Source organism: Hypanus sabinus (assembly GCF_030144855.1).
Source record: "Hypanus sabinus isolate sHypSab1 chromosome X2 unlocalized genomic scaffold, sHypSab1.hap1 SUPER_X2_unloc_30, whole genome shotgun sequence".
Classification (NCBI taxonomy): domain Eukaryota; kingdom Metazoa; phylum Chordata; class Chondrichthyes; order Myliobatiformes; family Dasyatidae; genus Hypanus; species Hypanus sabinus.
The window spans coordinates 115,971-361,048 of record NW_026779002.1 but is presented as its reverse complement, the minus strand read 5'-3'; the positions used below and the strand labels follow the sequence as shown (position 1 = coordinate 361,048).

The 245,078-nt window shown below is 45.7% G+C and overlaps 4 protein-coding genes and 1 long non-coding RNA gene across 6 annotated transcripts; 1 reads left to right on the top strand and 4 right to left on the bottom strand.

Annotated features, from left to right (window-relative positions):
- Positions 1–5,420: 5,420 nt before the first annotated feature.
- LOC132385873 (uncharacterized) lies at positions 5,421–126,400 on the bottom strand. 2 transcript variants are annotated; one of them, XR_009509325.1, is made up of 5 exons: positions 126,006–126,400; positions 124,322–124,588; positions 116,705–116,806; positions 20,412–20,678; positions 5,421–9,803 (listed from the first exon to the last, which is right to left on the bottom strand). It is a non-coding gene; the product is annotated as an uncharacterized LOC132385873 (long non-coding RNA). The 2 variants fall into 2 exon arrangements; XR_009509324.1 differs by lacking the exon at positions 5,421–9,803 and having other exon boundaries at positions 18,169–20,678.
- Positions 29,779–42,792, bottom strand: LOC132385874 (zinc-binding protein A33-like). The gene is made up of 6 exons (XM_059958114.1): positions 42,342–42,792; positions 41,793–41,888; positions 41,152–41,385; positions 39,320–39,342; positions 39,121–39,233; positions 29,779–30,476 (listed from the first exon to the last, which is right to left on the bottom strand). The coding sequence occupies exons 1-6, from the start codon at positions 42,750–42,752 to the stop codon at positions 29,926–29,928; spliced, it is 1,428 nt and encodes a 475-aa protein (XP_059814097.1). The 5' UTR covers positions 42,753–42,792; the 3' UTR covers positions 29,779–29,925.
- Positions 126,401–170,569: 44,169 nt separating the features above from the next.
- LOC132385872 (uncharacterized) lies at positions 170,570–175,595 on the bottom strand. Its single transcript, XM_059958113.1, has 2 exons — positions 173,942–175,595; positions 170,570–171,000 (listed from the first exon to the last, which is right to left on the bottom strand). Exons 1-2 carry the CDS (start codon positions 174,288–174,290, stop codon positions 170,570–170,572), a joined length of 780 nt encoding a protein of 259 aa, XP_059814096.1. The 5' UTR covers positions 174,291–175,595.
- Positions 175,596–202,645: 27,050 nt separating this feature from the next.
- LOC132385868 (nuclear factor 7, brain-like) lies at positions 202,646–234,634 on the top strand. The gene is made up of 7 exons (XM_059958102.1): positions 202,646–203,122; positions 203,758–203,853; positions 204,264–204,497; positions 206,168–206,190; positions 206,278–206,396; positions 217,907–219,171; positions 234,503–234,634. The coding sequence occupies exons 1-6, from the start codon at positions 202,712–202,714 to the stop codon at positions 218,464–218,466; spliced, it is 1,443 nt and encodes a 480-aa protein (XP_059814085.1). The 5' UTR covers positions 202,646–202,711; the 3' UTR covers positions 218,467–219,171; positions 234,503–234,634.
- LOC132385870 (uncharacterized) lies at positions 222,435–234,946 on the bottom strand. Its single transcript, XM_059958112.1, has 2 exons — positions 234,837–234,946; positions 222,435–223,566 (listed from the first exon to the last, which is right to left on the bottom strand). Exon 2 carries the CDS (start codon positions 223,473–223,475, stop codon positions 222,468–222,470), a length of 1,008 nt encoding a protein of 335 aa, XP_059814095.1. The 5' UTR covers positions 223,476–223,566; positions 234,837–234,946; the 3' UTR covers positions 222,435–222,467.
- Between the last annotated feature and the right edge of the window lie 10,132 nt (positions 234,947–245,078).

Below are 245,078 nucleotides of genomic sequence, written 5' to 3'. Positions count from 1 at the left end.
AACAGGTGATCATAGAGTACACGCTGACTGTAAAGAGTTTGTACTTTCTCCCCGACACCGTGTGGGTTTCCACCCACAGTCCAGAGACCTACTGGTTGTTGGATGGAGTTCCGTGACGGTCCCCAAGATCCCACATCCCTGGCCATTTAGAGACTCCAGACCTACAGGTATTTTTTTTACGATCTGCGGTTGACCCGACCAGTAGGAGTCCCAGTCTCTGAGTTAGACCATCACCTGATTACCAGGGCTCCTAACGGGAGACCACTTGTGTCAGGGCACGTTTGTCACGTCTCTGAGGTCCTGACAGATTTCACTTTATCTATTCCCCTGGGGTCCGCTTCTGCTGAGGGTTTCTGTGGTTTTCAGAGCATGGTCCCGTTATGGTCCCGGGAAACTTCCTAGGATCATCATCGATCAGAAACATGGGAATGTCTCTATCCTGGGCCGTTTCCCAGAAGCTCACGGAGTTCCCGAGACTGTCCGTTCCTGCCTCTGACATTCCCAAGTTTCCGACCTATGACGATCCCAAGAGGTTTCCCAGGAGTATTCCGACCTCCTCGGGGTTTCCAGTAAACAGATTGCAAACGCACACACCGCCCCATCGGCGCTATGTTTGTGTCATGAAGTTATTTTAGGGACCTGCCCAGCGTATGGAAGACTCCTTCTTTCCCCAGGACCCGAAATGCCGGTCAAGGACAAGTATATTCAAGAGGCTCTTTCCGCGGGGTTTTTCAGATACTGCACTTCCCTAGCGGGAGCAGGGTTCTTTGTGTGATCAGAAAGATGGGCTTCTGACACCTTGCATCGATTATAGTGGCTTTAACAAAAATAACAGTGTGAATCACTCCCACTTGTCAATAATTACCACAGTGTTTGAATCGCTGCAAGGGGCAACTATTCTCGTAAAACTGAACCCGAGGAATGCCTCTAACTGATGGCGGTGGACAAGATAATGAGAATCATTGATCGTGGGGTTAGTCAGAGGCTTTTTCCCCAGGTCTGAAATGGCTAGCACGAGAGGGTACAGTTTTAAGCTGCTTGGAAGTAGGTGCAGAGGAGATTTGTTTGTTTTCGCAGATTGAGGTGAGTGCTTAGAATGGGCTGCCGGCGGCAGTGCTTGAGGGTATTTTAAGAGACTCCTGGATGGGTATACGTAGCTTAGAAAAATAGAGCGCTATGGGTAAGCCTAGTTTCTTCTAAGGCAGGGACTTACTCGGCACAGCTTTCTGGGCCGAAGTGCTTGTATCGAGCTGTAGGCTTTCTGTGTTTCTATATTACATACCTCGAGCAGCCTAAACCAACACACAGGCCAGTATCCTAGCAACAGTCGGGACTTGCAGCCGAAGCAGACAAACAGGTTTGGTAAAACAAAGCCGAGGACTGCTGGGGGTTGGGCAGAACACCCCGGGAGGGGGAGGCTCAGCATCTCAACTTTAAACGGAGCCCGGCTGAGGGGCGAACAGCAGATTCCCCTGAAAAAGCCTCAAGACGGGGCAAGTCTGTGTTGTCTCTCCCAGCCCATCAGTAATAACCCCACCAGCTGAACATACAGGTAACTTAAAACTTTAAAATGGGGTTAACGAGGAGAAAGATCCCAATAAAGACACTTGGGGGACCTGGATAATGAAGATGTGGGCCATCTCAAAGTTGGGATAGTGAAGGGATACGGTGTATCCACGAGCAGGTTGACAAACCTAGAGGGATATTTTTCCCGCTGCCCACATCATCACATCCTTACAATGAAGCTGGTCGGGTGTTTAAGAATGCGTATGGAGTGTTGGACTTCATTAGTCGGGACATTAATCTCAAGGGCCATGTTGAGCTCTCTGAAAGTCTAGTTAGACGACACTGAGAGTTTTGTGTCATTTCTGGTCTCCTCCTGATAGGAAAGTCGTGGAGGTTTTAGAGAGGGAGAGTAGGAAATTTACCCAGGGCATTGTTTTGTTTCAGCCAGTATGCGGGTGTACGGCTGAATCACGGCAAACTGGAACTGGAACTTGAAACGGTCGGGGAAAGGCTGCTGGAATGTAAACACCCCTCACCGTAGACGAGCCAGTTCTACATTAACCCTCCATCTCCCTCGGCAGATTCCAACACTCCTGAATGTGAGGACGTTGGAGGATTCCCTCAAAGCAGCTGCACCAGTTGATAGACCGAGAGGCCATGGTAGAAAGGATCACAATGGGAACATTAGGCACATCGAGTCTGCCTGCCGTCCCACCATGACTGATTTCTTCTTCTGTGCAAATTCTGTTTGATTTCTGATCCTCAGGGTTCTTCCGGGGCCGTGTCCGTATAGTGACGCAGTGGACAGAAGCTTCCGGAATGATGAGCTGGATTGTTGTTACCTGTGAGACTGGCCACACTCAGGGTGGAGGACTGATCATCAGCAGACACCCCCCATCCTGATGTAGGAACCACGAGCCATATTTAAATGACAAAAAAGCAAATTTTAAACAAGCAATTAAAAATAGCCGAATCACATCCAATTGTTGTCACGGATTCTTGTCTGCTTTACCCTGGGCAAAGCAGCGTGAGGGGAGAGAAATGTGGGACACACCGTTAAAGAGTCGCTTCTGACCGTGAACATAGAATTATAGAACCAAAAACAGGCCATTCAGACACCAAACTACCGTGCAGCCTCGACCCATCGACCGGATGCATCTCTCCCCAAATTCTAGCCCTCATTACCTGTGCAGATCACTCTTAAATGTGGAAACTGAAGCCGCATCCACCACTTGCGCTGGCAGCCCGTTCCACACTCTCACCCCCTGAGTGAATGCTCCCACCTCACCTTCCCCTTCAATGAAAAAATGTCTGAAATAGTCTCTCACATTTTTGCAAGAGCGACCAGCCCCATTTATTGGGAACCAGAACACATCATCTTTAATTGGCCACAAAGTTTATTGAAGACTGCACCCAAATTAGACCATGATGCACCCCACAATGTAGTTACAAAATAAACATAATTATCTATCTGTCTCCGGTATACAAACAACATATACACATTTACATATACCCATCACCAGAGACATTGATACTGTGTATGTTCGGAACGGCACCACAAAGCCAACCTGAGCATATCAACCCAGTTTAAAACATTTTATTAAAAATAACGTTGAAGACATTAAAGTGCGTACAGTCAGCTGAATGACAACAGAATGAAAAGACAATGTTTGTGTGTGTCAGGAGTGTGTTTATTGAGCACTGCCCGTCACAAGCCGAATGGCTAAATCCTGCTCCTGTATCTTATGGTCTCCCATCGTCATGGAGCCTCAAATGCAGCTGCACGAGTTCATAGACCGAAGGGCGATGAGATAAAGGAGCAAAATTAGAACATTCGGCCCTTCCCGTCTGTCTGCCATCCCATCATGACTGATTTCTTCTCCTGTGGAAACTCTGTTTAATTTCTGAGGCTTAGAGTTTTTCCAGGAGTGAAGAATAACTAGTGAGCTTAATTTCAAAATTCATGGTTATCTTAGAGTACAAACAAACATACAAATCCTCAGCAAACTAAACAAAGAGCTGAGAACGATGGCAAGAAGCACAAGGCAAAAAAAAACAGCTCTTCTGAAAAACCGATCACTTCTATAATAAGATAAAGGAACTTTGATGATGATGAATTTTTTAACAGGATAATAAATTCTCCTGCTTCCAGCCGGGTAAAGGTGTCAACTTTAACCGATGTTTCCATTACAAACTCTGCCATCTTCACTGGGGATGATGCCTTGGCATGTCTATTCCAGTAGTATATATATTTCCGTCAGCCGCCCCGATCAGACATGCCCAGGCGTCGTCCCTGACGAAGATGCAGAGATTGGTATTGGACTGTTGATTAAAATAGACAACTGTACCCGGTTGGAAGCCTGAGAAGAGTTTAAACATCATCAACGCCGGGAAATCACTGGGTCCTTTATTTTAAATTAATACGCTGCACAATTTCAGTAAATGCAGCACATGGTGATATATCGGTATGGAGAGGCCACTGCACAGGATCGGAAAATGCTGCAGAAAGTTGTAAACTCAGCCAGCTCCTTCATGGGCACTGAACTCCACAGCATCCAGGACACATTCAAAAGATGATGCCACAAAAAGGTGGCATCTATCATTAAGGACCCTCATCACCCAGGACATGCCTTCCTCTAATTGCTACCATCAAGGAGGAGATACAGGATCCTAAAGAGCCACTCACTGTTTCAGGTACAGCTTTTTCTCCCTCTGCTATAAGATTTCTGAATGGACAATGAGCCCATGAACAGTTGCTCAGTATTTTTCCTCTCTTTTGCACTACTTTTTAAATATAATGTTGTACATACTTGTTGTAATTTATACTTTTTATTACTATGTATTGCAATGTACTGCTGTCACAAAACAACAAATTTCACACATATGTTCGTGATATTAAGCCTGATTCTGATACACAAACACACACAGCTGGGCTCAGACATACAACACTCCCACATTCCTTCCTTTGTGACACCCTGCTTGCTCCGTGGCCCCCGGTATGAAGCTCAAACTGTTGCAACACCTGCCCTTTAAATTCATGGCTGAGGCTGTGTTGTGTCTGTTCACTGTTTGAGTTCGATACTAAATGAAGAGCATTGAATGGGAAGGAAGGTTTGAATAGAAGAATAAAGATCTCCACTGAAGGTATATGGGGTCCTGGTGAGAGCGTACATGGAACACTGTGCACAGGTCTGGTCTCCCTCCCGGAGTCAGTCTGTGGAATGAAGGGAATGAAGAGAAGGTTTCCCAGATTGATTTGGGGGGAGGGAAGGATGAGGAGGTGTCCTTAGAGAGATTATATGGACAGGGTAGCGGTAGGTATGATGTTTCCCGGCTGTGGTTTGGAACCAGGGATCCAGACTCAAAATCAGAGGTCAGCTCAGCAGGACAGACATGAGGAGAAAGTTTCTCACCCAGAGTGCGGCAAATATTTTTGAATTTTCCCCACAAGGTTTCTGAATTGAAAAGGCAAATTTGGTGTCTCAGCGATGTTGGGAACTTTGCATGAAAGTGGCGCTGAGGTGAAAGGTCAGGCATGATCCGAATGGCGATGCATCCTCCTGTTTCTTATTTTCTAAAGCACAAGTTTGCCTTTGCGGTGAGAGCACCTCAGATCCACCAGCAGCCGCTGCAGTTATTTCATGTTCTCGTTATTTATTTCCCGAGAAAATTTAAAAAACAAACAAACCGCTGGAGGAACTCAGCGGGTCAGGCAGCAATTGCAGCGATCTGTGGGGGGAAGTGGACAATCGACATTCCAGATGAAAGATCTCGACCAGGAAGGGCGACTGTACATTTCTCACCACAATTCTTTCAGGATCATGTTTCTTACTGCAGATTCCAGCATGTGCAGTGTCTTGGGCCTCTCTTTTCAGAACTTCTCCCTTTCAGTCCTGCCTCAGATTGAACCAGGCTCTTCTCTCTGGCTTCATTTCTGTTCTGCTTCTTCTTCAGCCCACCACGCCTACGGGTCGCCAACAGCAGCTCGCCAGAGACCCCAATCCAGGGCCTGGGTTGATCGGCCCTGTGGCTTCTTTTTTCACCACACGACCTCAATCGTCTTCCAGGGGATGGTCCGTCTGATCCCAGGGATGGTCCTTCTGATCCCAGGGATGGTCCGTCTGATCCCGGGGATGGTCGTTCTGATCCCAGGGGATGGTCCGTCTGATCCCGGGGATGGTCCGTCTGATCCTGGGGATGGTCTGTCTGATCTCGGGGATGGTCGTTCTGATCCCAGGGGATGGTCCTTCTGATCCCAGGGATGGTCCGTCTGGTCCGAGGGACGGTCCTTCTGATCCCAGGGACGGTCCGTCTGGTCCGAGGGACGGTCCTTCTGATTTCAGGGATGGTCCTTCTGATTCCAGGGATGAGTCCTTTGGAGATTCAGTCGACGTTTCTGTTGCATTTTTTTTTTCTCACAAGCCCAACCCGCCTGCTTTCACAGCCGGGCTTAGGCAGTCCAGGGCCACGTTTTCTTTGCAGTTCCCACCTATTTAACATTTTTCTGATCCCACCCTGATATGGAAATAGCCAAACTTTTCCCCAATGAACACATCCAGCAAAACCACGGTCAGTGTCCGACACTGCAGCGTGCAGGGGATCAGCAGCTCCCCGAAAGTGAAAGCATTCTGAATCAGGAAGTGCCGGGAGTTAACATGGCTTCGAAAGGAGAGACCGAGAGTTGGACCGAGGAGGTAATTTGTCCCATCTGCCTGGATTTCTTCACCGATCCGGTTATACTGGAGTGTGGACACAACTTCTGTCGCTCTTGTATCACAAGTATTGGGAAAGGGAGGAGAGAAACTCCTGCCCGGACTGTAGAGAGGTGTTTGCTGACCGCACCCTCAGGGTGAATCGGGCCTTAGCAAATCTGGCTGAAAAAGCTCGAAATCTAAACCTGAATCCGAAAGGGAAGGAAAGTAAACGTCACTGTGAGGAACATGAGGAAGAACTGAAGCTGTTTTGTGAAACGGACAAGACATTGATCTGTCTGATCTGTAGAGACGCGCAGGAACACAGAGAGCACCACTTCATGCCGATTAAAGAAGCTGTTAAAATGTGCACGGTAAAATCAGCCTGAATTCGATACTGACCCCACCGTCAAGTGAATCTCCAAAGTCCGAACAACCGCAACACGAGCCTCTATATCCAACTTATCCTGACATCTTTCACCATCTCCAGCCAGATTCTACCACCAAACACATCTCTCCCTACACCCAGCCCACTCAGAATCCACTGTGCCCAGACGGTGTACTTCAGTGGTCCCCAACCACCGGGCCGCGAGGAAACAATGCGAGTCAGTTGCACCTTTCCTCGTTCCCTGTCACAGCTACTGTTGGACTTGAACCTACGCAAGGTCATCAGTCGCCTAAACGCGCGGCCGGCGGGAAGTGCCGATGCTACTAGCCCGAAAGGTGGCTGGCGGGAATACCCAATGCTACTGGCCCCGATCTCGGACAGATGGGTGCCGCCGCTGTAATTGTTTAGCACACCGAATTTTCTTGGGGAATCCGGTGCTAAAATATTCACAGACAACCTAATTCGGGCTGAAGGTTTCGCAAGTATCAGAGCAGCTACCGCGCTATGATCTGCTGAAACAAACTTTTGTCTGTCGATAGATCCTACAAAGGGCGCAGGCGCGGGCCTCTCGGTCGGTCGCTCTGTCCAGACTGCGACCGCCGCGGCCCCGGCACGGGGACCTCCGGCCCTGACCTTGTCCTCACACCCCACCCATGACCAGCCACACCTGGCCAAGGCATCTGGCAGCGGGCCGGCCGAGGATGGAGTTCGGGCCTGGAGGCTGTCTAATGCGGCAGTGAAGCCCTCTAAACTGCTTCGGCACCCTGCACACATGAGAAAATCTGCGGATGCTGGTAATCCGAGCTACACAGGTCCTGGTGAAGGTCTTGCCTGGTCTCCTGTCTGGAGAGAGTTGATGTCTGGGGGATGTGGGTGGGTCGAGGACCAGATGGCACAGTCTCAGACTGGAGGATGAAAATCTGCGGATGCTGGTAATCCAAGCTACACAGGTCCTGATGAAGGTCTTGCCTGGTCTCCTGTCTGGAGAGAGTTGATGTCTGGGGGATGTGGGTGGGTCGAGGACCAGATGGCACAGCCTCCGACTGGAGGATGCTCATTTAGAACAGAGTCGAGGAGGAATTCCTTTCGCCAGAGAATAGAGGACAAATAATTGAGTATATTTAATGTAGATTAACACGCACAAAATGCTGGAGGAACTCAGCAGGACAGGAAGCATCTATGGAAAAGAGTAGACAGTCGACGGCTTGGGCTGAAACCCTTCATCTGGACCTGTATTGCTTAAGGATCTGTGCATTTCCATCCCGTGTCCTAATGAGGGGTTGTGGGTGATTGGGTTGTGGGAAAGGGGACAAAGGAAAACTTATCCCCCATCTTTGTTCCCCTCGAACTTCTTGTTACGTCTACACACACAGTTCACTCACAGGCTTTCCACCCCTCGCCCACCTGGTTCTGGTTCAATCCCCCGTTCATCTCTCCCCTACTGGTTCCCATTATCACCTTCTTTACTATCTTGAACCTTCAACTTCCCACTTCACACTCAATGAATGTGAACATTGAATGAAGGGCCTGTTCTTGTGCTGTACTGTTCTGTGTTCTCTGTTCCCTGTTTAGAAGAATGGGAGCAGATCTCAGGGAAATACAAAATTCTCTCAGGGATCAACAGGCAGGATACAGGGAGGATGTTTCCCCTGTCTGAGGAGTTAAAGGTCAGGGGTCACTGTCCATTTGGAATTATCAGCATGGCGTTGCGTACAGCATAGAAATGTTCCCTTTGACCCATCACCTCCGTGCTGACCTATTTACCCATCTACATTCATCCCATTGGCCAACATTAGGTCAGTCTCTCTCATGCCTTGCCTGTTGAAGTGTCTGTCCAAGTGTCTTAAACACAGAGGACTGGAGGCCTGTGACCTGCAGAGGTCGGTGCTGGGGACGGGTTGTTTGTCATTCATGTTAATGATTTGTATCAGAACGTTGCTGACACAGTTAGTAGGTTTGTGGGTGACACTAAAATTCATGGTATAGTACACCGGGCTCTTGATCAGCTGTAGAATTGGGTACAGTGACAATGTTTTAAAATACATCTTGCCAGGGACGTGGATAACAAAGGTGGAAAGGAATAATGGGCAAATGGGACCAGCTCATTAAAGCAAGCTGGTCGGCACAAACAAGTTGGGCCGAAGAGCCTCTGCGACCTGTTTAAATCCATTCACTCACCCCCTTCCCATCTTAATCCACCCCTTTCCCACACTCATTTCTGCTGTCTCTCTCCCCTATTCATTTCTGCTCTTGAGGGAAGATGTCGACCTGAAACGTGGACTGTCCATCTCTCTCCACACATGCTGCCTGACGCGCTCGGTTCCTCCAGGATTTTGTGTCTGTTTGATCAGGAAATCTCTGCTCTCCATCCAGCAGAAAGATATTGGAGAGATATTAGTTGCCCACATGCTTCCCTGGGAAAGGTTGCCGATCGGCAACCCGACTGCGCCGAAGGCCCACGGGCTTTCCACTGGTCCTGGGGACACTTTGCCCGAGTATTCCCCCAATCTCTGGGGCAGTGCTGCCTGAGTCTCTCCCCGATCCCCGGGGACGCGCTGCCTGAGTCTCTCCCCGATCCCCGGAAACGCGCTGCCCGAGTCTCCCCCCGATCCCCGGGGACTCTCTAATTCTCTGCTTCTCCCCCCAGTCTCTGTCACCCTGGATGTGGAAATGGCGAATCCGGATCTCGAGGTGTCTGAGGATCGGAAGAGTGTGAGATGTACCCGGACCCGGAGAGAGCTCCCTGACACCGGGAAGAGATTCACAAATCAGGGTTGTGTGCTGGGAGACATGACTGGGAGGTGGAGGTGACGGGGAATCGGGACTGTTATTTAGGAGTCACCGCAGGGTCGTTGGAGGGGAAGAGAGGAGTCGGACTGAGTCCGGAGACAGGATTCAGGGTCATTGGGCGGTATTATGACGTGTTACTTCGGAATAATAACATGATGAAGGTTTGTACCTCCCCCGAGACCCGTCTCGCTGCCGGTCCCATCCCCGGGAGGGTGGGAGTTTATCTCAGTTACGAGTCCGGGACAGTTTCATTTTACAACGCGGAAACCAAGTCCCATCTCCACACCTTCACTGGGAATAAATTCACACGGAAACTTTATCCTTACTTTGCGACTGGGGATGAAAACCAGTGGCTGAGGATCTGCTCCCGTTATGCTCCGGGTCTGTAAATGGGTTGGGTCCTGGGACTGGCGTCAGGAGTAAGATCACTGTAAGTGTAAATGAGCGGAGAGTGAAATAATCATGAGATGAGAATTATCGATCCATTAATTTTAACTCGTTCACCGTGTCCAACAACAGAATAGAATAGGGTCCTGAGCTCCCCCGGGTGCTACAGTCCACACGAACTGAAACAGGTTAAATGGGACAAGTCGGGGTGGAGCTGACTGGAAAAGACAGTGAAGATTGTTCATTGTTCATCTGCCATTTCTTTGTCCCCCATTACTACTTCACCAGCATCATTTTCCAGTGGTCTAGTATCAACTCTCATCTCCCTTTCACGCTTCATGTAACTGAAAACTAAACTTTTAGTATCCTGATTTATATTGTTGGCTAGTTTGCCCTCATATTTCGTCTTGACCATTCTTATGGCTTTTTTCATTGCCTTTTGTTGGATTTTAAGAGCATCCCAATAATCCAACATCCCACTCACCTTTGCTACCTTATATGTCATTTCCTTAGGCTTAACACAGTCCTTAACTTCCCTTGTCAGCGACGGATTCCTACCCCCGCCATTGGAGAACTTCTTCGGTGGGACATGTCTCTCCTGCTGTTCCCACATCTGTCAGCCACCTCTGTTAAGCCGTCATCCCCAGAGTAACGTCCCGATACAATTGGAACGTTTCCATTATTATATGCCTTTGCCTGTTCAATACTGTGAATTAATTTAAAGTCAGTACTATAACTCAATAAAGTTTTAATCTGAAAACTATCAACCCCTCAAAGATTGTACTGGAGACTGCATTTGATTTTTTTCACCTGTATCTGCTTCACACTGAAATAGTATGTGTTTAAAAGTTTCATAATGACAAAATGTACATGACAATGATACGAAGCAAGGTTAGCAGAGCTGGGACTTTTCTCTTTGTAGCGTAGAAGAATGAGAGGGGACTTGATAGAGGTCTAGAAGATTATGAGAGGCATAGATAGGGTGGATAGTCAGTACCTGTTCCCCAGGGCACCAATAGCAAACACCAGAGGGCATAGGTACAAAATTAAGGGATGGAAGTTTAGGGGAGACATTAGGGGTAAGTTTTTTTTTTACACAGAGGGTTGTGAGTGCCTGGAATGACAGTGTGATAAGAACCCAGCCACCCAGAACTAAAAGCATTCTTCTTGTGATGTTCCCCACCACCCTTTAGCACAGGATGTTCAATCCAATTTGTTAACGTCAACTTCCACCTCTGTCCCTGGAAGGGCAATTGTCCCAGTTCAACCAGTAAAGCCGAAACAGGGGACGACCTGACTTAACCACAACACAATCTTAAAGCACAAAATGAATCACACCCAAACATCATAAAGTTGAAGAGGAAGGTGATCTATAGACCACAAACATAATCAAGAACAGATCCAATTAAACAAACGAGATTGGTCATCAAATATTTTCATGTCACACCCAAGAATACTCACAGGGATAACGAAGAGTATTTAATGTTTCTTTACAATTATCAATTATTTTCTGATCAGGTGCTTCAATGTCAGCTTATTATCCGTCCACATGCCTGGAAATCTTACCACTGACACCTTTTAAGGAGTTTGACCATATCATTTCCATTAATCCTGTTTGGAAAGCACATAACTTGTGTTTTTGCTACTGAAAGCTTAAATCCCATCTAGTCGCCGACTGTTCGACCTTACTAATTGCTAAAGCATCCGATATACAGTAAAAGTGAAATTTCTACCTCTAATCCATAAACCTTCATCATCTGCACATAGTGATTTACACAATGAAAAACCTATCTCAGAGAAAAATATTATTAATTATAATATTGTTATGATCCCAGCCCCCTCCTTTGTGAGAATCGCAAGAGCACCCGTTGAGGGGGGGGGGGGGGGTCAGTAGACCCAGGAAGTGAGAGAGAGAGGAACGTGAAAAATTGCACGTCCCACCAGGGATACAGAATAAGATGCCAGCAACTATTGTCTCATGGAGACCACGTGAAAAGCCCTCGGGCAAGGTGGGCTGGTTGAGAGAGAGATTGCATCATCCCAACCTGATTGACACCTGCGACCCCGTGAGGAAGTATAAAGGAGAGTCTCGGGGGACAGCCCCTTAGACGCACCCAGAAGACACGAGAGAGCGATCCCGCAGTAGCGGGATGCCATTCTGAAGGAAGCCACGTGCGTTAGATTCCGGGATTGGAATTTGTGGCTGGAATCACAGGAAACCGCTTTGAACTAACATCGGGGAGAGGGAACCAACGCTTCCCCGATTTCACGGAAGATTCATCAAGACTCGGCAAGTTCTTTCTCTTCTCCCCCACCCAATCTCTCTCTCTCGGTCGCCCCACGCAAAACCCAGTGATTTTCAAAGGGCTGCGGCCTGCAGACTTTCAGAGTGACTTTTATATTTCCAACGGACAATCTATTAACCCCTAGACACCAGCAGAGCTCACTTCTTAATGATGATGATTACTATACCCGCGCTTTAGATTGAATGTTGACAATGTGCACTATCTAAATGTATGTATTAACCCTACTTTTGTGTCCCTTTACGAGTAAAACGTTTGAAAATAGTGACATCAGACTTCAACGGACCTCTCTATCTCTGCTGGTAAGTTCTCCAGTTACGGGATTCATAACAGTTGGGGTTCTCGCCTCGGGATTTGACACCAAATTGGGAGGCCAGTGAATCGGGCTTGTAAATCAAAAACTTGAATCTGGTTACGCGGGTAGCCAGACGGGAAACCAGCATAGATGGACGTGGGGGAATTTATGGAAAACCCGACGGTGGGGGGCGCTAGAGGCGGCCACCAAATCAGACTTGTTAAATTTGGCGAAGGGGTTGAACCTCACAGAAGTGAGGTCGTCCATGAAAAAGCGGGAGGTACGAAGGGCCATAACCCAGTATTACATTGGGAAGAAGGTGTTTGAAGCTGAGGTATTGGGAGATATCCCTGAAGAGATACCATCAAGTGGGACGGTTCAGTTAGAGGTGGAGAAATTGAAGTTGGAACATGAAATTAAGTTAAAAGAGCTGGAAGCGGCTGAGAGAGAGAGAGAGAGAGAGAGGGAAAGGCAAGAGAGAGAGAGAGGGAAAGGCAAAGGCAGCATGAAATTAACCTAAAGAAGCTAGAAGCAGAAGAGAAAGAGAAACAGAGGCAACATGACCGGGAAATTGAGAAGATGAAGAACGAAAGAAGAGATCAAGGGTTAGACCAAGCAGAGCGGTTTAATGTTAGTAGGGAGTTGAGATTGCTGCCCCCGTTCGAGGAGACAGATGTCGATAGCTATTTCTTGCTTTTTGAATAGGTGGCAGTAAATCAGAAGTGGCCAAAAGAGCAGTGGGTGGCGTTGTTACAAAGTGTGTTAAAGGGGAAGGCCCAACGAGCAGATGCGGCCTTGTCCCTAGAGGAGGGAGTAGCGGAGAATTATGATGAGGTAAAAAAGGTAATTCTCCGGACTTAGGAATTGGTACCTGAGGCCTATAGACAAAGGTTTAGAAATTTAAGGAAAGGGTGGAATCAAATGTATACCGAGCTAGCCCATGAGAAGGGGGTGCTCTTGGACCGTTGGTGCACCGCGGAAAGAGTGGGCGAGGATTATGGGCGTCTCAGGAAGTTATTTTTGATTGAGGAATTCAAAAGTTGTGTTCCGGAGGAGATCCGGGTGTATTTGAATGAGAAGCCGGATAAGTCCATTTCAGAATTTGCCAGGTTGGCGGACGAATATGCCCTAACCCACAAGACAAAGACTCCCTCGAAGAAAGGTCCCCAGAGAGACCGTGGGAACGATCGAGAAAGTCCGACGAGTGAGGCAGAGGTTCCACCGGGAGCTAGCAGTAAGGTTGAGGGGGAAAGGCAAGACGACCAGAGGGCTCCGGGTTTGACCTGTTTTAATTGTGGAAAGGAGGGGCACATTGCATCTCGATGCTTTGCTCCGTGGTAGGAGATAGGAAGAGGGAAAACCACAGTCCCTATCGGGTGTGCCGTGGTAATCAGCAAATCGACCAGAGAGCTGAGGGTCGATAAAGTACGAGAGGGCTCTGGGAGTTGTCTGTCACACGGAACCGTGTCTGTGACGTAGGGAGACACACCAGTTTCCGTACGAATCTGGAGGGATACGGGCTCTGAATTATCCCTGGTTAGCCGTAAGGTACTAGAATTTGGTCGGGAAACGGGCATGGTAAAGGTGGAAGGAATAAATAAACGGATAGAAATGGTGCCCTTATATAAGGTGTTGTTGGATTGTGAGCTGGTGTATGGACCAGTTGAAATAGGGGTGCCCTCAGAATTCCCGAGAGATGACGTGGACATCCTGCTGAGAAATGACTTAGCAGGTGGTAAGGTTTGGTCAGCCATGCTGCCGACCTGCCGACCGGCCGACCGGAGAGTGTGGTGGCCCCGTCCCTAGCGCCCGAGGACCATCTCGCCGGCGCGGTCACTCACAGCCTGTCGAGAGAGAGAGCTGTGAACGAGAGCAGTTTAAATCTGGCCAGTTTTGATTTGGCCGAGACGTCTTTGCCGACCCTGTGCCACGAGGGTTTCGAGGGTGGTAAGACGAAGAGTAGTAAAGTGAAAGGGGGTAAGGGAGAGGAGATAGATCTGTCTTTAGCGAAGAGAAAGGTCCTAAAGGTAGGAAATAAAGATGAGAAACAGATAAAGCTGTTAAAAGGTCCAGAGTTGGACATGGATGATCTATCTGGTTTGGCAGAGTTGTTTGAAGAACTTGAGAGTTCTAAAGGTGTTCCCGATAACGAGAGGAGGGCAGTCCTAGATGGAAAGGATACCCTTGCCTCGAAGGGGTCTGCTGAAAAGGAGATTGTTTCAACTCGCAGGGTTGCGCCTTCCCCGGGTGGGAGCTGCCCAGAGAGTAACTGGGAGGATCGGGGGAAGTTAGAATGTGGAAAAGGTACGGGTGTTGAAAGCCTGGAAGAGGCCAATGTCCCGTTTGAGTGTGTCCGAGATGGGGATGCATGAGGTGCTGAACCTGGTAACGGAGCTCAGAAGAAGTCTGAGGTTTCTGATTCAGTGGAACAGGACAGTGGCCGTCCTTGTGGGTCAGATGGACTCGGTTCAGTGGGAAAAGGGTTAACCTTGGTAACCGGGGAAAGTGTGAGTTCCCCGGCGCCTGTACTTGAAGGAGTGTTCAAAGTTAATGCAGAATTTAAGAATGGGGGGGTGAGGATTGTTGGCGAAGGAAACGAAAAGTCTGTAGTTTCCAAATCGAAGGACGAAATCTTAAACCTGGCAGATCGCTCACAGAGTGAGCCGGGGAATAGCGGGGTCCCCCACTCTATTGTTACGCCAGGATGGGGTGTGAAAAGGCTGCCTTCGAGTTCGAATCAAACACCAATAGCCTGAAGGGAACTGATAAAAGGGCCAGCCACCTGGGTAAAATCAAAGAGTTGGGTGGAAATGGTCTAAGTCTGGGGCATGGTGTTGCTAAAATAACCCCGATGAGCGGGGCGGGCGGGAGTTCACCACGCAAAACTACTCAAGTTCCCCACGGGGGGGCTCGCCAGAAAAGAGGCAACGGTTAATGGGGATGTCATTGTTAGACAGCCAGGCAGATTGAACGGGTTTGCGCCAAAGCCTGTGAATAATAAAGACAGCCCTTTGGAGAGCTGCCGGTTAAGTTAAACGACTGAAACGATTAGTATTCGCGTAAACTTTTGTAAACGCACCTAAGCTAAGGTCACACCTCCTTAGTTTTGTTGCTTAGAAAAAAAAAATTAAATAGGTGGTTATTGAATTGAAGTCTGATGTACGGTTCGCAATGTTAAGATACGAAAGAAAGGGACACTGTAATCGTTAACTATTTAGATACTGACTTGAATGTATAACGGTAGTATTTTGTGAAAAGAAAAACTTCAGTATTGTGTTAGATTCAAAACTCCTGTAAGACGGTGGACCACTCCGTTTTAACCACTGGTAAAACGTCTTTTTAAGAGGGGATCCCAGCCCCCTCCTTTGTGAAAATCGCAAGAGCACCCGTTGGGGGCGGGGGGGGTCAGTAGACCCAGGAAGTGAGAGAGAGAGGAACGTGAAAAATTGCACGTCCCACCAGGGATACAGAATAAGATGCCAGCAACTATTGTCTCATGGAGACCACGTGAAAAGCCCTCGGGCAAGGTGGGCTGGTTGAGAGAGAGATTGCATCATCCCAACCTGATTGACACCTGCGACCCCGTGAGGAAGTATAAAGGAGAGTCTCAGGGGGACAGCCCCTTAGACGCACCCAGAAGACACGAGAGAGCGATCCCGCAGTAGCGGGATGCCATTCTGAAGGAAGCCACATGCGTTAGATTCCGGGATTGGAATTTGTGGCTGGAATCACAGGAAACCGCTTTGAACTAACATCGGGGAGAGGGAACCAACGCTTCCCCGATTTCACGGAAGATTCATCAAGACTCGGCAAGTTCTTTCTCTTCTCCCCCACCCAATCTCTCTCTCTCGGTCGTCCCACGCAAAACCCAGCGATTTTCAAAGGGCTGCGGCCTGCAGACTTTCAGAGTGACTTTTATATTTCCAACGGACAATCTATTAACCCCTAGACACCAGCAGAGCTCACTTCTTAATGATGATGATTACTATACCCGCGCTTTAGATTGAATGTTGACAATGTGCACTATCTAAATGTATGTATTAACCCTACTTTTGTGTCCCTTTACGAGTAAAACGTTTGAAAATAGTGACATCAGACTTCAACGGACCTCTCTATCTCTGCTGGTAAGTTCTCCAGTTACGGGATTCATAACAATATAAAATAATAAATACTGCCTGTGGGATCCCAGTCTCTATCTCATAACAACCTGAATATAACTTTCCCACCCATACCTGACACAAAACGTTCAATTAAAACAACTCAAAGTTAGATAATAGCCCCTCCATCCTCATTTCCACAATTTCATAAAAATTCTTTCCTTCCATAAATACCATCAGCCTTTTGAATAGTAAAAATACTGCTGTTACAACATCTATATTTAACTGGCTTTACTAATACCATCTTCCAAATATAAAAATGAATTCAATGTCATACTTGCCCATCCAGACCTTTACAAGACATACAAATAGAAACAATCAGAAAAAAATTGTACAATAGCCCTCTCAATTGCATTTCGAAAAATTAATCAAAAGTCCATGCAATAAATATCATTTGCCTTTTCAATATCAAAAATATTGCTATTACAACATCTTTATTTAACTGTACTTTCCTATTATGATCTTCCAAACCCAAACTGATTCCAATGTTATTTAAGGCAGAGATTGCTAGGTATCTGAGTAGCCAGGGTATCAAAGGTCATGGTGAGAAGGCTAAATGGGAGAATGGATCAGCTCATGATAAAATGGCAGAGCAGACTCGATGGGCCGAATGACTGACTTCTGCTCCTTTTTCTTATGGTCTTATTCTATCGTTCCAAATTCCCCTCTGATAAAACATGAAGTTACCTCTTTTATCGAAAATATAATTCAAACATTCGATTACCATACATTCTACAAGTTTACATAAATGAGACTTTAATGATATTGGCCTACAAGGAGGATCAGACGGGGAGATCCAGGTTTTAGAATGGGAACTACTACAACCATTTTCCATGAGAAAAGTGGATGGCCAAACTTCCAAATACAATTCAGAAAGCTAATATTTTTCAAAAGAAAATTACACATATCTGTTGAATCAAGATTTTCGACAAGTTCATGATGCATTTTATTCCCATTCACAACACTATACTCTGCCCCTTTCCTTATAAAACTGACAACACCACCCCTCTACCAACTGACCTGTCAAGGCAAACAACAATATAATCCTGCACAGGAATAAAACTTAAAATTTGCAGGTTTTCTGAACGGATATAACATCGGAAGAATCTGACCAATCAGAAATAAACTGCTGAAAGTGTTGGCCATGTAAAATCAGGCTTCTTGCATTTCACTTCAATATTTCAATCCCATTACATATCTTCACAAGTAGACTGGGATGCAGAAACCCCCACAAATCAGAGCTTCATTTAAAGCTTCCCACAAAACACCAGTTACACCAAGATACCTTTCTGCAGCTTTCACAATAATTTTAATTTCCTCAGTAGGATGGGATGCCTGATCAGTACAATTCACCCGATTGTTTATAAACTTCACAAACTTAATTTTATCCAGCAGTGAAGTATCTTTGGTGAGAGAACTGTAATGCCGGCATATATCCACTGACATCACAGTCTGTTCTCTGAGTGGGATCACTTTATCCAGTTCACCTGCTCTGCTTGCTGTACTTGTCCTTGAACAGGCCCTTCTGCTCACTGTGTTGTTCTGAACCAACTTTATCCAACTTCATGCCTTACTAAACCAATCCCTTCTGCCAACACAAGGAACACATCCCTCCGTTCTCCTCACATCCACGTGGGATCCAATAGCCTCTATCACATCTGCCTCCACCACCACCCGATATTCACTCCAGACACCCACCACTCTGGGAATGAAAAACAAAACTTGAACCGCAAATCTTCTTTAAACATTCTGAGTCAAGTTTTTAACATCATTGTCTTTTCTAATTGTTTTTTTTTCCAACAGCAGCTATGCAGAGAAAAGACAAAATTACACTAAATCACAAAATACTTCAATAGTGCAAAAAGGACCAATGAGGATGTGTTCCCTCTTTCTCCTGAAGTGCATGCCCACTGGCATTGGACATTTCCTCCTTAGAGAAAAAATCCCAGCTGTCCAATCTGTCTGTGTCTCTCACATTCCTGTAAACGTCTGTCAGACCTCTCTCAGCCTCTGCCACTCCGGAGAAAATTCCCCGAGATTGTCCGGTCTCACTTTATCCAGGCAGCATCCTGTTAAGCCTCTTCCACTCACCATCCAAAACCTCCGCATTATTCCTGTCTTCAAATGCAATTCTCCAGATGTGGATAAACTAGAGATTTATACAACTGCAACATAACTGCCTGACAATGGAACCACTATCTGGGAGTTATGATCTCGGATTCCAAGATCCCCCTGTAGATCAACACAGTCCAATCTCGCCCCATGAATATAACAGCAACGAGATAATGCTGAGGCTTTATAAGACTCTAGTCAGGCCACACTTGGAGTATTGTCAACAGTGTTGGGCCCCACATCTCAGACAGGATGTGTTGTCATTGGAGAGAGTCCAGAGGAAGTTCAGAAAGATGATTTCGGGAATGAAGGGGTTAAAATATGAGGAGCACTTGGCAGCTTTGACCCTGTGCTCACTGGAACTCAGAAAAATGCGGGGCATCTCATTGAAACCTACCGAATGTTGAAAGGCCTGGATAAGGTGGATGTGGAGAAGGTATTTCCTGTGGTGGGGCACAGCCACAAAGTTGAAGGGCCACCTTTTCAAACAGAGGTAAGCAGCTTATTTTTTTTATTAGCCAAGGTGTAATGGATCCGTGGAATGCTCTGCCACAGACTGCGGTGGAGGCCGAGTGTGTGGGTATATTCAAGGTGGAAGTTGATCGTTTCCTGATTGGTCAGGGCATCAAAGTATATGGCGGGAGGTCAGATATCTGGAAATGAGTGCGATCTGGGATCAGCCATGATGGAAAGGTGGCTGACTCAATGGGCTGAATGGCCTAATTCTGTTCCGATGCCTTATGGACTTATGAACAGAAGCCCCCTCAATCATGATGAATCTCCTCTGCACTCTTCCAGCACAAAACAACCTTTGTACGGAATGCTAAGCGGAACTGAATGCAACTTTTCAAGAACGTTATCATGTCAGGCAGCATCTGTTGAGGGGAATAGAGTCGATGGCTGGGACAGAACCCGTCACTTACGGTGCTAACACAGGCCTTTCGGCCCAACCTTCTCGTGCTGTCTTCCTGTCCATTTAAACTAATCCCTCTGCCTGTCTTTGACACAGAACACAGAAATCTGCAGCACATTACAGGCTCTTCAGCCCACAATGTTGTACCGACCATGTAACCTACTCTAGAGACTGTCTAGGATTTCCCGATCATATAGCCCTCTGTGTTTCTATCCTCCATGACGCTATCTAAGAGTCTATTAAAATATCCTGTTGTATCCACCTCCACCATCGCTGCCGGCAGTGCATTCCACGCACCCACCACTCTGTGTGTAAGAAACTTACCCCTGACATTCCCTCAGTACCGACTTCTAAGCAGCTAAAACTACGTCCCCACGTGTTAGGCACTTCAAGTCTTGGAAAATGCCTCTGGCTATCCACATGGTCAAAGCCTCTCATCATCTTATACACCTCTATCAGGTCACCTCTCATCCTCCGTCGCTCCAAGAAGGAAAGGCTAAGTTCACTCAATCTATTCTCATAACGCTGCTCTCCAATCCAAGAGCTACATCCTTGTAAATCTACTCTGCACCCTATAGTATCCACATCCTTCCTGTAGTGAGGCCACCAGAACTGAACACAGGACTCCCAAGTGGGGTCCAACTAAGTCCACAGCCCTGCCGTGTCGGGGTACAATTACTTATGTACAGGTTAGGAGAAATATCGCTTCAACATCACCTCACAGCTCTTGAACTCAATCCCACGGTTGATAAAGGCCATCACACCAGACCCCTTCCTAACAACACTGCCAACCTCCACAGCAGCTTTGAGTGTCGTATGGACATGGACCCCAAGATCTATCTGACCGTCCACAATGCCAAGAGTCTTACCATTAATATTATATTCTGTGTTCAAATTTGATCTGCAGAAATGAACCTCTTCATCTGTGGTGAACTCCATCTGCGCTTCCCAGTTCTGCATCCGAGGCAAGGAAATAGATTGCTGAGCCTCTGGCGAAGATCATTATGTCCTCATTGTCCACGGGAATTGTACCGGAGTATTGGAGGGAGGCGAATGTTGTCCCCTTGTTCAAAAAGGGTAGTAGGGATAGTCCCGATAATTATAGACCATTGAGCCTTACATCTGTGGTGGGAAAGCTGTTGGAAAAGATTCAGAAAGATAGGATTTATTGGCATTTAAAGAATCATGGTCTGATCAGTGACAGTCAGCATGGCTTTCTGAAGGACAGATCGTGTCTCAAAAGCCTGATGGAGTTCTTTTAAGAGGTGACCAGGCATATAGATGAGGGTAGTGCAGTGGATGTGATCTACATGGATTTTAGTAATGCATTTGATTAAGTTACACACGGTAGGCTTATTCATAAAGTCAGAAGGCATGGGAACCAGGGATGTTTGACCAGGTGGATTCAGAATTGGCTTGCCTGCAGAAAGCAGAGAGTTCTGGTGGAGGGAGTACATTTGGATTGGAGGGTTGTGACTAGTGGTATCCCACAAGGGTCAGTTCTGGGACCCCTACTTTTTGTGATTTTTATTAACGACCTGGATGTGGGGGTAGAAGAATGGGTTGGCAAGTTTGCAGAAGACACAAAGATTGGTGGTGTTGTGGATAATGAAGAGGATTGTCAAAGATTGCAGAGAGACATTGATAGGATGCAGGAGTGGGCTGAGAATTGGCAGATGGAGTTCAACCCAGAGAAGTGTGAGGTGGTACACTTTGGAAGGACAAACTCCATGGCAGAGTACAAAGTAACTGGCAGGATACTTCGCAGTGCAGCGGAGCAGAGGGATCTGGGGCTACATGTACACAGATCCCTGAAAGTTGCGTCACAGGTAGACAAAGTAGTTAAGAAAGCTTATGCGGTGTTAACTTTCATAACTCGAGGGATAGAGTTTAAGAGTCGCGATGTAATGATGCAGCTATATAAAACTCTGGTTGGGCCACAGGGAGTACTCTGTCCAGTTCTGGTCATCTCACTATAAGAAGAATGTGGAAGCACTGGAAAGGGTACAGAGGAGATTTACCAGAATGCTGCTTGGTTTAGAGAGTATGGATTATGATCAGAGATTAAGGGAGCTAAGGCTTTACTCTCTGGAGAGAAGGAGGATGAGAGGAGAAATGATAGAGGTATAGTTGATATTAAGGGGAATAGATAGAGTGGACAGCCAGCGCCTCTTCCCCAGGGCACCACTGCTCAATACAAGAGGACATGGCTTTAAGGGAAGGGGAGGGAAGTTCAAGGGGGATATTAGAGGAAGATTTTATACTCAGAGAGTGGTGTGGTGAACTATGTGCCTGTCGGGACACGCCCCTGTGGCTCCTCCCACAGGCCCCTGTATAAAGGAGACCTGCAGCCTGAAGCTCGGCCTCAGTCTCCAAGACCTTGTATGATAGACACTCACTCCTGGTTACTTCTTCCAGTCAATAAAAGCCGATATCTCGCCTACGTCTCAGTGTGAGTTATTGATGGTGCATCAATTTTATTGACTGGAAGTTTTCAAACATGGAACCCGTTTTGCGTCCGGACCGGTTGGATTTGGACCCTCAAGACCCTGACGCAGCTCTCGTTTTTGAACACTGGCTTGCATGTTTCCAATCGTACTTGGCGGAGCTTCGTGCGACTGAACCCGCCGTTATGCACAGCATCCTACTCTCGAGGGTCTCCTCCAAAGTTTACTCCTTTATCCGGGACCTGCCGACCTACGAAGGGGCACTGGACGCCCTCAAACGACAGTACCTGCGGCCGGTGAACACCGTCTACGCAAGACATCGCTTAGCTACCCGGCAACAGCGGCCTGGCGAATCGTGCGCTGAGTTTCTCCGAGCACTACAGACACTCGTCCGAGCTTGCGACTGCAAGACGCTCACGGCAGAACAGCATGCGGAGCTGCTGGTGCGAGACGCCTTTGTGACGGGACTGAGGTCAGTGTACGTGCGCCAGCGACTGCTGGAGAACTCGGATCTTACCTTAAGCTCGGCGATAGAGAAGGCCAACGCTCTAGAAGCTGCGCGGCATAACGCCGACGCTGTCCAGTCGCGCGATTCCCCGCCGGTTTCGTGGACGCCTCAGACCCCGCCACCGCCGGCTCCCGGGAGCGAATTCGCCAACGCCGCCGCCAGTCGCGATTCCACGAGCTCCCCGACCCAGACCACGGCTGTGGCCCGTCAGAAGCCCGTGTGTTATTTCTGTGGCCAAAAGAAACATCCTCGACAACGCTGTCCAGCGCGAGAAGCGACCTGCTCCAGCTGCGGAAAGCGGGGCCACTTCGCCAAGGTCTGTAAGTCTCAACCTCGAGCGGAGTGCAGCGCTGCGGGTGAAACGTGGGGGCCGCCATCTTGCATGCCGGGATGTGGGCGGCCATCTTTGTCGACGTCAGCACGCCCCGCCCCCGATCCTCGGATGCTGACCAGGTACCCCGGATGTGAGCGGCCATCTTTGTCGACGTCAGCATGCCCCGCCCCCGACCCTCCGATGCTGACCGGGTACCCCGACGATCCAACTGTGGCCACTGTGACTCTCGACCAAAGCGCCCCACACCAGCTTGCAAGGTCCATGATGGACATCCAGGTGGAGGGGCATTGGACTGGATGCCTGTTTGACACGGGCAGCACTGGGAGTTTTATTCACCCGGACACAGTGCAACGCTGCGGACTTGCAACGCGGCCGGTCAGTCGGAGGTTCCATTTGGCCTCTGGGTCGCAGTCCGCAGACATCCGGGCGGGTTGTGTAGCGACTTTGGTGGTGCAAGGCACAGTATATCGGGACTTTGAACTGCTGGTCATGCCTAATCTGTGTGCACCTGTGCTATTGGGGCTGGACTTCCAGAGCCATCTCGAAAGTGTGACTATGGTATACGACGGGCCCCTCCCACCACTCACTGTCAAGAATCCTCAGTTTTGTGGGACTTCTTCACATACCCCGCTACTGACCACACACACACACGGACACACACATCCCATCCAGAACCAGGCCAACAGCTGCGCTACCGACACTTGCAGCCTCTCCACTCTCAAGATCCCTCCCCCACCGCTGTTCGCCAACCTGACCCCCGACTGTAAACCTGTGGCAACCAAAAGCAGGAGGTACAGCGCGGGGGACCGGGCCTTCATTCGGTCGGAGGTGCAGCGGCTGCTCAGGGAGGGGATCATTGAGCCGAGCACAAGCCCTTGGAGGGCCCAGGTGGTTGTTGTTCGGACTGGGCAGAAAAATAGGATGGTGGTGGACTATAGTCAAACCATCAATATGTTTACGCAGCTTGACGCATACCCCCTACCCCGCATCGCGGATATGGTCAACCAGATTGCTCAGTATAAGGTGTACTCGACAATAGATCTGAAATCCGCTTATCACCAGCTCCCCATCTGCCCAGAGGACCGCCCCTACACCGCCTTCGAGGCGGGCGGCCGGCTCTATCACTTCCTGCGCGTCCCTTTCGGTGTCACGAATGGTGTCTCTGTCTTCCAGAGGGAAATGGACCGGATGGTGGACCAGTACCAACTGCAGGCCACATTTCCCTATCTGGATAACATCACCATCTGTGGTCATGACAGGCCAGATCACGACGCCAACCTCCAACGGTTTCTCCAAGTGGCCGCAGCTCTGAACCTTACTTATAACAGGGACAAGTGTGTTTTTGGTACCACCCGCCTTGCTATACTTGGGTATGTCGTGGAAAACGGGGTTATTGGGCCTGATCCCGAACGTATGCGCCCCCTGTTAGAGCTCCCTCTTCCCACCACTCTCAAGGCCCTCAGACGGTGCCTGGGGTTTTTTTCCTATTACGCCCAATGGGTCCCCCATTACGCAGACAAGGCTCGCCCCCTGGTCAAGTCTACCTCGTTTCCCCTCTCTGCTGAGGCCTGTGCGGCCTTCAACTGCATTAAAGCGGACATTGCCAAAGCTACGATGCATGCAGTGGACGAGACCGCTCCCTTCCAAGTGGAGTGTGATGCCTCCGATTTCGCTCTGGCTGCTACCCTTAATCAGGAAGGCAGACCAGTAGCATTCTTTTCTCGCACCCTCCAAGGCTCTGAAATTCGGCACTCCGCGGTGGAGAAAGAAGCCCAGGCCATAGTGGAGGCTGTTAGGCACTGGAGGCACTATCTTGCTGGCAAAAGATTCACTGTGCTGACCGACCAGCGCTCGGTTGCGTTCCTGTTCAGCAACCAACAGCGGGGCAAGATCAAAAATGATAAGATTTTGCGGTGGAGGATAGAACTCTCCACCTACACCTATGATATCCTGTACCGGCCTGGCAGACTCAATGAGCCCCCTGATGCCCTATCCCGGGGAACATGTGCTAGCACACAGCTCGACCAGCTGTACGCCCTTCATGCACAACTTTGCCATCCGGGGGTCACCCGATTTTACCATTTTGTGAAAGCTCGGAACCTGCCGTACTCCCTGGAGGACATCAGGACGATGACCAGGGACTGCCAAATTTGTGCCGAGTGCAAACCGCACTTCTACTGTCCTGACACGGCACAACTTGTCAAGGCCACCCGCCCTTTTGAACGCCTGAGTGTTGACTTTAAGGGCCCCCTTCCCTCCACTGACCGCAATGTCTATTTTCTCAGTGTTATTGACGAGTTCTCACGGTTCCCCTTTGCCATCCCCTGCCCCGACACCACTGCCACGTCCGTCATAAAAGCCCTGCGCCAGCTCTTCACTCTGTTCGGGTATCCCTGCTATATCCACAGTGATAGAGGGTCCTCCTTTATGAGTGAAGAGCTGCGCCAGTACTTGCTAGCTAGGGGCATTGCTACCAGTCGGACCACGAGTTATAATCCCCGGGGTAATGGCCAGGTAGAGCGGGAGAATGCCACAGTGTGGAAGGCCACACTTTTAGCCCTCAAGTCCAAAGGGTTGCCGGTCTCTCGATGGCAGGAGGTCCTCCCTGAGGCACTGCACTCTATCCGCTCTCTGTTATGTACGTCCACCAATGCCACCCCTCACGAACGCCTATTCTCTTTTCCCAGGAAGTCTGTCACTGGGACCACCCTACCAGTTTGGCTGACGTCCCCGGGGCCAGTGCTGCTCCGGAAACATGTGAGGAGCAATAAATACTCCCCGCTGGTGGAGAGGGTTCACCTTCTCCATGCGAACCCCCAGTATGCTTACGTGGTCTTACCTGATGGGCGGGAGGACACGGTCTCCATCCGCGACCTGGCACCCGCAGGTGCAGCAGACCACTACCCTGAAGGCTCTCCGGTAACTGTGAACCCTGCACCAGAGGTGACACCGTACTCACCAGGCCCTACACAGACTCCTCACGACACTTGTATACCGGGCGTTTCGTACGCATTTATACCAGGCGCCTCGCACATGCATGAGGGATCACCGGCGCCTAGTGGGCAAGAACACGCGCAACCCCCGTCCCCTGTGCAATCGCCAATGTTGCCGGCACCTATGCGGTCACAGCCGGTGCTACGTAGATCGCAGCGACAGATTCGACCGCCTGATCGGCTTGACTTGTAAGAACCTTCGCTACATGAGGACTTTTTCAAACGAAGGGGGGGTGAATGTGGTGAACTATGTGCCTGTCGGGACACGCCCCTGCTGACTGCTCCTGTGGCTCCTCCCACAGGCCCCTGTATAAAGGAGACCTGCGGCCTGAAGATCGGCCTCAGTCTCCAGGACCTTGTATGATAGACACTCACTCCTGGTTCCTTCTTCCAGTCAATAAAAGCCGATATCTCAGTGTGAGTTATTGATGGTGCATCACATCGAAAGCATTGGTCAGACATATTTGAATTTAATCTATTTATTTTCTGTGGTGTTATATATAATTGATGTAAAAATTATATTGTATTAATCTAATTTGAACATTTATTGTATTTATCATACTATCAGAACATAATTTTGACCAACTTTTTCCAACAATTTTAACATTCAAATCAGTTTCCCATTTTTGTCTTGATTTATGAATTCCAGATTCAGTCTGTTTTTGAATCAAATTGTACATACAAGATGTAATTTTTTAAATTTTTCCTTTTTGAATTAATATTTCTATTTCACTAAGTTTTGGCATCAACATTGTTTGACCCAGCTTTTCTCGTAATTGTCCTTTAATTGAAAATAAGAGAAAAGAGTGTTGTTTGATATTTTATATTTATTTTTTCATTGCTCAAACGACATCAATACAATTACATATATATTTAATCCCCTTTTGGAACCAATTATGTAAAAGTTTATTATCCATTGTAAAAGGAATAAGCCTATTTTGAATTAAAGTTTATTTTTGCTAATAAAGATTTCTTTATCTTATCGTCCATATTTACCTTATTCCATAAATCATTCAAGTGTCTTAATATAGGAGATTCTTTTTTTTTCCCGTATCAATTTGGATTCCCATTTATATGTAAAATCTTCTGGTATGTTTTCTCCTATCTTATCTAATTTTATTCTAATCCATGCCGGGTTTTTTTTTCATCAAAAAAAGATGCAATAAATCTAAGTTGAATTGCTTTATCATAATTGTTAAAATTTGGAAGTTGTAACCCTCCTAAATCAAATTTACATCTCAATTTTTCCAATGATATTCTTGACATCTTTCCTTTCCAAAGAAATTTCCTTACATATTTATTTAGTTCTTGAAAAAACTTCTGCGGTAATTGTATTGGTAAAGTTTGGAATATATATTGCAATCTATGGAATATATTCATTTTTACAGCATTAACTCTACCTATTAATGTTATTGGTAACATCATCCATTTATCAAGATCCTCTTTTATTTTTTTTTAATCATGGCAAATAATTTTGTTTATATAAATTTTTTACATCATTGTCAACTCTGATACCTAAATATTTTATCCCATTTATTGACCATCGAAATTGAGTTACTAATCGACATTGATTATAATTTCCTTTTGTAAGGGGTAAAATTTCACTTTTATTCCAATTTAATTTATACCCTGATACTTTCCCGTATTCTTCCAATTTAAAAGATAATCTTTGCAAAGATTGTAATAGGTTTGTAAAATAAATCAAAACATCATCAGCAAATAAATTAATTTTATATTCTTCTTGATTAACTCTAAAACCGCCAATATCTGAATCTGTTCTAATTAATTCAGCTAATGGTTCTTTTGCCAATACAAATAAAGCAGGTGATAACGGGCAGCCTTGTCCAGTTGACCTCGTTAAGCAAAATGGTGTTGAAATCTGAGCATTTGTAACTACTTCAGCTTGAGGATTAGTATTTAAGGTTTTAATCCATTGTATAAAAGATTTTCCTCGCTCATATTTTTCCAATACCTTAAACAAAAAAATCCCATTCCAATCTATCAAATGCTTTTTCTGCATCCAAAGCAAATGCCACACTCATTTCCTCTCTTTTTTGTGCCAGATGAATTATACTAAGTAACCAGGTTAGATTATCCATTGATTGTAATAAAATCTGTTTGATCCATATGCATTAATTTTGGTAAATATTTAGATATTCTATTAGATAAAATTTTTGCTATTATCTTATAATCTGTATTCAACAAAGAAATAGGCCTATATGATGTTGGTTTTAGAGGATCTCTTTTTTTGGCAATACAGTTATGATCGCTGTTAAAAAAGATTGTGGGAGTTTATGCATTCTTTCCACTTGGTATATTAATTCCATAGAGGGAGGAATTAATATATCTTTAATTTTTTTTATAAAATTCAGGAGGAAAACCATCTTCTTCTGGGGATTTGTTACTCTCAAGTGATCCTACAGCTTCTTCAACCTCTTTTAATGTAAAGGGCATATCTAATCCTTTCTGTTCTTCCAAATTAAATTTCGGAAGGGTTATTTGTGATAAAAATTTATCCATCTCAGTAATCTTATTTTGTGATTCTGATTGATATAGTTCAGTATATAAAAAAAAAATAAAGTTTCATGAATTTCCAAAGGTTTATCAGCAACCTTATTTACACTTGTTCTAATTGCATTTATTGTTTTAAAAGCCTGTTCTGTTTTCAACTGCCAAGCAAGAATTTTATGTGATCTTTCACCTAATTCGTAATATTTCTGTTTAGTTCTCATAATTACTTTTTCTGTACGATATGTACGATATTATATTGTAGTTTTTTATTAACAAGTTGTCTTTGTTTTTGTTCTGTCATATATCTTTGAGATTCTTTTTCTAACTTTATATCTTTTCCCAATTTTCCTTCTTAATTTTAGATGTATAACTTATAATCTGACCCCTTAAATATGCTTTCATCGCTTCCTATAATACAATTTTACCCTCAACTGAATGTAAATTTGTATCCAAAAAAAATTGAATCTGTTTTTTCATAAAATCACAAAAATCTTGACGTTTTAATAAAATTGTATTAAATCTCCATCTAAGCTTTATGTCTATTTGAATAAAATGAATAATCTCTTTCTCTTGGATTAATTTTCCTCCATATATCAATCAGGTTTAAATCTTTCATTAATGATAAAGTTAGTTTTATTTCTTTTAATTTTGTAACAACTGTAGTTGACCTTTCCAAAACTGGATCTAAACAAAAATTAAAATCTCTGCCTATTAATATTTTATCATTTGCGTCAGCCAAGTTCAAAAAATCTTCTTGTATGAATTTTGCATCATTTTCATTTGGTGCATAAATGTTCATAAAATTCCATAATTCTGAAAAAATTTGACAATGTATAATCTCGTATCTCCCCACAGAATCAATTATTACATTTTGTATTTTAATTGGTAAAGATTTATTAACCGAAATTGCAACTCCTCTCGATTTTGAATTAAATGAAGTTGCTATAACATTTCCAACCCAATCTCTATTTAATTTCTTATGCCTGTGAACTTACTGAACACATCCTTGCCAGAAAAAAAAAACTTATCCCAATCCACTCTTCCTAGATCCTTTTTCATTTCCACAAAATTGGCCGTTCTCCAATTTTACCAGAACATTAAGCTGCCAGTTCTGCCCCTCACTAATAGCAGTAATGACGTTATCCCACGTGTCAACCCAAGCCCTGCACTCATCTGTTTTACCGACAATACTCCGTGCATTGAAATAGATGTACCTGAGAATATGTATATCATCTGCTTTTTTTTCATTTCCGTTTATACATGCAGTCCTCTCATGTTCCTTATCCTCCTGCACCTCACTATCTGCTCTGACACTCTGGTTCCCCTCCCTCTGCAAATCTAGATTAAATTCCCCGGAGCAGCACTGGCAAATCTACCCGCAAGAATGTTATTCCCCCCCCCCCGCCCAGTTTAGGGGCAAACCGTCCCGTCGGAACAGGCCCCACCTTCCAGGGAACAAAGCCCAATTGACCAGAAACATGAAGCCCTCCCTCCTGCACCATCCCCTTAGCCACGTATTTAGCTGCACTCTCCGCACATTTATATTTACAGGGACTTTACTCCTGACGCCGGTCCCGGGACCCGACCCGTTTACAGACCCGGAGCGGAACCGGAGCAGATTCTCAGCCACTGGTTCACATCCCAGGGCGCGAAGAGAGGATAAAGTTTCCCCGTGAATTTATTCACAGTGAAGGTGTGGAGATGGGACTTGGTCTCCGCGTTGTAAAATGAAACTGTCCCGGACTCGTAACTGAGATAAACTCCCACCCTCCCGGGGATGGGACCGGCAGCGAGACGGGACTCGGGGGAGGGGCGACCGGACACGTCATAATCCCGATGTAACACGTCATCAACCCGCCCGATGAACCAGAATCCGGTCTCCGGACTCAGACTGACCCGTCCCTTCCTCTCCACAGACTCTGCGGCGACTCCCAGACACCAGTCCCGATTCCCCGTCACCTCCACCTCCCAGTAATGTCTCCCCGATGGGAATCCCTCCGATCCCAGCACACAAGCCCGGTCTGTGAATCTCTTCCCGGTGTCAGGGAGATTCCTCCGGGTCCGGGTCCGTCTCACACTCTTCCGATCCTCAGACACCTCGAGATACGGACTCGCCGTTTCCACATCCAGGGTGACAGAGACTGGGGGGAGAAGCAGAGAATTTCATCTGTGAGTGTAAAGGGGGCAGTGTGATGGTTTGAGACAGTAAAGGAGGTGATAATGGGAACCAGTATGGGTGAGATGAATGGCAGATTGGACCAGGAGGGGGAGGGTTTTTAAGCCTGTGGGTGAACTGTGTGTGTAGACGTAATGAGAAGCTGGAGGGGGCAAAGATGGCAGATGAGGATGACTTTGTCCCCTTTCCCACAACCCTATCCCCCGCAGACCCTCATTAGAACAGGGGATGAATTTGCAGGAACCCTTAAGCAACACAGGTCCTGATGAAGTGTTTCAGTCTGAACCGTCGACTGTTTACTCTTTTCCATAGAAACTTCCCGGCCTGCTGTTCCCCCAACAATTTGTGTGTGTTACTCTGCTTTAAATTTACTCAATTATTTGGCCTCCACAGTTGCCTGTGGCAGATTCACTATCCTGTGGATAAAGGAATTCCTCCTCATCTCTGTCCTAAATGGACATCCCTATAGTCGGAGGCTGTGCTCACCGTTCTCGACCCACCCACATCCTCCCAACATCAACTCTCTCCAGACAGGTGTCAGAGAGATCTGGCGAGACCCTTCATCAGGACCTGTGTAGCTTTGATTACCAGCATCTGCAGATTTTCTCCTGTTTGATTTTTAAAGCAGAAGTTAATAACTAAACAGATTGATTAGTCAGAGTCTCAAAAGTTATGGGGAGGAGGCCGGAGAATAGGATTGAGAGGGATAATAATTCACCCATTCTTCTAAACTCCGGTGAGTACAGGCCCAGAACCATCAAACACTCCTCATATGTTAACTCTTTCATTCCCGGAATCATTCTTGTGTATCTTCTGTACCCCCTCCAATGCCAGTACATGTTTTCCAATAGAAGGGACCCAAAACTGCTCACAGTACTCCAAGTGTGGTCTGACCAATGCCTTATAAAACCTCAGAATTACATCCTTGCTCTTGTACTCTAATCCTCTCGAAATGAAAGCAAACATTGAGTTTGCCAATCTTACCACTGACACAAACTGCAAGTTAACCTTCAGGGAATCCTGCACAAGGACACCCATGTCCCTTTGCACCTCTGATTTTTGAACTTCCGCCCTGTTTACTGAATCGTCTATGTGTTTATCCCTTCGACCAATTCGTACGTGTCTAAGTTTGTACCTGTCAAACTCTACCTGTCCTACAAGATCCTTATTACGTATACTGGTTTATTCAAATAAGACCATAAGACAAAGCAGCAGAAGCCGGCCATTCGGCCCTTCGAATCCGCTCCGCCATTTTATCATGAGTTGATCCATTCTTCCATTTAGTGCCACTCCCCCACCTTCTCACCGTGACCTTTGATGCCCTGGCTACTCACATACCTATCAATCTCTGCCTTAAATACATCCAATGACCTGGCCTCCACTGCCGCAAGAAATACAGAGATTCACCACCCTCTGGCTAAAAAATATTCTTCGCATCTCCGTTCTGAATGGTCACCCTTCAATCCTTAAGTCATGCTCTCTCGTACTATTCATGGAGTTCAGTCCAAGAGCGGTTAAACGTTCCTCATATGTTAACCCTCTCATTCCTGGAATCATTCTAACGAATCTTCTCTGAACCCTCTCCACTGTCAGAACATCCTTTCTTAAATAAGGAGCCCAAAAATGCACACAGTATTCCAAGTGAGGTCTTATCATTGCCTTATAGAGCCTCAACATCACACCCCTGCTCCTATACTCTATTCTTCTAGAAATGAATGCCAACATTGCATTCGCATTCTTCACCATCGACTCAACCTGGAGGTTAACCTTAAGGTTATCCTGCACGAGCACTCCCAAGTCCCATTGCATCTCAGAACTTTGAATTCTCTCTTCATTTAAATAATAGTCTGCCCATTTATTTCTTCTACAAAAGTGCATGACCATACAATTTTCAACATTGTATTTCATTTGCCACTTCTTTGACCATTCTCCCAATCTATCCAAGTCTCTCTGCAGACTCTCTGTCTCCTCAGCACTACCAGCCCCTCCACCTATCTTTGTATCATCAGCAAACTTAGCCACAAAGCCATCTATTCCATAATCCAAATCGTTGATATGCAACGTAATGCAACACGGACCCCTGTGGAACACCACTGGTAACTGGCAGACTACCAGAATGGGATCCTTTATTCCCACTCTCTGTTTCCTGCCAATCATCCAATGCTCTATCGACTGACGTAATTTTCCCATAATTCCATGGGCCCTTATCTTGTTTAGCAGCCTCGTGTGGCACCTTATCAAAGGCCTTCTGAAAATCCAAATACACAACATCCACTGCATCTCCCTTGCCTCGCCTACTTGTAATCTCCTCAAAAGATTTCAATGGGTTTGTCAGGCAGAATTTTCCTTTAAGGAAACCATGCTGAGTTTGGCCTATCTTGTCATATGCCTCCAGGTACTCCGTAACCTCATCCTTGTCAATTCACTCCAGAAACTTCCCAACCATTTCTCAAGCTAACAGGTATATAATTCACTTTTTGCATCCTTGCCCCTTTCCTAAATACCAGAGTGGCATTTGCAATCTCCCACTGCTCCGGAACCTCCACTCCTCATGCTCCGATCATTGCTATTGCCTCCGCGATCTCCACAGCTACTTCCTTCAAAACACGAGGGTGCATTCCATCTGGTCCTGGAGATTTATCTACCCTTAGACTATTCAACTTCCTGAGTACTTTCGCTGTCGTAATTGTGACTGCGCACACTTCTCTTCCCTGACACCCTTGAGTGTCCGGTATACTGCTGATATCTTCCTCAGTGAGGACTGATGCAAATACTCGTTCAGTTCCTCAGCCATCTCCTTATCTCCCGTCACAATTTCCCCAGCATCATTTTCTATCGGTCCTATATCCACTCTCATCTGTTTTTTTTTTACTCTTTATGTACTTGAAAAAGCTTTTAGTATCTTCGTTGATATTATTTGCGAGCTTCCTTTTATAGTTCATCTTTTCCCTCTTAATCGCCTTCTTAGTTTCCTTTTGTTAGCTTTTTAAAACTTTCCAATCCTCTGTCTTCCCACTAATTTTTGCTTCCTTGAATGCCCTCTCCTCTGCTTTTACTTTGGCTTTAACTTCTCTTGTCAGCCACGGTCGCAACCTTTATCCTTTCGAAAATCTCTTCTTTTTTGGAATATATCTGTCTTGCATATTCATCACTTCTCGCATAAACTCCAGCCACTGCTGCTCTGCCGTCCTCCCCCTAGTGTTCCTTTCCGGTCAAATTTAGCCACTTCCTCTCTCGTGCCACTGTAATTTCCTTTACTCTACTGCAATACCGACACTTCGGATTTCGGCTTCTCTTTCTCAAATTTCACAGTGAACTCAATCATGTTACGATCACTGCCGCCTAACGGTTCCTTCACCTCAATCTCTCTAATCTCCTCTGGGTCATTACACAATATCCAATCCAGTATCTCTGATCCCCTAGTGGGCTCAACAACAAGCTGTTCTGAAAAACCATCTCGTGGACATTCTACAAACTCTCTGTCTTGAGATCCAGTGTCGACCTGATTTTCCCAATCCACTCGCATGTTAAAATCCCCACAATTATCACAACACTGCCCTTCTGGCAAGCCTTTTCTATTTCCTGTTGTAATTTGTAGTCCACATCACTGCAGCTGTTAGGAGGCCTGTAGATAACTGCCATCAGGGTCCTTTTACCCCTGCGATTTCTTGGCTCAACCCATAAAGATTCTTCTGATCCTATCTCACCTCTTTCTGATGATTTAACATCATTTCTTACCAATAAAGCCACGCCACTCCCTCTGCCTCCCTGCCTATCCTTCCGATACACCGTGTATCCTTGGACGTTCAGCTCTCAGAGACATGCATCCTTTAGCCACGTCTCAGTCATGGCCACAAAATTATACCTGCCAATCTGTAGCTGTACGACAAGAACATCCACCTTATTCATTATGCTATGTGTATGTCCATTAAACCTTGTCCAGTATTTGGTCAGTTTTGGTTTGATTGTACTGCAACTCATCCCAGTGGCTGCAAATTTGCCCCATCACCTGCCTGTCCTTCCTGACATCTTTACTGCTCACTATCTTAGATTTATAGATTCCCTCTCCTCCACTCTAACATTCCGGTTTACCACCCCCCTGCCAAATTAGTTTAAACCCTCCCTAATAGCTCTATTAAACATTCCCGCTATGGTTCAGGTGTAACCCGTCCTTTTTGAACAGTTAATACTTCCCCCAGAAGAGATCCCAATGATCCAAGAATCTGAAGCCCTGCCCCCTGCACCAGTCTCTCAGCCACGCATTCATCAGCCTGATCCTACTATTCTTGCCCTCGCTAGCACGTGGCACAGGTAGCAATCCTGAGATTACTGACCTGGAGGTCCTGCATCTCAGCTTCATTCCTAACTCCCGGAAATCTCCCTTCAGGACCTCCTCCCTTTTCCTCTCAGGACCTCCTTCCCTTTCCTCTCTATGTCATTGGTACCAACACGTACCAAGACAGCTGGCTGCTCGCCCTCTCCCTTCAATATCTTCTGGTCCCGGTTCGAGACATCGTGTACCCTGGCACCTGGGAGGCAGCACACCATGCGGGTATCTCTATCAGGCTCACAGAATCTCCTGTCTGTTTCCCTGACTATGGAATCCCCTATGACTACCGCATTCCTCTTCTCCCTCCTTCCCTCCTGCACAACAGCGCCAGGCTCAGTGCCAGAGACCCGGTCACCGTGTCAGGTCACCCTGTCAGGTCATCCCCCTCAACTGCATCCAAAACGATATACTTGTTGCTTGGGGGGGCAGCCACAGGGGTGCTCTCCACTACCCGGGCATTTCTACTACCACTCCTGACAGTCACCCAGTTTTCTGACCCTTGTAGCCTTGGGATGACTACCTCCTTGTAGCTCCTGTCTATCCCCTCTTCGTTTTCTCTAATAAGCAGTAGGTCATCAAGCTGCAGCTCCAGATCCCTAACACGGTCTCCGAGGAGCTGAATCAGCTGGTGCAGATGTGGCTATCAGGGAGGCTGCAGGTCACCCAGGATTCCCACATCTGACACCCTGAACAAAGCACTAACCCTGCAGACATGCTAGCTAATTCTACAGGAATGAAACAAAGAAAGATAGGTCTACTCACCCACTTACTTCGCTAAGCACATGAACTTTTTAAACCGTTCGCTAATGTGCCCTGCTGTTCCCCCATCCGACGGACCGATTTGCCAAGGGGAGAAAAAGAGTCGGTGCTTCGCTCTCGCCTCTTCCCGATACCGCCTAAGCCCGTTGAGCCAAAGCCCTACACTCTGCTGCCACCCACTCCGCTGTCCGCTGTATAGGGTGGTCATCTTTTTAAACTCTCCGCGCTGTCCTGCGCAGTCTTGCCGTTCTTGTACGCAAAGTTTTTTTTTACACTGTCTTCCTTCAGAATTTAGCTCCCACGCCGCCCTTCTTGTCCCAATCTAAAAAAACACCTTCAGTCCTGTATTCATCAGCCTATTCCACACTGTCCACATGAAATTCAGCAAGGCCTTTGATGTCGATGATGGACCACACTTGGAGCATTGTCTGCATTTCCGGTTCCCGAATATGGGGAGGATGTCATTACACTGGACAGGAGGTTTCAGGAGGATGTCACCAGGACTGGGGGCTTGAGTTAAAAGCAAAGAGTGAGCAAGCTTGGGCTATTCAGCTGTAGTGTAGGATGTTCAGGTATGACCCCTTATCAAGGTAAATAATTCTAAGGAGCTTAAATAACGTTCTTTTTCCAAGAAATGGGAGCACAGAACCAGAGGCCTCAGATTGAAAGTGAGATGGGAAATCGGGTAACATTCTCAGAGAGAGGGAGGTTGGTGAACGGAATTTGCCCTCAGACGCTGTAGAAACAGGTAAAAAATAACATATTTTAAAATAAATACACAGATGGGAAATGGTTAGAGGGATGGGGGGGGGGGCGTTCAAATACACACAAATGGGCGATGCTCAAGAAGACATCTTAGTCTTGCAGATTGATGAAGTGGGCCGTGAGTTCAACATCCGTCAAACCCTCCCAGATCATCCTCCTGAGGAATCTCACCCCTGAGTCTGTCGTGAAGTGTTGATGTGACGTCACGTCAGAGGGCAGCTCAGTGACACAGAACAGACAGACTGGGTAAGGACGGCAGATTTCAATCCTAAATGGGAATTTGTGCCTATTTCTGTGGTTGTGTGTCACACTCTGATAGTATATCGTGTGTGTGTGTGTGTGTGTGTGTGTGTGTGTGTGTGTGTGTGTGTGTTGATTGTGGTATATATCCGTGTGGAGTGTATTGAAGGAGAGTGTGCACATTGAAGAATTTTTATGTTACAGTGTGTCATCACATGTCTGGTGTGTGTTGACAATGTGTCACACGTGATTGAGTTGTTTAAATGAATAAATGACTGTCTCTGAAGAGACTGGTTTCCAGGTTACTGAGGGAAATAACAACGTACATTGCTGAGGCTCCGACTACAATCTGCCAGTCCTTCCTGTGTATGTGTGTGAGGGAGCTTTGCCAGGCCGGTTATGCTGTGTGTGCTTCTCCCGAGATGAAATCGTGACTCATGTCAATGCTTGTTGCTGTGTCCGAGCTCATTCTCACAATGCTTCAATGTAGTGGTCTGATCACCATGAGACATAGGAGCAGAATTAGGCCATTTTCCTATCGAGTCTGCTCCGCCATTCAATAATTGCTGATCCTTTTTTCCCTCCTCAGCCACACTACCTGGTCTTCTCCCCGTAACCTTTGATGCTGTGTCCAATCTAGAACCTATCATGCTCTGCCTTAAATACACCCAACAGGTTCCACAAATTCAACAGCTGCTGGCACAAATTTCTCCACATGTTTTAAATAGATTCCCCCTCTGTCTTGAGGCTGTGCCCTCTTGTCCTAAACTCCACCACCATGGGAAACATCCTTTCCACATCTACTCTGTCTAGGACTTTCAACATTCGAAAGGTTTCTAGGACTTTCAACATTTGAAAGGTTTCAATGAGATTCCCCCTCATCTTTCTAAATTCCAGCGAGTACAGACACAGAGCTATCAAACGTTCCTTGTATGATAACCCTTTCATTCCTGGAATCATCCTTATGAAATGAACCTTCTGCAATGCCAGCACATCTTTTCTTAGACGAGGAGCCCAAAATTGTTCACAATACACAAGGTGAGTCACCAGTGCCTTATAAATCCTCAGCATCACATCCCTGCTCTTGAAATGAATGCTATTTAAACCGATTGAATTCAATGCTAACATTGGATTTGCCTTCCTCACCACTGACTCTACCTGCAAGTTACCATTTAGGAAGTTCTGCAAAATGACTGCTAAGTCCAATTTCGTCTCAGATTTTTTTGATTTTCTCCCCATTTGAAAATCTGCACATTATTTCTATGACCAAAGTGCAGGACCATGTATTTTCCAACATTGTATATAATTTGCCAATTTCTTTCCCTTTCTCCTCATCCAAGTCCTTGTCAGGACTAACTGTTTCCTCAACACTACCGGCCCCACCGCCAATCTTCGTATCATCTGCAAAACCTGGAAACAAAGCCATCTACTCTAGGACAAGAGGGTATGACTTCAGGATTGAAGGACGTCCTTTTAGAACTCAGATGCAGAGAAATTACTTTAGTCAGTGTGTGTGGAGAATCTGTGGAATTTGTTGCGACATGTGGCTGTGGAGGCCAAGGCATATTTAAGGCAGAGATGTACCGGTTCTCATTTAGCCAGGGCATCAAATGGTATGGGGTGAAAGCAGGGGAGTGGGGATAACCGGAAGAATTGGGTCTTCCCATGACTGAATATTGGAGCAAACTCAATGGGCCGAATGGCCTATTTCTGCTCCTATATCTTATTGTCTATTCCATCAGCTAATTCTTGATATACAGCATAAAATGAAGGTGTCCTAACACCTGTGTCCCTGTGGAACACGATTCACTGGCAGCCAACCAGGAAAGGTTCCGTTTACTCCCATTCGCTGTTTCCTACCAATCAGCCAATGTTCTAACCAAGCCTGTAACTTTTCCGTAATAACCTGGTTACCACCTTCATGCGTGGCACTTTGTCAAAGGCCTTCCGAGATTCCAAATATACAACATCCACTGCATCCCCTTTATCGATCCTGCTTGTAATCTCCTCAAAGAATCCCAGCAGGTTTGTCAGGCAGGATATTCCCTAACGAAGCCATGCTGACTTGTCCTATCTTGTCCAGTGTCACCAAGTATTCCATAACCTCATACTTAACAACTGACTCCAATTTCTTCCCAACCACAGAGGTGAGGCAAACTGGTCAATAATTTCCTTTCTGCTGCCTTCCTCCTTACTTAAAGAGTCAAGTGACATTTGCCATTTTCCAGTCCTCTGGCACCATGCCAGGGTCCAATGATTTTGAAAGATCATTTGGAATGCCTCCATAATTTCTGCTGCGACCTCTTTCAGAACACTGGGGTGCAGTTCATCTGGTCTGGGTGACTTATGTATCTTTAGGGCTTTCAGCTTTTTGAGCAGCTTCTCCCTTGTAACAGTAACTGCACTCACTACTCTTCAGTTCCCCTGCAGCCCAGTATTACAGACAATCTTTGCCTCGTATTGGAACTACATCGATCTTCATAAACAAGGAGAAATGAATCTTTGTAAGTTTTACCTCGATTAATAGCATCAAGCGTTTCTCTCAGCACTGATAAATAGAGGTGATCGAATTTTTCAACCGGTAGGGTCTCATCTGTCACTGACAATTCCTGGACATCGTCATTAATCCTGTAAATATTAAACTGCTGGTTATAAATTGCTATTCTGAACTATTTTCAAATCCATTCAGGGTTTCAGTAAAGAGCCTGTCCTACCTTCTGTTCCGACGAGCTTCCTCCTGAAATAAATAAAACACAAATCTGATTAGACTTGGACTTACTGTCCACATCCTGAATTTCATCCAAATCATTACAAGGTGTTGAAAATTCCCACTCCCACAGTCACTCAGACACACGGACAATACAGAACCATGGGGTAAATGACAGGGAAAGTTTCTGAATGTCAGACCATTACTGAGAGGAAGAAACTTACAGGGAAGACAGGACAGGCTGTGCATTATCATCTGGATATGAAGTCAGTCTGATAGGATGGAGGATTTTAAGATCAGTGATGTATGTGATTGTGTGCAGGTGGAGGAAGTTCCTCTATTTATGGGGAGACTCGTGGGGAGATGTAATTCCAGATGGATTTTAACAAATTCCACAAGAAATTTAGTGAGGAGGATGTGAAACTCGCTGCCACAGGAGTGGATGAAATGGAACAGCAGAGTGACTGTAATGGGGAGGCTGGATAAACACGTGAGGGACCAGGGAGTTCAGGGCACTGTTGCTGGGTGTGGTGAGTAGGTGGCAGGGGGCTTGTGAAGCAGGGATACTGATAGAAGATGGACCTAATGGCCTGTTTATGATAGAGAATGGGATATAATCCCATGCGAAATATATCCAAAAAATAAAGAGACAGTGAAAGTTTCCATAATCTGATGGAAACCGGATATGGATGATAAGTCTAATGTGTGGGTCAAATTCTTTGTTCTCACTGATTGACAGAGAGACCCTCACATCAACTGCATCAGACACACTCACAGCCTGTGACTGGAACCGGGTGTTAATGGGAGTTTCAGAGGATATTTAATGCGGTAATTAAGGAAACAGTCAGCAGCTCTGTGTTATGATCGGAGTAAATAATTTCAGAGAGATTTGCATTCTGTCCTGGGATGTACAGAAGTTGTGGAAGCTGAGTTTTGGGACAATAGACAATAAGTGCAGGAGTAGGCCTTTCGGCCCTTCTAGCCAGCACAGCCATTCACTGTGATCATGGCTGATCATACACAATCAGTACCCTGTTCCTGCCCTCTCCCCAAATCCCTTGACCCCACGATCTATATGAGCTCTATCTAACTCTCTCTTGAATGCATCCAGAGACTTGGCCTCCACTGCCTTCTGGGGCAGAGCATTCCACATATCCACCACTCCCTGGGTGAAAAAGTTTTTCCGCATCACTGTTCTAAATGGCCTACCCCTTATTCTTAATCTGTGGCCTCTAGTTCTGGACTCACCCATCAGCGGGAACATGCTTCCTGCCTCCAGCGTGTCCAATCCCTTAATAATCTTATTATTATGGGACAACAACAACTCTGAATCGTTGCATCAGTTGTCTGGTGAGAAACAGTTTGCTGCCATTTGTAAATGCTGTGTGTAGGAGCAACGCATCTGTTTTCTGTCTGCATTGTATTCTGTGTTACGTGTTTATTATGGTAACTCGTCACGTGAGTGGGGACGTGGTAAAGGCGAAGGGAAAAGGTTACGTATCTGTACTTTGTTCTGGGCAGTTTTGAGCTGGGGACGGGCGGATGTCATTCTGTACTTGACCGCTGTGTTGCAGCTTACTTTACAATGAATTACCCTGAAGTTTCATCGCTTCAAGATTGTATTTTACTAATGAAGGACTGAAAGCGTATCTTGGACATTTTGAAATGTCATTATTGGAGTGATGGGAGGGCGCATCATGCAAATATAACAACTTGTGTGAGGTCGCCAGCAGCGGCAATTGATTTGTTAGAATTGGCCGCTGTGCTGTGTTTATTTCAAATATACCACTGTTCATTTAGTGCCCTTTGACAGAAACAAAGTGAAATATAATCCCTCACCTTGAGAAACATCACACTGTCTTTTTGATCCATCTGTTCCTTTAACTTAGTGATTTCCTCCTGAATAATCCTTATATTCTCTTGAAGAGCCAGAAGATTTTTCTCCATTGGGTTGAGAATCCTCTTCTCTTCTTCCCTGAGATCCCTGAGTAAGCTCTGCTCTTTCTCAGTGATAATCTGGTGCAGTTCAGCAAACTGGGATGTGATGTGGGACTGAAGGCTGTGTGACTGTTCCTGTTGAATGAAAGGTGAAGATTAATATACTGTATTGCTGTGCTCTGTTTCCTTTTACGTTAAGTTCAGGCTATTAGAGTCCATGCTTCTTCTGAGTGCATTCCCGTCAACACCATTCCCTCATGTTTTCCTGAAACCTATTCTCACTTATTGACCCATAAACTCCCATCTGATTCACACACACCCTCCCCACCTTCGGGGTTAACGGTAATTAGCCATTCATCCAGCATGTCCTTGGGATGTGTCGGAATCTTTCCTGGTCTCAGGGGGAGCATGCAAACTCCACACAGACAGCAGCAGAGGTCAGGATCGAACCCAGGTCACTGGAGCAGCGATACTCGGCTATTCTGCATTAAAGGGAGCAAAACCCGACAGTAAAATCAGAAATTCCGCTCAGGAAGCCTCACCCGAACTCCGGAAATCTTCTCTTTCTGTTGCTGCTCCTTTTCCTGGAAGTCTGATTCCTTTTTTGTGAGAGAGTCTAAGGAAGATTTTAGCTGATCCTGGAAGTCAGAGAGTGAAGGAAATAGAAACAAAGATGCTTCAAAAGTAACAGGAGATCAAACCCGATTATCACACAAAATGCCGGAGGAACTCAGTGAGTCAGGCATCATCTATTCAGGGGAAATAAACAGTCGGTGTTCCGGGATGAGACCCTTCATTAGGACGGGGAAGGAATGGGACAGAAGCCAGAATAAAAAGGTTGGAATGAGAACCATCTGACAGGTGACGGGTGAGACAACGTGAGGGGGAACGTGGGGGAGGGTGATGAAGTGAGAAGCTGAGAGGGGACAGGTGGAAGAGGTAAAGGGCTGGAGAAGTAGGAATCTAATACGAGAGGACAATCGACCATGGAACTGGGCTGTTTGCGGCCCTGAATGGTGACGAGGGAGGAGGTTAGGAGTCAGGTGTAGTAAAGGACAAAGGAAATATGTTAAGTTAACGTTAGTTTTTACCTTGTAGATTTTAACAGCTTCTTTAATCGGCATGAAGCGGTGCTCTCTGTGCTCCTGCGCGTCTCTACAGATCACACAGATCAGTGTCTTGTCCGTTTCACAAAACAGCTTCAATTCTTCCTCATGTTCCTCGCAGTGACGTTTACTTTCCTTCCCTTTCGGATTCAGGCTTAGATTCCGAACTTTTTGTGTCACATTTGCTAAGGCCCGATTCACCCTGAGGGTGCGGTCAGCAAACTCCTCTCTACATTCCGGGCAGGAGTTTCTCTCCTCCCTTTCCCAACACCGTGTGATACAAGACCGACAGAAGTTGTGTCCACACTCCAGTGTAACCGGATCGGTGAAGAAATCCAGGCAGACGGGACAAATCACCTCCTCGCTCAAACTCTCGGTCTCTCCTTTCGAAGCCATGTTAACTCCGGCACTTCCTGATTCAGAATGCTTCCGCGTTCCGGGAGCTGCTGATCCCCTGCAGTACCGGGATTGTCCACTACGCGCGCTGCAGACTCGGGGAATCACACAACACACACACAATGCTGGTGGCCAGGCAGCATCTGCAGGGAGAAGCACTGTCGACGTTTCGGGCCGAGACCCTTCATCAGGACAGCAGTAATCGTGCTGCCCGTTGGAGAGATCTGGTGATGAGGCATTCTGCCAGATGGTCTGGACTGTCTGCTCAGGGGACCACTCCACTGTGTCCATCCAGTCCTTCTCCTGCAGTAACTGCAGGACATTCCGTGCTGACCACTGTCTGGTGTTCTTGTGGTCAAAGCTGCTGGTCTGAAAGAACTGTCACCAATTTCATTAACACAAGGTTCACATGGAGAAACTTCCTGACTGAGACAGACACAGTCTCATGGGGTATTTACAGGGTAGGGGCAGGAATGATGTTTTTCCTGGCTGGGCAGTGGAACCAGGGATCGCAGACTCAAAATCCGAGGCCACCTCAGCAGGACTGAGATGAGGAGAAATTTCCCCAACACAGTGCAGTGAATATTTGGAGTTTTCTCCACAAGTTTCCTAAAGTAAACGGACATATTTAGGAGCTCGGCGATGTTGGGAACGTTTCAGGAAAGTGGCGCTGAGGTCAAAGTTCAACATGTTCTGAGTGAGGGGCAGAACAGTGCAACGGGCCGAGTGGCAACGCCTGCTCCTGTTTCTTATTTTCTAAATCACGAATTTACCTTTGCGCCTGTTCTCCCTTGGCCTTCCACCTGTCGGATTGCACAGGGGAGCGGTGAGAGCTCCGGAGATCCATCAGCAGCCGCTGCGGTTATTTCATGCTGTTGTTATTTTATCGCTGTTTCTGTATTTGCAGTTTGTTACCTTCAGCACTCTGGTTGATCTTTCACTGCCTGCTTCTGTTATGGTTACTATTCTATACTTTTTCTAAGTATGTCCGCAGGAAAATGCTTCTCGGGGTTGAATGTGGTGACTTATCTGGACTCTGATAATAATATTTACTTTGAAATTTGAGTTTCGGGGATTTTCCTTTAATTCTGTGAACAAACTGTGACTGACATCTCCAGCTCCCAGTAGCAGCCCGTTCTCACACACACAGCCAATCAGCGATCAGTGCTGGGAGAGGGATGCTGCCATTGGCTGAGGGGTGGCAGTGGGCGGGACGCTGTTTGGACCGGGACCGAGTGGGCTCCGCAAATAATTAAGGATATTAAAAGTAAAGTTTTGGAAAAGTAAATTTAGCTCATATGAAAATGTTGAATAAATGGTCTCCAAATTTCTTGAAAATTAACTGAAGGGTCAAAGACAACACTTCGAATTTTTTCCTAAACTCAAACAAGAAATAGTTTGAGAAAACCACTGAAATATAGTTGGAGGATTAATTTCTTTCCAGTTAAATAGGATAGATCATCTAGCCATTAATGTAAAAAAATGCAATCATCCGCCGGGCTGAGGGGGGAATAAATGACTATTATCCACCATTGGTAAACTGAAAGTTGCAGAAATAGGATGCGGTTGCAATTTGATATTCAGAACTGTTGAAATAATACCAAAAACATCTTTCCAATAATTTTCCAAACAGGGGCAAGACCAGAACATGTGGGTCAATGAAGCAACTTCAGAATGACATCTGTGACAGGCTGGATTAACATAAGAATAAAATCAAGCGAGTTTATCCTTGGACATGTGAGCCCTATGAACATCCTTAAATGGTATTAGGCATGTTTAGCACAAATAGAAGAAGAATTGATTAATTGTAAAATGTTCTCCCACTGCCCTGTGAGTATAAGAAAATGAAGTTCTTTTTCCCATTCCTTCTTAATTTTTTCTCATAGTCCTGGCTGTATTTTCATGATCGTATTATAAATGATGGCTACTAAACCCTTCTGGCAAGGATTCAGAGCCAGATTTTTTTCTGTAATGTCCATTGGACATAATTTCAGAAAAGACTAACATTCAAGAAATTTCTAACTTGCAAGTATCTAAAAAAAAAGAGTTTTAGGCTGGATAGCTGTTCAAAGGACATAAAACTGTTATCTAAAAATAGATCACGAAAACATGTTATACCTTTTGTTTTCCATAACACAAAGGCTGGGTCCATAAAAGAGGGCTGGAAAAAAAAGTTAGATATCAGAGAGCTTGATAAGATAAACTTATTCAAGCCGAAGAATTTACAAAATTGAAACCATATTCTTAATGTATGTTTAACTATAGGATTAGTTATTTGTTTATTTTGTTTAGATAAAGCAAAAGGAGGCAAAGATCCTAAAATAGAAAACAATGAGAAGCCTTGTACAGATTTACACTCCAAATTTACCCATTGTGGGTAAGGTACTACGACCAATTCTCGTGTCCAAAATATTAACTATCAGATGGTAACTGGCCAGTAGTAAAATCTTAGGTTTGGCAAAGCAAAACCACCTTCCTACTTAGGCTTCTGTAAATATTTCTTACTTAATGTAGGATTTTTATTCTGCCACATGTACTAAGATATTTTGCAATCAATAATATCAAAAAAAGCTTTAGGAATAAAAATTGGTAATGCTTCGATTAAATATAAAAAATTGGGTAATACTATCATCTTGTTAGTATTAATTCGACCAACCAATGACAGAGATAATGGGGACCACCTGGTAACAAGTTGCTTGATTTGTTCAATTAAAGGTAAAAAATTAACTTTAAATAAACCCTTATGTTTCTTGGTAATTTTAATACCCAAATAAGTAAAATGATCTGTCACAACTTTAAATGGTAAGTGTTTATAAATTGGAACTAGCATATTTAATGGAAATAATTCACTCTTATTAAAATTCATTTTGTAGCCAGAAAAGCTACTAAACTGAGCAAGCAAGGATGAAACAGCAGGAATAGATCTCTCGGGGTCAGATATGTATAGTAGCAAATCATCAGCATATAATGATAACTTATAAGTCCCTTACCCACGGGTAATACCAAAAATATTAGGTGATTCATAAATGGCAACGGCTAAAGTTTCCAAAGCAATGTCAAATAATAGAGGACTTAAAGGGCAGCCTTGCCTCTTACCAGGGGACAACTGATAAAAAGATCTTTGATTACTGGTAAGAACCGAAGCCAAAGGTTTATAATACATTAATATAATCAATGATATAAATTTCAAGCTGAAATTAAAATTCTGCAACGTATTAAATAAATATAATCATTCAACTCTATCGAACGCTTTTTCAGCATCTACGGAAATGACATTCTGGTATTTTAGATGAAGTATAAATTATATTAATTTATTTTCTAATGTTAAAAGATGAATAACAGGTTTTAATAAATCCGGTCTGATCTTCAGAGATAATTTGAGGTAATACATTTTCTCATGCAGTGGCCAAAATTTTGGAAAAAATCGTAGAATCCGTATTCAGCAAGGATATTGGCCGATAGGATGCACATTCAGTGGGGTCTTCAACTTTTTTTAAGAATTGGAGAAATGGAGGCATCATAAAAAGATTGTGGTTATTTACTTACAGTTAACGCATCTTTAACAATTTTACAAAGCCAAGGAGTGAGTGTAGAAGAAAAGGATTTAAAAAATTCAGCAGTATAACAGTCCGGACCAGTGGCTTTAACTGAATTCATTGAAAAAGGGAGTGGGTTCCCTTTTCCAGACCCTGCCCGGGGACTTGTGCCACTCCTCAGGGTTATTTCTGGAACCTCTCGGGCAGGGACAGGGAGTGGGTTCCCCTTTCTAGACCCTACCCAGGGACTCGTGCCACTCCTCAGGATTATATATGGAAGCTCTTGGGCAGAGACAGGGAGTGGGTTCCCCTTTCCCAGGCAGATGCCTGAAGGTGACCGGGAGCCACCAGAGCGGCTGATGTAATACAAGCCATGTCATGGTGGGTCGCTGAGGTAAGGGAACCCATTTGAATGACAGCCCGACTGCATGCGGATTTTGAGAATTTATCCGATAGCTACAGAAAAAAGGAGAATCCCTTGCGTACTTTATAGCTCGTTTTAAGGATATGTGAGAGTCCAATGCCGGCAAACCCCTGGACAGATCAATGTGTCCAGCTGGCAGTGCAGACTTTTCTACACTGTCTCAGGCCCAAGCCTGCGCACTCCTTTAAATTAACTAATCTCAATTCCCTGTGTCAGACCTGGCACCGGGTGACATAAATTCTGATGAATTGACTCTTTAAAGGGACTGTGGAAAAGCGAGAGCGTGCACAGAGAACCGGTAGTGAGGAGATGGAGTTCGGGTACCAGCGAAGAACCCAGAACGGCTGTCAGGATCGTGCGGACGGTGCAGATGAAGAGGACACTTGGCTAAGGACAGAAAAGGGGTTTGTAGAAAGAGGGGACATTGGGCCAGAGATTGTCGCACTGCATTCACAGACAAGAATAATAAGCGGCAGGAAGAGAGCCTGGATGACAGTGATACTCGACAGAGTACCACATTTACTCTTCACAATCCCATTGGTCCCGGATAGGGCAGGCCAGAGGGGACGGATCACAGTGATTCTCGACAGAGTACCACATTTACTCTCCACAATCCCTTTGGTCCCGGATGGGACAGGCCAGAGGGGACCGATCACAGTGATACTCGACAGAGTACCACATTTACTCTCCACAATCCCTTTGGTCCCGGACAGGACAGGCCAGAGGGGACGGTGATACAGTCGGTTGTGATCAGGCTCACCACATAGGCAGGCTCTTTTCCCACTGCTGCAATCAGGTAAAAGGTACAAGAGCCTCAGGACTTGCCCCACCAGGGTCAGGGACAGTTACTACCCCTCAACCATCGGGCTGTGGAACAACACAGGACAACTGCACTCACTGGTCCATAGAAAGGCTCCCACAACAAATCATCGTACTGGGACTGTATCAAAATGAGTGAAATTGGAGGTGGTTTGACTGAGACAGATCACATTCCTGTCTCAGAATTAGAGAAATAGAATCTCACAGGATATTTACAGTGGAAGAGCTGGAATGAAGTTTCCCATAAGGTGTGGAACCAGCGCTCGGATTCTGTGACCCCGGTTCCTCAACACAGCCAAAGGAAACATCATTCCTGCATTTGTGACACCCTGTTTGGTGAGAGAGTCAATACACTGTGAGACTGTGTCTGTCTCAGTCAGACGGCCTTTTATTTCTCCAATATTGAGAGAGACCCGGTCAGTATAATCTCTCCAAGGACACTACCTCATTCCTAAATCAATCTGGGATATATCTTCATTCCCTTCATTCCACAAGCTGACTCCGGGAGGGGGACCAGACCTGTGCACAGTGTTCCATGTACGCTCTCACCAGGACCCCATATACCTTCAGAGGAGATCTTTATTCTTGTATTCAAACCTTCCTTCCCATTCAATGCTCTTCATTTAATATCGAACTCAAACAGTGAACAGACACAACACAGCCTCAGCCATGAATTTAAAGAGCAGGTGTTGCAACAGTTTGAGCTTCATACCGGGGGCCACGGAGCAAACAGGGTGTCACAAATGGTGGAATGTGGGAGTGTTGTATGTCTGAGCCCAGCCGTGTGTGTTTGTGTATCAGAATCAGGTTTAATATCAGCGGCGTATGTGGTGAAATTTGTCAGCAGCAGATTGCATTATTTAATAATAAAACCTACAGATTACAATGTATGTATAAAATTATATTTAAAGTGTAGTGCAAAAAGCGAGGGAAAATCCTGAGGAAGTGTTTATCAGCTCATTGTCCATTCAGAAATCTGACAGTGGGGAAGAAGCTGTTCCTCAACCGGGGAATGTGTCTCCAGGGTCCTGTACATACTCCTTGATAGTAGAAATGAAAAGAGGTCATGTCCTCGGTGATTGGGGTCCTTAATAATGGATGACACCTTTTTGTGGCATCATCTTTTGAATGTGTCCTGGATGCTGCAGAGTCCAGTGCCCATGAAGGAGCTGGCTGAGTTTACAACTTTCTGCAGCATTTTCCGATCCTGTGCAGTGGCCTCTCCACACCAGGCAGTGATGCAACCAGTTAGAATGCTCTCCACAGTACATCTGTAGAAATTTGCAAGTGGCTTTAGTGACAGACCGATTCCCCTCAGTCTCCGAATGAAATATAGCCGATGTTGTGCCTTCATTGTAACTGCATCAATATGTTGGGCCCAGGATAGTTCCTCAGAGATGTTGACAGGAAGAAAATGGAAACTGCTCACCCTTTTCACTTCTGATCCCTCAATGAGGACTGGTGTGTGTTCCCTCGACTTCCCCTTCCTGGATCCACAATCAATTCCTTTGTCTTCATGATGCTGAGTGCAAGGTTGTTGCTGTGACACCACTCAACTTGCTGATCTATCTCACTCCTGTACTCCTCCTCGTCACCATCTGAAATTCCAGCAACAATAGTTGTGTCATCAGCAAGTTTATAGATGAGCCTAGACACACAGACGTGGTGTAGAGAGAGTAGAGCAGTGGGCTGAGCACGCATCGTTGAGGTGTGCCAGTGTTGATTGTCAGCAAGGAGGAGATGTTATTTCTGATTCACACAGTCTGGGGTCTCAATAGACAATAGACAATAGGTGCAGAAGTAGACCATTCGGCCCCTCGAGTCTGCACCGCCATTCTGAGATCATGGCTGTTCATTCACTATCAATACCCAGTCCCTGCCTTGTCCCCATATCCCTTGATTCCCCTATCCATCAGATATCTATCTAGCTCCTTCTTGAAAGCTTCCAGAGAATTGGCCTCCACTGTCTTCCGAGGCAGTGCATTGCACACCTCCACAACTCTCTGGGAGAAGAAGCTCTTCCTCAACTCTGTTTTAAATAACTGACCTCTTATTCTCAATCCATGCCCTCTGGTACTGGATTCTCCCAACATCTGGAACATATTTCCTGCCTCAATCCTATCAAATCCTTTAATTATCTTAAATGTTTCAATCAGATCCCCTCTCAATCTCCTCAATTCCAGCGTGTACAAGCCCGATCTCTCCAATCTCTCTGCGTAAGACAGCCCTACCATCCCAGGAATCAACCCAGTGAATCAACGATGCACTTCCTCAATTGCCAGAATGTCCTTCCTTAAACCTGGAGACCAAAACTGTACACAATATTCCAGGTGTGGTCTCACCAGGGCCCTGTACAAATGCAAAAGGACATCCTTGCTCTTGTACTAAATTCCCCTTGTAATAAAGGCCAACATTCCATTTGCCCTCTTCACTGCCTGTTGCACTTGCTCATTCACCTTCATTGACTGATGAACTAGGACTCCTAGGTCTCTTTGCATTTCTCCCTTACCTAACTCTACACAATACTCTGCCCTCTTGTTCCTGTTTCCAAAGTGGATAACTTCACATTTATTCACATTGAATGACATCTGCCAAGTATCTGCCCACTCACCGAGCCTATCCAAGTCTCCCTGTATTCTCCTAACGTCCTCTTCTCATGTCACACTGCCACGCAGTTTAGTATCGTCAGCAAACTTGCTGATATAGTTTTCAATGCCCTCATCAAAATCGTTGACATAAATCGTAAAGGGCTGTGGTCCCAATACAGAGCCCTGTGGTACCCCACTAGACACCTCCAGCCAGTCCGAGAAACACCCATTCACTGCTACCCTTTGCTTTCTATCTGCCAACCAGTTTTCTATCCATGTTGAAACCCTGCCCCCAATGCCATGAGCTCTGATTTTACTCACCAATCTCCTATGTGGCACCTTATCGAATGCCTTCTGAAAATCTAGGTACACAACATCCACTGGCTTACCCTCTTCTAACATCCCTGTTACACCCTCAAAAAGCTCCAACAGATTAGTCAAGCATGATTTGCCCTTGGTAAATCCATGCTGGCTCGGCCTAATCCTATTACTGCCATCAAGATGTGCCACTATTTTGTCCTTAATAATGGACTCAAGCATCTTCCCCACGACTGACGTTAGGCTAACAGGGCGATAGTTCTCCGTTTTCTCCTTCCCTCCCTTCTTGAAAAGTGGGATAACATTAACACTCTCCAATCTTCAGGAACTGATCCTGAATCTAAGGAACATTGGAAAATGATTACCAATGCATCCACAATTTCCTGAGCCACCTCTTTTAGAGCCCTCGGATGCAGACCATCTGGACCAGGGGATTTATTAGCCTTCAGTCCTACCAGTCTACTCATCACAGTTCCTTTCCTAATGTCAATCTATCTCAATTCCTCTGATAACTTATGACCCTGGCCCATCCATACAACTGGGAGATTGCTTGTGTCCTCCCTGGTGAAGACAGATCTAAAGTACGCATTAAATTATGTTGCCATTTCCCTGTTTCCCATAACAATTTCTCCCAATTCATTCTTCAAGGGGCCAACATTGTTCTTAACTATCTTCTTTCTCTTCACATAGCTAAAAAAGCTTTTGCTATCCCCTTTTATATTCCTGGCTAGACTGAGCTCATACCTTATTTTTTTCTCTCCATATTGCTTTTTTAGTTAAGATCTGCTGTTCCTTAAAACTTTCCCAATCATCTGTATTCCCACTCATTTAGCCCTGTCATACTTCTTTCTCTTTAATGCTATACAATCTCTGACTTCCACCTCTTTGAATCCTTCCTTCTCATTGGAATGAACTGCTTTTGCATCTTTTGTATTATCCCCAAGAATATCTGCCACTGCTGATCCACTGTCTTTCCTGCCAGGGCATCCGCCCATTTAACTTTGGCCAGCTCTTCCCTCATGGCTCCGTAGTCTCCTTTATTTATTTGCAACACTGACACCTCTGATCTGCCCTTATCCCTCTCAAATTGTAGATAAAAACTTATCATGTTTTGATCACTACTTCCTAATGGCTCCTTTACTTCAAGATCACTTATCAATTCCTGTTCATTACACATCACCAAGTCCAAAATAGCCTCGTTCCTGGTTGGCTCAAGCACAAGCTGTTCCAAAAATACATCCCTTAGACACTCCACAAACTCCACAAAGTCCTCCTGGTGAGGATCCAGTGGCAGAAGGAGGAACAGAGGCCCAAGTTTTGGAGCTTGTTGATTACAATTGAGGGTCTGACTGTGTTGAATGCTGAGCTGTAATCATCAGCCTATCTTGTGTATTGCTATTGTCCGGGTGATCTGATGCTGATTGTGAGCCAGTGAGAATTGTTGACCGATTGTAGCGATTGGCAAATTGCAGTGGATCCCTGCACCCAGACAGGAGTTGATTGACCATGACCAACCCCTCAAAGCACTTCATTACAGTAGTGAGCGTCACTGGGCGATGGTTGTTGAGGCAGGTCACCCTGGTATTTTTGGGCACTGGTATTATTGTTGACGTTCTGAAACGCGCGTGTGTGTGTGTATGTCTACGTGTGTTTGCATGCTTGAGCAGAGAGACAGAGTACTTGAGGCTTTCCAGTTCGATGCAGGAATATTTCCAGTAATTGGTGTGCCTCGAAAGACGGGTCACAGTGTTGGGCCGACTATTCAGATCAGAACAAAATCATTTACCCAGCAGACTGAGCTCACAACCCGCTCTTGTGTTTCAGAGTTATTTACAAATTGAAATGTACAATTTAAAATGTGCAAAGTAAATTTATTATCAAAGTATAGGCACATCACCATGTATAATCCTGGGATTTGATTATGTTGTAAATTCAGTAAACTCAAGAACCATTATAAAATGAATGAAAGATCGCCCCCAACAGGACAAACAAAATAACCATGTGCAGAAGACAACAAAATTCAAATACAAAAGAAATAAAACCAAAAAATAACCCAGAAATAAACATCAAGAACATGAGAAGAAGAGCTGTTGATTGTGTCCATTCGTTGTGGGAATAGCAAAGTTTAGGGATCTGGTCTCAATTTAGAAATTTTTTTGGTTTAGCGAATTTTTCATTATCATCTCCCAATCTCCTTAATTATTTTTTTTATCCCTTCCGTGACTGACAAAGTCTTTAAGGATTGGGATGAACTAGGTATTAAGTGTCTTTGGTACTTGTTTATCTCAGGATCTCTTGCATCATTTGACCAATTGTCAAATCAATTTACACTCCCAAAATCACATTTTTCCAGATACCTTCAAATTAGAGATTTTCTACGTTTCCAATTAGCTACTTTTCCTATAGGTCCTGATAAAAATTTACTGGAAGATCTTTTAAATTTAACACCTTTTGTTAATGGTTCTAACTTGTTGATTGATTCTCGACAAGACTTTTTAGATAAAATAAAAAAACGCTTGGGAGGATGACCTAAATTGTCAGATTTCTGATGATAGATGGAATAAAATTCTTAAACAGGTTAATAAATCATCTTTCTGTGCTCGTCATTCTCTTCTACAATTTAAAGTGGTTCACAGAGCTTACATTTCTAAACAGAAGCTGTCCAGTTTTTACCCGAATGTTTCCCCACTTTCTAATAAATGCAACTCTGCTGATGCCTCTTTAATTCATATGTTTTGGTTTTGCCTTACAATTGAAAAGATTTGGAGGGAAGTATTTCATACCTTCTCCCAACTTTTTAGGATCCAATTTGACCCAAATCCCCTTACTTCCTTGTTTGGTATTATTGCAAATGAAGACATAACTTCAAATACTCCTAACCTACAGGTTTTAGTTTTTACCTCTCTTTTAGCAAGAAGAGCAATCTTGCTTAAATGGAAGGAGTCAACCCGTCCTACACATCTTCAAAGGCTACGTAATATTATGTCGTATTTAAATTTAAAAAGATCCACTGCTCAGTCTTAAATTCGAAACAATCTTTTTATGATATTTTGGGACCTTTCCTAAATAACGTTTCCAATTTATAAAGTTTAACAGTGCACAGACTTTGATGTATATTTTTGTCTTCTCTTCTTAAGTGAATATGTTTGTTTTTTCTAATCCATTGTCATCCATCAGCTTTTTTCTTTGGTAGTTGGTAGGGGGTTGACTTTTTTTATATATATAACATTTATTTTATGATTTGATCTGTCTTTAAATTTTTGATTACCGAGTGCTATACCTTTATGTGTTATGCTATAACATTTTGATCAATATTATTACAATATATGAATGTACACAAGTTATGATGAGATGTATCTATGTGTTGCACTCTGTAAATTTTTTTTCTTCTGAATAAAAATATTGTAAAAAGAAAGCAGGACCTGTTGGTTGAGTGTAATAACTGGGGTTGATGCTCCTGAGACTCATGCACCTTCTTCCTGATGGCAGCATTGAGAAGAGAGCATGGCCTGGGTGGTGGGGGTCCTTGATGATGGATGCTGATTTCCTGCGACAGCACTCCACAGAGATGTGCTCAGTCGTGAGCAGAGTTTTACCTGTGATGTGCTGGGCCACATCCACTATGATGTGCTGGGCCGTACTACTGAGGACAGAGAGTTCCCGCTTTCTTGTAATTGCACTTGTGTCCCGGGCTCAGGACAGATCCTCTGAAATGTTAACACTGTGGAATTTAAAGTTGCTGAACGTCTCCACCTTTGAGCCCCAATGAGGATTGCCTCATGGGTTCCTGTTTCCTCCTCCAAAGTCCAGAACCAGCTCATTGCTCTTGCTCTCATTGAATGAGAGGCTGCTCTTGGACCATAAGAAGCAGAATTACGCCATTTGGCCCATCAAAACTGCTCTGCCGCTTCGTCATGGTAAATCCATTATTCCTCCCAGCCCCATTTTCCTGCCTTCGCCGCGTATCCTTTCATGCTCTGACCGATCGAAAGTCCATCAACGTCTGCCTTAGCAAAAGGAAAAGCAGCATCCGTCATCAAGGCAAGATGAGATGAGGCACCTCCCACTACATACCCATCCATTTCTGTCCCTCCGCCCTCCCCACTCTCTTGCCTACAAAGCTCACTTTCACTCCTTACCATTACCTACCCAGGACTGTTTACAGTGCAGGCATTACAATAAATAATAAACAGGACAGTAGGGCAAGGGGTCAGTCCAGGCTCTGGCTATTGAGGAGTCTGATAGCTTGAGGGAAGAAACTGTTACATAGTCTGGTCGTGAGAGCCCAAATGCTTCGGAGCCTTTTCCCAGACGGCAGGAAGGAGAAGAGTTTGTATGAGGGGTGCATGGGGTCCTTCATAATGCTGTTTGCTTTGCGGATGCAGCGTGTAGTATAAATGTCTGTAATGACGGGAAGAGAGACCCCGATGATCTTCTCAGTTGACCTCACTATCCGCTGCCGGGTCTTGCGATCCGAGATGGTGCAATTGCCGAACCAGGCAGTGATGCAGCTGCTCGGGATGCTCTCAATACAACCCCTGTAGAATATGATGAGGATTGGGGGGAGGGGGGTGTGAGATGGACTTTCCTCAGCATCCGGAGAAAGTAGTGACGCTGCTGGGCTTTCTTTGCTTTGGAACTGCTGTTGAGGGTCCAGGTGAGATTCTCCGTCAGGTGAACACCAAGAAATTTGGTGCTCTTAACGATCTCCTCTGAGATCGATACTCAGCGGGGAGTGGTCGCTCCGTGCCCTCCTGAAGACAACAACCATCTCTTTCGCTTTGCTCACATTCAGAGGCAGGTTGTTGGCTCTGCACCAGTCCGTTAGCCGCTGCACCTCCTCTCTGTAAGCTGACTCGTCGTTCTTGCTGTTGAGACCCGCCACGGTGGTGTCATCGGCGAACTTGATGACGTGGTTCGATCTGTGTGTTGCAGCACAGTTGTGGGTCAGCAGACTGAACAGCAGTGGACTGAGCACACAGCCCTGGGGGGACCCCCGTGCTCAGAGTGATGGTGTTGGTGATGCTGCCTCCCGATTCGGACTGACAGGTCTCCCAGTCAGGAAATCTAGGATCCAGTTGTAGAGGGAGGTGTTCAGGCCCAGCAGGCTCAACTACTGTATGAGGTTGGTGGTGGGTGCTGGGAGATCCCCAGAGTCAAGATGGTTGGTGATGGTGTGGGAGACAATGTCCTGGTGTTCCTTACTGGGGTCCTGTTCGAGGGGTAAGTAAGTGGAGGTGTCTGAGAGTTGGCGATGGGCCTCTGCAAGGTAGGGGTCAGTCCGACAGACTACTACAGCATCTCCGCTATCTGCGGGTTTGATGGTGAGGTTTGGATCAGTGCAATGGGAGTGGAGAGTCCAACGTTCAGACGGAGTGAGGATGGAATTGGAGAGAGGACGTCGAAGTCCAGATGGTTAATGTCCCGTCAACAGACATCGTGGGGTCCTGTTCAAATTCCTGTGGCTCCTTTGAGCCCCTTCCGAGGTCAGCACATCTTTTCTTAGACATGGGGCCGGAAACTGCTCACAATGCTCCACGTGAGGCCTCACCAATGCATCCTTGCTTTTCCTCTCGAAGTGAATGTCAACATCACAGAGAACTTCCTCAACATCGACTCAACCTGCAAATTATCCTTCAGGGAATCCTACACGAGGATTCAGAAGTCCCTTTAATTTTTTATGTTTTTTAATATTTTTTCCAGTTACAAAACTGTCTGCCCTTTTATTTCTTCTACCAAAGTACACGACCATGCCGTCCCCGAAATTCAGTCCTTCATCCATTGGTGTCCTCTGTAAATCTTTCTACAAGAAAGGAACAGCAATTTGTGTCCGGGAATTCTCAAATTCCGGACACATCTATGTCCGGATATTTAAGGAGTGACCAGATATTTCCATTGAAACACTAATATATCAGTTGTTGATCCTTGAAGTAGTGTCTCATCTCAGCCGGAGACGTGACTGAAATATTTTCGATGTAACTCAGTAAAATCCACTGGAACCGGGCGCTGAGAACACAAGTAACAGAAGTAAGGCTGTTTACAAGAAGGGGATGAGCGGTCTCCGTTTTCTAAAGAAGCCGAGATCCTTGAATGTGTCAGGCAGGATGCTGGAGATGTTTTACCAGTCTGTTGATGTAACTGCAGTTTTCTTTGCCGCTTTACGTAGGGGGAGCAGCATCGGTGCAAAATAAACTCATCAGAAAGGTTGGAACCGTCCTTGGCCACAACCGGGGCTCTTTCGAGTGAGTGGTGGAGAGGAGTGGTGTCACTAAACAAATGGCCATCCATTACGGACAATCGGGCACATCCTCTCCATGACCGACTGCACAGGCAGCGGAGCACCCTTTCGAACAGACTCACTCAGCACCGCTGTCACAAGGACCGTTACAGAAGCTCTTTCCTATCAGATGTAATAACCACATACAACAGTTCATCTGCTAACCGGCCACCCACAGCTCCAATCTGTTCATTAAATTTGCCGACAGCACCACATTGATTGGCCCAATCTCAAACAATAATGAGGTGGCCTGCAAGGAAGAAGTCATCTCTCTGACACACTGGTGTCGAGAAAACAACCTCTCCTTCAATGTCGAAAAATCGAGGGAGCTGGTTGTGGATTACAGGAGGAATGGAGACGAGCTAACCCCAAGAGTGGATCTGGGGTTGAGAGGGTAAACAGCTTTAAGCTCCTCGGGATCCTCATCACTGAGGACCTCACGTGGTCTGTACACACAAGATGTGCGGTGAAAAAGGCACCTCAGCCGGTTGAGGAAGTTTGGTATGGGCCCCCCAAATCCCAAGAACTTTCTACAGGGGCATAATTGAGAGCATCCTGACTGGCTGCATCACTGCCTGGTATGGGAACTTTACCTCCCTTAATGGAAGGGTTCTGCAGAGAGTGGTGCGGGCAGCCCTGCGCATCTGTAGTTGTGAACTTCCCATGATTCAGGAAAATTACAGAGACAGGTGTGTAAAAAGGGTCCGGAGGATCATTGGGAACCTGAGTCCCGTCAATCACAATATATTCCAGATGCTACCGTCGGGGCAAAGCTACCGCAGCGGAAAAGCCAGGACCAAGGCTCCGGGACAGCTTCTTCCACCAGGAATCAGACTGCTTAACTCACGCTGATTTGAGGGCATTTCTATGTCACCTTGACTGTTCTGTTTATCATAAATTATTATGAATTACTTTGATTGCACATTACACATTTAGACGGAGTAACAGTTTTACTCCACATGTATGTGAAGGATGTAAAAAAATAAAGTTAATTTAATACATCTTTCTGCGACAGATCATAGTTCAATAGTCTCTGCAATATTGTTTCATGCATTATTATTGCACATTGGTACAGTATTACTGTGTATGTTATTATTCTCTATTTTTTGTAAAGTCTTCACACTGTTAAGTCCGATTTTAAATATTGCTGCTGTAACGAAAGAATTTCCCACTCGGGATCAATAAAGTATTTATTATTATTATTCTCCAGCCCTATATCTCTTTCACCGACTTCACCGCTCTTGACTTTACGCCTCCCCCTTTCCCGTTTTCACCTATCACCTCACGTCGCCCCACAATCTGACTCCCGCCCTTCCTTTCCAGTCCTGAAGGGTCTCGGTCTGAAACACCGACTGTTCACTCCTCTCCAGAGTCGCCGCCTGCCCCCCTGAGTTCCTCCAGCATTTTGTGTCTGTTGCTTTGGGTTCAGGATCTGCAGATTCTCGCCTGATAAATCATTGCGCATGCGTGGTCGTCGCCACCAATCCCGACTATCGCGCATGCGCCAAGTAGCAGAGGCTGACAACTACCGGACAAAGGTAAGAGCGGGTTCCGGCCGGGTTCTCATTCACCGGCGTCTGAAACGCGACCGAAGGATAATTACTGTGATTTCCAGCAACACTGGTGCTGCACCCCACGACGCTCCTGGTCCTCTCCCTCTCTCTCAGCCCATGATCCGTACCCGGCCCCGGAGAGATTTCGACTCCCCGGCGTTGCTGCCGCCGCCGCTTATTTTGCGGCGCATGCGCATTCTCGGGCCTTTCGATGCGGCCAGGGAGGTTTCTCTCTCCCTCCCTCCCCCTCTCTCCCTCCCTCCCTCTCACCCTCTCTCCCTCCCTCCCCCTCTCTCTCCCTCCCTCCCCCCTCTCTCCCTCTCCCTCCCCCCCTCTCTCCCTCCCCCCCTCTCCCTCCCCCCCTCTCTCCCTCCCTCTCTCTTCCTCCCCCTCTCTCTCCCTCCCCCTCTCTCTCCCTCCCCCTCTCTCTCCCTCCCCCTCTCTCCCTCCCCCTCTCTCTCCCTCCCCCTCTCTCTCCCTCCCTCTCTCTCCCTCCCTCCCTCTCTCTCCCTCTCTCCCTCCCTCCCTCTCCCTCCCTCCCTCCCTCCCTCTCTTACCCTCCCACCCTCTCTCACCCTCTCTCTCCCCCTCCCCGTCCCCAGCTTAATGGTGCATTGCCGCCACCTTCTGCTCCGGAGTATGCGATGGACTCACATTCTAAATCCCGTCACCCAATCGCACACATACACATACCCTAACCTACACTTTATCCTCCCCATCCTGGTACCCTATTTCTGTTTATCCATCATATCCTATAAAAAAAACCCTGTACCCCTTAAGAAAGCTAAAAATACCCTGACCTGTGTTCTCTCACCCATGCCCAGCAACCCTTTTAATGTGAATTCCTGCACCCCCAATTCCCTTAGATTAATTCTCATCATCTCTCTCTGTATCCCATACTTCCTGCAACTCAGAACTACATGCTCTACTGACTCCTCTTCCTGACATTCCTCACACAGTCCTGTCTGGTGTTTCCCTACCAATTTCATTGTTTGGTTTAGTGCACAGTGCCCCAGCCTTAACCTTGTCCACACAATTTCCTCTCTTCTGTATCTACTTCCTACCCTAGAACCTGCAACACTTTTATGTATTTGATATAAATGCCTCCCTTTCCCCTCCCTGTCCCATCTTTCTTGCCACATTCGGTTAATTTTTTCCCCGATTACACACTTAACCTCTGCTTTACTAATACTAATGTGCATTTCTATATTTTCTTTCTTTATTGCCCTCTTTGCCAACTCATCCACCCTTTTGTTGCCCTTTAACCCCTACATGAGCTGGAACCCATAGAAATTTAACCTGACCTCCCTGATTTGGAACTCTTGTGACTGACTGAAGGACTTCATGAAGTACATCTTGCCGGCTGTTTGAGTGAGAAGACCTGAAACTCGCCAGTACTGAAGATGAATCTGAGCATATCAACGCTTTGACTAGTTTAGATTTCTCCCCCCATCACAATGCAACCAACACTGCCATCATCTCCACTGGACACACCGCTAACTTATCAGATGTTCTTCTGCTGATTGCAATCGCTTTTGCAGGTAAAGCCACCCCAAACCCTGTCACTCTGGTCTCAGGTTCCTTAGCACCATCTGTATAGACCTGAGTATAATCACTATACTTTTCCATCACATAACAGTTAAATGCACTTACCAAATCAGTTTTATACTTTCCTTTCCTTTTTCCCTCTAACAAATGCCAGTCTACATCAGGCCATACCAGTTTCCATGGAGCTACAACTGGATAAACTACTGAAGGACTTATCCTTAAATCAAACACTCCACATGATCTAGCAATATCATTCCCTACGCGACTAAACTTTTCCCTCTGTAACCACCCATTTTCCCAGGACTCCTGCAACACTCATTAAGAAGGGTGAGAATCATTGTGTCCCTGCAAATTAACCCAGTAGTTTGCCATCAATTGCGTCCTTCTCAATTCCAAAGACATTGTTCCCATTTCTAACTGCAGGGCTGATACTGGTGATGTTTTAAAAGACCCACTGCACACTTTCAAAACCTGAGCCTGAATCACATCCAGTTTCATTATAAGAGACCTGGCTGCTGATCCATATGCTACACTTCCATAATCCAACACAGATCTTACTAAAGCCACATACATTCTCTTCAATGCTGAACAACTTGCTCCCCATTCCCTACCAGTCAAACATCTCATCACGTTTATTACTTTTTTACAATTCTCGTCAACTTTTCTTATATGGTCTGCCCATGTTAATCGTGAATCAAATATAACTCCCAGAAATTTAAATGATCCAACCCTTTCTAATTCAATCCCATACATCCTTAACTTCTTCCCTACTTCATTTCTTTTCCTAGTGAAAAATACAGTTAGTTTTTTCCACTGAAAATCTACATCCTCAATCATAACCACACTCTACCACTTAATCAATTGCTCCTTGTAGTTTCCTGATTATATGCTCCGTCTTCCTGCCTCGTTTCCACAAGCCCCATCATCCGCAAACAGTGACCTACCTATATCCACCGGTACCTTTGTGAAGACATCATTGATCATGATGATGAAAAGTAACAGGCTAATCACACTACCCTGAGGTGTGCCATTTCCCACTGTGGACTGTATTGACAATTCTGATGCAATCCGAACTTGAATTTTTCTACCAAACAAAAAATCTTTAATCCAATTAAAAACTCTCCCTCCAACCCCCATCTTGTGCAGTTTAATTAATAATCCTTCCTTTCGCATCATATCATAGGCTTTTTCAATGTCAAAAAACACTGCAACTACTGATTCTTTACTTGCCTGGGCCTTTCTTATTTCAGTCTCTAACCTTATCACTGAGTCCATGGAATTCCTTCCCTTCCTAAAACCACTCTGATAACTTGCCAGCATTCCTCTCTTCTCAAGATCATATGATAACCTTTCAGTTATCATCCTTTCCATTACCTTACATATACTTGATGTTAGTGCTTTTGGCCTGTAGCTAGTGGGTTTTGACGGATCCTTGCCAGGTTACCTTATTGGAATTACTACTGCTTCTTTCCATGCACTTGGCAACCTTCCCTCCTCCCACACTCTGTTGTAACAATGCAGTAACTTCAAGAGCGCTCCTTCTCCTAGATTTTTTAGCATAATGTAGCGTATTAGATCTTTCCCTGGGGAGGTTGGTCTCGATGTCTTTATTGCTCTCACCATTTCTGCCAAAGTAAATGGATCATCAGTTATATCATCTGTTTCTTCCCTCCTGTTTAACGCACCTGGGTATTGACTCATTGTTCTTTCCCTTCTCCTTCTCCCTTCTTCAGAGAAATCTTCTGAACTGTGTATCTTTACAAATGACTTGGCCATGATCTCAGCCTTATCCCTGCTGGAGACTGCTGTTTCCTCCTCAGATATCATTACTGGATACTCCCAATCCCTTCTATCGCCCCCCATCCTCTTAATCATTCCCCATTCCTCTCCCACAGGCGTTGTTCTTCCTATTTTGTTGCAAAAACTCCTCCAACTTGCCCTTTTAGCCTGACGTATACTTCTTCTCACCACTGCCTGTGCCTTCTTATACTGAATCAAATGCTGCATATTATGGGTTCTTTTAACTAGCCTGAATGCTCTGTTTCTGTTTTTTACAGCCTGACCACATTCCTCTGCCCACCATGGCACTATTTTTCTATTCATCCTATTTTTAGTCCTGGGTATAAATCCTTCTGCTGCCATAATAATTGCTGAAGTCACCTGACTGTTTAATTCATCTATATCTCCAGAAATGTCAATCCTTGTCAATGCTTCTTCAGTTAACTTCTGGAACTTAACCCAATCTGCTTTTCCAAACACCCACTTTGGGACTACCCCACCTGGTATTATTTCAACTCTTTCACCCACTGAACATAAAACTGGGTAGTGATCACTACCTACTGTTGAAGCAGTCCAAACTCCCCAGTTACTGATGACAGCCAAGACATAAGACACTAACGTAATATCTAATACCGACTCAGTTCCTGTTGTTATGTTTATCCTTGTTCCTCTCCCATCATTCATACATATCTAATCCCTTTCTTCCATCAAATCTTCAATTACAGTTCCATTTGAATCTGTAATCGGATCCCCCATATTGTGCTGTGAGCATTGAAATCTGAACACCGCACTACTTTATGTCTATTTTGTCCTTGTATCCTTAGTAGGCTGTCCAAATCCAACCTTTTACATGGATTGTAGTAGTTAATTATAACCACTCCCTCCCCTCTCTCCCATATTTTCACCACTATGTATTCCTGATCGTTTCCTTTTTCCAGTACTCTATACGGTGTACCTTGCTTGATTAACATAGCACAACCTCCTCCTCCCCCTAGATTTTTATCTTTTCTTATCATTGTATACCCATGTACCACAAAGTCTAAAGCTGGTTTCAACCAAGTTTCCTGAATACACACTACATCTGATTTTACAACCATTTCCTTAATAAATTCCTTAAATTCCTAGCCATTGGCCAGTAAACTCCCTGCATTCCATTCAAAAGAATCACCATAATGAGTACTAACCAAACTATGACACGTCCTGGCTTGACTGATTAGTGAGGTTCTCCCTGACTTCTTCCCATGTCAGTCCTACTAACACTAAATGGTTTACTGCTGCCTTGACCACCAGCAGAATTTTGTCACTTTTTGACTTTACCTCTACCGTACAATTAATGACTCCTGCAATGAATGTTACCAGAGCTTTTTTTCCCACACATAAATCCTGTCTGCATAAACTCTTCGCTGCATCTCTTGCATCCCAATTGCTCTCTGGTCATTAGGAGCATTATTCTGTTCTCTGGACATTCTTACAGCTCCTGCATAAGTGATCTTTCTTTTCACTTCTTATTTCTTGAATTTTATTCTCTCGTCTCATAACCCCACACCCACTATATGCCACATTATGAGCTCCTCCACAATTACAGCATTTTGGTTGCACTCCTGTTCCGCACTTTCCATATTCATGAACATCCCCACATCTGGCAAATCTCCTCTGCCTTTTACAGTTTTTAGCTATGTGTCCAAACCTTTGATAATTATAGCACCTCAATGGCTTTGGCACATATACCCTTACTGGGTAACTCATGAAACCCAGGAAAACTTTACTTGGCACTCTTGCTTCTTCAGATTCAATCAATACTGTTTCACTTTCCTTTTTCATTCCCTCCTTTGTTGTTTTCAGTCTTAGAACATTAATTACTTTCCACCCTTTGATATTCCTCTTCAACTCTTCCATGTTTATACTCATTGGTACACCTGTGATCACTCCTTTACAACCACCATTTCGTGCTCCCACCCTCCCTGTATATTCCACCTTGCATTTTCCTATCTCTTTTAGCTTGAGTGCTTTCTCAAGTTGTTCCTCATTCGCACATCTTACCAATAGATTGCCATCATTAAAGACTTTTGCAAATACTATTTCCCCTATCTTATTTGCCAGAGTTGTTGTTAGCACAAACGGGTTAATTTTCTTCATGTGTCCTTGCGCCTTCTCATTAAACCCAACACCTCCCCTCTCAACTTGTTCATCTTCCTTACTTTCAGCACTCTCTCCACTGTCATTTCTTATTCTTTTATTCCCTTTGTCTTGGTTTTCATTCATCCATCCCCTCACTATCTCCTTATTCCTTTTTGTTTCTCCCTTCACAATAATCCATTTCTCCCCAGCTGCCTACCTCTGCTCCCAAATCCCTATCTCACTCCTTCTCCACTCTCTTTCCCTCAACCCCTCCTCTCACCTTGTCTGCCATTCAAAGACCCAGGCAACCCGCTCCCAGCAATTCCCACTCCTTCCCCACTCTCTTTCCCTCAGCCCCTCCTCTCACCTTGTCTGCCATTACCAGACCCAGGCAACCCCCTCCCAGCAATTCCCGCTCCTTCCCCACTCTTTTTCCCTCAACAAGTTCCAAACCACATTCACACATGCGCCACCACCTTCCAACCTCTCAGCCCAGCCCACAACCAACCCAACAACACCGGGAGGTTTCTCTTCGTGAGGGTTTCTGGGTAAAGAGGTCCGTACATTCGAAGGAAGTGCGAGCGGATGTATCTCCTGAACGTCGCTGTGCTCCACTATGTAAATCCGAGGATTATGAACTCCGAACGAAAATATAGTTCCCAGTTAAGCTCGGTTGAAGAGTTTACATTCCAGTCAGTGAAAATGTCAATTAGTGCTGTACGGAAATAAAACCTTCCATCAGATTTAGTTCTCTCTGGGTCAATAACGATATGAAACACCTTTGCCTCGATGACAAGTGACTTCTGGCTTTCAGATCACAAAGGTGCCGCACTCCAATGAGAATAACCACTGCCCTCCACTATATATTCATTGGCATTGCCATCGATGGGTTCATCACTGTCAATCAGCAGATGGGGGGGGGGGGCGATCCAAGTAATTAGTAAATCTCCAGGATCGTACATGCAGTAACACGTGATCTTTGTAGTATTGTGGAACATGACCAGAACTTGAAATAATCCCGAAGGAGAGAGACAAATTGGGCCAAGTCACAGGTTGATTGAGGTCAGCAACAGCCCATTCTCATAAAGACAGGGATATAGTCAGATAATTTGACGGTCAGTCAGAATGTCTGATCCGAGCCTTGTTAGAAGATGAGTGCTTATGGAAACATGGAAATCTACAATATAATACACAGTGTGCCGTCCATGTAACCTATTCCAGAAACTGCCTCGCATTTTCCAACTGCATTGCACTCTGTGTATTCTAAGCTCCATGAAGTTATCTGAATCTCTCAAAAGACTGCATAATATCTGTCTGTACTGTCATCGCTGACTGTGTATTCCATACACCTGCTACTCTGTGTGAGAAACCTATCTATGACATTCCAATCGACCAAGCACCTTAAAACAATGCCCCTTGTGTTTGCCAATTCAGCCCCAGGAAAAAGCCTCTGGCTGTCCACACGATCAATGCCTCTCATCATCTTTTACACCTCTATCAGGTCACCTCTCATCCTCCTTCGCTACAAAGTTCACTCAACCTATTGTCATAAGGCATGTTCTCCAATCCATGCAACATCCTTGTAAATCTCCTCTGCTCTCTTTCTATAGTATCCACATCCTTCCTGTAATGAGGAAACTGAACAGAATACTCGAAGTGGGGTGTAAATCAGGTCTTGTACAGCTGCAACATTACCTCACCACTCGTGAATTCAGTTCCATGGTTGATGAAGGCCTTATTAACAACAATGACAATCAGCGCTGCGCCTTTAATTGTAAAATTGACATGGACCCCAATATCTCGCTGATCCTCCACACTGCCAAGAGTCCTAACATAATATTGTATTCTGTCTTCAAATCAGGTTGGATAGATTTTGGCATAGTAGGTGAATTAAGGGTTATGGGGAAAATGCAGGTAGGTGGAGATGCCCATCGCCAGATCAGGCATGTCCTTATTAAATGTTGGAGCAGGCTCGACGGGCTGGACGGCCGACTCCTGCTCCTATTTCTTATGTTCTCACCACAGACTATAATCTCTCCTGAAATACTCTCCTTCTCCCATTGATGTCTTTTGCAAATATTTTTTACAGGTTTGAAATGGCAGAACACTTGCGCATGGGAATCTCAAACACAACAACACATCAGTTTTGCTGAATGACTGGATATTTAAGGAGTGACCAAATATTTTCTTTGCAACACCAACACCTCTGTTGTCGATCCACGGAGATGAAGAATTATCTCATAACATCTGGTAATGTGTTCTGTCACTGAAATCAAGCATTCTGTTGTAACTCAGTGAAATCCACTTGAACCGGGGTGCTGAGAACACACCAGCATTTGTTCACTGGAGATCAGTTCTTCTACTGCATTGATTGTAGAAGGGATTCAAACGTTTTACTGTCTGAATTGCAGAGAATTGATCGCAGTGAGATATCATTCTCCTTCTCTCAGTGTGGGAGGGGATTCACTCACAGCCTACCCGCAGACACGCCAGTGAGTTCACAGTGAGGAGAGGCCATTCACCTGCTCTGTGTGAGGGAGGGGATTCACTCACAGCCTACCCACACACACGCCAGTGAGTTCACAGTGGGGAGAGGCCATTCACCTGCTTTGTGTGAGGGAGGGGATTCACTCACAGCCCACCCGCAGACACGCCAGTGAGTTCACAGTGAGGAGAGGCCATTCACCTGCTCTGTGTGAGGGAGGGGAACTACTCAGTCATCCAGCCTGAAGATACATCAGCAAGTTCACACCACAGTGAGATGCTCCACCTGTTCTGACAGCGGGAAGCAATACATTCTGTCATCGATGCTGAAGATATATCCTAAAGTTCACCAGTGAGAGGACATTGACCTGCTCGGATGGTGGGAAGACATTCACACGCTCAACCAGACCACAGTGACACCAATGAGTTCACACCGGGGAGAAGCCATTCACTTGCTCTGAATAGGGGAAGATACTCACTCATTCGTCCACACTACATAGACACCAGCGAGTTCACACTGGGGAGAGGCCATTCTCCTGCTCCTGAAAGGAGTCAAATCACCTGCTGCAACATCAGTTAGTTCACACTAGGGAGATGCTATTCACATGCTCAGACTGTGGGAAAGGATTCACCCAGTCATCTCAACTGAAGGAGCATCAGCGAGTCCACACTGGGGAGAAGCCATTCACTTGCTCTGAATGTGGGAAAGGATTTGCTCGGTCATCTGAACTGAAGGTACATCAGCGAGTTCACACTGGGGAGAGGCCATTCACCTGCTCAGACTGTGGGAAGGGATTCACTCACTCGTCCAACCTGCACAGACACCAGCGAGTTCACACTGGGGAGAAGCCATTTATCTGCTCTGAATGTGGGAAGGTATTTGCTCAGTCATCTGAACTGAAGTCCCATCGGCGAGTCCACACTGGGGAGAAGCCATTCATTTGCTCTGAATGTGGGAAAGGATTCGCTCAGTCATCTGAACTGAAGTCCCATCAGCGAGTTCACACTGGGGAGAAGCCATTCACATGCTCTGAATGTGGGAAAGGATTCGCTCAGTCATCTGAACTGAAGTCACATCAGCGAGTTCATACAGGAGAGAAGCCATTCACCTGCTCTGACTGTGGGAAAGGATTTGCTCGGTCATTTGAACTGAAGTTACATCAGCGAGTTCACACTAGTGAGAGGCCGTTCACCTGCTCTGACTGTGGGAAGGGATTCACTCACTCGTCCAATCTACACAGACACCAGCGATTTGGCATTAGCCCTTACCGCGCTGGCGAATAAGTGGCCCAGCGCACAGACAGAAGGTTCCGACCGGAAGCTAAGAATTTTCTCTGGAGTGACGTTCACCCCCGAGGGGGAAAAGGAGCAGGAGACCTGGGTGGAGCAAACCTCTCAGTTTGTAGATGTTGTTAAATCTCAGAAACCGCCCTCCTCACTGGGGGACAGGGACTAATTAAACTTTCCAAATCCGACCACTCTTCCCCCTCACTCCACAGAGACGATAGAACCCTGTCTCTGAAATCTCCGCCTCCAACTGCGGGCATCTCAGTTTGTGTCCTAGCCTGCTGGGCTTCCTCCTCCTTCTCCCTGACAGTATGGACAGGCCATGACCCCGCCTCGCCTGGGGCACCGCAATTTTTTAAATTTTTAATTTTTTTAAATTTTCGCGCTGCGATTTCAACTTTGCCAAGAGCTACTCAAAAATCGAATTAACAATTCATCCGGGGTACGAATATCCACCCCACTCAACACGCACGCATTAATTACCGGGAATTCCAAAGAGGCACACCATACTAGCACAGATTTAAGCAGGGCTATCACACAGCTTCCAACGGAATCAATTCAGGAGGTCGTCCCCACAATTGTAACTCACAGGCTCACTCAGCTCCTGTTCATCTAGGAGAAACAGCCTCGGCCCCGCCAAACTGGGTAATCGCGTTTGTGTGGATGCTGTGTAATGTACCCCCAATTACAAACCCACAACGCAAAATATCAGACAGTACACCATATGCAGTTAAATGATTGAACTTTATGAATGACGAAAACAACAGAGATTGGTAGGAAGTTTGAGGGGGTTGGCGTCTGATGTAGTAAGAGCTGTGACAGCTAACCGACCCTCTGCTCCCTTTGCTGAGAATCCAGATGCATTAGAGGGCGCTTTTGGTGGGGACCAACACCCCTCTTGCAAGGAGAAGGCGGGTGAGAGCTTGTTGGGGACATTGTCTGTGCACCCAGAGTTTCGAGCTGATTTTGAGGAACTTCGTGGCAGCATTGGGCCGGATACCGAATTTAAACGGGGGACTGTGGTTCACCCAGTCGAAGCCAATGGTGGTAAGCCCTGGGGAAGTAGCGAGAATGATAGGGACCCCCAAATTTCCCGGAGTTCCTGGGGGCGAAGCCCTCTTAGTGGAAGCTCCGGAAGACCACGAGGGGGAGTCGGGATTTCCTGCTGGGCTACTGGTGAGGCCCGAATTGCAGAAGCCCTCGGTTGTACAGGTGAGCAGGATGGCAGTGATCTTCAGGAACTCTGCGAAGAGCGAGGTCACCTTCAAGCGGGTGATGTCCCTGGCGCATTCGTTCCCGGGAATGGTGAGGCACGCCAGCGAGAAACTGTTAGAAAAGGGGGACAGGTTGACGCTGAGTCATCCAACTCCGGGGACTCCCCGGTGCCGCGGGGTTGGAAAAGGAAGCTGGTGGAGAAGATGTTGAAGTTGGAAGGTGCCTTTCCCGTTGGCGAGTCTAATGCGGGCTGTTCCAAGAGCACTCGTCACATTATCCGGGTGACCCAGGACACCAAAGCTGTTTCTCCAGACATATATTCATAATATTATTATTTTTTGTGATTTGTAGGTTTACGGGCTGAATGCTGGTAACTGGAATTGTCGTAAGGTGGGTGTCGACGATCGAGATATTTGATGTTTCCCTGTAGTATGTAATTCGTCGATTCAACCGCTCTTCATAATCGCCCTGCATCATCTCACACCCCTGTGTTTGTTGCTTTCATGTTCTTTACTCCGCCTCCAGCTGTCTGGAGTATTATGGGTAGGACACACCACCGAGGTTACAACATCCTCGTTTGCTTACGTATCTTCATGTATTCGCATTCGAAATGTATCACCAGATCCTATCTCAACACTGACGTGAAATTCCACCTGCCGTCAAATTGCTGTGGAGATCAGCTGCTAACGGGGGCAGACAGAAAACGTCTGCATTACTGGATGATGATTATTTTTTTTCTTCTAACTGCTGCCTTGATTACTTCTGCGGCTGTAGCCATCAGATTTCAGTGTCTTTTCAGACAATATTGCATCGTTCATACAAGAATGGAAAAGCGAGGAGGAAGAACCCACAACGTCCGAAAACTTCATTGTGGAGCTAATTTCCGCTCTGTGCTTTGAAATCGCATCGCACAATTTAAAGGAAACAAAGTAAATCGCCACGACGAAAACAGAAATCCCTGAAATCACGTGTGAGGGTTATCAGTAGATTTCATGGACTGAAAATATTTATGATTCATGTCCCATATCCTAGAAATCTCATTTAAGATGCACAATCGCCCTTTTCCAGCACTCTGCAATCGAGCTGTGTTAGTGTAGTGTTTGTCCTCATTGCGCAGATGTTAAAGTACCGTTATTTGGTTCGTATTATATAGAGCCAATAGTTTACCCATCTCATTTCTTGGTCATTTCCGCACATTTCTAACTTAAAACTTTTCATCTTACGATGTTGCATTCCTCTCATGAAAAACAATAATCAGTGATCCAGTTTTCTGCAACACAGATCGTCTCGCGTAACAGGCATGTCGCTGGAATCCAATCAGCTCGTTCAGTTCCTCTTGTTTTTAATCATAAATTACTGAGTTTGACTCAAGGATTGTTTTTCTTTACCATCTAAAACAGCTATGAAATCTATGAAGCGTTTGGAACAATTATTCGGGAATTCAAACAAAATGAAATAAGGACGACACACGAAACGCTGGCAGAACTGCCATCAGGAGCGATGATGAAGCGTTTCGGCCCGAAACGCCGTCACTACCGCCTCCACAGATGCTGTCTGGCCTGCTGAGTTCTGCCAGCATTTTGTGTGTCGCGCTTGATTTCCAGCATCTGCAGATTCACTGGTGTTGCCTTGAAAATGAAATAAAGTTTGCATTTTATTTACAGAGATGCCCGTTTAATGTAAACAGATATTTCACTCCATTTTTCAGCTCCGCTCTGAATTTCCTCTGTGTCAGCCCGTAGATACAAGTGTTGGTGCAGGAACTGAGATACTGCAGCATGGTCCCGAACTGCTGTGCGATGTATATCGGGGTGTTGTAGAATCTGTCAGTGTAGAAGTAGTTTTCCGTTCGCCAGTTCATCGAATGTATCACGTAGGGCATCCACAGCAATATGAAATTACCCGAGAGAGCGAACAATAGAATCAGTGACTTTCTCCGGTTCTCCATCTCTTCATCTCTCTGAGTCTCGTTCTTGTTTCGCAGTCCCTGCCGGACTCTATTTGCCGCTATAATATGCTTGGCGGTTAACGCGTTAAATAACAGGATCAAACTGATTGGCAATAATGGTGTTACGATGCTGTCAAATACCTCGTACGCTTTCCACAAGGGAGAAGTAAAATATTCAGCTCTTTGGGTGCAACGCCATGGAACTTGGTCAATGATTGCGTATGGAACGACTGCAAAGTAAAATGGAATACACCTCACACAGCTCATCGTCCCCACTATTACTGTCACCACAGTCGCCACTCTCTCGGTGCAATACTTCTTTCTCAGGTTCTGACAGCAGATAGCAACGAAGCGATCGAAAGTGAAGGCGACTGTAAACCAAACTGAGCAGTCCGTGTTTGCAATCCTCAGAATAAGTGACACGGCACATACCGGAGTTATGAGCAAGAAATGAGCCAACATATAGATATTGTTGGTTTGCTCCATCAGGGCACCAAGAAAAACACCCAACAGATCCGCCGCCGCCATGGCCACCAGGTAGTGAGTGATACATTTAGACAGACCACATTTTACGCGGGATAGGATCACAATCGCCGTTAAATTAACTGCAAGAAAAACAAAAGTAAAGATATAGAGGGTTACTTCCCGGAGCGTTCAATATGACGAGGGGAAAGCATGTCCAAACCAAAATAAGTAATTGAATTGATTCTGCTAAAACCAAACGAGCGTCTCTGCATGTGGCATCTCCCGACTGCTAAGTAGAAACTCAAAACGCTGTCCTCAGACCAGCCTGAGGCAGTTTTGGAAAACGAAATGAGCAGCAGTGCCTAGCTGGAGACAGCGGAGGGACATATCGACAGCAATGGACCAGAGGTAGTTCGGAGTAATTCAGCATTTGTGAGATATCCCTCGCACAGTCTAAAGGTAACATGTATTATAGATTAAAAAAGTGTAGAAAAGATACGTTATCAGTCAGAATGACAGATTTAAATTGACTGGCAAAAATAAGACATCAAGGAGGAACAGTGGTGAGGTTCCACTTTCAGACTGATATTTGACGAGACATTTGCTCAAGTATTTCTGCAATTGTTTAGCGAATGGCTAAAAAATTTGGAAATTAAATGACGCCGTTGATAGAAGAACCAGAACCAAAAGTACCGAGAGAAATGTTCTACGTTATGGCTAATGTAAAACAAGGACATGGCCACAGAATTGCAGCCCGTTCCAGTTTCTTACCGACAATGCCAACAGCTACAAGTGTGGGATAGAAAATGCTCGCGATGTAATAAATTGCAGGATATCGCATTTTCGAATGGTGCAGTTGCATTAAACAATTTTAATTGTCTAGGAGAACTGTCGGATCATTTAAAAAGCAGAGGGATATTACACTGAGCCAATTAAAGACAGTCGTTCATCAGTCACATCACTCACAACCCAGTGAACAAACAATTTCTTACTCAATGTTTCACGACGCAATACATTGTATTCCTCCGTTAATATAACAACAAAAATTGCGTAATTACGTTTGTATATACTAACTTTTTTTGAACCAGGTACTCTGCGAGTTCTAGTTCTAATTCTTTAAAGTTAGCCTTGAGTTTGCAAAACTGGACTCATGAAAGTTGCAATCCTGTCACGTTACCTCCTTCCAGCAACATTCAACCAGAATGTTTGTCTGATTTACAAATATAATGGCTACGTGCGTTGTGCAGCAGCAGCAGCTGAATACGGAGATCCCACTGTACATAAACACCAACAATCCTGCAGATGCTGGAAATCTTAAGCAACATGCGGAACACGCTACCGCTACATTGCTCAACTGGTTGATGAGTTCTCACTCCCTCATCAATTCACCACCTTGCCTTCAAAATGAAGGAACAACAACAATTCAGTATTTTCCCAGTCACAAAACTCCTGAGTTAGTTCCATCCTTGCAAAGTCTTCATACTTTCCTTTACCGACCTCTCTACCGCGGGCCCTCCTGTATTTCACAGATCCACCAAGACATATGAGGCAAGGGTAGCAGAGCTGGGACTTTTCTCTTTGGAGCGTAGAAGGATAAGAGTGGACTTGATAGAAGTATGAAAGGCATAGATAGGGTGGATAGCCAGTACCTGTATCCCAGGACATGAATAGCAAACACCAGAGGGAATATGTACAACGTTAAGGGAGGGAAGTTTAGGGGAGACCTCAATGGTAAGTTTTTTACACAGAGGGTTGTGGGTGCTTGGAATTACTTGAAACGGATGTTGGTGGAGGCTAAAACATTAGGGGCATTTAAGAGCCTCTTGGATAGGCACATGGATGAAAGTAGAATAGAGGGTTATTTGGTAGTGTGGGTTTAGTACTTATTTTAAAAGAATATATGGGTCGGCACAACATCGAGGGCTGAAGGGCCCGTACTGTGTTGTAGTATTTTAGCGTTCTGGCAATGGGAATCGCGGGACTCGATGATATATGACAAACTTAATCTAATTACATCTTGAGTTCCTTATTAAACACATTCAACACGATGGTTTTCGTCGGTCAAGTAATTTGGACAGCGTTATAAATATCAGCACCACTGCTGGTTCCGATAACGAAAGAAATTACAACCAGCGCGCAGACTGCAGCATTTCATTCCGCTGGTTGCTGAGAACAATAGCATATTTCCAAATCGATGCGCAGCGCGAATCTGGATAGGATCACAGAATACTGCCCTTCCCAGTCCTCCTCTGATCTTTGCATCTATATTCTATACAGAGTTAAATTTAATAAGTAGTGCAAAAATATAGTGAGTTAGTGTCCATGGGTTCAAAGTCCATTCGGAAATCTGATCGCGGAGGAACTGAAGATTTTTCTCAATCGTTGAGTGTCTGTATTCCGGCTTCCGTACCTTCTCCCTGATCGCAACACTCAGAAGAGGGTATATCTTCGGTGATGGGGGTCATTAATGATGCCGCACTCTTTTGAGCCACCACTTCCTGAAGATGCCTCGGATACTATGAAGACTGGTACTCAAGGTGACACTGAATATCTTTACTATTTTCCTGTTCGAACATGCCCTACCCGGGCAGGATCCCAGGGTACTGAAAGAAAAGACTAAAGATGTATTTGAGGGTTTGGTGACAATTTACCAAAACTCTTTGGATTCTGGGCTGGTACCGGCGGATTGGAGGAAGGCAAATGTTCAAAAAAATGATGTAGGCAAAGAGCAGGAGACAATATGCCAGTTAGTTTAACAACCGTGGTTTGTACAATGCTTGCAGCATTCAAGAAGTAATAGCGAAGCACCTGAAAATATATCGATCAATCAGGCACACGCAACACAGATTCAGACTGTTTGTCACACTTCCAGAGGCTATTTGTGCATATTGCGAGGGCGCTGGATAGAGCGGAATGTTATTGAACGTGGATTTCCAGAAGGCGTCCGATAACGTGTGAGAGAAACGCCTCAGAGAAGGATAAATAGAGTTGCAGTTGGTGTGTTAGCACTGATAGAGATTTGGTAAACCGAAAGAAAGCAGGGAGTTGTGATACATGAGTGCTGGCAATTGGTGCTGAGCGGTTTGCCGAAGGGATCGGTGCTGGGCCCACGACCTTTCACAATATATATTAACAGTCTAGAACGTTATGTGTATTCATGAAACTCGGTTACTTGCATATTTAAGTTTTTCGGTGCAAACACTTAGAGGGAAGAAGTAATTGCTTACCCACAAATCAATGTACACACCAAACCCAGTGATTTGAAAATGCACATGGATTTGTGGCTGTGCGCAGATTCGAACGTATCGGTGGATATGGGGATCCACACGGGTATTGGTTGTCCATGGATTTGGAGGTGTTGCATCCCAAGGTTGTTTGAATTCTAATTTGAACTTTGAACTTTTTTCTTGCTGTATGGTGTAAGGTGGTATCAACTATTTTGTGAATTGTTCGAAATGATTCTTGTTCTGGGATAATCTAATATGCATGTGGGGGAGTCAAGGCTTGCGGTGCACAAGACTGGATGATTCAGCGGGTTTGGGGTGCATACCTGAGGTTTGGAGGGTAGCCAGTGCTGTTCAGCTGTTTTAAAGAAAAGACTGCAAAAGGATGCAGGAAATATAGGCCGGTGATATCATGTCAGTAGTGGGAAAGTTATTGGAAGGTATTCTAAGGGCCCAGCAATATAAGTACTCGGATAGACATCGAATGTTTAAGGGACGTCAGCTTTGTTTCTTACAAGGTGGGTCAGGTCTAAGCAATCCTACAGAGATTTACAAGGCAGACAGTTCCGTGATACATTGAAAGGGGCTCACAGGTAGATTGGGCCATAAAGAAAGCTTACTGCACGTCCGCCTCATCAGTCGAACTTCTGGCTACAGGGTATTATGCTGGAGTTATATAACACATTGGTGAGGCATAATTTGGAGAACCGTGTGCTGCTTTGACAATAGACAATAGGTGCAGAAGTAGACTGTTCGGCCCTTCGACCTTGCAACGCCATTCTTAGATCATGGCTGATCATATTCTATCAATACCCGGTTCCTGCCTTGTCCCCATATCCCTTGATTCCCCTATCCATAAGTTACCTAACTAGCTCCATACTGAAAGCATCCAGAGAATTGGCCTCCACAGCCTTCCGAGGCAGTACATTCCAGACCCAGACAACTCTCTGGGAGAAGAAGTTTTTCCTTAACTCTGTCCTAAATGAACTACCCCTTATTCTCAAACCATGCCCTCTCGTACTGGACTCGCCCAGCATCTGGAACATATTTCCTGCCTCTATCTTGTACAGTCCCTTAATAATCTTGTAAGTTGCAATCAGATCCCCTCTCAATCTCCTTAATTCCAGCGTGTACAAGCCCAGTCTCTCTACCCTCTCTGCATAAGACAGTTCGGACATCTCAGGAATTAACCTTGTGAATCTACGCTGCACTTCCTCTATAGCCAGGATGTCTTTCCTTAACCCTGGAGACCAAAACTGTACACAATAGGTGTGGTCTCACCAGGGTCCTGTACAAATGCAAAAGGATTTCCTTGCTCTTATACTCAAATCCCTTTGCAATAAAGGCCAACATTCCATTAGCCTTCTTCGCTGCCTGTTATACTTGCTCATTCACCTTCAGTGACTGATGAACGACTCCGAGATCTCTTTGTATTTCTCCCTTACCTAACTCTACACCGCTTAGATAACAACCTTCCTGTTCTTACTCCCAAAGTGGATAGCTTCACACTTATTCACATTAAACGTCATCTGCCAAGTATCTGCCCACTCACTCAGCCCATCCAAGTCACCCTGAATTTTCCTAACATGCTCATCACATGTCACACTGCCACCCAGCTTAGTATCATCAGCAAACTTGCTGATGTTATTCTCAATGCCTTCATCGAAGTCATTGATGTAAATCGTAAACAGCTGTGGTCCCAATACCGAGCCCTGTGGCACCCCTCTAGTCTCCATTTGCCATTCCGAGAAATACCCATTCACCATTACACTTTGCTTTCTATCTGCCAACCAGTTTTCTATCCGCCAGAAATTTTCTATCTGTGTCAATATCTTCCCCCCAATGCCATGAGCTCTGATTTTACTCACCAATCTCCGATGTGGGACCTTATCAAATGACTTCTGAAAATCGTGGTGCACTACATCCCCTGGATCTCCCTTGTCTAACTTCCTGGTTACATCCTCGAAAAACTCCAATAGATCAGTCACGCATGATCTGCCCTTTGTAAATCCATGCTGGCTCGGCCCAATCCTGTCACCGCTGTCTAGATATGCCACTATTTCATCTTTAATAATGGACTCTAGCATCTTCCCCATTACTGATGTTAGGCTGGCAGGACGATAGTTCTCTGTTTTCTCCCTCCCATCTTTCTTAAAAAGTAGGATAACATTAGCCATTCTCCAATCCTCAGGAACTAATCCTGAATCTAAGGAACATTGGAAAATGATTACCAATGCATCCGGAATTTCCGGGGCCACCTCCTTTAGTACCCTGGGGTGCAGACCATCTGGACCTGAGGGTTTGTCAGCCTTCTTATCACCTTTTCCTTCCGAATATCAATCTGTTTCATTTCCTCTGTTACCCTATGTCCTTGACACATCCATACATCTGGGAGATTGCTTGTGTCTTCCCTAGTGAAGACAGATCTAAAGTACATTAAATTCTTCTGCCATTTCTCTGTTTCCCATAACAACTTCACCCAATTCATTCTTCAAGGGCCCAACATTGTTCTTAACTATCTTCTTTCTCTTCACATAACTAAACAAGCTTTTGCTGTCCTCCTTTATATTCCTGGCTAGCTTGCGTTCGTACCTCATTTTTCTCCATCATATTACGTCATCATATTTATACGGTGTTAAATACTGTATGTAATTAGTTTTGCTATAATAAGTGTATGGGACACTGGAAAAATGTTGAATTTCCCCTTGGGGATGAATAAAGTATCTATCTATCTATCTATCTATCTATCTATCTATCTATCTATCTATCTATCTATCTATCTATCTATCTATCTATCTATCTATCTATCTATCTATCTATCTATCTATCTATCTATCTATCTATCTATCTATCTATCTATCTATCTATCTATAACGTATATAGAAACCAGGCAACGTTTATCCGAACCACGGTGTAATTACAAAAATAAGTGCACAGTGAAAAATTAGGAATAAAAGGATAGTGTACATCGGCATTTTCGGGGTGCACACGGATTTCAGGATGCAGACAGATTTCGTTGGTTTAGGGTGTTTGGAGAATATAGGGGTTCAGGGACTTGCGGATGTGCACAGAAATAGGGATTTGTCAGCGAATGTGGAGATGTCGGTGGATTTGGAGACACCCACTGACGCAGGGTTGAAGATGGGTTACGTACGGATTTTGCGGGATTGGTGGATTTGGGGGCACCCGCTGACGCGGGGTTGAAGATGGGTTACGTACGGATTTTGCGGTGTTGGTGGATTTGGGGGCACCCGCTGACGCGGGGTTGAAGATGCGTTACGTACAGATTTTGCTGGGTTGGTGGATTTGGGGGCACCCGCTGACGCGGGATTGACGATGGGGTACGTACGGATTTTGCGGGCTTGGTGGATTTGGGGGCACCCGCTGACGCGGGGTTGAAGATGGGTTACGTACGGATTTTGCGGGCTTGGTGGATTTGGGGGCACCCGCTGACGCGGGGTTGAAGATGGGTTACGTACGGATTTTGCGGTGTTGGTGGATTTGGGGGCACCCGCTGACGCGGGGTTGAAGATGCGTTACGTACAGATTTTGCTGGGTTGGTGGATTTGAAAGAGCTCATGGATTTTGGGTGCGCGTGTACTTCACCGTTCTGAGAATGTGCATGTGTGGTTTCCGGTGACGTCATCGTCGAGAATGTGAGCTGAAGTCACCAGCTCCTCCGGAAAAACGCGTATTAAGCCCCCATCAAATATAATATTTTAAGAAAAATATTTGAACTGAAGAGTGGGGCAAGAATGGGGAAAAGGAATTGAATTTTAAAAAAGGGGACACTGCGGAGCCTGCGGCCCAGGGGAGTGCAGCGAGCGGCTCTCCGACCCGACCGTGTGCTAGCGAGGCGGCCGCCGGGCCCCGTTTAGGCGAAGTGGCGAATATCTTCGAAATCCTGAAAGAAATAATGGAGGTCCAGAAAGATATAAAGCAGTAGCCCCGTGATATTAAGTCAGAGCTCGCCAGCGTCAATCAAAAAAATAGCGGTGGCAGAGACTCGAATCGAGAAGGTGGAAGATCGCGTTCATAACGTGGAACGGATACTGAGTAAGACAATAAAAATATTAAATCACCAAGAAGGTAAACTGCTTGACCTGGAGGGAAGATCATGGCGGAAAAAAATATCAGAATCTCCAACGTTCCCGAAAGAGCGGAGGGCTCATGTATGACTGAGTTTGTCGGAAAGTTACTGCGCGACCCGTTGGATCTCCTCCCGGCTATGGAGCTGGAAGTCGAAAGAGCCCACCGCGCGTTAGTCCCAAAACCTACCCAGGATAGAAAGCCACGCTCAATAATAATTAATTCCTTCTGTACAGCACCAAGGCAGAGATTCTACGAAGGGCCTAGGGTAAGAAGAGAGTGTTTTTAGTGGATAATTTTATATATATCGACCAAGATTACCACACCCCCCGCGTTCCTCCAGAAATGCAAAGAATATTCTGAAGTAAAGCGAGTACTAAAGCAAAATAAGTTTAGATTTCAAACTCTATACCCTGCTAAACTTCGAGTGTTTTATGACAACGGGACGCGGTTGTACCAGACCGCGGAAGAGAGGACTACATACAGGAAGGCCAGAGGTTTGCCCGTCAGCATGACCAAAACGAAGGAAAGCCTGGCTGAGGACTTATCCCGTTCCGCTTGGGAAATAGTGCGATAAAAGAGAAGGCAGGAGACACCAAGGCCCTTCAGGGGAATTACTATTGAAGGGGCAGAGCATAAATTGGCTTGTTATGCGGATGACATTTTGATCTACAAACGTATATCGGGCTACCAACATACTCTTTACCTAAATTGATGCAATCCTTTGAACAATATGCTCAATTATCAGGATAGAAGATCAACATAGATAAAACACAATTACTTTCATATTACTATAGCCCAGCAAGAGAAATTGAAAGTCGATACCCCTAGGCATGGCACACAGAGTTTTTCAAATATTTGGGCATCATTATGCCAAAAGATTGGGCGGAATTTTCAGTATGTAATTATCAGCCTTTACATATAAAAAAAACTAAGGAAAATGTTGCAAGATGGAACCTGATTCATTTTTTTCGTTCTCAGTTCAAGGATTGAGTCTATTAAAATGAATGTACTGCTCAGACTATTATATCTCTTTCAGACCCTACCAATAGAGATTAATCAAAATCAATTCAATGGATGGAACAAGATGCTATCAAGATATATTTGGCAGGGTAAAAGGCCTAGAGTTCGTCTCAAAACTTTGCAATTAGCAAAGGAAAATCTCTTAGAGATTATTATTTTGCAGCACAGTTGAGAGCTGTGTTATGTTGGTGCAACCCAGCAAATGACGCTCAATGGAAAAACATTGAGGAGCGGGTATTTCCCATCCCCATGCAAGCAATTTGGGCTGATAACAACCTGCAAAGGTGCATAAATACTAGTGATAACCCATGGGTCAAATTGACTCTTAAACATGGAAAACTACTATAAAAGAATATAAGCTAGAGGGAGATATTGCAATTCTTAAATGGCGTGCATATGACTCGGATTTTACACCAAATAAATTGGATGCTAAATTTAAAGTGCAGACAGCTAACGGAATAACAGTTATTTGCAACATAATGAAAGAAGGAACACTGTTCAGTTTTGAAATGCTTAAAGAGAAACACATATTAGAAAAACAATATTGTTAACGGTATTTACAGATACGACTATATGTTAATAAGACGCTTAGAAAGGTAACCAAGGCAAATTCATGCGTGATAGAGCTTTCAGAAAATGCATATAATTCAGATAATGGTAGTAGAATCATTTCAAGCATGTATAAGGAGTTGTCAAATCTCAAAGCACATTCGACTTCATACATTAAAGCAAAATCGGAGGAAGGAGGGATAATTATATCTTAGGAAGAATGGACAACAATATGGAGATATCAATGGAAGTGTACCAGTTCACAGAAATGGAGGGAGTTTGGATGGAAAAACTTGATAAGATATTTTATTACACCCTCTCAGAAAACCCATTATGATAGTAACCTCCCTGTTTGCTGGAGAAATTGTGGAAATTAAAATGCAAATCATTATCATATTTTTTGGAACTGCCCTGTTATCAAAACTATTGGAGGGGGGATACACAATACCCTACAAGACATCTTTAAATGTGAAATACCCATGGAGAGTAAGACCATATATTTTGGATATATACCTCAAGAATGGTTGAAAATAGATAAACTTTTAAGGAATATACTGTTGGCAGCTGGTGAAAAGTCTCTTACCAGGAAATGATTATCACAGGACAGCCCAACTTTAAATACATGGATGGAAATTACAATGGACATTTTCAAAATGGAGAAGATAACAGCATCTGTTAATCATAAGCTGGAACAATTTGATTCAAATTGGTTAGAAAAATGGTTTAATTACATAATGCCTCATAGGCCTGATTTTATTCTCACAAATCAATGAATGTGTTGTAAAAAAAAGATCACTCCCTACTTGTACATACTTCTTTCCTTTTGCTTCTATATTTATTTTCCACTCTTTTCTATAAGTGAATACCCCAGGTAAATACTTTGTGGAGATTTGTGATATATATGATTATATGATATATATATGTACAATGTCTGAAATACATCTTATAGAAATGTTTCATGAACTTCAATAAAAAAATATTAAAAAGAGAATGTGCATGTGTGGCGAGTCTAAAAGAGGTTTCATTTATAAATAACTTAGTTTGAATTTTGGACTTTGTTCTTGCAATACTATTAAGGTGGAACTGCTTGAAATGATTATTCCTCTGTGAGATTTTGATGTGCATGTGCGGGAGCCAGCAAGTTTATGGTGCGCAAGGAATTATTGGGGTGCACATTGATCTGGGCTTGTGCACTTATTTGCGGGTGCCTATGTATTTGTTTTTATTTTACTCTTGTGTCACCGTGTATATTGTTCGGAGTATAGGGAAATCACATGGACGGAACAAAAATGTTGCCTGCCTGAGCGTGCATTTGATTCACATTGTCTCGACCCACCCAATTCAGTATCTGCCCAAACGTATTTTAATCTCAGAAATTGTTTTCGTTCTCCCATTTGCACTGACAGATCGTTGAAGACGCCTACAGTTATTTTCGTCCCTCTCTTGGCGAGTGTTTGTGCTCAGATTGCCTTGCTTCAATTGCACCGGGCCTTTTGAAAGCGCGTCTGAAGTCCGGTGTGTCCTGAACTGGGAACGAATGGGTGAAATGTCAACCCGGTCAGGAGGAAGTGGACCGTGGGCTTACCGAGGTAATTCCTGGAATGGCTCAAGAGCTTTCTGAATAAAGACGGTATTAGTTGATGATAGATGAATGTGAGGGGATCACATAGACAGCTTACCTTAGAGCTTGGATAAGTTTGACCAGGTGATCAGGTATTTCGATGCTGCTCATTATGGTTGATAATAAAATTGATGTTACTGTCCGTAATAGGAAGTTGTAATGTGAAATGATGTTGTTTATATAAATAATAAAAAAAATATTAAAATATTAAATAAACTGACCCAGCAATCTGTACACACGGTTTGCATTGGGAATGTCCAGTCAGCTCGCAAATCGAGTCCGTGGCACTTTGTCACAACACTGAGCTTATTTACATTGTACCTCCTATCTGGGCATTTACTGAATGCCGGGACAAAGATTGCTGCGGAATAGTTTAGGTACTGAAATCTAGCCGAAAATCCGATGAACTAAACAACAACTAACAATAGACAATAGACAATAGGTGCAGAAGTAGACCATTCGGCCCCTCGAGTCTGCACCGCCATTCTGAGATCATGGCTGATCATTCACTATCAATACCCATTCCCTGCCTTGTCCACATATCCCTTGATTCCCCTATCCATCAAATATGTATCTAGCTCCTTCTTGAAAGCATCCAGAGAATTGGCCTCCACCATCTTCCGAGGCAGCGCATTCCACACCTCCACAACCCTCTGGGAGAAGAAGTTTTTCCTCAACTCTGTTTTAAATAACTGACCTCTTATTCTCAATCCATGCCCTCTGGTACTGGACTCTCCCAACATCTGGAACATATTTCCTGCCTCAATCCTATCAAATCCTTTAATTATCTTCAACATTTCAATCAGATCCCCTCTCAATCTCCTCAATTCAAGTGTGTACAAGCCCAATCTCTCCAATCTCTCTGCGTAAGACAGCCCTGCCATCCCAGGAATCAACCTAGTTAATCTACGCTGCACTTCCTCAATTGCCAGAATGTCCTTCCTTAAACCTGGAGACCAAAACTGTACACAATATTCCAGGTGTGGTCTCACCAGGGCCCTGCACAAATGCAAAAGGACATCCTTGCTCTTGTACTCAATTCCCCTTGCAATAAAGACCGACATTCCATTTGCCCTCTTCACTGCCTGTTGCACTTGCTCATTTACCTTCATTGACTGATGAACTAGGACTCCTAGGTCTCTTTGCATTTCTCCCTTACCTAACTCTACACCGTTCAGACAATACTCTGCCCTCTTGTTCCTGCTTCCAAAGTGGATAACTTCACATTTATTCACATTGAATGACATCTGCCAAATATCTGCCCACTCACCCAGCCTTTCCAAGTCTCCCTGTATTCTCCTAACGTCCTCTTCGCATGTCACACTGCCACCCAGTTTAGTATCATCAGCAAACTTGCTGATATAGTTTTCAATGCACTCATCTAAATCGTTGACATAAATCGTAAAGAGCTGTGGTCCCAATACAGATCCCTGTGGTACCCCACTAGTCACATCCAGCCAGTCCGAGAAATACCCATTCACTGCTTCCCTTTGCTTTCTATCGCCAACCAGTTTTCTATCCATGTTGAAACCCTGCCCCCAATGCCATGAGCTCTGATTTTACTCACCACTCTCCTATGTGGCACCTTATCGAATGCCTTCTGAAAATCTAGGTACACAACATCCACTGGCTTACCCTCGTCTAACATCCTTGTTACAACCACAAAAAACTAGAACAGATTAGTCAAGCATGATTTGCCCTTGGTAAATCCACGCTGGCTCGGCCTAATCGTATTACTGCCATCAAGATATGCCACTATGTTGTCCTTAATAATGGACTCAAGCATCTTCCCCACGACTGACGTTAGGCTAATAGGGCGATAGTTCTCCATTTTCTCCTTCCCTCCCTTCTAGAAAAGTGGGATAACATTAGCCACTCTCCAATCATCAGGAACTGATGCTGAATCTAAGGAACATTGGAAAATGTCTCTATTCATTGGAGCGTAGAATGTTGAGGGGGGATTTAATCGAGGTATTTAAAATTTTGAGAGGGATAGAGAGAGTTGACATGAACAGGCTGTTTCCATTGAGAGTAGGGGAGATTCAAACTAGAGGACATGATTTGAGAGTTAGGGGGCAGAAGTTTAAGGGAAACACGAGGGGGTATTTCTTTACTCAAAGAGTGATAGCTGTGTGGAATGAGCTTCCTGTAGAAGTAGTAGAGGCTAGTTCAGTTGTGTCATTTAAGGTAAAATTGGATAGGTATATGGACAGGAAAGGAGTGGAGGGTTATGGGCTGAGTGCGGGTAGGTGGGACTAGGTGAGATTAAGGGTTCGGCACGGACTAGGAGGGCCAAGATGGCCTGTTTCCGTGCTGTGATTGTTATATGGTTATATGGTTATATAAAATGATTACGTTATGAAACGTTTCATCAAACGGGAGAATCCCAACGGTAACTAAAATCACATCGTGGTTTCATTAGAAAATTCTCAGCAGGTGTGTTTGGACAGGGGATGTTTCGCTGTTTACATGCGGGGCGTCACCCGGCTCGGAGACTCGATCCTGGCGATAAACCCTGAACCATCAGAATCTGGGGTGACACCGACACTTTTCTCAGTAGCGCAAACGTAATTTGTCCCAACTCATTCCGAGCACCCGCTTTAATACCCCACTCTCTGAATCTTGGTGCTTCCTGTTCGAAATAAAGGCTTTAACATTTCTACTTTATCGTAATTTGTCCCAATTCATTCCGAGCACCCACTTTAATACCCCACTCTCTGAATCTGGGACTTTCCTGTTCGGAATAGAGACTTTTACATTTCTACGTTATCGTAATTTGTCCCAATTCATTCCGAGCACAGACTTTAATACCCCAGTCTCTGAATCCGGGAGCTTCCTGTTCGGAATAGAGAATGTTACAGTTCCACTTCATTCTGGATTCCACATGGGCATATGAAACCAGTAAAAAATAGATTAAAGTGTAACATTTGGAGAGACTCGGAATAGAAAGCATGTCTTTCTGAAATGCAGTTCGCACCATACCAGTCTGATTAGATATTTCGGGATGTGACAAAACGCTTTGATGTAGGTAGAGCAGTAGATGTAGTTTATGTGGATTACGCAAGGCATTTGACAATGTACCAAATGAAAAGGGTTATTGAGAAAGTAAGGAGGCATGGAATCCAAGGGAACATTGCTTTATACATCCAGAACAGGCTTACACACAGAAGCCAAAGAGTGGTTGTAGAAGGGTCATGTTCTGCATGGAAGTCGGTCACCAGTGGAGTGCCTAAGGGATCTGTTCTGGGACCCTTACTCTTCGTTATTTTTATAAATGACTTGGATGAGAAAGTAGAAGGTTGGGTTAGTAACTTTGTTGATGACACAAAAGTTGGTGGTGTTGTGGATAATGTGGAGGGATGTCAGAAGTCACAGCAGGAAATTGATAGGATGCAAAACTGGGCTGAAAAGTGGCAGATGAGGTAGTCCATTATGAGGTAGTCCATTTTGGTAGCTCAAGTATGATTTCAGAATATAGCATTCTGGCAGGACTCTTGGAAGTGTGGAGGATCTGAAGGCTCTTGGGGTAGAGTCCATAGGACACTCAAAGCTACTGATGAAGTTTGACTCTGTGGTTAAGAAAGAATACGGTGCATTGGCGTTCATTAATTGAGGGATTGATTTTGGAGATGAAAGGTAAAGTCGCAGCTATATAGGGCCCTGGTCAGACCCCTCGAGGTACTGTAATCAGTTCTAGTCTCCTCTAGTACGTGGAAACCATAGAAAGGGTGCAGAGAAGAATTAAAAGGATGTTGCCTTGATTGGGGAGCATGTGTTATGAGAACTGGTTGAGTGAACTCGGCCTTTACTCCTTGGAGCGACGGAGGATGAGAGGTGACCTGTTAGAGGTGTATAAGATGGCGAATTTGTGGAATTTGTTGCCACATGCACCAGTGGAGGCCAGGTCGTTGGGTACATTTAAGGCAGAGATTGATAGGTTCTTGATTGAACATGGCATCAGAGGCTGAAGACCGGGAACTGGGGTTGACGACGAGAAAAACAAAATAGTATTAGTCATGGTTGAACGGCGGAGCGGACTCCTTGGGCCAGATAGCCTAATTCAGGCTTTAAGATTGTGTTGTGGTGTCGTCTCCTGTATCGGCTTTACTGGGTAAAATTATGGAGGTGGAATTTAATGTTCGCATACTGGATTAATTTGAGGGCAAGCGATGATCATCCTGTTAGTGGTGTGTTGGATGATGATTTGTAACATCACAACAGAAGTGATTGTATTTTTCGGTGTCTGGGATCTTATCACACTAGGAATGCGGGTTTTTTGGATTATACAATATGTCCCACTGTCGCGTTCTCGGTAACAACTCCTTGTTTTTTAAATGTCTTCAGCTGATTTTAGGATAAACGAGTTAATAAAGTCTAAGGATTCTGTGATGCCTGATAATCTGTTGCTAAATCAGTATATTAAGGAAATTTATTTTGATATGTTAACCATTTTGCACAAGGATCAATATATAATTTAACTGGGATTCTTTGTGTAGTTGTTTGTATACCTGAATTATAAGTAACAATAAAGAAACGACATACCAACCATTTATCAGGATTTACAACAGGTTCACTTGCCATCATATTGGGCTTACAGTGGGTGCAGGAAATTTGTCCATGTAGAGTTGTAATTTGTTCAGATTCCCTTTATGTTTGGAAGAGTCTTAAAACAGGTCATTCTCACAGCAGGTCAGATTTACTGCTGGAAACTCATCAAACATAGTTTCATATTCAAAAGATTGGATTCGGGGTGTGCACTGATTCGGGGTGCATGAAGACACGGTGAGCAGTCGGGTCCTGAGAAGTCGGTGGACCAGAGGGATCTGGGAGCACAGATTCATAATTACTTGAAAGTGGCATCTCTGGTAGAGAGCGTCGAAATGAGAGCTTCTGGCACATTGGACTTCATAAATCAAAGTATTGAGTCCAGGAGATCGGATGTTATGTTGAAGTTGTACAAGACATTGGTCAGGCCTAATTTGGAGTGTTGTGTGCAGTTTTTGTTATCAGGAAAAATATCAACAAATTTGAATGACTGCAGAGAAAATTTTCAATAAGCTTGCTGAGACTAACGGAAAGATCCATAGGAAAAGGTGAGGAGTTTATTCACTGGAGAGTAGAAAAACGAAGGAAAATTTCACAGAGGTATACAAAATAACGAGTGTTATTGATAGGGTAAGTACAGGCAGGATTTATTTTCCTCTGAAGTTGGATGAAACGGGAGTTTGAGTTCGCAGTTTAAGGTTGAAGGATCAAATACTTAAGAGGAACCTGAGTGGAAATTCCTTCATTCAGATGGTGGAGAGAGTGTGGGAAGAACTGTGAGCGGAATTTACGGATTTTATTGCAGAGAGGTTTGGATTAAGTACAGGGACGGGAAGTGCATTGGGGACGATGGTTCACGTGAGTTTATGGGCCTCGGCAGAATAAAAATTCGGTTCGGAGTAAATCGAAAAATGTGTCTGTTTCTTTGTTATAGTGCTGTCTGATTCAAAATGAAATGTAGCTGAAAGGGAATTGGATGGGTCCGATGTCGTGAGGAAAGCGGTGTGCTTTCAGGCCAGCTGGTGAGGGATAGAAGTGAATCAGTACTCGACATCCATGGTTAATGTGAAGCCATCAGAGCCAGGGATTTTAAAGTCGTTGAAGAGCATACAGACGCAGACGTCCATATGCACATAGGTAGGTAGGCACAGATACGAAAACACACACACTCACAAACTCACAGCACATAAACACACACTCACACTCTCACTCACTTACGCTCTCAGACTCACACAGACTCACACATACACAAATACACGACACTTTCACATCTGCCTTCCCGGGTCTCCATTGTATTCTGTGAGCATTCAATATTCGATAGGGTTCAATGTGATTTCCCCCTCATTTTTCGCCCAGAACCGTCAAACGCTCCTCAAAAGTTCACTCTTTCATTCCCTGATCAAACTCCTCAGATGTATTGAGAAGAGACTCCCCTCTCTCTTCCTCTAGGTGAATCCCCCTCTTGGGAATTAAACGCATGCTATTGTTACATCCCTTCTAAACAATGCAATGTTATATAGATTTCCGAACTACTGTACACGAATCTCTCTGCTGTCCTGAAGGGTTCCTTCCTCACTTGCCAAGTGTTCGCAATAGCCACGCGTCACGACAAAGTGCCAGTGCTGTCTGCGAGCTGGTCTCTGACACAAACACACAGAGAACCACAAAAAGGCACACACGCACACACACACACACACACACACACACACACAAACACAGACACACACACACACACACACACACACACACTCACACACACACACACACACACCTGTGCGCATATAAACACTCAGAGATGCAGACACACATAGATACATTAATAATGAATAATTATGTACTTTGAATCTTTTCAGATTGTGACATCTATTTTGCGAACTCTTTGACATGATTCTTGTTCTCGGAAAATCCAATGTGCTTGCGGGGATGTCAGCGAGTTTGCGGTGCACATGGAAATGGGGCTGTACATTGATTTGGGGATGTGCGCAGGTTGTACGGTATGTTGGCGAATATGGCCGTGCACAGTGATTTCGGAGTGTCAGTGAATTTGGGGGTTCACACTGTTTTGGGCGTTTGAGGGTGCACAGGAATTTAGGAGTGCAAATGTATTTGTTGCACTGCACGGATTCGGGTGCATCGGCGAATTTGTGGGTGCACAGATTGGGATGTCATTAAGCTTAGAGGGTGTAATGAATATTAAGGTTGTTTCATTTATAGGTACTTTTATAACAAATACACTTTGAATTTGAACAGTTATTGATATTTGATTTAAGGTAGTGATTTTGTGATTTGTTTGAAATGGTTTCTCAGAACAGAGATACGATTTTTTTTTTAGCCAGAGGGTGCTAAATCTATGGAATGTGTTGCCACGGGTGGCAGTGGAGGCCAAGCCATTGGGGTACTTACGGCAAAGATTGATAGGTATCTGAGTCGTCAGAGCAACAAAGGTTATCGTGAGAAGCCGGGGGAATGGGACTAAAGGGGAGATTGGATCAGCTCACGATGAAATGGCGGAGCAGACTCGATTGGCCGAATTGCCGACTTCTTCTCCTTTGTCTTATGGTCTGGTGGTTCTTGCTCTGGGATGATCTAATGCGGATGTGCCGAGTAAGTGGGATTGGGATGCCCACAGATCTGTATAGGTAGATGAATTTAGGGGTATCGGCAGGTTTGGGGGTGAGCATGGATTTGGGGGTATACACTGATTTGGGAGTGAACACGGAGCTGTGGTTGACATACGGTTTGCGGGTGTGCACACTTTCGGTAGTATACACAGATTAGAGTGTATGTGCAGATTTGGGAATCCCCGTGGATTTTGAGGTGTGTCGAATCGCAATGTTGTTTCGTTGATTAATACTTTAATAATAACTGCAACTTGACCTCTGTTCTTGCTATTTTCAAGGAGAAGCCAGATATTTTAAGAACTGCTTGAAATGTTCCAGCTCTGAGTTAATCTAAGGTGCATGTGGCAGAGTCAGCTGGTTTGGGGTGCGCCCAGAACTGGGTATGTCGGTGGATGTGAGGGAGTCTGTGGGTTCTGCGTTGGCAGAGATTTGGGGGTGCACACAGATCTGAGAATTACGCTGAATTACGGGTTCTTAGTGATTATGGGGTGCACAGGGATTTGTGTATGTGCATATACATATGGGTTTGTCAGCGACTATGGGGGTGTCAGTGGATTTGGGGCACCCAATGATGCAGTGGTGATGATGGGATTGGGGAGCTACGCATATTTAACGGGATATCACTTATGTTACGGAAAGTAGGCCTGTGGACATGTGTTCTGACAAGGTGGAGCGAGCGATTCTGTAAAGTGTTTGAAATTACTCCTGCATTTGGATAGTCTAATCTATCGGAATATGCACAGATTTGGGGATGTGCGCTTATTTCGGGGTTTGTCTGTGCATCTGGGGCTACATACAGATTTGGCGGCAGATCTTGCTTTACAGATGTGCTAAGATTTAGGGGTACGTCTGCGAATGGGTGACTGCACAGTGATTTTGGGGTGCCTGCTGCTACAGGTGTGCACACTAATTTAAGGTTTGAGGATAGATTTGTTGGTTCACATTGATATGCACTGAGTTGGGCGCGTTGGTGATTTCCGGGGAGAACACTGACTTGGGGGAGCCGGTGGACTTGGAGGTATATCGAATCTCAAAGTTGTTCCGGGATATTAAAGGAAGGAGTTTTTTTGTTCTGAGAGTGGTTGGTGCGTGGAATGCACTGCCTGAGTCAGTGGTGGAGGCAGATACACCAGGGAAATTTAAGAGACTACTCGACAGTTATTTGGAGGAAATGTGGGGGATATATGGGAGGCAGAGTTTACGGGTCGGCACAACACTGTGGGCCGAATGACCCGTACTGAGCTGTACTATTCTATGTTCTATGTTATACATCATAATAAATAATAATACTTTAATAATAAATGCTCTGTGCACTTTGACATCTGTTCTTGGTTTTGTTAAATGTAGACAGCCGTTTTGTGAACTAGTTGAAATTATTCTTGCTCTGTGCATGTGGAGGTGTCTGCTGATTTGGACAGGTGACGAGTCTCAATGTTGTCTCAGTTGTACATAAAATAATAATAAATGAAATTTAATTTTTAACCACTGTTCTTGATTACTCAAATGGAACACACACGCACACACACACACACACACACACACACACACACACACACACACACACACACACCTGCACCTGCTTATCCGCCACACTCCGGCTCTCAGCCATGTATTTTGACACACACGTGATGCCATGATTAAAACATACTCCGCCGACTGGACTCCTGAGTTTGATGCTCGTGTGTCACGGTTAATGATGGGTCCTGGACGAGCCCTCAAATATTCTGACTGACTGAGTCACTGATGGTGTTGGAGGGTTTCATGGATAGGGGAATGTTCATTCATCACCACAAACAGATGCTTTTGTTTTGTTAACACCCTCGGTAGAGTTCCCTACACATAACCTACATCCAGAGTTTATACTTTTGACGAGAATGGTAACAGTCGATTAACCAGTTCAATTTCAAGTTACAATGACACAAATTATATCAATATTCTGTGTATGACAAATGATTTCTGTGAAGTACATATATACAGTGGAAGCACATTTAATTGAGAAGGCAACTCTGAACGTTCAGTCACCTTTGTTGGGACAAAATATTAATTAATTAAATTAACCACAATCTGTCACCACGGGGATTGCACCTGCCTGACACAATTGTTTTGTAAATAATTTCAAAGCAGTTATTTTTAAATCTATTGTAATATGTCCCTGTGGAGTCGATTAATGGTATTTAAACCGCAGGCATTTGCTGCCTTAACATTTCATTCCGAGAGATCGCCTGTAGCACAGTGAGGACAGGTCACTGGACAGAGAAAATGCCTGCATTGTTCGATAGGTACAGAAGTGTTGAGAAGGTATTGTACGTGTTCATTGCCGTCATTGGAGTTCCTGGTGAGTGAGCAGAGCAATTCATGTTACCCATTTCTGTGTGTTAACCGCTGCCATCCTATTAATGATCATTTTACAAGCTTCCAATTTGATGATCGTTGCACAAGTATCTGTCAGAGTTATCGAGACTGATAGTTCAACATTCTGATTTTTCATATTTAATGACGAGCAGTACTAATTCTCTGTCCCTTCTGTAAGTCACGGAATCGCTCGAACGCTGTTCTCGCCATAAATGACACCTTGTTCAGAATTGTGCCACTGCTGGGCTCAGCCAATTCCCTGTGAAGGTGTGACTGGGAGGGCTGGACATTGGAGAGTTCACTGTTTCTCAGTTATTGATCAGAGAAATTCTCTGGTCCAGAGTTTCACATCTCCCTGTGGAGTCAGTCACAGTCGGATCCCGCTGCCCGTTGGTCAATAATTGGTTCTGATTACCTGTAACAGTCTCCATAGATCTGCTGCCGTGTGTTATCGAATTAAACTGCGCTGTAAAATAATCCATTAACCGAGCCACTCAGTCTCTGGTTGCTAATCTGTCCCTCCGGTATTTTGGTGTGTTGCTCCCCTCTGTATCCCTTCTCGATCACATCAGATGCCGAGATGCCAGAGGGCTAGTCATTCACGGTTAAATCAGTGAAACCGGCCCCATCAGCGAATGGAATCGGGATCAGCAGCGATGGGCATCGTTCTTGCAGCTCTTTTATATATCGCCGATAGTGGAACACACGTCGTTCTATCTCCACACTGAAGAAGGCAGGTCAAAGACAGTGTGACCTGTGTCTGATGGCAGATTAACAGCCGTTCACAGACCCTAGCCATCCCGATCTTTAGCTGAGACCCGGTCAGTGTTAAATCCCGGAGAATGTCCAGTGTCTGTTCTTTCTCTCACTCTCCAGTGAATTTATTGGCGATTGTTATCCTGTCCCGGGGAAACTGCGGCCTCTCTACCTGCACCACTCGCTACCTGGTGGCCATGGCAGCGGCAGATCTACTTACTGTTGTCACCAAGGTCATGTTGTATCAAATCAATTGGTATTACTTCCCATGGAGTTATCTGAGCATCACCCCTGTGTGCAGTGTTATCGATGTACTGATGTTCACAGCCATAGACTGTTCTGTCTGGTTCACCGTCATTTTCACCTTTGACCGGTTTGTCGCCATTTGCTGCCAGAGGCTGAAAACAAAGTATTGCACCGGGAAAACTGCGGTAGTGGTTCTAACAACAACCGGCGGACTGTTTTGCTTGAAAAACGTTCCTCGTTACTTTACTTGGAAACCCGGGATGATCATCAACAATGTACCGTGGCTCTGTGACACCATGGATAATTATTTCACTGACCCAGGGTGGGTCGGGTATGATTGGCTAGATACGGTTTTAACTCTGTTCCTTCCTTTCGCTGGGATCCTGTTGCTCAACGCTCTGATAGTCAGACACATTTTAGTGGCCAGTCGGGTCCGTAAGGGGCTGAAGGGTCAGAGCAAGGGGGAGAACCGCAGTGACCCGGAAATGGAGAGCAGGAGAAGGTCTGTGGTTTTACTCTTCACCCTCTCCGGCAGCTTCATTCTCCTGTGGATGACACTGGTTGTAAATTTCATATATTATCAGGTCTCAGGGGAAGGATTCAGTTTCAATGATTCTGAATGGATCTTTATCTACGTCGGGGTTTTGCTGAGTGATTTCAGCTGCTGCACGAACACATTTATTTACGGAGTGACACAGTCTAAATTTAGAGAGCAGGTGATCGGCGCGGTGAAATATCCGGTCACATCGGTGTTTCGGATCATTCATAAAGGCGCGTCCTAAGCGAAGCCACAGGCGTCCTCAGTGACTCCAGTCCGGGCTCCAGATCCTCACATTCACCGCCTGATCTCCCGGGTGTTATTCCCGGGCGGATTGGCACATCGGCCGGCAGTCCAGGACATTGGAGTAGTGTGTGGGGGGGGAGGCGGGGGGGAGGGACAAAACACCGTCCGGGAGACTCAGTATCTGATTGGCCCTGGCAGACAGTAAACTGTTACACCGGAATGCCGCCCACCGATTGGTCTGTGGAAATCCATCTTTTCCCATTCCCGCCCATCAAACGGACCAGCCAGACGTTCGAACAAAGCGGCGTGGAGCTTGCTGGATGCTGGCTGGCTAATCCAATGTCAATCACCCACTCTCACCCGTCCCCTTGAATAATTGGCTAACGTGAAATAACAAGGGAACATTTAGTTGAACGGCGGATGACACATCAATTTAAACGGGCATTCCCGGCACGAAGTAGAACGGAATCCGGCTCAGAGAACTGGGAACTAAAACCCTCACTGTTTTTTATTCAAATGAAAACTAACTTAACCTAAAAGCCACTGAGATTGCACGTAATCAAACACGATAATATGAATTAAATTCAAGTCACTGCCATAACTTTAGAAAACGTTTAAATAAAAACTATCACCCCTCAAAGTTTGTTATAAAGCCTCTGCCTGATATGCCTCACCCTGAAAATATGTGTTCAACTGTTTCACAATAACAAAACTTCCCGACACAGAATGACTTTTTCCGACACGACATAAGGATAGTATGCCAAATTCTAAGTCGAGTCAATCTAATTTCTCTCTTTCTTGTTTTACCCCCTTCCCCATTTACCTATCAGTTATGTATTCTGTAAAGTTATCTCCATTTATGCCCATTATCCCACCAGTCTTGCTATAATTCTTTACCCACCGACCCCTTAGCTTCTGAATTGCTCGGTGGAAGGTCTTCATCCAGAGTTGAAATTTGGACAGCTTTTGTAACTAAACCTCTATGTGTAGGGACGCATAAAAAGTGGACACATAAAACACACGACGCACGAAATAATTTTTGATGAGTTTCCAAAAGTAAATCTGACCGATTGCTAGAATAACCTCTTTTAAGATGCATCAAAACCGAAAAGGCATCTGAACAAATTACAACTTTACATGGACAAATTTCCACCATCCACTGTAAGCCAAAAATAGCGACAACAAGTTCTGCTGTATATACTGATGAATGTTTTGTAAGTTGTTTCTTTACCACTACATGCAATTCGGCCATAAAATCAGCCACTCACACATCCCAGTTACCTTTTGATTCTTCTGCAACAATGGTTGACATGTCATAATCATTTCCCTAAGTATACTGATGAACCAACAGATTCTCAGTCATGACGAAGTCATTAGACTTTATTAAACTGTGTGACCTAAAAGCTACTTCTCATCGGCAAAAAACAGTGGGGTTTCAGAGAACGTTACAGTGGGGCATATTCCGTAATCTAAATATTCCATCTCTTCACCGTGGCAACATCCCAGCCACCAGAACCTAAACACATTCATATTCACCACATCAGCACCCCTACAAGTTGAATGAAATATTTATAAGTCAAAGGCCTCATATATTTCAGTTACATTAACAATTTCTACCCTGCCCCTTTCCTTATAAAATAGCCACATTACCCCTCTGACAACTAAGCTATCACGTCCAATAACAATATAACCCTGAACAGAAAAAAGGAAATGTGTGAACAATCAAGTTTCTTGAATATGTATAACGTCGGGGGGATTTGACAAATCTGAAATAAACTTCGATAATCTTGACCATGAGAAAGCAGGTTTCTCGCATTCCACCGCAATAGTTCACTCCCATTGTGTAACTTCACAGGTAGACTGTGGTATAGATACCCCACCAATCAGAGCTCCATTTACAGCTTCCCACATAACACCAGTGTTACGTACTCGTGACAAGACAGTGGTACCCTTGTCACGTGACTGGGGTGGAAGCTGTACTGGACTTGAGGTAATGGTTTTGTGATGGTGAAATCATGTCATTTTCCCGGCAGTAGAGCACATGTGGCAGTTTTTTTACAGGTTATAAAAGGAAGACCCCACCCGGTGAGGAGGGGTAATTCGTGGCTGGAATTGCCAAATTGACTTCATGCCACTGCGTTAAGTGATGACGCAGTTTAGTTGAAGGATGAAGTTTTTATTTAATGCCTAAAGTTTAAAAGGTCATTGCCAGCAGGTTCTTTACGATTCTGCTAGTTCGAGGAATTAGTGGAGAGTGATGATCTAAGTTCGGGAGTTAAAGATCGAGGAGAATCGCTTTCTACGGTGAAACGGGTTCGACCTTTGTTTGATCCTTATTCGGAAGTATTTCGTTGACTATCTTCGTGTTAATCCCTGGGTTTACCAGAAAGGATTTGAGGATAGTGAGGGAGAAAAGGTCAGTTCCTTTAAGCCGTTCCATTTCGTATTCTTCGTGGGAAGTTCGACGTCGGGGATCGAAGTCAAGCAACGTGAAAGAGAACTTGAATCGTCTTATAAAGTCTCTCCTTTTTAAATGGACTGTGAGCATATCGAACTTTTGGCAATACCACTTTAAAGAACTGTTTTTGCAATATCGCTTTAAGAACTGTTTGAGCTGCCGCACCGCAGTTGATTTCCGGTTGCGTTCGTGTTTGTTTACTTTTGGGGCGTTTGTTTTCTGTGTTTAATAAACGTGTTATTTGTTATACGAAACACCTTGCCGAACTCATATATTCATTGTTGCCGGAATACGTAACACCAGTTACACCAAGATACCTTTTTCAGCTTCACAATATTTTTTATGTCCTGAGTAGGACATTATTTCTGAGCAGTACAATTCACCATATCCGTTATAAGCATCACAATATTCATGTTGTGATTTACAATCCAGCAGTAAATTATCTTTAATGAGAGAACAGGTTTGCCGACATGTGTCCACTGACGTTACAGTCTCTTCCCTTACTGGAAACACTTTGCAACGATTCGCTTTAACTACTTGCAAGTCTGACTGACGTTCATATTAACTAATTATAGTCTGAGTTCTCATTTGACCGACAGGCACCTCAGCCAGTGTCAGCAGGGGATAGAGGTACGTTTGAGCTACGATAGAACTGGGGGAATTCTGCCGCACACTGAGCTTCTCCTTTTCGGCTCCATCGCCAAGGTGGAGTTCAGCGAGGTGCTGAAGTCAGTGGTCGCCGGCGTCGGCTTCGACAAGGACGGGCGTGATTACCCTCCGGCCTCTTAGTGAGTCCGTCCCGGCAGATGTTTATGGAGGCTGAGGAAGAGTGTTGAAGCACAGAGTGAGTGAAGAGGTGAGACCATTGGATCTCAACAGCTTGGCAGACACGTGACCCCACCAGTTTGACAGCAGCCGCCGATTTTGCGCAGGGCCCGACAGAAGTTGTCGTTCCGATGCAAAGCGGGTGTTATTGAACAATTTGTGTCATTTGTCACCCTCTATATCATCGTGACGTGGGGCCAAATAGCCTCAATCGCGACTGCTCCACCACCATCTCTGGCATTTATTCCAGACCCAGACAATGAGTATGAAAAATAAAACTTGCAACACATATCTCCTTTAAACACCTGAGTCGTTTAACATTACTGTCTAACATAAGGCTCTTGTGACAGCAGCGTGGGGAAAAGATGCAATCTTACAATAAATTTCGAGCTACATAAATTATGCAAAAGAGACACATTAGTTTGTATTACCCATTTCACCTTAAATACAGTCCTTCTGGTATCAGACAAATACACGTTACCCACTCTTTCTGTTCCTCTCATATTCCGATAATCTTCTGTCAGGCTTCCCTCGACCCCTGCCGTTCCTGAGAAAATATCCCTAAACTGTCTAAACTCCTCTTATCCAGGCAGCATCCTTGTAAACGTTTTCCACTCACCGTCCAAAACCTGCATATTTCTCCTATTAGAGAATTGCAACCGGGCAGGGCAGGAACTCAGTGTCTCAAGACTAAAGACAAGCAGGCCCGAAATCGTCTTTACCATCCCATCACCCTGTGTAGACACTTTTAGGCAGTTATGAACTGGGATCCTGCATAATCTTTGCGAATTTCCTCCGCAGTACTCCTGCAGAAAATATCCTTTGTGTACAGATCCAATCGGAACCGAATGCAACATTTCAAGAAACAAACCATGCCAGGCACCAACTACTGAGCGGAACAGAGACGACGTTTCGGGTGATGCCCTTCACTGTCAACCTTCACACTCGCCCTTCCAGGCTGACCTGCTGTTCCCTCATCCTGCATCTGTCCCATCTTCCCTGACACATGCATTTGCTTGAATTTATATCTCAGTCACACTGGCACAGGAGCCGAAGGGACTTTTCCTGCTCTCAGGGTTTATGACTAAACCTTTCCGATCTTGTACTGATCAATATAATTGCTTTTAAATTTCTATAAGTAAGGAACCACGATGGAGTTAGTGTTTGACCTCTTAATGAGAGGGTCTAGTGGGATATACTGCACGTTATTCAGTGAATGTAGGTTAATGAAGTTACCGTGGACATGAGCAAAATAGTTCCGGTCTCTCCAGCCGCAAAAGCGACGATGAATGGTATTATATTATTTTAGAAGGGTGATACATAATCCTCGATAATATAGATTCACGTCAGGGGTCGGGAGATTACTGAAGAGGACTTTTATGGATTCGATGTGGAGTTACCAAACACGACACATAAGCAGACGTCCGGCTCTTGCAATCTGTGATGTCGTTTTCCAGTCTAGCCCTATTGACCTGTACCAGGATCATAGCCTTTTGTACCCCGCCTATCCATGTACCAATCCTGAATTTTTCAAATGAGCCTCTTTCCACCACTTACTCATTCAACACACACACTGCACTCTGAGTAAAGACGTTCGCTCTCATGATCCCCTTAAAGAATTCACCTTTGACCATTAACCTACGACCTACTGCTCGTATCTCACCCGACCTGAGGTGGAAAAGTCTTAGACTGGGTGAGACTAAACCTGTTGAAACTTTCACTCCAACTCAGGTTCTCAAATTCTGCAGGCATTATTATAAAACTTCTCAGTCAACATTCACGCTTCTTGATGTCTTTCTAATACTCCAGGGTTTTCCACAGGAGTGTCCTTTACTCTTCAACATTCCAATTCGTGTACTCAGTACATTGATTCATGAAGGTCGATGTGCCAAATGCTCTCTTCATGACCCTACTTTGGAATTATAGACCTGTATTCCCAGATCCCTCTGTTCTCCGTGACCACAATCCCCGACTATTCACTGTGTACTACTATGGCTATTCCTGACGATGGGCAACACCTCACACTGGTCTACAATATATTCCAACTGCGGAATCCGCATTCCATTTATCTGACTGCGACACTCATCAGAAAATCTGTGGTGGCTGAGGAAGAATGTTGATCGCGGTGACCGTCGGGAGCTGTAGATTCTATGCAAACCGGATGTTATTCTGAAGCAATTGAACTGGTCGTTTCATGTCGTACTGAACTAATCCCTTCTGCCAACACAAGGGCCACATCCCTCCGTTATCTGCACATTCATGTGGAATCTAATATCTTCCATCGTATACGCCTCCGCCATCACCTCTGGCATTCATTCCAGGCACTTACCACAGTGAGTATCAGGAAGAAAACTTGCAACGCATTCTCAGTCAGGTTTAATATTGCTCTACCCTAAGGTGTTTGTTTTACTGCAGCCGTGCCGTAAAGATAGAAAAATACCCTGAATTTAAACAGAAACACATAAATAGTGCAAAAAGTACCAGTGTAACAGTGTTCCTCTTTCTCCTGAAATGTGGGAGTGTTTCAATGAAGTGGTGTTTCTCCTTTCTGCTGTGCGCGCTCTCTGGAATTAGACATATCCTCCTCAGGGAAAAGTACCGGTGGTTCAGATTGGCTGTGAGTCGCATATTCCGATGAATTTCTGCCAGAGCTCCATCGACCTCAGCCGCTCTAAATAAAATATCACTAAATTGTTTAAACTCTCCTCATCCGGGAAGCATCCGTCCAACAGAACTGCAATACTTCAGAACGACAAAACTGAAGGTTTATAAAAGTACAACATAACCACCAGACACTGTATCTCAGTGCATCGAGTACTAAAAATAAACAGGCCCGAGATCCATTCCATCACTCTGTGCAGCCATTTTCACGGAGTTACGAGTTGGTATCCGCAACAATTCTTGTGAATCTCCTCAGGAGTTCTCCAGCACAAAATATCCCCTCTGCATCCACTCTATCAAAGTGTTCCCCCAATCTCTGGAGCAGTGCTGCCTGAGTCTCCCCACAATGCCCGGGGACTCTCTGATTCTCTGCTTCCCCTCCCAGTCTCTGTCACCCTGGATGCGGAAACGGCGAATCCATGGATCGAGGTGTCTGAGGATCGGAAGAGTGTGAGATGTACCCGGACCCGGAGAGATCTCCCTGACACCGGGAAGAGATTCACAAATCGGGCTTGTATGCTGAGATCGGAGGGATTACTGGGAGGTGGAGGTGACGGGGAATCGGGGCTGGGGTCTGGGAGTCGCCGCAGAGTCTGTGGAGAGGAAGAGACGGGTCAGTCTGAGTCCGGACACCGGATTCTGGGTCATCGGGCGGTATTATGATGTGTTACATCGGGATTGTGACGTGTTCGGTGCTCCCCCCTCCCCCGAGTCCCGTCTCGCTGCCGGTCCCATCCCCGGGAGGGTGGAAGTTTATCTCAGTTACGAGTCCGGGACAGTTTCATTTTACAACGCGGAAACCAAGTCCCATCTCCACACCTTCACTGGGAATAAATTCACGGGGAAACTTTATCCTTACTTTGCGACTGGGGATGAAAACCAGTGGCTGAGGATCTGCTCCCGTTATGCTCCGGGTCTGTAAATGGGGTGGGTCCTGGGACTGGCGTCAGGAGTAAGATCACTGTAAATGTAAATATGCAGAGAGTGAAATAATCATGAGATGAGAATTATCGATCCATTAATTTTAACTCGTTCACCGCATCCAACAACAGAATAGAATAGGGTCCTGAGCTCCCCCGGGTGCTACAGTCCACACGAACTGAAACAGGTTAAATGGGACAAGTGGGGGTGGTGCTGACTGGAAAAGACAGTGAAGATTGTTCATTAAGTTCATCTGCCATTTCTTTGTCCCCCATTACTACTTCACCAGCATCATTTTCCAGTGGTCCAGTATCAACTCTCATCTCCCTTTCACTCTTCATGTAACTGAAAACTAAACTTTTAGTAACCTGATTTATATTATTGGCTAGTTTGCCCTCATATTTTGTCTTGACCATTCTTATGGCTTTTTTCATTGCCTTTTGTTGGATTTTAAGAGCATCCCAATAACCCAACATCCCACTCACCTTTGCTACCTTATATGCCATTTCCTTAGGCTTAACACAGTCGTTAACTTCACTTGTCAGCGACGGATTCCTACCCCCGCCATTGGAGAACTTCTTCAGTGGGACATGTCTCTCCTGCTGTTCCCACATCCGTCAGCCAACTCTGTTAAGTCGTCATCCCCAGAGTAACGTCCCAATACAATTGGGACGATTCCAGTATTATATTCCTCTGCATGTTCAATACTGTGAATTAATTTAACGTCAGTCCTATAACTTAATAAAGTTTTTATCTGAAAACTATCAACCCCTCAAAGATTGTACTGAAGACTGCATTTGATTTTTTTCACCCATATCTGCTTCACACTGAAATAGTATGTGTTTAAAAGTTTCATAATGACAAAATGTACACAACAGTCATATGAAGCAAGGTTAGCAGAGCTGGGACCTTTTTCTTTGGAGCGTAGAAGAATGAGAGGGGACTTGATAGAGGTCTAGAAGATTATGAGAGGCATAGATAGGGTGGATAGTCAGTACCTGTTCCCCAGGGCACCAATAACAAACACCAGAGGACATAGGTACAAAATTAAGGGATGGAAATTTAGGGGAGACATTAGGGGTAAGTTTTATTTTACACAGAGGGTTGTGAGTGCCTAGAATGACTTGCCAGGGTTGGTGGTGGAGGCTAAAACATTAGGGGTATTTAAGAACCTCTTGGAGAGGCTCATGGCTGAAAGAAAATTAGAGGGTTATGGGGTAGTGTGGGTTTAGTACTTTTTTAAAGGATTATATGGGTCGGCACAACATGAAGGGCTGAAGGGCCTGTTCTGCGCTGTAGTGTTCTATGGTTCTATGGTCCTGTGACACAGAATGGTTTTCTAATTAAATACAAGGCATAATTAAGCACAGTGTTGGCAATTCTAAGTCGTGTCAATATCATTCCTTCCCTTCCTGTTTTAAGCCCTTCTTCCATAAACTCAACTTATTTATGTATTCTGTAAAGGCATCAGTCCTTATGGCAATTTTCCTTCAGATCTTGCCATAAGTCCTGAATTCTTAACCCTACCATCCCCTTAGCTTCTGATTTGCAAAGTGGAATGTCTATATCCACAGTTGAACTTCTAACAGGTTTTGTTGCTAAACAGTCAACTCCATCATTTCCCTCAACAGTGCGATGTGCAGGGCCCATAAGGAGCAGACATATGAACCGAACTTTGTATATGAAATAATGCTTGATGAGTTTCCAACAGTCAATCTGACCTACTGCTAGAATGTCCTGTTTTAAGGCTCATCAAAACCGAAAGAGAATCTGAACAAATTACAAGTTTGCAAGGACCAATTTCCTCCGCACACTGTAACCCTAAAATCAAAGCAAAGAATTCTGCTTCATATACCCACAAATGGCTGGTAAGTGATTTCTTTATCATTGCCTGCAACTCAGGCACACACAAAAAATGAGAACAGACACACTAACATTCCCAGTTAAATTACGTTTTAACCCATCTGTAAAAATGCTGACCGTATGATAATAACTTTCATTAATATACTCGTGAACCAACAGACTCTCAGGCAGAACGGAATTCAATTGTGTAACCTAAAATTAACTACAGTCGTTGGAAAAAACAACAAAGTGGGGTTACTGAGAAAGCTACAGTGGGACATATTGTATCATCCAATACACTCATATTCCCAGCGTGATAAGAACCCAGCCACCCTGAACTAAAAGCATTCTTCTTGTGATGTTCCCCACCACCCTTTAGCACAGGATGTTCAATCCAATTTGTTAACGTCAACTTCCACCTCTGTCCCTGGAAGGGCAATTGTCCAATTTCAACCAGTAAAGCCGAATCAGGGGACGACCTGACTTAACCACAACACAATCTTAAAGCACGAAATGAATCACACCCAAACATCATAAAGTTGAAGAGGAAGGTGATCTATAAACCACAAACATAATCAAGAACAGATCCAATTAAACAAACGAGATTGGTCATCAAATATTTTCATGTCACACCCAAGAATACTCACAGGGATAACGAAGAGTATTTAATGTTTCTTTACATTTATCAATTATTTTCTGATCCGGTGCTTCAATGTCAGCTTATTATCCGTCCACATGCCTGGAAATCTCACCATTGACACCTTTTAAGGAGTTTGACCATATCATTTCCAATCAAGTGCAGGTCCATTAATCCTGTTTGTAAAGCACATAACTTGTGTTTTTGCTACTGAAAGCTTAAATCCCATCTAGTCGCCGACTGTTCGACCTTACTAATTGCTGAAGCATCCTATATACAGTAAAAGTGAAATTTCTACCTCTAATCCATAAACCTCCATCATCTGCACATAGAGATTTACACAATGAAAAACCTGTCTCAGAGAAAAATATTATTAATTATAATATTGTTATGATCCCAGCCCCCTCCTTTGTGAGAATCGCAAGAGCACCCGTTGAGGAGGGGGGGTGGTCAGTAGACCCAGGAAGTGAGAGAGAGAGAAACGTGAAATATTGCACGTCCCACCAGGGATACAGAATAAGATGCCAGCAACTATTGTCTCATGGAGACCACGTGAAAAGCCCTCGGGCAAGGTGGGCTGGTTGAGAGAGAGATTGCATCATCCCAACCTGATTGACACCTGCGACCCCGTGAGGAAGTATAAAGGAGAGTCTCAGGGGGACAGTCCCTTAGACGCACCCAGAAGACACGAGAGAGCGATCCCGCAGTAGCGGGATGCCATTCTGAAGGAAGCCACGTGCGTTAGATTCCGGGATTGGAATTTGTGGCTGGAATCACAGGAAACCGCTTTGAACTAACATCGGGGAGAGGGAACCAACGCTTCCCCGATTTCACGGAAGATTCATCAAGACTCGGCAAGTTCTTTCTCTTCTCCCCCGCCCAATCTCTCTCTCTCGGTCGCCCCACGCAAAACCCAGTGATTTTCAAAGGGCTGCGGCCTGCAGACTTTCAGAGTGACTTTTATATTTCCAAACGGACAATCTATTAACCCCTGGACACCAGCAGAGCTCACTTCTTAATGATGATGATTACTATACCCGCGCTTTAGATTGAATGTTGACAATGTGCACTATCTAAATGTATGTATTAACCCTACTTTTGTGTCCCTTTACGAGTAAAACGTTTGAAAATAGTGACATCAGACTTCAACGGACCTCTCTATCTCTGCTGGTAAGTTCTCCAGTTACGGGATTCATAACAGTTGGGGTTCTCGTCTCGGGATTTGACACCAAATTGGGAGGCCAGTGAATCGGGCTTGTAAATCAAAAACTTGAATCTGGTTATGCGGGTAGCCAGACGGGAAACCAGCATAGATGGACGTGGGGGAATTTATGGAAAACCCGACAGTGGGGGCGCTAGAGGCGGCCACCAAATCAGACTTGTTAAATTTGGCGAAGGGGTTGAACCTCACAGAAGTGAGGTCGTCCATGAAAAAGCGGGAGGTACGAAGGGCCATAACCCAGTATTACATTGGGAAGAAGGTGTTTGAAGCTGAGGTATTGGGAGATAACCCTGAAGAGATACCATCAAGTGGGACGGTTCAGTTAGAGGTGGAGAAATTGAAGTTGGAACATGAAATTAAGTTAAAAGAGCTGGAAGCGGCTGAGAGAGAGAGAGAGGGAAAGGCAAGAGAGAGAGAGGGAAAGGCAAAGGCAGCATGAAATTAACCTAAAGAAGCTAGAAGCAGAAGAGAAAGAGAAGGAACGTGCCGAGAAAGAGAAACAGAGGCAACATGACCGGGAAATTGAGAAGATGAAGAACGAAAGAAGAGATCAAGGGTCAGACCAAGCAGAGCGGTTTAATGTTAGTAGGGAGTTGAGATTGCTGCCCCCGTTCGAGGAGACAGATGTCGATAGCTATTTCTTGCTTTTTGAATAGGTGGCAGTAAATCAGAAGTGGCCAAAAGAGCAGTGGGTGGAGTTGTTACAGAGTGTGTTAAAGGGGAAGGCCCAACGAGCAGATGCGGCCTTGTCCCTAGAGGAGGGAGTAGCGGAGAATTATGATGAGGTAAAAAAGGTAATTCTCCGGACTTAGGAATTGGTACCTGAGGCCTATAGACAAAGGTTTAGAAATTTAAGGAAAGGGTGGAATCAAATGTATACCGAGCTAGCCCATGAGAAGGGGGTGCTCTTGGACCGTCGGTGCACCGCGGAAAGAGTGGGCGAGGATTATGGGCGTCTCAGGAAGTTATTTTTGATTGAGGAATTCAAAAGTTGTGTTCTGGAGGAGTTCTGGGTGTATTTGAATGAGAGGCCGGATAAGTCCATTTCAGAATTTGCCAGGTTGGCGGACGAATATGCCCTAACCCACAAGACAAAGACTCCCTCGAATAAAGGTCCCCAGAGAGACCGTGGGAACGATCGAGAAAGTCCGACGAGTGAGGCAGAGGTTCCACCGGGAGCTAGCGGTAAGGTTGACGGGGAAAGGCAAGACGACCAGAGGGCTCCGGGTTTGACCTGTTTTAATTGTGGAAAGGAGGGGCACATTGCATCTCGATGCTTTGCTCCGAGGAAGGAGATAGGAAGAGGGAAAACCACAGTCCCTATCGGGTGTGCCGTGGTAATCAGCAAATCGACCAGAGAGCTGAGGGTCGATAAAGTACGAGAGGTCTCTGGGAGTTGTCTGTCACACGGAACCGTGTCTGTGACGTAGGGAGACACACCAGTTTCCGTACGAATCTGGAGGGATACGGGCTCTGAATTATCCCTGGTTAGCCGTAAGGTACTAGAATTTGGTCGGGAAACGGGCATGGTAAAGGTGGAAGGAATAAATAAACGGATAGAAATGGTGCCCTTATATAAGGTGTTGTTGGATTGTGAGCTGGTGTATGGACCAGTTGAAATAGGGGTGCCCTCAGAATTCCCGAGAGATGACGTGGACATCCTGCTGGGAAAGGACTTAGCAGGGGGTAAGGTTTGGTCAGCCATGCTGCCGACCGGCCGACCGGAGAGTGTGGTGGCCCCGTCCCTAGCGCCCAAGGACCATCTCGCCGGCGCGGTCACTCGCAGCCTGTCGAGAGAGAGAGCTGTGAACAAGAGCAGTTTAAATCTGGCCAGTTTGATTTGGCCGAGACGTCTTTGCCGACCCTGTGCCACGAGGGTTTCGAGGGTGGTAAGACGAAGAGTAGTAAAGTGAAAGGGGGTAAGGGAGAGGAGATAGATCTGCCTTTAGCGAAGAGAAAGGTCCTAAAGGTAGGAAATAAAGATGAGAAACAGATAAAGCTGTTAAAAGGTCCAGAGTTGGACATGGATGATCTGTCTGGTTTGGCAGAGTTGTTTGAAGAACTTGAGAGTTCTAAAGGTGTTCCCGATAACGAGAGGAGGGCAGTCCTAGATGGAAAGGATACCCTTGCCTCGAAGGGGTCTGCTGAAAAGGAGGTTGTTTCAACTCGCAGGGTTGCGCCTTCCCCGGGTGGGAGCTGCCCAGAGAGTAACTGGGAGGATCGGGGGAAGTTAGAATGTGGAAAAGGTACGGGTGTTGAAAGCCTGGAAGAGGCCAATGTCCCGTTTGAGTGTGTCCGAGATGGGGATGCATGAGGTGCTGAACCTGGTAACGGAGCTCAGAAGAAGTCTGAGGTATCTGATTCAGTGGAACAGGACAGTGGCCGTCCTTGTGGGTCAGATGGACTCGGTTCAGTGGGAAAAGGGTTAACCTTGGTAACCGGGGAAAGTGTGAGTTCCCCGGCGCCTGTACTTGAAGGAGTGTTCAAAGTTAATGCAGAATTTAAGAATGGGGGGGTGAGGATTGTTGGCGAAGGAAACGAAAAGTCTGTAGTTTCCAAATCGAAGGAAGAAATCTTAAACCTGGCAGATCGCTCACAGAGTGAGCCGGGGAATAGCGGGGTCCCCCACTCTATTGTTACGCCAGGATGGGGTGTGAAAAGGCTGCCTTCGAGTTCGAATCAAACACCAATAGCCTGAAGGGAACTGATAAAAGGGCCAGCCACCTGGGTAAAATCAAAGAGTTGGGTGGAAATGGTCTAAGTCTGGGGCATGGTGTTGCTAAAATAACCCCGATGAGCGGGGCGGGCGGGAGTTCACCACGCAAAACTACTCAAGTTCCCCACGGGGGGGGCTCGCCGGAAAAGAGGCAACGGTTAATGGGGATGTCATTGTTAGACAGCCAGGCAGATTGAACGGGTTTGCGCCAAAGCCTGTGAATAATAAAGACAGCCCTTTGGAGAGCTGCCGGTTAAGTTAAACGACTGAAACGATTAGTATTCGCGTAAACTTTTGTAAACGCACCTAAGCTAAGGTCACACCTCCTTAGTTTTGTTGCTTAGAAAAAAAAAAATAAATAGGTGGTTATTGAATTGAAGTCTGATGTACGGTTCGCAATGTTAAGATACGAAAGAAAGGGACACTGTAATCGTTAACTATTTAGATACTGACTTGAATGTATAACGGTAGTATTTTGTGAAAAGAAAAACTTGAGTATTGTGTTAGATTCAAAACTCCTGTAAGACGGTGGACCACTCCGTTTTAACCGCTGGTAAAACGTCTTTTTAAGAGGGGATCCCAGCCCCCTCCTTTGTGAAAATCGCAAGAGCACCCGTTGGGGGCGGGGGGGTCAGTAGACCCAGGAAGTGAGAGAGAGAGGAACGTGAAAAATTGCACGTCCCACCAGGGATACAGAATAAGATGCCAGCAACTATTGTCTCATGGAGACCACGTGAAAAGCCCTCGGGCAAGGTGGGCTGGTTGAGAGAGAGATTGCATCATCCCAACCTGATTGACACCTGCGACCCCGTGAGGAAGTATAAAGGAGAGTCTCAGGGGGACAGCCCCTTAGACGCACCCAGAAGACACGAGAGAGCGATCCCGCAGTAGCGGGATGCCATTCTGAAGGAAGCCACATGCGTTAGATTCCGGGATTGGAATTTGTGGCTGGAATCACAGGAAACCGCTTTGAACTAACATCGGGGAGAGGGAACCAACGCTTCCCCGATTTCACGGAAGATTCATCAAGACTCGGCAAGTTCTTTCTCTTCTCCCCCGCCCAATCTCTCTCTCTCGGTCGCCCCACGCAAAACCCAGCGATTTTCAAAGGGCTGCGGCCTGCAGACTTTCAGAGTGACTTTTATATTTCCAACAGACAATCTATTAACCCCTAGACACCAGCAGAGCTCACTTCTTAATGATGATGATTACTATACCCGCGCTTTAGATTGAATGTTGACAATGTGCACTATCTAAATGTATGTATTAACCCTACTTTTGTGTCCCTTTACGAGTAAAACGTTTGAAAATAGTGACATCAGACTTCAACGGACCTCTCTATCTCTGCTGGTAAGTTCTCCAGTTACGGGATTCATAACAATATAAAATAATAAATACTGCCTGTGGGATCCCAGTCTCTATCTCATAACAACCTGAATATAACTTTCCCACCCATACCTGACACAAAACGTTCAATTGAAACAACTCAAAGTTAGATAATAGCCCCTCCATCCTCATTTCCACAATTTCATAGAAATTCTTTCCTTCCATAAATACCATCTGCCTTTTGAATAATAAAAATACTGCTGTTACAACATCTATATTTAACTGGCTTTACTAATACCATCTTCCAAATATAAACATGAATTCAATGTCATACTTGCCCATCCAGACCTTTACAAGACATACAAATAGAAACAATCAGAAAAAATTGTACAATAGCCCTCTCATTTGCATTTCCAAAAATTAATCAAAAGTCCATCCAATAAATATCATTTGCCTTTTCAATATCAAAAATATTGCTATTACAACATCTTTATTTAACTGTACTTTCCTATTATGATCTTCCAAACCCAAACTGATTCCAATGTTATTTAAGGCAGAGATTGCTAGGTATCTGAGTAGCCAGGGTATCAACGGTTATGGTGAGAAGGCGGGGGAGTGGGACTAAATGGGAGAATGGATCAGCTCATGATAAAATGGCAGAGCAGACTCGATGGGCCGAATGACTGACTTTTGCTCCTTTTTCTTATGGTCTTATTCTACCGTTCCAAATTCCCCTCTGATAAAACATGAAGTTACCTCTTTTATCGAAAATATAATTCAAACATTCGATTACCGTACATTCTACAAGTTTACATAAATGAGACTTTCATGATATTGGCCTACAAGGAGGATCAGACGGGGAGATCCAGGTTTTAGAATGGGAACTACTACAACCATTTTCCATGAGAAAAGTGGATGGCCAAACCTCCAAATACGATTCAGAAAGCTAATATTTTTCAAAAGAAAATTACACATATCTGTTGAATCAAGATTTTCGACAAGTTCATGATGCATTTTATTCCCATTCACAACACTATACTCTGCCCCTTTCCTTATAAAACTGACAACACCACCCCTCTACCAACTGACCTGTCAAGCCAAATAACAATATAATCCTGCACAGGCATAAAATTTAAAATGTGCAGGTTTCCTGAACAGATATAACATCGGAAGAATCTGACAAATCAGAAATAAACTGCTGAAAGTGTTGGCCATGTAAAATCAGGCTTCTTGCATTTCACTTCAATATTTCAATCCCATTACATATCTTCACAAGTAGACTGGGATGCAGAAACCCCCACAAATCAGAGCATCATTTACAGCTTCCCACAAAACACCAGTTACACCAAGATACCTTTCTGCAGCTTTCACAATAATTTTAATTTCCTCAGTAGGATGGGATGCCTGATCAGTACAATTCACCACATTGGTTATAAACATCACAAACTTCATTTTATCCAGCAGTGAAGTGTCTTTGGTGAGAGAACTGTGATGCCAGCATATATCCACTGACGTCACAGTCTGTTCTCGGAGTGGGATCACTTTATCCAGTTTACCTGCTCTGCTTGCTGTACTTGTCCTTGAACAGGCCCTTCTGCTCACTGTGTTGTTCTGAACCAATTGAACTGGTCACTTCATGCCTTACTAAACCAATCCCTTCTGCCAACACAAGGAACACATCCCTCCATTCTCCTCACATCCACGTGGGATCCAATAGCCTCCATCACATCTGCCTCCACCACCACCCGATATTCACTCCAGACACCCACCACTCTGGGAATGAAAAACAAAACTTGAACCGCAAATCTTTTTTAAACATTCTGAGTCAAGTTTTTAACATCATTGTCTTTTCTAATTGTTTTTTTTCCCAACAGCAGCTATGCAGAGAAAAGACAAAATTACACTAAATCGCAAAATACCTCAATACTGCAAAAAGTTCCAATGAGGATGTGTTCCCCCTTTCTCCTGAAGTGCATGCCCTCTGGCATTGGACATTTCCTCCTCAGAGAAAAAATCCCGTCTCTCCACTCTGTCTGTGTCTCTCACATTCCTGTAAACGTCTGTCAGACCTCCCTCAGCCTCTGCCACTCCGGAGAAAATTCCCCGAGATTGTCCGGTGTCTCTTTATTCAGGCAGCATCCTGTTAAGCCTCTTCCACTCACCATCCAAAACCTCCGCATTATTCCTCTCTTCGAATGCAATTCTCCAGATGTGGATAAACTAGAGATTTATACAACTGCAACATAACTGCCTGACAATGGAACCACTATCTGGGAGTTATGAACTCGGATTCCAAGATCCCCCAGTAGATCAACACAGTCCAATCTCATTGAAACCTACCGAATGCTGAAAGGACTGGATAAGGTGGATGTGGAGAAGGTATTTCCTGTGGTGGGGCACAGCCACAAAGTTGAGGAGCCACCTTTTCAAACAGAGGTAAGCAGCTTATTTATTTTATTAGCCAAGGTGTATTGGATCTGTGGAATGCTCTGCCACAGACTGCGGTGGAGGCCGAGTGTGTGGGTATATTCAAGGCGGAAGTTGATCGTTACCTGATCGGTCAGGGCATCAGAGGATATGGCGAGAGGTCAGATATCTGGAATTGAGTGCGATCTGGGATCAGCCATGATGGAAAGGTGGCTGACTCAATGGGCTGAATGGCCTAATTCTGTTCCTATGCCTTATGGACTTATGAACAGAAGCCCCCTCAATCATGATGAATCTCCTCTGCACTCTTCCAGCACAAAACATCCGTTGTGCAGAATGCTAAGCGGAACTGAATGTAACTTTTCAAGAACGTTGTCAAGCCAGGCAGCATCTGTTGAGGGGAATAGAGTCGATGGCTGGGACAGAACCCCTCCCTTACGGCACTAACACAGGCCATTCGGCCCAACCTTTCCATGCTGTCCTCCTGTCCATTTAAACTAATCCCTCTGCCTGTCTTTGACACAGAACACAGAAATCTACAGCACATTACAGGCTCTTCAGCCCACAATGTTGTAACCTACTCTAGAGACTGCCTCGGATTTCCTGATCGTATAACCCTCTATGTTTCTAAGCTCCATGAACCTATCTAAGAGTCTCTGGGAAAATGCCTCTGGTTATCCACATGGTCAAAGCCTCTCATCATCTTATACACCTCTATCAGGTCACCTCTCATCCTCCGTCACTACAAGAAGGAATGGCCAAGTTCACTCAATCTATTCTCATGACGCTGCTCTCCAATCCAAGAGCAACATCCTTGTAAATCTACTCTACACTCTCTATAGTATCCACATCCTTCCTGTAGTGAGGCCACCAGAACTGAACACAGGACTCCCAAGTGGGGTCCAACTAAGCCCACAGCCCTGCCGTGTTGGGGTACAATTACTTATGTACCGGTTAGGAGAAATATCGCTTCAACATCACCTCACAGCTCTTGAACTCAATCCCACGGTTGATGAAGGCCATCACACCAGACGCCTTCCTAACAACACTGCCAACCTCCACAGCTTTGAGTGTCGTATGGACACGGACCCTAAGATCTCTGACCCTCCACACTGCCAAGAGTCTTACCATTAATATTATATTCTGTGTTCGAATTTGACCTGCAGAAATGAATCTCTTCATCTGTGTTGAACTCCGTCTGCCACTTTCCGGTTCTGCATCCGAGGCGAGGAAATAGATTGCTGAGCCTTTGGCTAGGATCATTATGTCCTCAGTGTCCACGGGAATGGTACTGGAGGACTGGAGGGAGGCAAATGTTGTCCCCTTGTACAAAAAGGGTAGCAGGGATAGTCCGGATAATTATAGACAATTGAGCCTTACATCTGTGGTGGGAAAGCTGTTGGAAAAGATTCACAAAGATAGGATCTATTGGCATTTAAAGAATCTTGGTCTGATCAGTGACAGTCAGCATGGCTTTCTGAAGGGCAGATCGTGTCTAACAAGCCTGATGGAGTTCTTTTAGGAGGTGACCAGGCATATAGATGAGGGTTGTGCAGTGGATGTGATCTACATGGATTTTAGTAATGCATTTGATAAGGTTCCTCTTGGAAGGCTTATTCAGAAAGTCAGAAGGCATGGGATCCAGGGATGTTTGACCAGGTGGATTCAGAATTGGCTTGCCTGCAGAAAGCAGAGAGTTGTGCTGGACGGTGTACATTCGGATTGTGACTAGTGGTGTCCCACCAGGATCAATTCTGGGATCCCTATTTTTCGTGATTTTTATTAACGACCTGGATGTAGGGGTAGAAGGATGGGTTGGCAAGTTTGCAGAAGACACAAAGGTTGGTGGTGTTGTGGATAGTGCTAAGGAATGTCAAAGATTGCAGAGAGACATTGATAGGATGCAGGAGAGGGCTGAGAAGTGGCAGATAGAGTTCAACCTGGAGAAGTGTGAGGTGGTACACTTTGGAAGGACAAATTTCAAGGCAGAGTACAAAGTAAATGGTAGGATACTTGGAAGTGTGGAGGAGCAGAGGGATCTGGGGCTACATGTCCAGATGCCTCACAGGTAGACAGAGTAGTTAAGAAAGCTTATGGGGTGTTAGCTTTCCTAAGTCGAGGGATAGAGTTTAAGAGTCACGATGTAATGATGCAGCTCTGTAAAACTCTGGTTGGGCCACACTTGGAGTACTCTGTCCAGTTCTGGTCACCTCACTATAAGAAGGATGTGGAAGCATTGGAAAGGGTACAAAGGAGATTTACCAGAATTCTGTCTGGTTTTGACAGTATGGATTATGATCAGATATGAAGGTAGCTCGGGCTTTACTCTCGGGAAAGAAGGAGGATGAGAGGACACATGATAGAGGTATACAAGATATTAAGGGGAATAGATAGAGTGGACATCCAGCCCTCTTCCCCAGGGCACCACTGCTCAATACAAGAGGACATGGCTTTAAGGTAAGGGGAGGGAAGTTCGACGGGGGATATTAGAGGAAGATTTTATACTCAGAGAGTGGTTGGTGTGTGGAATGAACTGCCCGAGTCACTGGTGGAGGCAGATACACTGGTGAAGCTTAAGAGTCTACTAGACAGGTATATGGAGGAATTTAAGCTTAGGGAGGCAGAGCTTAAGGGTCGGCACAACATTGAGGGCCAAAGGGCCTGTACTGTGCTGTATTGTTCTATGTTCTATCTATTTCGCGCTGGAATCTCTCTTTTCATTTAATTTTTTTATTGAAGGCACGATACAATACAGAAAACGTAATGCATTACATTTTCCTCCATTTTACTTTTATACCTTACCCCTAAACAACACCACAATGTCATCAGTGGGGTCTTCTGGGAGTTGTAGTCATTGTCCTCTCTCGCTCCCTGTCAAAGCATGTTTCGTCAGCCACCACAGACGTCACCGATACAGACCCATCGAGGCGCGAAGGGGAATCTCACCCGTCCTTGTGGGCGCCGAGGCCGGCGACACTGACGGAAGCGACTCGCTGATCTCCGCCATGGCGATGGAGCGGAAAAGAAGGGGCTGGTCATGGGCCGATTTCCTCCAGCCTATCGTAGCTCAGATTTAACACTGACCCCTGCTGTCATTGGCTGCAGTGCCTGTCGCTCAAATGGGAACTCAGAGGGTGATTAGTTTATGTGAACGTCAGTCAGCCTTCCTGTCTTTATGAGTTAGGATTTGGATTTATAACGGGACAGGAAGCAAATCGGGAGAAATGTGAGTTTTTACGTGATGGTGCATCAGTCTCCGAGTTACATTATTAACAATAAAAGGGCAAAGGCCGTGGTGAGGAAGGAGGTGATTTACTGGCGGTTATATGGAGATAATAATGGAAGGGATATTAAACTTGGAATTGTTTGGGATATGATTTTGAAAATGGGGGGGGATTTGTGGGGATCATAATATTCCAGTGTTGTTTAATGAGGGCAAAATGATTGTTACTGAAACAGGGAAGTTTGTGTTACTGGCTGGGTCATTTGCTGAGATTCATAATCAGGATAATTTAAGTGAAGAAGTTAAACAATGTAGGGATATGTTTGTCAGTGAATACCCTGATGTGCTGGAAGTCAGCTGCAGCAATGACAGTATCACTGATGGAGAGATTTATTTGTATAAATTGAAGAAGTCTATTAATAATGCAGGTCAGGTGTCCCCGGGAAAGAGATGTTTGAAATTGTAATTGTATATAATTCTCTTTAGTGAAAATATTAAATGTTTGAATTGTGCATCTACTTTCCTCATGGAAAATGGCAGCAGTCGTACCTATTCTAAAACCTGGTAGATCCCCATTTGATCCTTCTTGTTATGGGCCAAAATCGTGAACGTCTCATTTATGTAAACTGATGGAATGTTTGGTAATCAAGCACTTGCGTTATATTTTGGAAAGAGTGTTGATATAGTGTTTTATTAGAGTGGATTTCGAAGGGTAAAATGACAGTCGATTCAGTTTTAGGTTTGGAAGATGATATTTGGAAAGCACAATTAAATAAAGATGTTGTAATAGCAGTATTTCTTGATACTGAAAAGGGAAATGAAATGGAAGAAAGGACTTTTGATTAAATTAGGAGTGAGGGGGACATTGTATAATTCTTTTGAGTTTTTTTTGGATGGACTGTCCAAGTACCGGTCAGCATGTTATGTTTGTGTTTCTATGAGATAGAGAATGGGATCCATCTTCAAATTAACAATGTTTTTGTATGTGATACAATTACAGGCTTTAAGATTGTGTTCTGGTGCAGTAATGTTGTCTCCTGTTTTGGCTTTACTGATTACAATGGAACAATTGCCCTCAAAGTAACAGAGGTTCAAGTTCAACCTCGAGGAAATCTGCAGATGCTGGAAATTCAAGCAACACACACAAAATGCTGCTGGAACGCAGCAGGCCAGGCAACATCTATACCTGTCCTGACGGAGGGACTCGGCCTGAAACGTCGACAGTGCTTCTCCCTACAGATGCTGCCTGGCCTGCTGTGTTCCACCAGCATTTTGTGTGTGTTGCTGGAGGTTCAAGTTGACATTAACATTCTGGATTAATTTCAGAGGGCAATGAAATGATCATCCTGTTAAAGGTGTGCTGGACGATGGTTGGGGACATCACAAGAAGAGTGTTTTTTGTTTTGTGTGGCTGGGTTCTTACCACACTGGGAATACGGGTGTATTTGATGATACAACATGTCCCACTGTAGCTTTCTCTGTAACCCCACCTTGTTTTTCCCAATGACTTCAGTTGATTTTAGGTTACACGATCGGACTCGGTTCTGCCTGAGAGTCTGTTGGTTCATCAGTATATTAATGAAAGTTATTATCATACAGTAACCATTTTTACAGGTGAATCAAAAGATAAGTTAACTGGGGATGTTGGTGTGGCTGTTTTTGTGTACCTGAATTGCAGGTAATGATAAAGAAATGACTTGTAGTCATTTATCAGCATAGGAAGCAGAATTTTTTGCCAACAGTTTAGGTTTACAGTGGGTGAAGGAAATTAGTCCTTATAATTTGTTCAGAATATATTTCGGTTTTGATGACTCTTAAACAGGTCATTCTGGCAGTAGGTCAGATTGACTGTTGGAAACTCCTCAAACGGTATTTCATATCTAAAGTTTGATTTATAGGCCTGCACATTATGGGCCGCAAATCACAATGTTGAGGGAAATGATGATGTTGACTGTTTAGCACCAAAAGCTGTTAAATGTTAAGCTGTGGATATAGACCTTCCACTTAGCAAATTAGAAGCAAAAAGGGTTGGTACTGTTAAGAATTAGGGGCTTATGGCAAGACGTAGGATAATGGACAAGGACAGACACCTTTACAGAATACATGCAATGTTTATAGCAGAAGGTCTTAAAACAAGGGAAGGAATGATATTGACTCGACTTAGAAATGCCCACACTATGCTTAATTATGCCTTGTAACTAATTGGAAAATTTCATTCTGTGTCGTGAACATTTTGTCATTATGAAACTGTCGAAATACATACTATTTCAATATGAAGCATATAAGGCTGAAGAAAAATCAACTGCAGTCTTCAGTACAATCTTTGCGAGGGTAGATAGTTTTCAGGTAAAAACTTTATTAAATTATGGGATTGACTTTAAATGAATTCACAGTTTGAGCTGGAAAAGGCATGTATTAATTGTGTTAAACCTAAGGAAATGGCATAGAAGGTAGCAAAGGTGAGTGGGATGTTGGATTATTGGGATGCTCTTAAAATCCAACAAAAGGCAACGAAAAAAGCCATAAGAATGGTCAAGACGAAATATGAGGGCAAACTGGCCAATAATATAAATCAGGATACTAAAAGTTTAGAAGAGCCTCTGTGACCTCTTGTTTAAATCCATTCACTCACCCCCTTCCCATCTTAATCCACCCCTTTCCCGCACTTGTTTCTGCTGTCTCTCTCCCCTATTCATTTTTGTTCTTCAGAGAAGATGTCGATCTGAAACGTTGATTGTCCATCTCTCTCCACACATGCCACCTGACCCGCTCGGTTCCTACAGCTTTTTGTGTCTGTTTGATCAGTAAATCTCTGCTCTCCGTCCAGCGGAAAGATACTGGAGAGATATTAGTTGCCCACACGCTTCCCTGGGAAAGGTTGCCTGTCGGCAACCCGACTGCGCCGAAGGCCCACGGGCTTTCCACTGGTCCTGGGGACGCTTTGCCCGAGTGTTCCCCCAATCTCTGGGGCAGTGCTGCCTGAGTCTCCCCACAATGCTCGGGGACTCCAGCAGTGGTCAGCTTCCCCTCCCAGTCTCTGTCACCCTGGATGTGGAAACGGCAAATCCATGGATCCATGAATCTGAGGATCGGAAGAGTGTGAGATGTACCCGGATCCGGAGAGATCTCCTTGACACTGGGAAGAGATTCACAAATCGGGCTTGTATGCTGGGATCGGAGGGATTCACATAGGGGAGACATTACTGGGAGGTGGAGGTGACGGGGAATCGGGGCTGGGGTCTGGGAGTCGCCGCAGAGTCTGTGGAGAGGAAGGGACGGGTCAGTCTGAGTCCGGAGACCGGATTCTGGGTCGTCGGGCGGAATTATGATGAGTTACATCGGGATTGTGATGTGTTCGGTGGTCGCCCCTCCCCCGAGTCCCGTCTCGCTGCCGGTCCCATCCCCGGGAGGGTGGGTGTTTATCTCAGTTACGAGTCCGGGACAGTTTCATTTTACAACGCCGAAACCAAGTCCCATCTCCACACCTTCACTGGGAATAATTTCACGGGGAAACTTTATCCTTACTTTGCGACTGGGGATGAAAACCAGTGGCTGAGGATCTGCTCCGGTTCCGCTCCGGGTCTGTAAATGGGTTGGGTCCTGGGACTGGCGTCAGGAGTAAGATCACTGTAAATGTAAATATGCAGAGAGTGAAATAATCATGAGATGAGAATTATCGATCCATTACTTTTAACTCGTTCACCGCATCCAACAACAGAATAGAATAGGGTCCTGAGCTCCCCCGGGTGCTACAGTCCACACGAACTGAAACAGGTTAAATGGGACAAGTGGGGGTGGTGCTTTGTCCCCCATTACTACTTCACCAGCATCATTTTCCAGTGGTCTAGTATCAACTCTCATCTCCCTTTCACTCTTCATGTAACTGAAAACTAAACTTTTAGTATCCTGATTTATATTATTGGCCAGTTTGCCCTCATATTTTGTCTTGACCATTCTTATGGCTTTTTTCGTTGCCTTTTGTTGGATTTTAAGACCATCCCAATAACCCAAAATCCCACTCACCTTTGCTACCTTATATGCCATTTCCTTCGGCTTAACACAGTCGTTAACTTCACTTGTCAGCGACGGATTCCTACCACCGCCATTGGAGAACTTCTTCGGTGGGACATGTCTCTCCTGCTGTTCCCACATCCGTTAGCCACCTCTGTAAAGTCGTCATCCCCAGAGTAACGTCCCGATACAATTGGGACGATTCCATTATTATATGCCTCTGCATGTTCAATACTGTGAATTAATTTAACGTCAGTCCTATAACTTAATAAAGTTTTTAATCTGAAAACTATCAACCCCTCAAAAATTGTAGTGAAGACTACATTTGATTTTTTTCACACATATCTGCTTCACACTGAAATAGTATGTGTTTAAAAGTTTCATAATGACAAAATGTACACAACAGTCATATGAAGCAAGGTTAGCAGAGCTGGGACTTTTCTCTTTGAAACGTAGAAGAATGAGAGGGGACTTGATAGAGGTCTAGAAGATTATGAGAGGCATAGATAGGGTGGATAGTCAGTACCTGTTCCCCAGGGCACCAATAACAAACACCAGAGGACATAGGTACAAAATTAAGGGATGGAAGTTTAGGGGAGACATTAGGGGTAAGTTTTTTTTTTACACAGAGGGTTGTGAGTGCCTGGAATGACTTGCCAGGGTTGGTGGTGGAGGCTAAAACATTAGGGGTATTTAAGAACCTCTTGGACAGGCACATGGGTGAAAGAAAATTAGAGGGTTATGGGGTAGGGTGGGTTTAGTACTTTTTTTAAGGATTATATGGGTCGGCACAACATGAAGGGCTGAAGGGCCTGTTCTGTGCTGCAGTGATCTATGGCTCTATGGTCCTGTGACACAGAATGAAGTTTTCTAATTAAATACAAGGCATAATTAAGCACAGTGTTGGCAATTCTAAGTCGTGTCAATATCATTCCTTCCCTTCCTGTTTTAAGCCCTTCTTCCAAAAACCCAACTTTTTTATGTATTCTGTAAAGGCATCAGTCCTTGTGTCAATTTTACTACAGATCTTGCCGTAAGTCCTGAATTCTTAACCCTACCATCCCCTTAGCTTCTGATTTGCGAAGTGGAATGTCTATATCCTCAGTTGAACTTCTAACAGGTTTTGTTGCTAAACAGTCAACCCCATCATTTCCCTCAACAGTGCGATGTGCACGGCCCATAAGGTGCAGACATATGAACCGAACTTTGTATATGAAATAATGCTTGATGAGTTTCCAACAGTCAATCTGACCTACTGCTAGAATGTCCTGTTTTAAGGCTCATCAAAACCGAAAGAGAATCTGAACAAATTACAAGTTTGCAAGGACCAATTTCCTCCACACACTGTAACCCTAAAATCAAAGCAAAGAATTCTGCTTCATATACCCACAAATGGCTGGTAAGTGATTTGTTTATCATTGCCTGCAACTCAGGCACACACAAAAAATGAGAACAGAGACACCAACATTCCCAGTTAAATTACGTTTTAATCCATCTGTAAAAAGTGCTGACCGTATGATAATAACTTTCATTAATACACTCGTGAACCAACAGACTCTCAGGCAGAACGGAATCCAATTGTGTAACCTAAAATTAACTACAGTCGTTGGAAAAAACAACAAAGTGGGGTTACTGAGAAAGCTACAGTGGGACATATTGTATCATCCAATACACTCATATTCCCAGCGTGATAAGAACCCAGCCACCCAGAACTAAAAGCATTCTTCTTGTGATGTTCCCCACCACCCTTTAGCACAGGATGTTCAATCCAATTTGTTTACGTCAACTTCCACCTCTGTCCCTGGAAGGGCAATTGTCCCATTTCAACCAGTAAAGCCGAATCAGGGGACGACCTGACTTAACCACAACACAATCTTAAAGCACGAAATGAATCACACCCAAACATCATAAAGTTGAAGAGGAAGGTGATCTATAAACCACAAACATAATCCAGAACAGATCCAATTAAACAAACGAGATTGATCATCAAATATTTTCATGTCACACCCAAGAATACTCACAGGGATAACGAAGAGTATTTAATGTTTCTTTACATTTATCAATTATTTTCTGATCCGGTGCTTCAATGTCAGCTTATTATCTGTCCACATGCCTGGAAATCTCACCATTGACACCTTTTAAGGAGTTTGACCATATCATTTCCAATCAAGTGCAGGTCCATTAATCCTGTTTGTAAAGCACATAACTTGTGTTTTTGCTACTGAAAGCTTAAATCCCATCTAGTCGCCGACTGTTCGACCTTACTAATTGCTAAAGCGTCCTATATACAGTAAAAGTGAAATTTCTACCTCTAATCCATAAACCTCCATCATCTGCACATAGAGATTTACACAATGAAAAACCTGTCTCAGAGAAAAATATTATTAATTATAATATTGTTATGATCCCAGCCCCCTCCTTTGTGAGAATCGCAAGAGCACCCTTTGAGGAGGGGGGGGGGGTCAGTAGACCCAGGAAGTGAGAGAGAGAGGAACGTGAAAAATTGCACGTCCCACCAGGGATACAGAATAAGATGCCAGCAACTATTGTCTCATGGAGACCACGTGAAAAGCCCTCGGGCAAGGTGGGCTGGTTGAGAGAGAGAGATTGCATCATCTCAACCTGATTGACACCTGCGACCCCGTGAGGAAGTATAAAGGAGAGTCTCAGGGGGACAGTCCCTTAGACGCACCCAGAAGACACGAGAGAGCGATCCCGCAGTAGCGGGATGCCATTCTGAAGGAAGCCACGTGCGTTAGATTCCGGGATTGGAATTTGTGGCTGGAATCACAGGAAACCGCTTTTAACTAACATCGGGGAGAGGGAACCAACGCTTCCCCGATTTCACCGAAGATTCATCAAGACTCGGCAAGTTCTTTCTCTTCTCCCCCACCCAATCTCTCTCTCTCGGTCGCCCCACGCAAAACCCAGTGATTTTCAAAGGGCTGCGGCCTGCAGACTTTCAGAGTGACTTTTATATTTCCAACGGACAATCTATTAACCCCTAGACACCAGCAGAGCTCACTTCTTAATGATGATGATTACTATACCCGCGCTTTAGATTGAATGTTGACAATGTGCACTATCTAAATGTATGTATTAACCCTACTTTTGTGTCCCTTTACGAGTAAAACGTTTGAAAATAGTGACATCAGACTGCAACGGACCTCTCTATCTCTGCTGGTAAGTTCTCCAGTTACGGGATTCATAACAATATAAAATAATAAATACTGCCTGTGGGATCCCAGTCTCTATCTCATAACAACCTGAATATAACTTTCCCACCCATACCTGACACAAAACGTTCAATTAAAACAACTCAAAGTTAGATAATAGCCCCTCCATCCCCATTTCCACAATTTCATAAAAATTCTTTCCTTACAGAAATACCATCTGCCTTTTGAATAGTAAAAATACTGCTGTTACAACATCTATATTTAACTGGCTTTACTAATACCATCTTCCAAATATAAACATGAATTCAATGTCATACTTGCCCATCCAGACCTTTACAAGATGTACAAATAGAAACAATCAGAAAAAATTGTACAATAGCCCTCTCATTTGCATTTCCAAAAATTAATCAAAAGTCCATCCTTCAATAAATATCATTTGCCTTTTCAATATCAAAAATATTGCTATTACAACATCTTTATTTAACTGTACTTTCCTATTATGATCTTCCAAACCCAAACTGATTCCAATGTTATTTAAGGCAGAGATTGCTAGGTATCTGAGTAGCCAGGGTATCAACGGTTATGGTGAGAAGGTGGTGGAGTGGGACTAAATGGGAGAATGGATCAGCTCATGATAAAATGGCAGAGCAGACTCGATGGGCTGAATGACTGACTTCTGCTCCTTTTTCTTACGGTCTTATTCTACCGTTCCAAATTCCCCATTGATAAAACAAGAAGTTACCTCTTCTATCGAAAATATAATTCAAACATTCGATTACCATACATTCTACAAGTTTACATTAATGAGACTTTAATGATATTTGCCTACAAGGAGGATCAGACGGGGAGATCCAGGTTTTAGAATGGGAACTACTACAACCATTTTCCATGAGAAAAGTGGATAGCCAAACCTCCAAATACGATTCAGAAAGCTAATATTTTTCAAAAGAAAATTACACACATACCTGTTGAATCAAGATTTTCGACAAGTTCATGATGCATTTTATTCCCATTCACAACACTATACTCTGCCCCTTTCCTTATAAAACTGACAACACCACCCCTCTACCAACTGACCTGTCAAGCCAAACGACAATATAATCCTGCACAGGAATAAAAATTAAAATGTGCAGGTTTCCTGAACAGATATAACATCGGAAGAATCTGACAAATCAGAAATAAACTGCTGAAAGTGTTGGCCATGTAAAATCAGGCTTCTTGCATTTCGCTTCAATATTTCAATCCCATTACATATCTTCACAAGTAGACTGGGATGCAGAAACCCCCACAACTCAGAGCTTCATTTACAGCTTCCCACATAGCACCAGTTACACCAAGATAACTTTCTGCAGCTTTCACAATAATTTTAATTTCCTCAGTAGGATGAGATGCCTGATCAGTACAATTCACCCGATTGGTTATAAACTTCACAAACTTCATTTTATCCAGCAGTGAAGTATCTTTGGTGAGAGAACTGTGATGACGACATATATCCACTGACGTCACAGTCTGTTCTCTGAGTGGGATCACTTTATCCAGTTTACCTGCTCTGCTTGCTGTACTTGCCCTTGAACAGGCCCTTCTGCTCACTGTGTTGTTCTGAACCAATTGAACTGGTCACTTCATGCCTTACTAAACCAATCCCTTCTGCCTACACAAGGAACACATCCCTCCATTCTCCTCACATCCACGTGGGATCCAATAGCCTCTATCACATCTCCCTCCACCACCACCCGATATTCACTCCAGACACCCACCACTCTGGGAATGAAAAACAAAACTTGAACCGCAAATCTTCTTTAAACATTCTGAGTCAAGTTTTTAACATCATTGTCTTTTCTAATTGTTTTTTTTCCCAACAGCAGCTATGCAGAGAAAAGACAAAATTACACTAAATCGCAAAATACCTCAATACTGCAAAAAGTTCCAATGAGGATGTGTTCCCCCTTTCTCCTGAAGTGCATGCCCTCTGGCATTGGACATTTCCTCCTTAGAGAAAAAATCCCGGCTCTCCACTCTGTCTGTGTCTCTCACATTCCTGTAAACGTCTGTCAGACCTCCCTCAGCCTCTGCCACTCCGGAGAAAATTCCCCGAGATTTCCCAGTCTCACTTTATCCAGGCCGCATCCTGTTAAGCATCTTCCACTCACCATCCAAAACCTCCGCATTATTCCTGTCTTGAAATGCAATTCTCCAGATGTGGATAAACTAGAGATTTATACAACTGCAACATAACTGCCTGACAATGGAACCACTATCTGGGAGTTATGATCTCGGATTCCAAGATCCCCCTGTAGATCAACACAGTCCAATCTCACCCCATGAATATAACAGCAACGAGATAATGCTGAGGCTTTATAAGACTCTAGTCAGGCCACAGTTGGAGTATTGTCAACAGTGTTGGGCCCCACATCTCAGACAGGATGTGTTGTCATTGGAGAGAGTCCAGAGGAGGTTCAGAAAGATGATTTCGGGAATGAAGGGGTTAAAATATGAGGAGCACTTGGCAGCTTTGACCCTGTGCTCACTGGAACTCAGAAAAATGCGGGGCATCTCATTGAAACCTACCGGATGTTGAAAGGCCTGGATAAGGTGGATGTGGAGAAGGTATTTCCTGTGGTGGGGCACAGCCACAAAATTGAGGGGCCACCTTTTCAAACAGAGGTAAGCAGCTTATTTTTTTAATTAGCCAAGAGTATTGGATCTGTGGAATGCTCTGCCACAGACTGCGGTGGAGGCAAAGTGTGTGGGTATATTCAAGGTGGAAGTTGATCGTTTCCTGATCGGTCAGGGAATCAAATGATACGGCGGGAGGTCAGATATCTGGAATTGAGTGCGATCTGGGATCAGCCATGATGGAAAGGTGGCTGACTCAATGGGCTGAATGGCCTAACTCTGTTCCTATGCCTTATGGACTTATGAACAGAAGCCCCCTCAATCATGATGAATCTCCTCTGCACTCTTCCAGCACAAAACATCCTTTGCACAGAATGCTAAGCGGAACTGAATGCAACTTTTCAAGAACGTTATCATGTCAGGCAGCATCTGTTAAGGGGATTAGAGTCGATGGTTGGGACAGAACCCGTCACTTACGGCACTAACACAGGCCTTTCGGCCCAACCTTTTCATGCTGTCCTCCTGTCCATTTAAACTAATCCCTCTGCCTGGCTTTGACACAGAACACAGAAATCTACAGCACATTACAGGCTCTTCAGCCCACAATGTTGTACCGACCATGTAACCTACTCTAGAGACTGCCTCGGATTTCCCGATCATATAGCCCTCTGTGTTTCTAACCTCCATGACGCTATCTAAGAGTCTATTAAAATATCCTGTTGTATCCACCTCCACCATCGCTGCCGGCAGTGCATTCCACACACCCACCACTCTGTGTGTAAGAAACTTACCCCTGACATTCCCTCAGTACCGACTTCTAAACAGCTAAAACTACGTCCCCACGTGTTAGGCACTTCAAGCCTTGGAAAATGCCTCTGGCTATCCACATGCTCAAAGCCTCTCACCATCTTATACACCTCTATCAGGTCACCTCTCATCCTCCGTCGCTCCAAGAAGGGAAGGCTAAGTTCACTCAGTCTATTCTCATAAGGCATGCTCTCCAATCCAAGAGCAACATCCTTGTAAATCTACTCTACACGCTCTATAGTATCCACATCCTTCCTTTAGTGGGGCCACCAGAACTGAACACAGGACTCCCAAGCGGGATCGAACTAAGCCCACAGCCCTGCCGTGTTGGGGTACAATTACTTATGTACAGGTTAGGAGAAATATCGCTTCAACATCACCTCACAGCTCTTGAACTCAATCCCACGGTTGATGAAGGCCATCACACCAGAAGCCTTCCTAACAACACTGCCAACCTCCACAGCAGCTTTGAGTGTCGTATGGACATGGACCCCAAGATCTCTCCGACCCTCCACACTGCCAAGAGTCTTACCATTAATATTATATTCTGTGTTCGAATTTGACCTGCAGAAATGAACTTCTTCATCTGTGTTGAACTCCATCTGTGCTTCCCAGTTCTGCATCCGAAGCGAGGAAATAGATTGCTGAGCCTCTGGTGAAGATCATTATGTCCTCATTGTCCTCGGGAATTGTACCGGAGTATTGGAGGGAGGCGAATGTTGTCCCCTTGTTCAAAAAGGGTAGTAGGGATAGTCCCGATAATTATAGACCATTGAGCCTTACATCTGTGGTGGGAAAGCTGTTGGAAAAGATTCAGAAAGATAGGATTTATTGGCATTTAAAGAATCATGGTCTGATCAGTGACAGTCAGCATGGCTTTCTGAAGGACAGATCGTGTCTAAAAAGCCTGATGGAGTTCTTTTAAGAGGTGACCAGGCATATAGATGAGGGTAGTGCAGTGGATGTGATCTACATGGATTTTAGTAATGCATTTGATAAAGTTACACGCGGTGGGCTTATTCATAACGTCAGAAGACATGGGAACCAGGTATGTTTGACCAGGTGGATTCAGAATTGGCTTGCCTGCAGAAAGCAGAGAGTTGTGGTGGAGGGAGTACATTTGGATTGGAGGGTTGTGACTAGTGGTATCCCACAAGGGTCAGTTCTGGGACCCCTACATTTTGTGATTTTTATTAACGACCTGGATGTGGGGGTAGAAGAATGGATTGGCAAGTTTACAGAAGACACAAAGATTGGTGGTGTTGTGGATAATGAAGAGGATTGTCAAAGATTGCAGAGAGACATTGATAGGATGCAGGAGTGGGCTGAGAATTGGCAGATGGAGTTCAACCCGGAGAAGTGTGAGGTGGTACACTTTGGAAGGACAAACTCCAAGACAGAGTACAAAGTAAATGGCAGGATACATCGCAGTGCAGAGGAGCAGAGCGATCTGGGGCTACATGTACACAGATCCCTGAAAGTTGCCTCACAGGTAGACAAAGTAGTTAAGAAAGCTTATGCGGTGTTAGCTTTCATAACTCGAGGGATAGAGTTTAAGAGTCACGATGTAATGATGCAGCTCTATAAAACTCTGGTTGGGCCACAGGGAGTACTCTGTCCAGTTCTGGTCATCTCACTATAAGAAGAATGTGGAAGCACTTGAAAGGGTACAGAGGAGATTTACCAGAATGCTGCCTGGTTTAGAGAGTATGGATTATGATCAGAGATTAAGGGAGCTAGGGCTTTACTCTCTGGAGAGAAGGAGGATGAGAGGAGAAATGATAGAGGTATAGTTGATATTAAGGGGAATAGATAGAGTGGACAGCCAGCGCCTCTTCCCCAGGGCACCACTGCTCAATACAAGAGGACATGGCTTTGTCAGGGGAGGGAAGTTCGAGGCGGATATTAGAGGAAGATTTTATACTCAGAGAGTGGTTGGTGCGTGGAATGCACTGCCCGAGTAAGTGGTGGAGGCAGATAGACTAGTGAAGTTTAAGAGTCTACTAGACAGTTATATGGAGGAATTTAAGCTTAGGGAGGCAGAGTTTGAGGATCGGCACTACATTGTGGGCCGAAGGGTCTGTACTGTGCGGTATTGTTCTATGTTCTATTTCTCGCTGGAATCTCTCTTTTAATTTAATTGTTTATTGAAGGCACGACACAGTACAGAAAACGTAATGCATTACATTTTCCTCCATTTTGCTTTGATACCTTACCCCTGAACAACACCACAACGTCATCAGTGGGGCCTTCTGGGAGTTGTAGTCATTGTCCTCGCTCGCTCCCTGTCAAAGCATGTTTCGTCAGCCACCACAGACGTCACCGAAACAGACCCACCGAGGCGCGAAGGGGAATCACTCCCGTCCTTGTGGGCGCCGAGGCCGGCGACACCGACAGAAGCGACTCGCTGATCTCCGCCATGGCGATGGAGCGGAAGAGGAGGGGCTGCTCATGGGCCGATTTCCTTCAGCCTGTCGCAGCTCAAACCTGATACTAACCCCTGCTGTCATTGGCTGACATGCCTGTCACTCAAATGGGAAATCAGAGGGTGATTAGTTTATGTGAACGTCAGTCAGCCTTCCTGTCTTTATGAGTTTGGATTTGGATTTATAACGGGACAGGAAGCAAATTGGGAGAAATGTGAGTTTTTATGTGATGGTGCATCAGTCTCCGAGTTACATTATTAACAACAAATGGGCAAAGGCCGTGGTGAGGAAGGAGGTGATTTACTGGAGGTTATATGGAGATAATATTGGAAGGGATATCAAACTTGAAATTGTTTGGGATATGATTTAGAAAATGGGGAGGGGGGATTTGTGGGGATCATAATATTCCAGTGTTGTTTAATGAGGGCAAAATGATTGTTACTGAAACAGGGAAGGTTGTGTTACTGGCTGGGTCATTTGCTGAGATTCATAATCAGGATAATTTAAGTGAAGAAATTAAACAATGTAGGGATATGTTTTTCAGTGAATACTCTGATGTGCTGGAAGTCAGCTGTAGCAATGATAGTATCACTGATGGAGAGATTTCTTTGTATGAATTTAAGAAGTCTATTAATAATGCAGGTCAGGTGTCTCCAGGAAAGAGTGATATTTGAAATTGTAATTGTATATAATTCGCATTTGTAAAATATTAAATATTTGAATTGTGCATCTACTTTCCTCATGGAAAATTGAAATAGTAGTGCCTGAAAACCTGGCAGATCCCCATTTGATCCTTCCAGTTAAGGGCCTATATCGTGAAAGTCTCATTTATGTAAACTTATGGAATGTATAGTAATCAAGCGCTTGAGTTATATTTTGGAAAGAGTGGTGATAAAGTGTTTTATTAGAGTGGATTTTGGAAGTGTGAAATGACATTAGATGCAGTTTTAGGTTTGGAAGACGATATTCGGAAAGCACAATTAAATAAAGATGTTGTAATAGCAGTATTTCCTGAGACTGAAAGGGGAAATGATATGGAAGAAAGGACTTTTGATTAAATTAGGAGTAAAAATTGTATAATTTTTCTGAGTTTTTTTTTGTATGGACTGTCCAAGTAACGGTCGGCATGTTTGTGTCTATGAGATAGAGAGTGGAATCCCACAACGCAGTATTCGTAGCCCTTCATTATTTAATATTATGATTAATGATATTTTCTCTGAGATGGGAGAATGGGATTCCCTGGGTAAATCACAATATACAGATGTCTTAGCTTTATGGATTTGAGGTATTAACTGCAATTTACAATTAATAGATCAAACAGTGGGCAGATTGATGAGGATTGTAAGCTTTCAGTCGTTAAAACAGTTTACGTGGTTTACAAACAGCATTAATAGACTTGCACTTGATTTTAACTTATAGGATTAATGTCTCGAGGAAGTGTCAGTGGTAAGATTTCTCAGTATGTGGATGGATAATAAGCTGACAGGGAAGCACCTATCAGTAAAATAATTGATACATGTAAAGGAGCTTTAAATCTCCTCAGACATCTATGTGGGTATTCTTGGGTGCAACATGAAAATCTTTGTTGACCAATTATATTTGTTTAATTTGATCTGTTCTTGATTATGGCTGTGAGGCTTGTGGATCACCTTCATCTTCAAATTAAAAGTGTTTGTATGTGATACAATTACAGACTTTTAGATTGTGTTCTGGTGCGGTAATGTTGTCTCCTGCTTTGGCTTTACTGATTGCAATGGGACAATTGCCCTCAAAGTAACAGAGGTTCAAGTTGATGTCAACATACTGGATTAATTTGCGGGTCAAGGAAATGATCATCCTGTTAAAGGTGCGCTGGAGGACGGTTGGGGACATCACCAGAAGAGTGTTTTTTTTTGTTTTGGGTGGCTGGGTTCTTACCACGCTGCGAATATGGGTGTGTTTGATGATACAGTATGTCCCACTGTACCGTTCTCTAACCCCACATTGTTTTTTCCAATGACTTCAGTTGATATAAGTTTTTACACGATCGGATTCGGTTCTGCCTGAGAGTCTGTTGGTTCATCAGTATATTAATGAAAGTTATTATCATACAGTATCCATTTTTACAGATGAATCAAAAGATAATTTAATTGGGGGCGTTGGTGTGGCTGTTTTTGTGTGCCTGAATTGCAGGTAATGATAAAGAAATGACTTATAGCAATTTATCAGCATAGAAGGCAGAATTCTTTGCCAACTGTTTAGGCTTACAGTGGATGGAAGAAATTGGTCCTTATAATTTGCTCAGAATATATTTCGGTTTTGATGAGTCTTAAACAGGTCATTCTGGCAGTAGGTCAGATTGACTGTTGGAAACTTGTCAAACGGTATTTCATATATAAAGTTTGATTTATATGTCTGCACATTATGGGGCCTGCATATCACACTGTTGAGGGAAATGATGATGTTGACTGTTTAGCTCCAAAAGCTGTTAAATGTTAAGCTGTGGATATAGACCTTCCACTTAGCAAATTAGAAGCTAAAAGGTTGGTAGTGATAAGAATTAGGGGTTTATGGCAAGACGTAGGATAATGGACGTAAAGACAGACACCTTTCCAGAATACATAAACCTGTTGGGTTTATAGAAGAAGGGCTTAAAACAAGTGAAGGAATGATATTCACATGACAGAAATATCCACACTATGCTTAATTATGCCTTGTAACTAATTGGAAAACTTCATTCTGTGTCGTGTACATTTTGTCATTATGAAACCGTCGAAACACATACTATTTCAATGTGAAGCGTACAAGGCTGAAGAAAAATCAAATGCAGTCTTCAGTACAATCTTTGCGAGGGTAGATAGTTTTCAAATAAAATCTATTAAATTATGGGACTGACTTTAAATCAATTCACAGTTTGAGCTGGAAAAGGCACGTAATAATTGTGTTAAACATAAGGAAATGACATAAAGGGTAGCAAAGGTGAGTGGGCTGTTGGATTACTGAGATGCTCTTTTTTATTTATTTATTATTTTTTTAGCAAATTACAAAGAATAAATGTAATGAAAAATTAGTAAGAAAAAGAAAATTAATATTAATTCTCCCCCTCCCCACCTTAACCCTTATCTAAAGAAAGAAATAAAGAAGAAAAAGATTGCCTCGATATTGGAGGATACCCACATGCTCCATGGAGTTCAAAATAATTTTAATATTTATTCTTACTTTCCCCAATTACATTATAATTTTATCAAAAAGGACATATATATTTAATCCCATCTTTTGTAGGTATGGGAGCCAAATTTTGAAAAATATATCATATTCATTTCTTAGATTATATGTAATTTTTTCAAGTGGAATACAACTATATATTTCATTATTCCAATGATCCATAGTTAAATATAACTCAGACTTCCAAGTAATTGCGATAACTTTTTTAGCTACTGCCAATACAATATTTATAAATTTTTTCTAATACTTATTCAATTTAATTTTCGGGATTGTCCCTTCAATATCTCCTAATAAAAATAATATTGGACTATTTGGGAGTTGAACTCCAGTACTTTGTTCCAATAAAAGTCAGATTTATCGAAAATGGTTGAATTTTAAAACAAGACCAAGGAGAATGTAAAAAAGTACCAATTTCTTGATTACTTCGAAAGCATTGGTCAGACATATTTGAATTTAATCTATTTATTTTCTGTGGTGTTATATTTAATTGATGTAAAAATTATATTGTATTAATCTAATTTGAACATTTATTGTATTTATCATATTATCAGAACATAATCTTGACCAACTTTTTCCAACAATTTTAACATTCAAATCGGTTTCCCATTTTTGTCTTGATTTATGAATTCCAGATTCAGTCTGTTTTTGAATCAAATTGTACATACAAGATGTATTTTTTGAATATTTTTCCTTTTTGAATTAATATTTCTATTTCACTAAGTTTTGGCATCAACATTGTTTGACCCAGCTTTTCTCGTAAATTGTCCTTTAATTGAAACTAAGAGAAAAGAGTGTTGTTTGATATTTTATATTTATTTTTTCATTGCTCAAACGACATCAATACAATTACATATATATTTAATCCCCTTTTGGAACCAATTATGTAAAAGTTTATTATCCATTGTAAAAGGAATAAGCCTATTTTGAGTTAAAGTTTGTTTTTGCTAATAAAGATTTCTTTATCTTATCGTCCATATTTACCTTATTCCATAAATCAATCAAGTGTCTTAATATAGGAGATTCTTTTTTATTCCCGTATCAATTTGGATTCCCATTTATATGTAAAATCTTCTGGTATGTTTTCTCCTATCTTATCTAATTTTATTCTAATCCATGCCATGTTTTTTTTCATCAAAAAAAGATGCAATAAATCTAAGTTGATTTGCTTTATCATAATTCTTAAAATTTGGAAGTTGTAACCCTCCTAAATCAAATTTACATCTCAATTTTTCCAATGATATTCTTGACATCTTTCCTTTCCAAAGAAATTTCCTTACATATTTATTTAGTTCTTGAAAAAACTTCTGCGGTAATTGTATTGGTAAAGTTTGGAATAAATATTGCAATCTATGGAATATATTCATTTTTACAGCATTAACTCTACCTATTAATGTTATTGGTAACATCATCCATTTATCAAGATCCTCTTTTATTTTTTTTAATACTGGCAAATAATTTTGTTTATATAAATTTTTTACATCATTGTCAACTCTGATACCTAAATATTTTATCCCATTTATTGAGCATCGAAATTGAGTTACTAATCGACATTGATTATAATTTCCTTTGGTAAGGGGTAAAATTTCACTTTTATCCCAATTTAATTTATACCCTGATACTTTCCCGTATTCTCCCAATTTAAAAATAATCTTTGCAAAGATTGTAATGGGTTTGTTAAATAAATCAAAACATCATCAGCAAATAAATTAATCTTATATTCTTCTTGATTAACTCTAAAACCGCCAATATCTGCATCTGTTCTAATTAATTCAGCTAATGGTTCTTTTGCCAATACAAATAAAGCAGGTGATAACGGGCAGCCTTGTCTAGTTGACCTCGTTAAGCAAAATGGTGTTGAAATCTGAGCATTTGTAACTACTTTAGGATTAGTATTTAAGGTTTTAATCCATTGTATAAAAGATTTTCCGAGCTCATATTTTTCCAATACCTTAAACAAAAAATCCCATTCCAATCTATCAAATGCTTTTTCTGTATCCAAAGCAAATGCTACACTCATTTCCTCTCTTTTTTGTGCCAGATGAATTATACTAAGTAACCAGGTTAGATTATCCATTGATTGTCTGTTTTTAATAAAATTTGTTTGATCCATATGTATTAATTTTGGTAAATATTTGGATATTCTGTTAGATAAAATTTTTGCTATTATCTTATAATCTGTATTCAACAAAGTAATAGGCCTTTATGATGTTGGTTTTAGAGGATCTCTTTTTTTGGCAATACAGTTATGATCGCTGTTTAAAAAGATTGTGGGAGTTTATGCATTCTTTCCACTTGGAATATTAATTCCATAAAGGGAGGAATTAATATATGTTTAATTTTTTTTTTAAATTCAGGAGGAAAACCATCTTCTTCTGGGGATTTGTTACTCTGAAGTGATCCTAAAGCTTCTTCAACCTCTTTTAATGTCAAGGGCATATCTAATCCTTTCTGTTCTTCCAAATTAAATTTTGGAAGGGTTATTTGTGATAAAAATTTATCTATCTCAGTAATCTTATTTTGTGATTCTGATTGATATAGTTCAGTATAAAAAAAAATTTAAAGTTTCATTAATTTCTAAAGGTTTATCAGCAACCTTATTTACACTTGTTCTAATTGCATTTATTGTTTTAAAAGCCTGTTCTGTTTTCAACTGCCAAGCAAGAATTTTATGTGATCTTTCACCTAATTCGTAATATTTCTGTTTAGTTCTCATAATTACTTTTTCTGTACGATATGTCTGGAGTGTATTATATTGTAGTTTTTTTATTAACAAGTTGTCTTTGTTTTTCTTCTGTCATATATCTTTGAGATTCTTTTTCTAACTTTATGATATCTTTTCCCAATTTTCCTTCTTAATTTTAGATGTATAACTTATAATCTGACCCCTTAAATATGCTTTCATCGCTTCCTATAATACAATTTTATCCTCAACTGAATGTAAATTTGTATCCAAAAAAAATTGAACCAGTTTTTTCATAAAATCACAACAATCTTGACGTTTTAATAAAGTTGTATTAAATCTCCATCTAAGTTTTATGTCTATTTGAATAAAATGAATAATCTCTTTCTCTTGGATTAACTTTTCTCCATATATCAATCAGGTTTAAATCTTTCATTAATGATAAAGTTAGTTTTATTACTTTTAATTTTGTGACAACTTTAGTTGACCTATCCAAAACTGGATCTAAACAAAAATTAAAATCTCCGCCTATTAATATTTTATCATTTGCGTCAGCCAAGTTCAAGAAATCTTCTTGTATGAATTTTGCATCATTTTCATTTGGTGCATAAATGTTCATAAAAGTCCATAATTCTGAAAAAAATTGTCAATGTATAATCACATATCTCCCCACAGAATCAATTATTACATTTTGTATTTTAATTGGTAAAGATTTATTAACCGAAATTGCAACTCCTCTCGATTTTGAATTAAATGAAGTTGCTATAACATTTCCAACCCAATCTCTATTTAATTTCTTATGCCTGTGAACTTACTGAACACATCCTTGCCAGAAAAAAAAACTTATCCCAATCCACTCTTCCTAGATCCTTTTTCATTTCCACCAAATTGGCCCTTCTCCAATTTTACCAGAACATTAAGCTGCCAGTTCTGCCCCTCACTATTAGCAGTAATGACGTTATCCCACGTGTCAACCCAAGCCCTGAACTCATCTGTTTTACCGACAATACTCCGTACATTGAAATAGATGTACCTGAGAATATGTATATCATCTGCTTTTTTTTTCATTTCCGTTTATACATGCAGTCCTCTCATGTTCCTTATCCACCTGCTCCTCACTATCTGCTCTAACACTCTGGTTCCCCTCCCTCTGCAAATCTAGATTAAATTCCCCGGAGCAGCACTGGCAAATCTACCCGCAAGAATGTTATTCCCCCCCCCCCCGCCCAGTTTAGGGGCAAACCGTCCTGTCGGAACAGGCCCCACCTTCCCGGGAACAAAGCCCAATTGACCAGAAACATGAAGCCCTCCCTCCTGCACCATCTCCTTAGCCACGTATTTAGCTGCACTCTCCGCACATTTATATTTACAGGGACTTTACTCCGGACGCCGGTCCCGGGACCCGACCCGTTTACAGACCCGGAGCGGAACCGGAGCAGATTCTCAGCCACTGGTTTCCACCCCAGGTCGCGAAGAAAGGATAAAGTTTCCCCGGGAATTTATTCCCAGTGAAGGTGTGGAGATGGGACTTGGTCTCCGCGTTGTAAAATGAAACTGTCCTGGACTCGTAACTGAGATAAACTCCCACCCTCCCGGGGATGGGACCGGCAGCGAGACGGGACTCGGGGGAGGGGCGACCGGACACGTCATAATCCCGATGTAACACGTCATAACACCGCCCGATGACCCAGAATCCGGTCTCCGGTCTCAGTCTGCACCATCTCTCCCTCTTCACAGACTCTGCGGCGACTCCCAGCCACCAGAACCGAATGCCCGTCACCTCCACCTCCCAATAATGTCGCCCCGATGTGAATCCCTCCGATCCCAGCACACAAATCCAGTGTGTGAATCTCTTCCCGGTGTCAGGGAGATTCCTCCAGGTCTCGGTCCGTCTCACACTCCTCCGATCCTCAGACACCTCGAGCCACGGACTCGCCGTTTCCACATCCAGGGTGACAGAGACTGGGGGGAGAAGCAGAGAATTAGAGAGTCCCCGGGGATCGGGGGGAGACTCGGACAGCGCGGCCCCGGGGATCGGGGGGAGACTCGGACAGCGCGGCCCCGGGGAAAGGTGGGAGACTCGGACGGCGCGGCCCCGGGGATCGGGGGGAGCCTCGGACGGCGCGGCCCCGTGGATCGGGGGGAGCCTCGGACGGCGCGGCCCCGTGGATCGGGGGGAGACTCGGGCATCGCGGCCCCGGGGATCGGGGGGAGACTCGGACAGCGCGGCCCCGGGGATCGGGGGGAGACTCGGACAGCGCGGCCCCGGGGATCGGGGGGAGACTCGGGCAGCGGAGCTCCGGAGATCGGGGGGAGACTCGGACGGCGCGGCCCCGGGGATCGGGGGGAGAATCGGACGGCGCGTCCCCGGGGATCGGGGGGAGAATCGGACGGCGCGGCCTCGGGGATCGGGGGGAGACTCGGGCAGCGGAGCCCCGGAGATCGGGGGGAGACTCGGACGGCGCGGCCCCGGGGATCGGGGGGAGACTCGGGCAGCGGAGCTCCGGAGATCGGGGGGAGACTCGGACGGCGCGGCCCCGGGGATCGGGGGGAGAATCGGACGGCGCGGCCCCGGGGATCAGGGGGAGACAAGGACAGCGCGGCCCCGGGGATCGGGGGGAGACTCGGACAGCGCGGCCCCGGGGATCGGGGGGAGAATCGGACGGCGCGTCCCCGGGGATCGGGGGGAGAATCGGACGGCGCGGCCTCGGGGATCGGGGGGAGACTCGGGCAGCGGAGCCCCGGAGATCGGGCGGAGACCCGGGGGCGAGGCCCCGGGGATCAGGGGGAGACAAGGACAGCGGGGCCCCGGGGATCGCGGGGAGACTCGGGCAGCGCGGCCCCGGGGATCGGGGGGAAACAAGGACAGCGGGGCCCCAGGGATCGTGGGGAGACTCGGGCAGCGCGGCCTCGGGGATCGGGGCGGAGACCCGGGGGCGAGGCCCCGGGGATCAGGGGGAGACAAGGACAGCGGGGCCCCGGGGATCGCGGGGAGACTCGGGCAGCGCGGCCACGGGGATCGGGGGAGACTCGGACAGCGGGGCCCCGGGGATCGTGGGGAGACTCGGACAGCGCGGCCCCGGGGATCGGGGGGAGACTCGGGCAGCGGAGCTCCGGAGATCGGGGGGAGACTCGGACGGCGCGGCCCCGGGGATCGGGGGGAGAATCGGACGGCGCGGCCCCGGGGATCAGGGGGAGACAAGGACAGCGCGGCCCCGGGGATCGGGGGGAGACTCGGACAGCGCGGCCCCGGGGATCGGGGGGAGAATCGGACGGCGCGTCCCCGGGGATCGGGGGGAGAATCGGACGGCGCGGCCTCGGGGATCGGGGGGAGACTCGGGCAGCGGAGCCCCGGAGATCGGGGGGAGACTCGGACGGCGCGGCCCCGGGGATCGGGGGGAGAATCGGACGGCGCGGCCCCGGGGATCAGGGGGAGACAAGGACAGCGCGGCCCCGGTGATCGGGGGGAGACTCGGACAGCGCGGCCCCGGGGATAGGGGGGCGTCTCGGGCAGTGGAGCCCCGGAGATCGGGGGGAGACTCGGACGGCGCGGCCCCGGGGATCGGGGGGAGAATCGGACGGCGCGGCCCCGGGGATCAGGGGGAGACAAGGACAGCGCGGCCCCGGGGATCGGGGCGAGACTCGGACGGCGCGGCCCCGGGGATCGGGGGGAGACTCGGACGGCGCGGCCTCGGGGATCGGGGGGAGAATCGGACGGCGCGGCCCCGGGGATCGGGGGGAGACTCGGGCAGCGGAGCCCCGGAGATCGGGGGGAGACTCGGACGGCGCGGCCCCGGGGATCGGGGGGAGACTCGGACAGCGCGGCCCCGGGGATGGGGGGGCGACTCGGGCAGCGGAGCCCCGGAAATCGGGGGGAGACTCGGACGTCGCGGCCCCGGGGATCGGGGGGAGAATCGGACGGCGCGGCCCCGGGGATCAGGGGGAGACAAGGACAGCGCGGCCCCGGGGATCGGGGCGAGACTCGGACGGCGCGGCCCCGGGGATCGGGGGTTTTCCGCTGGACGGAGAGCAGAGAGACCCCTGGCCCTTGACTCCTCAGACAGGGGAAACATCCTCCCTCACTCCTGCCTGTTGACCCCTGAAAGAATTTTGTGTTTCCATGAGATCTCCTCTCATTCTTCGAAACTGGGAACAGAGAACATAGAGCAGTACAGCACAGGAACAGGCCCGTCATACAATGTTCACATTCATTTGTGAGTATGAAGTGGGGCAGTATAACGGTTTGAGACAGTAAAGGAGGTGATAATGGGAACCAGTAGCGGAGAGATAAAAGGCAGATTGATCCAGGTGGGGGAGGGGTGGAAACCCTGTGGGTGAACTGTGTGTGTAGACGTAATGAGAAGCTAGAGGGGGCAAAGATGGCAGATGAGGATGACTTTGTCCCCTTTCCCAGAGCCCCATCCCCCGCAGCCCCTCATTAGGACAGGGAATGAATTTGCAGGAACCCTTAAGCAACACAGGTCCTGATGAAGGGTTTTTTACTCTTTTCCATAGAAACTTCCCGGCCTGATGTTCCCCCAACAATTTGTTTGTGTTACTCTGCTTTAAATATACTCAATTATTTGGCCTCCACAGCGGCCTGTGGCAGATTCACTATCCTGTGGATAAAGGAATTCCTTCTCATCTCTGTCCTAAATGGACATCCCTATAGTCGGAGGCTGTGCTTACCGTTCTCGACCCACCCACATCCTCCCAACATCAACTCTCTCCAGACAGGTGTCAGAGAGATCTGGCGAGACCCTTCATCAGGTCCTGTGTAGCTTTGATTACCAGCATCTGCAGATTTTCTCCTGTTTGATTTTTAATGCAGGAGTTAATAAGTAAACTTCTTGATTGGTCAGAGTCTCAAAAGTTATGGGGAGGAGACTGGAGAATAGGGTTGAGAGGGATGATAAATCAGCCATTCTTCTGAACTCCGGTGAGTACAGGCCCAGAACCATCAAACACTCCTCATATGTTAACTCTTTCATTCCTGGAATTATTCTTGTGAATCATCTGCACCCCCTCCAATGCCAGCACATGATTTCCGATAGAAGGGACCCAAAACTGCTCACAGTACTCCAAGTGCGGTCTGACCAATGCCTTATAAAACCTCAGAATTACATCCTTGCTCTTGTACTCTAATCCTCTCGAAATGAAAGCAAACATTGAGTTTACCAATCTTACCACCTACACAAACTGCAAGTTAACCTTCAGGGAATCCTGCACAAGGACACCCATGTCCCTTTGCATCTCTGATTTTTGAATTTTGCCCTGCTTACAGAATTGTCTATGCCTTTATTCCTTCGACCAAAGTCGTACCTGTCAAACTCTACCTGTACTACAAGATCCCTATTTCGTATACTGGTGCATTCAAATAAGACCATAAGACACAGCAGCAGAAGCCGGCCATTCGGCCCTTCGAATCTGCTCCGCCATTTTATCATAAGCTGATCCATTCTCCCATTTAGTGCCACTCCCCCATCTTCTCACCATGACCTTTGATGCCCTGGCTACTCAGATACTGATCAATCTCTGCCTTAAATACACCCAATGACCTGGACTCCACTGCCGCAACAAATTCACAGATTCACCACCCTCTGGCTAAAAAAATTTCTTTGCATCTCCGTTCTGTGTGGGCGCCCTTCAATCCTTAAGTCATGCTCTCTCGTACTAGACTCCCCCACCATGGGAAACAACTTTGCCACATCCACTCTGTCCATGCCTTTTAAAATTCGACATGTTTCTGTGAGGTTCCTCCTCATTCTTCTAAACTGCACGGAGTTCAGTCCAAGAGCGGTCAAATGTTCCTCACATGTTAACCCTCTCATTCCCGGAATCATTCTGGTGAATCTGCTCTGAACCCTCTCCAATGTCAGAACATCCTTTCTTAAATAAGAAGCCTAAAACTGCACACAGTACTCCAAGAGAGGTCTTAACACTGCCTTATAAAGCCTCAACATCACATCCCTGCTCTTATATTTTATTCCTCTAGAAATGAATGTCAACATTGTATTCACCTTCTTCACCACTGACTCAACCTGGAGGTTAACCTTAAGGGTATCCTGCACGAGCACCCTCAAGTCACGTTGCATCTCAGAACTTTGAATTCTCTCTCCACTTAAATAATAATCTGCCCGTTTATTTCTTCTGCCAACATGCATGACCATACACTTTTCAACATTATATTTCATTTGCCACTTCTTTGACCATTCTCCAAATCTATCCAAGTCTCTCTGCAGACTCTCTGATTCCTCAGGTGGGGGAGTTTCCACCTACCTTTGCATCATCAGCAAACTTAGCCACAAAGCCATCTTTTCCATAATCCAAATCGTTGATATACAACGTAAAAAGAAGTGGCCCCAACACGGACCCCTCTGGAACACCACTTTTAACTGGCAGACAACCAGAATGGGATCCTTTATTCCCACTCTCTGTTTCCTCCCAATCAGCCAACGCTCTGTCGACAGATGTAACTTTCCCGTAATTCCATGGGCTCTTATCTTGTTTAGCAACCTCATGCGTGGCACCTTGTCAAAGGCCTTCTGAAAATCCAAATACACAACATCCACTGCATCTCCCTTGTTCGGCCTACTTGTAATCTCCTCAAAAGATTTCAATGGGTTTGTCAGGCAGGATTTTCCTTTAAGGCAACCATGCTGAGTTTGGCCTATCTTGCCATATGCCTCCAGGTTCTCCGTAACCTCATTCTTGACAATTGACTCCCACCGATGTCAAGCTAACAGGTCTGTAATTTACTTTTTGCTTCCTTGCCCCTTTCTTAAATACCAGAGTGGCATTTACAATCTTCCACTCCTCCGGAACCATGTCAGAATCTATTGACTTTTGAAAGATCATTGCTAATGCCTCCGCGATCTCCACAGCTACTTCCTTCAAAACACAAGGGTGAATTCCATCTGGTCCTGAAGATTTATCTACCCTGAGACTATCCAGCTTCCTGAGTACTTTCTCTGTCGTAATTATGACAGCGCACACTTCTCTTCCCTGACACCCTTGAGTGTCCGGTATACTGCTGATATCTTCCTCAGTGAGGACTGATGAAAATACTCGTTCAGTTCCTCAGCATCTCCTTATCTCCCATTACTATTTCTCCAGCATCATTTTCTATCAGTCCTATATCCACTCTCACTATCACTCTCTTTATATACTTGAAAAAGCTTTTGGTATCTTCTTTGATATTATTTGCTAGCTTTCTTTCATAGTTCATCTTTTCCCTCTTAATGGCCTTCTTAGTTTCCTTTTGTAAGCTTTTAAAAACTTTCCAATACTCTGTCTTCCCAGTAATTTTTGTTTCCTTGAATGCCCTCTCCTTTGCTTTTACTTTGGCTTTGACTTCTCTTGTCAGCCACGGTTGCATCTTTTTCCATTCGAAAATTTCTTCTTTTTTGGAATATATCTGTCTTGCACATTTCTCACTTCTCGCATAAACTCCAGCCACTGCTGCTCTGCCGTCCTTCCCGCTAGTGTCCCTTTCCAGTCAAATTTGGCCAGTTCCTCTCTCATGCCACTGTAATTTTCTTTACTCCACTGCAATACCGACACATCGGATTTCGGCTTCTCTTCCTCAAATTTCACGGTGAACTGAATCATGTTACGATCTTTCCCTCCTAACGGTTCCTTCTCCTCAATCTCTCTAATCACCTCTGGGTCATCACACAATATCCAGTCCAGTACCTCTGATCCCCTAGTGGGCTCAACAAGAAGCTGTTCTGAAAAGCTATCTCGTAGACATTCTTCAAATTCTCTGTCCTGAGATCCAGTGTCGACCTGATTTTCCCAATCCACTCGCATGTTAAAATCCCCACAATTATCATAACACTGCCCTTCTGGCAAGCCTTTTCTATTTCCTGTTGTAATTTGTAGTCCACATCACTGCAGCTGTTAGGAGGCCTGTAGATATCTGCCATCAGGGTCCTTTTACCCCAGCGATTTCTTAGCTCAACCCATAAAGATTCTGCACCTCCCGATCGTATTGTCACCTCTTTCCCATCCCCCTGCCAAATTAGTTTAAACCCTCCGTAACAGCTCTATTAAACATTTCTGCTATGATATTGATCCCCTTCGGGTTCAGGTGTAACCCTTCCTTTTTGAACAGTTAATACTTCCCCCAGAAGAGATCCCAATGATCCAAGAATCTGAAGCCCTGCCCCCTGCACCAGTCTCTCTGCCACACATTCATCAGCCTGATCCTACTATTCTTGCCCTCGCTAGCACGTGGCACAGGTAGCAATCCTGAGATTAGTACACTGGAGGACCTGCTTCTCAGCTTCATTCCTAACTCCCGGAAATCTCTCTTCAGTACCTCCTCCCTTTTCCTCTCTATGTCATTGGTACCAACATGTACCAAGACAGCTGGCTGCTCGCCCTCTCCCTTCAGTATATTCTGGACCCGATCCGAGACATCCCGTACCCTGACACCTGAGAGGCAGCACACCATGCGGGTATCTCTACCAGGCTCACAGAATCTCCTGTCTGTTCCCCTGACTATGGAATCCCCTATGACTACCGCATTCCTCTTCTCCCTCCTTCCCTCCTGCACAACAGCGCCAGGCTCAGTGCCAGAGACCCGGTCATCGTGGCCGTCCCCTGTCAGGTCATCCACCTCAACAGCATCCAAAACGATATACTTGTTGCTGAGGGGGGCAGCCACAGGGGTGCTCTCCACTATCCGGGCATTTCCCTTCCCTCTCCTGACAGTCACCCAGTTTTCTGACCGCTGTAGCCTAGGGATGACTGCCTCCCTGTAGCTACTGTCTATCACCTCTTCGTTTTCTCTAATAAGCAGTAGGCCATCAAGCTGCAGCTCCAGATCCCTAACACGGTCTCCGAGGAGCTGAATCTCGGTTCACCTGATGCAGATGTGGCTATCAGGGAGGCTGGATGTCTCCCAGGATTCCCATATCTGACGCCCTGAACAAAGCATTAACCCTGCAGACATACTACCTAATTCTACAGGAATGAAACAAAGAAAGATAGGTCTACTCACCCACTTACTTCGCCAAGCACAAACTTTTTAAACCGTTTGCTAATGTGCCCTGCTGTTCCCCTGTCCGACGAGCCGATTTGCCAAGGGGAGCAAAAGAGTCTGTGCCTCGCTCTCGCCTCTTCCCGTTACCGCCTAAGCCCGTTGAGTCAAAGCCCTACACTCTGCTGCCACCCACTCCGCTGCCCGCTGTATAGGGTGGTCATCTTTTTAAACTCTCCGCGCTGTCCTGCGCAGTCTCGCCGTTCTTGTACGCCAAGTTTTTTAAAAAAACTACCTTCCTTCAAAATTTAGCTCCCACGCCGCCCTTCTTGTCCCAATCTAAAAAAAAAAGCTCTTTAATTCCTTTATTCATCAGCCGATTCCACACTGTCCACATGAAATTCAGCACGGCCTTTGATATCGATCATAGACCACACTTGGGGTATTGTCTGCATTTCCGGTTCCCAAATATGGGGAGGATGTCAATACACTGGACAGGAGGCTTCAGGAGGATGTCACCAGGACTGGGGGTCTGGGTTAAAATCAGAGAGTGGATAAGCTTGGGCTATTCAGCTGTAGTGTAGGATGTTCAGGTGTGACCCCTTATGGAGGGAAATAATTCATAAGGAGCTTAAATCAAGTTTCTTTTTCCAAGAAATGGGAGTACAGAACCAGAGGCCTCGGATTGAAAGTGAGACGGGAAATTTTTCTGTGTGGTCTATCGGGTAACATTCTCACAGAGAGGGAGGTTGTTAAATGGAATTTGCCCTCAGACGCTGTACAAATAGGTAAAAATAAAATATTTTAAAATAAATTTGGGCAGGTACACAGATGGGAAATGGTTAGAGGGATGGGGGGGGGGGGGGCAAACACACACAAATGGGCCATGCTCAAGAAGACATCTTAGTCTTGCAGATTGATGAAGTGGGCCGTGAGTTCAACATACATCAAACCCTCTCAGATCATCCTCCTGAGGAATCTCACCCCGGAGTCTGTCTGTGAAGTGTTGATGTGACGTCACGTCAGAGGGCAGCTCAGTGCCACAGAACAGACAGACTGGGTAAGGACGGCAGATTCCAATCCTAAATGGGAATTTGTGCCTATTTCTGTGGCCGTGTGTCACACTCTGTTAGTATATCGCGCGTCTGTGTGTGTGTGTGTGTGTGTGTGTGTGTGTGTGTGTGTGTGTGTGTGTGTGTGTGTGTGTGTGTAAGTATCCGTGTGGTGTGTATACACATTGAAGGAGAATGTGCATGTTGAAGAATTTGTATGTTACAGTGTGTGTTGACAATGTGTCACACGTGATTGAGTTGTTTAAATGAATAAATGACTGTCTCTGAAGAGACTGGTTTCCAGGTTACTGAGGAAATAACAACGTACATTGCTGAGGCTCTGACTACAATCTGCCAGTCCTTCCTGTGTGTGTGTGTGAGGGAGCTTTGCCAGGCCGGTTATGCTGTGTGTGCTTCTCTCGAAATGAAATCTTGACCCATGTCAATGCTTGTTGGTGTGTCCGAGCTCATTCTCACAATGCTTCAATGTAGTGGTCTGATCACCATAAGACATAGGAGCAGAATTAGGCCATTTGCCCATCGAGTCTGCTCCGCCATTCAATCATGGCTGATCCTTCTGTCTATCTCCTCCTCAGCCCCACTACCTGGTCTTCTCCCCGTAACCTTTGATGCTGTGTCCAATCTGGAACCTATCAAGCTCTGCCTGAAATACACACAACAAGTTTCACAAATTCACCACTGGCTCAAATTTATCCGTATCTGTTTTAAATAGACCCCGCTCTATCTTGAGGCTGTGCCCTCTTGTCCTAAATTCCACTACCATGGGAAACATCCTTTCCACGTCTACTCTGTCTAGGACTTTCAACATTCCAAAGGTTTCAATGAGATCCCCCCTCATCTTTCTAAATTTCAGCGAGCACAGACACAGAGCTATCAAACGTTCCTCGTATGATAACCCTTTCATTCCTGGAATCATCCATATGAAATGAACCTTCTGCAATGCCAGCACATCTTTCCTTAGATGAGGAGCCCAAACCTGTTCACAATACTCAAGGTGAGGCTTCACCAGTCCCTGCTCTCGGATTGAATGCTATCTAAACCCTTTGAATTGAATGCTAACATTGGATTTGCCTTCCTCACCACTGACTCTACCTGCAAGTTAACCTTTAGGGTATTCTGCAGAATGACTGCTAAGTCCATTTTCATTTCAGCTTTTTGGTTTTTCTCCCCATTTGAAAAAAAAACTGCACATTATTTTGACGACCACAATGCATGGCCATGCATTTTCCAACATTATATATCACTTGCCACTTTCCTTCCCATTCTCCTCATTCAAGTCCTTGTCCAGCCGAACTGTTTCCTGAACACTACCGGCCCCTCCACCAATCATCGTATCATCTGCAAACTTGGAAAACAAGCCATCTTTTCTAGGACAAGAGGGTATGAATTCATGATTGAAGGACGTCCTTTTCGAACTGAGATGCGGAGAAACTACATTAGTCAGTGTGTGGAAAATCTGTGGAATTTGTTGCCACAAGTGGCTGCTCAGGCCAAGTCATATTTAAGGCAGAGATAGATAGGTTCTTGATTAGCCAGGGGATCAAAGGGTATGGGGTGAAAGCAGGGGAGTGGGGATGACCGAAATAATTGGATCAGCCCATGACTGAATGTTGGAGGAGACTCGATGGGCCGAATGGCCTATTTCTGCTCCTATATCTTATGGTTTATTCCATCAGCTAGATCTTGATATACAGCATAAAATGAAGGTGTCCTAACACTGACCCCTGTGTAACACGAGTCACTGGCAGCCAACCAGAAGAGGATATCTTTACTCTCATTCGCTGTTTCCTACCAATCAGCCAATGTTCTAACCATGCCTGTAACTTTTCTGTAATACCATGGCCTCTTAACCTGGTTACCACCTTCATGTGTGGCACTTTGTCAAAGGCCTTCTGAGATTCCAAATATACAACATCCACTGCATCCCCTTTATCTACCCTGCTTGTAATCTCTTCAAAGAATCCCAACAGGTTTGTCAGGCAGGATATTCCCTTAACGAAGCCATGCTGACTTGTCCTATCTTGTCCAGTGTCACCAAGTATTCCATAACCTCATACTTAACAATTGACTCCAGCTTCCTCCCAACCTAAGAGGTGAGGCTAACTGATCTATAATTTCCTTTCTGTTGCCTTCCTCCTTACTTAAAGAGCTAAGTGACATTTGACATTTCCCAGTCCTCTGGCACCATGCCAGGGTCCAATGATTTTTGAAAGTTCATTTGAAATGCCTCCATAATTTCTACTGAGACTTCTTTCAGAACACTAGTGTGCAGTTCATCTGGTCTGGGTGACTTATTTACCTTTAGGTCTTTCAGCTTTTTGAGCATCTTCTCCCTTGTATCAGTAACTGCACTCACTTCTCTTCCCTCGCACTCTTCAACACCGGGCACAGTGCTAGTGTCTTCCACAGTGAAGACTGGTGCAAAATATTTGATTTATCTGCCATCTCTTTATCCCGCGTTATTATATATCCTGCATCATTTTCCAGCGGCCCTATGTCCACTCTCATCTCAGTTTTATTTTTTTACAATACTTGAAAAACAATTTGATATTGTTTGCTAACTTGTTTTACAAAGACAGGTAAGTAAAAAGGGCCTGAAGGATCATTGGAGACCCGTATCACCCCAACCACAAACTGTACCAGTTGCTACCATCCGGGATACGGTACCACAGCATAAAAGCCGGGAGCAACAGGCTCCGGGACAGCTTCTTCAACCAGGCCATCGGACTGCCTAACTCGTGCTGACACATCTGTATTTCTATGTTATATTGACCAGCATCTTATACATATAATTCATCGTAAATTACTATAAATGGCGCATTGCACATTTAGATGGAGACGTAACGTAAAGATTTTTAATCCTCATGTATATAAAGATGTATGTAATAAAGTCAATACAATTCAAATCAATTTCTTGTTTATACTTTCCAACCCAATCATCCTTTTAGTTCCTCTCTGTAGATATTTAAAAGCTTCCCAATCCTCCGTCCTCCTACTAATTTTTGTTTAGTTGTATGCCCTCTCTTTTGCCTTTACAATAACTTGTCTTCCCTTGTCAGCCACGGTTTTACTATTTTGTCATTTGAGTATTTATTTATTTTTGGAATGCACCTATCCTTCACCTTTCTCATTTTCCCAGAAACTGACACCATTTCTGCTCTGCTCTCATCCCTGCCAGCATCTCCTTCCAATTTGCTTTGGCCAACTCCTCTCTCAGACCACTGTAATTTCTTTCACTCCTCTGAAATACTACAATGTCAGGCTTTACTTTCCCCTTATCAGATTTCAAGTTGAACTCAGTCATGTTGTGAGCTCTGCCTCCTAAGGTTTCTTTCAACTACTCCCCTTTGGTTCAATACATAACACCCAATCCAGTAGAGCTGTTCCCCGAGTAGGCTCAACGACAAACTGCTCTAGAAAGCCATCACATTGCATTCAACAAACTCACTCTCTTTACCAACCTGATTTTCCCAATTCTCCTGTCTGTTCCCCTGATTATTCAATCCCCTCTTCTGCCTCTAACAACAGTGAGAGATGCTGATCCGGAAGGGGGAAGACCTGTGTCAGTCAGAGTCTGCACTCACAGGGGACATGAAGGACTTGTGTATTTTCCTGACAATCCCTGTCACCACACTGATACCTGCTTTTATTCCCTACAATATTATTGTCAGTATTAAATTCCCAGCTCCTCTGGTAGATCCAAACTCATGTCCTGGTGTGTTAGTGCATTCGCCTGGGTTTGGAACACAGAGGTTCATTTGACAGTCCCGTGTATTGGTTGTATTGTGACCCTGTGCTGGTGTGTCCAGGGGTCTGACATCTCCAGCTGACCATGTGACAGTGGTGCCTCCCAGTCGGTGGGGTTGATGTGAAATAAACTTCAGTTCCCCTTCAGCCCGGTATTACAGACAATCTTTGCCTCAAATTGGAACTATATTGAGTTTCATAAACAAGGAGAAATGAATCTTTGTAAATTTTACCTCGATTAATAGCAGCAAGCGTTTCTTCCAGCACTGTGTTCAACAAATAGAGGTGATCGAATTTTTCAACCGGTATGGCCTCATCTGTCACTGACAATCTCTGGACATCGTCATTAATCCTGTAAATATTAAACTGCTGGTTATAAATTGCTATTCTGAACTATTTTATAAATCCATTCAGGGTTTGAGTAAAAATCCTGTCCTACCTTCTGTTCCGACGAGCTTCCTCCTGAAATAAATAAAACATAAATCTGATTAGACTTGGACTTACTGTCCACATCCTGAATTTCCTCCAAATCATTACAAGGTGTTGAAAATTCCCACTCCCACAGCCACTCACGCACACGGACAATACAGAACCACAGGGTAAATGACAGGGAAAGTTTCAGAATGTTAGAACATTACTGAGAGGCTGAAACTTACAGGGAAGACAGGACAGGGTGTGCATTATCATCTGGATATGACGTCAGTGCGATAGGATGGAGGAATTTAAGCTCAGTGATGTATGTGATTGTGTGCGGGTGGCGAAAGTACCTCTATTTATGGGGAGACTCGTGGAGAGATGTAATTCCAGATAGATGATAATAAATTCCACAAGAAATTTAGTGAGGAGGATGTGGAACTCAGTGCCACAGGAGTGGTTGAAATGGAACAGCAGAGATGTGATGGGGAAATTGGGTAAACACATGAGGGACCATGGAGTTTGGGCACTGTTGCTGGTTGTGGTGAGTTGGAGGATTGTGACGCAGGGAAACTGATAGAAGAAGATGGACCGAATGGCCGGTTTATGATGGAGAATGGGATATAATCCCATGCGAAATATATCCCAAAAATAAAGAGACAGTGAAAGATTACCTAAGCTGATGGAAACTGGATACAGAAGGTAAGTCTGATATGTTGGTCAAATTCTTTGTTCTCACTGATTGACAGAGACCCTCACACCAACCACACCAGACACACTCACAGCCTGTGACTGGAACTGGGAGTTAATGAGAGTTTTAGAGGATTCTTTATGTAGAATTAAGGACACAATCAGCAGCTCTGTGTTATGATCAGAGTAAATAATTTCAGAGAGATTTACATTCTGTCCTGGAATGTACAGAAGTTGTGGAAGCCCAATTTTGGGACAGTAGCCAATAGGTGCACGAGTAGGCTATTCGGTCCTTCTAGCCAGCACCGCCATTCTCTGTGATCATGGCTGATCACACTCAATCAGTACCCCGTACCTGCCCTCTCCCCATATCCCTTGACCCCGCTATCTCTCAGAGCTCTATCTAACTCTCTCTTGGAAGCATCCAGAGACTTGGCCTCCACTGCCTTCTTGGGCAGAGCATTCCACATATCCACCACTCTCTGGGTGAAATAGTTTTTCCGCATCACTGTTCTAAATGGCCTACCCCTTATTCTTAATCTGTGGCCTCTAGTTCTGGACTCACCCATCAGCGGGAACATGCTTCCTGCCTCCAGCATGTCCAATCCCTTCATAATCTAATTATTATGGGACAACAACAACCCTGAATAGTTACATCAATTGTCTGGTGAGAAACAGTTTGCTGCCATTTGTAAATGCTGAGTGTAGGAGAAACACGTCTATTTTCTGTCTGCATTGTATTCTGTGTTACGTGTTTATTATGGTAACTCGTCACGTGAGTGGGGACGTGGTAAATGTGAAGGGAAAAGGTAACGTATCTGTACTTTGTTCTGGGCAGTTTTGAGCTGGGGATGGGCGGATGTCATTCTGTTCTTGACCGCTGTGTGGCAGCTTACTTTACAATGAATTACCCTGAAGTTTCATCGCTTCAAGATTGTATTTTGCTAATGAAGGACTGAAAGCGTATCTTGGACATTTTGAAATGTCATTATTGGAGTGATTGGGGGGCGCGTCATGCAAATATAACAACTTGTGTGAGGTCGCCAGCAGCGGCAATTGATTTGTTAGAATTGGCCGCTGTGCTGTATTTATTTCAAATATACCACTGTTCATTTAGTGTCCTTTGACAGAAACAAATTGAAATATAATCCCTTACCGTGAGAAATATCACACTGTCTTTCTGTTCCATCTGTTCATTTAACTTAGTGATTTCCTCCTGAATAATCCTTATATTCTCTTGAAGAGCTAGAAGATTTTTCTCCATTGGGTTGAGAATCCTCTTCTCTTCTTCCCTGAGATCCCTGAGTAAGCTCTGCTCTTTCTCAGTGATAATCTGTCGCAGTTCAGCAAACTGGGATGTGATGTGGAACTGAACGCTGTGTGACTGTTCCTGTCGAAGGAAAGGTGAAGATTAATATACTGCATTGCTGTGCTCTGTTTCCTTTTATCGTTCAGTTCGGTCTATTGGAGTCCATGCTACTTCTGAGTGCATTCCCGTCAACACCATTCCCTCACGTTTTCCTGAAACCTACTCTAACTTATTGAACCATAAACTCCCATCTGATTCACACACACCCTCCCCACCTTTTCAGGGTTAACGGTAATTAGCCATTCGTCCAGCATGTCCTTGGGATGTGTCGGAGTCTCTCGTGGCCACAGGGAGAGCATGCAAACTCCACACAGACAGCAGCAGAGGTCAGGATCGAACCCAGGTCACTGGAGCTGCAATACTCGGCTATTCTGCATTAAATGGAGCAAACCTCGACAGTAATATCAGAAATACCGCTCAGGAAGCCTCACCCGAACTCCGGAAATCTTCTCTTTCTGTTGCTGCTCCTTTTCGTGGAAGTCTGATTTCTTTTTTGTGAGAGAGTCTAAGGAAGATTTTAGCTGATCCTGGAAGTCAGAGAGTGAAGGAAATAGAAACAAAGATGCTTCAAAAGTAACAGGTGATCAAACCCGATTATCACACAAAATGCCGGAGGAACTCAGTGAGTCAGGCAGCATCAATTCAGGGGAAATGAACAGTCGGGGTTCCGGGATGAGACCCTTCATTAGGACTGGGAAGGAATGGGACAGAAGCCAGAATAAGAAGATTGAGGATGAGAACCAGCTGACAGATGACGGGTGAAACAACGTGAGGGGGAACGTGGGGGAGGGTGATGAAGTGAGAAGCTGAGAGGGGACAGGTGGAAGAGGTAAAGGGCTGGAGAAGAAGGAATCTAATTCGAGAGGACAATCGACCATGGAAGAAACGGGAGGAACTGGGCTGTTTGCGGCCCTGAATGGTGACGAGGGAGGAGGTTAGGAGTCAGGTGTAGCACTTGTCCCGCTTGCAGGTGTCGGTGCCAGGAGGGAGATCAGTGGGGAGGAGCGAGTGGATCAGGGCGATACAGGACGTGGACCGCGATCCGAATAGAGAGCGGAGAGTTGCGGGGTGAGGAGGTGAGCTGTGGGACGGAGAGATGCTAGAATCCCGTTGGAGATGGCGGAAGTTGCAGAGAATCATGTGTTAGTTATAGAGGCTCGTGTGATGATATGTAGGACAAAGGAAATATTTTAAGTGTTGAACTAACGTTAGTTTTTACCATATAGTTTTTAACAGCTTCTTTAACCGGCCTGAAGCGGTGCTCTCTGTGTTCCTCCGCCACTGCACAGACCACACAGATCAGTGTCTTGTCCGTTTCACAAAACAGCTTCAGTTCTTCCTCATGTTCCTCGCAGTGACGTTTACTTCCCTTCCCTTTCGGATTCAGGTTCAGATTTCGAGCTTTTTCAGCCAGATTTGCTAAGGCCCGATTCACCCTGAGGGTGCGGTCAGCAAACACCTCTCTACATTCCGGGCAGGAGTTTCTCTCCTCCCTTTCCCAACACCGTGTGATACAAGAGCGACAGAAGTTGTGTCCACATTCCAGTATAACCGGATCGATGAAGAAATCCAGGCAGACGGGGCAAATTAGCTCCTCGCTCAAACTCTCGGTCTCTCCTTTCGAAGCCATGTTAACTCCGGCACTTCCTGATTCAGAATGCTTTCACTTTCGGGGAGCTGCTGATCCCCTGCAGTACCGGGACTGTCCACTACGCGCGCTGCAGACTCGGGGAATCACACAACACACACACAATGCTGGTGGAATACAGCAGGCCAGGCAGCATCTGTAGGGAGAAGCACTGTCGACGTTTCGGGCCGAGACCCTTCATCAGGACAGCTGGTGTGGTATACTGCGTCCGGTGCTCCCGGTGTGGCCTTTTATATATTGGTGAGACCCGACGCAGACTGGGAGACCGTTTCGCTGAACACCTACGCTCTGCCCACCAGAGAAAGCAGGATCTCCCAGTGGCCTCACATTTTAATTCAACGTCCCATTCCCATTCTGATATGTCTATCCATGGACTCCTCTACTGTCAAGATGAAGCCACATTCAGGTTGGAGGAACAACACATGGGCAGCCTCCAACCTGATGGCATGAACATTGAATATTCTCACTTCCGTTAATGCCCCTCTTCCCCATCTTACCCCATCACTGACATATTTAGTTGTTTGTTTTTCTTTATATCTCTCTGACAATCACTCTGCCTGTTTTCTATCTCCCTCCGGTGTTCCCCTCCCCCTTTCTTTCTGCCTAGGCCTCTCATCCCATGATCATTTCCCTTCTCCAGCTCTGTATCAATTTTGCCAATCACCTTTCCAGCTCTTAGCTTCACCCCACCCCCTCCGGTCTTCTATCATTTCACATTCCCCCTCCCCTCAGGACTTTCAAATCTCTTACTATCTTTTTATTCGGTTAGTCCTGATGAAGGGTCTCGGCGCGAAACATCTTCTAGATGTTGCCTGGCCTGCTGTGTTCCACCAGCATTTTGTGCGTGTTGTTGCATCTGCAGATTTCCTCGTGTTTGCTCAGAGAATGAACATGGTTTTACTGGATGTGTTCAGTGGAAATTCTGGTTAGTGTGGGATCAAAAACACATTAAACAGACAACAGATACGAAAACGCGGCCATGGACTGTCTAAGCCCGGCTACGAGCGGAGGAGGGTCGGCCGTATGGCTATCAACCCCATCTCGTAAAAAACCAGTGCGACAAAAACGTCAGCTGAATCTCCAAAGGCCTCATCCCTGCGGTCGGAAGGACCTTCCCCTGGAAGACGATTGAAGTCCTGCGCTGAAAGGAGAAGCCATGTGCATCCCTGGGGTGGTTCACTACTACAATAACAGTGAAGCTTCCTCAGACAACCCGGCCTCTCCCTGTCCAGTGTAGAGGATCCCTGTAGTTCCAATGGTGTCCCTGTAGTCTGGAATGTGTCAGTCGGCAGCATTCCTGTATGACAGGGGTTCACAAACATTTCTTTAATGCCAAAGACCAATACCAGTAACCGTGGATCACAGGTTGGGAACCCCTGCTCTCCGGACATCTCGATGTGATGGCAGGCCAATTTTCGAGCGTCTTTCCCCGAGCTGATGATTTTCCAGCAGCACTCGCTGTCCGTTTTCCTGCGCGTCCTGGGAACAGCCCGAGGATCAGTGAGCCTTCAGTCACGCAGCTGCTGTGGCACAGGCCCTTGCATCTTTCTCCACAGATCTTCGCCAGCCCACAGTCCGCAAAGAGGTGAGTGACCGTCTCGTCTCCACTGCAGTAATCTCGGGGCAGCGCGCTGTGGGAGTGATCTCCGGGCATGCAGCAAGGATCAGACTGGGAGGGGCCCTCTCGTCTCCACTGCAGTAATCACGGGGCAGCGCGCTGTGGGAGTGATCTCCGGGCATGCAGCAAGGATCAGACTGGGAGGGGCCCTCTCGTCTCCACTGCAGTAATCTCGGGGCAGCGCGCTGTGGGAGTGATCTCCGGGCATGCTGCGAGGATCAGACTGGGAGGGCCCCTCTTGTCTCCACTGCAGTAATCTCGGGGCAGCGCGTTGTGGGAGTGATCTCCGGGCATGCAGCAAGGATCAGACTGGGAGGAACCCTCTCGCCGTCAGACGAGGCGAGGACTTGGTGCCTGTTGGTGAGATCTGGTGATGAGGCATTCTGCCAGATGGTCTGGACTGTCTGCTCAGGGAACCACTCCACTGTGTCCATCCACTCCTTCTCCTGCAGTAACTGCAGGACATTCCGTGCTGACCACTGTCTGGTGTTCTTGTGGTCAAAGCTGCTGGTCTGAAAGAACTGTCACCAATTTCATTAGCACAAGGTTCACATGGAGAAACTTCCTGATTGAGACAGACACAGTCTCACAGTGTATTTACAGGGAAGGGGCAGGAATGATGTTTCTCCTGGCTGGGCAGTGGAACCAGGGATCACAGACTCAAAATCCGAGATCACCTCAGCGGGACTGAAATGAGGAGAACTTTCCCCAACACAGTGCGTGAATATTCGGAGTTTTCTCCACAAGTTTTCTAAATTAAACGGACATATTTAGGGGCTCGGCGATGTTGGGAACGTTGCAGGAAGGTTGCGCTGAGGTCAAAGATCAGCCATGTTCTGAGTGAGGGGCAGAACAGCGCAAAGGGCCGAATGGCAACGCCTGCTCCTGTTTCTTATTTCCTAAATCAAGAGTTTCCCTTTGCGCCTTGTTCTCCCTTGGCCTTCAGCCTGTCGGATTGCACAGGGGAGCGGTGAGAGCTCCGGAGATCCATCAGCAGCCGCTGCGGTTATTTCATGTTCTTGTTATTTATCGCTGTTTCTCTGTTTTTTGCACAGTTTGTTACCTTAAGCACTCTGGCTGATCTTTCACTGCCTGCTTCTGTTATGGTTACTATTCTATACTTTTTCTAAGTATGTCCGCAGGAAAATGCTTCTCGAGTTTGTATGTGGTGACTTATCTGGACTCTGATAATAAAATTTATTTTGCAATTTGCCAAAAAACACAGGCAAATGAAATTAGATGGACATCTTGGTCAGCATGCACCAGTTGGGCCAAATGGTGAATCCATGCTGAATGGCTCTATGATAAAGTAGAAAAACAAGCTCTTTGGACAGTATGTCTGTATCGATCCTGATACAGATGACAGGATGTATCTGTATACATATACAGATATGGGATGTATCCCATCCCAAATGGGATGACAGGACTTTCATATGAAGAAAGACTGGATCGACCAGGCTTATACTCACTGGAATTTAGAAGACTGAGGCGGGATCTTATTGAAACATATAAAATTCTAAAGGGATTGGACAGGCTAGATGCAGAAAGATTGTTTCCGATGTTGGGGAAGTCCAGAACGAGGGGTCACAGTTTAAGGATAAAGGGGGTCTTTTAGGACCGAGATGAGGAAAAACTTCTTCACACAGAGAGTGGTGAATCTGTGTAATTCTCTGCCACAGGAAACATTTGAGGCCGGTTCTTTGGCTATTTTAAGAGGAAGTTAGATATGGCCCTTGTAGCTAAAAGGATCGGGGGTATGGAGAGAAAGCAGGCACAGGGTTCCGAGTTGGATGATCAGCCATGATCATACTGATTGGTGTGCAGGTTCGAAGGGCCGAATTGCCTACTCCTGCACCTATTTTCTATGTTAATTTGAGTTTCGGGGATTTCCCTTTCATTCTGTGAACAAACTGTGACTGACATCTCCAGTTCCCAGCAACAACCCGGCCTCAGACACGCAGAGCCAATCAGTGGTCACCGCTAGTAGAAGGATGCTCCCATTGGCTGAGGGGTATCAGTGGGCGGGACGCTGTTTGAAAGCGGGAGCGAGTGAGGCCGGAGACTGGGATCTGCGCCTCGGGTTTCGGCTGCACCACCGGCGGGTCGTGAAACATTTCGAAGGCAGAGCTGGAGAGACCGGCGGAGATTCCGTGAGATGTTTCAGCTACACGGATGGCGCCCGGCCTTTCCCCGTCGAGGATCGGGGCCTGTTGTCTGGAGTTGTTTCCCAGACCCGTCCCTTCCTGCTGGGAGACGGGAGCTGCCCCGCAGCGGCTGCCGATGGATCTCCGGGGCTCTCATCGCTCCCCTCTGCAATCCGAACGGCTGAAAACCAAGGGAGAACAAGGCGCAAATGTAAACTCGTGCTTTAGAAAATAAGTAACAGGAGCATGTCTGGCCACTCGGCCCGTTGCGCCTATTCCACCCTTTCCTCAGATTAGTCCTTTCATTTTAAATCTTTTTATTGATTTTAAACAAACATAAATGAAACATGAATACAAAGAGCTTGAGAGTACTTAATTAATAGGTTAAGGTATAAATACAAATAGATGATAATAACCTCCCAAACTCATAGTGGTTACAAAAAATGGAGAAAATAAGAAACTCTCCCCCCGCCAAAAAAATGAAAAAATACCTAACCAACATGGGCCATTGCATTATATCAATTATACACAGTAGCGTCAATAACTCCGACCTCCACCCAAATAATTAAGGGCAATAAAACTAAGGTTTAGGATAAGTCAGTTTAGTTTTTATGGAAATGTTGAATAAATGGTCTCCAAGTTTCTTCATATTTAACTGGTCAAAGTTAACTTGTAATTTTTTGGAAACTCGAACAAGAAATAGTTTGAGAAAACCACTGAAATATAGTTAGAGGATTAATTTCTTTCCAATTCAATAGGATAGATCTTCTAGCCATTAATGTAACAAATGCAATCATCCGCCGGGCTGAGGGGGGAAAAACGACTATTATCCACCATTGGTAAACCGAAAATTGCAGTAATAGGATGCGGTTGCAATTTGATATTCAGAACTGTTGAAATAATACCAAAAATATTTTTCCAATAATTTTGCAAACAGGGTCAAGACCAGAACATGTGGGTCAATGAAGCAACTTCAGAATGACTTCTGTCACAGGTTGGATCAACATGAGAATAAAATCGAGCGAGTTTATCCTTGGACATGTGAGCCCTATGAACAACCTTAAATTGTATTAGGCATGTTTAGCACAAATAGAAGAAGAATTGATTAATTGTAAAATTTTCTCCCACTGCTCTGTTGGTATAAGACAGTGAAGTTCTTTTTCCCATTCCTTCTTAATTATTTCTGATACTCCTGGCTGTATTTTCATGATCATATGATAAATGATGGCTACTTAACCCTTCTGGCAAGGATTCAGAGCTAGAATTTTTTCTGTAATGTCCATTGGACATAATTTCAGAAAATACAAACATTCAAGAAATTTCTAACTTGCAAGTATCTAAAAAAAATGAGTTTTAGTTTGATAGCTGTCTAAGGACATAAAACTGTTATCTAAAAATAGATCACGAAAATATGTTATACCTTTTGTTTTCCATAACACAAAGGCTTGGTCCACAAAAGAAGGCTAGAAAAAGAAGTTAGATATAATAGGGCTTGATTATTCAAGCCAAAGAATTTACGAAACTGAAACCATATTCTTAATGTATGTTTAACTATCGGATTAGTTATTTGTTTATTCGGTTTAGATAAAGCAAAAGGAAGCGAAGATCCTAAAATAGAAAACAATGAGAAGTCTTGTACAGATTTACACTCCAAATTTACCCATTGTGGGCAAAGTCCTATGACCGATTCTTGTGGTCAAAATATTAAATATTGAATATTAACTGCCCAATAGTAAAATCTCATGTTTGGCAAAGCAAAACCACCTTCCTTCTTAGGGTTCTGTAAATATGTTTTACTTAATCCGGAATTTTTATTCTGCCACACATACGACGATATTTTGGAGTCAATAATATCAAAAAAAATTAGGAATAAAAATTGGTAATGCTTGGAATAAATATAAATATTTGGATAACACTATCACCTTAAAAGTATTAATTCGACCAGCCAATGACAGAGATAATGGGGACTACCTCGTAACAAGTTGCTTGATTTGTTCAATTACAGTTAAAAAATTAACTTTAAATAAACCCTTATGTTTCTTGGTAATTTGAATACCCAAATAAGTAAAATGATCTGTGACAACTTTAAATGGTACGTGTTTATAAATTGGAACTTGCATATTTAATGGAAATAATTCACTCTTATTAAAATTCAGTTTGTAGCCAGAAAAGCTACTAAACTGAGCAAGCAAGGATGAAATAGCAGGAATAGATCTCTCGGGGTCAGATATGTGTAGTAACAAATCATCAGCATATAATGATAATTTATAAGTCCCTTACCCAAGGGTAATACCAAAAATATTAGGTGATTCACGAATGACAATGACTAAAGGTTCCAAAGCAATGTCAAATAATAGAGGACTTAAAGGGCAGCCTTGCCTCGTACCACGGAACAACTGAAAAAAGGAGATCTTTGATTATTGGTAAGAACCAAAGCCAAAGGTTTATAATACATTAATTTAATCCGTGATATAAATTTCAAGCTAAAATTAAAATTCTGCAAAGTATTATTAAATATAGCCATTCAGCTCTGTCGAATGATTTTTCAGCATCTAAGGAAATGACATTCTGTTATTTTAGATGAATAAGTATAAATTATATTAATTAACTTTATAATGTTAATGAATAACAGTTTTTAATAAATCCGGTCTGATCTTCAGAGATAATATGAGGTAATACATTTTCTAATTTAGTGGCCAAAATTTTGGTAAAAATCTTAGAATCCGTATTCAGCAAGGATATTGGCCGATAGGATGCACATTCAATGAGGTCTTTATCTTTTTCAAGAATTGGAGAAATGGAGGCATCATAAAAAGATTGTGGTTATTTACCAACAGTTAACACATCTTTAAAATTTTTCAAAGCCAAGGAGCGAGACTAGAAGAAAAGGATGAAAAAGATTCAGCAGTATAACCATCCGGACCAGGGGCTTTACCTGAATTCATTGAAAAAGGGAGTGGGTTCCTCTTTCCAGACCCTGCCCGGGGACTTGTGCCACTCCTCAGGGTTATATATGGAACCTCTCGGGCAGGGATAGGGAGTGGGTTCCCCTTTCCCAGGCAGATGCCCGAAGGTGACCGGGAGCCACCAGAGGGGTTGACGTAATACAAGCCACGACACTCTGGGTCGCTGAGGTAAGGGAACCCATTTGAATGACAGCCCGACTGCATGCGGATTTTGGTGAATTTACCGATAACGACAGAAAAAAGGAGAATCCCTTGCGATACTCAACAGAGTACCACATTTACTCTCCACAATCCCTTTGGTCCCGGATAGGGCAGGCCAGAGGGGACGGATCACAGTGATACTCGACAGAGTACCACATTTACTCTCCACAATCCCTTTGGTCCCGGATAGGGCAGGCCAGAGGGGACGGTGATACGGGCGGCTGTGATCAGGCTCACCACACAGGCAGGCTCTTTTCTCACTGCTGCAATCAGGTAGAAGGTACAAGAGCCTCAGGACTCGCCCCTCCAGGGTCAGGAACCGTTACTACCCCCCAAACAACAGGCTGTGGAACAACACAGGATAACTCAGTCACTTGTCCATAGAGATGGTCCCACAAAAAATCATCGTACTGGGACTGTCTCAAAATGAATGAAATCAGAAGTGGTTAGACTGAGACATATCACATTCCTGTCTCAGAATTAGAGAAATACAATCTCACAGGATATTTACAGCGGAAGGGCTGGAATGATGTTTCCCATTAGGTGTGGAACCAGCGGTCACGGACTCAAAATCCGAGGTCAACTCAGCAGGACTGAGATGAGGAGAAAATTCCTCACCCAGTGTGCAGTGAATCATGGCAATTATCTCCACAAGGTTTCGAAATTGAATAGACATATCCTGGGGCTCAGCGGTGATGGGAAGTTGCAGGAAAGAGGTGCTGAGGTCAAAAGTCAAGCATGTTCTGAGTGAAGGACTGAAGAGGCGCAATGGGCCGAATGGCCACACCTTCTCTATTTCCTATTTTCTGAAACACAAGTTTACCTTTGCGCCTCACTGTTTCTTGTCCTGTCGGATTGAACAGGGAGCGCTGAGAGCACCGGACATCTATCGGCAGCCGCTACGGTTATTCCATGTTCTCGTTGTTTATTTGCATTGGCGAAGTTTGTTATCTTCTGCACTCTGGCTGATCTTTCAGTGATCCAGATATAGTTACCATTCTGTAGCTTTGCTCTGTGTGTTTGTAGGAGTTGTATGTGGCGACTTATATGCACTCTGATAATAAAATTTACTTTGACCTTTGAGCCTCGAGTAACTTGCTTGGATACTGAGAACAAACTATGACTGACAGCTCCAGCTCCCGGCAGCAGCCCGTCCTCAGACACACTCAAAGCCAATCAGCGACTGCCGCTGGGAGTACCTTGCCTCCATTGGCTGAGGGGTGCTAGTGGGCGGGATGCTGAGCGCTCGGATCGGACCCAAGTTTGGAATCGGGAACGAGTGGACCCGGTGAGAAACCCGAGATTGGGAGCAGCTCCCCGGGTAAAGGCTGCAACAGCGGCCGGAGTTTTGAATCCTTCCGATGGCGGAGGTGAAGATTCGGGCGGAGATTCCGTGAGATGTTTCAAACACACAGAGGGTGGGGGGGGCAGTCTTTCCTCGCCGTGGATCGGGGCCTATTGTCCGGAGTTTCCTCCCAGTCCTGTCTCCTGCTGCTGGAATACGGGAGCTGGCCCGCAGCGGCTGCCGGTGGAGCTCCGGTGTGTGAGCGCTCCCCTGTGCAAAAGGACAGGCTGAAGGTCAAGGGAGAACCAGGCGCAAAGGTAAATTCGGCCGCTTGCGTCTGTTCTGCCTTTCACACAGAACATGCCTGATCTTTGACATCAGTGCCACTTTCGCGCATCGTTCCCAGCATCGCAGAGCCCCAAAATTTGTCCTTCGAATTTAGAAACCTTGTGGAGAAAATTCCAAAGATTCGCTGCCCACTGGGTGAGGAAATTCCTCCTCATTTCAGTCCTGAGGTGAACTCGGATTCTGAGACCCCGGTTCCTCACCACAGCGAAAGGAGACGTCATTCCTGCCTCTACCCTGTCAATACCCTGTGAGACTGTGTCTGTCTCAGTCAGACGGCCTTTTATTTCTCTAATTTTGAGACAGGCCCGGTCAGTATAATCTCTCCGAGGACACTACCTCACCTCCTAAATCAATCTGGGAAATCTCTTCATTCCCTTCATCCCACAGGCTGACTCCGGGAGGGAGACCAGACCTGTGCACAGTGTTCCATGTACGCTCTCACCAGGACCCCGAATACCTTCAGAGGAGATCTTTATTCTTCTATTCAAACCTTCCTTCCCATTCAATGCTCTTCATTTAATATCGAACTCAAACAGTGAACAGACACAACACAGCCTCAGCCATGAATTTAAAGGGCAGGTGTTGCAACAGTTTGAGCTTCATACCGGGGGCCACGGAGCAAGCAGGGGGTCACAAAGGGCGGAATGTGAGAGTGTTGTATGTCTGAGCCCAGCTGTGTGTGTTTGTGTATCAGAATCAGGTTTAACATCACCGGCATATGTGGTGAAATTTGTTTTTTTGTGACAACAGTAAATTGCAATACATAGTAATAAAAACTATAAATCACAATAAGTATTTATAAAAGTAAATTCAAAACGTAGTGCAAAACCGGAGGGAAAATCCGGAGGAAATATTCTTGAGTTCATTGTCCATTCAGTAATCTGATGCTGGGGAAGAAGCTGTTCCTGAACTGGTGAGTGTGAATTCAGGGTCCTGTACATCCTCCTTGATGGTAGAAATGAGAAGAGGTCATGTCCTGGGTGATGGGGGTCCTTAATGATGAATGTCACCTTTTTGTGGCCTCATCTTTTGCATGTGTCCTGGATGCTGTGGAGTCCAGTGCCCATGGAGGAGCTGGCTGAGTTTACAACTTTCTGCAGCATTTTCCGATCCTGTGCAGTGGCCTCTCCACACCAGGCAGTGATGCAACCAGTTGGAATGCTCTCCACAGTACATCTGTAGAAATTTGCAAGTGTCTTTAGTGACAGACCGATTCCCCTCAATCTCCGAATGAAATATAGCCCATGTTGTGCCTTTATTGTAGCTGCATCAATATGTTGGTCTCAGGATAGTTCCTCAAGAGATGTTGACAGGCAGGAAATGGAAACTGCTCAGCTTTTTCACTTCTGATCCCACGATGAGGACTGGTGTGTGATCCCTCGTCTTGTGTATTTCTTTTATCCTGGTGATCTGAGGCCGAGTGGAGAGTCAGTGAGATGGCATCTGCTGTAGATATATTGTGGGGATCGGCAAATTGCAATGTGTCCAGGTCCATGCACAGACAGGAGTTGATTCTAGACATGACCAACCACTCAAAGCACTTCATCAGAGTAGATGTGAGCACCACTGGGTGATAGTCATAGAGGCAGTTCACCCTGTTCTTTTTGTGCAGACGTATGATTGTCACGTGTGTGTGTCTGTGTGTTTCCGTTTGTCCAAATGTTTGAATCTGAGAATCCGAGGCTTCCCAGTTCGATTTAGGAATGTTTCTAGTAACTGGGGTCACAGTGATGGGATGACCATTCAGATCAGAACAAAACAATTTACGCAGCAGATGGTGAACATTTAGAGCGCATATCCCACTCTTGAGTTTGAGAGAGATGTTTACAAATTTAACTGAACAATTTAAAATCTACAAAGTAAATTTATTATCAAAGTTTAAGCATGTCATCCTGCTCAATCCTCGTTTCATTTTTTGGGGGAAAATTCAGGCAATCCAGGAGCCATAATAGAATCACTGTCAGACCGACCCCAACAGGACGGACAAGAAACTAAATGTAAAAGACAATAAACTGTGAAAGTAAAGGAAATAATAATAATAAATAAATGAGAAATAAAGATTAAGTACATGAGATGAAGAGTCCTAGAAAGTGAGTCCAGAGGTTGTGGGAACGGTTCAGTGAAGGGATTACTGAATTTCGGTGAAGTTATGCCCTCTGGTTCGAGAGCCTAATGTTTCAGGGGTAGTCACTGTCTCTGACCTGTTGGTGTGGGCCTGAGGATCCCGCACCCTCTTCCAGATGGCAGCAGTGAGAAGAGAGCATGTCCTTGTTGGTGGGGCACCTTCATAATGGATGCTGCTTTCCTGTGACATCACTCCATGGAGATGTACTCAGTGGAGGGGAGGGTTTTACCCGTGACGTAACGGGACATATCCACTACTTTGTGTAGGATTTTCCTTTAAAGGGCTTTGCTGTTTCCATACCAGGCCACGATGCAGCTACTCTCCACCGCACATCTGTAGATAATTGTCAAAGTTTTCGATGTCATGCTGCAGCTTTGCAGACTTCAAAGGAAGGAGAGGCACTGCCGTGCTTTCTTCGTAATTGCACTTGCAGTGCTTATAAAAAGTATGCGGCCGCCTTGGAAGTTTTCATCTTTTATTGTTTTACAACATTGAGACAGATTGGATTCAGATTTGTTTTATTCACACTGATCAACAGAAATAAAAACTCTTTTGTGTCAATGTGAAAATAGATCACCAAAACCTGGAAAAAAAGTAATTACAAATACAAAATAGAAAATCTTCATGCGCATCAGTCCTCACCACTTCTACGTCAGTATTCTAAACCTTGCAATCCCATTTCACCAGGTAGAAGATTTGATTTCATTTTGACATAAAGACACTCCCCACCCCTCTACCTACCTGCCTGTCCATTCAGTACAATCTGTATCCTTGCACTTGAAGCTCCCAGCTATAATCTTCCTTCAGCCACCATTCAGTGATGCCCACAATGCCAATCTGTTACTGTGACACAAGTTCATCTTCCTTACTCAATGTATTGCACACACTCAAATATAAAAACTTCAGTTCCGTATTCATCACCTTTTTCATTTTGTCACCCTTTTGCATTGCAACTCATCCCGCCCACTGAAATTTTGCCCTATCGTCAGCCTCTCAATGGTGGCAGTCTAACTACATACTGCCGCTGTTTGAAAACTAACAACATTCGCCTCAGCCCTATCACTCCAGTTCAGATCTGCTGCCAAATTAGTTTAAAACCTCTTAGACAACTCTAGCAATCCTACCCGCATGGACATCAGCAGACACTGACCACTTCCCCCCCCACCACCACCCACCGAGTTCAGGTGTAAAGTGTCCGTGTTGTGCAGGTCCTGTGTTCACTAATAGGCTCACACAGACTTGCCAAACTCTCCAAACCCTGCCCAGGGACTTGTGCCACTCCTCAGGGTTATATATGGAGTGGGTTCCTCCTTCCAGACCCTGCCTGTGAACTCGCCCCACCAGGGTCAGGAACAGTTACTACCCCTCAGCCATCAGGCTGTGGAACAACACAGGATAACTGCACTAACCTGCTGTCCATAGAGATGCTCCCACAACAAATCGTCGTACTGGTACTGTCTCAAAATGCGTGAAATAAGAGGTGGTTTGACTGAGACAGATCGCATTCCTGTCTCAGAATTAGAGAAATACAATCTCACAGGATATTTACAGCGGAAGGGCTGGAATGATGTTTCCCATAAGGTGCGGAAACAACGCTCACAGACTCATAATCCGTCGACAACTCAGCAGGACTGAGATGAGGAGAAATTTCCTCACCCAGAGTGCAGTGAATCATTGCAATTATCTCCACACGGTTTCTAAATTGAATAGACATATCCTGGGGCTCAGCGGTGATGGGAAGTTGCAGGGAAGTGGTGCTAAGTTCAAAAGTCAAGCATGTTCTGAGTGAGGGCAGAAGAGGCGCAAGGGGCCGAATGGCCTCACCTTCTCTATTTCTTATTTTCTGAAACACAAGTTTACCTTTGCGCCTCACTGTTTCTTGTCCTGTCAGATTGAACAGGGGAGCGCTGAGAGCACCGGACATCTATAAGCAGCCGCTACGGTTATTTCATATTCTCGTTGTTTATTTGCAATGGCGAAGTTTGTTGTCTTCTGCACTCTGGTTGATCTTTCAGTGATCCAGATATAGTTACCGTTCTGTAGCTTTGCTCTGTATGTTTGTAGGTGTAGTATGTGGCGACTTCTCTGTACTCTGATAATAAAATTTACCTTGAACTTTGAGCCTCGGGGAACTTGCTTTGTCTCCGAGAACGAACTCTGACTGACATCGCCAGCTCTCGGCAGCAGCCCGCCCTCGGACACCTTCACCGCCAATCAGAGAACACCACTGGAAGACTCTTGCATCCATTGGCTGAGGAGTGTCAGTGGGTGGGACGCTGGGCGGACCGAAGTTTGGAACCGGGAACGAGTGGACCCGGTGAGAGACCCGAGATTGGGAGCAGCTCCCCGGGTAAAGGCTACAACAGCGGCCGGAGTTTTGAATCCTTCCGATGGCGGAGGTGAAGATTCGGGCGGAGATTCCGTGAGATGTTTCAGCCACACAGAGGGTGCCCGGTCTTTCCCCGCCCTGGATCGGGGCCTGTTGTCCGGAGTTTCCTCCCGGTCCTCTCTCCTGCTGCTGGGATACGGGAGCTGGCCCGCAGCGGCTGCCGATGGAACTCCGGTGTGTGAGCGCTCCCCTGTGCAAGGGAGAACCAGGCGCAAAGGTAAGCTCGGACTTTAGAAAAAGGGAACAGGAGCAGGCCATTCGGCACATTGCGTCTGTTCTGCCTTTCACTCAGAACATGCCTGATCTTTTACCTCAGCGCCACTTCTGCGCAACGTTCCCAGCATCGCAGAGTCTTAAAATTTGTCCTTCGAATTTAGAAACCTTGTGGAGAAAATACCAAAGGTTCGCTGCCCTCTGTGTGAGGAAATTTCTCCTCATCTCAGTCCTGCTGAGGTGAGCTCGGATTCAGTGATCCCGGTTCCTCACCACAGCCAAAGGAAGCATCATTCCTGCCTCTACCCTGTCAATACCCTGTGAGGCTGTGACTGTCTCAGTCAGACGGCCTTTTATTTCTCTAATTTTGAGACAGGCCCGGTCAGTATAATCTCTCCGAGGACACTACCTCACCTCCTAAATCAATCTGGGAAATCTCTTCATTCCCTTCATCCCACAGGCTGACTCCGGGAGGGAGACCAGACCTGTGCACAGTGTTCCATGTACGCTCTCACCAGGACCCCATATACCTTCAGAGGAGATCTTTATTCTTCCATTCAAACATTCCTTCCCATTCAATGCTCTTCATTTCATATCGAACTCAAACAGCGAACAGACACAACACAGCCTCAGCCATGAATTTAAAGGGCAGGTGTTGCAACAGTTTGAGCTTCATACCGGGGGCCACGGAGCAAGCAGGGTGTCACAAAGGGAGGAATGTGGGAGTGTTGTATGTCTGAGCCCAGCTGTGTGTGTTTGTGTATCAGAATCAGGTTTAATATCATCTGCATATGTGGTGAAATTTGTTCCTTTGTGTCTGCAGTACATTGCAATACATAGTAATAAAAACAAAATTAAAACAAGTATTTATAAAATTAAATTTGAAATGTAGTGTCAAACGTGAGGGGAAATACCGAGGAAGTATTCTAGAGTTCATTGTCCATTTAGCAATCTGACGGTGGAGGGAAAAAGCTGTTCCTGAAACATTGAGTGTCTCTTCAGGGTCCTGAACATTCTCCTTGAAGGTAGCAATGAGCCGAAGGCATGTCCTGGGTGATGGGGGTCCGTAATGATGGATGCCACCTTTTTGTGGCCTCATCTTTTGAATGTGTCCTGGATGCAGTGGAGTCCAGTGCCCATGAAGGAGCTGGCTGAGTTTACAACGTTCGGCAGTATTTTCCGATCCTGTGCAGTGGCCTCTCCACACCAGGCAGTGATGCAACCAGTTAGAATGCTCTCCACAGTACATCTGTAGAAATTTGCAAGTGTCTTTAGTGACAGACCGATTCCCCTCAATCTCCGAATGAAATATAGCCCATGTTGTGCCTTCATTGTAACTACATCAATATGTTGGGCCCAGGATAGTTCCTCAGAGATGTTGACAGGCAGGAAATGGAAACTGCTCACCCTTTTCACTTCTGATCCCACGATGAGGACTGGTGTGTGTTCCCTCGACATCCCCTTCCTGAATCCACAATCAATTCCTTTGTCTTCATGATGCTGAGTGCAAGGTTGTTGCTGTGACACCACTCAACTTGCTGCTCTATCTCACTCCTGTACTCCTCCTCGTCACCGTCTGAAATTACACCAACAATATTTCTGTTGTCAGCAAGTTTATACATGTGCCGAGACACACAGACGTGGTGTAGAGAGAGTGGAGCAGTGGGCTGAGCCCGTATCGTTGAGGTGTGCCCGTGTTGATTGTCAGCAAGGAGGAGATGTTATTTCTGATCCACACAGACTGTGGTCTCCTGGTGAGGATCCAGTTGCAGAAGGAGGTACAGAGGCCCAGGTTTTGGAGCTTGTTGATTACAATTGAGGGTCTGATTGTGTTGAACGCTGAGCTGTAATCAGCACCCTGACTTGTGTATTGCTATTGTCCAGGTGATCTAAGGCTGAGTGGAGAGTCAGTGAGATTGCATCTGCTGTAGACAGATTGTGGTGATCGGCAAATTGCACTGGGTCCAGGTCCATGCACAGACAGGAGTTGATTCTAGTCAGGACCAACCCCCTCAAAGCTCTTCATCACAGCTGTGTGTCTGTGTGTGTGCGTGCACGCTTGAAACAGTGATCCCAGTTTGATTCAGGAATCTTTCCTGTAGCTGGGGTACCTCAGAAGAGGGGTCATTGTGATGGGACGATCCTTCTGATCAGAGCCAAATCATTTAGCCAGTCGATGCTGAACCTTTAGAAATTACAAAGCACATGTGTGTTTGAGAGAGTAATTTAAATGTAGAATTCAAAATTTACAAAGTAAGTTTATTATCGATTTTTACGCATGTCACCATGTTCAATCCTGAGATTTTTTTTCGGACAAACTCAGTAAATCAAAGAATCATGATTGAATCAATGAAAGCCCGAACCCAGCATTGTAGACAAAATACACTGTGCAAAAGACAACAAACTGTGCAAATACAAAAGAAAAAATAAATAAATAAATAATTAGCATGAGCAGGTGATGAAGAATCCGTGAATGTGTCCATGGGTTATAGGAACAGTTCAGTGATGGAGCAATTGAATTTGAGTAAGATTATCTCCTCTGTTTGAAGAACCTGATGTTTGAAGGGTGATAACAGTTCCTGAACCTGGTGGTGTGGGTCCAGAGACTCCTGCACTTTCTTCCTGATGGCATCAGTGAGAAGAGATCATGTTTCACTTGGTGGGTTCCTAGATGATAGTTGTAGCTTTCCTATGACAGCGCACCAGAGAAAAGTGCGCAGTGGTGGGGAGGGTTTTACCCATAATGTACTGGGCCGTATCCACTACTTTCTGCAGGATTTTCCTTTCAAGCGCTTTGGTGTTTCCATACCAGGCCATGATGTAACCACTGAACATATTCTCCACACACACCTGCAGAAGTTAGTCAAGGTTGTAGATGTCATGCTGAATCTTTGCAAGCTTCTAAGGAAATGGAGATGTTGCTGTGCTTTCTTCGTAATTACACTTCCATGCTGGGTTCAAGACACATCCTGGAAAGTGATGCCATTGAGGAATTTAAGGTTGCTGACCCTCTCCGCCTTTGATCTCTGATGAGGACCGGCTCACAGATCTCCTGGTTCCTCCTCCTGAAGTCAATAATTAGCTCCTGGCTCTTGCTGATGTTAAATGAGAGATTGCTATAAGACCATCAGATATAGGAGCAGAATTAGGCCATTTGGCCCATCGAGTCTTCTCCGCTATTTCATTTTAGCGGATCCAATTTCCCTCTTGGCCCCAATCTCCTGCCTTCTTCTGGTAGCCCATCATGCCCTGACCAATCAAGAAACTATCAACCTCTGCCTTAAATGTACATGAAGATTTGGCCTCCACAGCTGCCTATGATTCACTATCCATAGATTCATTACTCTCTGGCTAAAGAAATTCCCCCTCATCTCCATTCTGAAGACACCCCTCTATTCTGAGGCTGTGTCCTTTGGTCTTAGACTGTCCCAAAATAGGAAACATCCTGTCCATATCCACTCTATTAATCCTTTCACTATTTGATATATTTCAATAAGGTCTGCTCTCATTCTTTTGAATTCCACTCAACACAGGCCCAGAGCCATCAAATACTCCTCATATGACAACATATTTAATTTGGGAATCATTTACGTGAACCTCTTTTGGATACTCTCCAGTTTCTGCACATCTTTTTCTCAGATACGGAGTCCAAAACTGCTCACAGTACTCCCAGTGAGGCCTCACCAGTGCTTACAAAAATTTCAACATTACATCCCTGCGTTTATATTCTATTCCTCTTGAAATGAATGCTGACATTACATTTGCCTTCTTCACCACAGACTCAATCTGCAAATTGACCTTTAGGAAGTATTTGGAAAATAGTCAGCCCTTTCATTTCTTCTACCAAAGTGCATGCTGATACCCTTTGCTGACACTGTATTCCATCTCTCACTTCTTCGCCCATTCTCCTCATCTGTTGAAGACCTTCCATAGTCTCTCTATTTCCTCAAAACGACCTGACCCTCAACCATCTTCATAGCACCTGTAAACTTTGCAGCAAGGTTATCAATATCATCATGCACATCAGTGACATTTAACAGAAAGAGTATCAGTCCCAACACAGACGACTGTGGAACCCACTCATCAAGAGGCTCCGTTTATACCCACTCTTTGCTTCCTCTCAGTCAGCCACGGCTTTGTCCATGCTGGAATCTTTCCGGTAATACCATGGGCTCGTGGGTTGTTAACGCAGTTTCGTGTGTGGCATCATGTCAGAAGCCGTCTGAAAATCCAGGTGAACATCATCAATCGATTCTCCTTTGTCTGTCCTGCTTGTTATTTCTTAAAATAATTTCTACAGGTTTGTCAGGCAAGGTTTTCCCTTCAGGAAACCATGCTGACTGTGGCCTATTTTATCTTGTGACACGGTACTCTCAGACCTCATCATTAATAATCGACTCCAACATCTTCCCAATCACTGCGGACAGACTAACTGGCCTATAGTTTCCTTTCTTCTGCCTCCCTCCCTTCTTGAAAAGTGGTGTGACATTGGCAATATTACATTCTTGAGGAACCATTCCGGAACATTGTGATTCCTGAATGTACATTACTAATGGGGCCACAATCTTTTTATCCACCTCTTTCAGAAAGCTGGGGTGTACACCATCTGGATTATCTAACTGGAAGGCCACTCTGGTTCTGGTAACTTTGTACACTTCTGGCTCCTGACACCCGGAAGTCCCACCATTATGCTGGTGTCTTCCTCTGTGAAGACAGACACAACATACTTTTTCAGTATGTCTACCATTTCTTTGTCTCCCGTCACTGCCTCTCCAGCATCGTTTTCCAGCCACCCGAGACTTTATATCAGATAAAAATTGGGATATGTGTGCTTTAATTGGACAAGAATGTTGCACCAACACACCAGACAAATCTGAAAATGTAACTCACCTGATGGACTATATTTGAGAGGCAGCAGATAGAATGAGAGAAGTGGGAGGGAGAGCAGTTCCACAATGATAATCCCTCAGGAAGCCGGTGGCCATTTGGGACTCTGGGACGATGGTGGGATACTGGTTTACATTGTACATTTCCGCAATGATAACCCCTCAGGAAGCCATTTTTGGAATCTGGATGAGAGAATACGGTTTTACATTATGGAATAACCATTAGAGTAATAATAATCAGATTATGATTATTTTACTCTTACATGTGACCGAAACGAGGAGACAGAAGGAATATTTTGTAAACGCTGTGTTTGAAGTCCCCTCCCATCCCTGGTGAGAATGGAGGTGAACTTACCCCCGGCAGGTAATAAAGAATAAAGCTGCTTGATGAAGAAACACTCAGTGTTGGGATTGTGTTCTGTGAGTCTCAGCAGAGAGATACTTGACAGGGGGTAAAGGGTGAAAGTTGCGGAGTTTATGGGGCACATGAGGGGATACCTCTTCACTCAGAGGGTCACAGGAGTGTGAAATGAGCTTCACCCACCCACAACGTCTGCCCCCGAATGAGGTGGAGCCCAAATGGCGGGTCCCTCAAATGAGCTGCTGCCAACCGGAGACCGGGGTCTTCGGGCTGGTTTGTTGCCGCCAGAGAACATGATGTGTCCCCTGGTGATGGACCCACTGTCGGTAGGTGTCGGCGATTGGGGGGGGGGCAGTATTGTACTTGTACAGGTGGGTAGAGATATCTCAGAGCCAGTAGATGCCAGACAAGGGCTCGTCCTATATTCTGGGAGATCCTGGTACCAGTTGTAACGGGGTTTACCCAACGGTGCCGTCTGGGAGGTCAGGGACTGGGCCGTCTCCAGTGCCAGTACAGTCTCTCTCAGCTGAGCCTGGAGTGGGAGCAGGGACGGTTCCTGTTGGGTTACGGACATGAAGGTCCAAACCCGGGGAGACGCCATTGTCAAATTTCACCAAGAAACAATCAGGCCAAACAACTTCAGGCAGAACTGCTCAGGATGACAAACAGACATCAGTACACAGAAATGACAACTTTTAAAATCAGAAATAAACCGATGTAAAAACAAATTTAAAACCAGCTCCTTTGCCTGAGGATGGGTGGAATGGAAATGGTCCTGAGGCAAATGAGGTGGTTTCACACCGTCTGCACGACTCAGTCGCCCCATTGAAGGAGTGGCAGTGGCGATTGAGTTCGCACTGAGAGGGGGATTGGACACGGGGGAAAGGTCTGATGAGGGTCGGTTTGATTGCCGAGGGGATCTGCTGTCTTGTCTTGTGGACTGGCCACTCACGGCTTCCTCACCGGCTCAGACACTGAAAGCCCGTGTTTCCCTGCCCCCCCCCACCCCGGATCCAGGCAGTCTCGTCCCCCTGGGAGATGAAAGAGAAAGTAAATTCATCCGCTTACAACTGGACAATGATGTGTGTTAATTATTTGGAGAATGTAGATCAAACAATTAGTGAGGTTGTGGATGTCACCAAAACCGGTGTGTGGAGAAAGTGAGGGTTGTCTAAGGTTACAGTGGGATCGGGACCAGTTGGGAAAGTGGGCCGAGGAATTGCAGGTGGATCTTAGCTGTCACTCAGAAACAGTTCTTCAGGGGGTCAAAGACGACTGAGACACGAAAGAGAGCTTTTCTTGGGCTCTGGATTCAAACAGACAAGACTGGTGCACTCGTACCAAGGCAGAATATAAGTTGTTGCTCCGCCACCCTGAGGGTGCAGTCATCAATTAGGAGCAACCTCGCACCATCCTCCACAAGTCTGACTTACCAGTCAGCAAGCATTTTAATTCTTCATTCCCAGTCCTGTTCCGCCGTGTCGATCCATGGACTCCTCTTGTGCCAAGATGAGCTCCTCTCCCCGTGGAGGAGCAACACATTATATTCCGTCTGGGTACCCTCCAATCTGATGGCATGAACATCGATTTCCACTCAGGAGAACAAATTACCGTCACCCTCTTCTATGCCCCACTCTGACCTTGTACTTCTCACCTTCCTACACTGCTCCCGGGACCCTCCTCCTGCCCTCTCTCTGGTCCACCCTCCTCTCCTATCAGATTCTTTATTCTCCAGCCCACCCGTTCTTGACCTTCCCCACCCACCCGGCATCAAATTCCAGCTCGCCTCTTCCCCTCCCCCACCACATTTCTCTTCTGGCACCTTCCCCCGTGCTTCTCTGCCCTGCAGAAGGCTTTCTGCCAAAAAACGCCATTTTTTTATAATTTTCTATAGATGCTGCCTGAGGTGCTGAGTTCCTGCAGCGTTTTGTGTGAGTCGCTTTGGATTTCCAGCATTTGCAGACTTTCTCCTGTCAGTTCCAGAAATCGCCATCAGCGACCAGGCGATCACATGCGCATGCGTAAGGTCGCGGTGAGTTTCGCGCGTGCGCACGGTGCACAAAAGGCTCGGAGACTCGGCGGCAGGTTGGAGCGGGGATCCGGGCGGATTATTATCGGTACCGGCGTCCGAACCGCGACCGGCCACACCTTTCCTCCGCACCCCGGGTCAGTCCAAGTCCTTACCCCTCTCCCTACGAGGGCTCCGGGGAACTTCCTGGTGAGGAGCGAAGACGCTGGAGCCGTGGCGGATAGATGGGTCTCTTCTTCGTGTAGGTTTCTGGGTAAAGAGGCAGCCATTGATGACAGGGCCAGCGTTTTCCCCGTTAGTCCGTAGGCCGTATTTGGAATCGCAGGGGGAGGGAAGGGGAGTAGATGGATCACTCGGGCACCGAGCACTGAGGAGCTGACCTTCCAGTCAATGAAAATGTCAATTTTTACTGTATGAAAAGAAGGAAACAAAATCCTTACATCAGCTTTAGTCCTTGTGGAAATCACCTTTGTTCCATCTTGATCTGGACCTTTCTACCTGTGAGAACTTGTTTAGTACCATTCGCTTTGGGTACATAATGATACCAATTACCTTTGGCCTGGGTAACAAGTGACCTGTAGCGTTCTCATCACAAATATGCCACACTCCAATGAGAACAAGGACTGCCCTCCCCATCATGTTCATTGGCATTGCCTCTGATGGGCTCTCCACCGTCAATCACCTGTGCGGAGGGGCAGAGTAATCTGAAACTCTCCAGGGTTTGCCATGTAACATCACATGCTCTTTGTAGTGCTGTCGTACACGACCAGAACTTGAAATAATACCAATGTTTTCTCTAATTTATTTTTCTCAGAACGTATGGACCGAGTATTTGTCTGAAAGTTAAATGTTTAAACATCATGAAAACAGCACGGCATCAACAAAACACCAGCTGTGCAGCAGCAAAGGCTCTCTGTGTGGGAACATTTCAGTTACTGCGCAGCTCGGAATAATATGGGACAGAGAATAATACTAATGGAAGGAATCAGCCTGAGCTAAGTCACAGATTGAAATTCCCATTCTCACACAGACAGGAATACTGTTGGGCAATTAGATGGACAGACCAGTTGCCGGCATCATGAGCAGTTGGAAGGAGAGTTTTTCCCCCAACTTGGGTTGATCCTCGCTGTAACAGTGTGATGTCAGAGTTCAGAAAGGAGATTAAAATTATTTCATAATATATCGGCTGTGAAAATTAATCAGATACAGGAGCAGAATGAGGTCGTTTGGCCCATCGAGTCTGCTCCACCATTTCATTACAGCTGATCCATTTCCAACTCAGCTGCACTCTCCTGCCTTCTCCCCATATCCCTTCCTGCCCTAACTAATCAAGAATCCATCACCCTCTTCCCAAAAATAGACCCAATTACTTGGACTCCAGAGCAACTCATAGCAGCAAATCCCACAGAGTCACCACGCTCCGGTTAAAGAAATTCCTCCTCATCTCCATTATGAAAGAACAAAGCTCGATTTTGATGCTGCGTCCTCTGGTTTTCGACTCCCCCACTCTTGTCAACATACTCTCCACATCCACTCTATCGAGACTTTTCAATGTTCGATAGATTTCAATGAGGGCCCCTTCATTATTCTGAACTCCAGTGAGTAGAGGCCCCGAGCCATCAAATGTTCTTCATCAGACAAACCTTATAAATCCTGAAATATTTTTGTAAACTTCCTTTGAACGCTCTGCAATGTAAGCACATCTGTTCTACTTAAGGGGCCTGAATCTGCTCTCAATAGTCCTAGTGAGGCCACACTTTAAATATACTCAACAATACATCCTTGCTTTTATATTCTCGTACTCCTCAACATTATTTCCTCTCCATTGAGAAAACAGTCTGCACTCTCATTGCCTCTAAATAAGTGGATGACTTCTCTGAATGATGACTTTCATTCATTGATGTCTTTTGTAAATCATTTTTACAGGTTAGAAATGGCAAAAATTGTGTCCGGGAACTTTAAACAGTCAGTTTGCTGTCTCTGCCCAGATATTTAAGGAGTTACTAGATATTTAGCAATGTATCACAGTTGATCCTTGGAGATGAAGAATTTTGTCATCACAGTTGGAAAAGTGCTTTGTGAAATGAAGTTTTCTGTTGTAACTCACTGAAATCCACTGGAACCGGTGAGCTGAGAACACACCAGCATTTGTTCACTGGAGATCAGTTCTTCAACTACATTGATTGTGCAAGGGATTTACTGCATCAGACATTTGACTTATGAATTGACAAAGAACCGTGGGAAGGGATTCACTCTTCACTCACTCATCTCACCTGCATGCACACCAGCGAGTTCACACTGGTGAGAAGCCGTTCACCTGCTCAGACTGTGGGAAGGGATTCGCTCATTCATCGCAACTGCAGAGACATCAGTCAATTCACACTGGGGAGAAATCATTCAGACTGTGAGGGGATTCAGTTGGTCATCTGAACTGAAGATAGTCACACTGGGGAGAGGCCATTCATCTGTTCAGACTGTGGGAAAGGGTTTATTCGGTCATCTCAACTAAGGTACATCAGCGAGTTCACACTGGGGAGAGGCCGTTTACCTGCTCAGTCAGTGGGAAAGGATTCACTCATTCATCTGTACTGAAGGTGCATCAGAGAATTCACACTGGGGAGAGTCCGTTCACCTGCTCAGACTGTGGGAAGAAATTCACTGACTTATCCAGGCTACAGGCCCACCAGCGAGTTCATACAGGAGAGAGGACGTTCACCTGTTCAGACTGTGGGAAGGCATTTACTCGGTCATCTCAAGTGATGGTACATGAGCGAGTCCACACAGGGGAGAGGCCATTCTCCTGCTCCCAATGTGGGAAGAGATTCTCTCAGTCCTCCCACCTTGTGACGCACTACCGAGTTCACATTGGGGAAACTATTTAAACAGGCAACAGGCTGCAGGCTGGATATTTCACCATCAGAGTTGCTGAATCAAGTTCAAAAGTGACTGTTGGTGCCGAACTCGGCAATTACTGCTGCTGTTTATCAAACCCAGTTCTGCACTCTGGTCACTGGGCGTGGGAGGCATTCCTCGGCTAATGTTCACGTTTAGTGGGACTGGAGTTTAATGGTTTGTATCTGTGATGCAAAAATCAGTTCTAATTTAAATCCTGTCCACACCTACAGAATCTCCTTTCTCTCCCAGAATATCATCTCTTATAACTGCCACAAGGCCAAAATGTACACTTCCCTATTAAGCTTCAGAGTGGACAGTGCTGCCGGCCTTTCTGAACAGGTGAACGGCCTCTCTCCACTATGAACTCCCCACCCACTCAGCAGTATCCAACAAGGTGTTCTGCTGAGGAGAACGCCCACAGGACAGCCCTGCACTGTCTTCCTAATGACCCTTACCTCTGCTGGTGGTCACGCTTCTCCTGTCCGAAGCTTGTACTCTGGGTGTGGCCACCTCTTCAGATGTTTCATTGACAGTATCTTCAGGCTCCCGAATGATCCTGAGTACATCCAACTCTCTGAACCAGTCAGTCCGGCGCTGTGATTGGGTGCACTTCCTGCAAATAGTCATCGGAAAACTGTCAGATGTCCAGAGTTCCCACATCTGACTGGAGGAACATCCCATCCTGACTGCTCTGCACCAAAATACACCACTGTCTGAATGAATTAACATATGCAAGAAAATATCGAACGTGAATGGGTCAATGACAGTGGAAGTAGAGTGTTCAACTGTCTGTGTTTTTGCCATGAGGTCGAAGGAATAGAGGCTGCCATTTTGTGAAGCTGCTCTTTAACCCCCATTTTGTGAACTGATTGCTGTGGGATAACCTGATCAGATCAACTTTACACAAGAAGTTACTGGTGTTCCCATTGTAAGCCTGAAATCACTCTCACATAATCTGTGCATTATGTACACTGTCAGGTTTGCAGAAGCAATCTCGTTATCTCTGAACCTGAAGTCTCTCTGAGATAAGGTGTGTATTACGTACAGTGGCAGTTCTGCAGAAGGAATCTCGATATTTCTGCTGAGAGTCTGAGCGACACAGTTTGTCTGTTTGGAACCATAGTGGAGGAGAACAAAAGAAATTACCTTTGGCATGATGTTGTGTAGCCCTTGGACTACTTCCAATGGAAATCTGTTAGTCATCAGCCTGATGGACCTCAGCCAACAAGAATGAGATGCGTCCTCTGAACTGATAAGAGTTGTTTCAAATGTTTCAAATTAGGCTTGTTTCAGAACAAGTAAAGAGTTTCAAATGCAAAGGTGTGATAACTCCTGAGACGAACTATCAGAAGGAAGATCCCCCAAGGAAGGGACTGGAGAACAAATGATGGATCATTTGGATACAGTGGGATCCCTTGTTCCAGTGTTGTGAATTTGAGAAGTGGTCAGGGTGTGTATTAGTACAGAAGGAACAGTGGAATTCATGTTTTAAGTTGTTAGCCTGGGGTCAACGTAGTTACTTTGTTGTTTGTGTAGGAAAAATAAAATGCGAGCTGTGATTAATTACGATTTGCCTAGTGAGTTTCCGAACTGATTCCAGTTGATGAACGGTGAACATATTTTCGCGCCCTGGGTGCACTGGAAAAGAAAGAAAAGTGGTCTGGGACCCTGGTGACGAGTTGAACCACACAGTACGTTAGGATATTAAACTGTGAAATGGAAAGGACAGGCAGAACCCAGGGATTCAGAGGATTTCAGAGATTACTTTCATCGTTAATTATTAAGGAAATGGTCAAATTATGAGGCCTGGTTAGAAAAGTTTGACAGCCAAGGGTCCGGGATTGTGGAGGAAGAATTGTGAAAAATAGTTAGTGAAAATAAATTTAAAAAATTACAAGGGATTAAAAATGTTATAATGTGATGTTTGTTGGATGATCTAATTGAAGTAAAGAGAGAAAAAACTGAAACTGGCGGAGGAATTGTGTAAGTGTAGGGAAGAGTTAGAAATTCTGACGGTGCAGGATCCGGTGAATTTGATCCACATGAGTCAGTTTCAGACTCAGTGTGAAGCGTTAACAAGGGAAAATGAGAAAACTGAAGAGGAGTATAAACAGGCGGATACAGAATTAGAGAAAGGAAAAGTCAGGGTCGGGATTTACGGCTGTTACGAATGTCACGAAGAAATCGGCAGCTGAGAAGAAAGGCTGCGCTGATCGCAAGTGTTTAAACCAGATGGAAAATCTGCAAAGTGAACTCTCAGCTCGGAAAGGAGTGATATGTGCGAGGACGGACGATGATGGTGATGCAGATTGGGGTGATTTAACGTATGAAGAGACGCTTGTATCACACACCGGGTTGCTCTCTTCAGTCACCTGATGAGGTAATCGTAGCCTTTGGCCGGGTTCAGATATGGTCAGGTAGTGTCCAAATTTCATAGAGTGTTTCAACCGTTAACCACTACACTGTCCAGTTGGTGGATCAGAAGTGAGGGCCAAGTCACTGCCCAACTGTTCCTGACCTCGAGCTCAAACCCTCTCTCCAGCTCCATACCCAGTAAGGGGCTCTTTCTGCTCCCTCCCCCATCCTGCCAGCTGCTTGCTTCTTGCTCTTTTCATCAAGGCCCAGCACAGACAGCAACCTCCATGCTGGCCGTGCCGGGAACCCACTACAGTCGATCTCCATGAGGTACAGCCACGTCTGCCATCCTTTGTCCCTGCACTCCGGGACTAACAGTGTCAGAGCCAGGATTATTGGGGAATTGGCCCGCCTCCCAGCAGGTTTTTCCGAGAGTGGGTGGAAGCTTCAACACCCAGTGCCCCAATGGCGCCTGTAGTAACGGAGGGATGGCAGGAAACACTAGAGCCGGGGGTGTGGGGCGTGTGTGACAGGGTATTCTGTCCCTTTGACGTGGCCCAATTGAGTGCTGGAGCTGTGAATGAGAGATGATTCTCGGAAACTTTCCCAGTGCATTCAGCAGAGAGGATAACTCACGGTTTATATGAAACGGAGGAAGGGAAGCTAACCCTTCTCTGTCTAACTTCAGCTTTCCCTTCAGCCCTGCCGGAGGAACAGGCACCCGCCCAGGGGACACGGGGTGATTTACAGAAGACACCATTAGAAGCTGCTAGACTAATAGAGGTGACAGTGAGGTTTTGCATGACTGCAGACAGTGGAAAGGAAGGAACCTTCTATATCTGTGACGAGGTTGTGGCCGGCTTTCTCGTGTGTTTTGGGTCCTACTTTGGATACGCAGAATTTGACTCCGTGACAGAGTAGGAACTGGCCGAGGAACTTGGTATCGCACAGTACCGAGGAGAGCAGAAGAGTGTGTGAAATGATTGCTCCATTCAAACCCCACACATGCTGAAGCATGGGCTCTCAGAAGGATGATGCGAATGAGTGAAAGGGAGTGAGGGAGAAAGGTACTGAGGAGGATAAGGGGAAACAGGGTTCTAAAACGACCCTATCACAGAACAAAGTTTGCAGTGGCAGAATGAAGGGAGACGGGGGTGGGTGCGGCCGATCAGTACGAACTCCACAACGCCACCTAATGACTGGGTAGTCAACGACGTGGTTGGAATATCTATGTTCCCCCTGTTATGAATACTGGATCCACAAAGTAATGATGCAATACTGGACACGAAGTTTATTTTGGCATTGATTGCCCACAACCCAGGTGGGTTGGGACTTGTCAGCATGTAACGATGGCCTATTGCCCCAAGAAGGTCAACTGGGTTACCTATAATATAATGCCCATGGTGCTGATGATAAGCCACGATGTGAATCCAGAGTTACCCAGGGGGTCTCCAAGTTACATGTGCGTTCACCACATGGTCGGATGGTGCAGCTGGACCCCTTGTTGAAACTAAAGTAGGAATCGGCCCCATAAAATTTCTTGCAGATGATACTAAGGTAGATGGCGTTGTGGAAAGCTTGTTTCAAAGTTTGCAGAAAGTTAGAAGAGTGGGCTGAACGATGGCAGATGGAGTTTAATGCTGATAAGTGTGAGGTCCTACATTCTGGTAGGAATAATCCAAATAGGACATAAATGATAAATGGGAGGACATTGAGGAATGCAGTAGAACCAGTAGAACCAAGGAATAATGGTGCATAGTTCGCTGAAGGTGGAGTCTCAAGTGTATAGGGTGGTGAAGAAAGCTTTTGGTATGCTAGCCTTTATAAATCAGAGCATTGAGTAATGTTAAAATTGTGCAATGCATTAGTAAGGCCGAATTTGGAGTATTGTGTACAGTTCTGGTTACCGAATTATAGGAAAGATATCAACAAAATAGGCAGAGAACAGAGAATATTTACTAGAATGTTACCTGGGTTTCAGCACCTAATTTACACGGAAAGGTTGAACAAATTACGTCTTTATTCTTTGGAGCATAAAGGTTTGAGTGGGGACTTGATAGAGGTATTTAAAATTATGAGGGGGATAGATAGAGGTGACGAGGATAGGCTTTATCCACTTAGAGTAGGGGAGATTAAAACAAGAGGACATGATTTGAGAGTTAGGGGACAAAAGTTTAAGGGTAACAGTAGGGGGTATTTCTTTACTCAGAGAGTGGTAGCTGTGTGGAATGAGCTTCCAGTAGAAGTAGAAATAGTAGTGTATATATGTACATATGGTTCATAATGCAGGAGAGTCTCGAACTACCCTAAACATGGCTACATTCAATGTAACACATTGGGAAACAGAAGATGCAGTTATTATTGATGAATTTATGTGACACTCACGTGTGGGAGTACCGTTAAAATACATTCGAAACCTTGAGATTTTTTAATGTATTTAACCTTTTAATGTGTTCAATAGACCCTACATTATCCCAGAGTGCTTTGCTGTATGCTAAGTGAGGACGTGGCGGGAGGCGTGTGACTTTGGCTTCGAAAGACAAAAAATAAGATGATCGAAGTAAAAATGTTATTATGACCTGAAATCACTTTTGTGTTGAAAATGCATTTTTGTGTCAGGGCCCCACGCAGCTGTATCCACCCCCCCCCCCGTTTCTTTGTAACATGTGTGAACATGCACTGTTTATTTTTAAGTTTTGCAATTATTTTGTGGCACGAAACAGCTGTGGGATTGGGGACAATGTTTCTGTTGCGTTTGTATTTGTTTTGTGCATTTCGTGCGGAAGAGGAGTTGTTGATCTTCTTTTTCTTGGTCTCGAGGCTATATGGTGAAGAAGAATCACAGGATTGTGTACTGCATACATATTCTGATAATAAATATAATGAAATGAAGGAATGAAAGAATGATACAAACATGGATTTTTATACTCTCTTGTGTGTGTGTGTGTGTGTGCGCGCGCGCGTGTGCGTGTGTGTTTCGTTGTGTTTCCTTATTTGTTTTGCATGTAATTGATATTAAGGACACCCGAATTCCACACTGGCAATGTGAAATCCTGGTTGAGCAGATGGAAATCCGTGCATCTGTATTCGGATATGAGATGCCTACATTTCAGGAGAATATTACTCGTTGGTGTACCGTTACGTTTGGGAATTTGAAATTAACAATTTTGTTAAGACTGGAATAATTTGAGAGCAATCCTAAAAATTGCTTAACTAACAAGATATTTTTATTTTATAGAACAGAAAAGATGTTCAAGACTTTTGGCATCTTGGTTAGAATCCCCCAAACACAAACTAATCCAAGAGTTCATACTCTCGAGGAGAATGGTAACAGTAGGTGATTCAATACAATTTGACAAGCTACAATGACCTCATTTACTTCAGTATTATGTTTCTCAATTGGCTCCATTGAAGTACATATTTAGAGTGGGAGCATATTGAATTGATAAGAAAACAACTGAAGGTTGAGTCACCTTTGTTGGGACAAACTAATTCACACAAACAGTCCAAACATTGCACTAGTCAATTATTCATTCGCAATCTGTCACCACGGGGATTGCATCTGCCTGACTTAATTGGTTTGTAAATAATTTTAAAACAGTTATTTTTAAATCTGTTATAATGTGTCCCTGTGGAGTCGCTAAATGGTATTAAAAACCGCAGGCATGGGCTGCCTTTACATTTCATTCCAAGAGATCGCCTGTAGCACAGGGGGGACTGGTCACTGGACAGAGAAAATGCCTGCATTGTTCAATAGGTACAGAAGTGTGGAGAAAATACTGTACGTGTTCATCGCCGTCATTGGAGTTCCTGGTGAGTGAGCAGAGCAATTCATGTTTGGTATTTCTGTGTGTTAACCATGTGAATCTGAAAAGCTTCTATCTTGTTGATCATTGTAGAAATATCCGTCAGAGATTTTGATCCTGTCAGTTCAACACTCTGATTGTTCATATTTAAGGACACGCGGAACTAAACTCCTGTCTCTCATCAAACTCACGGGATCGACTCGAACGTTGTTCTTGCCTTCAATGACACCCTGTCCGGAGTTGTCCCAGTGTGGGGACAGGCAGCTCCCCCGCAAGCTGTGACTGGGATGGGTTTACATTGTAAAGTTCACTGTTTCTGAGTTATCGATCAGAGAGAACCCCTGGTCCTGTGTTTCATAACTCCCTGTGGAGTATGTCACAGTCGGATCCCACTGCCTGCCGGTCAATTATCGGGTCTGATCACCTGAACCGGTGTCCGCGGATCTGCTGACGAGAGTTATCGAATTGAACTGCGCTGTGGAATTAATCCATTAACGGAGCCGCTTAGCCTCAAGATACAAAGTTGTTCCTGCTTTCCCTCTGAGACGCGTCGTAAATTTTCTCCAGGACACCTCTTCGTCCTGGAGAATAGTCTCGGCCCAATACCAAAGTTTGTTCAATTCCATGTACGGAATGCTGCCTGGCCTACTGAGTCCCTCCAGTGTTTTGTGTCTGTTCCTCTCCTCTGCATGCCTTATCGGCCCCATCATTTTCGAGTTTCCAGGGGCCAAGTCAGTCACGGTTAAATCAATGAATCGGGTTCAGCACCGACCGATTGTTCATGCAGATCGCTTTTATCGCCGACGGTTGTCCACACATTGTCTAACCTCCACACTAAAGAAGGCAGGTCAGAGACAGTGTGACCAGTGTCCCATGTTAGGTTAGCAGCCGTGCACTGACTCCGCAACGCCTGGTCTTCAGCTGAAAACCGATCCCTTGAGGAATGCGTTCAGTAATGCCCTCTGTCTGTTATCTCTCTCTCCCTCACTCTCTCTGCTCCCTCGCCCTCCCACCTCCCTTCCCTCTCCCTGTCTCCCTCCCCCTCTCCCTCCTCTTCTCCCCCTTTCCCACACGCAGTGAATTTATTGGCAATTGTGATCCTGTCTCGGGGAAAGTGCGGCCTCTCTACCTGCACCACTCGCTACCTGGTTGCCATGGCAGCGGCTGATCTACTGATGATTGTCACCGCGGTCATTTTGTGGCGAATCAAATCCTATTACTTCCCGTGGAGTTTTCTGGACATCACCCCTGTGTGTAGTGTTATCGATGTACTGAGATGCACAGCCACAAACTCTTCTGTCTGGTTCACCGTCGCTTTCACCTTTGACCGGTTTGTCGCCATTTGCTGCCAGAAGCTGAAAACAAAATATTGCACCGGGAAAACTGCAGCTGTGGTTCTAACAACAATCGGCGCACTATTCTGTCTGAAAAATGTTCCCCGATACTTCACACGGCAACCCAGGGTGATCATCGACAATGTACCTTGGTTCTGTAAAGTGATGGACAGTTATTTCACTGACCCCGGGTGGGTAGGGTATGACTGGTTCGATACGGTTTTAACTCCGTTCCTCCCTTTCGCTGGGATCCTGCTGCTCAACGCTCTGACAGTCAGACACATTTTAGTGGCCAGTCGGGTCCGAAAGGGGCTGAAGGGACAGGGCAAGGGGGAGAACCGCAGTGACCCGGAGATGGAGAGCAGGAGGAGGTCTGTGGTTTTACTCTTCACCCTGTCCGGCAGCTTCATCCTCCTGTGGATGACACTGGTTGTAAATTTCATATATTATCAGGTCTCAGGGAAAGGATTCAGTTTCAACGATTCGGAATGGATCTTTATCTACGTCGGGGTTTTGCTGAGTGATTTCAGCTGCTGCACCAACACGTTTATTTACGCGGTGACTCAGTCAAAATTCAGGGAACAGATAATTAGGTCGGTGAAATATTCTGTCCCCTCGGTGGTTCATTTTATTAATAAAGCTGCGTCCTGAGCACAAGCCGGACGCGGCCACAATTTCTCCAGTCCGGAGGCCAACTCCTCACATTCACCGCCTGATCTCGCAGTTGTTATTCAGGGGCCGACTGTCCCATTGACCAGTAGGTCTGGGACATTAGGATAGTGTGTTTCTGGGGAGGGTCAAAGCACTGTCCTGGACTCGCCAGATGTCAGTCAACGAACTACTCTGAAATGCCAGCCATCCATTGGTCTGGGAATATGTCCATCTACTCCTATTCCCACCCACCAACCTCACAGACCGACTTTCCCACAAGACAGCTGGTGTTCTAGTCTGATGCTGGTAGGATAAACAAATGTCAAGCACACCAGTTTCCGCCTTCCGCTTGAATGATTGGCTAACGTGCATTTAAATAGGGCGGGTATTGGATACATTGTGGTTGGTACTCCAAATTAATGCACGTTCCCGCCACTAACTGGACGGGAATATGGTGTAGAGGATTGGGAAATAAAACCCTTGCTGCTTCTTTGTTCTAATGAAAACTGAATTACACTCCAAAAATCCTACAGATTGTACCACGTGAAGCCCAATAGAGTGAATCAAATTAAACTCATTCCCACGACTGAAATGAAAGATATCCGCCCCCAACGATTGGAATGAAATCTGTATTTCATTTCTGTCCACCTGATCACCTTCACCCTGAAATAGTGTGTTTTCAAGTGCTTCATAATGACAAAAACTACACGACCCAGTATGAAGTTTTCCAACACGACATAAGGAATAATTCGTTATAGTCGGGCTAATTCAGGTCGTATCAATATAATTCCTTCCCTTCTTGTTTTTACCCTGTTCTCCCATGAACCGAACACAGGTGTTCTCTAAAGGTGCCTCCCCTTGTGCCCAGTATCCCACGAAATTTATAATAAGCCCCTAATTCTTAACCTTGCAAAACCTGAAACAACTTCTGATTTGCAAAGTGGAAGGTCTTTATCTACAGTTGAATCTTCAGCAGCTTTTGCAGCTAAATAGTCAACCCGCTCATTCACACCCAATTCTGAATGGACGCCCAATCCAAGTGAACCACAATATTCGACAAATGAACCACAATTGCTCACATCCGCAAATCGGTGTGTACCCCGTATATGGCCTACATACTGTGTACTGTATTACTGTGCATCCCATATTGGCCGACGCATTCCGTAATCTGTGTACACCCCAAATCCATGTTCAACCCCAAATCTGTGTGCCCCTCCAAATCCGCAAGCAACCCGCAAATCAGTGTGAACACCCAAATCCGTGTGCACCCACAAATCTGCGCACATTCTGAAACAGGAGCGCACTCCATAATCATTTTGCACACCAACCAGGTGAAAGCTCCACATGCAGTCCATCTAATCACAAAGCATCATTTTCAAACAGTACACAAAACGGCTGACTCGATATTAAGCACTCGCACGCAACCCACAATTCTTGTGTAAATCCAAATCCGCTGGCGTACGCTGATCCCATATTCGACAACACAGAAATAAGAGAGCACCACAAAATCTATGTGAACCCGTTGAAAGGACAAAGCACAGGGGTTATAAAAGTATCGGAAATTAAAACCCGTCACAACTCCAAATCCGCAGTCTCCAAAAAATCTGTGAGAACACCGAACTCAGTAAACATCGCCATAAAGCCCGAAAGTAATGAAAATCTGTGCCAGCTCCAAATCAGTGCGCACCCCAAACACCTCACATGCATAATAGCTTGTCTCAGAGCAAGAATCATTTCAAACAGTTTAGAAAATGGCTGTATCAACATTAAAAAAAAGTCCCCAGCCAACCAGTTGTTTGTTTGCACCTTCCGATCGGCCGAAACCCCAAATCTGGATGCAACCTTAAATCTGTGTGCAGTCCTACCTCCGACAGCACAATCCTAAATCTGCGTGCACCCCCAAATCCAAATCCCCCCACCCAAAGCCGTGTGCACTCCATAGTTGCCGACAAACCGCTAAATCTGGTCCCCAGATAAGTGCGCCCCCACATGTTCGGGAATACAGCCATGAATTCGTGTGCAACCCTAAACGCATGCGCACCACCAAGGACCACGATTGTCGTTCCAAATCAGTGCGCACAACAACCCCATATGTGCATGAGATTATCTCAGAACAAAAATTGAGTCGCATTGAAAATCTGCCTCGACGTAAAAAATCCGAACCCAGTCCAAAATCCGTGTGGAAATCTTGATGTTCAAGAACTTCACGTGCTGCCACGTATGCACCCCGATATTTGCAAGCGGACATCACTAAATCCGCGTGTGTTCCCATGTTCGACAACGCACACTAAATCTGCGAACATTTGGGTGCGCACCCTCAAATATGTGCACATCACCAAATAACATACCCCCTAAAAATCTGACACGCACATTAGAATGGTTTCAAGCAGTTCTCAGAATAGCTTCCACCACCTTCAAAAAGCTGTGTACATTCATTATCAACGTACAGGAAACAACCTTTATATTTATTACTCAACCAAATCTACCGACACCCCTAAATGCATTTACATGCACGTCCTGAACTGGGGCTCTGCCAGCGAGATGTTTCCTGAGACGCCCGGGCAGAAAGGGGACGCTTCACGCAAAAATTAGAGTTTCTAACAATGAGATAGTCTGTGAAGCCGATCTATTGACTTACATCCTGACCTTGGCAAAGTTGGATGCCAAAGTTCATCGTTGGTTCGTCGCGTTGTCTGTCTATGATTTCAGTCTGATGTACCGGTTGGGCAGCCGGAACATTGATCCAGTTGCTTTGTCCCACGTAAGCATGAAGGTCTGGAAATGGACTGAGAGCGGAAGAGCGTTCCTGAGCCTGGATCTAAAGCAATGTGCCTGTTTTCCATCACGGGGCAGGTTTGAGCGGTGGGTCATTTGGGAACTTCTGGTTGCGCCATTCCACAAGCCTGACCACTCTGGATGCAAAGCAGTTCTCTGAGCTGCTTCCAGAGGGAGTGACCTCCGCTCAGCGAGATGACCCTTGTGTAATCACCATTTGGTCGGCTGCTGCGGAAGCGGATATGGCCCAAGCTGAAATGAAGAAACACCCTGCAGTATCTCTACTGCGGAGAGACTGGCCGAAACGGCAGTTGAGGAACCAGATTCTATGCCGGGTCACGTCTGCTCCAGAAAGCTCTCCGCGTTCCCAGTTGATTCTGTCTGGGAAGTATCGAGGATTGTATTGAAGTCATTTGATGATAGTTCAGGTTATTTGGGGGTTGAAAAGATCTAGGGATTGGATCGTTTCTACTGACCCCGAAAGAAAACTATGGTCGAAGAGAACTGTAAACCGTGACTGCGTAAAGACTGTGTAACCCGCGCATTCGATGTGTTCGGAGGAAGACCTTCCATACAAAGGATCAGAGGGCATCGACCATGGTCAGTGTTATGCTCATTCTGGCCGCCCCAGACGGATACATAGCGATCAGGCCCAATTAAGGAGGTAGTAGCAAGATGGGGAATTACCCGAAGGAACAATGACAGTACCCTTCCCCTCAACGGAAGCCTCGAGGCAAGATCCTCCATGATTGTCCAGATGGTCCCGGTGAAAGTGTTGGATGAGGGAAGTGTCCAAGATAAAGGAACTGGAAACCTAGGAACACTGGGCCCAGTTTCACATCTAGTAGCCGCCGGATGGTTAGCAATGATACGGGATCGTGTAGGGGTTTCAGTCGGAGGACACAAGGGGCTGACGGAAAGTGGATTTAACTGGGAAACGTGCATAGATCTTGGTAGTTTAAGTCGGACCGCTGTGGGGTTGATGATACTTTAGACTTCTAAAGGTTCCAGGAAGCGAGGGGCGAGTTTCTTCTGCTCGATTTTGAGAGGGATGTCTTTGGATGAAAGCCACACCATCTGCCCAGGTCGATACTCAGGCGTAGGAGTCCGGTATCGATCGGCAATCGTCCCATTGCGATCAGCTGATCTGGGCAGGGTCGTGCGTGTGTCCTCCCAAAGTCGCGGCACCTATAGATATGGGCCTGAACAGACGGCTCTTCTTGCTCGGGAACAGCGGGGGTCGGTGCCCAAAGGAGCACGCGAAGGGAGATCTTCCGAAGGCAGCATTAACCAGAGAGTTGTGGGCGTACTCAACACACGCGAGGTGATCACTCCTGGTAGATGGGTTGTTGGTTTTTATACAACGTAGCCTCGCCTCCAAGTTTGACACGACCATGGTTCCTGCCTTGGACCAGATTGTCATTGCACTCTTTCCTCCTACTTTGCCCAGAAAAGACCCAAGGCTTGAGCTTCAACACTCCGGCCTTCGCGATCTGCTCCACATTTGCCGTAATGGATTTTAGCTGGTCAAGGTTGTCGTGGGATGTGAGAATGTCATTGACGTATCTGTCGTGTTGGAGCACCTGCCGGTCCTCCTTGAGGTGGGTGAAAGGAGGGAGGTTAGCAGTTTCGCGCATTGCGAGCTGCGCAATGCCCCCTGCTGGTTTGTCTCAGATGTTCACTCTTGTGATCGCATATTCTCCCAGCTCCTCGTCCTCGGAGTCTCGCCAGAGGAATCTATGCAGGTGCACTTCCCGGTCTTCCAACCAAATCGAATTGTACATCTTTTTAATGTCACCCAGAGCAGCGTATATTCCTACCCCTAAATCCGAGTAGGACAGATCGAATCTGGTTGAGGACATCTGGACCTTTCATTAGCAGGTCGTCCAAGCTCACGCCTCTGAACGTTTGGCTGCTGTTCCACACGAGTCTCACTGGGGTCGTGACAGAGGGCGGGATCGGAGCAATAAGGTGACTGGAACTGGCCCGTTCCAGTTGAACACCGTGTCCTCGGACAATTTCATTTCAACCCTTCGACCAACCATGTCGCTCACTTGAGCAGTGTAGGCAGCTTTCCACTCGGTTCTTTGGCTAGTTGCTTTTCCGTCCTGAGAAACGTAGCCTCGACTGTTCTTTTATTGTTTGGCAAGGAAGCTGGATCTTCTAACCAAGGATACCTGGCGTGGCAATGTGGTTCCTTGCTGCGGCGGTCACCTGTGACATAGGTGAAGCCTCTTCTTACAACTTCAGGTTCCCTCTCTTCAGCAAGAGTCATTCATTCTTTTGCCGCACGGCTGGCGGTTTCCGCAGCGGCAACCCCGGCATCTTGGCTCGCATGCTGCGCCAATACGATCCCACTTCCTCCACTCCAGGAAGTCCCGGTTGGTGGTTGAAGTACCTGACTCCTGGAGCTTGATGCCATCCTGTCTGTTTGGTGGAAGTTGCTCTCGGACTCTGCTGGTGAGCTCCTCGTACTGGACAGCAGCCGCTCTCATTGACCTTGCAAACTGTGACTTGGACATGGGGACCGACACAGACAGCTCCTCAAAGAGGTCAGGACGTGCTCCTCTGGCCATCTTCCCCAGGGGTCCCACCCACAGCACGAGGTCCCCAACAGCTCTGTCTCTCTGAGATGCCAGCTGACCTTCTCTATGGCTTATGAGTAAATCTATTTCTCTGGGTCGCACAAATTCATCAGGCGGTATGTCTGGGAAGAATTTCTGCAGTTGCTTCGGTGTCACAAGTTTGTGGAGATTTGTGGAGTCTAGACAATAACAAACCGATTGATATGATTTTAGAGTGCCCTTGGGAGTGACGTTTAGAAGGTACCGCTTTGTCTCGACCTGAAACTTCATCCCCGCAACCCCATGGACGACGAGAGTGATTTCCTCACTCCTGAGGTTCAGTCTACTTGCAGCCTTCTGGGTTGTATAATTGCTGTCTGAAGCCAAGTCAATTAACGTCCCGATTTTTTGTCCAGCATCAGCTGTGACTTCGAGAAGCATCATATTCACCGGCATCTCTTACAATCCACTTTCCACCGGAAGGCCCGGCTTATCTTTCACAGTGCTGAAGGCTCTGGATGCAGTGTTTGAAAATACATCGCAACACCGTTTGGCCAATTCCGGTGCAAGTTTGCTGAAGAACTCCTCTTGATCCTCTCTATATTTCTTCCTGCCTTTATCTTCCTCTGGACCGAAACTGCTCTTTTCCTGACCTGCGCTGCTTTTCTTTATGTCAGCATTGGGGCACAGATAGTAATGATGCTCGGGAGTACGCTCATCCTTGCAGTCTTGGTCTTTACACAGACAGGCGGGTTTATAGTATGAACAGTCATCATGGACCTCGAGACACCTCTTACTGCCCCCACCTTTCTTACTGCAGCCTTTTTCTCTCGTAGCTTTGGAGCTCGAAACTGTTTGCAAAAGTGGAGCTTCCTTTTGTGCTTTCCATCACCGCAGACTACACACCCAGCATGGTCGTCGCCCGACTTGGTAGACTTGGCTCAGCCCTGGTTTCTCTTCTACTCGGATCTTCATCCCTCAGCTGCTCCAGCTGCTCATATACGCTCTCTCGCTCGTTGAGGAATTCCAAGAGACTGTCAAACCGATTATCTGGTGCCACGGCATTTCCCCTGTCAGCGACATAGACCAGCCATTCCTTTTTGAGAGTTTCTGGAAGTTTACTTTCAATTGAACTTGTCACCAGCGGATTTTTGACAGCACCCGTGTCTCCAAGGCCACTCAAGTCTTGAAGTGCCTTCTCCACAGTTTGAATTAATTCCACTGTTTACAGTGGCTGCCGATTTCTGGCATTTTCTGTAACTATTTCAACAGCAATGCACGTTCGATTCCCATAGCGGTTTTCGAGAACACGGAAGATGTCATCTGCAGTGTGATAAGTAGTGAGGCGAAGGTCTCTTCTGATTTTGTAGTCAAAACTGTCCGGTAGTTGAATCTTTATCACCGCTCTTGAACAGGTCGGCTCTCCCTGCCTCTGGAGTGCTTCCCAGTCCTTTCTCCATCTGTGAAAATCACGTTTTCTGCCAGTAAACTTGGGAAGGGCCGTCGGTTTCAGACTGATGGCTGGCGTGGGAACATTGGAGGAAAAGCCCAACGCCGTTGGTGTTAGTCTTTCAGCATCCTCCTTTTTCCTTTCTTTCTTGGAAACCAACTTGGTGTTGTGGAGTTCGAGCCACTTTAGGCGACGCAGAAGGTGCTTCCGTTCACCTGGCGGGATCCATCATTTCCACCGACCATGCACCTCCTTCGCTGTCTGTACCAGTCCTTGCAGGTGGTTATGCATGAAGTCATACGCCTCCTGGTGGCCATCGGGTTGTACAGCAGCGACGTTTTCACATTCATCCTCTGCTGCTTGTAGTGCTGTGAACAGTTCAAAATTTCCAAAGTTGTTCCAAAGAATCTCCTGGATTAGGCTTCTGACCTCCTTCAGTTTCAACTCACACTCATTTTGCTGTCGTTCGCTTTACCTCGAGTTGCTCAACTGATTTCCCAATAGCCTGATCAGCTATGTTTGATTCCGCCTGCAGGCTGCTCACAGGTGAAAGGGCAAGTACAACTTTTTAATGGCGCTTTGATGTTGTTTTATCTCAACTTGATTTTTTTCCTTTTTGAGGATTTCAAGTTATTGCTGCTATTGCTCCAGCTCAAGGCTCCCAGATTTCTGTTTCCTGGTCCTCCAGTTTCCCGGTCAAAAAGTTTTTTCCCCCACTGTCAAGAAGCATTTTCACTGTAAAGCAGTGTTTTCATTGTCAACTCACACAAAACGCTGGTGGAACGCAGCAGGCCAGGCAGCATCTATAAGGAGAAGCGCTGTGTGTGTGGCAGATGCTTCCAGCATCTGCATATTTCCTCGTGTTTGCCTTTTCACTGTCAACCAGTTTTTCACTGTCAAGTCGGAGTTCTTGTTCTGTTTTTTAAACATGTGCAGCCTCCCCACTTGAAAGAGATTGAATGCCCCTTCCTGAAGGTTTTTAACCGGATTCCACTCAATGACCAAACAACTTTTCCTTATATTTTTCGCAACTGCGGCAGTTTTATAGTTCCGTTAGTTCTTAGTCATAAGTCATAAAAATTGTCATAAGTTGTCATTAGGTTAAGGTTAAGGTGAAAAACTGGCTGCCTCTCGGATTTTGAAGACGAATTCGGACCTGCACCTCCGTTTCTCTACTGAACCGTTATGGCCTCCGACCGGGCGAACTCTCTCGAAGGTTCGCGAGCTCTTAAGCCCCACGTCATCTCCAAGAAGCGCCTGCGCGCGGTGGGCCCCGTGTCGGAGTTAACTCAAACGCAGTGACAGCGGTGCTCTTTTCCATGAAACGGTCTCCAGTTATTTAAAGTTCGGCATCTTACCGCAGATTCCAACGCTGCTCTCGGACTGCCGGCGTGATGATGCAGGGTCCGCCAAACTGTTTCAGGCAGTAGGTTCTGTCTGGTCTATCAGTAAATTCTTGTTCTTGCTTTTAACCATATAAATATTATTTTCTTTTGCCTCTAGGTCCCAATGCTTTCTAGAAACTCAAGTTTGACTTGACACTCACCTTACTCCCCACCGCTTCGCCATCTCACCACAATACCACAAGTCATAGGAACTGAAATACTCATTCTGTCCATTGAGTCTCCTCCACCATTCGATCACGACTGTTGGATTACCCCTCTAAACCCCGTTCTGCTGCCTTTGCCCCGTCACCTTTGACACTCTTATTGATCAACTACCCACCATTTATTTACTTAAAGCCTATTACTCCGCTGGGTTTAGGACGGCAATGAAGAGGTTCACCAGGATGTTGTCTGGATTAGAGACATGAGCTGCTGTGTAAGGAGAGTTCGGACAAACTTGGGCTGTTTTCTCTGGTGTGGGGGCGGCTCACGGTGAGCTGAGAGACCTTGATCAGATTACCAGAGGTATAGACAGAGTAGAGAGCTGCCACTTTTAACCTTCTGCGTCAAAACGTCCGATAGCAGAGATCAAGCATTTAGAGAGATTGCAGAAGAGGTTCACCAGGATGTTGTCTGGATTAGAGGCATGAGCTGCTGTGTAAGGAGAGTTCGGACAAACTTGGGCTGCTTCTCTGACGTGGAGAAGGCTCAGGGTGACCTGATACAGCTTGATGATTAAAAGAGATATAGATAGAGTAGATAGCTGCCATTTTAAATCTTCGGGTCAAAATACCTAATACCAGACAGCATGCATTTAAGTAGATGAGGGGCCGGTGGAATTTATTGCCACTGACGGCACAGATGCCAAGTCATCATTTAAAACAGAGGTTGATCGGTGCTTGATTAGTAAAGGCATCAAAGGTCATGGGGAGAGGGCAGGGAATGGGGTTGAGAAGGGAAATAAAAGACACTTGGACAGACTCATTTAGGGGCTCTTATCTGGCACGGAGCAGTGGGGCTGAACACCGGTTCATTTTCCACTCTCAGACCTTCACTGAGACCATTTCCCATCAGTACATGTTTTACCAACAGTATATTTCAATGTTCAAGTTCAACGTAAATTCGTTATCAAAACGTGTTAAGCAGAAGTTATCGAACAATTCCTTTTCTTGTTGGCAAGGTAACTCAATGCTCACCCCCAACCTGGGGGAGGGAATGGGACCAATTCCAGAGGGGGAGGGTTGGGTGAGTGTGAGACTTTGTGAAGGAGTCCTAATTCCATCCTCCTCATTCCCCTTCCCCTTCTCACTCCCCTCCCTCCCACTCCACTGATGTGTTTGTGAGAGAGACAGAGAGACCTGTGTGCCCAGTCACATTCCGTTAGTGATGTGCTGTCCCTACCTACACACTCACACTCCTCTGTACACAGCAATCCTCACAAGCTCAAATGATCCAAAAATCTTATCCCCTCCCTCCTGAACCAACTCTTTAGCCACGTGTTAAACTGTATAATCTTCTGATTTCTGTCACATCATACAGATGGCAGTCCTGAGATCACAGGCCCGGAGGAGCTGCCCTTTCAATTAGCACCTCACTCCCTGAACTCCCTTAACTTAACCTCGTTACTCTACCAGCCCATATCATTGTAACCCACATGGGCCACGAACTTCACTGTTCACCCTCCTGAGGAATACTGAACACTCAACCTGAGATGACCCAGATGCCAGCATGCAGGAGGGAACACACCATCCTGGAATTTCATTCTCACCCACAGAACATCCTGTCAGTTCCCAGAGCTAACAAGCCACGTATCACCACAGCTCACCTCGTCTCCTCCCTTCCCTTCTCAGTCTCAGAGCCATGCTAAGTGCCAGAGCCCCTAATGCTGTGACTTTCCTTTGCCAGGTCATCCAGGTCATCCCATCCCCGTCTGTACCTAAAGTGATACCTGTGTTGTTCAGAGTGATGGACACAGGGGGAGACAGAGAGTCCAGTTTCTTCCTCACTGTCACCCAGTTTCCTGTGCCGTGCACCTTGGGTGCAAATACCTCTCAAATGTCCTACCTATCACCCCTTCAGCCTCCGGAATGATCTGGAGTTCATCCAGTTCCAGCTCCAACTCCGTAATGTGGATTGTTCGGAGCTGAAGCCGGATGCCCTTCTCACAGGTGTAGTTATCAGGGACACAGGAGGGTCCCCTGCCTTCCCACATTCCACAAAGCAGCTTTCAACCACCCCGCCTGTCATCTCCACTGTTTCAACTAAGAAAATGTAAAGGGGCAAAAAAAATTCTACCTCCATCATGATTTTGCCTTCTCTGACTGACTGGTCTCCCCACTGAAACCTCAAAGAATTAAAGCCTCAAAGTCTCCGCTCCAACTCTGTCCACTCCAACAGTGACCGCTCCACTTGCTCCTGCTAATAAAGGTTTTCTTGATAATCCATCCTAACTGTGGAGTGGCCACTGTTGAAAGCTCAAAAATAACCTGCCCTGAACCACTGCCTTTAATACTCCATTGGTGAACCTGAGTGAGTTACGTCCTCTCAAGCTTCTGATCTCTCCAATTCACGTTGGGTCAAAGATCGGTACGGGGACACAAGGATGAATGACTGATTGAAACCTATCCCAGTTAGAGCAGGTGACCACCCTCACGACAGTGTGAACCCACCACTGTCTCTGCAGCATGGATAAGTGTGTGAATGCCTTCCGACAGTCTGAACAGTTGATGTTCAGTCAGTTGAGATGTCTGAGCGAATTCATTCCCACAATCAGAACAGGTGACTGGCATCGCCCAGTGTGAACTCGCTGATGGACTTTAAAGCCTGATGACCGAGTGAATCCCTTTCCACAATCTGAGCAGGTGAACGGTTTCTCCCCAGTGTGAACACACTGATGTTCAGTCAGTTGAGATAACTGAGCAAATCCTTTCCCTCACACAGAGCAGGTGAATGGCCTCTCCTCACTGTGAACTCACCGGTGTGTCTGTGGGTAGGCTGTGAGTGAATCCCCTCCCTCACACAGAGCAGGTGAATGGCCTCTCCCCACTGTGAACTCACCGGTGTGTCTGTGGGTGGGCTGTGAGTGAATCCCCTCCCTCACACAGAGCAGGTGAATGGCCTCTCCTCACTGTGAACTCACTGGCGTGTCTGTGGGTAGGCTGTGAGTGAATCCCCTCCCTCACACAGAGCAGGTGAATGGCCTCTCCCCACTGTGAACTCACCGGTGTGTCTGTGGGTAGGCTGTGAGTGAATCCCCTCCCTCACACAGAGCAGGTGAATGGCCTCTCCTCACTGTGAACTCACTGGCGTGTCTGTGGGTAGGCTGTGAGTGAATCCCCTCCCTCACACAGAGCAGGTGAATGGCCTCTCCCCACTGTGAACTCACTGGCGTGTCTGTGGGTAGGCTGTGAGTGAATCCCCTCCCTCACACAGAGCAGGTGAATGGCCTCTCCTCACTGTGAACTCACCGGTGTGTCTGTGGGTAGGCTGTGAGTGAATCCCCTCCCTCACACAGAGCAGGTGAATGGCCTCTCCCCACTGTGAACTCACCGGTGTGTCTGTGGGTAGGCTGTGAGTGAATCCCCTCCCTCACACAGAGCAGGTGAATGGCCTCTCCCCACTGTGAACTCACCGGTGTGTCTGTGGGTAGGCTGTGAGTGAATCCCCTCCCTCACACAGAGCAGGTGAATGGCCTCTCCCCACTGTGAACTCACTGGCGTGTCTGTGGGTAGGCTGTGAGTGAATCCCCTCCCTCACACAGAGCAGGTGAATGGCCTCTCCCCACTGTGAACTCACCGGTGTGTCTGTGGGTAGGCTGTGAGTGAATCCCCTCCCTCACACAGAGCAGGTGAATGGCCTCTCCTCACTGTGAACTCACTGGTGTGTCTGTGGGTAGGCTGTGAGTGAATCCCCTCCCACACTGAGAGAAGGAGAACGATATCTCACTGCGATCAATCATCTGGCAATTCAGACAGTCAGATGTTTGAATCCCTTCTACAATCAATGCAGTAGAAGAACTGATCTCCAGTGAACAAATGCTGGTGTGTTCTCAGCACCCCGGTTCCAGTGGATAACACTGAGTTACAACAGAAAACTTCATTTCAGACACAAAACACATTTCCAGCTGGGATGAGATAATTCTTCATCTCCAAGAATTGACAATAGATGTGTCGGTCTTGCAAAGAAAATATTTGGCCAATCCTTATATATCCGTAAATAGACAGCCCATGCACAAGTGTTCTGCCATTTCAAAACTGTAAAAATATTTGAAAGGACATCAATAGGTGAAGGACAGTTTTTCTGATGAGATTTTAGTCTGTGGTGAGAACATAAGGTGACTGTGGGAAGCAGATGGAGTTCAACCTGGTGGTTCATTTTGGTAGGTCCAATTTGAAGACAGAATACAATATTAATGATAGGACTCTTGGCAGTTTGGAGGAGCAGCGAGATCGTGGGTTCTGTGTCAATAGTTCATGCAAAGCTGCTACGCAGCTGGACAATGTTTTTAAGAAGGCCTTCATCAGCCGTGGGACTGAGTTCAAAAGTGGTGAGGTACTACTACAGATATAAAAGGCCTTCGTTAGGCCCTACTTTTAGCACTGTGTTCAATTCTGATCACCTCACTACAGGAAAAAATACTCTAAATAGGGTGCAGAGGAGTTTGACAAGGATGTTGCTTGGATTGGAGAGCATGCCTTACAAGAGTAGGCTGAGTAAACTTTGGAGCAATGGAAGATGAGAGGTGACTTGAGAGAGTTGTATAAGATGATGAGAGGCATTGATCGTGTGGATAGCCAGAGGTTTCTCCCCAGGGCTGAACGAGCCAACATGAGGGGGCATAGTTTTAAGGTGCTTGGAAGTAGGTACAAGGGGGATACCAGAGGTAAGTTTTTCACACAGAGAGTGGCAGATACATGGAATGCACTGCCAGCGACGGTGGTAAAGGTGGATACAATAAGGGTCTTTTCAGACACTGTTCGGTACATGGAATGCACTGCCAGCGACGGTGGTAAAGGTGGATACAATAAGGGTCTTTTCAGACACTGTTAGGTAGGTACGTGGAGCTGGGAATAATAGAGGGATATTTGGTAGTGAAACTCTGGGTAGATTCTAGAGTCGGTTATATCGTCGGCATGAGGTCGTCATCCGAAGGGCCTGTAATGAATTGCAGACTTATGTTTCTGTGTTTATATGTGAACTCCCCATCTTCTAACAAGGCATGGATCAAGCATCCTGACTGACCAACAAAATCTCTGACTGTATTCCTGTCTGTATGAGAAAGGGCTCTACTTCTGCCTTCAATCAAACTATGACTTGGCTCAGTCTGTCTCTGTCCTTTGGTATTATTTCAAGTTCATGTTCCACAACACGACAAAGTGAACTTGTTACTACATGTCTGATCCTGGAGATTTTCTAATTACTGGGATCCCCTCCCCCCAGCTGAGTGACAGTGATGAACCCATCGATGGCAATGCCAATGACTATGAAGGGGTGGGCAGTAGTTACTCTCATTGGAGTGTGGCAATTTTGTGATGTGAAAGCGACAATTCACCTGTCATCGAGGACAAAGGTGTTTCATATCGTTATTTACCCAGAGAGAACTAAAGCTGACCGGTGGATTTTTTTATGCTATACAATAGTAATTGACATTCTCACCGACTGGGAGGTAGACTCTTTATCTGAGAGTAACTGGACACTATATTTTTGTTCCGAGATTCTGATCCTCGGATTTGCATGGCTGGAAGTCGCTGCGTTAGGGACAATCTCTATGGGGACAACGCTGGCCTGTCAACCATGGCTGCCTCCTTACCCAGAAGACACCACGGCGGAGAAACCTGTCCATCAGCCATCGAAGGACCCAGCGATGCGCATGCGCCGGAGAAATGGCGGCGCCGCCAGCTCTCAACCGCCGTAAACTCCCCGTGGCTCGGGTAAATCGTGGGGCTGAGAGAGACGGAAAGGACTGGGACTGCCCTGAGGTGCGGGACCAGTGTGTACGGAGCTTATAGTAATTTTTCTTCAATCGCGGTTCAGACGCCGGTGATTAAGTTCCCACCCGCGGCCCCGCTCCTACCTGCGTCCGATCCCCGAGAGCCTCTCGTCTGCTGAGCGCATGCGCAATGTTCACGACGGGCTGTGCCGCCCACGCATGCGCATTGGTTTAAACAGGATAAAAAATCTGCAGACGCGGAAATCCAAAGCAACACCTGGAGGAACTCAGGGGGGCAGAAAGCAACTATGGAGAGGAGAGAACAGTCGGCGTTTCAGACCCACACCCTTCTTCAGGTCTGGAAAGGAAGGGAGGGAGTCAGAATGTGGGGGGAGATGAAGTGATAGGGCAAACCGGGAGACGGGGAGAGTAAAGAGCTGAGAAGTTAATGTGTGAGAGAGATAAAGGGCTGGAGAATAATATTATTTTATTGATCCCGAGTGGGAAATTCATTCCGTTACAGCAGCAACATTTAGAAACACACTTAACAGTGTGCAGGCTTTACAAATAAGAAAGTAGAGAATAATAATATATACAGTAATACTGTACCAATATGCAATAATATTGCATAAAATAATAATGCAGGGATTATTGAACTAAGATGTGTGTTCACCTATCGCAGAAAGATGAACTCTTGCATTTGGTAAGAAACAATCTCTGTCACTATGCTTGAGAGGGCGGGGTTAAGTGAGTCTGTTAGAAAGTGGGATGGGGACTCTGCTGCCTGTCGGGTAGGTCATGGAGAGGATATGACAGATTGTCCATAATCGGTAAATTTATCAAAGAATGGATCCATGTCTCCTGATGAGTTTATTTTGTCTTTTTGCACCGATGCTGCTCCTCCAACAGAAAGCAGCAAAGAAGACGGCACTCGTTTCAACAGACTGGAAAAAGATCTACACCAACCTGCCTCACACATTCAAGCATCTCGGCTTCGTTAGAAGACAAAGTCTACTCATCCCCTTCTTGAAAACAACCTTTCTGTTGGTTTTTCAGTCATGTCTTTACCCGAGGTGAACACCCAACTAATTGTCCTCCACCACAGTGAACTCTTCTCCCAGAATGTGTACAGGACTCATCACTGTCCTCTTCCCCCTAAAATCAATCACCATTTCCCTGGTTTCGGTCACATTCAGCAGCAGGTGATTCCTTCCTCACTATTCCACAAACGTGCCCACCAGTCCTCTGTACCCCGACTCCTGCCCATCTCTGATGCACCCAACTACCGCAGAGTCATCAGAGAACTTCTGCAAGTGGCCAGACTCAGAGTTGTACTGAAAGTCTGAGGTGTACACTGTGAACAGAAACGGAGACAGGACAGTCCCTTGTGGGGCTCCAGTGACACTCACCTCCACCTCAGGCACAGAACCACCGAGCGGTACAAACTGGGCTCTGTCTGCCAGGAAGGCAGTGATCCAGGAGAGAATGAATGTGTCTACACCCATTCTTTGCAATTTCTTGCTCAGAAGACGCGGACGGATTACACTAGAGCGATTTAAAGTGATGATTCTCACAATGCCACCAGCATCATTCCGGTGGGAGTGAGCTCGCTGCAACAGGTGGGTGACAGAACACAGAAGCAAAGAAAATCTGCAGCACAACACTGAGCCCAACATGTCCTTATCGTAGAACTGCCTAGGCTTGCCCATAGCTCCATGTACCTGTCCAGGAGTCTCTGAAAAGACCCTACCGTTTCCACCTCCACCACGGTCGCCGGCAGCCCATTCCACACACTCACCACACACTGCGTAAAAAACACAGGCCCCTGACATCTCCTCTGTATCTACTTCCAAGCAACTTCAGAATACCTCCACTCGTGATCGCCAGTTCAGCCCTGGGGAAAAGCCTCTGAGTATCCACATGATCAATGCCTCTCATTATCTTGTCCACCTCTATCAGGTCACCTCTCATCCTCCGTCGCTCCAAGTAGAAAAGCCGGGTTTACTCAACCGATTCTCATCAGGCATGCTCCCCCAATCCAGGCAAATCTCCTCTGCACCCTTTCTATGGTTTTCGCGTCCTTCCTGTAGTGAGGCGACCAGAAATGAGCAGAGTAATCAGAGAGAGGTCTGACCAGGGTCATATTGACCAGGTGCAACATTACCTCTCAGCTCTTAAACTCATGCACCGCGTACCTTCCTTACCACAAATTCAACCTCCGTAGCAGCATCGAGTGTCCTGTGAACCTGGACCCCAAGATCCCTCTGATCCTCCACACTGTCTAGAGCCTTACCATTAATACTACGTTCTTCTATCATATTTGACATACAAGATGAACTACCTCACATTTTTCTGGGTTCAACTCCATCTGCCTCTTCTCAGCCCAGTTGTGCATCCGATCAATGTCCCGCTGTAACCTGTGACATTCCTGGGCGATCTCCACTCTCTTTCTTGGAAAAGGGAACAACATCTGCATCCCTCCAATCGTCTGAAACCTCTCCCGTCCTCATTGATGATGCAAAGATCATCGCCGGAGGCTCAGCAATCTCCTCCCTCACTTTCCACAGTGTCCTGGGGTACATCCCATTGGGTGCCGATGACTTATCCAACAGATGCTTTCCAAAATCTCCAGCACATGGGATTGTCCACTCCTGACACACAGTAATCCAGGATGACACACAGAACACAAATAAAAACGGCAAAACGTAGGAGCTGCAGCAACAAGCTGTCACAAGCGCAGCACCATCTTAGAGTGTGAGTAGCTTGGAGTGTCCCGTCTGACAATGACCGCAGGTCAGGGTAGGAGACAGCCGGAGAGACTACATCTGCTGACCCGTCTGACAGTGACTGCAGGTCAGGGTAGGAGACAGCCGGAGAGACTACATCTGCTGACCCGTCTGACAGTGACTGGTCAGGGTAGGAGACAGCCGGAGAGACTATATCTGCTGTCCCGTCTGACAGTGACCGGTCAGGGTAGGAGACAGCCGGAGAGACTACATCTGCTGTCCCGTCTGACAGTGACTGGTCAGGGTAGGAGACAGCCGGAGAGACTACATCTGCTGACCCGTCTGACAGTGACTGGTCAGGGTAGGAGACAGCCGGAGAGACTACATCTGCTGACCCGTCTGACAGTGACTGGTCAGGGTAGGAGACAGCCGGAGAGACTACATCTGCTGACCCGTCTGACAGTGACTGGTCAGGGTAGGAGACAGCCGGAGAGACTACTTCTGCTGACCCGTCTGACAGTGACTGCAGGTCAGAGTAGGAGACAGCCGGAGAGACTACATCTGCTGACCCGTCTGACAGTGACTGCAGGTCAGGGTAGGAGACAGCCGGAGAGACCACATCTGCTGACCCGTCTGACGGTGACTGCAGGTCAGGGCAGGAGACAGCCGAAGAGACTACATCTGCTGACCTGTCTGACAGTGACTGGTCAGGGTAGGAGACAGCTGGAGAGACTACTTCTGCTGACCCGTCTGACAGTGACTGCAGGTCAGAGTAGGAGACAGCCGGAGAGACTACATCTGCTGACCCGTCTGACAGTGACTGGTCAGGGTAGGAGACAGCCGGAGAGACTACATCTGCTGTCCCGTCTGACAGTGACTGGTCAGGGTAGGAGACAGCCAGAGAGACCACATCTGCTGACCCGTCTGACAGTGACTGCAGGTCAGAGTAGGAGACAGCCAGAGAGACTATATCTGCTGACCCTGTCGGTATCAGCCCCAGGACACTGAAGGCCTGTGTGAGTCTGTTCTCTGGTATTTTGTCTCACCTTTACAAACTGAGACTGAGTCAGGAAAAAATAAACGGTGCTGTGGAAGACTTCCTGCTTGGTACCTTTGCTCAACAAGGCGACTCCATCTGAACTTAATGACGACAGACTAATTGCCCTCACATCTCATGTGATGAAGGTGACCGAGAGGCTGGTCCTGACTTACCCTAGACGCTCTAGAGTTTGCCTACCAATCTCATGCGGTTGTGGATACATAATCTACCTGTTGCAACGAGCTCACTCACATTGGTATTGTGAGAATTGCTTTTTTTTATTTCGCTAGTGCCTTCAATACGATCCAGTCGCGTCTTCAGTGCAACAAGCTGCAAAGGATGGGCGTAGAGAAACTCACTGACTCCTGGATTACTGCCTTCCTGACAGACAGAACCCAGTTTGCACACCCGGTGGTTCTCTGCCGGAAGTGGTGATGAGTGGTACTGGAGACCCACAAAGAACTGTCCTGTCCACGTTTCTGTTCACACTATCATCTCACCTTCCCTCACATTCTTACTCCCTCCCTTCCTTTCCAGTCCTGAAGAAGGGTCTTGGTCTGAAACGCCGACCGTTCTCTCCTCTCCAAAGTTGCTGTCGGCCCCTCTGATTTTCCTCCAGCATTTCCCGTCTGTTGATTTGAATTTCCACATCTGCAGATCTCCTCCTGTTTACTCGCATGCGCATGCGCGGAGGTCGGAGGCCATCCCGAATATTGCGCGTGCGCTCAGTAGACAAGAGGATCAGAAGGACCGGCCGCAGGTAGGAGGGTCTCCGGGCGGGATTTAATCTCCGGTGTCTGAAACGCGATTGAAGGGTTATTACTGTGAGCTCCTGCCGCACTGGTCCTGCATCCCAGGACAGCCCCGGCCCGCTCTCTTCCTCAGCCCCACGATCCGTACCCGGGTCCCGGTAAGTTTTCAGCTGATGAGCGCTGGAGCCGCCGCCATCTCTGCGGCGCATGCGCATCGTAGATCTTTCGATGGCGGACTGACAGCTTTCTCGTTCGTGGAGCCTTCTGGGTAAAGAGGCAGCCATGCGTGACTCTGCGAGCGTTGTCCCGGTACAGTCAGAGGAAATGTGAGCGAACGTCTCTCTCAAACATTGCCAAGGTCCAGCTGTATACATGCAAGGATTAGAAACTCGGAACAAAAATATATTTCCGAGTTAATCTTGGATGAAAAGTCTCCCTTCCAATCAGTAAAAATGTCATTTAGTGCTGTATGGCAAAAATAATCCTTCCGTCAGATTTAGTTCTCTCTGGGTAAAGATGGATGCAAAACAGCTTTGTCCTCGATGCCAGCTGAGTTATGGCTTTCACATCACAAAAGTGCCATTGCCATCAATGGGTTTATCATTGTCAATCAGCTAGGAGGAGGGAATCCAAGGAATTAGAACATCTCCAGAATTAGACATGTAGGAACAAGTGCTCTTTGCAGTGTTGTGGGACATGAACAGGACTTGAAATAATACCAAAGAACAAATTGAGCCAAGTCACAGGTTGATTAAAGACAGAAATTGCCCATTCTCATGCAGACAGGAATACAATCAGAGAATTTGATGGTCAGTCAGGATGCCTGATCCTTGCCTTTTTAGAAGATTAGGAGTTCATACAGAAACATAGAAATCTACAGCACATTACATTACAGACTGAACCGGGCTAATCTCTCCGGCTTCATTTCTGTTCTGCTTCTCCTTCAGCCCATCACGCCTACAGGTCGCCAACAGCAGCTCGCCAGAGACCCCAATCCAGGGCCCGGGTTGATCGGCCCTGGCTTCTTTTTTCACCACACGACCTCAATCGTCTTCCAGGGGATGGTCCTTCTGATCCCAGGGATGGTCCTTCTGAACCCAGGGATGGTTCGTCTGATCCCGGGGATGGTCCGTCTGATCCCGGGGATGGTCCGTCTGATCCCAGGGATGGTCCGTCTGATCCCGGGGATGGTCCGTCTGATCCCAGGGATGGTCCTTCTGAACCCAGGGATGGTCCGTCTGATATCAGGGATGGTCCTTCTGATCCCAGGGATGGTCCGTCTGATCCCGGGGATGGTCCTTCTGAACCCAGGGATGGTCCGTCTGATCCCAGGGATGGTCCTTTTGAACCCAGGGATGGTCCGTCTGATCCCAGGGATGGTCCTTCTGATCCCAGGGATGGTCCGTCTGATCCCAGGGGATGGTCCTTCTGATCCCAGGGATGGTCCTTCTGATCCCAGGGGATGGTCCTTCTGATCCCGGGGATGGTCCGTCTGATCCCAGGGATGGTTCTTCTGATCCCGGGGATGGTCCGTCTGATCCCGGGGATGGTCCTTCTGAACCCAGGGATGGTCCGTCTGATCCCAGGGATGGTCCTTCTGATCCCAGGGATGGTCCGTCTGATCCCGGGGATGGTCCTTCTGAACCCAGGGATGGTCCGTCTGATCCCAGGGATGGTCCTTTTGAACCCAGGGATGGTCCGTCTGATCCCAGGGATGGTCCGTCTGATCCCGGGGATGGTCCGTCTGATCCCAGAGATGGTCCTTCTGATCCCAGGGATGGTCCTTTTGAACCCAGGGATGGTCCGTCTGATCCCAGGGATGGTCCTTCTGATCCCAGGGATGGTCCGTCTGATCCCAGGGGATGGTCCTTCTGATCCCAGGGATGGTCCTTCTGATCCCGGGGATGGTCCGTCTGATCCCAGGGATGGTCCTTCTGATCCCAGGGGATGGTCCTTCTGATCCCGGGGATGGTCTATCTGATCCCAGGGATGGTTCTTCTGATCCCGGGGATGGTCCGTCTGATCCCAGGGTTGGTCCTTCTGATCCCAGGGATGGTCCTTCTGATCCCAGGGATGGTCCTTCTGATCCCAGGGATGGTCCTTCTGATCCCGGGGATGGTCCTTCTGATCCCAGGGATGGGGCCTTTGGAGATTCATTTGACATTTCTTGTCACACAGGGTTTTTATGGGATGGGGTTGCTAGCCTCATGCATGACCCTTCTACTTTCGTATCCGGGCTTAGGCAGTCTATGGCTGAGTTTTCATTCTGTTCTGACTTGCTTAATCTGTTTCTGATCCCCCACTGATCTGGAAATTACCACAATTCCTTCCCACAGAGAGCAACATAATGTTCACTCCATGAGACTACAGCGCGCGTAGTGGACAATCTCAGTACTGCAGGGGATCATTAGCTCCCCGAAAGTGAAAGCATTCTGAATCAGGAAGTGTCGGGAGTTAACATGGCTTCGAAAGGACCGGCCGAGAGTTTGAGCGAGGAGCTAATTTGTCCTGTCTGCCTGGATTTCTTCACCGATCCGGTTACACTGGAGTGTGGACACAACTTCTGTCGCTCTTGTATCACACGGTATTGGGAAAGGGAGCGGAGAAACTCCTGCCCGGAATGTAGAGAGGTGATTGCTGACCGCACCCTCAGGGTGAATCGGGCCTTAGCAAATCTGGCTGAAAAAGCTCGAAATCTAAACCTGTATCCGAAAGGGAAGGAAAGTAAACGTCACTGCGAGGAACATGAGGAAGAACTGAAGCTGTTTTGTGTAACGGACAAGACACTGATCTGTGTGATCTGTGCAGTGGCGGAGGAACACAGAGAGCACCGCTTCAGGCCGATTAAAGAAGCTGTTAAAATCTACACGGTAAAAGTAACATTAATTTAATACTTAACGCATTTCCTTTGTCCTACATACCATCACATGTTGCCATCTCCAACGGGATTCTAGCAAATCTCCATCCAACAGCCCACGTCCACACCCCAGAACTCTCCGCTCTCTATACAGATCGCGCTCTACGTACTGTATTGCCCTGATCCACTCGCTCCTCCCGACTGATCTCCCTCCTGGCACTGACACCTGCAAGTGGGACACCTCCTCCCTCGTCACCATTCAGGGCCGCAAACAGCCCAGTTCCTCCCGTTTCTTCCATGCTCGATTGTCCTCTCGTATTAGATTCCTTCTTCTCCAGCCCTTTACCTCTTCCACCTGTCCCCTCTCAGCTTCTCACTTTATCACCCTCCCCCACGTTCCCCCTCACGTTGTCTCACCCGTCACCTGTCAGCCGGTTCTCATCCCCAACCTTTTCATTCTGGCTTCTGTACCATTCCTTCCCAGTCCCGATGAAGGGTCTCATCCCGAATCACTGACTGTTTATTTCCCCTGAATAGATGCTGCCTGACTCACTGAGTTCCTCCGGCATTTTGTGTGATAATCGGGTTTGATCACCTGTTTCTTTTGATGCATCTTTGTTTCTATTTCCTTCACTCTCTGACTTCCAGGATCAGCTAAAATCTTCCTTAGACTCTCTCACAAAAAAGATATTAGACTTCCAGGAAAAGGAGCAGCAACAGAAAGAGAAGATTTCCGGAGTTCAGGTGAGGCTTCCTGAGCGGAATTTCTGATTTTACTGTCGAGTTTTGCTCCCTTTAATGCAGAATAGCCGAGTATCACAGCTCCAGTGCCCTGGGTTCGATCCTGACCTCTGGTGCTGTCTGTGTGGAGTTTGCATGCTCCCCCTGTGACCACGAGAGATTCCGACACATCTCAAGAACATGCCGGATGAATGGCTAATTACTGTTAACCCTGTAAAGGTGGGGAGCATGTGCGTGAATCAGATGGGAGTTTATGGGTCAATAAGTGAGAATAGGTTTCAGGAAAACGTGAGGGAATGGTGTTGACGGGAATGCCCTCAAAAGTAGCATGGACTCTAACAGACTGAACTGAACGACAAAAGGAAACAGAGCACAGCAATGCAGTATATTAATTTTCACCTTTCATTCGACAGGAACAGTCACACAGCCTTCAGTCCCACATCACATCCCAGTTTGCTGAACTGCGCCAGATTATCACTGAGAAAGAGCAGAGCTTACTCAGGGAACTCAGGGAAGAAGAGAAGAGGATTCTCAATCCAATGGAGAAAAATCTTCGGGAGATTCAAGAGAATATAAGGATTATTCAGGAGGAAATCTCAAAGTTAAAGGAACAGATGGATCAAAAAGACAGTGTGATGTTTCTCAAGGTGAGGAACAAGGTTCTCCAATCACTCCAATAATGACATTTCAAAATGTCCAAGATACACTTTCAGTCCTTCATCAGCAAAATACAATCTTAAAGCGATGAAACTTCAGGGTAATTCATTGTGAAGTAAGCTGCAACACAGCGGTCAAGAACAGAATGACATCCGCCCGTCCCCAGCTCAAAACTGCCCAGAACAAAGTACAGATGTGTAACTTTTTCCCTTCGCTTTTACCACGTCCCCACTCACGTGACGAGTTACCATAATAAACAAGTAACACAGAATACAATGCAGACAGAAAACAGATGTGTTGCCCCTACACACAGCATTTACAAATGGCAGTAAACTGTTTCTCACCAGACAATTGATGCAACTATTCAGGGTTGTTATTGTCTTATAATAATAAGATTATTAAGGTTTGGACACGCTGGAGGCAGGAAGCATGTTCCCGCTGATGGGTGACTCCAGAACCAGAGGCCACATTTTAAGAATGAGGGGTAGGCGATTTAGAACAGAGGTGTGGAAAAACTTTTTCACCCAGAGGGTGGTGGATATGTGGAATGCTCTGCCCCAGAAGGCAGTGGAGGCCAAGTCTCAGGATGCTTTCAAGTGTGAGTTAGATAGAGCTCTTATATATCCCAGGGTCAAGGGATATGGGGAGAGGGCAGGAATGGGGTACTGATTGTGTTTGATCAGCCATGATCACAGTGAATGGCAGTGCTGGCTAGAAGGGCCGAATGGCCTACTCCTGCACCTATTCTCTATTGTCTATTGTCCCAAAACTGGACTTCCACAACTTGTGTACATCCCAGGACGGAATGCACATTTCTCTGAAATTATTTACTCTGTTCATAACACAGAGCTGCTGACTATGTCCTTAATTCTACGTTTAGTGTCTTCTAAAACTCCCATTAACACCCAGTTCCAGTCACAGGCTGTGAGTGTGTTTGGTGCGGTTGGTGTGAGGGTCTCTTTGTTAATCAGTGAGAGTAAAGAATTTGACCCACACATCAGACTTATTTTCTGTATCTGGTTTCCATCAGATTAGGGAAACTATTATTGTCTCTTTACTTTTACAGATAACATTCAAATGAACATTCAATCGTTCAAAACACAACCAGGCCATTCGGCCCATTTTCTCCTCTCAATTTCCCTGCTTCACAATCCTCCTGCCACTTGCTCACCACAACCAGCAACAGTGCCCCAAAATCTCTGGTCCCTCACGTGTTTATCCAGCCTCCCCATTACATTCAATCTCTGCTGTTCCATTTCACCCACTCCTGTGGCACTGAGTTCCACATCCTCTTCACTAAATTTCTTGTGAAATTTGTTAAAATCCATCTGGAATTACATCTCCCCATAAATAGAGGTACTTTCCCCAACTGCACACAATTAAATCCATCACTGATCTTAAATTCCTCCATCCTATCATCCTGACGTCGTATCCAGATGATAATGCACAGCCTGTCCTGGATTCCCTGTCAGTTTCATCCTCTCAGTAATGGTCTGACATTCAGAAACTTTCCCTGTCATTTACCCCATGGTTCTGTATTGTCTGTGTGTATGAGTGATTGAGGGAGTGGGAATTTTCAACACCTTGTAATGATTGGATGAAATTCAGAATGTGGACAGTAAGTCCAAGTCTAATCAGATTTGTGTTTTATTTATTTCAGGAGGAAGCTCGTCGGAACAGGAGGTAGGACATGCTATTTACTGAAACCCTGAATGGATTTGCAAAATAGTTCAGAATAGTAATTTATAACCAGCAGTTTAATATTTACAGGATTAATGATGATATCCAGGAATTATCAGTGACAGATGAGACCCTATCGGTTGAAAAATTCGATCACCTCTATTTGTTGAACACAGTGCTGAGAGAAACGCTTGATGCTATTAATCGAGGTAAAACTTACAAAGATTCATTTCTCCTTATTTATGAAGCTCAATTTAGCTCCAATTTGAGGCAAAGATTGTCTGTAATACTGGGCTGAAGGGGAACTGAAGTTTATTTCACATCAACCCCACTGGCTGGGAGGCATCACTGTCGCATGGTCAGCTGGAGATGTCAGACCCCTGAACACACCAGCACAGGGTCACAATACAACCAATACACGGGACTGGCAGATGAACCACTGTGTTCCAATCCCAGGCAAATGCACTAACACACCAGGACATGAGTTTGGATCTACCAGAGGAACTGGGAACTTAATACTGATGATAATATTGTAGGGGATAAAAGCAGGTATCAGTGTGGTGACAGGGATTGTCAGGAAAATACACAAGTCCTTCATGTGCGCTGTGAGTGCAGACTCTGACTGACACAGGTCTTTCCCCTTCCGGATCAGCATCTCTCACTGTTGTTAGAGGCAGAAGAGGGGAGTGGTCGTGATCGGGGACTGAATCGTCAGGGGAACAGACAGGACAATCTATTGATGTGAACGGGACACCCGAATGGTATGTTGCCTCCTGGGTGCCAGGGTCAGGGATGCCTCGAATCGTGTCCGCAGCATTTTAGAGAGGGAGGGAAACGAGCCAGATATCTTGGTAAATTTTGGGACAATGACATTGGAAGGAAAAGCAAAGAGGTCCTGAAAGTAGAATTTGGAGAGCTAGGTAGAAAGCTCAGAAGCAGCACCCCCAGGGTTGTAATTTCTGGATTGCTGCATGTGATACGTGCTGGTGAGGGTAGAAACAGGATAATTTGACAGATAAACATGGCTGAGAAGATGGTGCTGGGGACACGGATTCAGGTTCTTGGATCATCGGGATCTCTTCTGGTGGAGGAATCACCTGTTCAAAAGGGATGGGTCGCACCTCGACCCGAGGGAGAACAATATTCTCACAGAGAGGTTTGATAGAGCCGTTGGGGAGGGTCTGAACTAATTTGGTGGGGGGGGGGGGTTCACGGGAACTGGAGTGAAAAGATAGGACTGATAGTAAAATGAAAAGATAGCATGCAGTCAGGCAGATGCGAAGAGAAAATTGCAGCCAGCAAAGTGAGTATCAGTGCATTAGGGATGCAGAATCAAAAAGGGTAGCAGATACAGTACACAAAGTGTTATATCTCAATGCATGGAGTATGAGAAATAAGGTGGATGATCTTGTTGCACTATTACAGATTGTCGTGTATGATGTTGTGGCCATCACGGAATCGTGGATGAAGGATGGTTGTAGTTGGGATCTGAATGTCCAAGGTTACACAATGTATCAGTGGTATAGGAAGGTCGGGTGAGGGGGTCGTGTGGCTCTGCTGGGAAATCAGCAGCAAGATGTGACATAGGATTGGAAGATGATGAATCTTGTGGGTTGAGGTAAGGAACTGCAAAAGTAAAAATGACATTGACAGCAGTCATATACAGGCCACCCAACAGTCAGTGGGTTGAGGCCTAGAGATTACAACTGGAAATAGAAAAGGCTGATAAAAAGGACAATGTATTGAACCAGAGGTGAGTAGTTAAAAGCAACCTTAGGAAGCAGTGCTCACAACAACACTGAGTTCAAGTTGATATTTGATAAGGAGAAATTAAAGTCTGACATTGTAGAATTTCAAAGAAGTGAAAGAAATTACAGTGGTCTGAGAGAGGAGTTGGCCAAAGCAAATTGGAAGGAGATGCTGGCAGGGATGAGAGCAGAGCAGCAATGGTGTCAGTTTCTGGGAAAATGAGAAAGGTGAAGGATAGATGTATTCCAAAAATAAATAAATACTCAAATGCCAAAATAGTAAAACCGTGGCTGACAAGCGAAGACCAGTTAATGTAAAGGCAAAAGAGAGGGCATACAACTAAACAAAAGTTAATAGGAAGATAGAGGATTGAGAAGCTTTTAAATATCTACAGAGAGGAACTAAAAGAATGATTGTGATGAAAAAAATAAACAAGAAATTGATTTGAATTGAATTGACTTTATTACTTACATCCTTCATATACATGAGGATTAAAAATCTTTATGGTACATCTCCGTCTAAATGTGAAATTTATAGTAATTAATGATGAATAATATGTCCAACGGGCTGATTAATATAACATAGAAATCCAGTTAGGTCCCCACGAGTTAATCAGTCTGATGGCCTGGTTGAAGAAGCTGTCCCGGAGCCTGTTGCTCCCGGCTTCTATGCTGCGGTACCGTATCCCGGATGTTAGCAACTGTTACAGTTTGTGGTTGGGGTGACTCTGGTATCCAATGATCCTTCAGGCCCTTTTTATACACCTGTCTTTGTAAAACAAGTTAGCAAACAATATCAAATTGTTTTTCAAGTATTGTAAAAAAAATAAAACAGAGATGAGAGTGGATATAGGACCGCTAGAAAATGAGGCTGGATATATAATAACGCGGGATAAAGAGATGGCAGATGAACCAAATATTTTGCACCAGTCTTCACCATGGAAGACACCAGCGCTGTGTCCGGTGTTGAAGGGTGCGAGGGAAGAGAAGTGAGTGCAGTTACTGTTACAAGGGAGAAGGTGCTCAAAAAGATGAAAGACCTAAAGGTACATAAGTCACCCAGACCAGATGAACTGCACCCCAGTGTTCTGAAAGAGGTTGTGGTGGACATTGTGGAGGCATTTCAAATGATCTTTCAAAAATCATTAGACCCTGGCATGGTGCCAGAGGACTGGAAAATGGCAAATGTCACTTAGCCCTTTAAGTAAGGAGGAAGGCAGCATTAAGGAAATTATTGACCAATTAGCCTCACCTCAGTGGTTGGGAAGAAATTGGAGTCAATTGTTAAGTGTGAGGTTATGGAATACTTGGTGACACTGGACAAGATAGGACAAGTCAGCATGGCTGCATTAAGGGAATATCCTGCCTGACAAACCTGTTGGGATTCTTTGAGGAGATTACAAGCAGGATAGATAAAGGGGATGCAGTGTATGTTGTATATTTGGAATGTCAGAGGGCCTTTGACAGGTGCCACACATGACGGTGGTAACCAGGTTAAGAGGCCAGGGTATTACGGAAGAGTTACAGACATGGTTAGAACATTGTCTGATTGGTAGGAAACAGCGAATGAGAGTAAAGGCATCATTTTCTGGTTGGCTGCCAGTGACTCATGTTCCACAGCAGTCAGCATTAGGACACCTTCATTTTATGCTATATATCAAGATCTAGCTGATGGAATAGACCATAAGATATTGGAGCAGAAAAAGGGCCATTCAGCCCATCGAGTCTGCTCCACCATTCAGTCATGGGCTGATCTAATTCTTCCAGTCGTCCCCACTCCCCTGCTTTCACCCTATACCCTTTGATATCCTGGCTAATCAAGAACCTGTCTATCTCTGCCTTAAATATGACTTGGCCTTAACAGCCACTGGTGGCAACAAATTCCACAGATTTTCCACACACTGACTAAAGTAATTTCTCCACATCTCAGTTCTAAAAGGACATCCTTCAATCCTGAACTCATACCCTCTTGTCCTAGAATAGATGGCTTTGTTTCCAAGTTTGCAGATGATACAGAGATTGGTGGAGGGGCCGGTAGTGTTGAGGAAACAGTTAGGCTGGACAAGGACTTGGATGAGGAGAATGGGAAGGGAAGTGGCAAATGATATACGATGTTGGAAAATGCACGGCCATGCACTGTGGTTGTAGAAATAATGTGCAGGTTTTTTTTTCAAATGGGGAGAAAACCCAAAGAGCTGAGTTGAGAATGGACTTAGCAGTCATTCTGCAGAACACAGTGGTGAGGCTGAGGCTTTGTAAGGTACTAGTGAAGCCTCACCTTGAGTATTGTGAACTTGGGCTCCTCGTCTAAGAGAAGATGTGCTGGCATTGCAGAAGGTTAATTTCATAAGGATGATTCCAGTAATGAAAGGGTTCTCATACGAGGAACGTTTGATAGCTCTGTGTCTGTACTCGCTGGAATTTAGAAAGATGAGGGGGATCTCATTGAGAACTTTCGAATGTTGAAAGTCCTAGACAGAGTAGATGTGGAAAGGATGTTTCCCATGGCGGTGGAGTTTAGCACAATAGGGCACAGCCTCAAGATAGAGGGGGGTCTATTTAAAACAGATGCGGAGAAATTTGTGCCAGCGGCTGGTGAATTTGTGGAATTTGTTGTGTGTATTTAAGGCAGAGCTTGATAGGTTCTAGATTGGACACAGTATCAAAGGTTACGGGGAGACGGCCAGGTAGAGGGGCTGAGGAGGGGAAAAAAAGGATCAGCCATGATTGAATGGCGGAGCAGACTCGATGGGCAAACGGCCTAATTCTGCTCCTATGTCTTATGGTGATCAGACCACTACATTGAAGCATTGTGATAATGAGCTCGGACACACCAACAAGCATTGACATGGGCCAAGATTTCATCTCGGGAGAAGCACACAAAACATAACCGGCCTGGCAAAGCTCCCTCACACACATACACAGGAAGGACTGGCAGATTGTAGTCAGAGCCTCAGCAATGTACGTTGTTATTTCCCTCAGTAACCTGGAAACCAATCTCTTCAGAGACAGTCATTTATTCATTAAGCAACTCAATCACGTGTGACACATTGTCAACACACACCAGACATGTTATCACACACTGTAACATACAAATTCCTCAATGTGCACACTCTCCTTCAATGTGTATACACACCACACGGATATTTACCACAATCAACACACACACACACACACACACACACAGATATACTATCAGAGTGTGACACACGGCCACAGAAATAGGCACAAATTCCCATTTAGGATTGAAACCTGCCGTCCTTACCCAGTCTGTCTGTTCTGTGGCACTGAGCTGCCCTCTGTCGTGACGTCACATCAACACTTCACAGACAGACTCCGGGGTGAGATTCCTCAGGAGGATGATCTGGGAGGGTTTGATTGATGTTGAACTCACGGCCCACTTCATCAATCTGCAAGACTAAGATGTCTTCTTGAGCATGGCCCATTTGTGTGTGTTTGCCCCCCCCCCCATCCCTCTAACCATTTCCCATCTGTGTACCTGCCAAAATTTATTTTAAAATATTTTATCTTTACCTGTTTCTTCAGCGTTTGAGGGCAAATTCCATTTACCAACCTCCCTCTCTGTGAGAATGTTACCCGATAGACCACTCAGAAAAATTTCCCGTCTCACTTTCAATCTGAGGCATCTGGTTCTGTACTCTCATTTCTTGGAAAAAGAAACTTTATTTAAGCTCCTTATGAATTATTTACCTCAATAAGGGGTCATTCCTGAACATCCTACACTACAGCTGAATAGCCCAAGCTTATCCACTCTCTGATTTTAACCCAGGCCCCCAGTCCTGGTAACATCCTCCTGAAGCCTCCTGCCCAGTGTAATGACATCCTCCCCAAATTCGGGAACCGGAAATGCAGACAATACTCCAAGTGTGGTTTATCATCGACATCAAAGGCCTTGCTGAATTTCATGTGGACAGTGTGGAATAGGCTGATGAATACAGGACTGAAGGTGTGTTTTTAGATTGGGACAAGAAGGGCGGCGTGGGAGCTAAATTCTGAAGGAAGACAGTGTAAAAAAAAACTTTGCATAGAAGAACGGCGAGACTGCACAGGACAGCGCAGAGAGTTTAAAAAGATGACCACCCTATACAGCGGGCAGCGGAGTGGGTGGCAGCAGAGTGTAGGGCTTTGGCTCAACGGGCTTAGGCGGTAACGGGAAGAGGCGATAGCGAGGCACCGACTCTTTTTCTCCCCTTGGCAAATCGGCCCGGACGGACGGGGGAACAGAGGGCACATTAGCTAACGGTTTAAAAAGTTTGTGTGTTTGGTGAAGTAAGTGGGTGAGTAGACCTATCTTTCTTTGTTTCATTCCTGTAGAATTAGGTAGCATGTCTGCAGGGTTAGTGCTTTGTTCAGGGTATCAGATGTGGGAATCCTGGGAGACCTCCAGCCTCCCTGATGGCCACATCTGCACCAGGTGAACCGAGATTCAGCTCCTCGGAGACCATGTTCGGGATCTGGAGCTGCTGCTTGATGACCTACTGCTTATTAGAGAAAATTAAGAGGTGATAGACAGGAGCTACAGGGAGGTAGTCATCCCTAGGCTACAGGGGTCAGAAAACTGCGTGACTGTCAGGAGAGGGAAGGGAAATGCCCGGATACTGGAGAGCACCCCTGTGGCTGCCCCCCTCAGCAACAAGTATATCGTTTCGGATGCTGTTGAGGGGGATGACCTGACAGGGGACGGCCACGGTGACCGGGTCTCTGGCACGGAGTCTGGCGCTGTTGTGTAGGAGGGAAGGAGGGAGAAGAGGAATGCGGTAGTCATAGGGGATTCCATAGTCAGGGGAACAGACAGGAGATTCTGTGAGCCTGGTAGAGATACCCGCATGGTGTGTTGCCTCCCAGGTGCCAGGGTACGGGGTGTCTCGGATCGGGTCCAGAATATCCTGAAGGGAGAGGGCGAGCAGCCAGCTGTCTTGGTACATGTTGGTACCAATGACATAGAGAGGAAAAGGGAGGAGGTCCTGAAGAGAGATTTCCGGGAGTTAGGAATGAAGCTGAGAAGCAGGACCTCCAGGGTAGTAACCTCAGGATTGCTACCTGTGCCACGTGCTAGCGAGGGCAAGAATAGTAGGATCAGGCTGATGAATGCGTGGCTGAGAGACTGGTGCAGGGGTCCGGGCTTCAGATTCTTGGATCATTGGGATCTCTTCCGGGGGAGCTATTACCTGTTCAAAAAGGACAGGTTACACCTGAACCATAGTGGGAATGTTTAATAGAGCTGTTAGGGAGGGTTTAATCTAATTTGGCAGGGGGGTGGTAAACCGGAATGATAGAGTAGAGGAGGGAGAAAACAGAAATAAATCTAAGATAGTGAGCAGTAAAGATGTCAGGAAGGACAGGCAGGTGATGGGGCAAATTTGCAGCCACTGGGATGAGTTGCAGTGCAATCAATGCAAAAAGTAGCAAATACTGGACTTAAGGTGTTATACTTAAATACACACAGCATAAGGAATAAGGTGGATGATCTTGTCGTACAGCTACAGGTTGGCAGGTATAATTTTGTGGCCATCACTGAGACGTGGCTAAAGGATGTATGTCTCTGAGAGCTGTACGTCCAAGGATACACGGTGTATCAGAAAGATAGGCAGGTAGGCAGAGGGGGTGGCGTGGCTTTATTGGTAAGAAATGATATTAAATCATTAGAAAGAGGTGACATAGGATCGGAAGGTGCAGAATCTTTCTGGGTTGAGCTAAGAAATAGCAGGGGTAAAAGGACCCGGATGGAGTGGAGTAAAGGAAATTACAGTGGCACGAGAGAGGAACTGACCAAATTTGACTGGAAAGGGACACTAGCAGGAGGACAGCAGAGCAGCAGTGGCTGGAGTTTATGCAAGAAGTCAGGAATGTGCAAGATATATTCCAAAAAAGAAGAATTTTTTTCAAATGGAAAATGGTTGCGACTGGCTGACAAGAGAAGTCAATGCCAAAGTAAAAGCAAAGGAGAGGGTATTCAAGGAAGCAAAAATTAGTGGGAAGACAGAGAATTGGGAAGATTTAAAAGCGTACAAAATGAAACTAAGAAGGCCATTAAGGGGGAAAAGATGAAGTATAAAAGGAAGCTAGCAAATAATATCAAATAAGTTACTAAAAGCTTTTCCAAGTACATAAAGAATAGAAAAATGGGTGAGAGTGGATATTGGACAGGTAGAAAATTATGCTGGAGAAATTGTAATAGGAGATAATGAGATGGCTGAGGAACTGAATCCTCACTGAGGAAGATATCAGCAGTATACCGGACATTCAGGGGTGTCAGGGAAGAGAAGTGTTCGCAGTCACAATTACGACAAAGAAAGTACTCAGGAAGCGGAATAGTCTGAGGGTAGATAAATCTCTAGGACCAGATGGAATGCAGCCTTGAGTTTTGAAGGAAGTAGCTGTGGAGATCGCGGAGGCATTAGCAATGATCGTTCAAAAGTCAATAGACTCTGGCATGGTTCCAGAGGAGGGGAAGATTGTAAATGCCATTCTGGTATTTTAGAAGGGGGTAAGGAAGCAAAAAGTGAATTATAGACCTGTTAGCTTGAGAAATGGTTGGGAAGTTTCTGGAGGCATATGACAAGATAGGCCAAACTCAGCATGGTTTCCTTAAAGGAAAATCCTGCCTGACATACCCATTGAAAGTTTTTGAGGTAATTACAAGTAGGCTAGACAAGGGAGATGCAGTGGATGTTGTGTACTTGGATTTTCCGAAGGCCTTTGACAAGGTGCCACACATGAGGCTGATAAACAAGATAAGATCCCATGGAATTACGGGAAAGTTACATACGTAGATAGAGTGTTGGCTGATTGGCAGGAAACAGAGAGAGATGAATAAAGGATCCCATTCTGGTTGTCTGCCGGTTACCAGTGGTGTTCCACAGGGGTCCGTGTTGGGGCCGCTTCTTTTTATGTTGTATGTTAATGATTTGGATTATGGAATAGATGGCTTTGTAGCTAAGTTTGCTGATGATACAAAGATAAGCGGAGGGGACGGTAGTGCTGAGGAAACAGAGAGTCTGCAGAGAGACTTGGATAGATTGGGAGAATGGTCAAAGAAGTGGCAAATGAAATACAATGTTGAAAAGTGTATGGTCATGCACTTCGGTAGAAGAAATAAACGGGCAGACTATTATTTAAATGGAGAGAGAATTCAAAGTTCTGAGATGCAACGAGACTTGCAAGTTCTTGTGCAGGATACCCTTAAGGTTAACCTCCAGGTTGAGTCGGTGGTGAAGAAGGCGAATGCAATGTTGGCATTCATTTCTAGAAGAATAGAGTATAGGAGCAGGGATGTGATGTTGAGGCTCTATAAGGAACTGGTAAGACCTCACTTGGAATACTGTGTGCAGTTTTGGGCACCTTATTTAAGAACGGATGTGCTGACATTGGAGAGGGTTCAGAGAAAATTCACTAGAATGATTCCGGGAATGAGAGGGTTAACATACGAGGAACATTTGACCGCTCTTGGACTGTACTCCTTGGAGTTTAGAAGAATGAGGGGGAAACTCACAGAAACATGTCGAATGTTAAAAGGCATGGACAGAGTGGATGTGGCAAAGTTGTTTCCCATGGCGGAGGAGTCTAGTACGAGAGAGCATGACTTAAGGATTGAAGGGCGCCCATTCAGAACAGAGATGCGAAGAAATCTTTTTAGCCAGAGGGTGGTGAATCTGTGAATTTCTTGCGGCAGTGGAGGCCAGGTCACTGGGTGTATTTAAGGCATAGATTGATCAGTATCTGAGTAGCCAGGGCATCAAAGGTCATGGTGAAAAGGCGGGGGAGTGGGACTAAATGGGAGAATGGTTCAGCTCATGATAAAATGTGGGAGCAGATTCGAAGGACCAATTGGCCGGCTTCTGCTGCTTTGTCTTATGGACTTATTTGAATGCACCGGTATACGTAATAAGGATCTTGTAGCACAGGTAGAGTTTGGCAGGTACAAACTTAGGCAGGTACGATTTTGGTCGAAGGAATAAAGGCATAGACAACTTTGTAAACAGGACGAAATTCAAAAATCAGAGGTGCAAAGGGACATGGGTGTCCTTGTGCAGGATTCCCTGAAGGTTAACTTGCAGTTTGTGTCAGTGGTAAGATTGGCAAACTCAATGTTTGTTTTCATTTCGAGAGGATTAGAATACAAGAGCAAGGATGTAATTCTGAGGATTTATAAGGCATTGGTCAGACCACACGGAGTATTGTGAGCAGTTTTGGGTCCCTTCTATTGGAAAACATGTACTGGCATTGGAGGGGGTGCGGAAAATTCACAAGAATGATACTGGGATTGAAAGAGTTAACATATGAGGAGTGTTTGATGGTACTGGGCCTGTACTCACAGGAGTTTAGAAAAATAGCTGATTTATTATCCCTCTCAACCCTATTCTCCCGCCTCCTTCCCATAACTTTTGAGACTCTGACTAATCAAGAAGTTTAAAAATCAAATAGTAGAAAATCTGCAGATGCTGGTAATCCAAGCTACACAGGTCCTGATGAAGGGTCTCGCCAGATCTCTCTGACTCCTGTCTGGAGAGAGTTGATGTTGGGAGGATGTGGGTGGGTCGAGAACGGTAAGCACAGCCTCCGACTATAGGGATGTCCATTTAGGACAGAGATGAGGAGGAATTCCTTTATCCACAGGATAGTGAATCTGCCACAGGCAGCTGTGGAGGCCAAATAATTGAGTATATTTAAAGCAGAGTAACACACACAAATTGTTGGGGGAACTGCAGGCCGCGAAGTTTCTATGGAAAAGAGTAAACAGTCGACGGTTCAGACTGAAACACTTCATCAGGACCTGTGTTGCTTCAGGGTTCCTGCAAATTCATCCACCTGTCCTAATGAGGGGCTGTGTGGGATGGGGTTGTGGGAAAATGGACAAAGTTATCCTCATCTGCCATCTTCTCCCCCTCTAGATTCTCATTACGTCTACACACACAGTTCACGCCTCCCCCTCCTGGTTCAATCAGCCATTCATCTCTCCCCTACTGGTTCCCATTATCACCTCCTTTACTGTCTCAAACCATCACACTCCACCACTTCACACTCACAAATGAAAATGAATATTGTATGAAGGGCCTGTTCCTGTGCTGTACTGTTCTATGTTCTCTGTTCCCAGTTTCGAAGAATGAGAGGAGATCTCATGGAAACACAAAATACTTCAGGGGTCAACAGGCAGGAGTGAGGGAGGATGGTTCCCCTGTCCAGTGGAAAACCAATGGGGAGACATTAGTTGTCCATCTGCTTTCGTCTTGTCAATAGACAATAGGTGCAGGAGTAGGCCGTTCGGCCCTTCTAGCCAGCACCGCCATTCACTGCGATCATGGCTGATCATACACAATCAGTACCCCATTCCTGCCCTCTCCCCACATCCCTTGACCTCGCTATCTATTAGAATTCTATCTAACTCTCTCTTGAATGCATCCAGAGACTTGGCCTCCACTGCCTTCTGGGGCAGAGCATTCCACATATCCACCACTCTCTGGGTGAAAACGTTTTTCCGCATCTCTGTTCTAAATGGCCTACCCTTTATTCTTAAACTGTGACCTCTAGTTCTGGACTCACCCATCAGCGGGAACATGCTTCCTGCCTCCAGTGTGTCCAATCCCTTAATAATCTTATATGTTTCATTCAGATCCCCTTTCATCCTTCTAAATTCCAGTGTATACAAGCACAGTCGCTCCAATCTTTCAACATATGACAGTCCCACCATTCCGGGAATTAACCTTGTGAACGTACGCTGCACTCCCTCAATAGCAAGAATGTCCTTCCTCAAATTTCGAGTGTTCTCACCAGGGCCCTGTCTAGCTGCAGAAGGACCTCGACCTCGACCGCGGGAAACCACGGGAAAGGTTCGTGTCGGCCACCCGACCGCGCCTGAAGCCCTGCGGCCTTTCCCTTGGTCCCCGGGGCCGCACTTCCCGAGTCTTCCCCCGATCCCCGGGGACTCTCTAATTCTCTGCTTCTCCCCCCAGTATCTGTCACCCTGGATGTGGAAACGGCGGGTCCGTATCTCGAGGTGTCTGAGGATCGGAAGAGTGTGAGATGGACCCGGACCGTGACCTGGAGGAATCTCCCTGACACCGGGAAGAGATTCACACACTGGGCTTGTGTGCTGGGATCAAAGGGATTCACATCGGGGAGACATTACTGGGAGGTGGAGGTGACGGGGAATCGGGACTGGTTTCTGGGAGTCGCTGTAGAGTCTGTGGAGAGGAAGAGAGGGGTTAGTCTGAGTACGGAGACCGGATTCTGGGTCATCAGGCGGTATTATGACGTGTTACATCGGGATTGTGACGTGTTCGGTGGTCCCCCCTCCCCTGAGTCCCGTCTCACTGCCGGTCCCATCCCCGGGAGGGTGCGAGTTTATCTCAGTTACGAGTCCGGGACAGTTTCATTTTACAACGCGGAGACCAAGTCCCATCTCCACACCTTCACTGGGAATAAATTCACGGGGAAACTTTATCCTTTCTTCGCGGCCTGGGATGAAAACCAGTGGCTGAGAATCTGCTCCGGTTCAGCTCCGGGTCTGTAAATGGGTCGGGTCCCGGGACCGGTGTCAGGAGTAAAGTCCCTGTAAATATAAATGTGCGGAGAGTGCAGCTAAATACATGGCTAAGGAGATGGTGAGGAGGGAGGGCTTCATGTTTCTGGACAATTGGGCTTTGTTCCCTGGAAGATGGGACCTGTTTCTACGGGACGGTTTGCCCCTGAACTGGAGGGGGACTAACATCATTGCGGGTGGATTTGCCAGTGCTGCTCCGGGGGTGGGGGGTGGGGGGTGGCTGTGGTTAAACTCGATTTGCAGAGGAAGGGGAACATGAGGTTGTAAATTAATTTTCAGGAGTTTAGAAATTGTAGAAAATAAAGATTTCCAAAAAGATTTTAATGAAGAACATGAAAAGAACATATGTGAAAAAGTGGCTACTTCAGTTTTACACCTATCGCAATAATTGTCTATGTTAGGAAATATTTTGGATAGTCTCTCCTTTATTAAATAGTAACAGTGAACAATTTTAAATTGAATTAAACAGTGATTGGCACATATCGAAGAAGAATTGACCATCTTCATTAACAAAGGTCATATTAAGTTCTCTCTCCCAATCTTGTTTAATTTTTAGTGATTAAGGGGATCTGTTTTCTTTTTGCAGATTTATTTTGTGATGGTCGATTGATGACTTCTGAAGGGTTAATTAGCAAATAGTCTCTCTCTCGTACACACTTTCTGCAACCTCTTCAGGTTAGACATTTTTTACAAAAATATTTATCTAAGTTTCCATATATGCAAGAATCTGATTTGTTGGATCCTATTTTGAATAATAATCCTATAGTAAGTGGTTCCATTGGTAGAATTTATAATTTATTTTTAATACATTAATACAACAAAATAACCTCCCACCTTTGGTTAATTTCAGACGTGATAGAGGGGGAGGGATGAAAGGGGGACGAGTGGCATTACTAGTCAGGGAAAATATCACAGCTGTGCGTAGACAGGACAGCCCTGAGGGCTTGTCTGCAGAGGTCATATGGGTGGAGCTGAGGAACAGGAAAGGTGTGACCACACTAAAAGGTTTCTATTATAGACCGCCCAATAGTCAGAGAGAATTGTAGGAGCAAATCTGTATAAAGATAGTGAACTGGTGTAAGAAACAGGAAGTTGTAATAGTAGGGGATTTTAACTTTCCACGTATTGACTGGGACTCCCAAACTGTAAAAGGGCTAGATGACTTGGAGTTTGTCAAATGTTTTTAGGAAAGTTTTCTAAATCAATATATGGAGGTAACTATGAGAAAAGAGGCAATACTTGCTCTCCTGTTAGGGAACCAGACAGTCAGGTGACAGAAGTATGTGTAGGCAATCATTTTGGGTCCAGTGACCATAATGTCATCAGTTTCAAGTTAATTATGGATAAGGATAGGCCTGGTCCTCGAGTTGAGGTTCTAAATAGCAGAAGGGCCAATTTTGTGGAAATGAAAAAAGATCTAGGAAGAGTGGATTGTGATAAGATTTTTTTTTCCTGACAAGGATGTGTTCAGTAAGTGGAAGGCCTTCAGAAGCTAAATCTTGAGAGTGCAGAGTTTGCATGTTCCTGCCAGGATTAAAGGCAAAGTTAACAGGCATTGGGAGCCTTGGGTTTCAAGGGATATTGGCGATCTGGTTAAGAAAAAGGGAGAAGGCCATTCGGCCCTTCGAGCCTGCACCACCATTCAGTATGATCATGGCTGATCATCCAACTCAGAACCCTGAACGTGCTTTCTCCATACCCCCGATCACTTTAGCCACAAGGGCCTTATCTAACTTCCTCTTAAGTATAGCCAATGAACCAGCCTCAACTGTTTCCTGTGGCAGATAATTCCACAGATTCACCACTCTATGTGTGAAGAAGTTTTTCCTCATCTTGGTCCTAAAAGGCTTCCCCTTTATCCTTAAACTGTGACCCCTCGTTCTGGACTTCCCCAAATTCAGAAACAATCTTCCTGCATCTAACCTGTCCAATCCTTTTAGAATTTTATACGTTTCAATAAGATCCCCCCTCAATTTCTAAATTCCAGTGAGTATAAGCCCAGTTGATCCAGTCTTTCTGAATATGAAAGTCCAGCCATCCCAGAAATCAATCTGGTGAACCTTCTCTGTACTCCCTGTATGGCAAGAATGTCTTTCCTCAGATTAGGGGACCAAAACTGCACACAATATTCTAGGTGCGGTCTCACCAAGGCTTTGTACAACTGCAGTAGAACCTCCCTGCTCCTGTACTCAAATCCTTTTGCTATGAATGCCAACATACCATTTGCCTTTTTCACCGCCTGCTGTACCTGCATGCCCACCTTCAATGACTGGTGTACACTGACACCCAGGTCTCGTTGCACCTCCCCTTTTCCTAATCAGTCACCGTTCAGATAATCTGTTTTCCTGTATAGGCAGCCAAGAACAAATGAGTTACTTGAAGAGTAGAGAAAATGTAAGAAAATACTAAAGAAGGAAAAAAGACATGAGGTGGCTTTGGCAGATAATGAGAAGGTAAACCTGAAGGGTTTCTACAAGTATATTAAGAGTAAAAGGACAGTAAGGGGCAAAATTGGTCCCGTAGAAGATCAGAGTGGTCGTCTATATGTGGAGCCTCACTAGATGGCGGAGATCTTAAACAGTTTTTTTTTGTATCAGTATTTACTCAGGAAACTGGCACAGTGTATGTGGAAGGAAGGGAAACAAGCAGTAGTGTCATGGAACATTTAGAGATTAAAGAGGAGGAGGTGCTTGCTGCCTTACAGTGAATAAATGTAATTAAATCCCCCAGGCCTGACTTGATATTTCCTCGGACATTGAGAGAGGCTAGTGTAGAATTTGCAGTGGCCCTAGTAGAGATATTTAAAATGTCCTCAGCTACGGGTGCGGTGCCGGAGCATTGGAGAGTAGCTCTTGTTATTCCGTTGTTTAAAAAAAGACTCAAAATTGGCTGTGTGGGAGAAGACAGAGAGTGGTAGTGGATGATTGCTTCTCAGACTGGAGGCCTGTGAATAGTGGTGTGCCTCAGGGATCTGTGCTGGGACCATTGTTGTTTGTTGTCTATATCAATGATATTGATCTGGTAAACTGGGTCAGCAATTTTGCTGATGACACCAAGATTGGAGGCGTTGTGGACAGCGAGGAAGGCTTTCAAAGCTTGCAGAGGGATCTGGACCAACTGGAAAAATGGGCCAGAGAATGGCAGATGGAATTTAATGCAGACAAGCCTGAGGTGTTGCATTTTGGAAGGACAAATCAAGGTCGGACGTACACAGTAAATGGTAGGGCACTGAGGAGTGCAGCGGAACAAAGGGATCTGGGAGTTCAGGTACGTAATTCCCTGAAAGTGGCGTCACAGGTAGACAGGGTTGTAAAGAAGGCCTTTGGCATCCTGGCATTCATAAATCAAATTATTGAGTATAGGATTTGGGATGTTATGGCGAGATTGTACAAGGCATTGTTGAGGACAAACTAGCAGTATTATTTGCAGTTCTGGTCACCTCACTATAGGAAGTATATCAGTAAGTTTGGAAGAGTGCAGAGATTTACTAGGATGTTACCAGGTCTTTAGGAGCTAAGTTACAGGGAAAGATTGAACAGGTTAGGACTTTATACCTTGTAGTGTAGAAGAATGAGAGGAGATCTGATAGAGGTTTACAAAATTCTGTGTGGTATTGACAGAGTAAGTGCGAATAGGCTCTTTCATGTTAAATTAGGAGAGATAAATATGAGAGGACATAGCTTTCGGGTGAAACGGGCAAGGTTTGGGGGAATATTAGAGGGAACTTCTTCACAGAGAGTGACGTGGTAAATTTAAGAATAAATTGGATGGACACGTGGATGGGAGAGGTCTGGCGGATAATGGACTGAGTGCAGGTCAATGTGACTAGCGGAATAGATAGATAGATAGATAGTTACTTTATTCATCCCCAAGGGGAAATTCAACATTTTTCCAGTGTCCCATAAACTTATTGTAGCAAAGCTAATTACATACAGTATTTAATTCAGTATAAATATGATCTGCATCTAAAATCACCCTCCCAAAAAGCATTCATAAATAGCTTTTAAAAAGTTCTTAAATAGTTTATTAAAGTGCATTGAGTGGTAACTTAAGCTCAGTCCTAACCAAGGCACTTTAACATGTCTTGCCCCCGTGGTTGAATTGTAGAGCCGAATGGCGTTGGGGAGTAATGATCTCTTTTTCCTGTCTGAGGAGCATTGCGTTGACAGCAACCTGCCGCTGAAGCTGCTTCTCTCTCTCTGGATGGTGCTGTGCAGAGGATGTTCAGGTTTTTCCATGATTGACCGTAGCCTACTCAGCGCCCTCCGCTCTGCCACCGATGTCATACTCTCCAGTTCTGTGCCCACGACAGAGCCCGCCTTCCTTACCAGCTTATTAAGACGTGAGGCGTCCCTCTTCTTAATGCTGCCTCCCCAGCACGCCACCACAAAGAAGAGGGCGCTCTCCACAACTGACCGATAGAACATCTTCAGCATCTCACTACAAACATTGAATGACACCAGCCTTCTGAGGAAGTACAGTTGACTCTGTGCTTTCCTGCACAGGGCATCTGTGTTGGCAGTCCAGTCTAGCTTCTCGTCTAACTGCACTCCCAGATACTTGTAGGTCTTAACCTGCTCCACACATTCTCCATTAATGATCACTGGCTCCATATGAGGCCTAGGTCTCCTAAAGTCCACCACCATCTCCTTGGTCTTGGTGATATTGAGACGCAGGTAGTTTGAGTTGCACCATATCACAAAGTCCTGTATCAGTTTACTATACTCTTCCTCCTGACCATTCCTGACACACTCCACTATGGCCGTGTCATCAGCGAACTTCTGCACATGGCAGGACTCCGAGTTATATTGGAAGTCTGATGTGTACATGGTGAACAGGACCGGAGAGAGCACGGTCCCCTGCGCCGCTCCTGTGCTGCTGACCACCGTGTCAGACCTACAGTCTAACCACCACACATACTGAGGTCTGTCTGTCAAGTAGTCCGTTATCCAAGCCACCATGTGTGAGTCTATTCCCATCTCCGTTAGTTTGTGCCTTAAGATCCTGGGCTGGATGGTGTTAAAGGCACTAGAGAAGTCCAGGAATGTAATCCTCACAGCACCACTGACCCTGTCCAGGAACAGAGGGAAGGAAGATTTGTTTCTTTTCAGTCAAGTAACGAATCTGTGGAATGTGGTGGAGATCAAGTCCATGGGTACATTTCAAGCGGAAATGGATATTTCCAGACTAGTCAGGATCTCAAAGGATATGACAAGCAAGCAGGCATATTTTAGTTGATATGGCTTTGGGATCAGCCATGAAGGACTGGCAGAACAACCTCGATGGACTGAATGGCCTAACACTGCTCCTATGTCATGTGGTCTGATGGACAGCATCTCCTGTTGGCTACCCATTGTAATTCCACATCCCATTCCCATTCCAACATGCCTGTCCATGGACTACCCTTCTGCCACGATGACCCTACTCCCCGGTTGGAGGAGCAACATCATACTCCAGCTACGTACAGTACAGCATGAATATTGATTTCCCCAACTTACAGAAAATTCTCCCCTCCTCCAGTTTGGCTTTCCTTTCACCTCCTGTCTTCTCCTCACATCTCCGCACCTTCCTCAGATACCTCTCCTCCTTACGGTTCTGCAATTGTCTGCACTCCTCTCCTCTCAGATTCCTTCTTCAGATGTTTATCTCTTCTCCCTATCACCTCCCACATTCTTACTTCATTTCTCTTCCTTCAGCCACTTATCTATTACCTGTCTGCTTGCATTCCTTCCCCTCCCAAACAATTCTAATTCTCCCTTCTGCCTCCTTCCTTTCCAGTCCGCAAGAAGGGTCTCGACCTGAACCGTAGATTTATCATTCATCTCTATAGATGCTGCCTGATCTGCTACGATTCCCCATTCCCATTAAAACATGCCTGCCCATGGTCTCCCCAGTTGGAAGAGAAACATCATACTCCGGCTGACAAGTCTCCAACCTTCCAGCATGAACATTAACTCATTATTCATCTCTATAGATGGTGCCTGATCTGATGAGTTCCTTCAGCATTTTGTGTGCATTTGACCTTTATAAAATCAGAAAGAACAATTGTTCTGCTCAGATCCCTGCAGAACACCACATGTCCCTGACCTCTAGGCAAAATACCCTTTATATGCACCCTCCCTCTGCCTTCTATAAATTAATTCTGGGAAACAAGCCAATTCTTTATCCACACAGCATTGTCTCCCTGCATCCCATGCCTCCTGACTCTCTGAATACACCCATCCACTGCTCTAACTTCAATACACTTTGTCACATCCTCAAAAATTCAACATTAGAGATGGTAGATTAAGGGTAAAATGTGAAAAATTTAAAGGAACTTTTTCACTGGGGGTGTGTTGTGTGTGGAATGTGCTGCCAGTGGAAGATCAATTTCAACATTGATGAGAGGTTTGGATGACTACATGTGTAGCAGGGGTATTTGGCCAGTACAGGTCGGTGGGACCAGGCAAAATAATAGTTCAGTAAGGACTAGATGGGATGAATGGCCTTTTTGTGCTGTAGTGCTCAAATAGGTAGTATTAGAGTAATTTCAAATTGTAAGTAACAGTAATTGTAATTGTAAGTTGGAACAGTGACGACACCCAAGTTTCAGGAACTTCACTAATGATGTTATGGTGTACACCATTTGTTGTCATAGAGAATTTGTTGCACTTTTAGACCTGTGCATAAACATTTTATTCAATCATCAGGACCTAGACTATTATTTCATGAATTATTTCTGTTATCAAAATTGAGCTCTACTTGTAATTTTGTCAAATGGGAATGTAAAAGCTGTACTGTGGCGACTCATTTCCTAGCGTATCCGAACCGACTCACAATTAGATAGCCTACGGGGGTTTGCGAGCACAGAGCTTTGGAGCTTCTTCGCCATGGGGGGCCGGTTGACAGAGGCTTAAAAGTGAGGCTGAAGTTTTCGAATAAAGTTTTTTTCCTTCGACTGCAGTTACCGACTCCGTGTCGTAATTTTAGCGCTGCGTGTAGCACACCGCTACAATTGGTGACCCCGACGGTCCAAACGATTTTTGGACCAGAAATGACCGACGCCGCCTCTGTTCATGCGGTTTCATTGAAACTGCCAGGTTTCTGGACACAGCGCCCGGACCTATGGTTCCAGCAAGCCGAAGCCCAATTCCACGTTCGCCAGATCACCTCAGAAGACACCCGCTACTACTACGTGGTGAGCTCCCTCGACCAGGACACAGCGGCCCAGGTCGCGGAGTTCGTACAGGCGCCCCCGGTAGACGGCAAGTACACGGAATTCAAAGCCCTGCTCCTCAGGACTTTCGGACTCTCACGGCGCGAGCGGGCTGCCCGTTTACTGCACCTGGACGGCTTGGGCGACAGACCTCCTTCGGCTTTAATGAATGAGATGTTGTCTCTGGCCGACGGACACACATGCCTCATGTTTGAGCAGGCATTCCTGGAGCAGCTGCCCGAGGACATACGCCTGCTGCTGTCCGACGCGGATTTCAGTGACCCCCGGAAGGTGGCAGCCCGGGCGGACTTGTTGTGGAACGCCAAACAGGTGAGCGGGGCGTCCATCGCACAGATCTCCCAGCCACGCTCCCAGCAGCAAACCAGTCCAGGCCCGGCCGCAGAGCCCGCCAACCCCCGGCCCAATGAACACTGGTGCTTCTACCACCAGCGGTGGGGCGCAGAAGCCCGCCATTGTCGCCCGCCCTGCAAGTTCCCAGGAAACGCCAGGGCCAGCCGCCGCTGATGGCTACGGCGGCTGGCCATCGGGATAGCCTCCTGTATGTGTGGGATAGAAGGTCGGGACGCCGGTTTTTGGTCGATACTGGGGCTGAGATCAGCGTTTTACCTCCGACGGGTTACGACACCCGCAGCAGGGCACCAGGTCCCCCCCTGAGGGCCGTGAATGGCAGCACAGTAAGGACCTATGGCACCCGTCAGGTGCAGCTACTGTTCGGCTCCTGCCAGTTCACGTGGGACTTCACACTGGCCGCCGTAGCCCAACCGCTTCTGGGTGCGGATTTTTTGCGGGCTCACAGCCTACTGGTTGACCTGCCCAGGAAGAGACTGGTACACGCCGAGACCTTTCAGACGTTCTCCCTGGGCGCGGCCCAGTTGCCAGCCCCTCACCTCGGCTCCATCACGCTGTCCAACAACGACTTCACCAGGGTCCTGGCGGAGTTCCCATCGGTTCTGGCACCGCAGTTCACAGCAGCCATGCCCAGGCACGGCGTACAGCACCACATCCCGACCCAGGGACCACCCCTCCATGCCCGTGCTCGGCGGCTTCCCCCGGACAAGCTCCGACTGGCGAAGGAGGAGTTCCAGAGAATGGAGGAATTGGGGATCATCCGGCGGTCCGACAGCCCCTGGGCTTCTCCCCTGCACATGGTGCCCAAAGCGACGGGGGGCTGGAGACCGTGCGGCGACTACCGCAGGCTGAACGAGGCTACCACACCGGACCGCTACCCTGTGCCGCACATTCAAGACTTTGCGGCAAACCTGCACGGCGCACGGATCTTCTCCAAGGTAGACCTCGTCCGACGGTACCATCAAATCCCGATGCATCCTGACAACGTCCCCAAAACGGCTCTCATCACCCCGTTTCGCCTTTTCGAGTTCCTCCGCATGCCGTTCGGCCTGAAGAATGCCGCACAGACGTTCCAGCGGTTAATGGACGCGGTGGGACGGGACCTGGACTTCGCGTTCATCTATTTGGATGACATCCTCATAGCCAGCGGCAGTCGTCAGGAGCATCTGTCCCACCTCCGTCAACTCTGCGCCCGACTGAGTGAGTACGGTCTTACAATCAACCCTGCCAAATGCCAGTTCGGACTCGATACCATTGACTTCCTGGGCCACAGAATTACTAAAGACGGGGCAACCCCTCTGCCCGCTAAGGTAGATGCGGTCCGCCACTTCCCCCGACCCACCACGATCAAAGGCCTTCAGGAATTCGTAGGTATGGTCAATTTCTACCGCCGCTTCCTCCCTTCAGCTGCCCGGATCATGCGCCCCCTGTTCGCCCTGATGTCGGGTCCGAGCAAGGACATTACCTGGGACGAGGAGTCCGCCGCCGCTTTCGTTCAAACGAAGGAAGCTTTGGCTGACGCCGCAATGCTAGTACATCCCAGAATGGACACCCCTACCGCCCTCACAGTGGACGCATCAAACACGGCAGTCGGTGGGGTGCTGGAGCAACTCATCGCAGGTCGCTGGCAACCCCTGGCGTTTTTCAGCAAACACCTGCGGCCACCCGAGCTCAAGTACAGTGCTTTCGACCGGGAACTGTTGGCGCTCTACCTGGCAATCCGGCATTTCAGGTACTTCCTAGAAGGTCGGCCCTTCACCGCGTTCACGGACCACAAACCGCTTACCTTTGCGTTTACGAAAGCATCCGACCCCTGGTCATCCCGCCAGCAACGTCACCTGTCCTACATCTCTGAATACACAACGGATGTCCGGCACGTCTCGGGTAAGGACAATGTCATGGCGGATGCGCTCTCTCGCCCTACCGTTCATGCCCTTTCCCAAGGGGTAGACTTTGAGGCACTGGCAGAGGCACAGCAGGTAGATGAGGAGATTCCGAGTTACAGGACTGCAGTCTCCGGTCTGCAGCTCCAGGACCTCCCCGTGGGCCCAGGTGAGAGGACCCTACTCTGTGACATCGCCACCGGACAGCCCCGTCCGGTCGTCCCGACAGCCTGGCGGCGACGTGTTTTCGACTCCATTCATAACTTGGCGCATCCCTCCATCCGGACAACTGTCCGGATGGTTTCCAGCAGGTTCGTTTGGCACGGACTCCGCAAACAGGTCAGTGAATGGGCCAGAACGTGCATGCACTGCCAGACGGCCAAGGTGCAGCGGCACACCAAAGCCCCACCGCAGCAGTTCCATCCCGCCCACCGGCGTTTCGACCACATTCATGTGGATATCGTGGGCCCCCTGCCAGTGTCGCGCGGAGCGCGTTACCTCCTGACTATCGTGGACCGGTTCACAAGATGGCCAGAGGCGGTCCCGCTCACCGACACCACCTCCGAATCTTGCGCCCGAGCCCTGATCGCCACCTGGATATCCCGCTTTGGTGTACCAGCCCACATTACCTCCGACAGAGGCGCCCAGTTCACCTCCAGCCTGTGGTCAGCTATGGCCAGCCTTTTGGGGACTCAGCTGCACCACACCACTGCCTACCACCCACAGTCGAACGGGCTAGTGGAGCGTTTCCACCGTCACCTGAAGTCGGCCCTCATGGCCCGCCTGCGAGGAGCCAACTGGGCGGACGAGCTTCCCTGGGTCCTTCTCGGCATCCGCACAGCGCCCAAGGACGACCTGCACGCCTCGTCGGCCGAGTTGGTATACGGCGCGCCCCTGGCCGTCCCCGGGGAGTTCCTACCAGCCCCGAGGGGGCAAGAGGAAGAACCCGCTGCAGTCCTGGGCAGACTTCGCGAGAAGCTCGGTAACCTGGCCCCCATACCCACTTCACAGCATGGGCGGCACCCGACCTGCGTACCCAAAGACCTACGGAACTGTAAGTTTGTGTTTGTACGAAGGGGCGGGCATCGGCCACCGCTGCAGCGGCCATACGAGGGGCCGTTTACGGTGCTCCGGAACAACGGGTCCACGTTCGTGCTGGACGTTGGGGGGAAGGAGGAGGTTTTCACGGTGGACCGCCTCAAGCCGGCCCATGTGGACCTGGCGCAACCGGCCGAGTTTCCGGCGCCTCGGCGCAGAGGCCGACCTCCCAAGCAGGTTCTGGCCCAGGCTGTGGACATTGGGGGGTGTATCGCCGGTTCTGGGGGGGGGGTTATGTGGCGGCTCATTTCCTAGCGTATGCGAACCGACTCACAATTAGATAGCCTACGGGGGTTTGCGAGCACAGAGCTTTGGAGCCTCTTCGCCATGGGGGGCCGGTTGACAGAGGCTTAAAAGTGAGGCTGAAGTTTTCGAATAAAGTTTTTCCTTCGACTGCAGTTACCGACTCCGTGTCGTAATTTTAGCGCTGTTTGTAGCACACCGCTACAATGCCACAAAAAGGTGGCATCTATCACTAAGGACCCTCATCACCCAGGACATGCCTTCCTCTAATTGCTACCATCAAGGAGGACGTACAGAGTCCTAAAGAGCCACTCACTGTTTCAGGTACAGCTTTTTTTCCCTCTGCTATAAGATTTCTGAATGGACAATGAGCCCATGAACAGTTGCTCAGTATTTTTCCTCTCTGTTACACTACTTTTTAAATATAATGTTTTACGTACTTTTTGTAATTTATACTTTTCATTACTATGTATTGCAATGTACTGCTATCACAAAACAACAAATTTCACCACATATGTGGGTGATATTAAACCTGATTCTGATACACAAACACACACAGCTGGGCTCAGACATACAACACTCCCACATTCCTTCCTTTGTGACACCCTGCTTGCTCCGTGGCCCCCGGTATGAAGCTCAAACTGTTGCAACACCTGCCCTTTAAATTCATGGCTGAGGCTGTGTTGTGTCTGTTCACTGTTTGAGTTCGATACTAAATGAAGAGCATTGAATGGGAAGGAAGGTTTGAATAGAATAAAGATCTCCTCTGAAGGTATATGGGGTCCTGGTGAGAGCGTGCACAGGTCTGGTCTCTCTCCCAAAGTCAGTCTGTGGAATGAAGGGAATGAAGAGAAGGTTTCCCAGATTGATTTGGGGGGAGGGAAGGATGAGGAGGTGTCCTTAGAGAGATTATATGGACAGGGTAGCGGTAGGTATGATGTTTCCCGGCTGTGGTTTGGAACCAGGGATCCAGACTCAAAATCAGAGGTCAGCTCAGCAGGACAGACATGAGGAGAAAGTTTCTCACCCAGAGTGTGGCAAATATTTATGAATTTTCCCCACAAGGTTTCTGAATTGAAAAGGCAAATTTGGTGTCTCAGCGATGTTGGGAACTTTGCATGAAAGTGGCGCTGAGGTGAAAGGTCAGGCATGATCCGAATGGCGATGCATCCTCCTGTTTCTTATTTTCTAAAGCACAAGTTTGCCTTTGCGGTGAGAGCACCCCAGATCCACCAGCAGCCGCTGCAGTTATTTCATGTTCTCGTTATTTATTTCCCGAGAAAATTTAAAAAACAAACAAACCGCTGGAGGAACTCAGCGGGTCAGGCAGCAATTGCAGCGATCTGTTGGGGGAAGTGGACAATCGACATTCCAGATGGAGGATCTCGACCAGGAAGGGCGACTGTACATTTCTCACCACAATTCTTTCAGGATCATGTTTCTTACTGCAGATTCCAGCATGTGCAGTGTCTTGGGCCTCTCTTTTCAGAACTTCTCCCTTTCAGACTGAACCAGGCTCTTCTCTCCGGCTTCATTTCTGTTCTGCTTCTCCTTCAGCCCACCACGCCTACGGGTCGCCAACAGCAGCTCGCCAGAGACCCCAATCCAGGTTCTGGGTTGATCGGCCCTGTGGCTTCTTTTTTCACCACACGACCTCAATCGTCTTCCAGGGGATGGTCCGTCTGATCCCGAGGATGGTCCGTCCGATCCCAGGGATGGTCCTTCTGATCCCGGGGATGGTCCGTCTGATCCCGGGGATGGTCCGTCTGATCCCAGGGATGGTCCTTCTGATCCCAGGGATGGTCCGTCTGATCCCGGGGATGGTCGTTCTGATCCCGGGGGATGGTCCGTCTGATCCCGGGGATGGTCCGTCTGATCCCGGGGATGGTCCGTCTGATCCCGGGGATGGTCGTTCTGATCCCAGGGGATGGTCCTTCTGATCCCAGGGATGGTCCGTCTGGTCCGAGGGACGGTCCTTCTGATCCCAGGGACGGTCCGTCTGGTCCGAGGGACAGTCCTTCTGATTTCAGGGATGGTCCTTCTGATTCCAGGGATGAGTCCTTTGGAGATTCAGTCGACGTTTCTGTTGCACTTTTTTTTTCTCACAAGCCCAACCCGCCTGCTTTCACAGCCGGGCTTAGGCAGTCCAGGGCCACGTTTTCTTTACAGTTCCCACCTGTTTAACATTTTTCTGATCCCACCCTGATATGGAAATAGCCAAACTTTTCCCCAATGAACACATCCAGCAAAACCACGGTCAGTGTCCGACACTGCAGCGTGCAGGGGATCAGCAGCTCCCCGAAAGTGAAAGCATTCTGAATCAGGAAGTGCCGGGAGTTAACATGGCTTCGAAAGGAGAGACCGAGAGTTGGACCGAGGAGGTAATTTGTCCCATCTGCCTGGATTTCTTCACCGATCCGGTTATACTGGAGTGTGGACACAACTTCTGTCGCTCTTGTATCACAAGTATTGGGAAATGGAGGAGAGAAACTCCTGCCCGGAATGTAGAGAGGTGTTTGCTGACCGCACCCTCAGGGTGAATCGGGCCTTAGCAAATCTGGCTGAAAAAGCTCGAAATCTAAACCTGAATCCGAAAGGGAAGGAAAGTAAACGTCACTGTGAGGAACATGAGGAAGAACTGAAGCTGTTTTGTGAAACGGACAAGACATTGATCTGTCTGATCTGTAGAGACGCGCAGGAACACAGAGAGCACCACTTCATGCCGATTAAAGAAGCTGTTAAAATGTGCACGGTAAAATCAGCCTGAATTCGATACTGACCCCACCGTCAAGTGAATCTCCAAAGTCCGAACAACCGCAACACGAGCCTCTATATCCAACTTATCCTGACATCTTTCACCATCTCCAGCCAGATTCTACCACCAAACACATCTCTCCCTACACCCAGTCCACTCAGAATTCACTGTGGGCACACCGTGTACTTCAGTGGTCCCCAACCACCGGGCCGCGAGGAAACAATGCGAGTCAGTTGCACCTTTCCTCGTTCCCTGTCACAGCCACTGTTGGACTTGAACCTACGCAAGGTCATCAGTCGCCTAAACGCGCGGCCGGCGGGAAGTGCCGATGCTACTAGCCCGAAGGGTGGCTGGCGGGAATACCCAATGCTACTGGCCCCGATCTCGGACAGATGGGTGCCGCCGCTGAAATTGTTTAGCACACCAAATGTTCGTGGGGAATCCGGTGCTAAAATATTCACAGACAACCTAATTCGGGCTCAAGGTTTCGTAAGTATCAGAGCAGCTACCGCGCTACGATCTGCTAAAACAAACTTTTGTCTGTCGATAGATCCTATAAAGGGCACAGGCGTGGGCCTCTCGGTCGGTCGCTCTGTCCAGACTGCGGCCGCCGCGGCCCTGGCACGGGGACCTCCGGCCCCGACCTTGTCCTCTCAACCCACCCATGACCAGCCACACCTGCCCAAGGCGTCTGGCGGCGGACCAGCCAAGAATGGAGTTCGGGCCTGGAGGCTGTCTAATGCGGCAGTGAAGCCCTCTAAACTGCTTCGGCACCCTGCACACACGAGAAAATCTGCGGATGCTGGTAATCCGAGCTACACAGGTCCTGGTGAAGGTCTTGGCTGGTCTCCTGTCTGGAGAGAGTTGATGTCTGGAGGATGTGGGTGGGTCCAGGACCAGATGGCACAGCCTCCGACTGGAGGATGCTCATTTAGAACCGAGACGAGGAGGAATTCCTTTCGCCAGAGAATAGTGAATCTGCAGGAGGCAGATATTGAGTATATTTAAACTAGATTAACACACCCAAAATGCTGGAGGAACTCAGCAGGACAGGAAGCATCTATGGAAAAGAGTAGACAGTCGATGGCTTGGGCTGAAACCCTTAATCTGGACCTGTGTTGCTTAAGGATCTGTGCATTTCCATCCCGTGTCCTAATGAGGGGTTGTGGGCGATTGGGTTGTGGGAAAGGGGACAAAGGATTACTCATCCCCCATCTTTGTTCCCCTCCAACTTCTCATTATGCCCACACACACAGTTCACCCACAGGCTTTCCACCCCTGCCCCACATGGTTCTGGTTTAATCGCCCGTTCGTCTCTCCACTACTGGTTCCCATTATCACCTTCTTTGCTATCTTGAACCTTCAACTTCCCACTTCACACTCAATGAATGTGAACATTGAATGAAGGGCCTGTTCCTGTGCTGCACTGTTCTATGTTCTCTGTTCCCTGTTTAGAAGAATGGGAGCAGATCTCAGGGAAACACAAAATTCTTTCAGGGATCAACAGGCAGGATACAGGTAGGATGTTTCCCCGGTGTGAGGAGTTAAAGGTCAGGGGTCACTGTCTGTTTGGAATTATCCGCATGGCGTTGCGTACAGCATAGAAATGTGCCCTTTGACCCATCTATGCTGACCTATTTACCCATCTACATTCATCCCATTGGCCGGCATTAGGTCAGTCTCCCTCTGTGCCTTGCCTGTTGAAGTGTCTGTCCAAGTGTCTCTTAAACACAGAGGACTACAGGCCTGTGACCTGCAGAGGTCGGTGCTGGAGCCGGGTTGTTTGTCATTCATATTAATGATTTGTATGAGATTGTAGATGACACAGTTAGTAGGTTTGTGGGTGACACTAAAATTCATGGTATAGTACACCGGGCTCTTGAGCAGCTGTAGAGTTGGGTACAGTGACAATGTTTTAAAATACATCTTGCCTTGGACATGGATAACAAAGGGGGAAAGGAATAATGGGCAAATGGGACCAGCTCATTAAAGCAAGCTGGTCGGCACGAACAAGTTGGGCCGAAGAGCCTCTGTGACCTCCTGTTTAAATCCATTCACTAGCCCCCTTCCCATCTTAATCCACCCCTTTCCTGCACTCGTTTCTGCTGTCTCTCTCCCCTATTTATTTCTGTTCTTGAGGGAAGATGTCAACCTGAAACGTAGACTGTCCATCTCTCTCCACACATGCTGCCGGACCCGCTCGGTTCCTCCAGCATTTTGTGTCTGTTTGATCGGGAAATCTCTGCTCTCCGTCCAGCGGAAAGATATTGGAGAGATATTAGTTGCCCACCTGCTTCCCTGGGAAAGGTTGCCTATCGGCAAACCGACTGCACCGAAGGCCCACGGGCTTTCCACTGGTCCTGGGGACGCTTTGCCCGAGTGTTCCCCCAATCTCTGGGGCAGTGCTGCCTGAGTCTCCCCCCGATCCCCGGGGACTCTCTAATTCTCTGCTTCTCCCCCAAGTCTCTGTCATCCTGGATGTGGAAACGGCGCATCCGGAGCTCGAGGTGTCTGAGGATCGGAAGAGTGTGAGATGTACCCGGACCCGGAGAGATCTCCCTGACACCGGGAAGAGATTCACAAATCGGGCTTGTGTGCTGGGATCAGAAGGATTCACATGGGGGAGACATTACTGGGAGGTGGAGGTGACGGGGAATCGGGACTGTTATTTAGGAGTCACCGCAGGGTCGTTGGAGGGGAAGAGAGGAGTCGGACTGAGTCCGGAGACCGGATTCTGGGTCATTGGGCGGTATTATGATGTGTTACTTCGGAATTATGACATGATGAAAGTTCGTACCTCCCCTGAGTCCCGTCTCCCTGCCGGTCCCATCCCCGGGAGGGTGGGAGTTTATCTCAGTTACGAGTCCGGGACAGTTTCTTTTTTCAACGCGGAGACCAAGTCCCATCTCCACACCTTCACTGGGAATAAATTCACGGGGAAACTTTATCCTTTCTTCGCGACTGGGGATGGAAACCAGTGGCTGAGGATCTGCTCCGGTTCCGCTCCGGGTCTGTAAATGGGTTGGGTCCTGGGACTGGCGTCAGGAGTAAGATCACTGTAAGTGTAAATGAGCGGAGAGTGAAATAATCATGAGATGAGAATTATCGATCCATTAATTTTAACTCGTTCACCGCGTCCAACAACAGAATAGAATAGGGTCCTGAGCTCCCCCGGGTGCTACAGTCAACACGAACTGAAACAGGTTAAATGGGACAAGTGGTGGCGGTGCTGACCAGAAAAGACAGTGAAGATTGTTCATTAAGTTCATATGCCATTTCTTTGTCCCCCATTACGACTTCACCAGCATCATTTTCCAGTAGTCCAGTATCAACTCTCACCTCCCTTTCACTCTTCATGTAACTGAAAACTAAACTTTTAGTATCCTGATTTATATTATTGGCCAGTTTGCCCTCATATTTCATCTTGACCATTCTTATGGTTTTTTCATTGCCTTTTATTGGATTTTAAGACCATCCCAATAATCCAACATCCCACTGAACTTTGCTACCTATATGTCATTTCCTTAGAGTTAACACAGTCGTTAACTTCCCTTGTCAGCCATGGATTCCCACCACTGCCATTGGAGAACTTCTTTGGTGGGACATGTCTCTCCTGCTGTTCCCACATCCGTCAGCCACCTCTGTTAAGCCGTCATCCCCAGAGTAACGTCCCGAAACAATTGGGATGTTTCTATTCTAATATGCCTTTGCCTGTTCAATACAGTGAATTAATTTAATGCCAGTCCTTTAACTTAATAAAGTTTTTATCTGAAAACTATCAACCCCTCCAAGATGGTACTGAATGCATTTGATTTTTTTCACCTGTATCTGCTTCACACTTAAAAGATTCATAATGACAAAATGTACACGACAGTCATATGAAGCAAGGTTAGCAGAGCTGGGACCTTTTTCTTTGAAACGTAGAGGAATGAGAGGGGACTTGATAGAGGTCTAGAAGATTATGAGAGGCATAGATAGGGTGGATAGTCAGTACCTGTTCCCCAGGGCACCAATAACAAACACCAGAGGACATAGGTACAAAATTAAGGGATGGAAGTTTAGAGGAGACATCAGGGGTAAGTTTTTTTACACAGAGGGTTGTGAGTGCCTGGAATGACTTGCCATGGTTGGTGGTGGAGGCTAAAACATTAGGGGTATTTAAGAACCTCTTGGACAGGCACATGGATGAAAGAAAATTAGAGGGTTATGGGGTACTGTGGGTTTAGTACTTCTTTTAAGGATTATATGGGTCGGTACAACATGGAGGGCTGAAGGACCTGTTCTGTGCTGTAGTGTTCTCTGGTGCTGTGACACAGAATGAAGTTTTCTAATTAGATACAAGGCATAATTAAGCACAGTGTTGGCATTTTTAAGTCGTGTCAATATCATTCCTTCCCTTCCTGTTTTAAGCCCTTCTTCCAAAAACCCAACTTGTTTATGTATTCTGTAAAGGCGTCAGTCCTTATGTCAATTTTACTGCGGATCTTGCCATAAGTCCTGAATTCTTAACCCTCCCATCCCCTTAGCTTCTGATTTGCGAAGTGGAATGTCTATATCCTCAGTTGAACTTCTAACAGGTTTTGTTGCTAAACAGTCAACTCCATCATTTCCCTCAACAGTGCGATGTGCAGGGCCCATAAGGTGCAGACATATGAACCGAACTTTGTATATGAAATAATGCTTGATGAGTTTCCAACAGTCAATCTGACCTACTGCTAGAATGTCCTATTTTAAGGCTCATCAAAACCGAAAGAGAATCTGAACAAATTACAAGTTTGCAAGGACCAATTTCCTCCACACACTGTAACCCTAAAATCAAAGCAAAGAATTCTGCTCCATATACCCACAAATGGCTGGTAAGTGATTTCTTTATCATTGCCTGCAACTCAGGCACACACAAAAAATGAGAACAGAGACACCAACATTCCCAGTTAAATTACGTTTTAATCCATCTGTAAAAAGTGCTGACCGTATGATAATAACTTTCATTAATATACTCGTGAACCAACAGACGCTCAGGCAGAATGGAATCCAATTGTGTAACCTAAAATTAACTGCAGTCATTTGAAAAAACAACAAAGTGGGGTTACCGAGAAAGCTACAGTGGAACATATTGTATCATCCAATACACCCATATTCCCAGCGTGATAAGAACCCAGCCACCCAGAAATAAAAGCATTCTTCTTGTGATGTTCCCCACCACCCTTTAGCACAGGATGTTCAATCCAATTTGTTAACGTCAACTTCCACCTCTGTCCCTGGAAGGGCAATTGTTCCATTTCAACCAGTAAAGCCGAAACAGGGGACGACCTGACTTAACCACAACACAATCTTAAAGCACAAAATGTATCACACCAAACATCATAAAGTTGAAGAGGAAGGTGATCTATAAACCACAAACATAATCAAGAACAGATCCAATTAAACCAACGAGATTGGTCATCAAATATTTTCATGTCACACCCAAGAATACTCACAGGGATAACGAAGAGTATTTAATGTTTCTTTACATTTATTAATTATTTTCTGATCCGATGCTTCAATGTCAGCTTATTATCCGTCCACATGCCTGGAAATCTCACCACTGACACCTTTTAAGGAGTTTGACCATATCATTTCCAATCAAGTGCAGGTCCATTAATCCTGTTTGTAAAGCACATAACTTGTGTTTTTGCTACTGAAAGCTTAAATCCCATCTAGTCGCCGACTGTTCGACCTTACTAATTGCTAAAGCATCCTATATACAGTAAAAGTATCCATAAACCTCCATCATCTGCACATAGTGATTTACACAATGAAAAACCTGTCTCAGAGAAAAATATTATTAATTATAATATTGTTATGATCCCAGCCCCCTCCTTTGTGAGAAGCGCAAGAGCACCCGTTGAGGGGGTGGGGGTGGGGTCAGTAGACCCAGGAAGTGAGAGAGAGAGAAACGTGAAAAATTGCACGTCCCACCAGGGACACAGAATAAGATGCCAGCAACTATTGTCTCATGGAGACCACGTGAAAAGCCCTCGGGCAAGGTGGGCTGGTTGAGAGAGAGAGATTGCATCATCCCAACCTGATTGACACCTGCGACCCCGTGAGGAAGTATAAAGGAGAGTCTCGGGGACAGCCCCTTAGATGCACCCAGAAGACACGAGAGAGCGATCCCGCAGTAGCGGGATGCCATTCTGAAGGAAGCCACGTGCGTTAGATTCCGGGATTGGAATTTGTGGCTGGAATCACAGGAAACCGCTTTGAACTAACATCGGGGAGAGGGAACCAACGCTTCCCCGATTTCACGGAAGATTCATCAAGACTCGGCAAGTTCTTTCTCTTCTCCCCCGCCCAATCTCTCTCTCTCGGTCGCCCCACGCAAAACCCAGCAATTTTCAAAGGGCTGCGGCCTGCAGACTTTCAGAGTGACTTTTATATTTCCAACGGACAATCTATTAACCCCTAGACACCAGCAGAGCTCACTTCTTAATGATGATGATTACAATACCCGCGCTTTAGATTGAATGTTGACAATGTGCACTATCTAAATGTATGTATTAACCCTACTTTTGTGTCCCTTTACGAGTAAAACGTTTGAAAATAGTGACATCAGACTGCAACGGACCTCTCTATCTTTGCTGGTAAGTTCTCCAGTTATGGGATTCATAACAATATAAAATAATAAATACTGCCTGTGGGATCCCAGTCTCTATCTCATAACAACCTGAATATAACTGAATATAATATGGGTGGCATACCTGACACAAAACGTTCAATTAAAACAACTCAAAGTTAGATAATCGCCCCTCCATCCTCATTTCCACAATTTCATAAAAATTCTTTCCTTCCATAAATACCATCTGCCTTTTGAATAGTAAAAATGCTGCTGTTACAACTTCTATATTTAACTGGCTTTACTAATACCATCTTCCAAATATAAAAATGAATTCAATGTCATACTTGCCCATCCAGACCTTTACAAGACGTACAAATAGAAACAATCAGAAAAAATTGTACAATAGCCCTCTCATTTGCATTTCCAAAAATTAATCAAAAGTCCATCCTTCAATAAATATCATTTGCCTTTTCAATATCAAAAATATTGCTATTACAACATCTTTATTTAACTGTACTTTCCTATTATGATCTTCCAAACCCAAACTGATTCCAATGTTATTTAAGGCAGAGATTGCTAGGTATCTGAGTAGCCAGGGTATCAAAGGTTATGGTGAGAAGGTGGGGGAGTGGGACTAAATGGGAGAATGGATCAGCTCATGATTAAATGGCAGAACAGACTCGATTGGCTGAATGACTGACTTCTGCTCCTTTTTCTTATGGTCTTATTCTACCGTTCCAAATTCTCCTCTGATAAAACATGAAGTTACCTCTTTTATCGAAAATATAATTCAAACATTCGATTACCATACATTCTACAAGTTTACAACAATGAGACTTTAATGATATTGGCCTACAAGGAGGATCAGACGGGGAGATCCAGGTTTTAGAATGGGAACTACTACAACCATTTTCCATGAGAAAAGTGGATAGCCAACCCTCCAAATACGATTCAGAAAGCTAATATTTTTCAAAAGAAAATTACACACATACCTGTTGAATCAAGATTTTCTGCAAGTTCATGATGCATTTTATTCCCATTCACAACACTATACTCTGCCCCTTTCCTTATCAAACTGACATCACCCCTCTACCAACTGACCTGTCAAGCCAAACGACAATATAATCCTGCACAGGAATAAAACTTAAAATGTGCAGGTTTCCTGAACAGATATAACATCGGAAGAATCTGACAAATCAGAAATAAACTGCTGAAAGTGTTGACCATGTAAAATCAGGCTTCTTGCATTTCACTTCAATATTTCAATCCCATTACATATCTTCACAAGTAGACTGGGATGCAGAAACCCCCACAAATCAGAGCTTCATTTACAGCTTCCCACAGAACACCAGTTACACCAAGATACCTTTCTGCAGCTTTCACAATAATCTTAATTTCCTCAGTAGGATGGGATGCCTGATCAGTACAATTCACCCGATTGTTTATAAACTTCACAAACTTCATTTTATCCAGCAGTAAAGTATCTTTGGTGAGAGAACTGTGATGCCGGCATATATCCACTGACGTCACAGTCTGTACTCTGAGTGGGATCACTTTATCCAGTTTACCTGCTCTGCTTGCTGTACTTGTCCTTGAACAGGCCCTTCTGCTCACTGTGTTGTTCTGAACCAATTGAACTGGTCACTTCATGCCTTACTAAACCAATCCCTTCTGCCTACACAAGGAGCACATCCCTCCATTCTCCTCTCATCCACGTGGTATCCAATAGCCTCTATCACATCTGCCTCCACCACCACCCGATATTCACTCCAGACACCCACCACTCTGGGAATGAAAAACAAAACTTGAACCGCAAATCTTCTTTAAACATTTTGAGTCAAGTTTTTAACATCATTGTCTTTTCTAATTGTTTTTTTCCAACAGCAGCTATGCAGAGAAAAAACAAAATTACACTAAATCACAAAATACAATAGTGCAAAAAGGACCAATGAGGATGTGTTCCCCCTTTCCCCTGAAGTTCATGCCCACTGGCATTGGACATTTCCTCCTTAGAGAAAATATCTCGGCTCTCCACTCTGTCTGTGTCTCTCACATTCCTGTAAACGTCTGTCAGACCTCCTGCAGCCTCTGCCACTCCGGAGAAAATTCCCCGAGATTGTCCGGTCTCACTTTATCCAGGCAGCATCCTGTTAAGCCTCTTCCACTCACCATCCAAAACCTCCGCATTATTTCTGTCTTCAAATGCAATTCTCCAGATGTGGATAAACTAGAGATTTATACAACTGCAACATAACTGCCTGACAATGGAACCACTATCTGGGAGTTATGAACTCGGATTGCAAGATCCCCCTGTAGATCAACAAAGTCCAATCTCATTGAAACCTACCGAATGTTGAAAGGACTGGATAAGGTGGATGTGGAGAAGGTATTTCCTGTGGTGGGGCACAGCCACAAAGTTGAGGGGCCACCTTTTCAAACAGAGGTAAGCAGGATAATTGTTTTTTATTAGCGAAGGTGTATTGGATCTGTGGAATGCTCTGCCACAGACTGCAGTGGAGCCCGAGTGTGTGGATATACTCAAGCCGGAAGTTGATCGTTTCCTGATCGGTCAGATCATCAAAGGATATGGCAGGAGGTCAGATATCTGGAATTGAGTGCGATCTGGGATCAGCCGTGATGGAAAGGTGGCTGAACTATTGGGCTGAATGGCCTAATTCTGTTCCTATGCCTTATGGACTTATGAACAGAAGCCCCCTCAATCATGGTGAATCTCCTCTGCACTCTTCCAGCACAAAACATCCTCTGTGCAGAATGCTAAGCGGAACTGAATGTAACTTTTCAAGAACGTTGTCAAGCCAGGCAGCATCTGTTGAGGGGAATAGAGTCGATGGCTGGGACAGAACCCCTCCCTTACGGCACTAACACAGGCCATTCGGCCCAACCTTTCAATGCTGTCCTCCTGTCCATTTAAACTAATCCCTCTGCCTGTCTTTGACACAGAACACAGAAATCTACAGCACATTACAGGCTCTTCAGCCCACAATGTTGTAACCTACTCTAGAGACTGCCTCGGATTTCCTGATTGTATAACCCTCTATGTTTCTAAGCTCCATGAACCTATCTAAGAGTCTCTGGGAAAATGCCTCTGGTTATCCACATGGTCAAAGCCTCTCATCATCTCATACACCTCTATCAGGTCACCTCTCATCCTCCGTCACTACAAGAAAGAAAGGCCAAGTTCACTCAATCTATTCTCATAACGCTGCTCTCCAATCCAAGAGCAACATCCTTGTAAAACTACTCTACACTCTCTATAGTATCCACATCCTTCCTGTAGTGAGGCCACCAGAACTGAACACAGGACTCCCAAGTGGGGTCCAACTAAACCCACAGCCCTGTCCTGTTGGGGTACAATTACTTATGTACAGGTTAGGAGGAATATAGCCTCAACATCAGCTCACAGCTCTTGAACTCAATCCCACGTTGATGAAGACCATCACACCAGATGTCTTCCTAACAAAACTGCCAACCTCCACAGCAGCTTTGAGTGTCGTATGGACATGGACCCCAAGATCTCTCTGACCCTCCACACTGCCAAGAGTCTTACCATTGATATTATATTCTGTGTTCAAATTTGACCTGCAGAAATGAATCTCTTCATCTGTGTTGAACTCCCTCTGCCACTTTCCGGTTCTGCATCCGAAGCGAGGAAATAGATTGCTGAGCCTCTGGCGAGGATCATTATGTCCTCAGTGTCCACGGGAATGGTACCGGAGTATTGGAGGGAGGCGAATGTTGTCCCCTTGTACAAAAAGGGTAGTAGGGATAGTCTGGATAATTATAGACCATTGAGCCTTACATCTGTGTGGGAAAGCTGTTGGAAAAGATTCACAAAGATCGGATCTATTGGCATTTAAAGAATCATGGTCTGATCAGTGACAGTCAGCATGGCTTTCTGAAGGGCAGATTGTGTCTAACAAGCCTGATGGAGTTCTTTTAGGAGGTGACCAGCCATATAGAAGAGGGTCGTGCAGTGGATGTAATCTACATGGATTTTAGTAATGCATTTGATAAGGTTCCACACGGCAGGCTTATACAGAAGTCAGAAGGCATGGGATCCAGGGATGTTTGACCAGGTGGATTCAGGATTGGCTTGCCTGCAGAAAGCAGAGAGTTGTGCTGGATGGTGTACATTCGGATTGTGACTAGTGGTGTCCCACCAGGATCAATTCTGGGATCCCTATTTTTTGTGATTTTTATTAACGACCTGGATGTGCGGGTAGAAGGATGGGTTGGCAAGTTTGCAGAAGACACAAAGGTTGGTGGTGTTGTGGATAGTGCTAAGGAATGTCAAAGATTGCAGAGAGACATTGATAGGATGCAGGAGAGGGCTGAGAAGTGGCAGATAGAGTTCAACCTGGAGAAGTGTGAGGTGGTACACTTTGGAAGGTCAAATTTCAAGGCAGAGTACAAAGTAAATGGTAGGATACTTGGAAGTGTGGAGGAGCAGAGGGATCTGGGGCTACATATCCAGATGCCTCACAGGTAGACAGAGTAGTTAAGAAAGCTTATGGGGTGTTAGCTTTCCTAAGTCGAGGGATAGAGTTTAAGAGTCGCGATGTAATGATGCAGCTCTATAAAACTTTGGTTAGGCCATACTCGGAGTACTCTGTCCAGTTCTGGTCACCTCACTATAAGAAGGATGTGGAAGCATTGGAAAGGGTACAGAGGAGATTTACCAGAATTCTGTCTGGTTTTGACAGTATGCATTATGATCAGATATGAAGGGAGCTTGGGCTTTACTCTCGGGAAAGAAGGAGGATGAAAGGACACATGATAGAGGTATACAATATATTAAGGGGAATAGATAGAGTGGACATCCAGCCCTCTTCCCCAGGGCACCACTGCTCAATACAAAAGGACATGGCTTTAAGGTAAGGGGAGGGAAGTTCGAGGGGGATATTAGAGGAAGATTTTATACTCAGAGAGTGGTTGGTGCGTGGAATGAACTGCCCGAGTCAGTGGTGGAGGCAGATACACGAGTGAAGTTTAAGAGTCTACTAGACAGGTATATGGAGGAATTTAAGCTTAGGGAGGCAGAGTTTAAGGGTCGGCACAACATTGAGGGCCAAAGGGCCTGTACTGTGCTGTATTGTTCTATGTTCTATTTCTCGCTGGAATCTCTCTTTCCATTTAATTTTTTATTGAAGGCACGTTACAATACAGAAAACGTAATGCATTACATTTTCCTCCATTTTGCTTTGATACCTTACCCCTAAACAACACCACAACGTCATCAGTGGGGCCTTCTGGGAGTTGCAGTCATTGTTCCTCGCTCGCTCCCTGTCAAAGCATGTTTCGTCAGCCACCACAGACGTCACCGAAACAGACCCACCGAGGCGCGAAGGGGAATCACACCCGTCCTTGTGGGCGCCGAGGCCGGTGACACTGACAGAAGCGACTCGCTGATCTCCGCCATGGCGATGAAGCGGAAGAGGAGGGGCTGATCATAGGCCGATTTCCTCCAGCCTATCGTAGCTCAGATTTAACACTGACCCCTGCTGTCATTGGCTGCAGTGCCTGTCGCCTGAGGGTGATTAGTTTATGTGAACGTCAGTCAGCCTTCCTGTATTTATGAGTTTGCATTTGGATTTATAACGGGACAGGAAGCAAATTGGGAGAAATGAGAGTTTTTACGTGATGGTGCATCAGTCTCCGAGTTACATTATTAACAATAAAAGGGCAAAGGCCGTGGTGAGGAAAGAGGTGATTTACTGGAGGTTATATGGAGATAATATTGGAAGGGATATCAAACTTGGAGATGTTTGGGATATGATTTTGAAAATGGGGGGGGGGATTTGTGGGGATCATAATATTCCAGTGTTGTTTAATGAGGGCAAAATGATTGTTACTGAAACAGGATTGTCACTGGCTGGGTCATTTGCTGAGATTCATAATCAGGATAATTTAAGTGAAGAAGTTAAACAATGTAGGGATATGTTTTTCAGTGTGTGCTCGAAGTCAGCTGTAGCAATGACAGTATCACTGATGGAGAGATTTATTTGTATAAATTGAAGAAGTCTATTAATAATGCAGGTCAGGTGTCCCCGGGAAAGAGATGTTTGAAATTGTAATTGTATATAATTCTCTTTAGTGAAAGTATTAAATGTTTGAATTGTGCATCTACTTTCCTCATGGAAAATGGCAGCAGTCGTACCTATTCTAAAACCTGGTAGATCCCCATTTGATCCTTCTTGTTATGGACCAAAATCGTGAATCTCTCATTTATGTAAACTGATGGAATGTTTGGTAATTAAGCACTTGCGTTATATTTTGGAAAGAGTGTTGATATAGTGTTTTATTAGAGTGGATTTCGAAGGGTAAAATGACATTAGATTCAGTTTTAGGTTTGGAAGATGATATTCGGAAAGCACAATTCAATAAAGATGTCGTAATAGCAGTATGTCTTGATACTGAAAA

Coding starts and splice junctions, on each gene's coding strand:
- LOC132385874 (XM_059958114.1), bottom strand. CDS start 42,752: ATGGCTTCGAAAGGAGAGACCGAGAGTTTGAGCGAGGAGGTGATTTGT. Junction 39,343..41,151: donor ACAGTGTGATGTTTCTCAAG/GTGAGGGATTAT, acceptor TATTTATTTCAG/GAGGAAGCTCGTCGGAACAG. Junction 39,234..39,319: donor GAAGCTCGTCGGAACAGAAG/GTAGGACAGGCT, acceptor TAATATTTACAG/GATTAATGACGATGTCCAGG.
- LOC132385872 (XM_059958113.1), bottom strand. CDS start 174,290: ATGGCAAAAACACAGACAGTTGAACACTCTACTTCCACTGTCATTGAC. Junction 171,001..173,941: donor AAGCGTGACCACCAGCAGAG/GTAAGGGTCATT, acceptor CTTTTCATACAG/TAAAAATTGACATTTTCATT.
- LOC132385868 (XM_059958102.1), top strand. CDS start 202,712: ATGGCTTCGAAAGGACCGGCCGAGAGTTTGAGCGAGGAGCTAATTTGT. Junction 203,854..204,263: donor AGAAGATTTCCGGAGTTCAG/GTGAGGCTTCCT, acceptor TTCATTCGACAG/GAACAGTCACACAGCCTTCA. Junction 204,498..206,167: donor ACAGTGTGATGTTTCTCAAG/GTGAGGAACAAG, acceptor TATTTATTTCAG/GAGGAAGCTCGTCGGAACAG.
- LOC132385870 (XM_059958112.1), bottom strand. CDS start 223,475: ATGGGAATAGACTCACACATGGTGGCTTGGATAACGGACTACTTGACA.